The following is a 247,343-nucleotide window of genomic DNA, read 5'->3' on the forward strand; positions in this document are numbered from 1 at the left end:
CCAATCTTTTCTTTTTATCCAGTTCAAATTTGTACAAGAGCCATCCTAGTTGGTTTAGCTAATTGTAATCACCTTAACTGAGCATAGCTGAGCTGAGCACAGCTAAGCAGCTCATACAGAGGGCATCTTTGCTCAGTGTTGACCAGTGATATTGTCCATGGTCATCCTAGCACAAAGAAGGGCCTGTTACAACTCTGGAGGGAAGGGATCCAGCCTGATAAGCATTCTCATCAGTATATTCAGGGGGAAAAACATGTACCTTTCACTGCTTCATCAAAAGGACAACTCCCAAGAAATTACTTAATTAACTTATTATTATAAATCTTTTATGTGAGACTAGAGGGAAGAAGAAAAAAAGGAAGTGGATAAGGATTTAAGGGAGGTATTTGGGGAGCGTTTTAAATTGTATGAGTTGGAGTTCTACAGGCAACCCAGTGAAGCAGAGGGAACAATAAAACTTTACTAGAAAAGTTCTACAAATTATGAAATTTAAAAATATACTCTACATTTCAGAAACTCAGCAGTTTGCAACATGTGTATTACAGTTTGATATGCCAAACAAACTTTTCTATAACAACTTAATCAATGGGTATACTTTTGCAATTTTTTTCCTCTGAAATTTTACCCTACAACTTAAGATGTTCAACTCTTAACACAGACAAGTGTATTGATAGTTCTCTCTCATTCTTTTATGAGTGATGAACATACAGTACCACTTCTGTGGGCTCTGGGCCCTAGAGATGACTGTAACCTGCTATTGATCAGCTGATTGAAGATAAATGGCTTAGCTGCTTGTATTGCAGATTACATCATTAACATGGTCAGTAAACCATGAATTGTTCAATAAGGCGTTTATCTTTTTTCATTTTACTTCAGCTCCTTTATCATTTTTATTGTAAAAGACAAAATTACCCACACTAACCAGTAAGATCAGTTGAAAAGAGACCCAGTAGAGTATCATATGAGTGCACAGTTGCAGACAGCCAAGTTCTAATGGTTTAATGATATTTAGTATATTTTTGAACTGAAGAAAATATAGAGTTTTGATAACCATTTTTTTCCTGTGTTTCTCTTACAGCTTCCTTTTGCCTCATATTTACTAGAAGCAATATTGGAGAAAATAAATGAAAAAAAGAAACTGGTTGAAGTGTATTTCACAATTATGAAAGATATTAGATGATATTACAGTGAAAAACTTTTTTTTTTCAAATGTGAAAACTTTTTATGTGGTGTGATTGGAAAACATGCATTGCAATCCTGATACAGTATCTACTCTGACTGTCAATATTCAGGTTCAATACCAAAATAGAAGTCTCCAAAACTAATTAATTGCTGAACACACGAGTAAAACTAATTAAGTGCATAGCCATTTAAAAGGAAATGGTGTAGCATTTGATTGTTGAATACAAATATTGCCGCAAATCAATGCAAACTTAAAAATGATTTTCCCTTCAGTGTGTTAGAAGAAATCAGAACAAGCTTAGCACGCTCACATTGGGCTGAACATAAAAACAAAAAGATGTAAAAAGAGGGTTTAATATTTTAAAATTTATAAAGAAACTAGACTTTTTACATAAAACTGCTATAAATGGCCTTAAATCATCTAGTGAGCACAACATTTGTATTGTAAGCAAATATAAAATGAAGCAGCATAACTTAAGGATGAACATTTAGTGAAATAACTTGTGTGGTCCAACTATATTTGTTCTCAATATTCTGGATCATCTGTATTTTCTTAGAACTATTTGGCAAAAATAAAAATATTTTATCCTTCTCTCTCCCTCTTTTTAAATCATATTCTTTGTTTGGTCATGTAAATTAGCAAGGGACCACAAACCCAGTGTATAAAATTAGGCTAGATCCTACTGGAGTTAACTAGAGTTAAATTCTTAACAGTAATGTCATCCATGTTTGGTTTCTTTAATCCACCAAACTTGTGCCTGCCTCCAGTTTCCACCCTTGCTATTCTCTCTTTCTAGAATACTCTGTACTCAGCTCTTTTCATGAGTGGCTCCTTCTCATCCTTCAGATGCAGGCTCATCTTATGTATTTCTTCAGAGACACAGTCCCTTACACTTTAATTTATAACACAAAATTGTCTACTTTACGTGCTCACTTATTTTCTTATTGTTTCTCCCCACCTTTAGAATAGATCCCATGAGTAGGCCGCTGTTGGCAAATCTGGCTTGCCACTGTTTTTGTGTGGCCTACCAGCTAAAATTATTTTTACATTATTAAATGTTGTTTTTTTTAAGGAAAGTAATGTTTTGTAGCATGTGAAAGTTATATGAAATTCATATTTTAGTGTCCATCAATAAAGTTTTATTGGAACACACTGATGCTCATTTGTTTACACATTGTTTATGGCTACTTTCACACTGCAGTAGTGAAAGTGAATCATGGCAGAGACTGTGTACGGTGCACTCATCACCTTGTACTACTGCTTGGCACACCGAAGATCACAGTGACACAGAACTTGACACTTCAAGAGCCACAAATACCACAGTTCTTTGACTATTTTAATGCCAGTGTATATTCATCATGTCAAAACAAGAAAGAAAAATGTCAGATGTCACTCTTTTTAAAAATATGTTTTTATTAATTTAAGAGAGGACGGAGAGAGAGAGAGGAATAGAAACATCAAAGATGAGAGAATCGTCGATTGGCTGTCTCCTGCATGCCCCACACTGGGGATTGAGCCCACAACCTGGGCATGTGCCCTATGAACCATGACCTCCTGGTCCATAGGTTGACAACCACTGAGCAACACTGGCCAGACAAGATGTCACACTTTTAAGGCACAGTGGAATGTGGATTATTTTGCTTTTGAGTTAGATGGCAAAGCATTGTATTTATGATACAGTGCTACAATACCTATATTAAAAAGAACTCAATGCATGTAAACATTACAGGAAATTGACATAGACCATATATGATATCCACAAGTTTTTACATTTACTTTTTTTTAGGGGGGGGTAGTTTTTGGGAAATTTTATCACATGTGTAGCTAATATAATCATCACAGAGTTTTGCCATCAACACAACAAATACATACACATACACACACAGGCACACATCCTATTGGTTATTTCTCTGAAGAACCCAGCTAATATACCAGACTTTAGCTATCACTTATAAAATTACTCTTAGTATTTGTGTATAGATTTTTTTATGAACAGAAGTTTTCCTTTTTCTAGAATAAATGCCCATGAGTGTGACTGCTGGTCATACAGCGTGTTTTCAATTTGGTAAGAAACTGCAAACTATTTTCTAGAATGGCTATCCATTTTACAGTCCCACTAGCAAAGTCTGAGAGGCCAAGTTGATCTTCATTTTCTGGACTTGGTATTGGTACTTTTTAATTTAGCCATTCTAATAGGCATATAATGATAATGTTTTATTTTTAAGTTTTGTTCTCTCCTTGGTCACATTTGTCATTTTTCGCTTTTCTATCTTCAAAACCTGCATTTATATGGGCCAATGAGAACAGGTGATTGGAGTTGGCTGATGCATATAACTCTTCCCCAGACCAATTATCTGCAAAAAAAAACCCACCTCCAATAATCACAGGTTTTACAAGGAACTTCTCAAACACAGGTCTACTCATTACCTATTACTCGGTAACAAATTACCCTAAAACTTAGTGGCTTAAAACATTTATTCAGAGCAGTTTCTTTGGGACAGGAAAGAAATAGATTCTTGGACACTGGGCCTCTCAGAAGACTGCAATCATATCCAGGCTTAGCTCAAAGGGACCCACATTCTAGCTCCCTCTGATAATTGCTGGGACTCAGGCCTCATGGGCTGTTGAACTATGGGCTGCAGTTCTTTGCTAGCTATTGGCTAGAAACTGCCCTTAGCTTCAGTATGGCAACCTGCTTCATCTAACACACATGGAGGAGATTGCACAAAAATGTGAAAAACAGGGTGAAGACCATTAGGAACCATTTCAGGAGTGGCAACTGATTGAGACGAAGCTGAGCTGCTGGAGAATCTTCCTTTAACCCACCTTTACAAGGTAAGCATCGATTTTACTCAGAATGGTTATTTATTTGTGTTGTTTGAGGAAGAAAGACAGAGTTCATGGGTTGCCAAACTGCAAACACCTCTTGGCATTATCATCATAGGATTTAAACAAATGGAACCTTCCCTACCAAAAATGGGGTCCATCCCTTTAAAATTCTCTACAGATTAAGGAGATCATGCCTGACTAAACCAGGAGATTAGAGTTCGATTCCTGGTCAGGGCACATGCCCAGATTATGGGCTTGATTTCTTCTAGTATGGGGCTTGCAGGAGTAGGCAATCAATGATTCTCATCACTGATGTTTCTCTGTTTCTCTCCCTCTCTCTCTCCCTCTCTCCCCCTCTTTCCCTCCCTCTTTCCCTTCCTTCCTTACCCTCCCTTACCCTCTTGAAATCAATAAAGACATTAAAAAAATAAGGTCATCAATTCTCATCTCTGGACTTTCACAACAAAATAAAACCAATATCAGAAATCTACAAATGTAGACCATCTGAGTTCATTCCGTGACCCTTTCTCAAATTTGAACTGTTAGGGTTAGAGACTCAAGACCAGAGTAGAACGAGTCTTTGGCTCCTCACATCTACCATACCATACCAATGACCTTGGGCAGCCTTCTAACAAAATAACATCGAAGTTAAGGAATGCCTTTCACAACATATTTGTACAGTGTATTCATATTACTGGAGAAACACCAGAATATGATCAAGATTAGTTTTCCCTGGAGAGGACTGGGAGGTCTGTGTTGGAGACTATCTTGCTTGTTAGAGTACATCTTTTTATACTGTTCCAGTATGTCCCCATGGACATGTATTTCTCTTACACTTTAAAGACAGTTTTTATAAACTCTTAAATCATCTCTGAAGTGAAGATAAAGAACATGCAAATGGAAAATTATCTTAAAAGTAATGAATATGAAAACTTTCTTTAAATAAAAAAAAAACCTGTGGGACACAGCTGAAGCTGTATTTATAAGAAAACGACTCAAAAACTGTTTATAAAATGGACTTAAAATAAGCTGAACATGCAACTTAACAAATAGAAAAAAATAAACCTAAAAATAGGAAGAAGGAATTCATGAAAGTTAAATTAATTTAAAAAGGAAAACAACTTAGAAGACATAAAAACAAACCTGATACTTACAATTTACTTGACCCTGGAAAATCTAAGGATACAAGAGAGGAAGATAAAAACATGCAATGTTAGGAACTGTAAAATCTATGGAGACATTTTTTAAATTATAAAAGGATATATACTCTATGTCAGTTTTGGGGAAATACATGATTTTCTGGAAAAATGTAAATAAGCCGGGTTCACAAAGGAAATGATAGAAACTCCAATAGACAGTTATTTGTATCAGAAATTAGGAGCACGGCTAAAACCTGCCTTTTTGAAGGCTCCAAAAGCTGATGTTTATCATTGAAACCTGTCCATCCTCAAAGAACAGATGATTCCTGTTATTTATTCACAGAAAAAAGATGAGGAGATTCCATAAGTCATATTTATGAAGCAAAGATAGGCTAAATGACAAAATCAGATAAAAAACTAAAAAGAGAACCATAATAGATCAATATTACTCACTAGTAGAAATAGAAAGATTCGAAGTAAAACTAGAAATTTTAGTTATTCAAATAAGAGCCTATCTGGCCAAATAGATTTCAATCCAAATACAATGAATAAGGAATATACTCAAAATAATTCACTATGCCAACAGAATAAAGGGGAAACATACTTGTGGCATATGGTAAAGTTTAAAAGCTTTTGTAAATTGTACAGACAAATGACAAGAAAAGGAGAAACTGAAAAAGGCCAATAGACATAAAAAGATACTGAATCTCAAATAGAGATAAAAGTGATTTTTACCCCTCGAGTGAAAAAAATATTAGTGCTAGTGAAAGTAATATGTAAGTCAGCTATCTCGTTTATTGCTGGTGAGTTGTGAGTTATTAAAATGTTTGCAAGGTATTTAATGTATCTGCTAAAAATTGAATAGGAATGGCACTTTTGGGAGTCTGCTCTATCGAGTAAAAGCATAAACAAATAGGAATAAATATAAACAAATACTTTGTAGAGACAAAAGGCAATAAACAATTTCACTGTCCATCAGTAAATAGTTGAATAAGTGGTGGAACAATCATATCTATGGCTAACTATTAAAATAGAATGCATCAAATGGTCCATCTGGTGGAGTGACCATTTGCATATCCTATATAATAAAAGTTTAATATGCAAATTTCCCCCTTAATCAGGAGTTTGGGAGTTTGATCTGGGGGGTGGGGCTGGCCCGACAACAGCCCATGGCTCCTTCCCCCGGCCATCCCAGCCCTGATCAGGCCCAATCTGGGCAGGCCGGCCAGACCCCACCTGTGCATGAATTCGTGTGCCTGGCCTCTAGTATTATATGAAATCTAGTTCACCTATAAGAAAACCCTTTTAAAGTATAGAATTCAGTAGGTTTTGATATATTCACACAACGATCACCACCATCATCTACTTCCAGAATATTTCATCACACCCTAAAGAAACCCTGTGGTCATTAACAGTCAAAATGCTAGAAAACTAACAGGAGCAACCCTCATCTAATCCTGGCAGAAGTTGGTATATAAATAGTCCCTTCCTTTGCCCCTTCTGTGACAAAGTCTAAGGCACACATTTACATAATTTTCCCTTCAGGATTAAACTTGAGTTTTTCACAGTGCTACCTTCTATGGCAGTGGTCCTCAACCTTTCTAATGCCACGACCCTTTAATACAGTTCATGTTGTGGTGATCCCCCAACCATAAAATTATATTTGTTGCTACTTCATAACTGTAATTTTGCTACTGTTATGAATTGTAATGTAAATATGTGTGTTTTCCGATGGTCTTAGGCGACCCTGCTAGCGGTTGAGAACCACTGCTGTAGAGCAGATATTTACATTATGATTCATTAACAGTAGCAAAATTACAGTTATGAAGTAGCAACGAAAATAATTTTATGGTTGGAGGTCACCACAACATGAACTGTATTAAAAGGTTGAGAACCACTGTTCTGTGGTAAGGCACACTTTATTGCTCCCTTTGACTTTTCCTACCTTTTCCCTACTGCTGTTACCTGAGGTCATTTCTCCAGTAAACTCCTTGCATGCAAATCTTTGGCTTGAGGTCTGCTTCTGCAAGAACCCAACCAAGAAGACATATCAGAAATAGTCCTAGGAAGCAGATTTTCAGAACTAAGTTCTGGAATTGTATCATTCACTGACCGGATTGTGGAGAACAGTCACAGTGTTTGGACAGCTTCAAGCCTTAGCCTAATGAGAGGGCACAGTCCTCTCATGACAGTCACGTGCAAGTCCCAGCTTGGAGGGCAAAGCCCTCCCAGCACAATTATAGCCAACAGCTACATTTGTCAGCTTGAACCTGTGGTCCGAACACATGGTCCCATGTGCCTAGTGATGTGGACTTGATAGAGTTCAGATGAGTGTAATTGAGTAGCTTCCAAACCCACAAGAACGTTGTAACCACGCCCTTAACTTTGCCTCATGGAATCTGGCTATAAAATAGACAGCTTACAGACTGTGGCACTGTCTCTCTCCATCAGAGAGGGCAGCTTCCCACCCAGACCCAGTTTTCTCCTCTCGTCTGTCTTTTCTAACTCCTTCACCTCCCCCACTGAGGTTCACTCTTGGCCATGCTGGAGCAGCACACCAGATGACAGCAAAGACCCCATTTTTGGTGGTGATTTTGGAGGATAACCCCACCTGCTATAGCATTGCAATTACTAACACTGCACTGAGTTGGGAGGGGATATGAATGGTAAAAGATGCACTTCTGTGATGTGTCTAATATTTGAAAGATCTGGGGGAACAGTAACGAAAAAGAAACCAAAATTGGGTGGCTGCTATTAAGTGCTACTGATGCACTAAAGGATGGAAATGCCAGTCTCAGGTCAGTCAACTAACAACAAGCCAAAATAATGTATTTGACAGCATTTAAAGAGACTTCGCCTTCCGCAACAACAGCACAGAGGGGGGCTGACTAGTAGGTAAAGGATCTGTCTGTAATAATAGTAAGGGCCAAAGAAGAGAAGTGTATGTGTGCGGGAATTAATAATAGCCCAGGCAACTCTCATTGCATTTAGTCTAATGTCCCCAGCAAGGCTCCCATCCACCCACAGTCTTCGGCACGTGGTGAAAGGGAAGGGTGGGGTGCTGAGAACTAGGCAGGAGACGTCAGAGAAAATGCAGGTGAGAGTTTTGAGCCCTTCGATTCCTCTGAACCCTCTGGCCTGACAAGAGAGGCCCGCTCCTCTGCTGGAGGAGAGCAGCCCTCCACTGCCTAGAGACCAGGCAAAGACTGCACTTGAGACAAATGCCTCTGAAACTGATGCTCACCTTCCTCAAGGTCGTCCACTCCTCCCCCCAATGCTTTGAGATCAATAATTACTGTCCAGTTGTAGCGTGGCTCAACTGAGGAAGTGGTGCCCAAGCTTGAAAAGTAAAGATATATTTCACAGAAGAGCTACGAAATCTAGCTAAAATAATAGCAGCAAGAACCAGGAGAATGTATCTGAAATAGATCTTGAGGGTCCCGAACAGAATATAAATCTGGACATGGAAGAATTTGTTGATACGGGACACTCTCCTGTGAGTCATAATTTAACATCTTGCCAAAAACACCTGAGACTGGTCTTCATATGCTGCTAAAAACGACTCCTTGAAACTTGGAAAAAAGTGATAGCCTATCGCCCTGGTGGGCAAACTGCGGCTCGCTACCCACATGCAGCTCTTTGGCCCCTTGTGTGTGGCTCTTCCACAAAATACCACATGCGGGCGCACACGTACAGTGCGATTGAAACTTTGTGGCCCATGCGCAGAAGTCGGTTTTCGGTTCTCAAAAGAAATTTCAATCGTTGTACTGTTGATATTTGGCTCTGCGATTAATGAGTTTGCCGACCACTGGCCTATAGCAAACTGAGTAGAGGTGCCATAACTATACCAGCAATGTTTTGATGAAGAGGTCAAATGGTCCAGAGTGGTTGTGCTAGGATAGATTATAAAAATGGTCTATCTTACCAGCTGACTTTGCTGCCCAGGTGAGCCCAGAGGCCATTCCCTTCACTAGAACAGTAGGGATTCTCTAGTGAGCAGGTGCTAGCCTCATAGGAGCTCCGTGGGGACTGTGAGGGTTTTCTGACGAACCCCGACAGGAGAGTCACAGAGCAGCCTCTGTTTCTGGAGAAAGAACGTACTGTCAGCAAAATGCAGCTCCAGACTGGCTCCCGAGTGCCTGACCTTGTGGCAGCACGAGACTATGTGACCGGGCACAGCTGCCCATCATGAGCTGGAGGCTGCCGACCCACGAGTCCCATGCTATGGTTGCATCATGTCTCAAACAGAATCATCTGCCTATGAAGGCAAAGTCATTAGTTTACCTGGGCAAGGTGATTGTTTTCCAGGTGTCACAAAACAGCAAATCAACTCCCAATGGAGTTTTCAAATTGTGGTCCTATCACAAAGTGTTCATTAAATTAACTCCTTAAAAATAGTTTGTCCACTTTCTGTTAATTTCTTTTGCCTTTCTCCAAAAGTTCTTGCCTACCTTAAAATTATATATTTTAAAAAATCCTCCTATATTCCATTGAGGACCAGCTGTATAGCTTTGTTCTTTATAAATTAATTTTAATCCATCTTGAATTTATTTTATTTGTAGTATGACATTAGGATCTATTTTCTCCAAATCAATAATAAACTTTTCCATTACTTAATCTTTCCTTTTCCCAATTACATAAAGTATTATCTTCATAACATACATCCTCAAGTATACACGGTTCTGTTTGTGGATTCTCTATTATGTGCAATTGACTCCCTGTACTAATAGCACTCTATTTAATTATTGTGGCTTTCTATTATTTCTTGATATCTAGTTAGATATATCTCCTTCAGCGGTGTTTCGTTTGTGTGTCTTTTATTTTTGGAAGCCTTTTACTGTACAGTTCCTTTTCCAGATAAAATTTTAATTAAGATTTTTATTGAGATAATTGTTGTAAGAATCAACATAGAGAAGAACTCATGTGCACATTACCCAGTTTCTCCCAAATAGCATTGCAACAGTATAATGTGTATAATATTGAAGTCAGGATATTGAGAGTGAATCAATCCCATCAATCTCATTCAGTTTCCCCAGTTTTACTTGTATGCATTCTGTGTGTCTATGAGTTTCATGCTCTACAATTTGAGCACATGCTTAGATTCACATATCCTCAATCACACTCAAGCTAGTGGATCCCTCCATCATGACAAGGACGCCCTCATGCTGCCTTTGTATAGCCACACTACCTTCCCTTTGACCTTCCTGGCAACTCTTAACTGTCATCTGCTCTCAAATTTATCATTTCAAAAGTGTTTGATAAGAGGAATCACAATATGTAACCTTTGGCATTGGGATTTATAACTTTTTTCATGCAGCATAATTCCTCATAAGTGTATCCAACTAATATACCAGGTATGCCAATTTATTGTTTTTATTGGCAAATAATATTTCATGGTATGGATCTCAATTCATTCAATTGTTCATCTGTTTTTTATTTGTTTTATTATATGCCTACAACCCCAGTGCCTAGGATAATGCCTGGCACACAGTAGGGACTAAAGAAATATGCTTTGAGTAAAGTACTCTTTTCTCTCTCAAACACAGAGCCTGAATGTAGTGGGCACCAAATAATAATAATAATAATAATAATAATAATAATAATAACACAAAGAAACTCACATACATAGAGCTATGAGTCAGAGTATTGATAGTCTAATTGTGTCCCCAAAAAGGATAGGCTGATGTCCTAACCCCCAGTATCTGTGAATGTGGCCATATTTGGAAACAGGGTCTTTGCAGATGTAATCCAGTTCTGGTGAGATCATACTGGATTAGAGCCGACTACATTTCAGTCAACAGTGAGTGTTCTTAAAAGCAGAGGGAGTTGGAAATGCACAGACACCCTGAGAGAAGCAGACCGTGTGGTGACAGAGGCAGAGACTGCAGGTACGCCACCAGCGCCCAAGGAGTGACAAGAACAACTGTGTGGGATGGCTGTTCCTCGGGGCCTTCAGAGCTCAGGGACTGCTTGATGTTGGACCTCTAGCCCTGGAGCTGTGAGAATGAATTTCTGTCCTTTTACATTGCCTCTTTTGTGCAATTTGTTACCAAAGTCTTAGGAAACTAATACAAAGGATGAGAAGAACTAAGCTTTTCAAGTTAATTGAGTGATCAATTAATTAATCTACTTAAATGCCAGAATTAGAACTCAGACTTCCCAATTCTTCAGTTCAGTGTGCTTTTTCCTACACCAGTGCTTCTCAATTTTATTTTCAACATTACCTCGTAAGGAGCCTTTTTAGACATTTTTCCCAATCACCCCCCAATAAACTTTTAATAAAAAGTATATCTGTTTATATAATTGGCCCTTTGATCAGTCACAAACCATTGTAAATCTCCGTTATGCCCCTCCTCCCGAGAACCAGTTTCATCTCTCAAGGAGAACACTCCCATTGATAAGGCAGACACTCACTGGACTGTAATGTAATCTCATAATGCCAGTAAATGAAATACTTATGTATCTGGAATCTGAAAAAGAACTTTAGTTTTGGCTCATGAATACTTATCCCAGTTCTCCCTCTGCCCTATGGTAGGATTATAATTATCCACCCACTCTGAAGTTAATCAAGGCCATATGACTTTCTTTGGGCACTGATGGAAGTTCCATGTGTCACCTCCAAGTAGAAGCTTTAAGAGCAAGCACATGAGCCTGGCAGGTGTTTCTCAGTGGTTGAGCATTGACCTATGAACCAGGAGGTAATGGTTGGATTCCTGGTCAGGGCATGTGCCTGGGTTTTGGGCTCAGTCACCAGTAGGGGGTGGCCAAGCAATGATTCTCTCTCATCATTGATGCTTCTCTCTCTCTCCCTCTCCCTTTCTCTTTGAAATAAATTAAAAAAATATATATTTTAAAACAAGTACATGAGTATTCACATCTTTCTTTCTGCTCCTTGCACTTCTGGAAATAGAAGGTATGGTTGAGTGTCCAGTAACCTGGATGCCTGCACGAGTATGATAGGCAGAGCATCCCTCATAGCTCAGTGTGCCACGTTGTGGGTGAGCAATAAACTTTTGCGATGAAAAGTCCCTGAGGTTTGGGGGTTATTTGTTACTATGGAAAAACTTATCCCGTCTTGACTAATACAGTATTGCATGAAGAAAAAAGTCAGATGCATAAAATTAACTCTCCTCATTTTGATTTTAATTTAACCTAGTCATCATAAGGAAAAACTTCAATTAGGATTTAAAACAGAATTATAACTTTCTGAGCTTGTTTAATAATTAACTTCTTCCTGCTGTTATGACACATCAAAATTTGAATCATCCATAAAACAAAGATTCACTGCTCCAGAGCTCTAAGTGGGAAATTTAATTCAAACATAGATTGATATGAGGGGGAATGTATGCGATTTAGGGAGAGCTGTCAGCACTCTCTGAGGACCGATGCTTTTCCACACTTTCTTTGCAAGGCGTATGGTGCTGGATCATGGACTTCATCACCAGAGGAAAATAAAAGTATGTGTTTATTGGATTTCTGTGACCTTTTCCTCCAACAATTGCAGGGCATCGAAGTTTTAGCACATCCATTCCTTAAGTAGTTTTAACATGCAGAGAGGATGAGAAGGTCAGACAATTACAAGTCTGCTAGCCAGTGTCAGTGGAATGCATTAAGTGTCAGTAGAGTTCCTATGGTATAGCTGAGGTGAGGCAGGAGGCATGCTGGGAACCTGCTAAACAAGCCCTGGGAATCGGGCGGCACAGCGTCCTTCTCAGAGATGGCAGGAGAGCAAGCAGTGGAAAGCAATATTTTCCAGAGTGAAAGTCTGTGATTTTTATCAGGAAAGGCACCTAACACAGGATCCTCACTTGTATTCAAATATTTTTTTTTCTTGTGTGAGTTCAGCCATCTGTAAAAATAGGAAATTATTTCCCCCCATTTGCTCCATTAATTAGTATTGTTTGCCTTTTTTCACTAGACAAACTTTTGCAGGACGTTGGGAAATGTTTTCTTCGGTCTCCTGTAATAACCACTAGTATAACTTTTAATGATGGAAATGGGTCCAAGCCAGAAAACAGAGCCACAGCATGTATGACAGGACCAAGGGGTGTAGTACAGGACATAGGGCTTACACATGATTGAGCTGTGTAGGATGATGGAAAGAGGCTCAGAACACAGGGAGAAGACCAGAGAAACAGTCCCTGGAGGTTTCAGCTGGACCCTGGAGGAAAGCTGGAGTCAGCAAGAAGCTAAGCAGTCATCGCCCTAGCCACAGCGGCATGCCCAGAAGGATGGCTGAGCCATGCGTGTCCCTCTGAATGCAGAAGGGCTTCCTGGGAAACACGGTGTTTGCTTTGGAAGTGAGAGGAGATCCTGCCTGTATGTCCTGATAATCCCAAGCAGTTAAAAGAGGACGTCTTTATTGAAAACAGGGTTGGAGTATTTTTGTTGTTGTTAATCCTCACCGGAAGATATTTTTTTTATTGATTTTCAGAGAAAGTAGAAGGGAGGGAGAGAGGGGAGATATAAGATAGAGAGAAACATCTATGTCCTGACCGTGACTGGAGATCATGGTACTTGTCCTTGACCAGAAATGAACCCATATGACCCTTTGGTGTGCCAGCCAACACTCTAACCACTGAGCAACACCCGCCAGAACATTGTATTTTAACTGATAAGTGGGGTAAAGGCTAGTGGGAGGATAAAATCAGGAATTGAATTTAGTACATTTTGCTTTTGTTAAGAGCAAAATATAAGCTGTTGCATTTTAAATGTTTCCTGTAGTTATTTCCATTAGATGTTAGTCATCTGTTTGCAACAAAGAAAGCCCTACTTTTAATGGTTAGGGCAGCCCCCTGGCCTTAATGCTTTGGTGATGGAAGTCAGATAATAGCAATCTTTCAAGTGATCTCTTGTGTAATACATAAATTAATTAAAGTGGCCCTCTTCTTCTTATTCTAAAATATAACTCAAGCCTGAAGCATGAAATATTCCATGGACTTGGTTATTTGCACTAGAACTGAATACTGGCTTGTATGAAAATTTATAAAAGGAATACATGAGCTTTCAAATGGTTTATCTGCAAATCTAGCTAGAGAGAGCATGAGATAATTGTCAAAATACGTTTTTTAAAAAGAATAAAAATTGTAAGCTTTGATGAAAGATTCTGCAGTTATTTGGGATTTGAAAGTTCCCAGAAGACAGAAAAGAGGTCCCTTTTAGAAAAGCCACAGAAGAGGGGGGTGTGGATAAAGGGAGGAAAATGGATGTGAGGAACGGTAGGAGAGGTGGGGGGAGGCTACAAGGGTGCGGCTGGAACCAGCTAAGCCATAAGGGAGCCAGGAGAGCAACCCTCCGGCCAGAGTCTGTAATAGAGCAGAACTGGAATATGATTCAGCTGGTCCTAACGATGAGGATTAGCAGGAGACTTGCTCCACTGCATAATCTCCCCCCCCCCCCCCCCCAATTCACTCCAGTCTGTCTGGGTGGATAACACTGGTTTAATTAGTAACCTAACTTTTAGCTATTTTTTTTTTTTTAAATAGAGAAAGCTATTCCTCCCTGGAAAAAAACCTATCAGCACGTTTGTGGCTTATTTCACAGCTAGGATGCGTGGAACTCTGCTATCACCAGGTGGCAGCTCTCCAGGCTGCAGGTGCAGGAAGGGAGAAGGCACTGGGATCCTCTCCCGCCCCCAGGAGCGCTGTCAACTTGACTGTCTTTGACATTATAAGCCTCAACCTCCAGGAAAGTAGATTTTGGGCTGCTTAGACAAGTTCCGAAACAATCATTACTGACAGTTGCTTCCAAATGTTGCTCTAAAAAATTGCACACGTTAATTCATTGCAACGATAGCTTCTCAAAGGTATTTTTTTCCCCCTTTAAAATTCCTGTCAGTACTGTGAACCCTGACCATAACTCCATACATAACAACTCCATCGTATTGGGCCTTGGACTCATGACCTGGGAGCTGAAGGAGGAATTAGGGACCCTCTACTGAGGCACTCTCCCTGCCTCAGTGCATTTTCTGCTGCCTGCTGCTGTGATGCAGTCTCTGTTTCAGTCTCCTAGGACACAGAAGAGTACCTCCGGGGACTCTGTGAAGGTTGGAGAAAGTAAAGCATGAAAATGACTAGTACGCTGCCTGCCCCCTGGAGATGCCATTTACATGCCGATTGGTTTCCCTCCATATATTTAGTTCAGGAGGTAGCAATAGGCATGGACTGGCCATTTGTTGAGCTGTGGACTGGGCACGGTGCCAGCTGATACTATCTCTGAAACAATTCTGTGAGGAAGATGAGGCTCAGGTAACCAATGTTCCCAACATCAAGATCTCATGTGGGTGAGCTGGATCTTCAACCTCTGGACTGACAACCTTTTACCAGTAGGTCATCTTGATTCTCATTCTTCAATCCAAATATGAAATCCTGTCGTCATCACTCCTGCAGACTTTGAGTCCTATGGGAGAAGAATTCTTGTGGTTCTGCCACACTTAGTGTTTAAATCTCAGACTCAGACAGACTGAGAAAGGCAGCCGTGGCTGGCACACACTGGAGCAAGCCTGTCCTTCTCCCAGGCACAGGGACTGAGGCCATCCGGCCTTCTATACGACACACGTGAGGATAAACAATTACAAAGAGAGATATTGGTAAATTCTCTTATTCTAAGACTTGGTGCACAAACCACCGGTAACTTGCTCTGGTCCACCTTGTTTTCCTTTCATCCGCATGGCCTGCTAGCGGATCCTCTTGATTCCTGTCCATTCCTCTATGTCCAAGTAAATTCTGGCCCCATCTTCCAGGTCTTCTCTCTTTCCAACAGGCCTCACCTCTTTCTAAATTGCTGTCTAGATTTTGGTAGCTCAATTTCCAAAATCATTGAATGGTAGGTACTAACACCCCACTGGCTGTGTAGATGAGTTGGCAATTTTAGGATGCAGATGTCTAGAATCTCTTATGAGACTCCAAGGCAACCACCCCAAGAATACCCTCGTGCCTCATTTAGAAACTCCCTTAGTTAGAGCCTGCTTCCTCTAATAGACTTGACAACCATGAGATTGTTCCTAAAACTTGAAGAGGGAGGGGTTTTTGGTGACTTGAGGGACTTATATACATGTACATGCATTTCTTTAAAGAATTGTAGTATGTTAAAATAAATCTGAGTGTAATTCTGTCCTGATTTTTAACAATGGGAAAAAGAGTTTGAAGACTATGTTGTATATTGTTTGCTTTGTTTTCTTTGTTCAGCATAGAGTTGCTGTCTGAATCGTTGGCCTCTTACAATCTTTTTTTACTTATGTTTTGGCAATTGCTTAGTGCCTATGAGACTTCCCGAACTGTTACACTTAGGTCTCAGGAAGTGGAATATCTAATGTCATTTTTATCTCGTAAGAGGGATCCCATAAAGAAGCCGGGTCCATGACAGAAAAATCAGTTAAAATGTGAATTAAAGGAGCGCTCATCAATTGAGCACATTTCCCCCACTAAAGTGACCCTGTGGATCTGTAAAAACTTCTTTGGTTAAAGAACAGTAAGAGCAATTTTCACTAACAAATCCTTTGCTTTTCTCATTTACTCTTATTTAAAGTATGTGAAATGTTTCTTAAAATGGAGAAGGTTCAAAAAGTGGTTATTTGTAAATAGACTGTATATGACTCAAATCAGCTAATATCAACTTTATATTTGTGTTGGTCAATATTCTCCAGAGAAACAAAACTAATAAGGCTTTGTGTGTATGTATGACTATATATGCACACATATACATATATGTATATTTACACATAATCACACATAAATATTTATGTGATGTACTGTAAGTAACTGGTTCACATGATTATGGAGGATGAGAAGTCCCAAGGTCTGCAGCCAGCAAGCCAGAGACCCACGAAAGCTGACGAGTCTAAAGGCAGGAGCAGACTGATGTTCCAGGTCTGGGCAACTGGGTAAAAGCCATTTCTTCTGACTCAGGATTTGTTCTATTCAGGTCTTCACTGATTGGGCAAGGCCCACCCAGGTGAGGGAAAGCAATCTGCTTCACTCAGTTGACTGGTTCAGATGTTAATCTCACCCAGAAACATCCTCGCAGACTCACCCAGAATAAGGTGGGACCAGATATCTGGGCACCTGTGGCCCAGTCAGGTTGACTAAATTTAACATCCCAACAATCCATTGCTGATTTTAATCAGATTAAACTTCCACCCTTAGTTTCCAGTGAAGTGTTTAAGAGCATAGCTATTTGTTATACATTTTCAAACCTTGCTCTTTGTTGATTATGACTTAATAGCTCTATCAAAACACTCTTGGTGTGTTTTTAAGAATAATATGTTGGTGTGTACACATGTGTGTATGCATGTCCCTGTGTGTGTGTGTGTGTGTATGTGTGTGTGTGTGTGTTTTCAAAGTTCCAGTCCTAGACATTTAAGAGAGAGAGAAAAGCAGCTCTGGACATCTGAGAGCCAGCTTGAACCTGTCCTCTAGGCCTTGTTGCTAGGATCTGAGCCGGCCTAGATATTTTCCTGTTGGACATAAGTTCACAGAATATCAGAATCAAACAAAACCACTCTCTAATTATGTTTGAACATAGACAAAACCATGAAAATAGTCTAAACCATAAACATGACCAAAATGTCTCCCATCTTGGTTAATATGAGTGACTGACACTTTCCTTACCAATATAGATTAAGTCTCATGCTAGTCTTCCCATCCTATATAATAAAAGGGTAATATGCAAATTGACCCTAACAGCAGAACTACTGAGAACAACCAGTCGCTATGATTTGCACTGACCACCACGTGGCAGATGCTCAATGCAGGATCTGCCCCCTGGTGGTCAGTGCGCTCCCTTAGAAGGAGCTCTGCTCAACCATAAGCTTGGCTGGTGGCTATGAGCTCAGCGGTGATGGCAGGAGCCTCTCCCACCTTCTCAGCAGTGCTAAGGTTGTCCCCCCTGAGGCTCCCAGGCTGCCAGAGGGATGACTGACTGCCAGCATAGGCCTGATCCCTCGGTGAGCGGGCCTAAACCAGCAGATGGACATCCCCCGAGGGCACTGTAGGCCAGGCTGAGCTCCCCCACCCCCAAGTGCACGAATGTTCATGCACTGGGCCTCTAGTTTTCTATATAAGATTTGTTAAGATATTCAGCTATAGAATTACTCCCATTTCCCGACAGTGTTCAATCCAAAGTAAAGCCCTACTACCTTAAACTTCCCCAAATTCTTAAATTCTTTCTGATGCTTCTTATTCATTTGCCCTGTGGTTCCTGGCCTGTGCATTCTCCCTCCTTGCAATGAGTAGTAATACAAGTTATTTAACTGCAGATTTACACCTGCTGGTCCTTAATTGAAAGGCATTAACAAACAATTGCTGAGATTCACCTGAAGCCGGCCCTGGTTTGCACCAGGACCCTCAATGCAGTCCTAGTGAGCACATTGTGACCTCTCTTCTCTACCTTGTCTCTATCTGCCCTTTGCTGAGAGAGAAATCCACACTGAATGAAGCTCTGATACTTCATTTAAGCCTTTCAGCATTGGGCTGCTTTTTTATATTCCTAGGAATAAAGTTCCCTGGGATATTTTTTGTGGTCGTGATTGAATTTTTATTGTTCCTTAATGCAATTATTTTCCAACTTTGTAACACATGGCCCTATGACCTGTCGGCATGTCTTGAGTGTCCATCTAGAGTGTTGTCTACAAGAGGAAGTCTAAGTACAGGATGAACAGAGGTCTCTGATGTCTCAACTCTCTTCTCAAGCCAATCCTGGGAGCTGAGGAGTTCAGAAGGGACCCCTGAGACCTGTATATTTTATGGACGAACTTTGCCCTGAGTCACCAAATCAAAGCCTAGCAAGGGCTTCTTTGTAGATCTTGTGTTCTTGAGAAGGGCTTTGTTTACTTTATCTGCCTGTTATCAGGAGGCTTGGTTAAGTCCTGAGCAGTAAATGCTGGCCTTTGGCTGGGTTCCAGGGACACAGCTACACAAGCATCATCTTTACAGACCAACCCACTTAGTTCTCATGAAATCTTCTCCATCTAAAGTGGCACTTCTTCCCAAGCCTACACCCCCTTGGAGAACCTGGATTGAATTGTTCGTTGACAGTTCATATTGAAAAAGAAAAGCTAATATTTTTCAAGCAGGCTATGCTATCAAAGACTTAAATTTATCCTTAAAAATAGAAGCTCTATTGTACTCTACTTGATAAAGTTGTTTCCTGTAGGGGTACAGGTTAACAATTCTGATACTGCTGTGTATGTATACTGGAACTGAAGAATTAAGTACATGGATAGCTGATGGTGGAAGTCTGTTGGAATGGAAATTTACAGGTAACCAGTGGAAGGAGGTTAGAATGATCCATGTGGAAATGAATCAGAGTTGGAGACATCAATATGAAGTATGTTCAACTTGATATAGACACAGATGACTACATATAGAAATACTTACAGATACATATACAGTATATGTGGCTAGTATGCACACATATACACTGAGTGGCCAGATTATTATGATCTCTGAAAGCATAATAATCTGGCCACTCAGTGTATATCCTATATAATAAAAAGCTAATATTCAAATTGTCAACTCGACCAAGAGTTCAACCAGCAGGCAGGCCAGCCAACCCCCCATATTCTCTCCCACTGGCCACACTGGCTGGACCCCACCCATATATGAATTCATGCACCAGGCCTCTAAGATACACACACACACAGCCACACACACACACACACACTGTATATACTGAGTGGCCAGATTATTATGATTTTTTTTTTTTTTTATATTTTATTGATTTTGTACAGAGAGGAAGGGAGAGAGATAGAGAGCCAGAAACATCGATGAGAGAGAGTCATCGATCAGCCGCCTCCTGCACACCCCCCACCGGGGATGCGCCTGCAACCAAGGTACATGCCCTTGACCGGAATCGAACCCGGGTCCCTTCAGTCCCCAAGCCGACGCTCTATCCATTGAGCCAAACCGGTCCCGGCCAGATTATTATGATTTCTGAATGCATAATAATCTGGCCACTCAGTGTATATTTCCAGTGTATATTTCCTTGGTGTTAGCTGAGAGAGCCTAGAAACCATGTCATCCTGGTAACAACAAGCACACTCAGCACCCAAATCTCGGTTTCTAATAAAAAAGACCTGGGCTCCAAGGAGAAATGGCTGATCCCAGACCTGGGGCAGGAAATTCACAAGATGAGTCTGGAGCATCTTCTCCTGCCAGCAAGCAGAAAGTGCTTAGAGAAAAACAAAACAAAACAAAAATCCCTACATAAATGGGTTTGTCAAAGAGACTCGGGAGCCAAATGGAAGAATTTCCAAAGGCCAAAGCTAGAGTAATTTAATCAACAAAATAAATAGAGTAGTATTGGACTAAATGTCTGTGAGTCAAGACTGAAACAAATAAGTAATAACTTATAAAGTAAATGTCTGTGAGTCAAGACTGACACAAATAAGTAATCAAATAAGTAAATGGAGGATTGACAAATCTCATGTGCAGAGAAGTGTAAATACTTTATGTAGATGATCTACCAGGGAATGGGGGAGGTGGAATGAGGGAGAGGGCCAATCCCTGACTCTGTGTGTGGGTCACGCCTAGTGACTTCTTTCCAAAGAGGACCATGTGAGAGTGGGGTGGGGAGAGTGATTGTACAGCAGAGAAGCCTGAGAAACACCACCCAGGGACCAAGGTCAATAGCAACCATGATGAACCCTTGATATAATGTGATGAAAGTGGCTTTCCTTCCCCAAACTCATCATCCTAGTTTAGTCATGAGTTCAACATTGGACAAATGCCAATGGCACCTTATAAAACACTTGGCCAGTACTCAAAGCCATCAAGGTCATAGAAAACCAGGGCAGTCTGAGAAACTGTCCCACCCAGAGCAGCCTGAGGAGACATGACTACCAAGTGAAACGGGATACTGGATGGGATGTTGGAAACAGGTAAAAACGAAGGAAGTGTGAACATGTGGACATAATAAAACCCACCGGTGCTGCTTTATTTACAAGTGCACTCAGATGGGAACATCCAACCCAGAGCAAAGCCCGTTTTCCTAGCTCACATTCCACCCCACGTCCTTTCTGACCCTGAGCGTCCTGTCACCTGTGCCCTCCCTCGCTGCCAAAGTGAGAACCACCTCGTCCGACTCCACCTGTTTAGGGGTAGCCCCTGCTGGAGGGCACTGGCAAAACCATGATCAAACAAGCAATATAGACTGATAACATGGCAAGCTTGGGATTCATGTGTTCAGAGTAGTTCGTGTTTTTTTACTTATTCTGACAGTTAAAAAAAAATCTCATTCCAAACAACTACGCTTTTTTATACGATATGGATTCCCCCAAAGCCGAAGTATTTCTCTAACTGACCTCAAGATGGCAGGGTTGCATAAAAGATATTTCCATCTTTACCTTCTGAGCTTCTCAAAAGTTCTCTTAGAAGGTGAAATTACATTCTTTTCCCACTCTGAACGTTGTTGTTGTTTTTTAAATTGTACCTGGTTTTCTTCTTTCTTTATGTTTCTTCAAGGGCTGTGAGCTTTTACTCTAGTGTCTCTTAGGTGATTCAGTCAGTCGTGAGAATCTGGAAGTGCTAACATGGAGATCCAGGGAAAAAGAGGTTTTGCAGTCATTCGTCAGAGGATGGGGTCTAAGGCACGTATCTCACACTGCCCTATAAAAATGCTAAATTATTGCTGGTAATATTTTCATTGCAAGAATAGTTAGAATAGTAGTTACAAGTCACTGTCATGCATGTACAACAATGTCACACTGGCACTTTGCAGATAAATTTATCCATTGTGCTAGCCACAGAAAATGAAAAGCCTAGCTTAGGAACACCAACCAGTGGCTTTACAAAATAATGCCTAAGATTCTCCTAAGAGAAAAAACAAAAAACACCCACGATGTTTTGATTCAATTTAGTCTTTTAAAAACATATGATTTCATCCCTTCTCCTAAATTTACTAGGAAAGGCAACATAGCATGGCAGTTAAGTACATAGGTTTGAGGTCCAGACAAACTCAAGACCTAATTGAGTTCTAATCTAGTTTAGATCTAATTCTGCCTTTTACCGGCTATGTGACTCTGGGCATATTGCTTAATCTCTCTGAACCTCATTTGTAAAGTAGGACAATAATATCACTCACAGTATTGACGTAAGGGTCAAATCAAATCGTAAATAGAAAGCACTTAGCACAACTCAATAAGTGACAGGCATTATTATTACTATTTATTATTATTTTGAGGGAAGGAGTAAGGGTAAAGTGAGTAATGTTACAAAACATACTATGAATTGTGAGTTACAACTCCAACAAGATGAATAAAAATATAGTGATTTTCTAAAAAGTATGAGAGTTTCCATGAGTGCTCAGAAGACTCAGCTTTTAGCCATGATTCTCCTCAAGAGTTGCTGTGAAATTGGAAGCAAATTATGACTCAGTTTCCTCCCCAATTCCCACAACATATGTGAGACCACAGATGTGGATCAAAGGTCAGCAGGCATTTCTGGAACATTCTGTCCTGTATAAGACTCCTCAGACCCTCAAAGAAATCTGGAGTGAGGATGGGGGTGGGGTTATAGGAAAACCAGGTAATAAGCTTGACTCAAATCCACACCAGCCTAACAGAATAGGGGCTCTGAAAAAAATTAAATTTAATGCAGGACACATATAATTTCTAATGATCACAAGTTCCCAATCACCCATGCACACAGATTTATTTCTGCAGCCTTGTGGGCTCCTTTTTAAGGAGTTAAGGACATTGGCTTATTTGAAATACTTGGTGAATCAGCATAGCTGATGGGGGTGTGTGCACCTTCTAAACCTAACCTGGACCTTTGAGCAGCAACTGGTGACAAAAAGTTGACATAAAATTCATAGGAGTCTAAGAAAATAACACCCAGATCTCATTTAGATCCATCTTTTAATTTAAAAAAAAAATCCTCACCCAAGGATCTTTCCCCATTGATTTTTAGACAGAATAGAAGGGAAGGAGGAGGGTGAGAGAGAAAGAGAGAGAAACAATGTGAGAGAGAAACATCAACGTGAGAGAGACACATTGATTGGTTGCCTCCTGCATCCGGGGCTGAGAATCAAGCCTGCAACCCAGGTACGTGCCCTTGACCTAGACTTGAACCCTGAACCCTTCAGTTCATGGGCCAATGCTCTAACCACTGAGAAAATAAACCAGGGCTGTTATTTTTATTTGAGCAGCTGGTGAATGCAACATACATTACCTTTTACCCCTACCAGACAACTCACCAGAGATGCCAACTGGTGAAACTCTGTCAACTTTCAAGGCAAAAATGCTTAGAAATAGTCAAGAGCCGTGGAGCCAGGCGAGGACAAGTAGTCATTTGTTGCAGAAAGTTGCCTGAGTAGTTTTCACTGGGAAGTAGGGGCACTTCCTTTTTCAAATATTATCAATTTCCAAGTTACCCAATCCTCACTGCCAGGTTCGTTTTGTTCTGTTTTGGTTTCTCTCTCTCTTAATTTGTAGGCTCACTATTATGATTGCTAAGAAGACAGTGAGAATTCATTGATCCTCGAACAAACCAAACCATTTCTATCAAAAGTAAAAGAAAAGTGAGGAAGCCACCATGAGTGTTCTTTCCAAGTCAAATACAAGTGTCGATAGTGTCTGTGGACACCAGGGGGCAGTACCTCACAGAATATGCAACTTTCTTCTTCAGTAAATCAAATTAAATGTTGGTTTTTCTAAGTCTCCACCTTGAAAATGAATTTCCCAGTAGTTCCTGTTGTTCAGGAGATATTATACAGTGACTTGTGGCCCAAAACGTTGTTCATTTTGACCTGGAGTCCATCAGATGACCTGATTCCGTTTGTGAAATTGGTTACCTTGACAATTGATCCGGCTTTGCAAATTAAATTGTTTGCCTTTTCAGACTCCAAATTAGCACAGACTTAAAAAAAATAATTTGTTTTCACTATTTTGTCCCATATTGTGGTAGGAACACCAAAAACTGCCTTTGCTTATGTCTGTGTTCTGAATCAGACTTTCCTGGTGTGAGAGGAGGAGTCACAGACTGGACTTGGGGGTGGGGGGTGTTCAAACTGTTTCCCCCACAGGTGTGGTGACAGGCGGGACTGAGGAGGGTGTGGAGGGGCTTCTGCTTGACGGCTGTCTCACAGCTGTGCTCAGTCACCTTGACTCAGGGAGGACCAGGGCACCGTGGGAGGAGAGGCGGAGAGGCCTGCAGCCACCTGTGGTTTGTGGACACATGGAGAGCCAGAGCTCACCTTCCTGGACAGGTGGAGGGCCACTGAGCTCCGAGGGCGGCTTCAGCAGGACAGACAGCTGCGTCCAAGCTCTGGCTTTCCTGTCACTGTCTGGTCCCTGGGTTGTTTTGGGGTTTTCTCAAATGCCACGGCCACCTTCCTTTCTCAGCCAACTGCTCCTGGCTTACTAGCTCTTTAGGTTTTATGGACGGGGCAGGAAAGGCCACCAAAAACCAACCAGGAATAGGAGAATGGAAAGCTACTGGCTGTACTTGAACAAGGAGACAAAGGCGTCTTCAAGGAGCTAAAATACTGTTTGGAAATCAGTACAAACTCGTTTTATTCTGGAACATAGTTACTGTTTAGTTGACTGTGTGTAGTGGTTACAGGAGCCAGGCACTGTTCGAACGCCTTTCATCCTTATAATGGCCCTATGGGGTAAAGTGCCATAACTCACCACATTGTGTAGGTGGAGACCTGGGTACAGAAACGTTATATAACTCAGCCAAACACATATCAGCTCTTAGCTGCCAGAGCTGGAATTTGAACGCAGGTAGGCTGGTGCCAGAGGCTATACTCTTAGCCTTATGTTACATAATACCCTTAAAAGGAAAAATGCAGTTTTCCTCTGGAATGAAAGAAAACTCTTATTTTCAATCTTTACAAGAAATCATTTGAATGCATATATTATAACTTACAGGAACAGTAATGTTGTTTTACTGTGAACTACTTAATTGTCATTTGAAAATTCATAATGGGATTTCAATTGTTTTCAATCCACTCCCTGCTTACAGCAGCTTTAAAAACAAAAAATAGCTTTTATATAGCTCTAATAGAAACCCAACATCTCCAGAGAAGAATCACGCCTCTTTTATTATCTTTTTAGCATTTGGAATATTTAGCAAGGGACCTAAACCAAGAGAAGGTGTCCAAGAAACGCTCATTAGCTGCTTTGTATTATTCAATACTACCTGGCTTCAATGACTGTTCATAATGGGAGAGAGGTAACTCCCTCAGAAGTACTTGTACTATATGTCATAACAGGAAAACACATTTTATAAATTTCCTGAAATATAGAAAATTTTATAGGCTAAAATATCCCTTAATTATTCATGTATTTTAAAAAATCATTGACAGTTTCTTGTCAGGTTATTAGGGGTGTCGAACTCAATCAGAGAAGGGGCCAAAATCTAAAATCCAGCCTAAATCGCGGGCCGAATGGTTTACTGAACAGTCATAAACTGTCATTGTGATGGAAACGCAGCGGAGTGCAGTGATGACAGCGCGGTGCGGGCCACATTGCAAGGCCTGGTGGGACGGATTTGGCCCGCGGGCCTTGTGTTTGACACATGTGGTTAGATGAATGAATCTAAAAGAAAAGGAAGCAGTAATGCAAATATCAAACTAACAAATTCAGGATTTGTAAGGGGAAGGAGCTAATGCTATGTGCCAGGCAATATTCTAGGCACCTTCATAATTACCTTATTTTAGCCTTCTAGAAACCCTAAGAAGCTGTTATATTATTATTCCCATTTTACAGATGAGAAAACTGGGTTAAGGAAATCAGGTAATTTCCTTTCTAACTAGTCAGGAATTGGATGTGTCTGGTGCCAAACACCACACATTATATTATATTAATCAAGAGTGCATTTTTGCCGTATCAGAGTTTGCCTTGGGTGGTTTAAAACAAGACTGAACAGGCCATGAGAAGGCACGTGGCTGCCAGCATTGGTCCAGTGGCTCAGTGATATCAGGGACAGCAATGCTGCGAATGTTCTGATCTTTTCCTCAAGTTACAAGGTTCAAGAAGGGAGGGGGGAAGAGAAAGTAGGTAAGCACTTATACCCCTAAATCCCAGCGCTCTTTTGGAAGCCCCACAGCCAAGAGGACCTTCAGGGGTTAGACAAGCCAGTGACCGGTGTTGTGTTATTTGATAGCAGATTCCTGTCCAGCTGTCTCTGGAATTCGTGGGAGTCAAATAACCAAGGAGCTGCTCCTGGCTCATCTCCAGGGGAATGTGCTGAGTCAGAACAACGGAGCTGTCAGGTGCATCTGGGCTACCTGCTTGCCCTTGCTCCTGCCAGGACAGCCTTGCTCGGGGGTCGCAAGGAGGACAAGCTGGTAGATGCTGCCACCACCTTTCCTGTGCTTCTTAACCGGTTCCTCATCTGTGCGCAGTGCTGTAGGGCTGCGGGGCCTGGGTTTCTGCTCTCTGGTGATTGGTGTTCACGTGGCCATAGAAATAACATCACACAAGAAGCCAGAGTTCCCCCACTGAGAGATCCGGGCTCAGTCCCTTATGCCTTTATTTTTCCATCTGTCCAGAGAGGAGATAATTTTCTTGCCTATTTATCAGATTGCAGAATGAAAAGTAAGCACTTCTGAAGTCTCTCAGGCCAGTATCCTATCCACTAATAAAAGTATAATATGCAAATTGACCATCACTCCAACACACAAGCTGGCTGCCCCCATGTGGTCAAAGATCGTGCAACCATGTGGACACAAGATGGCCACCACAAGATGGTCAGCAGGGGAGGGCGGTTAGGGGTGACCAGGCCTGCAGGGAATGGCAGTTATAGGCAGGGGAGCAGTTAGGCATCAATCAGGCTGGCAGGGAAGTGATTAGGCGGTGATCAGGCTAGCAGGCAGAAGTGGTTAGGGGCAATCAGGAAGGCGGGCAGGTGCGCAATTGGGAACCAGCAGTCTTGGATTGGGAGAGGGATGTCCAATTTCCCACTTAGGCCCAGTAGGATCAGGCCTAAACAGGCAGTCGGACATTCCTTGAGGGGTACCAGATTGGAGAGGGTGCAGGCTGGGCTGAGGGACACCCCCTACCCCATGCACGAATTTCATGCACCGGGCCTCTAATATATAAAATAAGAATTTATCGCTCTTACTAGGTGCAAAGGGGCCCTGGACCCAAGGACTACTTGGCTGTCCTGGAACATGAGGCTGTAGGATCCCAGAGGACAGAGCTTGTCCTTGTCTCTGTCTCCCCAGAACTAGTCCAGCACTGCACTCAGTGTGAACTCATAAACATTCGTCCAAAGAGTGGCTAAAGCGAGGGGGCGGGAGGGAGAGGGATGTCTGAATGAGTAGAAAAGTGGATGAAGAACACTCCTACAACAACTGAATTCTGGCCTTTAGCTCTGCCTTTCGCACATCTGACTGTTGGACTGTTGGAGTCACTGCCTGGGTGTCCCAAAGCATTCCAAACCCATCTTCCTGCAAGGTGTGGGAGCCTGCATCTTCCTCACAGAACAGTGGGCACTTCTACTCCTGCTAACCTCTCCCTCCTCCAGCCGCCGGAGGAATGCCAGGTTTACGTGTGTCTTTCACTCTCCACACCCCCTTCTTTGACAGTCTTGTGCTCTACTTCTGTGGACTCGGGCATGAGGTGACCCTCAGCCTCCACCAGCTGTGCAAAGAGCGGCTTCTGGTTCTGAGAAGGTGATTTTCTTTCAGAACGCACCGGGGGTTTGGTTGGGGGTGGGGAGAGGGCTGAGTCACCTTGTTTCTGTTCCTGGAGGGTTTGCTCTGAGTGTCCTCAGGCAGCCCCATCTCCCTGTGTGGATCTGATGTTTATGACCAAGCACCACGTGAGAGTTTATATTTTCTGAACTGAGTGGTTAAGGTGGAAAGAGAAGAACAATTCATTTTTATAACTTTGAGATTTTAAGTGGCATGCTCCATAACTAACTCTATACATACACTACACAACCCATAACATAATGCGTACGCTATAAATGCCGTACTCTGAGTTTGATTACATTGGCTTACTTTCACAATTTTTTTAAAAAATGGGAAGTAAGGAAAGAAAAAGACAGCACTGTCACTATCAGTTTGAACTTAACCTTTTAGAGCCTGTATCTCACATCTGGGATTGCTGAAATAAGATTAATTTCTTCCTTCAGCAGAGGAGACGAGGTGTTTCTCTAGCACACTGAATGTCTCCTGGAGGTGCTATGACAGTCTCTCCCTGACTGTTTCTCCCATGGGGTGGGGATTCAATGGGCACAGGTTTAGAAAGCCAATAATAATAATAATACCTTAAAACCTACAGAATGTTAGAGGGGGGCAGCTGGGGAAACTGAAGCCCAAAAGCATGCCAGGGCTCCTCACCAAGTCACACTGCCTCAGGATGCTCTAGCTCCTGCACCCAGCCTGAGCAGGGGGGGGGGGGGGGGGGGGCAGCGAGGGAGAACCTGCTGGCCAGAGGGGTGTATGAGCCCATCCTCCAGTGCTGAGCACCACGCTGGCCCACGCTGGCCCCTGCAGGGGCTCAATGACAGAAGATACAGTGCAGGGAGGAGGGGAGGAAGTTCAGGCTCTCTTACCCAGCCCCTCAACTTTGGGGTCTGCTACTGGCACAGACCATGTCTTGTGTGAATTTAAAACACATTTTCAGGGTGGGTTACATGGGGTGCCAGGGCTTGAAAGCAGTGCCTAGGCTCTATCTCAGCCCCCTGTGCCTTTGCTGGGTTATCGGGAAGGGCCCAATCCACACATCCATAGAGAATGATCCCATTCACTGTCAGAGAGGTTTACTTTCCTCATCTGTGAAATGGGTACAACATCAATGAGACTCTCTAGTAAGTATCCATGATCACTGTGTGACACCATAAACTGGATAATTAATTATAAATACAGGCAAACATCCTATTTTTCCTTCATTTTATTGTGCTTCACAGATGTTTCTTTTTTTCTTTCTTTTTTCTTTTTTTTTTTTTTTTTTTTTACAAAATGGCAAAGCCTTCATCAGCAAAAAAAACAAACAAACAAACAAACAAAAAAAAACAATCACGACTTTATTGTGATATTCATTTTATCATAATGATCTGGAATGAACCTGTAATATTTGCAAGCTACGTCTGTGTGTGCATGTGGCCACACACACACACACACACACAGACATGCACATGCACATATACGCACACTTGGCTTTTGCCATTTTAAAATGTCTGGAATGGTATGTTCTTTCAAGTCCCATGGCCTAGTAAATGGGCCTTTGTAACCTGCGAAATGCCCCTGGTTCTCAGTGTCAGAGAGATTCTCAGCAAAAGATAATGACATTTATCCCTTAACTCTGTGCTTCCTAGACCAGGAGAATAAAAATAAATAAATAAATAAATAAATAAATAAATAAATAAATAATTTAAAAGAAAAAAAAAGATATACCTGGGCCTCAGCCTCAGAGATTCTGATTCCATTTATGTGGTAAGTGTGGTGGTGAGTAGAGGCATCCGGGCAGTTTTTAAGTCTGTCCAGTGGATTGTAATGTGCAGCTAAGCCTGAGAAAAACTCTATCACCTGTTCTCTGGTCATCGTAGTTCCTGATTCCCTCCCAGGGCCTGGGTGGCCAGGCAGTACTGCAGCCAACAGCAGGCCCGGGCTTCCCCTGACGCTGTTTCAAGCCCACTGCCTCCTCTGTCAGCCTGTGGTTGAGCTGCTATTAGATCACAAACTTAGAGCCACTATGAAATAAGTGGCCAGAGCCACTGGATTGTAGCCCGCCGAATTTGAAGAGCTCATGAGCATGACTACTGGTTTGCTAGGGTTGCCATAGCAGACTGGGGCGCTTAAACAGAAACCGAATTTCTCGTGGTTCCGGAGGCTAGAAGCCCAAGATCAGGTGTCAGCAGGTTGCTTTCCTCTGAGGCCTCACTCCTTGGCTGGCAGATGGCTGCCCTCTTGCTGTCTCTTCATCTGGTTGTCACTCTGTGTCTAAATGTCCTCTTCTCATAAGGACACAAGTCATGCTGGATGAGGGCCACCCGAATGGTCCCATGTTACCTTAAGTATTTCTTTGAACGTTCTTTCTCCAAGTACAGTCACTTTCAGGGCAGTGGGACTAAGGATTCAACCTGTGAATTTGCAGGGGGCACAATTCAGCCATAAGAGTGACCTAAATAAAGCAACTGGATGGTATCTGAGGGACAGGAGTCCCCACATTGGTCCCCTGCAGAATGACCACTTTCGGTTGCATCAAGGACTGGTACCAAACAGAGGGCGAGCCACGTAGATTACCTTTGTCTGTGGGCTCTGCCCTGATGAGACGGACAGTCCGCTCCCAGTGTCAGCCTTTGTCAGGGTGTAACTTGGCTTTTCAGGTCCCCAGAATCTCACACGATTTCTCCTCCTCCAAGTTCTTAATCATAGCTTACCTTTCCCCCCAATTGGTTGATATTGACTTTTTATTAAAAAACTTGTGGTCTCTATGCCTAAAGAGTTACAGGTCTGATGGGAAAATAAAGTACATACACAAATGTTAAACTATCAATATTTATGCAAAGGAGGAAGTACAGATCAAAGGCTCTAGGTTCAGGCCACACAGGGTAGGGCAGGCATACTGTGGAGAATGGGGTTTTACTGGAAGTGTGCCTCTTGGACACACCCTCTTCCTGTGGCACAAACATCTGAGATTTTTAATTAATTAATTATTATTATTATTATTTTTTTTGTGTGTGTATGTGTGTGTGTGTGTGTGTGTGTGTGTGTGTGTGTAAGACTTGAAAACAGACAGTCTAATCGAAAATGTGTTAATTAGAAGGCTCCGGTACTGACATTGTCCTTGGTAAGCGTTTTGGGATTCACATAAAGCACACCTCGGGTTTTCCAGACACTTCATCTGCTAAGTATCAACAAAATACAGCTGAGCTGGTGTGGTGTCAGCAAGAATGTCAAGGTGGAAGTCAGAGGGCCCAGGCTTCAGGGACATGGCTTGTTTCATTGACATGCTGTCCTTAAAGTGCCAGTGGCTCATCCTGGTGGCAGCTCGGAGGCCCTTCAGGTTTAGAACTAAAGGCGCGTACTAGCATACAGTGAAGAAGGCGGTAATTGGTTGAGGACCAACTCACTAATACCATTCAGAAGTACCAATTCTGGTAACTGGAAATCTGGGAACTTCCACGTGTATCCATTCTCATAGACAGCTGTTTGCTGGGTTAAAAAAAACAAGTTCTCAAGTGTTCCTCGAATGCCATTTTGTCTAAGAATTGCTTGGTGTGTAAGTGAACTTGCTGAACCCCATTCACAGAGACTTACACAGGACTCTGCGGTCAGGCCCAGCTATCTGCGTTCTTGCAATCACACCACATATTCCAGGATTGGGCCGTCTGCGGACCACATTTTCAGAAACGCTGCCTTCAATCTTCCATGCGCCCCAGCTGTCAAGTCACTGTGCGGGGGGCCATAATCCAATCTATTTCCGAAGAAAGGGGTCTGGAAGTAGTTTTTCTTTCTCCTCCTACATTCAATCTGTCATCTCCATCTGCCACCCTGTTCTAAGATTTTCTTTATGTTTTTTATCATCTTCTCAAGCGCCTCACCCCAAACCACTGAGAGGCACATTGAGGAATTTGGACAACAGTCTTCCTTTGACCTCAATTACTGAACAACTTAATTTGCCACTGGTGCCAAAGTGATGCCCAAAGGCTGAGCCTTGCAAAGTGTTGTTTTTAAAACTTAAAATGCTTGTCAACATTTAAAAGTGGGTTTTAAAAAGAAATTTCCCCTAAAAATATCCAAATTCCTGGCTCTCTTAACATATCAGATCTGCCCACCCTTATCAGTTTCCCTAAGGCAGTGGTCGGCAAACTCATTAGTCAACAGAGCCAAATATCTGCAGTACAACGATTGAAACTTCTTTTGAGAGCCAAATTTTTTAAACTTAAATTTCTTCTAACGCCACTTCTTCAAAATAGACTCACTCAGGTCGTGGTATTTTGTGGAAGAGCCGCACTCAAGGGGCCAAAGAGCGGCATGTGGCTAATGAGCTGCCACCTTGCAGTCCACGGCCCTAAGGGTATTGTTAACTAGAGCGGAGGTCTTATGTTGTAAAGGCAAGAAGCTTAAGCATGAGTGCTCTGCTGCTCCCAGGCCCCTGACCTAATGCTGTATTTGTGAGTCTGTATCTGTGTCATAAAGAGGCCTCCACAGCCCGGCTGGCATGGCTTCGTGGTCGAGATTGATTCCCGGTCAGGGCTTGATCCCTAGTGTGGGGCGTGCCAGAGGCAGCCAGTCAATGACTCTCTTTCATCATTGATGTTTCTCTCTCTCGCTCCCTCTCCCTTCCTCTCTGATATCCGTAAACATATCTTTTCTTTTTAAAAGAGGCCTCCACAATTGTATAATTCCTAGACTCTATGAAACCTGTATCGCTCATGCCATGTTTTATCATCAGACTTGCCATTAGTTCTTCTTAAGGTAGAGAAACATTCCTCTGAACTTCTAGGTCTATAGAGACAAAAGACAAACTGAGAGAACCTGGTACTTCAGGCAGAAGGAGAGGGAGCCTGTGTTTTCTTTTCTTTTTTTTCTTCTTTTCTTTTTTTATTAAATTATTATCTGTGTGAATATCTTACCAATGGCCCCCTCCCTCCTTCACATACATGCCCTCCCTCCCCAGAGTTTTGTGTCCATTGGTTATACTTATATGCATATACAAGTCCTTAGGTTGATCTCTTATCTCTCCCAGATCTCCCTCCCCTCCCTGCTGTAATTTGCCAGTCTGCTTGTTGCTTTACTGTCTCTATATCTATCTTTTGGTTCATCAGTTTACAATGTTCTTTATTATCCATAAATGAGTGAGCTCATGTGATAGGGAGCTTGTGTTTTCATGCATGCTCCGGCCTGCATCCTGGCGCTTCATTTCATAATCCTTGGCTGCATCTAGTCCTCATTCAACAATTCAGAATTCCCTAAACTCCCTACAATTGGAAGAAAAATGTACACAGTCATCAAGCTTGCTTTCCTCTTCATTTCTTCAAAGACACATTGAAAATTCCCTCAATTTAATCTTCATTTGGAGGGTAGATGCTAAGACTCCCACATGGCAGAAAGAAAAATGAAAATGACATCTGCAAACAGAAGGAGAATGAGCTGTAGGTCTCTCTCATTTTGAATGAAGTTTCTTAAGGGAAAAGGACTGGTTCTTCTCGGGGCTTTTTACAGCAAGTGTTCGCAGGCATGGCTAACCGCTCTGAGAGCTCCATCCACATCCGCCGACACTGATGCAAAACAGGTATAGAATAAATTAAGGCCTAGGTCCTCCAATTACCTTCGAAGACAATTTTCCTATATCGGCAGCTGCTTAGAACAGGCCCTTTGATTCTACGGCGTTAGAGCTCTGTGGAAATTCATATTTTTGCTGCTGTTTTAGGAATTTGGTCAATGAATTTCCCCCTTCCAAGATCCTATTTGCTCTACTTCAATATGTCTTATGCTGTTCATAAAGTTGGTTAAAGCCTCATTTTTCACTCTTGGGGTTGTGAAGGGTTCGGGCATGTTATCTGCGGACAGATTTATTGCTCAGCGAGAGCCTGTCTGCCCCTCCTCATGGCGGGGGAGAAGCCCTGCGCCTGGGAGCTCATCCCTGGGAGGTCTTCGCGGGCTGCTGATTTGAAGCTTATTCTAACACTTCCCTTTGCACGGACTCAGGCCTTTTTTTTTCTTTAAAACAACATCTTCTTAAAAGAAAACGCCTGTTTAAAGATGTAAAAATAAGACAACATAAGCAAAAGGGCTTTTGGTTGATCAGGAGCATTTGTCATATCTGCTCTAATTTTTCCTGGCTGGGGGTGACTTATTACTCTGAATCTGAGCTCTTAACAATTTTTTTTTTTCCTATGAAATAATGGGTTGAGAGCCAATAGCCACCAGGCAAATGTGGACATTTGTGAGCCATAACTATGAATTAGTTAAGGAGTTGATTATGTTCATGATATTATTAATAGTGCTGGCATAATTATGCAATAGTTCCCATATTTAATTGTATTTTGCCTACATTGATGTCAATCTATCATTTTTTTTCCTATTGAAAAAAATTCTAACTCTTCAATTCTGTTGCCAAGCACTAAAAACATGCTTGCTGATTCCTCTTCAGTGAAAAAGAAACTGATTTCTCTGTTAAAGTCTCATTTCATCCTAAATAAAATTATCCAATCGACTTCTATTCTTATTCACCTATAGAATCCATGGCATCTTGTATTTTTTTCAAACTTGGTGTTGAGTCTACTACCTCTTGCATCACGCTGGGGAGAGACAGCTTTGTGAAGTGGAGGTTTTGGTGGCTCAAGGACCTTATTTTACGCAATCACTGAACTACGTAAGAAGCAGCCCAGAACATCTGATACCAGTGATGGCGAACAAAGAAATTGAGGCAACCTCCTGCTAGGGGGTTGGGAAAAAATAGGAATCTGGAAAAGTGAACATGGTTTTGGGGAGTTGCTTTTCCTTGGGGAGATTTGTAAATTCTAGAAAAGACTGACAGGCTGAGTACTGACACTTTTTAAAGTTTACAGAGTTGAGGCAGACAAAAATTGAAGTCTAAGGCCTGTCAAAGCAATGGGGATGTGTAAATCCATGCGTGGGGTTGACATGCAGAAAGTGTCCACATAGGGAAAGGGGCAGATGGGGAGCAGTGTAGTGCCCTCAGGAACCATAGTCAGCTTAGAACCTGCTCTGGGCCTGAAGTTGTGTGAAGGTGTTTTTAGAAGGTTGGTGTCTTCAGATGTCTGAAAGAATCGAAGAAAAATCCCGAGAAGGATATTACAGGAAAGGAAAGGGATAGTCCAAGTACTCTTATGAAAAGATGGAAATCGGGAGATGCAACACCCCCCCCCCCCAATATTAGCAAATTAATTCCCATCAATATACAAAAGTACTATAGATGAATGTTTTCCAGGAATGCAAGGTTATTCAGATATTTGAAAATCAATGTAATTCACCACAAAATAAAGGAAAAATGATTATTTATAGATGCAGTGAAAATACTTGGTAGAATTTAACCATGTTCATAATAAACTTATCAAATTAGTAATAGCAAGGAATTTTTAAAATAGAATATAAAGTGCCTACAAAAAGGAATGAATGAGATCAGGAAAAAGAAAAGATGCTTCTATTACCACTGCTGATCATCAATTCACTCTTGGTCGGTCCTGGTCAGTACAGCTAAGTCAAGGGAAATAATTAAACTTTGGAAAGGGAGAAGTAATGCCATCCACACATCACATATTTGCATTCATAGAAAAATCCAAATGTGTATTTAAATAAACTATTATAATTAGTAAAGAAATTTCTCAAGGTCATTATAAAAACTCATTACACACACACACACACAAAATCAATTCTACATTTGCATAGTAACTCAAACAACTAAAGAATTACAATTGGAACATATTTAGGAAGATAGCTAACAAAAGATAAGTAAAAATGAAACATTGAAAGACAAAAGGGCAAAAGTATAAAGAAGAAGGTCATTGAAGATATAATAGCTAAGAAGTTTACAAAACTGGTGAAAAACGTCTATGTCCAAATTAAGAAGTCCTACAGACTATGTAGGATAAATTAAAATAAATCAACACCTGTGCACATCACAGGTAAACAGCTGAAAACAAATGACAAACAGAAAATCTTAAAGGCAGCCAGGGGTGAGGAGGCATGAAGACACATTACCTTCCTGTTACAAAAATTGGAGGACTGACTTTGCATGAGAAATAAGGGAACCAGGAGAAAATGAAAAAACACATACATGAGGTCCTGGAAGAAAATAACTGCCAATCTAAATGTTTATTAATAAACAGGAATGAATATTGGCTGTATGAGAATTGTCTTATAGACTTAAGTCCGTAAGCAGTCAAGTGGAGGCGAAGTATTCTAGAATCCTTACATTGTCCAAGAGAAGGACAAGAGTAGTGATCAACATTACGTTCTAGTAAGTTAAGACTGCATGTGGTATGTCAGTCAAAGAAGGATAAGTATCACACATTTTGTGGAGTATAATGAACAACGTAAACTGATGAATAAAAATAGATCCAGAGACACAGGAACATTGAGCAGACCATCAATCCTCAGAGGGAGGGCAGGGGACAGTGGAAGGGGGGGGGGGGCGCGCAGTAAGCCAAAGGATTTGTATGCATGCATATGAGCATAACCAATGGACACACACAATAGAGGGTGGCGTAAGGGCATGTGCTTCAGGTGGGAGCAACTGGGGAGAGCACAATGGGGAGAAAAGGGAGACATATATACTTTCAGCAATACAGAAGGTAAATTTAAGAACCTGTATATAGTAATCTCACATACAGTATAACCATTAAAAAGTGTTTATATTGCCAAAACCGGTTTGGCTCAGTGGTAGAGCGTCGGTCTGAGCACTGAAAGGTCCCAGGTTCGATTCCGGACAAGGGCATGTACCTTGGTTGCAGGCACATCCCCGGTGGGGGGTGTGCAGGAGGCAGCTGATCGGTGATTCTCTCTCATTGATGTTTCTAACTCTCTATCCCTCTCCCTTTCTCTCTGTAAAAAATCAATAAAATATATTTTTTTAAAAAGTGTTTATAACTTTGAAGCTAATAGTACCAAAAAATGAAATAATAAATACTGAACCAATCCAAAAAAGTTAAGAAAATTAGGAATGAGGAAGATAAAGCAGCTAAATCAAATAAAGAATATAGAGTAAGATTATAGTTTTAAACCAAATATGTCAGAAATTATATTAAATGTAAATAAAAAAGAAATTAGCAAATTAAAAGAAAAAATTTCAGATTAAAAATATTTAGAAGGTTTATAAAAGATACACCTAGTACAATATACAGATGATATGTAAGAGAATTGTATATCTGAAAACTATATAATTTTTAAACAATGTCACCCCAATATAATCAATAATAAATAAATAAATAAATAAATAAATAAAATGGATTAAGTGATTTTTAAGATACACCTAAAACATGAGGATACAGAATTATTGAAATACAAAGAATAACCAAAAGAATGCTAATGTATAATAGCCATCTTTTATTGATATTAATGTCAGATAAAATGTTTTTTGATAAAAGCAATTGAAGTAAAGGACATGTTTAATAGAATGAAGGGTTTTACTCATCAGAAATATGTAATGAATCTAAATTGTATATAACTAATAATATAACTTTAAAGTAAATAAAGCAAAACATCAGAAATACAAAAAGAAATAAAATCATCTCTATTCATAGTGGGTAATTTTATCACAACATTTTTAATTATTGACAAAATATATAGACAAAAATCAATAATAGCATAGAAGATTTCACAACATAATTATCAAACAACTGTCAACATACATAGAGTCCTGTTCTGAGCAATGGCAAAATGTGCATTATTTTCAGAAACATGCAGCATGTTTACAAAAACTGACCATTTTCTGGGACCTGTGGCAAATCTCAACACATTTCAAAATACTCAAAAATCTCAACACATTTCAAAATACTCAAATCCAACAGATAATGTTCTATATGCACTGTGGAATTAAGTTAAAAATCAATGATAAAGAGATATTTATACAATTTTCATATATTTGAAAATTAAAAAGTCTAATACTAAATAGCTCATAGGTCAGGGTAAAGATATAATAGAAATTAGAAAATATGTTGAATATTAAATTATTGCATGTTAAAATTCGTGGGCTACAACTAAAACTGTAGGACACTTGTAACTGTATATGCTATCAGGGAAAATCAGTGAGCTCACCATTCATCTCAGGAAGTTAGAAAAGGAATCAAATTAAAGGAAAGGAAGAAAGGGGAAATTAACTAGAAAGCAAATATAAAACTTAGAAAATAAATAAACCCAAAATTGCTTCTTTGGAGGAACTAATAAAACTGATAAATCCTGAGACAGAGAAAGAAACCAAAAAAGAAGGCAAAAGTAACCAATGTTAGGAATGAAGAAAGCAACATCATTACATAACTTACAGACATTAAATGTATAAAAGGGTATAATGAACAACTTAATGCTAATGTATCTAAAATTTTTATGTGAAATCTATAAATTCCTTAAAAAACAGAATAAATTTGATACAGAAACAGACAGCTTGACAAATATTAAATCTGTAATTGAAAACCTCCCAAAGGTTTGGGTCCCATGGCCTCAGTAGTGAACTTTACCAATCACTTAAAGAAGAGATAAAATATTACATAAACTCTTTCAGAGAGTAAGAGAAAAGGGAATATAACCAACACAATTTATAAAAACAGCATCACCTTAATACCTCAACCTGAAAAAGACAGGATGGAAAAGGGAAATAGCAGGCCAGTCTCATTCTTGAAGGAAGACAAATAGACTAATGGAATAGAGAAAAATGACCTGTGCCAGGTAGAACTGGCAAAGGGATTGATTCTAGAATATATTGAGATTGTCCACAAATCAATAAGAAAAAGACAATCCCTCGTGAGCAATAGATTTAAATGAGTATTTCATGAAAGATAGTGTTCAAATGGCCAATGAAAATATGAAGAGTTGCTCACTGCTTTATTAATGATTAGGGAAATACAAGTGAAATTCTTAGTTTTCCTTAGGGAATGTGGTGTCAAAAAGACTGGCAGTACCCCGTTCTAGTGGGGATACCTAACAAACATTGCTGGTGAAAGCATACATCGGTGCAACCATTTATAAATGTACTTGGCAATATATGGTACCATTGAACACACTCTCTGTGACTGAACAATCCTACTCTTGGGTAAAAACTCAACAAGAATGCTTGCATGTGTGTGCCATGAGCGATGCTTTCAAGAATGGTCTCAGCAGCATTATTCATAATAGCCCATGAATAAAACCAGCCCAAATGTTCACCAATAGGAGAAAAGAAAAACAGATTCCTACAGGAGAACCCCCTATAATATATAACAGGGTCTGGGGAACTTGGGCTGGCAGAAGAACAAGTCTGAAAGTGGTTCATCCTCCAGTGTAGACAAGCTTGGGTGAGGAGAAATGCACACAGAAGCCTATTTTGAAGAGCTGTCATCTAGTGCAAGTCCTCAAAAGGACATAGGGTTGTTGTCAAGTTAACCTACCCCAAATTCTAACCTTTGTCATGCAAGACCACCAGAAAGTTCCATTCTTTATTTTTATTTTAATCCTCACCCAAGGATATTTTTCCCTTGATCGGAATTGAACCCGGGACCCTTTGATCCACAGACTGACTCACTAGCCACTGAGCCAAAATAGCTAGGGCAGGAAGTTCCATTTTTGGACTTCACGAGTTTAGCTCTTCAACGAATTTCCTTTTCCAAGTTGTAGTTAGTGTTCTTCTCTCTTCAGAAAGACCAGCCTTTGTCCTGGCACAGGGCTTGGTAGGACAGGAAAAGCAGAGCTGGTGGGACAGGCATCCGTAGAGACACACAGAGCTGGGCTTGAACTCCTGGTCCCCTTTTTACCAAATTGCAGCTCTGGACAAAAGGACTTGGTTTATACAAATGTCAGTGTCCTTGTCATACATGGGGATACGAATCCACAAAGCGTAAGAAAATTAAACGAGGTAACATCTACAAAATGTGATCACAGAATGATGCTCAAAAAAAAAACCATTAGTACTTCACATGATGGATTCTTAATGAGCTTCTGTTTTACAATAGAATATATGTTTTGACCTTGACTCAGAGCTTGTCTTCTTTCCCCACTGACTACACTAAGAACCCAAGAATTACTTAAGTGTTTCAGACCAAGACTTGCTGGACTAATGAAATTGGCCTCATTTCCCTCTGAGCTGATAAGGGAAAGCATTGGTATCTCCCAAATGCAGGCTGGAAGAAGGGAGGGAAAAAAAAGAGCAGAAGGAGATGCAGGAAGAAGAATGAGAGGAGTCTCTGGATCATTTTGAACACTGGCCTGTGATGGTGGGACAGGAATTACTGTCGCGTGCGTGTCTATAGCTTCCCTTTCCTAATGAGCCAGAGGGGATTTTTCCATCCTCTTAAAGGTGACTTCTGCCTGTGCTGGCTCAGTGCCTACGTGTCTGCTCCGCAGAATCAGATAATGTGCATAAGAACACAAACCGCATTCCGGGGAAGACAACAGAATAGAGGCAGAAGGAAGAGAACAGCAGGCTGGGGTCAATAAGGTGTTACTCGGTGTTGAGATTGAGAGAAGGAAAGGAGTTTGGGGAAGCAACTGGTGACGGTCTTGGAGAACATTTCCCTACGTGCAGAGGTAACCAGAGAACCACAGAATGGCAAATCCAAGGGTTAGAGCCAGCTGTGCATCCCTCACCACAGTCCATTTACAACGGTTCCAGTATCCCCCCGTGAAACCCCGCTCTCCTCAGTCATCTGCCCCAATCCCTCTGTTCTAACCCTATCTATCCCCCAGCCCCCAGCCCAAGGAACCACTAATCTGCTTTCTATCTCTATAGATAGGCCCATTTTAGACATTTTACATAAGTGGAATTAAACAATAGGTAGTCCTTTGTGATAAGCTTATTTTATTTAGCATGATATTTTCAAGGTTCATCCATATTGTAGCATGTATGTGTACTTCATGTCTTTTATTGCCAAATAATATTACACTACATGGCTGTACCACCACTTGTCTATATCCATTTATCAGTTGATGGACATTGGATTGTTTCCACTTTTAGATATTTTTAGTAATCCTGGTATGAACATTCATGTAAGTTAGTGTGCTCATATGTTTTCATTTCTCTAGGGCATGTAAGCAGGAGTGGGGATGCTGGGTCATATGGTAACGATGTTTTACCATTTTAGGAACTGCCAGACTCTCTTCCAAAGCGACTGTCCCAGTTCACATTTCCACCAGCAATGAGGGAGTTTTCAAGTTCTCCACATTCTCACCAAAATGTATTATCTGGTTTCTTTAATTATAGCCATCCTAGTGGGTCTGAAGTGTTACCTCATTATCACTTTGGTTTACACGTCCCTGATGGCTAATTGCCTGAATTTCTATTTAATTATGGTACTTTTTGGGTATAAAATTACTGAACTTCTACTTAATTATGGTACTTTTTGGATATAAAATTACTCAATTTTTAAAGTTCATGTGTAGTGCCAAACTGCTTTTCATTAGTTATACCAATTTTACTCCGTCTGGAAGTAAAGAGAATTGTTTCATAACACTTTCATCAAAATAAATATTACATTTAAAATCTTTGCCATTTTAGTGAAGTTGGAATTATTTATTTTAATTCCATTTATAGGGATACTAAAGTTTTTCAACATTACATAATTATTTATATAACTTCAGTGAGGTTGTATGCTTTGTACATTTTCCTATTGAGTCTAGGCTTTGCTTTGGAAATTATTAAAATAGTTAACGTTCATCTTGAATAGATTGTGATAGAAAAGGAAAGTTTTCCAGTAATTTAGTACTACAAACTACTTTGAGAAAAATTAATATTTCAAGGCCCTTGCAGAATAACCAAGCAGAATAACTATTTTCAAAGAACTAAGAGACATTTGGAAAATTTAAAAGCTTATATTTGGCTCTTTACATAATTCACAGTGTCACACAAATGGAAACTAAATGGGAGAGGACACTTGGATGACATGAGACCTCAATGCTTCAATGAATCTAATTGAAAATTTGATGCTAGTTTATGTTCAATGAAATGGAGGAAATTAGAAGTGGTAATTATTTGGGGGTTGATCCTTTCATTTAACTTCTTAAGCCCTTCAATTATGTTCATGGCAATAACTGGGACTTTCATTTTTAAAAATGCATTGCCCAGAGGAGACCTCTCTGTATTTACTTGTATTTAAAAGTATTTCATAATAAAACCTAGGTCTGCATGCTCTTATCAATATGTGGCTAGCAAAATCCTTAAACAGAAGTCACTGAAGTGTAAGGGGCACTGCCAGGCTAACGGTTCCTCAAGGCGGGTGTGAACAGTGAGCTGGAGGATACTTGGTCACATGAGTGGATGACAAACTTCTCCATTTTTCTTTAGGAAGATCTGTGAGCCCCAAAGGGCTTAGCCAACACTATAGAGCAGGTCTGAATCTATAGCCATATCTGAACTTAAGTTCTCTTGTTCTAGGCTTACCCTATATGGCCATAGCCAGAGGGAGCACAGAGTCATGTGGGGTGGGTGACAGACATTACATTTTAAACTCGGTCTTTAAATAGCTACCTACAGATCCAAGAAATAGGAAGAAGCTACTTATTATATGTCAATATGCCAGATAAGGAATGGGGAAGAAGGGTCTCAGACAAGATCCCAAGTTCATGCATATAAACATCATTGATTTGGGATCACGTACTGTGTGAAAGGAGTCAGTACCGGATCCCTCTGTGGAGCTTTTCCTCTGCGAGTGTCAGTCAGTGGGGAAGCTGCGAATATTTCCCAGTCCCTGGTGTCAGGGACGGGGGTTAAGAATGCTGAGGCGGAAGAATTGCTTTCGACTGGAGCCCTGAAACAGGGCCCTGTTATGGGTTGAGTTTTGTTCCCACCAAAAGATCTTTGGGAGTCCTAACCTCCCAGTACCTCAGAGCGTGACTTTATTTGGGAATAAGTTCATTGTAGATATAATTAGCTAAATTTAGATGACTTAGGTCTCACTGGACCAGAGTGGGCCCTTAATCCGATATGACGGGTGTCCTTAAAAAGGAAAGTTCAGACCCAGATGCACACTCTGAAGAACACCAGGGGGTGACAGAGGCAGGGATTGGGCTGCAGCAGCCAGAAGCCAAGAAACACCCAGGGCTGCCCCCGGAAGCCTGGTAGGGACACAGACAGCTTCTCCCTCGCAGCCCTCAGAGGAGCCGACTCTGCTGACACCCAGAATTCCAGAACTGTGAGGGAATGAACTTCTGTTGTCTTTAGACACCCAGATCGCAGTATTGTGTTACAGAAGCCCTAGAAAACAGATACAGGTCTCAAATGGCTTAATAATTTTGTCTCAATGTCTTCTCTTGTAGAGTAAGAAAAAAAATAATAATAATAATACCGGGTCATTGTAATGATCCAATGGGCTTCTTTAAAGGAAAGTTTTGTGATTGGCTGCATGAGCCTTCTGGCCTGAGGGGTAGTTCCATGGCTTCCACCCCCTCTGGCCCCAGCACTGCCACTGCAACTTGGAAACCAACAGCTCTGGAACTCGAACATGCACCAGAACCGCCTGGAGGGCTTAAATCACAGGTGGCATCCAGTAGGCCAGGGCCTCTACAATTTGCTAATTTAACGAGTTCCCAGATGGTGCTGATGCCTTTGGCCTGGGGACCACAGTTTGAGCACCATCACGGGGGAGGGGGGGGGGGGGCCTGGTAGTCACTTGGGGAAGGTTTGTGAGGAAAGTAAGAAAGTCAGTGTGGAGAGAGCCCGGGAAGGGTGGGCTTCCCTGCATGGCAACCTTCCTGCGACTGGGCCTTGAGAGAAAACCTGTAGCCTCGAGAAGGTGGTGTTCTCATGTTAATTTAAATGTTTGGAATGCTGTTTGAGAATAATGCTTTATACTTAACGCATCATTGAAGTCAGCTTTTTATAGGTGGGTCAGGGAAAATAAAAGTTGTGCACATTTAATAAAACCACCGATAATTTCTTAAAAAGCAAAGAATAAAAGGCCCCAAACAATCAGAGAGAAGTATATATATATATATATATATATATATGTATTACAACAGCTCTAGAAATATATATATATATATATATATATATATATATATATATATATATATATATATCACACACACACACACACACACACACACACACACACTAGAGGCCCGATGCATGAAATTCATGCAAGAGCAAGCCTTCCTTCCCTAAGCATGTACATGGTGTATGGTCTAGTTAGCATAGTACCCTTTTATTATTATAGATTTCCTTATCTCTTTTAAAGTATACTTTGTCTTATTACAAACTAGCAAAGTAGAATACATTTTTTTCCTTTATAAAGCTAATACTGACAAAATATTGGAAGATTGTACTTTTAGTTTTTTTTTTTTTATGAACTAAATTATTCCTTTCTCACCTAGACTTTCCTGTAATTAATAGAATGCACCCTTGGTATGGCACAGTATTAACATTCTTTAATAGGGAAAAGTTTTCCTCTGCATGGCTAGCTACTAAAATAGAACTTGGCCTCTTTAGCACGTGCTTTCACAGGCCGACTAGCCAGATCCTATGTTCAGGGTTAACAACATGCCTTCAGAATCTCTAATGATAATACCCACCAGGAATAGCAGAAGGAAACCGATGGCGAAGATGCCCTCCCAGTTACAGTTAATTAGGTTGCTCTCATTCCAGGAGTGGGCACTGCTTTCTCAGAGTCCAGCTGCCCGACCTTTATTTGTTCAGCTGCTGCCAATTAGAAGGTTGGGGCCTAGCAGCCTGACATATATTCACCACATACACGAAAGGTCTGATTTGTAAATCAGAATGTCAATGTCTTACAGGGAGAATGGACATTTGCTTAAGGACTATATTCCTTGTCACTCAAGCTGTCCACTCTTGTCTGAGGAGAGGGCCTAATGCAGTGCTTAGCAGGAATTGTAGTTTCCTAAATTGCTATATTTTAAAAATATTTTTTATTGATTTCAGAGAGAGAGAGAGAGAGAGAGAGAGAGAGAGAGAGAGAGAGAGAGAGAGAGAGAAATTAGTGATGAGAATCATTGATTGGCTGCCTCCTGCATGCCCCCTACTGAAGAATGAGCCCACAACCTGGAACATGTCCTAACCAGGAATTGAACCATGACCTCTTGGGTCATAGGACAACTCTCAAACACTAAGCAACACTAGCCTGGCTCAAATTGCCATATTTAAGTTGCTAGATCTGAACAAGAAATGGAACTGAGATTAGAATATTATGGCAGGGGTTGGGAGTGGAGAGGATAGATCATTTAGAGAGGAACAGAAAGCATTTCTAACTGAACGAACAGAGGGGAATTTATGGGATGGTGGTTGGTAGCTCTCAGAATTGTCCTGGAGGCCTAGGGACACAGTGAGGGAGCAGCAACAAGGACCACTGAACCCTCTGCTCTGCTTGATGGAGAAAGGTTCGGCTGGTTCCAGGCTTCCTGGCCCATTTCTGGATCTAGCTTTTAAAATATTCCCAGGCTTGCCAAAACCAGTTTGGCTCAGTGGATAGAGCATCAGCCTGCGGACTGAAGGGTTCTGGGTTCGATTCCCATCAAGGGCACGTACCTTGGTTGCAGGCACATTCCCAGTAGGGGTTGTGCAAGAGGCAGCTGATCAATGATTCTCTCTCATCGATGTTTCTAACTCTCTATCCCTCTCTCTTCCTCTCTATAAAAAAAATCAATAAAATATAAAAAAATATATTACCAGGCTTTTAAACTTTCCATTAGTCTACATCTAGTGGTGTTTATATTATCTGCTAAGGGTAGTAAAAGTAAACGCAAGGCCCTCCACATAAAGAGAGAAGAACCTGATACTATATATCAATCCATATCTACAGTGCCTGCTGGGCTAACTTCACTGCAGGGCACAATGGGGGCCCTGGGATTCCACCGCGGAAGAGAGGACACGAGGTTAGGAGGTTGGAGAAAGACTTCAAGGGAAAGGCCCTAGAGATGGGCATTGACCATGGCAGCTTTTGCCAGGGAAGTTGTCAGCCTTTCAAACAGGAATGTAAATAACGAAAGGGGCCCAGATGTAAGAGCCTAATGAGAGTCACCCACCTGAGTGCGTCCCCCCCCCCCCCCCCCCCCCCGCCCTCTCCTGTGATTGGGTTTATAAGGCTTAGCTAAATGAAGGGTGGTTTCTGCAGGAAGAGGCCCTGCCCTTTGGAGGCCGGAGGGCTGTGTGGGAGAGAAGGAAAGGTGGTAGGGGTGGAAGGGGGGGAGGAGAAGGGGAGGCAGAGAGAAAGACCCCCACATTCTACCTCTGAGACAAAAAAGTGTTTCTCTGTGCATCTGTCGTAGGGTAACAAACCTGGACACAAGGAAATGAGGATGGTCTTTCCCTTGATCCCCATCTCTGTTTAGAAAAGGGTTTGTGAGCCCTGTCCATGCTGGACGTGGGCCCCAGTTTCCTGGCAGCCACCAGAGGCACAAAATCTCATGGTAAGGCCCAGTCACACCAGAACAACTGAGTCCTGCCCAGTCCATGGCTCTCGGGTGAAGGCTGTGGAATATGAGGCCCAATGTGGCAAGAACAGGGCACCAGGGACAGTGATAAAGTGCTCGATCTTCCACTCCTCTTTCCCATCTGTACTTATTAGCATTGGCTGGAGGCTCCGCCCTGAATTGAGGCTACAGGAGGAGTCGAAAAGAGAACAATAAGTAAGTCCCCTCTTTTCATTGCTTCTGTCTTGTTGTCTGTAACACAGGAAATTGGGGTTTTAGGCCTTTGCTATGCTGTGTTTTGCTGTGCTTCATGAGCTCACACATGAAGTCGGGAGTGGCCGCTGTGTGGGCTAGGGGAGAGGTGCTGGGGGCAGCAGCGCAGAAAGATGAGAGCTGCAGCTTGTCCACTGCTCCATGGGAACAAGGCCCCTGACAGGCGCCTTGCAAACTAGAGGCATTGTCAGAAGCTTTGGCAAAATGCAAGGAGAAACTGCACGAACGGTGTGATGGGATGATCGCTGACCGCAAATTCCCTGCCCAGTCAGGGAGGCGGTGCTGGGTGGGGGTTTCATTGCGCTGGAACTTTTTAAAGCAGATCCAGGCTTACTGACCATTCACGTGGACTCAGGAGAGGAGAGGGCAGCATGTTGAATGACATCTCCCTCTGGTTAAACTAGATTCTTCCTCATTGACAGGTGCCCTGCACTGTGCTTCTGGGTCTCTCCACAGAGCCTCCCTCACAGCTTCTGTGAAGCCAAGGAGGGCACTCAGGTTTGAGGGTGATTTTCCAGGGTCTGGGGCATCTGCCCTCTGCATTTCAGTCACAGTTGCTGTCTCTGAGGAGTGTTTTCCAGATGACTGGCCTAGAAACGCCCTGGGGCTCAAGGCCCTGTCCACCTTGTCTTAATGTCTCACTTTACCCCCTGCCGTGATGCCTGGTAGTAAGAGTGTCCAGGACAGGAGGGGCCAGAGGCCTCAGGCCTACCCCTCTTCTCCATTTTGGCTGGAACATGGGAGCTGTGGCCTTCATTGACCACTTGTTTTCCCTACCCCCTCCCCAATTTCCTGTAGTTGAGACCAAAAAACCAGTATCAGCCAGATTCGACAGACATATTATAATATCACTTATTTTTTTAATCCTCATTCAAAGAGTGAGGATTATTTTTCCATTGATTTGTAGAAAAAGTGGGTGGGAAGAAGGAGAGAGAGAAAGAGAGAGAGAGAGAGAGAGAGAGAGAGAGAGAGAGAGAGAGAGAGACAGACATTGATGTGAGAAAAACATATTAAGTGGTTTCTTCCCACAGGCACCCCAACTGGGGACAGGGATCGAACCCACAACCCAGATACATTCCCTTGACCAGGATTCAAACCCGAGACCCTCCAGTGCGCAGAACTACACTCTAACCACTGGGCAATGCTGGCCAGGGCCATACTATAATACTAATATATAAAAAGCCAGGGGCTGTCACAACTGAAACAACAGGACTGATGACCGAACACAGGCTGTGTGGGTGACCAGGCCGGCAGGGGTGTTAGTGAGGGACGACCAAACAACTGAATGGCAGGCTGTGTGGGGCGACCAGGTCGGCAGGAGGGGGCAGTTGGGGGTGACCAGGCTGGCATGGGGGCAGTTGGAGGCAATAAGGCTGGCAGGTAGAGGTGGTTAGGGGTGATCAGGCTGGCAGGGGGTGTGCAGTTAGGAGCCAGCTGTCCCAGATTGTGAAAGGAATGTCCAACTTTAGGGATCAGGCCTAAACCAGCAGTTGGCATCCAGTGCAGGCTGGGCTGAGGAGACGCCACCACCACCCCCATGCACAAATTTCATGCAGAGGGCCTCTAGTGTCTTTATAATAAATTTGCCTTATGGTTTTGGGATTATTTTGCCAGCCCCCAAATCCCTGTGACAGGTATTGGAGGGCAGAAGCAATTGCTATCTGGAGAGGAGAGACAAGGACAAGCCTTCCAGCAGTCCCCACCAGCCTCAGAAGCCTAGGACTCCCCTCTCTGACCCACATTTAATAAAAACCTTCCACACAGACCCCATCGGGAGCATCTAGTTCTCCGAGGTCACCCGCTCTCACTTCTCAGGTGCTTTGCATCCTGTCACTTTAATAAATTCACTGTGCTTTGCTAAATTTTTCTGTCACGCTCTGGATTTCCTTCTTGTTCTGTGACAAGAACCTGTATCCCAGTATCAGATTGAGGTGTCCCTTGTCGCCCGGATCAAAAGGATCTCAACAAGTCTCTTTCAAAGGTAACACTCAAAGGTCTTTACAGGTATAAATGATGCTTCCTTAGAAGGACTGGATTTACATGAGATCCAGGGGACAGTTGGAGAATTAGCCATGGTTTCAAAGGATTTGAAGTCACTAAGTGTTTTTTTTCTCTTTGAAGGATAGCAGGATCAGGCTTCTGAGTTGGTGAGTGAAGAAACAGGGATAGATAGAGTTGTTTGTGTTTAATTCAGAGTTCAGCTAAGCATTCACAGATTGGAGGAGACTCCTCAGCTCCCCATTTCACAACCATCAGTGAGAAACCAGAGCTCATGAATTAGTCGCTCTATCTCCTAGTAGTTTTAAACAAAGCCCGTTCTTCTATGAAAAATTTCCCATTGTTCAGGTCAGGAATCAGGCAGAAAAATTTTATTATAACTTTCTATTATGCAAGACATGAAAAAACATATTAAAAATTTGGCGAATTGGGCAAAACGTTCCCTCCTAATAGTTCCACACTAGCCCAGCGGTTTTCAAAGTGCGGCCGTGGACAGACTCAGCATCGCCTGGGGGCTTGTCTGAGATGCACATTCTCGGTCCCCACCCAGACCTAGTGCATCAGAAACAGCAGTTTGTGCTTCAACACGTCCTCCAGGAATCTGGATGCACTGGAGTTTAAGAACTGCTCCAGCTGCACAACCTTTATCAGCATTTTACAGCGTGTGTGTGTGTGTGTGTGTGTGTGTGTGTACACAGGCATCACCAAGCTGTCAGAGTACAAAGGCAGTCATTGTGATAAGCCTGAATCTCTCCAGCCTAGAGCCCCACCCATCCATGTAGTAAGTCCTGAGGCTTGCAGAGTTCTTTAAGGTCAGGAATGGGGGATTCACCATGGTGGGCCTGGGCGGACTGCCTCCTGGGGCCTCGGACAATGACGTTAATGGTTTGTTCTAGAATCTGGTGGCTCAGTAGCCCCACCTACCTATTGGCAGGACTCGCATCTTTCCCTGGCTAATGTTTCTCGGAGCCACATTCCTTTAGAATGGATCACCAGAGCTCACTCTTCACCCTCTCCATCTGGTAAGGCAAATGCAGGGTAGAAGCTCAGGGTATGTTCTGTACAGAGAGCCACCATTCCCTTGGACCTTCCGGCCTGGGGCAGAGTCTCCCCCAATGCCAGTCAGGCTTTTGCAAGAATAAAACAGGCAACTTCATCAAATGACAAAAACAAAAATACCTGTGGGCCCTGGAGAATGTCCCTTCCTCGTCTGGAAAGCGGGCATGCATGTCATGGTAGACTAGTGTGGCCACAGTTAACGACTCCAGACTCCGTACATTAAAATTCCTCACTCAGTGTTTATTCCTCACTCAGGCTAGACGTCTGTTAACACATCAGCTGGTGACTTTGCTCGGCTGGGTCCTCACTCTGGATTCTGGTTGATGGAGCACAGCTGTTTAGGAGACTGTTGCAGAGGGAAGCGAAAGCTTTATGGCATCTCATATCAACAGTCACATTCTCTGCAAGAAGTGGCCATCACTGTCCTTCCTAACCCACTAGAGAAAAACATGTCCCTGTGTCCCCACTTAACCATAAGGTGTGTGGAAAGTGCACTTCTACTACATATTATATGTACCTGGAAGGGACATCGGAGCTTTACTCATTTTGTCTGATTCTGTCTGTGGACTAGCTCACAAGCCCACATGCTCTTCTTACTGGTTCCTTATCCATCACTATCAGCTTGCCTCTGCTTTTACATGTTTTAGTTTACATCACCAGGACATGATTGGCACCCCAGCCTGCAGACAGGATCCCCTTCTATCAGATGTTCACCCTGTGCCCAAGCAGCAGGGGTGGTGGAGGAATGAAAGAGATTCCTAGTACTCACATGCTGCTCTTGTTCTTCCTTGGCAATGTCTCTCACCTTGCCTTCCGTCGCTCTGTCCTCTCCTTGTAACTTTCACCCCTATGTGGGGACAGCATTCAAGTTCATTCCTGTGTGCTCCTCGGTCCTAGAAAAACCAGGGTGAAGTGGCTAATGCCCAGAAATTAGAACCCACCTTGGGCTGTTCTGCTACCAACTGATCGAATTCCATCAGAGTTTCGCTTGAGCCCAGCCATCTATACTTTGTGATGCATGCCGTATGTGTACAACTTAGTACCACACGTGATCACCTTAGATAGTGCGTGTTTTAGATGGGCAATCTGAAACCCACTATCGTAAGGGAAATCCAAGTTCACATTTGGGCCTTTTCATCGCTATAAACAGAGGTTTAAGTGCTATTACTGTAGTAATAGCCCACTTCGATTTTATCTACCCAACTGTAAGGATTTTTAAGAATTTTGTTCTTTTTAAGTCGTTAAGTTGTATCAAACCAAAATACATACTAAAGAAGGGCAGGTGTTTTTTTTCCCAAGGTGTGTGGGTTTAAGGGATGCTGACCAGTGTTTCCTGCAGCCAACCACGCAGGGGCCAGGTGGAGGAGGAGGAGGAGGAGGAGGAGGAGGAGGAGGAGGAGGAGGAGGAGGGGGAGGGGGAGGGGGAGGGGGAGGGGGAGGGGGAGGGGGAGGGGGAGGGGGAGGAGGAGGAGGAGGAGGAGGAGGAGGAGGAGGAGGAGGAGGAGGAGGAGGAGGAGGAGGAGCGATGACTTATTCATTATCCCCACAGGACGCCACTCCTTCCCTCCCAGGCTGCAGAGGCCAGGCTCAAAGGACAGCAGGCAGCTTACTGCAGCCGCGACCTGGGAGCCAGCGAGACACCTGAGTCCTGCGGGTGCCTGGGCACCAAAGTGACCACGCACCGTCCGCACGCCCAGCCCTCTGACCCGGCAGCAGGCCCGCGAGTCCCGCGGACGGAGCCGGGTCCGCGCGTGGGGCGCCCGCGCCCAGGTGGCTGGGCCAGCAGCACCTGTCCGCCTGCCCCGCGCGCGGGGCGGGGCTTCCCGCGTCCCCTTTAAGAGGCCGCATCACCCGCCCTGACGTCAGTGTGTCTCTCCGCACCAGCCCGCGTCCCGCGGCTCCGCGCCCACGGCCCCGCGGCTGCACGACGAGCGGCGGCCGGGAGCGCGCCGCTCCGCTCGGCCCCGCTGCTCCGTTCCGCCGCTCCCTCCTTCCCGCTCCGGCACCCGCACCCGCATCCACGGCAGCTTCCCGCGCCCCCAGCACCATGTCGGTGGCCGGGCTGAAGAAGCAGTTCCATAAAGCCACGCAGGTAAGGCGCGGGCAGGTGTGCGGCGGGGCGGTCCCAGGCGGAGCTGGGCGCTGGCCAGGGGCCGGGAGCTGGGACCCCACTGTCCCCGGCTGCACCCGCATCGCCCGCCCCGCCGGCCGCCGCATCTGGGACCGGGAGCCCGCCCGCCATCCCCGCCCCCGGCTCAGTGCGGAGCTGCGGGCACTGGTGTGTCCGGCGTCCCGCCTCCGCACCGCCCAGCCCAGCGCGGGGACGCCCGGGAGGAGACCCGGCTGCACCATCGCCGGGCGCGCAGGTGCCCCGCGGCGGGAGGTTATGTAAAGGCGCCTGGGTGCCCGGTGACCTTGCGGTGCCGCCGGTGCCCCGATCGTCCTGGGATGTGTTGGCACGAACCGTGGCCCGCGCCAAACGCTGCTGCGGGGATGTCCGCGGGCGGTCGGTGCTCCTCCCTGGTCTCTGAGTCACTCCTCCCACCCACGGGTGTCCTCAGGCTCAGAGGAATGCCAGGACCAGGCTGCCTTCAGGAAGCTCATGCATCAACTTTTCCTCGGGGAACTTGGTGGTCCAACTCCTTTCAAGCCAAGGACTTGACCAGCAGTCAGCATGTCTTTAAAAAAACCCCCAAGGGGGTTGCAGCCTTAACCAGCTCATCATATATTTAATGTATATTTAGTGAGCCTTTTACATGACGGATGTGGCTATCTTTCTCTGCGGGTTCAATAAGCTGTGATTATTGTAAGACATTAGCTCAGATTCGAATGATTTACATCTCAGTGGGCTTGGTTGAAGGGTTTTATGTAGGGAAAAGTACGAGAATGCTAATAGTGTGACCTATATCTTACATAATGAGTATGAGTACTATTTTTTTTTTACAATCCAGAAACAGTTCTAGTTTACGAGATCTTGTTCTGAGGGCTTGGTTGATGTAATTAAATATTCCTCATAATATAGCCTTAAACCTTGTTTTCATAGAGTAGCTTTAATGAATGCTGAGCTTTCTGGTAATTCCACAGAAAGTAGTGAGGTTTTCCCCAGGTGACTATAGTAGCAGTCCTGCTAGCAACCACATCCAGGAAGGGTGAGGGTTGTGTTGCGTAGAATCTTGGATAAGTTAGGGTGACAAATGCAGCACGAAATTCCCCTGGTGTGCACCCACGTGCCATCTCTGTCACCACAGACTTGCCTTGCCTTTATAGAGCGAGTTATTTTGGTCGATTTGGGAAGTCAAAGAAACAGAGACCATTTTAGTAAAAATGCCCATCATTTTTGCTCTTCAAACTGGAGCTGTCTGCGACCTCTGCCAGAAATGTCTGTGAATATGTGTTTTGCGGGTGTAATTTGGAAGGGCTCTCTTAACTTTATGCTTCAAACACCCTCAGATTTACAGGCCCAGCATAGGCGCCCCTCATAAGGTTGTAAGATTGCAGACTGGACGTCTTTGATGTCACTGACCTGTTTTATTTCAGGTACTTGTCACTTCTCTAGGGCAGACCTAAGCACCTGGCTTACCAACCCCACATCCTTTTCTCCCACACGTTGATTCTGAGGACTTCCTTTTGCAAATCTTGGTGCCCTAAAAGGCAATTAGGAGCCTTGGCTTTAGGGTGGAAAAGACTGTCTTGACCCCTCTGCTGCTGTCTATGACCTTGGGCAAATTCTTTAACTTCCGAATCTGCCCTCGCTAAAATGAGGATACTATCAATTTCTTAGAATTGATGTGGACATAAGTGAGTTTGTAGAACACACACCCAAAGTGTTCACTAAATGCTGTTAATATGAAGGATCATTTTAGTAGGTTAAAATACTGTCCCTTCTATTGGCAAGAATGAGCATGAGGAAATTATAGAAGCTAGAATTTTATTTTAGTTTTGCTTCCTTTATCAGAAATAGTCAGAAGGCTCCATTTCAGCCAAATCCTGAAGTTGTATGTATTACATAGCTTTGAATGCTCTGAATACAGAATTGAAATTGTGATGTGAAAGAGCTGCTTAGGTTCTCTGAGAATGTGTGCCTGTGGTAAAATTGGCATTTATCACACTGAATCCAGATGCAGAATCACATCATTTGCTTCTTTTCTTTTTTTTTCTTTCTGAAAAGCCTTTCATTTTAAAGGTGGAGCAACACAGAGGCTTATCCGTTGCTTAATGTAGCACAATCTTGGAGAGCCCAAGGCAAAGGTTATTCTTCCCGGGCATGCATGTGTATTTTTAAGGGTGTGTGAAGCCTGTACCAATGTTTGCCTGTGACCAAGATTCTAGGGGAAATAGCCATATTCTCCATTTTCCCTACACAGCTCACGAACCTGATTTTATCTATAAAGGAAGCTTTGGACCAAGAATTATTTCCTTTTTAGAACAGATTTGCTGTATTAGATAGTCTGTGTTTCTTAGGTGGAAGACCCCTCTTGAGGCTAATGTTTCTCCTGTGTGTGTGTGGGTGTGTGTGTATTTGTTTATGTGAGGGAGGGATGATGTTTGTATGAAAAAGCAGTATATGTTTAATGTTTGTCCACTGGTTGGAAATATCTGATCAGATGTGTCATACCTATTCTCTTGGTTTAGGACTGACTATTTCTACCTTGTTGCTGGCAATTCTTTTCAATATCTCAGGTATTTGGAGGTGGGTGAAAAACTGCTTTTGCCAAATAAATTTTACTAGAGTGGAAGAACATGTTAAAATAGCAAAAATTGATCATCTTTTTACTTTAATAAACTTTATTACCTTACTGCTTATAAAGATGTAATTTACCATGCAGTTAGAATAAATAAGGCTTTCTCTATTTATTCCTGCAAAATCCTATATAATAAAGAGGTGATATGCAAATTGACTGCCACACCCTCACAAGATGGCTGCCTATAACCAGGCCGACAGGGGGGTTAGTGAGGGATGACCAATTGACTGAACAAGTAGGCTGTGTGACCAGTCTGGCAGGATGTGTGGGGATGGGTGGAAGCCAGGCTGGCAGGGTGATAGTTGGGAACAAGCAGGCCAGCAGTGGGGTAGTTGGGGTAACCAGACTGGCGGGGGGGGGGGGGGGGGTGGTGGAAATAAAGTGACCAGGCAGGCAGGCAAGTGAGAGATTAGGAGCCAGCAGTCCAGGATTGTGAGAGGGATGTCCGAATCTCAGTTTAGGCATGATTCCTGGGATTGAGCCTAAACTGGCAGTAGGACATCCCTGGATTGGAGAGGGTGCTGGGCTGAGGGGGACCCCCCCCCCCCCCACGAATTTCATGCATGAGGCCTCTAGTAAGGAAAATAAGAATGTATTATTGTACTTTTAGTGTTTTATTCATATTGAGATTTCATTTTAGCAAGAATAATGGCAATATTGTTGTTCACTTGTTTTACACTGGTAGCAGATTAGTAACATACTGTTCTTACAAAATATATATAAATTTTTTTCACTTTATCAGGCATTGATGTGGATGTAACTTTATAGTAACATGGCTGAGTAGAGTTTATTAGGTCATTATATCAGTTTGCTAGAGCTACAAAACAAAGTGCCACAAACTTAGTACCTTAACAACAGAAATTTATTATCTTGTACTTCTGCAGACTTGAAGGCTGAGGTCAAGGTGTTGGTAGGGCCAAGCTTCCTCTGAAGGTACTGGGCAAGGCAAGCATACGTTCCAGGCCTCTCTTCTGGCTTCTGATGGTTGGTTGGCAGTATTTGGCGTTTCTTGTCTGGCATGGGCATTCCTCGTTTCATTGTGCTTTACTTTGGTGAGCCTCACAGAGGTTGTGTTTTTTATAAATTGAAGGAAAGATTCTCCATGCAAAAATATTACTGCTCACTTTATTGTGATGGTGGCTTTTTGTGGTGGTCTGGAACCGAGTCCACAGTAGCACCAAAGTATGCCCGTGGACACCTCACCCAGATCTCTGCCTTCGTGTTCACACAGCATTCTCCTCTGTCTCTCTGTGTCCTGATTTCCCCTTTTCCTATGGACACCAGTCATGTTGGATGGGGGCCCTACTTCAGCATGACTTCATCTTAAGTAATTAGATCTGCAGTGACTATTTCCAAATAAGGTTACATTCTGAGGTACCAGGGGATAAAACTCAGCATGGAATTATTATTTTTTTTTTGGGGGGGGGGCGGGCAATAGTTCAACCTATAACACTCGTTATTTGCATAAAAGGATTCACAAGTGTTTTAACTATTGCATTTGATTCAACATTTAAAAGGATAATTCAGTCTGTAAATAATATGCTTTCTTCTTTCAGTGAGTTTGGTTGGGATTTGTACCAATTGTAGACTTTGTCTCCTGGTTTTGTTCCAGTGATGAAACTCCTTTGGTTGGGCTGTGAATTAGGAGGTAGTCTGGTATGTGATTATTGTCCTGCTCAGCTTCTTCAACGGGAAACATTTAATTACACAGGTATTCCGTGCCTTTCTGCTTTAAATAATTTCTTCATCCTTTATCATATTTAAAATTTTGTGTTTTCAAAATGCAGCCGCCTCTGAGGGGTGATCAAATATTTAAAAATCCTTCCAGAGGTGTCAGGATCGATTTAGATAATGTTTGTGCGAGTGCCAACCTTGCATCAGGACAACTTGAACCATGATTTTTGTTAATGAGCTCAAGCTTACTCATACACATGGCTAGTGGACGTGTACCTGGTTTAAAATGAAAGTTGCAACAGGAAATAATTTCCTTTGAGACAGCTTCTTTTTGATCAAGGTTTTTGTTGACATAGTTATATATTTCTCCTCCTTCCCCCCACAGTGATTCTTTAATGTTTTAAAATGAGTTTATATGAATTTTAGTTTCAATTTATTTGTAACATTTTAAAGTATCCCCCAAATTAATTAGAAATATTATTGAAAATGGCAAGACCTGGTTGGTGAAATTTTCTATTTTTTGGAGAAATGTCATTGGGAGCATGGGGGAGGGAGGGAGCTTATGTTTGCAGAGCAGATTCCATTCTGCCAAGCCTCTTGTGCTGCATACAGATTCCCAGGGCATCAGGCAACCCTAGGGCTTTCTTTAGGGTAGGAGGAGCTTGAGAAAATGACAGAGAAGGGCAAGATCCTGGTACTCTGCTGGTGGGAATGCGGACCGGTGCAGCCACTGTGGGAAACGGTATGGGGTTTCCTCAAACAATTAAATATGGAACTGCCGTTTGACCCAGTGACCCCACTTCTAGGACTATATCCTAAGAAATCTGAAAGACTATATGCACCTCGACGAAGACCTGGAAGTAGCCCAAGTGCCCATCAGTAGATGTGTGGATAAAAAAAGCTGTGGTATATTTATAATATATACTGGAATACTGTGGAGCTAAAAAAAGAAGAATTTCTTACCCTTTCCAACAGCATGGAAGGACCTGGGGAATATTATGCTGAGTGAAATAAGCCAGTCAAAGACAGACAGATACCACATGATCTCACTTATATGTGGAACCTAATGAACGTAATAAAACGGATTAACAGAACAGGGTCAGAGGCATGGAACAGACTGACAGATCTCAGAGGTAGGGGTGAGGGGGCGATAGGAAGATTAACCAAATAACTTATATGCATCTATGCATAATTCATGGACACAGACATTAGTGTGGTGAAGACCTGGGCTGGGGCAGAGGCTGGGAGGAGGGAGCTTAGGGGGGAAATCGGGGGACATCTGTAATACAGTGAACAATACTTTTAAAAAAGACCCATTGATAGGTGAATACAGTTTTCCCCACTGTATTTCCTAAAAGTAGAGTGTTCCTATGAAGACTTTCCCAAGCAGAAATGGTGTAAGCCAATGAAGCAATTGCCATTGATTTATATGGAATCATGTTTGAGGGTTTCCACACCCACAATTCAAGGCGTGCACGCTTTTCATTTCATTCACCACAACCCAAAGGCTTAATTGAGTCATTTCATGCTAAGCCTAGTACCCTTAGAGCTCTCTTCGGTTCTTCTGATAACCTGGGACACCTCTTGCTAATGGAAGCACAGAATAAATCGAGATAACGTGCAGGTGCTCACAGACGCAGGGCAAGCGCTGGCGGCTTGATGCCGAGGTGCTGAGGGGCCCCCCAGGGACGGTGCTGGGTGGGCCATGTCGCTGCTGGGGCACTGCTGCCTCTGTCAGGGCTCACCAAACGCTAAATTTCACTTTTTGCCTTTTTTCATAAAAGTGAAAATCCTCTTTGGATTTCTTGTGGTTAGTGAAAACAGGTGCTAAAGTGGGTCTTTCCTAAAAGTTCATTAGATTCAAAAGTTCGTTATGTTCATTAGATTCCACACATAAGTAGTTTCTTTAGGAGGGGCACCGTAATGAGAAGCAGGTGAGGTTGAATTTAAGGGCAGCTGCAGGGTCCCTCAGAATGAGCAGGCCTTCAGAAGCTAAGGCCAGATGGGCACGATATTGTGGGGGACGAGGGGGTGTAAGAAACCAAAGGATTTCCTTGATTTCTCTCCCTTTCCCCTTCTTTTCTTTTGATCCTTTGTGCCCTTGCTCTGTGATCTTAGTTGTGATAATCAGTCAGTGTGCCCACAAGAGGGAAACCAGAAAGGTTCAGGCAAACAAAGTTTATTATACCCACAGGTCCCAGGGGAGAGAGAGAGGGGGAGAGAGAGAAAGAAGGAGGAGAGGGGAGAAGAGAAAGGGGAGAGGGAGACACTGAACACCAAGAGAGGGCCAGTGGGGAGAGGAACAGGGGAGCAGGCTCAACCAAGCAGGTGAGGAGCCAGGAGAGCATGGAGACCCCAGATAAGTGCCTGTATTGGAGTTCAGATTGGAGTACACAAGAGAAGCCTGGCTAGAGGGGGATTTCCTTGGTGCATTTGAATGTTATTAAGTCATGGTCAGGGGCAGCAAGAAAGGGGATGGGTCACCTATCACACAGTGTACTTGTTCACCTGGGTAGGTGCTAACAGCTTGTGTAGGGCATGTTAAAGAATAGTCGGCAAAATATTGTATAAACTTTTACAGTAGCCCAGCCAGCATGACTCAGTGATTGAGCACTGACCTATGAACCAGGAGGTCACAGTTTGATTCCAGGTCAGGGCACATGTCCTGGTTGCAGGCTCAATCCCCAGTAGGGAGCCTGGAGGCAGCTGATTAATGATTGTCATCAATAATGTTTTTCTCTCTCTCTCTTTCTCTTTCTCTCTCTCTCTCCCTCTTTCTCTTTCTCTCTCTCTCCCTTTCCCTCTCCCTCTCTCCCTCTCTTCTTCTCTCCCCCTCTCCCTCTCCCTCTCCTTCTCCCTCTGCCTTCTTTTCTGAAATCAATAAAACTGTATTTTTTTTAAAAAAATTACAGTACAACCTTTCTCAGTTTGGGGGTTTATATTTTCTTTATTTCCCTAATAATTTTGAAGCCCAAATGCTTGAGGCTTTATAAGGTCTGTAATCTATCTTACCTAATAATAGACAAACATGTAAATTGACTGTAACTCCGCTATGCTCACCAGCAAATCATAATAGTGGTTAATTTGCCTACACAGGCGCAGAGTGACTGGGGGTGGGGCGCCTGCATTGTAGCCATGATGTCCCACCCCATCCCTAGTCTCTCAGGACCTCTGGGCAGAGTGGGAAGGCTGGGTCAGAGTGGAAAGAGGGACCCTCCCCCCACAGTACATGAATTTTGTGCACCAAGCCTCTAGCGGGTAATAAAGACTCAAAGGAGTGCTATAACTCTACCTATTGAAACATCATGGCTCTGACACCTGTCACATGGTTTTGCAGACTACCAACAAATATGTTCAAATACTACTAACATCATCTAAGCCTAATGCTTTAGGAATAACTACTGTTTATGAAGATTTTACATTTAGTACAACTTTAAATTCAGGATAAGTGTTCCAGAATATGGATGATGTGGGCAATAAAATTATTTCAAAACCTTAAAACACCTTTGATCTGTTTTCTTCTAGTCAGTTCCATTTGCCAGTTACTACAATGGAAGTTCTTCTTTCGATCTAATTTTCAACCAGTTGATTTGGTTGTGTAAATATTACCTTTGCAAGAGGACCTAATGCTTTAGTTTATCCGAGAAATTTTAATGGGTCTTTGTTGCTCAATGCTTGTTTTATACATATTTCCTATCTGCTTCATGGATCCGGGATGATTAGGGTTCCACTATCTTTAACATAGGAATTTTAAGGTTGCCAAAGGGAGTGACCATACTGGAACAAGAATGGGAGATTTTCATGGGCCAGGCCTGGAAGAGGCGTGTGCTGGGCAGAATGCTAAGGCCCTCTATGGCCCTCCCTCCTATGTAGTCCTCTCCCTTCTGGGTGTGGGTCAGCCTGTCCCTATGAAAGGATGCCACTCCCAAGATTGTTACCTTTTATGGCAAAAGGGAGAATTTTATCGTTAGGCTTGCTCTAATCACATGAGTGCTTAAAAAGCAGAGTATTCTCCTCTGGCTGGTACCAGAAGGGCACGTCCAAGAGATTGGGAGTATGAGAAAGACTGGACATACCGCTGCTGTTTCAAGGTGGAGGGGGCCATGTGGGAAAGAATGCACTCAGCCTCTAGGAGCAGAGAATAGCTCTTGGATGACAGCCAGCTGGGAAGCAGAGATACAAGGCCCAGAGCCTTAAAGAAATGGATTCTGCCAGCAACCTGATGGGAAGGAATTCTTCCCTGGAGCCTTCAGACAGAAGCCCAGTCTAGCTCATACCTTGATTTTTTTGCCTCGTGAGATGCTAAACAGATAACCCACTCAAGCTGGCCCAGGCTTCTGACCTGCAGAGCTGGGAGCTAATCGATGGTCATTGTTTCACTCCGCTACATTGGTGGTAATTGGTTATGCAACAACAGAAAACCAATAACTGGAACAATCACTTTTGTTTGTGTTCAGTTGGCTGGAACTCGTAAGATGACCCAACTGTAATAGATGAAGTGCGACAGAGGAAGGGAGGAGGCTGGGAATTGTAGTCTAGCAGTGTACCAACAATGTAGGTGTTGGTAAGAGGTGAGGAGCCTTTGCTCTCCCTGTGACTATAACACATTAAGTTACATATGCTTATGAGTTTATGTATGTGCTCATAATCCATCATAAGTATACATTGTAAGTCTACTTTGTTGAGTCAGTCTTTTCTAAATACATAAGGGTCATGTTCCATTTAAAAAAAAATACATTTTACATTTTACAGGCTTCTTCCCTGTAATTTTTTATACTTAGGTATTTTTCTCTGGTGAACCATGTTTTTTTTGCTGCTGTTTTTGTTCCTGATCAATTTTAGACAGTGAAGTTGTTTGCTTTCTGAGCAGCCTCTTAGCTTGGTAGTACAATGATGGCTTCATTAACCTTGGAATGTAGAGACTGTGGAACCATGAAGAGGCTTTGAATTATGAGCCTCGGTGATTTTTACCAGTGAGAATAGAGTGGTTCCACTTCACCCTGCATCTGTTCCTGTGCTTGTGGAAGGGCAGTGCCAACACAAACACAATGACATGCCCTTATCTAGCACATCAGCCAGCTCCTTGGGAATCTGAAGTTGTTGACGAAGTTGTTTTTGAGGTTATAGATGCACGCAGCACACTGGAGTTTGTCTGTGATAGGTTAGCTCTGTGTTCTTTGATACGATTGATGGATCCAAAGCCCTGAATGGGGTTGTAAGTGCAACTGGTGGACAGTGTCTGACACTCTGGGAAGGATGAGTTCTGGCACCTGAGATGTCCTGAAAGGCCTTGGAGCCAGTTGGGCAGCGTGGCTGGGGAGAGAACAGTCAGACATGGTTCTGTGTGTGAGTAATGAAATAACCTGAGGGGGAGGTGTCCTGTGGGAACTGAGTTCAGGGTGGGTGCAGCTTTCACCCTTCTCATTCTTCACATTTACTGCTCACTGAAGTGATTCCAATGTGCTTCTTCATGTTGAGTAAATGCTGTGTACAGTGGCTTGCTGGCCATATTTATATTACTCATTAGACTACTTCTAAGCAAGAGGGACCTACAGGCCTTAACCCTTTGCTGTAACTCGCCTCCATCATGCTTCTAGACTGATTGAAGGGCATGCTTTCTGGAGATATTCCTCATCAAACATCTCCTCAAGATTTTACTCATGAGAGTTAATGTCCTGTTATCCAGAGATTCTATTCTGTTTCTTGTGTTCAACCTTGCACTTGAGTTCTGCCTTCTGTTATACTTTTTAATTAAGTTTAAGAAACATAAAATTGTTTTCCATTAAGCTCTTTCCTGTTCAATTCTTCCACTACTCTCTGTGTATCTGTGTCCCTTCAAATCTCACAAATCCAGAATCTTTAGATTTTCCACATTTTTTTGGTCATTACCTTCACCTTGAATCCAGTACCAATTATTTGTAGAGTTCCTTATAGTGCTCATCATCCATCTCTTTTCTAAATTTATTTTAATTTTATTATTAATTTTAATCCTCACCTGAGGATATTTTTTACATTGATTTTTAGAGAGAATGGAAGGAAAGGTTGGAGATGAAGGAGAGAGACACATTGATTAGTTGCTTCCTTCTCTTTCCCAGACCAAGAATTGACCCGTTGACTCTGGTGTGCAGGCAGTGCTCTAACCACTGAGAAACTGGCCTAGGAAGATGGGAAGGATCATGGTTTCAAAATTGAAATTGTCCAACAAGTATTTTGTAATCAATACTTTAAGCAATAAAGAATGTAAATTAAAAAAGTGTTTTGTTATGATTAAAAATACATTTAATTCATGATATAAAATCTCTTTCCACTACCTTGAATGTCATAGGATGTACTTATTTAAAACATTTTTATCTATTTTCGCTGTAAATCATTTTATATGAAAGAATGTGTCCTGGCCAGAAAGATTATCATAAAATTTCTTTATCAATGCACTTGTCTAAATTTAATTACTTTACTTTTACTAGGCAGTGAATTATGCTGATATCATGTGATATGGATTGGCTTGCCCTTTATAAGATCTAAATTCTTGGTGTCTGATGTCACTGTCTACTAGTTGAATCAGTGAGTTTAGGCAGTCAACTTCTTTAGACTCTTCTCATATGGTTATGGTGGAATAATTTGACTGTTTGCCAAATTTGTCATTCAGTTTTATCTTCATGATTTTTGGCATTTGTATTTATGTTTGAACTATTGATTTGAGTTTAATAGAAAATGAATAATATCACTTTCATAAATGGAATAATGACTGTCACTTGTCATAGAAGTATAGGAAATTTCCACGCAGAGATATGTGAAGTCCTAGATACCCTTGCTTGAGTAAATCTGTGAGCTTGAATTTTATTCTGTTTTTGATCAATCAGGAGATTATGAAATGTTAGACAGATAGTAGATACCCTGAAATATAATGAGACTTCTTCCTTCATGAAATCAGATGATTGAAAGAAGAATACAGCGAATGTTATCCTTGTCCAGGATACAATTCTGCACCAACTGATCAAAACTTTCTCACTTCCATGATTTAACTACATAACTAGTTGAGTAGTTTCTGACCATCAAGGAATTTTCTGCCCAGGAAATTTTTTATTTATTTAGCATAAAAGCGGCCATTTGTGGAGTCATTCATTCTGTTCATTAAAGAGGCAGAGGCGTACTTCAAGAGAAGCTCTTGAAATCACTTAGAAAATGGTGAAATACCACCAGTCTGTATAGAACGTCATCAATAGGATCCCAGGAGAAGAAGCTCAGAGAATTCAGATGTCCTGCCAGTTTTCCAATTCTGAGGACCTGTGAGACCCCAGACAAGTCACTGGTCACTTGACTTCAACACCCACTTCCCTCTCCCAACATAAATCCCAAGTTCCAGGGCTGAGGAATATGGTCTTATGCATGAATTTCAGTTCTAACCTTCTGTGTACATTGTCTCGTTCCCCTCTGACTCATATCTAAGAGTACCTGTAGTCATTCTGAAGAGCACACCTATCGTTGCTCCTCTGCCTTAACCTCTTCAGTAGCTCCTAATGGCTTCCAGCACAATATCCTTATCAATCCCATAGAGGAGTTTGAACCATGATCTGCCCCCCATTTGCAGATCTAGTCTCATCTCTCATAACTCTTTATCTGTGAGTTTATCTTTTACATCTTCCCTTTGTATCACACAGTGTACCTGCCTCTAAGCCTTTGCACCACACTGTCCTCTGTGGACATTCCCTTTCCTCTCTTGTACTTGGTACTTGAGTAATCACTCCATCTCAGCTTGATAATTTCTTACAGAAATGTAACCTTCCCTCATTTGGTGGAGGTCAAATGCCTTTCCATGTGCAATGAAAACTTCCCAGAATACTTCTAAATGTAGAGGTTGGCCCACTGCATTGCAAGCATCAGTTTTCTTGTTGGCATCACCCAAGATGAGTATAAAGGATTTCTGTTCTGTCCTTCATTGTGTCTCCAGTACCTATCCCACGGTGGGTAGTCAGTAGAGATATGCTGAATTAATGCATCCTTAATGTTTCTTTCCTATTACCTATCTGTCTGTTTGTCTATCTGTGGAATTAGCCTGTGTATATATTTTTAATTTGTTTATTTGTACTTAAAAACACATCAGATTTTTAACAAAATGATTAGATACATTCTTTTTGTTGTTTTTTAATCCTCACCCATTTTTTCTTGATTTTTAAAAGAGTGAAAGGAAGAATGAATGAGAGAAATATTAATGTGAGAGAGAAACATTAATCGGTTGCCTCCCATATGTACTTTGACTGGGAATCAAACCTGTGACCTTTTGGTGCACAGGACAATGCTCCACCCATCTGAGCCACAATGGCCAGGACTACATCAGGTATTTTTAAGAGTAAATTTAGATGTTAAATTAAAGCATGCCCTCATAAAATTGTAGATTTGTAAATTTAAAATAGACTTCCTTAATTGTAAAAAGGGCTAGCATCACTAGGCATTATTTTAACTTATTAACTACCCATAACAACCATCATATAAGGGCATCCTTGCTCTAATTTTACCGAGGAGCACTGAAAGACAGATAAGTTAAGTAAATTGTCCAAGGTTACACAGCCTCAGGGGCAGAGCTGGGATTTTAATCCAGACCAGCTAGTTTCAAAGTTGATAACTGGCAGTAATCTCAACTATGAGTTGTATTTCAACCTTAAATGTCAAACTAAGAAATATCTTAACATGCCAAGGCCAGCCTGAGAGTTGAACTGGGCTGAGGTAGGGAGGTGGGAATTGAGAAAAGAAAGAGAGACAGGAAAGCGGAGTTGGGAGGACTACGGGTAGCCATTGACCGACTGTAGCAAGTTTATTAACTGCGCAATGCTTTTTATACACAAAACACTGAATAGGAGGTCTGTCAAGAGGTATGAATTCCTTGTTTCTATTAATCTTTAAGGGAGAGACAGAGCAGAAGGACAAATTCTTAGTACAGTAAATCTCAGTAAATAGATATAGACTTCTTGGCAAGCCATGAAAGGTTGCTCTCATTCTACTGATAGTAGCCATCCAAACAAGTCTGGGAAAACTGTGTGGGTAGGGGGCCAGCCTTGCTAGCCCCTTCGAATGCAAGGACCTTGTCAGCTTACACCCTGTCTCCAACATTAAGGCATATAGTAATATGTACGATAAAGATGAGCACCTTAATAGACAAGTTAGAGAAACGTATGGAAAGGCAATAAGGAAGAACTGCTGGTGGCCAGGATACAAATATACAAATCATGGGAATCAAGCAGCAGTTTATGATATTTTCCATTCTTCAGAACTGCATAGATGGAAAGATGAGAACTTAGAAAGCAAGGGTGAGGAATGTGCTTTCTCATTGGTGGTGGGAGTGTCAACTATTGAGACACTTCTGGAGATATATGGAAGAACTCAGCAGTTCTCTTCCTTGCAATTACGTTTTCTGGAATCTACCATCGGAAAATAAATATGTAAGCATACGAAACTTGTGCCCACAGTTGTTCACTTTAGTAGGTATTGTAGTGAAAAATTGGAAACAACCTAAATGTCCCCTATACGGAATAGGGAAATAAATTATTGAATGTACACACTATGGAGCAGCGGTCACCAACTGGTTGTCCACGGACCACTGGTGGTTCGTGGGGTTCGAAAGTTTGGTGACCATTGCTATGGAGTGTATATAAGCCGTTTTACCTTAGGGTAGTATTTATTTATGTAGGGAAATATTTATGATTATTTGGTAAGTGAAAAAAAGCAGGCCGAAAACCAGTTATCCACAGGCCTAATAAAGGATCTGTCATAGTAGCTAAAATACACTGAGAATTTATATGCCAGGCACTGTGCTATGTTGCTATAAGATCTTTTAAAAATCCATTTACTTTTTAAAAATTGATTTCAGAGAGAGAGAGAAAAAACATTGATTTGTGGTTCCACTTATTGATGCATTCATTGGTTGTTTCTTCTTTGTGCCCTGACTGGGGATTGAATCTTGGCATATCAGGGCGATGCTCTCACTGCCTGAGCTACCCACCAAGGCTCTAAGATTATTTTTAAACTTAACATTTAAACAGTGATTTTTCCTGATCAGTAAGCCTATGGATGAGGAGTTTGTGTTCCTACATTTCCTTCCTTGTGAATTATTGTTAGATGTATGTCACTAAATTTTCTTTCCACTCCATGGTCTTTACTTCTTATTCCCATCTCCACCTTCCTCAGGTTAAATTGAAAATAAGGAATGGAAGAATCTCTCAAGCAGTCACTGTGATTGAGGGCAAACCAGTTTACTGTTTAGGCATTTAGCTTCAGACATGCCTGCCTCACCCTCCATGCAGCCTGGAATTAAACTTTTGCTTGGGTTTCTCCTGAATGCATTTTCTGTTTCTCTAAGAAGTGTAGAAGCATTATAAAAATGCTGCTAATGACTTTTGCATTTATTTTCTTTTTTAAAAAAGTAAAATAATATTTTTTCTGTTCATTTTTTTTAGAGAGGAAAAGAGAGAGAGAAATATTGATGTGGGAGAAACACATCGATTGGTTGCCTCCAGCATGCACCCTGACCAGGGCCCTGGCTGGAGAGGATCCTGCAACCGAAATATGTGCCCTGACCAGAATCAAACCTGGGATCCTCTGTCTGCAGGCCAACGTTCTATCCACTGAGCCAAACCGGCTAGGGTGACTTTTGCATTTGTTTTAAGTGTAGGTTTTCCCCAGGTCCCTAGCCTTCCCTGGGAACAGTGTCATGGCTTTGATTCTGGGAAGGAGGGTGGCTGGGATGCGTGGAGTGTAGAAGAGCACTTCTGCAAGATGTTCTTGGTAATTTGGTGCTAAGTGTTCAGTCCTTACACCACAAGTCTCCTGGTGCCGGCCACTTCTCAGCTTCTCCACAAAAGCCTCGGAGGCAGTGCCATCCCAGCCAGGAAGAATGAGTGAGGTAGAGACACCCTCAGAAGATAGGAGACATTCCCAGGGGTCTCCTTTGAACATGAACGCAGTATACCTCTGGTTGGTTTCTATTTTGAGGACAGAAAATGTAAAATTTAGGAAGCCATGGATGGAAAAATAATACCCCCTGTTCTCCACCCCAAACAAAATAGAACACAGTGGAGGACCCACTACCATGAAACACAACCTCCCCGACCCCATCTAGTCCAACCTGTGACCCTTTCTCAGGTATACTACGTCCATAGCCTGTGACTGGTCTCCCAGCCTTGAGACGGGCAGGCCGAGTCCCGCTTCCTCCCAGAGAGCACGTGTTTGGCAAGAGCTTGCAGAGCGCTGCGGTGGCTGCTGGTCAGGCATGAATGTGCCTTTATGATGGTTTGGCCTTCTCTGGGGCCTGGCACTCTGGTGGCTTCAGTAAAAACTGCCACAAGCTCTGAGACAAATAGGTCATTTCTGGAGTAAAGCTTGTTTTCTTTCAGCTTTTGCAGAATATCTTCACATTTCTGGAGCCGATATTAACTTTTAAATTGGAAAACAGAGTCAAAGATTCCGCCTCATGAAATAAAGAGTAATAAACCGTGGTGCTGTTGAGTTACAAATATGGCAGTGCAAAGGCTTTTACCCACTAGGCTTTGTGGTCTTGATTTAATATTGTTTGTATATTCACTGTATTTAATACACAGGAGATGTCTTTTCATAGTTATAAGTAATATTCCTTAGATGGATAGCTGTGTGGCTCAGTGGTTGAGCATCGACCCTATGAACAGCCCAGTTCCGGGTTAGGGCATATGCCCAGATTGCAGGCTCTGTCCCCAGTTGGGGGTGTGGGGAAGGTACCTGATCAGCGATTCTCTCTGATCATTGATGTTTCTATCTCTCTCCCTCTCCCTTTCTCTTTGATCAATAAAATTTTACTTTATTTTTTGGATGAGTGAAACTGCCAGAACTGGGACTCCACTGTGGGGAATAGACTTTATTTCAGTTTCCCTTCCCCTTTTGACTCTTTAGGTCCTCTGATTATAATGACTCCTACTATGTTGTAGTCTCACATTTTGTATAAAGGTTACTAGTCAGCCTTTGCCTCCTGTCTCCAGTCAGGCCACATCTTGACCTGGGTGATTTTTCAAAACTCGAGTTATATCCCTGCCACTTCTGGTTGCAAAGGCCAAAATTCTGAGTAGCGAGCTGCAAGGGCCTGCGTGATCTGACCCTTGCCAGTGCCCCCTGATTTAGTGCCGGTTTCCCTCACATTGGGTTCTGGTCATCCGTCTGCCTTACAAACAGGAGACATGAAATTGATGACCTCCCAGGCTCTGTGCTGAGCTCTGTGTACAGAGAGGTGAATAAAATACTCATTCCCTGCCTGCACGGAACTGGCAGGTAGTGTAGAAGACAGAGCAATAATCATGCAAATAAATAACTGGACACTGTCACGTACGACAAAGGAATGCGAGGGTGCTGTGGCAGAGAGGCCATGGCTAGCACTGTGTGTCTTCAGCATGTAAAATAGTTGAGGGCTGCTTATCAGGTGTAGCCAGGGGAACTCTGACCAGCAGAGATGATTCCAGATCTGAGAAAGGTACTGTTATTTGCATGTAAAAAAAAAAGAAAAAGAAAAAAAAAGAAAATAGCAGATGTTGGTCTCACAGACTCTCGCGTACTTTAATTCAGAAAGGTTAGTCTTGAAGTTAAAGATAACTGCTTCTTGTGTTTTTCTGAAGCTCAGATAGTTGCTGTTGAATGAATAAGATAGTATGATATGACGTACATCATTATCTTATGGAAGTCCGTATCTCTGGCTTTTTGGAAGAGGTGGTTATGGAGTCTCACTCTGAGGACGCGATGAAGCACACAGGAGTGCCCCCAGACCAGGCAGGTGTGGGTGGGGCTCTGCGGCCAGGCGCATGTGCCTGACTGACTGCCCACCCTCCCACCATCCTGGGAGTGCTTCACTCCTGCTCATCCATTAGCCCTTGCTTCAAGTGTTACTTCTCGGAAGCACCTTCTCTGATCTTCCAGATTGTATGAGTTTCCCTTTAATTCATTTATTGTGGTTTGTCATTGTGCATTAATTTTGTGGCCATGTGACTAAATGTCTGTCTCCCTCATTGTTCTCTAAACTCCTAACGACAGGGATCAGGTCTCTTTGCCTCCTTTAGTGTTGATGATAAGGCACATGTATAGACTCTTACCATTTAATGTAACTCCATAAAAGCCCTGTGAGGTAGTCACCATTATGCCCATCTTACTGATGAGGCAGTTAAGGCACAGAGAGGTTCAGGGCCTTATCCAAAGTAGCACAGCCATTCGTTAACCTTAGAGACACAATTTGACACTGTCAATCCATCCTTTGGTTGCTGGAATAGACCTTGAATTGATCACTTAATAATTCAGTCAATGGAACAGAAAAGAAAGTCCAGAAATAGGTAGTATCAGTATATTGTAATTATGGTATGTGATAGAGGTAGCATTTCAAACCAGTGAAGGAAAAAAAATGGATTACTCAGTAAATCATGCTTGGATAGTTATCTATCAGCTTGGAAAACAAAATAAAAATGGATCCTTTTTATCACACCGTTACTAAAATAAAATTCAGGTGGCTAGAAAATATGAAGATTAAAGAGTGTAAAGCAGTAAAAGAAAAATATGTATGCTCTTGAGCTGCAGAAATACTCTCCAAACATGATTGATAAGGTTTAGAGCCTGCAGAATAAAGGTGGGTGGTTTTTGCTACATAACAATGAAGCACTTCTGAGCAGCCAAAGCATCCTACATGTCTAAATGATAAATGAGGTTAAGATGTGCAGCATGTAACTAAAACACAAAACGGACACAGCCCAGTTTTGGCAAGAGTGTGCAGCCAAGGGTGACTCTCACGTTAATCCTTTTCTGGAGCCAGTTTGGCATGGTGTCCAGGTGTGGGCAGGCTTCACTTTGATGAAGCACTCCTTACCATGTATCAAGTAGGGTAGGGAAATTGGAGATGTGTGCAGACAGATGTGCAAAATTCATCGCTGTGTTAATGGTATGAAATATGGTACAATTCATCGCTGTGTTAATGGTATGAAATACAGTACAATGCAACGGAGTTCTATGCAGCCATTAAAGTGAGGTAACCTTGCCCTGGCCAGTGTGGCTCAGTTGGTTGGGCTTTGCCCATGCACTGAAAGGTTGCTGGTTTGATTCCTGGTCAGGACACATGCCTGGGCTGTGGATTCAGTCCCCGGTAGGGGACATGCATGAGGCAACCAGTTGATGCTTTGCTCATGCATAGATCTTTCTCTCCCTATCTCTTTCTCTCTCTCTAAAAATATATAAAAGTACATTTTTAAAATGAGGCAGTCTCTATTAGCATAGCCACCTTTATTTGATATACTTGAGGCAGAGGGCAGATTCTAGCAGGCAGGATAGCATGAAAGTACAGGTAACATTGTGGGCATGGCCTGTGTCCAAATGAGTCTCTGTATAGGGGTTTGAAACGAGGTTCATGGTGTTAATGATTATCTCTAGATGTGGGCTTTTGAATGTTTTCCTTTTCTTAAAAATGTTTAGATTTTCTTTAAAAAATTGAACAATGAGTATATATCTTTTGAATAAAGAAAACTATCCAGGAAATGATAGTAAATAGGTACGATTGGGTATTATTATTTAATCTGAACCGTTTTTTAGTTCATGAAATAAACAGTTGAGATATTTGTTAGCCTTTTAAAGGCTAACAAATTTAATTTGTTAACCTATTCAAATTCTTATAACACTCATTCCTGACTACTACAAATGCTACGCCCACTTCTGACCTTCGGAGCCACAGGAGTAGAGGTGTTTGAAATATTCAGGGGGCTGCACAGGAGGCCATACACAGAAAAGGAAGTGGAGTTCTGAAGCACTTCCATTAAAATTGCATGAATCCTGGAGATTTTTCCTCCAGCACAAAGCCTTCCTGCATGAACCAGATCAATGTTTCATAGAAATACAGCTTTTTAAGCATCACTGTTCTTAGACTCTTCTGTTGCTAATTAAATGTTTTATGTTCTTTGCCTTAGAAGATAGAGTAAGACAAAGGAGGAAAAACACCACCACCAGCTAGGTGTCAAAGATGTTGAAGTGTAATGTTGAAGGGAGGATTTCAAATGAACCACCAACGCACACACCTCTGTCAGAGAGAATATTAAACAGCGCAGCTGGCTCAGCTTCTTTTCTCAGATCTTCCGAGCAGAGTTTAATAAAGCATTAATTATGTAGCTGCCTCCCCCCATTATAAACAGGGATTATCTAGCTGCATAATTTTGCTAATGATATACGCAAAAAAATTCTATTTCTATCCTACTGTAAGATATCTGCTTGCTCTTTCGTTACTAGGGTTATGCTGATTTTAGAACTGAAAGTAACATTTGATATTCAACACTCTGGGTGGTTCAATAAATTTGTACCACTATTTTGGATTTTGTGGGGAATGGACTTTAAAGAATGGGTTTATGATAATCCACAATATAGGGACACATTTGGGATCTTAAGAAAAATCTTTACTCTTTGTCCTATGCAAGGGATCATGGGAAGGCAGAGCTGAGGGAAGAAAGGGATGGAGTGTGTATGTTGATGAAAACTGTCAGCTGAATCTAGAGTTTAGGTTTTAGGGGATGGAGATTGTAATAGGTTGTTGGAGCTGCAATTGATAATGGATCTTTGTCATTTTTTCCCCTGTGATTTCTTGTTGTTAGCTCTGTGACAGCCATTGTGGTTTCTTTTTCTTAGTCACTGTGTCCCTCTGTGTTTGGAACCATTTGCATGCAGACACCTTCTGAGCTTTCCCTCGGTGCCTCATAAGTGGTGTTGTTTCTCCAGTTTCATTGCCTCACGTGGCCTTTTCAGCCAACAGTGCAGGTCCTATTGGGGTGTGTATACTTGACTGGCACAGGTGTGTCTCTTCTTGGTTATCAAGGCTCATGTGGTCTTGAGCCAGTGGTTCTCAACCTTTCTAAATCCTCGACCCTTTAATACAGTTCCTCATGTTGTGGTGATCCCCAACCATAAACAGGTTGAGAACTGCTAGCAGGGTCACCTAAGACCATCAGAAAACACAGATATTTACATTATGATTCATAACAGTAGCAAAATTACAGTTATGAAGTAGCAACAAAAATAATTTTATGGTTGGGGATCACCACAACATGAGAAACTGTATTAAAGGTTGCGGCAATAGAAAGGTTGAAAACCACCATCTTAAGCGATATTGTATTCTTTAGTCTGAATCAATCTGTTACCAAAGGATATTTAGGAAAACAGGTGAAAGGTGAAAAAAATAAACACAGGGCTTAAAAGTCAGAGGATATTTTTAGATTTAAAAGTAGCACACTACTCTCCATGAAATAGTTGGGTATAATTATTGGTTCATGCTCCCATTTTTGGTGACTTTTCTTTAAAGGATGAAATGCTAGTTTCAACAAGATAAATAGTTAGATAGATAGATAGATAGATAGATAGATAACCCAGATTTATGGGAGTGTAGTTATTTTATCTAATGGCTATATGGGTAGTATTTCCTTTTATCTCTTGTAAAATATCATTTTTAGTTCTTACAAAAAATAAAATCCTTCCATAGAAGCTTCAGAAGAGGTGAAATTATATATTAATGTAAGTCATGACATTAATTAAATTAAACATTTTTTTTTTTAGAATTACAGGAGGAAACCAGTGAATGGAAAATAATGTCATTATTTCTCTAGGTCCCCTGGAATGCTTAAGTAGAGCTAGAAGTAATTATCTTAAAAACATTTTGCATGGCCCAATTTATTTGGTGACTGTTGACTCCTCTCACCACCCCATGGCATATGGTTATTGCAGGAGAGAGTCTCCGAGTGGGAAGGTCTTCATCTGTCTGTAGTGGATTTTATTCTGTCAAATCATTATAAGTAGTTCTAGTTCTGGTAGTTATTAAAGGGAAATGTCCACTTACTGGTTTGGCTCAGTGGCTAGAATGTCGGCTCTTAGACCAAAGGGTTCTACGTTCAATTCCAGTCAAGAGCACATGCCTGGGTAATGGGCTTGGTCCTCTGTGCAGGAGGCAGTCAATCAGTGATTCCCTCTCCTCATTGATGTTTCTATCTGAAATAAATAAAAATATTTTTTCAATAAATAAAAATAAAAGGGAAATGTCAAGCTGGGGAGCCATGAGCTGAGGATCTTACAGATCGTTTCATGTAAGGGGAGCTGAGATGTCACCATTTTAAGGGCTTTGCAGGCAGAACTTCTTGTTTAACTTGATGAAACCTCACCCTTCCTTCCCAGGCTGTCTCTCTCCTCTTTTGAAAACCAAATTGGCAATATTTATAGGGAGTGCCAAAAACGAAGAGCTCTACTTATTGGATGGCATGACTTAAGAGAGGAAAAGACTGAAGGATGGCAGTTCGACATCCTTGACATTCTCTGGACTCAAGGCAGGATGCATCTGGCACCCAGCATCCTTCCTCAGGATCAGGATAGCTGGCCACAGGAGTGATCTTAACTCATGGGCTTCCCGGCTCCTGTTTTTTTAAGTTGTTTGCAGTGACCTTTGAATTTGTTCTCAGCTCTGTCCTGCCTCTCTCCTGCTCTGAGAATGGGCTTTTTCATAGATTACTGCAGCCCCCTCAGTCTCTTAGAATCATTCCTGTCTCTGTCTCCCACTAGATGCTGTGTCACATGCAGGGCCATTTATTTCCTTTAGCTTATTCACCTCCCAAACCCAGGCAATGGAGTGTCAGTTTGATTGCTCTTATCTGAACATCTTGTTTCACTTAGAGAGTCAATGATAGTTCAGTGTTGGAATCAATTTTATGGCTCGGTTATAATGAAGCATAAAAAACTAACTGATTTGGTACATTTTGGCAAAAACATCTCTTTTTGCGACTTCAGCTTCTCTCTTTCCAAGTGTTTTGAGTTCATGCTGTTATCAAAGCTTCCAGCCTCCTTATCCCTTTCACACTGACCTTCAGGAGATTGGCAGGTCTGAGGACTGTCTAAGTGGAGGATCCTGCCTTTCTGTGGAACTCAGAGGGGAGGTGCCACACTCTCATTCAGACCAAACAGAGTAAAATACCTGAAACATCATTGATTTGCAAAGGAGGGATTATAAGCAACGCTAACAAGATAGTTGATGGTCATAGTTTCTTCCTTATTCTTCCAATTTTTTTTTTTAAATGGAGTAGAGACATGTAGGAGACACCTGAGCAAGAATTTGTGAGAATAAAAAAGGACTTTTATTATTGAATCACACACACACACACACACACACACACACACACACACACAATTTATTTATTTATTTTTACTGCTTGCATTATCTACAGGGTGGTTAAAAGAAATCCTAGTTATTCCAGAAATTGATGTGCTTTCAAGAAAACTCCACCTTCAGTCATTTGCAAAGTACACTCAACTTTTCCTCTTTATGGTACTTTTTTGGCAGATTATTTTCCTTAGGCAGATGTGTTTATTATTCTTCAGTTATAGGCAAAGAGGCGAGGGGAGTCTGGACTTGTGATTGAGCGTTGCTGTGTGTGACTCTGCTCCCCATGCATGATGCAGAGGGTCTGGGCTGTGATTACAGTGCTTGGCCCATTTAGGAAGGGCAGTGAGTTCTGGTTTGTTTATGAGTAAATTGAATCTATTTTGCCTCATTAAAAACCCAGAGTTACCTATATACCCCATGTTCATAGCAGCATTAGCCACTATAGCTAAAAGGAGGAAGCAAACTAAGTGTCCATTGATAAATGAATGGGTAAACAAAATGTATGTGTATACAGTGGATTATTATTCAGCCTTAAAAAGGAAGGTGTTCCTGTCACATGCTATCACGATGAACCTTGAGGAAATTATGCTAAGTGAAATAAGCCAGGCACAAAAGGACAGATGCTGTGTGATCCCACCTACAGGAGGTACCTAGAGTAGTCACATTTATTGAAACAGAAAGTAGAATGGTGGCTACAGGGACTGGGGGATTGGATGGGGAGTTAGGTTTAATGGTTAGAGACTTTCAGTTGGGAAAGATGAAACATGTTTGGAGATGGATGGGAGCCATGGTTGTACAGCAATGTGAGTATATACATAATGCCACTGAACTGTATACTTAAAAACCTTTAGTGTGGCAAATTTTATGTTACGAAAAAATTTTCAGTTAAAAAATAAACACACACAATCCTGAGTGAGGCACTCTGATTTTCCTCTCATCACAGTGCAGAGTGGCTCTCTTGGTCCTGCAGTTGGTGCTGGGAATGATACAGTGAGCAAAGCTGTTGCTTGGAAGGAGCCTTACTTATTATCTGCTCCCACACATGTTACAGGTGAGAAAGCTGGGTCTCCAGGCAGGTGATTCACCCGCTTCACTGGAGGGTGTGGTCCTCCAGCCTTCTGGCTCTACCAGTTTTCCATGGAGGCAGCCTGGATAGAGCATACTAAGAGGTGGGCTGTGGAGAGCAGTGCTTGGGCTTCTCTCTGACTCAGCTTCTTGACCCAAATTCACCCGGATGGTTAAACTCTCCAAACATAGAAAATGGGAATCCCATCAGCCATGAGGTGGTTGTGGGGATTAACTGAGCTGGTCCATATCAGGCACTGAGTATGGGGTTTTGGCACACAGTAACAAACGAATGCTGGCTGTGTATTACCACTATTGTTATTGTTTCTAGCTTCCACTGCAAGGAGGATTTGGAGGCAGGTTGGGGGATTGAGGCTCAGTTTAGCCTCTTTGTGTACCAGTGTGTGAGATGGTGGATGAGTTGCTGGTCTTGGTGTGGTGGTTGTGAAGGAAGGAAGCTGCAGACGGAGCACTTGGTTAACGGTAACAAGCTCAGTCTATTGTAGTGGCTAAGGGAACATCTCTGCAGGCCGGATGCCTCAGGTCTGCAAAGTCCTGGTCTTCAGGAGCAGTGCTGAGAGCAGACAGGCTGAACTCTGATTTGGGCTGAGGGTGGAGGTGTGTTCTCTCTTTTTCTAAAAAAAAATCTTTATTGCTGAAAATATTACATATGTACCCTTTCCCCCCCATTGATCCCTTCTAGTCCTCAACCCTCACCGTAGGCCTTCATCACCCTATTGTCTGTGGTAGGAATGTTCTCTTGAGTCTGCTTCTCACAATCTTCTGAGGAAGGGGTCACTGACTCTTCTATGTCCGAGAAGTTGGTCAGCCTTCATAGGGAGCTTGGCATAGTGGGAGGCAGGGACAATGATGATAAACACCTCCCACTATTGACTCATTGTCTGTCTTAACATTTCTACACTTGACCTCGATTCACTAATGCTTTCCCCCACAACTGCTCTAATCCAGTAATTCTCAACCCTCACTGCTGGGTGAGCATCACTTGGTGAGCTCAAATAAAAGTGCTGAGACCCACTCCTCCTCAGACCAATGAAACCAGGCGCTTTGGAGGCATACCAACACACAGCTTAGGTTGAGAAGCATGAGCCTCTCCTTTGCTTGAATGCCATTTACTTTTCCTCTTAATTGGTCTGAGCTATGCTGGTCTGCTTGCCTCACACCCATGGCTGTTCCAGTTGGGTTTCTTCTTGTTAGCCATCCTGAGAGGGTTGGTCCAGGGGAGAAAAAAAAATTACTTTTAAAAGGTTAATCATTGTTGCCTGGTGAAGTGAAAGCTTGACATTCTCTCAAAGTCTGAGCTGCCTAACATTTTCTGTTTGATACTTTTCTGTGTCTCCATCAGGTGAGTAAGGGAGGAATCGTGCATCAGGAGTTCTCTGTCCCACATGCTAATAACTACCACACCAGATACATAGTGTTGTGAAGTTTGAGATGTTTTGGCTGGCTTCAGTTCTTGTCTAGGCAGCTCTTTCCTGGCAGTGAAATGGCGATTTAGAAGTGGAGAGTCAACAGTTGAACACAAGGCCACATTGCAATTTCCCGAGAATGTTCGTGAAAGATGGAAGAACACCCCCACAAACATGACACTTCAGAAGAGCATGCCCACTAGCTGATGCCCTTTCTTTCTCATCTTCTTACAGGGGCTGGTAGGGAGGAGGAGAGTTCTTTAAAATCATGACACATTGCCCTGGCCAGTGTGGCTCTGTTGGTTGGAGTGTCAGCCCATATCCTGATCCCTGTTTCTCTCTCCTCACATGGATGTCTCTCTCTCTCTTTCTCTCATTCCCTCTCTCTCAATTAAAAAGCATGACTGTTCCAAGAAAACTTTATTTATAAAAAAGAAAAAAACAATGATAACACATTTAGCTTAAATAATGATTAAGTCAAATAAATTATATTAAGGCCTTTTCCCAAGTATCTTTTTTATAGGCTCACTATTCATAGTCTGTATATATTTACATCATATTATAGGGCATGACATTGTATTTTTGACTTGTTTCTTCAAAAGTGGAATGACTAACAATTCCAGCAGGCTACAAAAGCTTGTCTGTTGTGATTAGATTTGTTTCAATTCATAGCAGAATCGCCTCTGTTGAAATTACATGAAAATAATCATGTAAAACTTGGTACTGTCACAAACTGATCCTTCAAACAGGTGGACTAAATACAGTTCATTTTATGATTTATGGAATACCTTCTGCCCCAAATCCTGTGCTCAGCGCTGGACATATTATAATATGAAATGTTCTTACCCTGAAGAAACTCAGGATTTTCCTTTCCCTTTAGTTCATCTGTTGAAATTAAAATGGAATCCTTGAGTTTGGGAGGCTGGTTTGCACTTGTATATAAATAACTGAGGAAATTAGATATTTAGAAATAAATCTTGTTTGAACTTGGAATTTGTAAGCATCTCTCATTAGGGTCAAACCATTTTGTAGAAACCTGTTAAAGGCAACTTGGATGAATAGGTTTGGTCTTACTCAGATAGGTTGGAAGCAACAATTATTCCATTTTTTCTCAGACTGCCTCAAGTGAAGTGACAGTTTATTGATGGATGAAGTGCAGTGATATTTTAAGCTGCTTTGACATTTTGGAGACAAAGTATTGTCAGGAACAGAGCCCTGAAGTTTGAAAGAGTTGCACATGCTTTCATGATTCTTCTTTGTCTCTCTTTACACAGACATTTCAAGAAACAAATAAAATCGTTCAAGGCTTGAAGCAAAGTTGTCGTCAGCTGGATTTGAGGTTGTAATTAGGGTTGAGGAAAAGCATGACTTATTTTCGGTAACATTCAAGTGGAAACACAGTTTAACTAAACCTTTTTTTTGTTCAGTGAATGTAAGGCACTTATATTTTCATGGAGGTGGCTATAGTGCTCTTAATTCATAATAATTTGCTGGACGCCAGTTCCAGCATGTCATAATTGCAAGAGTTTCATCAAAAGGTTGATGGAACTTGGGGACTCAACAAGGGTTGAGTCACATATGTTGTCATCTGTTGGGAATGGCTAAAGGCATTTCCCCAAACCTGAAAGAGATGCATTAAATTGATTGTTTGCAGCCAGACAGCTTAGGGCATCTTAATCTATATGTTATCGCCTCCTGTTGGCCAAACACCTGAACAGCTAAAAGTTATTACCCAATCTGACAATGCTTCTGTATGAAACCCTACCCTTTTAAGTGTATATATCCACCTTGCCTTTGGACAATTTGTGTTAATAAAAAGCAAGGGGTCCTGAGACAAGGAGAACTTGGCTCCTTCAGCCAGGCTCCTTTGACCCCCCTCCCAATGCCTTTCAAAATTATATTTTGTCTCTGGACTCCTGCTTAATCTACACACAGCCTTCCTGCAGATTCCAGAACCCTTCTAGATGCCAGATCAAGACCCACAGGCCTTAAATGATGCCCCAACATCCGGCATTAATAATTAGAAAATAATTTTTTTTTGTAAAGCAGCTCTATTTTGATGGATGAAGATTCAAGAGAAACCAACTGACACATAAAGTCTATCTGTTCTTTCACTACTGTTATCTGTAATGGTAAACTGATCCCAGTGTCTGTTACCTGTAAACAGACTGTGGGGAACTGTGAGAGTGCAGGGCTGATGAAGGCATGGTCCTTGCTCTTAATGGGCCTCAGTGCAGTAGGTGACATTGTTAGAAATCAATAGTATGGAGCACTTAATGGACAAGAATTCTCACAGCCCAGTGACATAGTTACTGGTGGCATCCCTGTTTATAGATGTGGCAGGGAGGTGCAGAGATGTAGCAGCTCAAGACCCCGGTTTATAAGAAGGACACTTGGAATTTGAACTCAATTACCGTACAACCCAACTACCAAGTTAGTAGTTTAAGTAGAAAATTTTTTTCTGGGATTTAGCAAAGGAGGGTTAGGACTGAAAAGAAGCAGCAAAGATGCGTAACCCAGTGTTGAAGCAGATCCATTGAGCACTTTTTTAGTCACAGTCTCTACCTATGAAACTGACAAGTTCAAGGTTGCAAATCAGATGCCTGCCGAAGCCAGGCAGGAGAGTGGAGAGGAGTGAACCTACCGGATGGTGCAGAGGTGAGCAGGGAAAACCTGCAGCTGTAGCTGTGTGAAGGGGACCCCCCCTCCCCCAACAAAGGTTTAAAAAACATCCATGGATCATAAAAATAGATCTTTGGACCATGCCAAGTGTGTGAGTCTCTGATGTGCTGACCTGGACATGTACTTGAGAGAAGTTTGGGGAGAAGTATAATATTGAGAATGTGGGGAAAACACTTTGTTCTCTGAAAATTATAGATCACATTACAGAGCTATAGCTGAGCTCTGTGAGGTTACTCCTGGGGAAGGTTCTGGCTTCCTAGCTTCTTCCTGTTGGGCTGTAATTGGTGGTGGGAGACTGAGAAGCTACGGCGTTACTTAGCTGCCCAAAAGCTCCAGACCACTAACAGGGGTACTTTCTCGATGCAAGGGCACTGCCCAAGGATTTATTTCCTAAGTTAAGGTGGAGCCCCTGTACCACTAAAGCACGTTTTTCCTATGTTGATCAGTGTGTTATTGTGTTACCTGTATGCAGTTTTAGCTCTGTGGGTCCGGATTTGACTTCAGGCCCCACTTTCCCCTAGCTGGGCAGCCTTGGGCCAGTTCCACCTCAAAATTTGGCATCATTGGGGTATTGAAAGGAAAAGATACTAACGTGCACCCAAGGGCCTGGCATATAGCAAATGATAGTTTCCTTTTCTTGTTATCCCTTCCATTGATCACTTAATTTATGGGAGTGATAACTCAGGAGCTTTCTGAAGATCAAGGCTGTGTGTGAGCACAGGGCTCTGATTCTACTTACACTGTGTTCTGGCTGACAGGCATCTCCAAGGGCATTGGAGATGGGAGTTAGGCCTGTTTCTATTCTCAAGGAGTTTATAATTTAGGATGAATGACACATAAAAATTGATGTTTGCTGGATTGGTGTAAGTGGTCAATTCACTTGGAATGGCTACAATGACTGTTCCATTGGGGTGAATGTACAACTGCAAGGGGAACTGAGGTCTTGGGGAAACCCCAAAGCAGGGTGTAAGCATTGTGGTGGTTGAATAATGTCTAGATATATTTTTTTGTGTTTTTGTGTTGTTGTTTTTTTGCTGGGGGGGGGGGGAGGCGGGGAGGAGAGGACAGAGCAAAAGTGTCACAAAATTTTTTTTTAAAGCCATAGTAAAATTTTCTAATTTTTAAAAATAGCTATCTGTAAACTAGTTTGCTGACTGACAGAATTGTAATAAAAATAGGCCAATGGCTTTTCAAAATGAGGCCTTCTCTTATGCTAATAGGAACACCTTTTTAATTGAATACATTATAATTTAGGGCTCCTCACCTTGAAGTTAATACACCTAAAATTTACTGTCTTAATAAAGAGAAGATGTTAATAGTACCAGGTTTTAAATAAGACCAATTTCTTTTCAGCAAAGGCTCTTTATTTTTTCTTAAATAGGCAATTAACTCTTTTTACCTTGTTTCTCTAACACTATACTTAATCATTATGACATTTTATTTCATGACAGATGTAAATAAGTTTTTAAATTAGATTTGGTGTTCATTGTGTAGACATTATTTTAATAGCCTTGTAAATAGAAAGAAATGCTTTATCAGTCTTTTATTTCATAAAGTTTAACCATGATTTTTGCAATAAGGAAATGCACATGTAGAGTAACTTCCTCTGGTTTTAATAGTATTTTGCAAAAGGGTACTGGATGAATAGCTTTTTTCAAATCTTCAAGTCTTCTAAAGTTGCTTTTGAAGCAATTTTTAGGGAAACACATTATAAGCTCTATATTTCTTATATATAAATTTTTAATTGATTTTTTACAGAGAGGAAGGGAAAGGGATATAGAGTTAGAAACATTGATGAGAGAGAAACATCAATCAGTTGCCTCCTGCCCATTCCCCACTGGGGATGTGCCCGAAACCAAGGTACTTGCCCTTGACTAGAATCAAACCCAGGATCTTTCCATACGCAGGCCGATGCTCTATCCACTGAGCCAAACCGGTTAGGGCTCTATATTTCTTTAATAGTTTTATAATTATTAAAGTAACTTCTGATACTTTTTTAATTAAAAAATAATTTATTTGGGTAACATTGGTTAAAAAATATATAGGTTTCAAGTGTACAGTTCTATAATATATCATCTATATATTGTGTGTTCACCATCCAAAGTCAAGCAAGTCTTCCATCACAATTTATTCTTCCTTTACCCTCTTTTACCTCCTCCCACTCCCTTTTTTGTCTGGTAATCACCATACTATTATCTGTGTCTGTGAGGTTGTTTTTTTTATTTCTGCTTAATCCCTTCACCCTTTTCACCCAGTCCCTCTACCCCTCCCCTCTGACAGCTGTCAGCCTGTTGTCTGCATCTGTGAATCTTGTTTCTCTTTTGTTTGTTAGTTGATTTTGTTCCTTAGATTCCACATGTAAGTGAAATTGTATGGTACTTGTCTTTCTCTGACTGGCTTATTTCATGCAGCTGGATGCTCTCCACATCTATTCCTAGTGTCACAAAAGGTAAGATTTCCTTCTTTTCCATGACTGAGTAGTATTCCATTGTGTAAACGTACCAGGCCATTTGTATCCACTCATCTACTGATGGAAGTTTGGGTTGCTTCAAAATCTTGGCTATTGAACATAACACTGCAATCATATACTTTTGAGTTAGTGTTTTGGGTTTCTTTGTATAGTCACAGAAGTGGAATTGCTGGGTCATAAGGCAGTTTCATTTTTTGATGAAACTCCATGCTCTTTTCCACACTGGCTGCACAGTCAACAGTGCTGAGGGTTTCCTTTTCTCCATGTCTTCGATGACAGTACTTATTATTTGTTGATTTATTGATGATAGCCATCCTGATAAGTGTGAGGTGATACGTCATTGTAGTTTTAATTTGCATCTCTCTGATAATTAGTGACATTGAGAATCTTTTCATACGTCTATTGGCCATCTGTATGTCCTCTTTGGAGAAGTGGCCATTTTAAAAAATATAATCATTATCCCAGGATATTTTTTCCAGTGATTTTTAGTAGAAGGAAGGGAGGGTTGGAGGAAGGGAAGGAGGGAGGAAGGATGAGGGAGAGAGAGAAACATCGATGCAAGAGATACCCATCAATTGGTGTCTCCAGCACGTGTCTTGACTGGGGCAGGGGAACAAACCCCAGCTACTTGGGGTTGCTCCTCACCGGGTACCTTTGCAGCTGAGATACCCTTGTGTTTTGTTAGCCACTGCCCATAGAAGTGGGGCCAGCCCTTTTCTCCATCCTTCCTACCACTCTGGATATGGCTTCCTTTGTAAATCCTTGGTTATAGGACTTCTGTTCAGCTAGTCTTCAGTTGGTTATGCAGGTTGATTGTTCCACATTTCAATTTTAATTGCTATTTTGGTCCTGAGAGGAGGTGAGTAACATTCACTTACTCTGCTGTCATCTTGGATCCTTTCTGATATTAATTAACATGAGATAAATTTGGATTCATGATAGGCATATACTACATTTTGGTTTCTTTTTTCATTTTTGCATTAGGTTGAAATTGTTCATGAAAACTAAAATACATTCTGCAGCGAAATAAGTTATCTCTTTTCCTCAGGGCCTACAATTTAATAGAAAGGAATGCTCATTTGGAACTTTATTGGCTTCATCCTCTCCAGGCCACAGTATAATCTGAGACCTTGAATATTTATGTTATTGCAGTGGTGTTCCTGTGATGTACGTGAATTGAGTACGGACCTCATATCCCAGACTCTACGACTGATAGCCGAGCTCCGCGTTATTAAGTTGTTAAGTTCATGATCTCACACTTATATTCTAAAGCTTTTGCCACCTCACAGCACACGGCTGGCTGACTTTGCTTGCTGAAGTCTTCCTTCTCTGAACTGCTCTTCCTTCACTAACGCCTCTTACTTAGCAGAGGGAGGAGGGTGGCATTGCGTTGGCCTCTCTCCTCAGTGCTCCCAGGAGCAGGCAGCAGCAATGGCTGCCGTCCTTCAACTTCTCCTGTCTTTCATGCCCATCAGGGAAATCAGAACATCCCCTTGCCTTTCTCAACACCTGATGGTTCTTTAAACAGTTGGTATGCATTTTCTTACCTCACTCTGGACATGATGCTGTGAAGTTGGCATCTAGTGGTTTTGGCTCCAGTACACAAACCAGGAAGCCAGCTCAGAAGAGGGGGTGCCTGGTGGGATGTCTTGAAGTACTAGGGCTGGCATAGAAGGCAAGCCTGTGAGTCGGAAGTCCAAATGCTCCGTGGTGGTGGCACCTCCTCTCTCTCTCTCTCTCTGTAGGACTGTGCATGGAGAGGCAGGAAGGAGAAGCTCTTCGTGGGATGTTCCTGGTTGAGGCTTGTGGCTGGACCTGTGGCCATAGCTCTCATCTGTGTTTGATGCTTTAGGATGTATTGAGTACGTATATGTAGTGCAGCATCCATGGTGTGGGAAGGACACAGGCCTCTTAACCTTGCCACACCTGAGCGAGTTAGAAAATGCAGAATCTCAGCCTGCCCCCAGGCCTAAGAAACCCTCATCCGCTTGTTCCCCAGGTCTGCAGGAGATTCTTATGTCCATTAGGTTTGTGGAGCACCAGCCTAGAATTGAGGGACAAGAAACCGTACATTCAGGGAAACAGGGGTGAGGGGCATGTGCACAAGACACTGAGAGCATGCACTTCATTTTGTGTCCTAGTGTGTCTGTAAGTGTGAGAGGGTATTTGTCTCATTTTACTTTTCTGTAAACGACAGATTTAATGAGCTAGAATTTAGAGACCATTTATTTCACTCAAAGTGTACAGTTAAAGGGTTCTTAGTGTATTCACTTGAGCAACCATCAACACCACACCACCCATTTTAGACATTTTTGTCATCCTGAGAAGAAACTTCATCCTCATTAGCTCACGGTGGCCGTTTCCTGCCTACGCCCACCCCCTTCTTGGAAGCCCCTGACAGTCACTAATGTACTTCTGCCTTCATGGCCTGGATTTGCCTGCTCTGTACGGTTCACACATGAAAGAAGCACAATATGTGGATCCTTGTGTGTGGGTTTTCTCATGTTTTCAGGTTCCCTCCATGTTGTAACATGCATCAATACTTAAATTTTTTTTTTTATAGTCATTTTACTTAAGTTTATTTTGACAAGGAGGAAAAAGATGTACCTTTTTTTCTTAGCCTTGCTGAAGTTGAGACAGTCTTTTCTTTGTACATTAAAAGTCAACAAGAGTGATTTCTTCCGGCATGTGTTGCTTTTCTAATGTCGCCAGTGCTGGGATCCGAGAACTTGTGCGCGTGAAATACTAGGAGCATCTTTCCATGCTTTCAACTGAAGCAATAAAATGTTAGTATTTGCTACTCACTTTTCAAATGAGTCTTCATTTCTTAATTTTTGACCGTTTTCCCCTGAAAGCGGTGGTATATCCTCCAGGCTCTGCTGAAAACGGTGCCCGTCTGTACAAAATATCCAGCTGATGTTGGTGAAAATGAAAATGGCAAAATATTGTCTTCGAAGGAATAACAACAATGGCTATAATTTTGGCAAGAAACCAAATGGTTACCCCTCCCCCAAGCAGTCTGTTCCGTGCAGTTGTGAATATTAAGCTCCCCAGAGGGAGATGGCATTCTTTCCTCTGTTGTCCCTGGTAAGGTCTGAAATCTTTGTCAGGTAAAGGCCAAATTTATTTTCCTCTGGATTCTTAAAAACCTATTAATGAACCTTACCAATTGAGGAAAATCTTTGCTCGGTTCTTGGGCTTTCTGGTGAGCATTTTATAACGTGTGTCTTGTGTTGTTCCTGGGGAAAGAATGGCAGGAATATTTTAAAAAATATATTTGTATTGATTTCAGAGAGGAAGGGAGAGGGAGAGAGAGAGAAACATCAGTGATGAGAGAGAGTCACTGACCAGCTGCCTCCTGCATGCCCCACGTTGGAGACCCATCCTGCAACCCAGGCATGTGCCCTGACAGGGAATCGAACCGTGATCTCCTGGTTCATAGTCAACGCTCAACCACGGAGCCTCACCAGCTGGGTGGCAGGAAGATGTTCTTATAACAGTACTGAAGTCATTTTAGCATTTCACTGTTCTTAGGGGGTTACACAGTCACCTTGGATTCTGATTTTGGTTTCAGCGATGTGAAATGCTTTCGCTCCCCCCTTCTCTCCTCCGGGAGCTCCTCTTACCGCTGCTGGGTTGCCAGTGCCTTGCTTGGCTGGCTGCCTGGTCTATCAAGTGACTGAAGACAATACTGGAGATGTGGTGTGGTCACTTTCTAAAGGGTTTTGTGCTTCCTTTATCCTCTTGTCTCCCTCCCCGTCTTTGGTGGGGAGACGCAATTATTTGGCTGAATTTGAGGAGGCTCTAGGCAAAATACTGTTTATCTGTCTTTTCTACTTTGGGGCACATGCTTTCTTCACAGATCTCTTTGAGATGTCAGGTACTTTCTTTAACCTGACTACTGTTTTTTTTGTTTGTTTTTTTTTTTAAGGGCTCTGAAGCTCTGATCATTCTATTGGGTTCACCTCAGTGTTCCAACAAGGTTGCCAACTGTGTGCATGCGAATATGGACTTGCTGAAAACACATGGTTTCTGAGAAGAGAACAAAATATAAAAACCCTTGCCCCCCTTCTGACTTGGAATTTAACATGACAGGTTAGCCAGATCCCTTTATTGGAGAGAAGAAGAAGACTAGGTTGGGGGCCTTATGTCAAGGAAATTGGCTTGGCTTGGCTTCAGGGAGCAGGGTGGGCTGGCATGTTAAGATCTGTGCCAGTATCTTTGGTAGCCCTGGAATTGGGACAAGATAGCTATTTTTTTGTAACAGGTCAAACTCGGGGGAAAAAGAGCAGGCCACCAACATTCATGGAGAAACCCTATATGTCAGGTGTGGGGGGTTTCTCTCTTTTCTGCGTCCAGCACAGAAAAGGAACAGGTTCAGTTCCTGAGTGGAGGAGCTGGGGATTAAGAAATAAAATAAAGAAAGTAAGCAAGATGCAGAAATAGAAGCAAGCTGGGAGCTGGGTGGGACACTGCCACTCTGATGGAGAGACAAGACCCAGGCAGCGCATTTATTTTACACCCCAAATATCAGGAAGTATCACCAAAACTTAGGATCAAAGGTGCTTATTTGCTTTCTTGAGTAGGCCCTAGCATTCCTGGTGCTTGACTGGATTTTCATATCCACGCCCACCCTGCCTACACCTGGGCTGATATGAAGGCCACACTGATAACATGTCCAGCCTTTTGGGGAAGCATGTTTCCAAGGTGTGGCTCTGCCTATGGCTCCGAGTTCAGCTGACCACAATTTAAAGAAATGCCCATGTGCCTTCCCAGGCGCTGTCTACAGTCAGGGAGTGTTATGTAAACACTATATATACATCTAACAACCTTGTGAACTATGTATTCCTATTCCTATCACCATAGTTATTTTAAAAATGGAGAAACTGAGGCCCAGAAAGGTTAAGATTCCAATTTTTCTGTACCACATGGCTATACAGCATCATAACCAGGTTCTGGGGCAAGCATCCCTGGCCTTCTGGACCCACAGAGATACCCACATACCAGCGAAGCCTGTTCCTTAGGATGAGCATGTCCATCCTTTCTGCTCTGAGGGTCCCCTGTCCTTGGGGCCCCGCCTAACTACTCTGCACACTTCATGTGCTGCCTGCTCACAGGTGCTGAGTGACCAGTAGCAACCCATTGTGTTTCTTACACAGTTTGGTGAATAAAAGGCTGCTTTCTGGTGAGCACCAACAGGTTGAGGCTGTGGACCTGCCCCAAGTCTATTTTTGCTGGAAGTGTTTTCTGGGACCGTTTAGCCATTTTCCAATAAAGCCATATAATGGACCATCTATGTTTTCTATGAATAAATTCGGCCTCAAAATGCATTAACTTTCCATCTTCTATTTTTTTCTTCTATAACACCGCATGTTTTATTCCCTGTAGCAATATCTGCTCCTTGTGACATAGGAAATAATTCTGTTTCTTCTCCATAGAAAATTTTGAACACTACCCTTGTAGAACTCAGGCAAATTGTGTCATAATTGCCATCTGTTGATACTTTTCTCTGGTCATTAAAAAATTAGTTTTGCACCGTTTTTACTTTCTCCACTGCAAGGCAGGGTGTAGCTCTGTGGGTAAGCAAGTTAAAACTGTGCCCAGTGGCAGGACCCTGAGAATCGAGATTCTGCCAGTCAGCATTCTGCCTCCTCCAGGTCTCCCTCATAATGAGGTCTTTGTTCTGGAGCAGAGAGCTACTTGCCCCTCATTTTATTTATCCTACATCAGCCTTAATTTATCGAGGAAAACGTACTTATTAAGGTTTTTGTATTACCCTGTATCACACAGTGGATGAAGCACTTAGTTCCCGAGGAAAAGATCAACCAGGAAGCTCCGCAGTTTTTAGAAAAGGGGATACAAGGATAGCGCAGAGGTGTGAAGGCTTTTACGATATACACGGTGAATCATCAGTGACCCATTTTTCAGGAAGGTGGCAGCTGCATTTTTGTTCCCCTGGGGGAAACGTTATATATAGGTACAACTTCAATTGTAGCTAATGGGTTGTAGTAATACTTTTAAAAAAATTGCAACCAACAAGGAGAACTCTGCCAAAACGAATTCCATATGCTCTGAACTAATAAAAGAAGCTGTTGTAATTTTTGTGGAGTTAATGTTTTTATCATATTTGTCTTGTTTTGTTTTGGCTTTTTGAAGTGATGGAGGAAGGAGGGAGGAGATTGAGGGCCTGGGAACTGAAGAAGGCTACAAATGAGAAAGCAATATGAATTGCTAGATTATGAATCTCTATGAAATGATGAAGAGGAATAAAATATTGTTACTGCTTTATCCAAAAGTATTTTCTCCTATATTTATCACTAAAAAAAAAATGCTGAAACTGTTTTTGGCTCAGTGGATAGAGAGTCAGACTGAAAGGTCCCAGGTTCGATTCCAGTCAAGGGCATGTACATTGGTTGTGGGCACATCCCCAGTAGGGGGTGTGCAGGAGGCAGCTGGTCGATGTTTCTCTCTTCTCTATGTTTCTAGCTCTGTATCCCTTTCTCTTCTTCTCTGTAAAAAATTAATAAATTCTATTTTTAAAATAAAAAAAAGAAGGTATCAGCCTTCTGCATCACATCCTTGATTTAATAAGCTCCTTGTTGTGCCTCTTCTAACACAGCTTGCACTTTTATTTTTTTAATTTTTTTTAAATATTTTATTGATTTTTACAGAGAGGAATTGAGAGGAATAGAGAGTTAGAAACACCGATGAAAGAGAATCATGGGTCAGCTGCCTCTAGCACACCCCCTACTGGGGATGTGCCTGCAACCAAGGTACATGCCCTTGACCGGAATTGAACCTGGGACCTTTTAGTCTGTAGGCCGACGCTCTATCCACTGAGCCAAACCGGTTTCAGCAGAGCTTGCACTTTTAGTAGGTTATTGCATCTTAACTTTAATTTCTATTCTGAAGAGACTGGTACAATTAATTTATATACTGACTCAACTTTAATTTGCTTTCTGAATATGTAATACAGTCAGCACAGTACCAAAGGTTAGACTCCGGTGTCTCTCTTACTCCTCCCCTGGCTAGGCCCCTTCCCTGAGGCAGACAGTGTTATCCTTATCATGTGTTTCTCTACAATGTGCACTTGTTGGCAAGTTTGTATATGTTCTTTTAGCTCCCCTCCCTTTCTTTCTTGCATAAACGGAGGCATGCAGAATATACCATTCTGTCTAGTTGTTTTCCCATTCTTGACTTTGTAAATTATTCTGCACTGGTACACTGAGAGCGTTCTCATTGTTTCATGTAGGGTAGTGTTCTGGTGTATCATTATACTGTAACTTATTTCACCACTGTGCCATTGGTGGACATGTGAGATGTTTTCAGTTTGCTCATTTGAACAATGCTGCAGTTTATAAAATTGCACACATAGTTAGATTTGTTTGCAAAGAAGTGGAAACCAATAGCTGACACATGGCTTTAGGATTGCCCCTGGAAGGCAGGGCTCTGTCGTCGTTACCCAGACTGGTGTTCCTTGGAACCCTCACCAGGAAAGTAGGTGTTACAGGAGAAGAAAACAGGATTGAATGGCCACATAAGCTTGGAAAATGCACTGTTCTCTGTTTTCTCTTGGAGCTTTGTAAGATAATCCACATGTTAAAGGCTTAAAGTACTCAGGTGGTTTTTAATGACAACAAACTGTCAAAGAATTTTTCAGACTTATTTGAGCATCATCTGTTTCAAGATGACTATTAACATCTGTCAAGACAGTTTGTGGGGGAAAAAACAGTTTGGAAAATGACGGCCTGTGTGATTCCTCTCTCCCAAGTCCTAGTTCCATAGTTAGAGAAAAACGTTTGACTTTTCAGTGGACGCATTGCTTGCCTTTGCAGTCCTGTTCCTGGACACCTGATCTGTAGTTTGCTCACTTTTCTGGTCCTAATATTTAATGTGAGACACGCCTTATTCGGAAAGCTGTGTGGCAGGACCATCTTCTGTTGATGGGCACAAAGGCAGGAGAGAGCAGATATTCTGGGTAGAGCCCCGTGTGAACGAAAGCCTGGAGCTGTGGAACCCCGTTGTGCTCGGGGACAAAAGCCCGCAGTTCCTTTGGCTCGGATCTGGACTGTAGAGGTGTGAAGGAGAGTGATGAGACTTTCCAAATTAAGCAGCTTTCCAGGAGAAGTTTCAGTTTGCAGTCTGTGGTGGGACACAGAGAGGAAAGGGGTAGGTCTTTTTTCCTCTAGTCTCTGATTTCAATGGGGCGGGGGGTAGGGGGGTGATTTTGCCTCCTCTCCTCCTTCCCCCGGGATGTTTGACCATGTGTGGAGTCATTTTTGTTTTTCACAGCTGGGAAGGTGCTGCTGGCACCAGTCTAAAGTGTCAGAAGTATCTCATGGAGAAACCTGCTCTAGTGGGACCTTTCTGGGGTTGGGGACTTAATATATTGTCATTATTTCTTTGTCTTAGTATCTCAAGTAACATAAGTCAGCTATGTGCCACTTTGGACTGCTGATGTTGCCATTATTCTAACATTTGATTATATAGATACAGGACCCGTATTCACCTTTCTACAGTTTAAAAAGCTCTGAAAATGTAAAATTTCTTCATAATTTATTGAATAATAATGTTGTACCTGCATGCTTATGGTTCATGTGTTTGATTGCAGACCTGTCTTCTGGTTTTATTCAGAACACTCAGTGCACTGTGTCATCATCTTTCCAAAAATCTGAAAAATGTTGTGTTTGACATACTTTAAGCTCCAACAGTTTCTGATAAGTAATTGTAAAAAACTTTTTTTTAGTCCTCACCCAAGGATATGTTTGGTTTTTTAGAGAGAGAGGAAGGGAGGAAGAGAGAGAAACAGCAGTTGCCTCCTGTACAAATTCATAACTTAGGTATGTGGCCTAACTGGGAATCGAACCCACAACTTTTCTGTGTATGGGATGATGCTCCAACCCACTGAGCACACCAGCCAGGGAAGGGATTGTGAATTTATCTATTGTTCTAAATTTTTGCCCAATTTGGTTTCTTTTAAGAAGTTAGGAATGATTAGGAATGTTTATTGATTTCTTTACATTTCAAAAATGACTTAAGATCATTGAGAAGAATCTCTTCTGTGTAGTGCTGTTAGCTAGGGGCTGTTCTCAACACAGTACATGTTTTAACTAATCGTCAGGATTCTGTTATTAGCAAGTGAGGAAACCAACACAGTAGCACCCCATACGTAGTAAATGGCAGAGCTGGGCTTTGAACTCAGGCACAAGAAGGAAATCTTCCATGATCTCAGCTGCTAGAGAGGGCTGCTGTTTGTATCTGGCTGTATCTTTTATAGCCTGCCTTCCCCATTCCTCTGCCCCACTCACTCCCTGTGGTTTTTCATAAATGTCTATGTTAAATACTTTTCAAAAGTCTGATTGTTAAGTGGCTGCTTCAGCAGTTGAAAGAATAGTTGAGTGGACCATAATTTATTTAAACAGTCTTCTATTGTTGGCATTTAGGCTGTTTTCAATTTTCACAATAGAACATTGGCATGAACATGTTTATGTATAAATATTTGTCAACATTGCTGATTATTTCTTTTTTATATTTTTATTGCTTTCAGAGAGGAAGAGAGATAGATAGAAACATCAATGATAAGAGAGAATAGTTGATTAGTTGCCTCCTGATTGCACCATGCTGGGGACTGAGCCCACAACCTCAGTGTGTGCCTTGACTGGGAATCAGACCATGACCTCTTAGTTCATAGGTTGAGGCTCAACCACTGATTATTTTTTCAGGGAATAATTTTTAAAGGAAATCACTTGACGAGGGTAACTTTTTACAGATCCTTATGGATGCTGCCAGACACACTAGTTTGTCCTCTCACGAGCACTTCACCCTCAGCAGAATCCATTGTTTAAATATTGTTTTCTCTGTTTTTGATTCTGAGATGAAGAAGCTGATGTTTTCTGAGAAAATGTACAGATCGCTAGACACTTAGTATGATTTTTTAATTTGTCAGGAAATTAGAGGTAAAAACAACAACAACAACAACAACAAAAATTTCCCAGGGAAAATTAAGTAGTTGGAACAACTGATTTTTTAAAATCTTAAATTTAAAAAAAGATATTGCCATTTTCTTTTTAGGTTGTTTCATGTTGTTCAATTGTGGCTTGATTTCATTTGATCATGAAGAGTTGGAGGAAATAAGTATATCTAGAATTAGGGAATATTCTGGACAGAATAGTATTGGTAAGTGATCAGTGTATGCAGAAAATAGCCACTTCATACACATTTATGGAGCTTCTACTATGTACCACACCTTGCACTTTGTGTTGGGGATGCAGTGAGGAACAAGTTTATAACAACAATAATAGCAAACCCTTGCTTCTTAGTTGGCAGCACTGTTCCAAGTGCTTATATATATGAACTCATTTAGCCCTCATTGCAACCCTATTATCATTTCCAGTTAAATGATGAGAAGCACAGTGGAGGTACGTACCATGATGCTCATAGACATTCAGCTACAGAGTGGCTGAATCAGGATCTAAACCCAGGCAAAGCCAGTTTGAGGGGCATCCATTAGGGGGTTGGTGCTATCCTCTGGGCTTGACTGACAATCCAGCAATGGGGTTGGAGAGACATGGAAAAATCATAAAGATTTACCAAGAGGAAATTCATCAGAGGTGACTGAATGTGAAGGAAGAGGGTCAAATCTAGGTTTTCTGATGAGTGGTGTGCTAACATAAATTGAATAGGGAAGACCAGGGGAGAAGGAGGAGCAAGTTTTGGGGGAGGTGAAGATGATTTTAGTTGGGGGTTGGTTAGATGGGAAGGATCTGAAAGATAAAGATGCTCAGAAGGCCATTGTCTTCAAATTATTGAGGAATTATAAGCTTTGAAGCTCACCAAATTTGTTTTGGTGGTTTATTTACCAAAAAGTAATTTTCTTTAAATACTTCCAATGTCTACTTTTTGAGAAGATTTTTGTAGATTTCACAGCTGTTGACTACCATTTTATTGATTGTTGGGTTTTCATGTAGCAAACATAAAAATATGTTATTTTAATATCTTTTTAAAAACTGGTTTTAATGCATGTAAACAACTTTATAATGTGATTGTATGACTATTTACATAATCAGTAATCTTCAAATAGGTAAGTTCTTGACATTTTTCTTTATTATGGATAATTTTACAGTTAATGTCTTTGTGCAGAAAACACTTTAAGCATTTAGCAACAATTGTTTCCTTGAAGATAGATTAGAATTAAATTTACTAGATCTTAGCATATATTATAAAATTACATTTTTGTATGAATTGATGTCCACCAAGTATGTTCAAGATCCACCTCTAAAACAGGCTGTGTTGAAGGTTATCCTGATGATCTCTGTGACACGATTATTCACTTCCTAGTAACAGGTTCTATAATCACAGTCATATGATGACTTTATATACTGTGTGTTTATTTCAGTATGACCAATACCTGATTCTCACAGAATATTGCCAAATTTTGTAAGTCTAATCAAGTAAGAAAAATGGAAATGAGGATCATTGTTCTTTAACTCTGTCAAAGCAATGATGCCAGGTTGACATTTAAAGTTATTTGAGGATCAGCTGACATCTGACTGGTGGTGGGAGAGACACTTGGAATCCACTATACGATACCTATTCTTCAGTGTGCGTTTGGTTGTCTCTATGTGATAAGTGGTGGAGAATTAAAGCCATTACATGGATCTTTCAGGACAAAAAAAAGCTTACTTTAAATTATCTGGTTATTTTTGGACAAAATTATAATGACTTTTGCCTGTAATTATGCCTGTAATTATATTAGTTTTCTAGATTTTTCACACTTTGCCCCGTGAAAAATTTTTACTTTCTGGGTTGGCCAGTATTGTGCAGTTGCTTGGGCATTGTCAGGTGCACTAAAAAGTTGCCAGTTCGATTCCCTATCAGGGCACAGGCCTGGGTTGCAGGCTTGACCACAGAGGAAGCAGCCAATCTTTGTTTCCCTCTCACATTGATGTTTTTTTCTCCCCATTCCTCTGTTTCAAAATCAATTTTCAAAAACCTTTAAAAGAAATTGACTTTCAAAATTTTAATTTCTATAATTTTTCAACTTTCCACACCCACCATCATTTTTTGTGTAATTTTATTAAAGTTACTAATCCCTGCCTCAAGAGCCATGAGGTCTGGCTTTTCTAGATTACTAGGTATACTGTTTAATAATGCAGATTTTTTTTTCAATAGATGGAATTACACATATGTTGATATATATGCCATTTGATATGTATGTTATTTTTTGTATTGATAACAAACTTCAAAACTTCGTATGTCAAATTTGCTGAAGGTGTTAACATCATAGATATTTTTACACTTAAAAATGTCAAATTTCGTGCCAAAAAAAGAGCATTTGCGAGAAGTTTTAATTCATTACTTTGTTTTGAAGAAAAGTGCTGCTGAATACTTTGGGAAGCTTATGGTAAACACGTTCCATCTCAAGATACTTGTGAATGCTGGTTTAAACACTTTAAAAGTGATGATTTAGATGTGAAAGACAAACAAGTCCAGGTCAACTGTAAAGGTTTGAAAACCAACAATTATAAGCATTATTGGATGAAGATGGGTGTCAAACTCAAAGACAACTGCAGAAAGACTAAACATTGCTCAGCAAACAATTTCCGATCTTTTACAAGCAATGGGAAAGATTTTAAAGGAAGGAAAATGGGTACCACATTAACTGCAAGAAAGACAGATGGAAAACCTAAAAGTCATCAGTAAAATGTTGCTTCAACCGCCCAAAATAAAGTCCTTTTTGCATGGAATTGTGATGCAATGAAAAGTGGATTTATTTTGAGAATCCCAAATGCACAAAATCATGGTTGATCCAGGTCAACCATCAACATCCACTGCAAGTCCAAATCGCTTCGGAAAGAAGACAATGCTTTGCTTTGGTGGGATCAGGAAGGTGTGGTGTATTATAAGCTTCTAAAACCAGGTGAAACCATTAATACTAATGGCCACTGACAACAAGTAATCAATTTGAACCATGCTTTGATCATGAAATGACCAGAATGGGCCAGAATCCATGGCAAAGTAATTTTGCTTCATGATGATGCACCATCACACACTTCAAAACCAGTTAAAGACATGTTAAAAGATCTTGCCTGGGAAGTATTAACCCACCCGCTGTATTCACCAGACCCTGCTCCTTCAGATTATCACTTGTTCTGATCGATGGCACACGTATTTCTTGAGCAGTACTTCAAAATGTACAAAGAAGTGGAAAATGGGGTCTCTGAATAGTTTGTTTCAAAACAAAAAAAGTTCTATTGGGACGGTATGCACAAATTACCCAAAGGTGGGGGAAAAGTACAGCAAGCAATTGACATTACTTTGAATAAAACACTTTTGATGTTTCTCTTGAAATTATCATGTTTTCTTTGATTACAAAATCTGCTATTATTAACTGGTACACCTAGTATTCCCAAATGTAAATTTTGAGAAACCTAGAATCATGCTATTTCTTTGTCACTTTGAAATCTTCTGCATTCATAAACTGACTGATCTTTTCCTCCTAACGTTTTAATGAATTTGTATTGTGAGTTGTGTGCAAGTTCATTATTTAGGGATTGCTTATTAGTCTGGTTACTCACCAGAGTGACACATTAAAGAGAAAGTTTGTCCATCCATCTGCTTTTTCCCATATACCCCAAAATAATCATCAACTCAGAGAATGGTAATATGCAAATAAGCCATCTGCAATGTCCAAATGGGATAATCGCTTCCAGTTCTTACTCAGAGTCCTGTTAGGGGCTGCTGGGTAGTAATTTCAATAGTTTTCTTAAGAGGGAGGGGATTTCTGAAGAAGTATCTTGATGAAACATGTTTCCATGGTGATAGGGACATTGGAATTGGTGCTCAGGCCGCATGTGAGTGAAATGTCTCCTGTTTCCAGATTCAGCCTTTGCCTGCAGGTTACTTGCATTCCATCATAGATGTTCTCAACTTATTTTTTGAATCACTCTATACAGATTAAAAACAACAACAACACACAATACCAACTAAAAATGTAAGACTGTTAGCTGAGATTAAGCAATACCTGTGGTTTTCTGATATAGCCTTAGGACTGTCTTACTCTCTGAGAAAGGGTGCCCTTGATTTCCTAATTTTCAAAATGAGGAAGGTCAGAGGCAGCCGTGGTGGGTAAAGAATGGGGGATCTGGAGCCTTGCCTGCTGGTCCTTCATTTGGCTGGGCCATGGGTACAAAGACTAAATGGTGACATCTCCTGCCACGGTTTGTGAGGGTGAAGATCCTGCTGACCTTTGCATTGCAGAATTCAGTTACACCTGCTCTTTCCTCGTCTTCCACTTCTCCTGAGGTTTTTGGTGATCCTTCTCCTTGAGCTTGCTGTTGATTGGAAGAGTGAAATAAAGCATTGGTTCGGTTTTTCTCCTTTCCCTTCCATCTGTCCCTTAGTGGTCAGTGACAAATAAGGGGTTGGTGTCTTGTGGTGTTACTTTTCTCAGGTCCAAGCTGGGTCTGAATGTCACCCAGACCCAGAAGTTGTGGCCTGCAGTGCCCAGTTGTGTTCAAGGAGATTGTAGGAATCTAGGTGGAGAAGTCCAGTAAGTATAGTGGTTGGAAATAAGGACTTAAGTGGCGGCGTGTTCATGTACAGTTCAAACCCCAGATATGAATGACAGAGTGTAGATTGAGAACAAGAGACCCACAGGTTTTGGGGAATGAGCCAAAGAACTATTGCTTATGAAGAGGTCAGAGAAGAAGTAGGAAATCCAGAAGAGAATGATGTTCTGGAAGATAGAACATTACAGTGTTTTAAGAACAATGTAATCAGAAAAATGAATTGTTTTTTTTCTTTTTCTTTGGAAGTAATTTTTTTAATATATAATAAATATTTATTGTTCATATTATTACAGGTGTTTCTCTTCCCCCCCCCCTAGCTCCCTTCCACCTGATTCCCCACCCTACCCTATGCCCTTACTCCCTGCCACTATCTTTATCCATAGGTGTAAGATTTTTTTCCAATCTCTTCCTGCACCCCTCAGACCTTACAGGGGAAAGTTTGCCTGTGCACCCTTTATCTAGAATTACCTGCTGTTAAAATTTAACCCAATTTTTAGCTTTATCATTTCCTACACTTATGCATACACACACACACACACACACACACACACACACACACACAAACATGCTTACAAATCTGCATACACAAACAGTGTGCTTTTCTGAACCATTTTGAGGATATGTTACATACATATATCATGGCCTTCACCTCCAAATACCTAAATGTTTATTTTTTAAGAATTGGAATAGTCTCTTATATAACCACGATACACTTCTCAACTTCAGTAAATTTAGCTTTGGTACTTGTTTTTTAAAAAATCAAACCTGATATTTATATCCTACCTTGGCCAGTTAATTCAGTAACATATTTTATATTTAATCTAGTGTGAGAGATTCCCTCTAGTTGCATTCATTAGTTTTCTTAAGCTGAAACACGTTGACAGTTTATCTTTCATAATGTTGACAGTTTTCAAGATAGATATCCCTTCCTCCTAAAAAAGAAAAAGTAGAATGGTCCTAAATTTTGGTTGATATTTTCTTATGATTAGTTTCTGGCTATACATCTCCATTGGAGTATTTAACAGTTGATGCTGTGTCCCTCTCAGGACATCACCTCTGGAAGCAAATTATGCCCATTGGTGGTCAGAACTTCCTTCTCTCTGTCAAGGTCTTGCCCAGTTTCTTGACTATATAATCACTGTTTTCCTTTTCTTCTAAATCTATGAGGAGACACGTTAAGATTGTGCAAATATCCTGCTTCTCACCAAAATTGATGCAATATTAGAGACTTTTGGTGATTTTCACTGGATCCAGGCTTTACTATGATAGGGGCACAATTGGTTTTCCAACTCAGTATTCATAGCATGTTTACTGTTTCAGCCTTTAGCATTCCACTGCCTTCATTCCTGTCTGTCTGTCTGTCTATCTTGCTGTCTACCATTCACCTGTTATTCCTATGGACTCATGAGTCCCTGTTTTCCAGAGGTTTTAAGTCCCTACTGAACTCAGTTATTTTGGTGCTCAATTTGCCCCAGCGTTGGCCAGTGGAAGCCCCTTCAAACTGGCTCTTGTAATATTTCCCCATCTTTTCTTTTTTTTACGAACTCATTTTTGCTTCCTATCATAATGAGATGTCCCAGGCTCCTATTGAACCTACTCTACCCCGGCCCTGAAATTAACCATTTCTTTGAAGAGCCCAGGTACCTTTTAGTGGAGCAGAGGTGCAGCATTTTAAGGATGTTTTCTCTGACTCTCTAGGCCAGCGATTTTCAACTGGTGTGCCCCAAGGATTTTTAAAACATGCAATTCCTAGCTATTTAGTCAGTGGCACTAACCTCTTTTCCTTTCGATTGTCAAACAAAAAAAATGACAACAGTAGCCATCTGGTGTGAATACCTTGTCTTGAACCATAAATATGTAGGTCATCTTATTGGTCACATGGGATAAAAAGGTTATATCTGATTGATTAATTTTTGGCACCAGAAATCTTTATATACAAGTTTAAGCACCTGATTTTTTAAAAAGTCACATTACTGTAGTCTATTATTATTATTTTAAAAAATTTTTATTAATTAAGGTATTACATATGAAAAAAAGAGATTAAAGACAAAGATATTCCCCAAAAAAATAAAAATAAAAAAGTCACATTAGAGCAAAAAAAAGGATAGACAATGACTATTATTTTTTTGTTTTGTTTTATTTATTTATTTATTTATTTTTGAGACCCACTATTTTGTTTATTTTTATTGATTATGGTCTCACATAATTGTCCTTATTCCCCCATTCCCATCCCAAACCCCTCCCTAGATATACCCTTTCCCCCCCACCCCCCTCGTTGTCCATGGCCACTGACTAGGCCGGCCCATATGTATGCACACAAGTCCTTTGGTTGATCTCTTCCCCTTACCCCCATCCCTCCTTATTTTCCCTCTGAGGTTTGAGAGTCTGATCGCTGGTTCTTTCTCTGGGTCTTTTTGTGTTGTTCATTATTTCCTCTAGATGTGTGAGATCATGTGATCCAAGAAATACCCTTGTAAGAACCTAAACTGCAACAAGCCATAATGGTTATGCTGAGAGGCAAATGAATTAGTCTGTAGTGAGTTCCTTTCTGAGCCAACAGTTCTTTTGCGTCCCAATTTCAATGCCAGATAGTTCCTTATGTGTACATGCCAGCCATGATATTTCAGATCTGGTTGGTGGACAAATGGCGGTAATGCAGATCCGCCTGTCTCTGGTTTGGTCCTGGGCATCCTTCAGCAACCTGCGGCTGCTGTCTGCTGGTATGCTGAGGCGTCGTCAGCATCTTCCCTCTCTGAATTGTGTCTCTTCTGTCTTCATGGCTGGACTATTATTTTTTAATGAATCAATCAAAATACCAATTTTTTATCAGATAGGCAAAAAATATATTTTGTGGTGTGCCACAGAATTTCAGTATTTCGTTTAAGTATTTCAAGATGAAAAGGGTTGAAAAAGGCTGCTGTAGGCTATAAAACATGTTGGGCCAAGGTTTTGATAACCGCCAGTTGCTTGGCTAATGAATTTTGGATCAGGGAGGAATGTTGGGGCAATGAGGAAGGAAAGTTGTGATTTATAAATGTTGAATGAAGAATATATATTCAGAGTTCGTCTGAGATGAAGATTGTTCATATGTTTAATTTATTCATAAGCCTTGGCTAGAGTTAGCTGGACAGATGGTGTTTCTTTTCCTCTGGCCATACCTTTGTGGGAGGGTCTGGCCTGCATGTTAATGAGCATGCCCGGTCCTTCGCCTGCCTGTATTCTCTCTCAGCTGCCCTGCTGTCTCCCCAAGCTCTGCAGGCTCTCCTTCAGCATGGGACCCTCCTGTGTGAATCAGCGTGGAGGGGGTGAGGAGGACGCCCCAGCTCCCGGGGTGGGAGCAGCCTGTGGTGCCATTTCCTTCACGTCCATGTCTGCTGTGGGCTGGGCCCTGGTCCAGGAGCCACACCTTGTGCTTCGGAGTCAAAGGAGCAGAATGCTAATTGCAGGGCTTTGGAGACACGGTTCCTTTTGAACAGTCCACCTTCCCTCATTGTCTCCCCAACTTCACCTGATGTTTTCTGACATTTTCTGACAGTCAGGAGCTATTTAAAAAGCATTCCTGTTTGTCTCATCGTGGGACCCTCTCAACAGCAGTCTGTGTGGTCATCGGTAGAGATTAATTCCATTCTACAAGTGAGGAAACAAGGCAGAGAGAGCAACTTTCCAAAGGGGAAGCAGCTGGTAAGTGGCAGAAGTAGGACTTTAACCCAGTGTTTCTGTCTCTCAATTCTGTATTCATTCACCTTGGTCTTGGGAATTCAGAGACTGAAGATGGCAAGTGAGCCCCTTAGAAGTGGTGTAGGAATGGGAATTGCTGTGGGCAGGAACTGAGGCAGATCCTTACTTCTGTGTGTGTGTGTGTGTGTGTGTGTGTGTTAAATATTAATTCCAGAGAAAGAGAGAGGAGGGAGAAGAGAAACATCAATTGGTTGCCTCCTGCACATGCCCCAACCGGAGATCGAACCCACCACCTGGGTATGTGTCCTGACCTGGAGTTGAATGTGCCACCTTTTGATGTACAGAATGGTGCTCCACCCAAGTGAGCCACCCAGCCAGGGCAATTTCTTCCTTCTTAATTAGCATCCTACATAGGGCTTCGCTTTTCGAGGGTTTACTTTTTCTGGGTGAAAGAGACTGAGGGCAGGCACTCTGCATCCTCATGGAGAACCAGACCCAGGAAGTAGGTCCTAAACCCCAGGGAGACCCCGAGGCAAAGAGGGAGAACTGTTCCAATCAGGCTCTCTCCCTGTGGTTGAGGAAGCAGAGCAGAAAGGACGGTCTTCTCTCTTGTCTTTGTTTCGCACTTCTTCACCCGATCCCCTTGCTGGAGCTGATGGGCTCTCCTGTGGGGGTGGGAGGGATAGGTATCCTCCTGTTTCTCTGGTTTTGGCTCATAGAGGGAGGCTCTGGCCCGAGCACACAGCAGATGGAGCCTGTGGGAGTCCCGGCAGGTGCCGGTCTGCGCTAGGTTCTGAACCCTACCTGGCACCTGTACCTTTTGTTGCCTCCATATGTCAGGATCTCACCTCCTCTGAGCACTTCCAGATTTCCTCAGGCCTAGGGCTGGTTTGGGAACACCAGCAGTGTTGTTGACGGGGGGCCTTTGTGACAGGCAGTTGAGGAAATGGCCTGAAGTTAGAGAACCCCTTCTAGAAGCTTCGCCGGTCCTGACTTGTGGCTTCAGAAAGGCTGTAGTTCTCTTCTTTCCTATTTCCTATTTCACATTTGTTTTTGTTATTTTGTGAAAGGCTTACGTGCTTGGGTTTTGCATATATTTTTTAATAGTAAAACAATGACATCTAGTCCATTTATGTCAAGGTATATACCAGCGAAGCACCACCAGTAAATCTAAGGCCATTAAGCCAGGAATTTTTAGGGAATCTGTGGACCCCTGAAATGAAAGGAAAGCATTGCTACCTGTGTGGATAAGCATCTTTTTCTGATGAGCAGCTTCCACGGTGTTCTGCAGATTCTCGTGGGTATCTGACAGCCCTTCTCCAAAGCACGGCCTCCACTATGCCTTCCCCTCCTCTGGGGGAGGACTGGCATTGCCTGTCATGGGTTTCTGAGCCCTTTAACCCGTGGAGGAATCCCAAGAGAGCCGGCCTTGAACATGGCCTCTTTGTGCTGTACACTCTGGGTCCTGTCTTCCCTCCTCACCTGCCCCTCTTGCTTTCCCGAGTAGAGGTCTGGGCCAGAACAACCTTCTTTCTCCTGGAGTCATGTCAGGCTCCGGAGTGTGTGCTGCGTGCACCTGCCCTGTCTGGATGCCTGTGTGTGCCCTGTAAGGTATATTCAGTACCATTCCAGGTAGTAAGTAGAGGAACTGGGACTACAGTCAAATCTGCCAGTGTTCCTTCAAATACACTCTAGGGACAAAAACACCAACTGTCATGTTTTTAGCACCCACCAGCAAAGACAGCCTCCAGTTCCGCTCCCTCTAGTTCATCTGGCAGCGCCAAAGTCCCCCCAAAGCTTAGAGAGAGCCCAGGGGCCAATGTTAGCTCAGCTTCCGTGAAAGGCAGGGAACTAGTTTGCTCTTTGGGGAATCAGGGCAGAGCTCTCAGGACCTGCTTGATCTCCAGCCTCTTTGCTGGGTTCTTCATTCCTAGCCCAGCCGAGAGCCCTTCTCAAGTGAAGGGGAAGAACTGTGACCTGTTTGCCTACACTGACTCTGCTGGAAAAAGAAAAGTAGCAGAAGTGACGTGATAGCAAGCAGACCCCATCCGTTATCTGACTTTTAAAATTAGAAATAATGTCTGGCTGGTGTTGCTTAGTGGTTGAGCATCTACCTATGAACCAGGAGGTCATGGTTTGATTCCCAGTCGGTGGGGGTTCAGTCCCCTATGTGGGGCATGCAGGAGGCAGCCAATGGATGATTCTCTCTCATTATTGATGTGTGTGTGTGTGTGTGTGTGTGTGTGTGTGTGTGTACTATGTGTGTAGCCTTATAAGACTGGGTCCCACCTAATGAGATACAGCTTGACTTGACGTCAAACCTTTGGACTCTGATTTGACCATTATAAGGTGAGAGAAGATAGAGTAACAATGTATATTGGGGGGTAGAAACCTTAGCAACTTGTTTGGGGGATTCTTCTTAACGGGTAGCTTTACTTTCCAGCAAAAAGTTGTGGATAGGTTTTGCCCAGCTAAAAAGGAGAATTACATTTCGGGAACTAACTATTCATGGGTGAAATCCAGCCAGCTGAGCTTTTATAGATCTTCCATGTGAAGCAAGGCTTTGCATAGATTGCCAGCTAGGAATCGATTTTGGATCCAATTCCATCAGAGAAGCTTTAATATTTTTAGAAGTAATGCTCGCTCTAGCACAGCATATGGTGATATATGCGGTACCAGCTGTTTATAAAAATTCATGTTTTAATTAATTTCTAGAAAATTAAATTGTTCCCCGCCCTTGATGCCTTTACCCAAACTGCGTGAAACTGTATTGAGGTTTAGGATGTCACTTTGCAGAGGACATAGAGACAGATTTGGATGCTGACCTTTAGCATGTGAGCATTGCATAGTACGGGGATGGAAGGGAGCCAAAAGACCTAGGTTCTAGCCCTCGTTCTGTCTTTCATGAAATGTGCAGTTTTGACCTGGTCACAAGGCCATTCTGATTCTCAGATTGTGCAGTTATTGAACAAGGGGGTTGTATGATCTCTAAAAATTTATCATGTTTTAATTTTAATAACTTTTTATTATAGCTGCATGATAGAAATGAAAGACAGTGTTTGTAAGTCTTTCTCCTAAAATTGTGTTATTATACTCTTTAGAGCCATGCAGCTTCGGTGGTTCTGAAGAATTGTTTTGGGGAAAATGAGATTTAAAAAACCAAGATACTGATTTCTGGCTGTCTGTGACAACATCCTTGCCATGTTAACTGGATTCCCTGGTTATATATTGAAAGAGCATTTGTAGCTTGCCTTAAACCTATTTTCCCCATTTATCCAATTTTTACATTTTGTGATCATCTGCTGTAAGGGTCCTGGGTTTGATTCCAGTTAGGGGCATATGTGCCTTGGTTGCGGGCATGTGTGTCCAGTGGGGTGTGCAGGAGGCAGCTGATTTGTTAAAAATATATTTTATTGATTTTTTACAGAGAGGAAGGGAGAGAGATAGAGAGCCAGAAACTTCGATGAGAGAGAAACATCGACCAGCTGCCTCCTGCACACCCCCTACCAGGGATGTGCCCGCAACCAAGGTACATGCCCTTGACCGGAATGGAACCTGGGACCTTTCAGTCCGCAGACTGATGCTCTACCACTGAGCCAAACCGGTTTCGCAGACTGATGCTCTACCACTGAGCCAAATGAGTTTTGGCAGGAGGCAGCTGATTGATGTTTCTCTCTCATCTTATAAAGTCAAATGTAAATTTATTATATAACTCAACAACCCGATTACTTGGTATTTGTCAAAGAGAAATTAACACATTTTACACACATACTTTTTCCATGAGTGTTCCTAGCAGTTCTATTCACAGTACTACCCAGACTGGACACAACCTAAATGTGGCATATCTGTACTATGGAATACTGCTCAAAAGTAAAAAGGAACAAAATATTAATATAAGCTAGCACATGTCGAATGTGCTTTTGAATAAATGTTTTAAATTGTGCTAAGTGAATGATGTCAATTTCAAAAGCATACTGTCTGGTTCTGTTTATATGAAAATCTCTCATGCCAGGCTAGGGTTAGGAAGCAGATCCATGACTGCCTGGGCAGGAATTTGGGAGTCCAGACTCACCTGCCAAACTCATTTTCTAGTCTCTATTTTAACACACCTCAGAACTTAATAACTGGAAAATTAGCCTTTATTTTTACATATGAAATAAGAGTAAGAGAAGGAGACTTTAAAAATAAACATGTCAGCCCAATGCATAGGTTATCTATCTATCTATCTATCTATAAAACTTTAATATGCAAATAGACTGAACGATGGAACAACTGAACCACCGGTTGCTATGATGTGTGCTGACCACCAGGCGGCGTGCACGGAACATGGCAGGTGTCAGCCGTGGCAGGATGGTGGAGCAGGTGAGTGGGAGCACTAGACCAAGGAGGGGTGCCGGTTGCTATCATCAGGGCAAGCCTCTGGTGGAATTTGGGAGACCAGATAGAGCATCTTTTCATGTCTGTTGGCCTTCTATATGTCCTCTTTGTCTTTTTCTTCTGCCCAGGAGACATCCCAGGTAATGATTTTGTTATTATTTGAATGTAGTAGACGTTGTACAATTCCAAAATTTCATCACACTGCACAGTTAAAATGATGGATTTATTATTTTAATTGTAGTTAGTAAAGTTATAAAATGCACTTTAATAGAGAAAAAGCATTTTTATAATATGTAGTCTCTGCCAGTGTACCTTATGTATTCCTACCAGTGAAGCCTTCTGCTGTGTTTCTTAATTAAATGTGAAAATAAAGGATTTTTCTTCAAAGTATTTTGTACTGAGCATTTTTTTTTTTTTTTTTTTTTTTTTTTTTTTTTTTTTTACTAGTTATTAGGTGACTAGAGAATTTGCAAAGAGGTCATTTTTTTCTTTCTTTTAAAAAAAGTATTAATCAAATTTGCTGCTTTTAATTTTTTTTCAAGAGCATTCTTTTTACTTATTAATAAAAGACTGAAGAGGTTTGAGGGACACATTTATGAGCTAGAGAGCTTGTATTTCGTGATAATAAAGAAAACCAGCATTTCTGTTTATTTCAAAGGACCTCTCTCGTCAGGTGTTCTCCTCTGAGGATTAGAGCCCAGTGCTGCCCACCTTGCAGTGCTGTTGTGACCGTGACCTGAGGCCGTCTGCCAGAGGTAGCAGGACCAGGCTCAGGACAAGGCCTCCCAGGGCTGGTGGCTCTACTCTATTCACCTGTGATGCTTTTTACATCTTCTCCAAGCTGAAGCCTGGGAGTGCTTTGAACGGTTTCCTTGAAATCTTTGTTTTCTCTGACTATTTTGTATATTTTTTTCTTACATTACTGTGTCCTTGAAATGAAGGCTATATATTATACAAATATTCAGGTCAATTTTAACATATTATTGAATGCTAATAGAATTTTTTTTTTCTTCTAACATGTTGCCCAATGTAGCACAGTAGTTAACGCAGAGAGTCTTAATGTTTTAAATTAAATTCCAGGGAAGAATGTAAATATAGGAAAGCTTGAGGAAACCACACTGCTTTTCCCCAAGTGGCTGCACCAATTTGCAGTCTGGTCATCAGTACACAAGGGTTCCCTCTTCTCCACATCCCCACTAACGCTTGTTTGTTGCTGTATTGGTGATAGCCATTCTGACTGGTATGAGGTGCTGTCTCATTGTGGTTTTGATTTGCATTTCCCTGGTGATGCGTGATGTTGAGCATCTTCTCATATGTCTGTTGGGCTTCTGCATGTCCTCTTTGTCTATTTCCTCTGCCCATTGTTTAACCTGGTTGTTAATTTTTGTATGATTTCCTTAAGTATTTTGAATATGAACCCCTTATAGGATATTTCCTTTACTAATACCTTCTCCCATTCAGTACGTTGTCTTTTTGTTTTGTTGATGGTTTCCTCTGCTGTGCAGAGCATTTCAGTTTGATGTAGTCCCATTTGTTATGTTTGCTTATGTTTCCCTTGCTCCAGGGGACCTACCCAAAACAGCATTGCTCAGATTGATGTTAAATAGTTTATTACCTATGTTTTCTCCCAGGAGCCTTATGGTGTTGGGTTGCACATTTAAGTGTTTAATCCCTTTGAGTTTATTTTTGTGTATGGTGTAAGGGTGTGGTCCAGTTTTATATTTTCGCCTGTATCCAGTTTTCTTGGCACCACTTGTTGAAGACACTGACATTTCTCCATTATGTATTCTTGACTCCTTAGTTGACCGTATGTGCGAGAGTTTATTTCTGGGCCCTTTACAGAGGGAGAAAGGTAGAGGAAGGGTGAAAAGAGGAAAGGGAATGTAGTCAATAATAGTATGATAATTTTGTGTGGTAACAGATAGTTACTAGACTTAGTGTGGTGATCAGAAATGTCAAAAAAGAAAAGCAACTCTAAATGTATCAATATTAGCAAAGTGCTCTTCAAATTTTCTTGTAGTTTTTGCAGTCAATTTAAAACAAAAAAAAATTTTCATATTGAGTCATGTTCAAAGATATAGGAATGCTTGCCTTTATAAATTGCTAAAATGTCTGCATAAATGGAAGTAAAATACTGGAATTGAATTTAGACATAGAACTATATATCGTCCTTTGGATTATAACCAAAGTTGAAAATATGTGTTTGGTTTTTACCTGGATGTGTTCATTTAAAAAAATAATTGTTAGGCTTTCTAAAGGAGCCTTTTTGGGGGTAGATGCTGCTGATGTTCTCTGTTTTCTAATATTATAGATCTGTATTTGAGTAGAATATTACATTTTAGCCTTCTAACACCCAGAAGAGTTTCCAAACAAATAGCTTTTCCAATCTCTCTCAAGTTAAGCTCAAGCACCATCTCCATTCTGCTTGGAGTGCACGCTGCTTATAGTAGCAGATGGGAGGAAAGATGCATCAGTGAGCTCAATCCGTAAATATTTTAATTTTCATTCTTGTTTTCTAATGATCTGAAGTTAACAGGGCACAAAACACTTTTGTAAATTGACTTGTACAAGAAATTCATTTTAAGAAAAGATGGAGTATTCTCTAATTACTAATATATATTTCCTCCAATATGCCTAACACTGTGCTAGATATTGTGGGGAAAGACTGAAATGGATAATAGCTGATGCCCAGTGAGTTCCTGTTGTGTGCCAGATGCTGTGCCGAGTGCTGTGTGTGGACGATTTCTTTGGTGCTCACCACAGTTCTGTGAAAGAGCTCTTGTCAGACACACACATCCTGTAGCATCTGAGGAAACTGCTGCTTTAAGAAGAAGCAAGTGCTGGAGCCAGGGTTCAGATTCATACCGCAGAGCTAGGGTTCCTAACCTCAATTAACATCCAACACTTCACCTTCCTGGTCTGTAGAATGGGGATAACAAACGAGCTTGTCGTGAGGGTTAAATATAATCAGGCTATTAAACACGTGGTACCATGTAGTAAGTCCTTAATGTAGTCGCTATTAAGGCTACATTGGGAAGGGATTGTAAAAATTAAGATAATATATGCATCGGGCACTTAGCACATGGTGTGGCATGTAAGTACTCAGACTCAGGGGGCATCCTTTAAATTGGACCTTGAACATCAATAGGATTTATGTAATATATGGAGATCAGTGCTTGGGGGAAAGAGTATGGTCATGATTAGGGGAATGCTTGCACATGGTAGTGAGATAGGATCCAGGACTATTAAATATTCAGGGTAGCTAATTAAAGTGCCCAAAAAGGGTAAGAAGCTGATAACAAAGGTGATTTTGGGCCAAATCATTAAAGATGAATGCCCTGCAAAGAAGTAAGGCTTTATCCTTCTTTAGGAAAGCCAGTATGCCAATTTAATTTGCTAAAAAAAAAAAATGCAGTACTTCTTACATTGGTTAATTAATTATTTAGACACATGAGAAGGAGAATTCCCTTGAAATATTTTCTCCTTGCCATTATTAAATACATTAGTTCTCCAAAACGTACTGAGATCATATCTTGATAGAAGCAAAACAGCTCAGTAAAGTGGTTTGTGCCCTCCCCCAGGCCTTCACCACACTATTGTCTGTGGAGTCCATAGTAATACATATCTTTATATATAAAAGGCTAATATGCTAAGTATCCTTCCTACCGTCCAACTGGTTGCTATGATGTGCATTGACCACCAGGGGGCAGATGCTCAATGCAGGAGCTGCTGAGCTACAGTGACTTGGCAGCAGCATTCTCGGGTGATGCACCCCGAAACCAGAGAGGGGGGAGCCCGATTCCTCTCAGGGCCTTGGGATTCCACCTTCGGCCTTGGGTTATGTTGTTGCTGGGGCACTGTCAGCCCGAATCTGGTTTTCTGCACACTTGCGTTTCTGTTCCACACACTGTACAACAATAACTTTCAGAGTGCGTTCTTGCACTCTGAGACCCCTTGGAGGATGTTGGGAGTCAGTTTTGGCCCATCCTTGAAGGCCAGGCCGAGGGACCCCACCTGCTAGAGGGACCCTGCTCCCTCCACAGACATCTTTCCAGCCATGGTGTCACCCCAGATGCAGCTGGCTGGGGAAGGACTGAAGAGGTTGTCTCCAGGGCTTCTCTGGCCCAGCCTGCCACCTTCTAATTAATTTCCTTTCCGTGTGCAGAATCTGTGCACCATGTCACTAGTATGCATATGAGAGCTTTGGTTAATCTTGTCCCACCCTTTCTCCTCCCCCCTTCCCTCTGAAATCCATCACTCTATTCCATGTTTTCATGTCTGTGGTTCTAGTTTACTTTTTATTTTTAAGGCAGAATTACAATCATAGTTTGAATTTAACAGCTCACTTTAATAATGTCTTCATTTTGGTCCAAAGGTCTCTGTTTTCAGTATAATTTAAATGAAAAAAATAATTAATGATGGCATGACGAGGATAAATCTAAGTTCTCAAATGCATGACACTTAAAAGGGCAGTGGGCAATGCCACAAAACTTACTTTTTCTGCTTCAAATGAAAAATAAATTAGTTAGGTGTCTATTCTACTTACACAGGGAGATGCTTCATTAGACTTAGCTCAAAGGAGGGAAAATTTTACTTTAAATAAAAAAATATATATAAGATTCATTTCAGGCATGAGGAAACTAATGAATGTTTTCAGATGTTTTGAATAAAAAATGGATAATACTCTTTCTCAGAGAAGTTTAGATATTTTTTCTACTAAGCCTGAGTTTGAACAGATAAATATTTCAAACTGATTTGTTAAACATCTGAGAGAAAGGAGGAATAAAAATCACAGATGTCAATTTTGACAGCTTTGTATCAAAATGGTATTTAATAAATCTAGATGCTCTACCTGGGGGGGGGGGGGGGAAAGTAAAGTGACTCATACTTTAATATAATAGAAAAGCCTTCCTCACCACCAGTTTTAATTTAGCATCCCACACATTTCTCATATACTGACAGCGGCATCTTCCCGGGAGAGAGTAAACTTGATTTCATACCAGCTCTGACTAGAATTTCAACTAAAACAACAGTTGAGATGATATACTTTCATTTAGATTCTCAACTCAGTTTTGTGATAAAACATTGTACATGTGCATTGATGTAAAATGTGATTGTTGCCAGCATCTTAATTAGACCAGAAATAAATGGCATCCTTGTAGCAATTTGAGGTACACAAGGAACGTGAAATCTGGCCTGTGGGTTCTCAAACTTTAATAATCATGTTACTCTTATAGACTGGTTGAAGGCATTTGAGGTAATATCTACGTGATGTTTTTAATGATCAACTAACAAGTATATTTTTTCAAACTCATAGACAAATGTTAATCTGGAAGATAAAGCAGGCATCTTTGCATTATAGAATCTGGTCCTATTTATAAGGTAGCAGGTCCTCAAATATAATGTCCTTTCATTATCATGTTAATGAGAAAAAATCAATTCTGCCTGGGACCACTGTTTGTGGAGTTGGCACATTTCCCTGGAGGTTTTCCCCAGGGACTTTGATTGCCTCCCACGCCCAGAGATGTGCCCAGGAGGTGAGCTGGCATGTCCGACAGTCCCAGTCTGAGTGAGTGTGGGTGGGTGTGATTTCCCTGCAAAGGAAGACTATCCTGTTCCCCCTTGGGACCCTGAGCTGCAAAGACAGGTTCCAGCCACCCACAGCCCTGAACTGGAATAAGTGGGTTGGAAATAATTATCTCACTTGTTTTTGTGACTCTTTATTCAGTATATGTGCAGCTCATATTTATTTCAGTTTTTAAGATTAGAGAGGTTTGGGCCCTTTATTTAGAAGTTTAGTGATTTATTTATTTATTTATTTGACTAGAAATGTGCTGTAAGACTTTGCCTTGTTTATATCCATTAGCCTAGGGTAAAACTGATTTCATTATGCCACGTTTTGCTTAAAGTTGCAGTTTCTAAGAACCTATCAATGACGTTAAGAGAAGACTTACTGAATATAAATACACAGCACTGCTCATGATAATTCTTTGTTCTAGAGCAGTGATTCCCAACGTGGGACACTCCTCCCTCACACACACACACACAGAGGGGGCAGTTAGATTTTTAAGGGGGGCAAATCGAGAATGAGTTACTAACTGAATTTTTTTTACATTTTTTGTGGTTCTAGGGGCCTCATATACTATATATAAACATATACTGTGACATATTTATTCATTTCAGTTCTCTATGATATGTCTTGAAACTTTATTTGCTACTTTTCCATATTCAGATTATTATATTTTTAAAACAATTTCTTAGTGGCAAGTTTTTCAACTTAATGTCTTATATTATATCCTAGCCTCCAGTTCTTGGAAACTCTTGACTGGTATTTTTTCAGCCATTTTCTCCTATCTGTTTTCTTTTCTGCATTCTTCTGAGACTCCTAATGCTTCTACTTGTAGCCTCCAAATCTTGTATCTCATTCTGGAGAGTTCCTTGAGTTGGGTTTCTCAGGGATGATACAGATTCTGGGGGGTTATTATCATTCATAGTGCTGTGTTCCTCATCTGTCTTAAATTTTTCTCTGGACTCATTTTTAATTCTCCTGGAATTACTATCTGCCTTGAGAGTAGAAAACTTTGATAGACAAAAGGAGTGGATGGAGGAAGATAGAAGAAAAGATAATTACAGGCCAACTAACACAGCCAATATTCTGTTAGATATTAGCTAACAGAATCCAATTGTGTTAAAATTAGTAAAAATAAGAATACATTCTGACCATGTAGAGTCTCAGGGTATGCTGCTACATGCAGTTGTCTTGCTAAATTTTTTCACTGATAAATCAAGACCCTCTGTGAAGCAAGAGCTGTGAGGGTGTCTGGGAAAGCTTGTTTGGAGCTTGGTTTGTTCCATAGGGAGAGAGAGGACAGATGCTCCTTGACCAACATTCCTGGGGACCTTCACAAGAGGCTGATGTGGGTGGGATGTGGTGACCTAGCTTCAAGTATGTAGAAAACATCAACTTTATCACAAAATAAATTACTAGAAAGATTTTTTTTTAACACTGAGAAAAGTAGTTGTGCAACTTACATAGCCAGGCTTCTATCATTATTTGTTCGGCACTTTAAAGCTTTGAATTTCCCTTAACTGTAAATTGGCAACTATCAGCTGCCAGAGGTGTCAAGCAAGGAGAGAGCTGGGTGGCTGTGGAAGGCAAGAAATGGAGAGTCGGAGGAGACGCCTCCTCCCAGCCAGAGGAAGAAAACCAGGCTCAACAATTAATACTTCTCCGGCTGCTTCCTTCTGCCGCCCCCTGACCCAGGCTGTCCTGCTAGAGAATGGATTGTCCCTTCTCTGAGCCTTTGCTCATATATCATTCATAATCTCTCTTTACGATGGTGATTAATTCTCCTGTGGGCTTCTGTGGGTTTCTCTGGAATATGGCACTGTAAGAGAGAAAGGGGACCTTTGTGCTTCTTCCTCTGTGTTTAGTGAGGTTTGTTATCGGGTGAATGGATATGCCGTTATTGATAATGGTTTTGGGCTTGGATGCAGAGGGTTTTGATTGATTTATGGGAGCGCTGCATCCTTGAGCCAGTATTCCTGTCGGCTATCCTGGCTAGTCCAAAAGTGTAGCTGAGAACTCAGGATGAACAGAATTTAATGATGAAAATGAGGTATAGTTTGTCCAATAGTCTCATAAGAGAAAACAAGAAAACATTTAGGAGGGGAAAAAATGAATGAAAATAAAGTGGTATGTAAGAATGCGTTTCATTGCTCCTGACTGTGTTAACCAGAAGCTAATGCTAACAAAACAGTCTGCCAATGTGCTGCTCAGTATGAGGACACATCCTGTTGTCACAAAGGTATAACACCGTATTATACCTGTGCGCTAGGGGTATAATAAATATAGAAAATGATGAGTAAAAGCAAGTAAATGTGTGTGGTAACATGTGGCCATTTTCTATCTGAATCGTTGCCTTTAAATGACAAAGACTCGCTGCTTGGGAAGGAAGGGAAGGCCTCAGTCCTATGAGAGTAAACAGGCCCAGCGAAGCCTTGGCTCAGTGTCCGTAGATGCTCCCAGATCAAACAGCTTTCTGACTGTCTGTGAAAAATCCCACAGCAGAGGAAGGTGATGGAGAGGGGCCCTGGATCGGCAGGCATTTTCCTTTTTCTCTGGAAAAGCTTTGGACTCTTAAGAGGTGCTAAGCCAGGTTTGTGAGTGGAAAGCCACAAAGGGAAAAAGAAAAATCACAATCCAACAGGGTCAGGAGACTGTAAATTAATAGCTGGAGGATGTTTCCTTGTCTCCTCTTCCTGAACTTGCATAGGGCTTCCTTTCTCAGGCAGCTGTGGCCAGGCGAGGACAGGGAGCACACAGACTTTCCCCTCCTGTGCCCTAAATTCAATTTGGGAATAAATTCAGTTCTGGGAAATTGCATGTTTTACTACATTTTCTGTCTGTGCCTTTCTGATCACACAGCTTCAGAAGTGGTGATATGAACTGTGCCCGTTCTAATAACGCACATGACAACATGACTTCATATTTCATAATATGTTTCACTCAGTGTATTGATTATGTACCTTTGTAAGCTGAGATTGAATAGTCAATTTTCAAAAGCGATTTAAGGAGTAATTTGTTTTACATTACAACTTAATTACTTAAAGCCATTTAAAAAAAATAAAACAAAATGGTACTTAGTTTAACATCCCACTTAAAAATTAAATGTTATGAGCCCAACTGGTGGTGTTCAGTGGTTGAGCATCAACCCGGGAACCAAGAGGTCACTGGTTTGATTTCTGGTTCAGGGTACATGCCCAGTGTGTAGGCCTGATCCCCAGTAGGGGGCATGCAGTAGGCAGCCAATCTATGATGTTTATCTCTAATCAGTATTTCTCTTTATTCCTCTTCCTTCCTCTCTTTCTAAAAAATCAAATGATTTTTAAAACATATTTTTTAAAAATTAAATGTTTTGAAATGGTGGTTGAAATACTTTTCCTTCTTTTTTCATATCTGTTGACTTTGGTGATAGCTCCTATTCTGAATCTGCCTTCTAGCTCATGCACACTTTTGGAACATATTGAACATACCTGATGCCAGTGGTCAGAAGCCAGTGATCTCTGAAGGTCACTATGCCTTTCCTGATCACTTGCCTTCTGCCAGAGAGTCCCTCTTCCCTATGTCATCTCAGCTTGCTGTGTTTAGGAAGAGTGTGTGGGGGAGGGGGAGGGGACGAACAGGGGGAAGGGAGGGAGGGGAGGAGGAGGGAAGAGGGGAGAGAAGGTCCAGGTTGCCCATGCACATACATTTGCTTTCCTTGAATGAAGAAAAGTGCTGTTAAAGCTCCATCTGCTATATTTTAAGTCAGAATTGATTTGAGGTTGGTGTGACTCTCAAGTTCTTTGTGTTGGTGCCATCACATCTTCAGTGGAATGGAGTATGGGCCTGTGTAAATGACCCCTTTCCTCTACCATTTCTACATGCTGGTTTCTAGTAATATACAGTTATTCTGACACAGTCTTGGTTTAGATGTCACATAAAAAATATATGCGTGCTTTGACCAGGGCTAAAAGTGTCACTACTCAACATATAAAACTTTAAATCGGTTTGGAGTATCTGCATATATACTTGTAAGACAGATATAACCTTAGCTTCATTTCAGAAGTCGTAAACATATTACAACTGTAAACTTCAGCAGTGGCTTTGAGGTGACATTAGCCTTAATTTCGAGGGCAAATGAACTGCTCAGCACAGAGAAAACGAATTCTAATGCTCATTTTATGGAGATTTGTTCCCTATATGAAGTATGCTTATATCATATCTTACTGGGAGAAAATGGATTAGAGTTAAGTCTAATGGTGTCTCATCAATGTTATAGTAAGCCTGTGTGTCCCTCAGTCCAGACTGTACCCTATCCAATCTGGGACCTCTCAAGGGATGTCCGGCTGCCCTCTAACAATCCAGGACTGCTGGTTCCCAACCACTCGCCTGCCTGTCTGCTTGATTGCCCCCTAACCACTCCCCTGCCAGCCTGATCAATGCCTAACTGCTCCCCTGCTGGCTGAATTGCCCCTAACTGCCCTCCCCTGCCATCATGGTCACCCCTAACTGCCCTCCCCTGCTGGCCTTGGTTGCTCCTAACTCCCCTCACCTGCTAGCCTGATCTCCCACAACTGCTCTCCCCTGCTGGCCATCTTGTGGCAGCCATCTTGTGTCCACATGGGGGCAGCCATCTTATGTATTGGAGTGATGGCCAATTTGAATATTACCTCTTTATCTCTGCTAATTCTCTATCTCATAGGTCTTATTATTTGCTGAGAAGAGATGTAGTTGCCCAAATGAGGAGGTTTTTTTTTTTTTTTTTTTTTGTTTTTTTTTACCATATGCCTGAAATAGTGAGCATGGATAGCTTAGAGAAGAGAATATGTAATATTAGCTTTTCAGATATTTGCGGGGCTGCTCAGTGGAAAACAGTTAGTTGCTTCTCTTCATATCAGATTATTGAACACCATGTAAAGCTCCTAGATGGGGAGAATATTTGCCTCCCTACAGGGGAAGTGCCCTCACCCCATGGCTTCCCGTGAATTCAGTATCTGAGTCGGTTGCCGTGAGCTCTCTGGGTTTATAGAAATACTGTCATGCCTTTTACTCCCTCGTTGTTATTGAGATAGTCTAAATACCTGAACCTCCCATCCTTCAGTGTAAAGTGAGCTGCATTGGTTAGGCTTCTATTTTTAAATGACTCATTCAATACAGAATCAAATATTTTGGCCTCTCTTTTGGCATGTTAGCACATAGAACCAACATGCTTTCACTTTCCACAGTAGCACTTACAAAATTATGCTTTCCATTCTTTGTCCAAATCCTTTCTTAATAAACCCCTTGGGCAGAATGTATTGTAAGCAAAAGAAAGAAGTTGCATGGTAAGTGACAAAAATAGCCTCAGGCTTTGCGCCTTAACAAAGCAGTCATTCTTGAAAGTTACATTTTATTTCTCCATGCCTCATTCTCAGAAGAAAATTGTCAAATTATTGGGGCTCTTTCTTTTTCTTTTCTGAGATTAGGAGAAACTACGACAGCTAAGGGTCTATTGTTGTCAGAAAAGATTCATAAATAATGATGTTCTCTGAAACATTAGTATTTATTAATAATAGCAGGACAGCACCACTGTATTTCAGATGTCTCTTTTAAATAGCATATTGCTGGAATTTTAAACATCCGACTGATGATGATCTTTTAGCTCAGTGGTTGACAAACTCACTAGTCAACAGAGCCAAATATCAACAGTGCAATGATTGAAATTTCTTTTGAGAGCCAAATCTGTGGTATTTTGTGGAAGAGCCCCACTCAAGGGGCCAAAGAGCCACATATGGCTTGCGAGCTGCTGTTTGCTGATCACGGTGTTAGCTAGTGATTTTAGTATAGAACAGTAATGTCAACTGGGACTCTTCCAATTACCTCTATGCATCTGTTACATAGAAATTTGTTTCTTCCATAGATTCCCCTCCCCCATTTTTAGTTTACTTTTATACAATCTGCTAATGTTGTGTGTGTGTTTGTTTGTTTGTTTTTTTGCTGTCTCCTCCCCTGCCCCCTGTTTATTTTATGGATTAAATTTTATTTTTCATTATTAACCCTCCTCTGGCTTGGACATTATGCATTCTATTTCCTTTAGAACAATATTTTAGCATATATTCCCTGAGTTATTTTACAAAAGATGAATCTGGAATTTAACAAAGTTTGTGAATCAAAGAAGTAGGAATTTATTGTGGTATCCAAAAAACATAAATACATTTTATGTAATAATATATTATCCAGTTCTGAAGTCATGGATTTGTTATTGTTGTTCTGTGTCTGTAGTCTGACATTTTATAGTAACTTGTTAATTATATTCTTATGAATGATTCTGGGGACTGATCCATCCCAGAGAAATGAAGACTGGTAAAAATCTACGTGGGGTGATTTAATCCATGCCTCAGCACTGCAGGCTAATGGTTAATGGATCCATAATTAAAGTAAGGTTGCTGCCAGTGACTGCCCTTGAGTTAAAAAATGAAATAACAACAACAAAATCAAAACAAAAAATCAAAATGAAAAGATATCTATTGGAATATTAAAGGCTCATTAGAGAAATGAACTTTCTTTCCCAGATATGGAGAGAGAGAGACTCCTCTAATCACCATCTCTCAGTTGTTGTCATCTCCAATGGCAGTTTTACATGAAAGAATGTTAAGGGAGAAAAATAATTACATGCTAAAGGAGAAATATTGTTGTAATAAAAAATTAAAAAAAATTTGATCCAGTCGCTGTGGCTCAGTGGTTGAGTGTCAATGAATTAGGAGGTCATAAACGGGACACACAAGGGTTTTATCTCCAGTAGAGAGTGAGTGGGAGGTAATCAATCAATGATTGTCATCATTGATGTTTCTATATCTCTCTTCCTCTCCTTTCCTCTCTGAAATATATATATGTGTGTGGTGTGTGTGTTATATATACATATACACATACACATGCATATACATATACACACACACACAGTATATATATGCATTTATTAGAGGCCTGTTGCACGAAGATTTGTGAAATAGGCCTTCTTCCTTCCCCTGGCTGCCAGCACTGGTTTTCCTCTGGCACCCAGGACCCAGGCAGGCCTTCACTCTAGCCACCACCTTCCATCTTTGCTCAGGTCAGAATCTTTACTGTTGCTGGAGCCTTCAGTGTTTGCTCCAGCCTGAGCTTTTAGTCTTCCTGCTCTGGCCAGAGCACAGCTCCTGTAGCTCCCTCCACCCCAACCTTTCCCCTTATAGCAGGCATCCCACCCTTCCTGGCCCCTCTGCAAATTATTGGCTTAATTTGCATACACACTCCTGATTGGCTAATGGGTGTCACGGAGGTATGGTCAATTTGCATGTTTCTCTTTTATTAGTTGTAGATATATACATAAACTATTTGTACTTATGGTCTTTAGCTTTACTGTATTCATACTCAAAACTTTTCATTGTGTTTGACTAAATGAAATTGCTGATGACTAAAGAAACAGCTATTGGGAATGCTATTAGGCTTAAATTTCTGATTAAAACATAGAAATTGTTTTAGCAATCTCATTTGCGTAAAAATGAATTCCCATGAATATGTTAGTAAAGTGAACTTTCTATTACCATTTCTCTTACCACATGTGGTATCCAGAAATGTGTTGGCACAAAACAAAATCAAGTCCATTGTGATCTGGAAATTGGGTCAGGCTTCTGGAATTTTCACTTCTTGGCTTGCTTTGTGTTATTTACTCTGAGACACATACAGAACTCTTTATGTCTAACTTTGTTGATCTTTAAAAATGAAAATTATAATGAGCTTGAATTTCATGTGGTTGTAAAACAGTGAAAAGGTTTGAAAAAGGCAAAGTTTTGCATTTAAATACATCATAGGAGCCCTGGCCAGTGTGATTCAGTTGTTTAAAGCTCATCCAGTACAACAAAAGGGAGTGGGTTAGATCCCCTTTTGGGCATATGCAGGAAACAACTATTCAATATTTCTCACCTCTCTCTCTCTCTCTCTCTCTCTCTCTCGCTCTCGCTCTTGCTCTCGCTCTCGCTCTCGCTCTCTTGCTCTCTCTGTCTCTTTCTCTCTCTCCCTTTCTCTCTGTCTTTCTCCCTTCCCCCCTCTCCCTTTTTCTCTCTCTCCCTTCCTCCCTCTCTCTCTCTCTCTCTCTCTCTCTCTCTCTCTCTCTCTCTCTCTCTCTCTCTCTTTCCCCCTTCCTCTCTTTCTTTTCCTCTCTCTGAAATCAAAAGCCTTAAAAATGATTTCCCTGTATGTAATAATATATTATTAATTTCTGATAAAAAACAAACTTGCTTGACAAAGAAAGGGAAAGTAGCATTGGTTCTGTGATTGCATAGAAAATTCAGAAGTACTTTTTGGAGTCAGGAGATATTTTCCAACTACCTCCATGCATATAACCTTCCTTTCCTTATCCTTCTTTTCCCTTTAACTACCTCAACTGTCAGTGACATTTCAGGGGGAAAATTCACTCAAAACACAGAAAAAGTTTAATGTTTTCTTTGCTTGGGGAAAAAAAGTTCATTTTGCTTTCCTTATATTTTAAAGAAACTAATGTTTTTAAGTAACTTTTAAATTTTGAAATGATGTCAAACTTACAGAAAATTCATGATTAGCATGAAAAACTTTCGTACGCTTGACCCAGATTTCACCAAGGTTTAACTATTTGCTCCATTGATTTTATCATTAACTTTTCTTCTCTTGTATATATACAGGGTTTTGTTTTGTTTTGTTGTTTTGTTTTTTAACTATTTGAGAGTTAGTTGTAGGCTAACCCTTATATATTTCAATGCATATGTCCTAAAACAATGAAATTTTCTTAATTAACCTTATTACAGTGATAAAAATCAATATATTTTACTAATTCAGTCTGATTTTAATTCAGGCAGTTGTCCCAATGATATTCATAGCATTTTCCTCTATACTAGATCCCAAATCATTTGTATGGATTGTATTTGTCCTGTCTCTTCAGTTTCTTTCATTTAGAGCCATTTATCAGCCTCACTGGTTCTTTCCTGACCTTGATGTTTTTGAAGAATGCAGGAAGTAATTTTGTAACATGTACCTTAACCTAGATTTGTCTGATGTTTCTTCACATTGTATTCATTTGTATTTGTTTTTTGTTTGTTTGTTTGTTTGTTTATTCATTTACATCTGTTATGGACTCATGAGTTCTTAATTCAGTGGATTGTTAAACTCTTACTACCAGTATATTTATTTTGATGCTCAAATTGTCTCAAATTTGGCCTATGAGAGCTCCTTCAAGCAGGCTCCATAGCCTTTTGACATGTCCCCACCATAATTTGAGTATTGCCTTACTTTCAGGCACAACATGATGTTCCAAACATGTTTTTTATTTTCTTTGCTTTAGCCCTCAAGTCAGCCAATTCACCAAAGGACTCTAATTCATTTTAGTAGAGAATGGTAATTAGATCTTGGTGTGAGGTGTGCTCATTGTCACTAGGATGTCATAATATTTAGGCTCTTTTGGAGGTCAAAACTAAAAGAAGAAAGACTATATATGTAATATACGTGTATACATATATACATAACACTAGCGGCCCAGTTCCCCAGTCCCTCAGCCTGCCCTTCCCATCTCACAGTCTGGGAGTCCTCAGGGGCCGGAGGTGACCTGGCAATCAGGGGAAGGCAACACCCATCACACCTCTGCTGCTTCCACTGCTGGCAGTGCAAGCCTCGGCCAGCCCTGGTTACCAGAGCCTGGGTGGTTGGGGGCTGAGGGGACTGGGAACTCTGGAGGCAGGTGCACGGCAAGGCCAGGCCCTGCCCAGAGTGCCTACCACCCTGGTGGGGCTGAGGGGACTAGGCACTGCCATCTTGTGGCTGTGGGCACTTCCATCTTTGAGGACATGGCAGTCAGTTAGCATATTCCCTCCTTATTGGCTATGGACACTACCATCTTTTCGACAGTGTGAGAGTCAATGAGCATATTCATTCTTTATTAGATAGAATATGTGTATACATGTCTGTCTGTCCATTTATCCATTTAAAAATCATTAATACATATTCCTGGATACCCAAAATGTCAGTCCAGTACCACCAAGTTCATTCTAGTGTTCTCCTTTCCATATTTGCAACTCACTTCGCCATCTGTGAAAGACTTGGCTTCCATTATTCTCATTATACCTACTTACTTGCTTAACCAAAAAAACATGAACAAACATTTTTAGAATTTTAACCTGCACCGCTGTGAAAAGGAAACCTACTCACTAGAGTTCAATATTTATTTATGGTTATTTTTGTCTTAGAGTGATGATATGAAGTCAAAAGTTACTTCATATCAGAAGTTACTTGGGTTAGTTCTTTTTTTTTTTTTTCTCCTTCCTTCAGTGTGATTGTTCTTTAGTTGAAATATAGTTGGTTTATTTTTTATTTTTTTTATTTTAGGATCCCACTATCCATGCTGGTTCATTTTATTTATTTCAATATGTAAAATGTTAATATGGTTTCAAAAATGAAAAATGGCCTTAGCTGGTTTGGCTCAGTGGATAGAGCATGTGCTTGTAGACTGAAGGGTCTCAGGTTAGATTCCAATCAAACTCATGTACCTCGGTTGCAGACTCAATTTCCAGCCGTGGTTGGGGAGCCTGTGGCAGACAACTAATTGATGTGTCTCTCTCACATTGATGTTTCTCTCTGTGTGTCTCTCCCTCCCTCCCGCTTTGACTATCTCTAAAAATATCCTCGGGTGAGGATTAACCAAAAAAGTAAGTAAATTGAAAGATGCACCCAAAAATGTCATGACTCCAATTCATTTTACCCTGTTCCCATCTTAGTTCCTAGTATCTATAGGTAACTAGTGTTGTTCATTTTAGCTTCTGTTTTATTCTTTTGAAATTTCTTTTGCAAAAATAATGCAGATTCATGATGTTTTATTTTCCCATTTTTTCATACACAAAAGGTAAGCTACTGTATACTTTTGAACTTTGGATTTTCATCTAACAGTACAGCATATTCTGGATGTCATTGCCTGTCAGTTCATAGGGATTATTCTCATTCTGCATAGTATCCTTTGTTTGGATACCACATAGTTTATTCAACCAGTTTTCTAAATGACAGCAATTAGGTGGTTTCCAGTATTTCACAACCAGAAACAATGTTGCAGTGGATAAACCTGTGCATATGTATTTTCGTATAGTTGGAGGTGAACATTTAGGGTAGATTCCTGGAAATAAGATTGCTGGGTCAGAAGGTAAACACTTAAGTAATTTTGTTAGATATTGTCAAATTTCCCTTTCTAAGGGCCATACCAGTTTTCATTCCTACCAGCAAGGTGTGAAAGAGCCTTTTTCTCACAGCCTTGACTAACACCCTCGATAACTTTGCTTTTTCAGTGTTTTTCTAATTTGGATGTGGACAAAAATTATGTCAATGACATGATTTTGTCTAATTTATCCTGCTTATGGAATAACATTTTCTCAACTTTAACTCTGTCTTTGGTTTAATGTAGCTTAGAAAATAAAGCTACAGAATCAGATTTTATTTCTCTCTTATCCACTAAAATAATGAACTTCTTTAAACATCAGGGTTCTCTAACTTCAGTGGGCATCAGATCACCTGGAGGGCTTATTAATACACAAATTGGGCCCTGGCTGGTTTGGCTCAGTGGATAGATCGCCAGCCTGTGGACTGGAGAGTCCCAGATTCGATTCCAGTTGGGGGCACATGCCAGGGTTGTGGGCTCGGTGCCTAGTGTGAACAAGTGCGAGGCAGCCGATCAATGATTCTTTCTCATCATTGATGTTTCTTTCTCTCTCTTCCTCTCTGAAATCAATAAAAATTTATATTAAAAAATACACAAATTGATGGGTCCCACCCTGAGAGATTTTGATTCAGGAAGTCTGCAGAGAGACTAGCTTATTTGCATTTCTAGTCCTAGGTGCCACTGATACTGCTGGTTTGGCAACCACTAGTTATATTAATGGCATGGCTTATGGAGTATCTCAGGAAAGCTGTTAGATCTTATGGTTGACACTATATTTGAGTGACTGTTTGGGATATTTGTCATCATGTCTGTACTGACGAAGAGACAAAGTATCTATCAGAACTTTAAAAGGCGAAAGATCTATGCAGTCTGAAGAGAAACCAGAGCATAGAACTTTAAATCTTCGTACTGGAAGGAGATAGAACAATCCATCTTTGTCATTCATTTTATGAACCATTCATTTATTCATTAGGTTTATTGGCTTCCAACTACATTTTCTAGGCAATCCAAGAAGGGCTTTTATTTTACACTAGAGACCTGGTACATGGATTTTTGTACCAGTGGGGTCCCTTGGCCTGGCCTGTGGGGATAGGGCCGAAACCCAAGGGGTCCCGGATTGTGAGAGGGCAGTTCTTGGGTGATGCACCCAAGAATCAGGCTTCCTCCTCTCTGGTTCTGGTGCATCACCTGAGAACAGCAGCTGCCAAGTCACTACAGCTGCCAAGTCACCACAGCTCCGCAGCTCCTGCATTGAGTGTATTCCCTCTGGTGGTCATTGCATGCCATAGCTACCAGTTGGGTGGTTGAATGGTCGCTTAGGCTTTTAGATAGGGAGGAATTTTACTTAAGAAAAGTTAAATATATTTTCTAAGATCCAATATTAAAAAACAAAAGCCCATGACTTCAGGGTCTTTCAATAACCCTGCAAGTTCTGTGCTTCTTTTTGCACATAATTGATTTACTGTGCTCGAGCCAAATGAACTAAAGATGAAATATAATTTTACAAACTTAATAATGGACATTATAATTGATAATGACATTGTGATTGTCCTGAAACAGCAAGGCCTTTTGTAGAAACAACAGGTCTGCAGGGATTTATCTTACCTATAACGATTATGTTACTTCAGCAAAGATTGTGCTCATACCTTGACTGAAATGAAACTATACCAGTTAATCCCTTTGAAGTCAGTGTAGAATTGACCAGGGGTACCTACTTTCTAATGTCTGCACTTAGCATTTCACAAGAGACTTAACAAGAAACTGACCTCTGCAACTTAATGTTTTACTTTGACCTACACCTATTTTGGCATGTGAAATAGTGATTTAAAGATGTTTATAATGTAGGTATTTAATTTGCTTATTTTGTTGGTAAGGTTATACATGCCAATTTCTGGTTTGGCAGTAGTTAAAATTGGGAGCAGAAAAAAGGAAAATTCGAGAAATATTGGTTTCCTGGCAACTGAATACACAATATCACATTCGTGTACCACTTATTTAATGTTAAGATGACTACATTGTAAATAATTGATTGAACGGAAACTGAAACAGCCATGATAGTCAGCTGAATTCTAAGCTCCTTGACCTGAGCTCATTATGGTCAGGGTAGTGAATAGGATGGCTGATTCTCTAAGAAAAGGAGCGCATGCATCTTGGAAATTAATTGGGCTTAAATGAGTATTAAGTTGTAGATTTTTATGTGCAAATCCTGAACGACAGCCCATTGGGAGATGAATGAGCTGCAACAGAGCCTCTCTTCAGCTTTCCTAGTACAGAGGACCTATGGAGGGATTGTTTTGTTGTTTTGTTTTTAAATAAAATATGCAAAGAGTAATAAGCCTTACATTCATCAAATCCTGTAATGACTTTCACTTCTCATTCTCTCTGTGAGATCTCTCCTGTCATTCTAGAAGTTTCCCATGATTGATTGCATCCTAGTTTTAATTCTTATACTTATACAGAAGACTTTTAATTATATGCTTCTAGCTTTATTCTTTCTTGAGAATTCAGACTGGTGTATTCTGATGCACACTGGGCATTTTACCTGTCCATTTGTAAAAGAAATCTTAATGCTTAAAACACATTGTTTGTTGTTGTTGGAAAGTCATGGACTCATAATTGGGCTGAATTCAACTGGATATTTCTTCGTGGTCTGTGTGAGGCCCTCATGTATGAGACTGGGTGGCCTAGAATATCCCAACCCACATGTTTGTCAGTTTGTTGATGACTCTTAGCTCTGTCTCTCTTTTTCTCCAGGGAACTGGCTCGGACTTCTTTCCATGGCCACCCCAGGGTTGCAAGAAAGTGAGGGCAAACACTGTAGGCCCAGAGGTCACATGGTGGCAATTCTGTTATGTTTTTAGGTCAAATCAAGTCAGTAGGCCAGCACAGATTCAAGGAGTAGGGAAATAGTGTCCACTCTTGGTGGGGGAGCAGTAATATTGGGGAGATCACTTTGTAAGTTGTATAAATGTGCAACCACTATGCTTGAATGGCAACTGTAATAGAAAATACACACACACACACACACACACACATACACATTTAATAAAAGAAAGGATTGTGCATACTGGGATGGAAGGAATTTGTGACTTTTCTTAACCATTAGCTTAGTATGTCTCATTAAAATTGATTGGCTTCTACTTTTTTAGTACTTTTCACACATTGTTTATATTACTTTTGTGGTAATCGTCTTACATCCTTTATTTTGTAATGCCGGCGCTTTATCTACGTCTAGAAGAGTTCAGGAATCTGGAGAAGTGCTGCAAGTAAATTAATAAAGAAACTAGACATGAAATATAAATTTGGGAGGCCTTTTCAGGGGAGCCAGGGAAGGCTTAGTTTTGTTAACTACGTTTTCGAGTCTCTGGACCTGTAGCATTTTATTTATATTAATACATTTCCCTATAGCAAAGCAGATATACTTATCAAAGGTAAGGTTTGGTTATCAGGTTGGGGGAACTGCCATCAGCTGTCTGGCAGCAGGCAATAATATATGCAGATCTTCAGGTTTAGGGAAATGCTTTCAGCTACTCAGCAGCAGGTAATATGATTCAACCCTGCTGAAGCCCCAAGGTTCATCAACCTTTTAATGACCTTCTTGCATTTATGACCTGCTGGAATTAGCCTCCAGCAATTTTGTATGTCTGACTTCTTTAATAGCTTATCTTTTTTTCCTGCATTTAAGAAGAGCTTAATAGACAATTGTCTTTCTCATAGTGTATAGCAGATTTTTTAATTTGACAGGTTTTCAGTAAATACTTAGGTGATTTATCCTCTTTTGATTAAGAAGTATTTCAAGTGTACAGAAAAATAAGATAATATAATAAATCAGTATCTATCAACCACTCTGAGCATTGTTTCTGAGATAGAAACAGTGCTGTGAACTGATAGCTAAAATAGCAATGCCTGTTCAGTTACATTGTGAGTTATAATAAACTGTCCTTGGCTGCCTTGGGCATTTAACAACTATTTCAGACCTTATTTCAAAGGGAGAGTAAATTCTAAATTTCAAACATTCTGCGTTGAAAATTCAGTTAATTCATAATTTGACGACCACTTTTGAAGAATGTGACTATTACAAGCATCCGAGTAATGTTGAAGCAGAACTCCAGGTTTAGCTGCTTGCTGCAACAAGAGCCAAACTCATGGGAAAGGTTCTGGTGAAAAGAAAACTGATTTATTTAAGTGCCAGACTTGGTGAAAATGGTGGGGACACCTGTCCTCAAAAACCTATCTTAACATCTCACTGCAGGCAGAGGTTTTTTTAAGGAGGAAGAGGGAAAGCGGGACAAAGAAATCCAAGGAGGGGCTGTGGACATGCAGGCAGTGTCCTTGATGGTCCTGGTAGGGATTTTCATGGCCAGTGTCCTTGAGTTGGCCACCTGGGTTCCTTGTCAGGAAGTCAGCATTAACCCAGGCCTGGAACATCAGGCTGCTCCTTAACTTCACACAGGAATGGAAACTGCTGCATCTAGTAAAGTATACTTAAGAAAATAAACTTTTAACATGTAAGCTCTAATTTTGAGAATTTTGAGAGAGCAGTGTCAGTTTAAAGTAACAAGCTGGATTTAATATCCATCAATTAATATGGGTTGCTCTGTTAGTACATTCTTATTTTAGTTCTATAGTCAGCTAGACTAATATAAATAGTATAGGGTATTCATTCCCATTTACAATGTCAGTAGCTCTCTGGGAAAAGGAAAGCTAATTGCAGAGTTCTTTAAGTTGGACAAAGATTGTGTGTGTGTGTGTGTGTGTGTGTGTGTGTGTGTGTGTGTGTGTGTGGTTTTTCTTTTCTTTCTTTTTATTTTTTATTTTTTCCTAGAACTTCAAAATTCTTTGCAATATGAGAGGGAAGTGCAGGTAAAGATGCTTTAAGAGTGTAGACATGCTCTGTCAAGAACTATTAATTGTTGTCAGTAATATCCAACTAAAAATCCCAAGGCTTTTACTTGCCTGTTAGATTTCCTTTGTGAAGGACCAGTAAAGCCGAGTAAAAATTCTAAAACTTTTATTTGCATATTGGACTTATTTCATGGATGGCTTTTTCCAGAGTGCTTAGAAGCTGTGTGTATAACGAAGGCTGTTCGAGAGAGTGGGAAGGGAGGAGAATGCCTCTGTGCACACTGTTCAGTTCATTTTGCCCTGTGTTATAATGGAAGAACTTAAATCCTTGCTGTTAATTTTAGCCCCTGATTTAGTGCTGATATCTCGCTCTTTTTTTTCTTCTCACTCATAACTTCACTATAAAATTACTTATACTTCTATAAAGGGGGGATTGATTTTGCCAAAAACTTGAAAAGTATTTCACAGACATCATTGAATTCTCTTCCCTAATGCATAATTACCATCTCTAAAAGTGGTATTTACCTACACAGTCTCAAATAGTTTTCACCACTCAGTTTATCCTCTTAAAATGATAACAACGAGCCCTGAGCAGGTGGCTCAGTTGGTTGGAGCTTGATCCCATATACCAAAAGCTATCAGGATTAATTCCCAGTCAGGCACATAACTAGATTGCAGGTTTGATCCCCAGTTGGGGATCAGGAAGCAACCTATTGATATTTCTCACATCAGTTTCTCTCTCTCTCTCTCTCATAAAAAAAAACATATCCTCAGGCAAGGATTTTTTTAAAATGAGATTGAGTAAATGGGTTTGTGACTAACAGTTTCTGACACATAACAGGTGCTTCGCCAACTTGCTTTCCATTTTTCTCTAATCTCCTCTTTGTCCTTTTCCCCTCAATTCTTTTTATCTTTCCAATATCTCGGCTTCCTCGTTTTCTATGTGGGTCCTCTCGTTGGCCTCTCTACCCTGTGTGTAAAGTATCTTAACTCCTCTGCCTGGGTTCCTTCCCAAGAGACCAATGGAAGCCCTGAGCACCAGGGGCTCTCAGAGGGATCACGGGCAGTCCCCAGGAGGAAGCATTCAGCGAGGTCCTCCTCCTTCCTCCTCCCTGACCCTCTGCCTTCAGTCATTCCTGTGGGCTACGGGATTTCTGCAGGGTGAGCACAGTCCGTCTTTTGTTCTTAAAGAACCGATGTTTATATTCTGACTTGTTCTCTGAAAATTTTAAGCAGCCTTTTTTTTTTTTTTTTTTTGAAAACATACAGCATTTGTGCAAACATTGGGATCTGTTCATTGTTTTTTTCCTTTTTGTTAATCCCCATTGGGATTATTCAGTGATTAATCTCGTGTTGGGTTTATCTTTGATCTTTATACACACTACGTGAGACGGATAATTTTCCAGTGCTGCAGAGCTCTGAAATTGCAAAGATGATGTTTCAATATTGATTGTTTTTCTGGTGAATACTTTGAAATGGTGTCAATTAGGAGCTTTTAGCAGCTTATAATATTCCACCAAGCCCTTTTTTTGGAGGTGACAATGGTTTTCTTAATGTGTTAAATATGTTGTTATTTCACAGAATTTATCCCCAATCTTGTAGCCACCCAAGCTTCTGTGAGCTTCTGAGGAATCTAAAAGTGACTTTACCAAATTGGGGTGTGTGTGTGTGAATGAATAGGAAGCCTTTGATGGAAAGTACCACAAATAACTTTTAAGAAATGTTGTGTTATTTTTCAAGCATACAACTAAAGAGGAAGGGATAACTAGTAAAAATGGCTTAGCGTAATCAGTACGAGATTGGAAGCCTGTGATATAGAAAAGGTGAATGGCAGACACCTTGTAATAGTAGCAATTAATGCTTGTCATTTGTTATTTTGTTTTTCTTTGTTCTCATTGTATTGTCCTCCTAACTTACCTGAAAAAATGCAAGCACATTTATTTTTAAAAATTTATATATATTTATTTATTCCAGAGAGAAAGGGAGAGGGAGAGAGAGTAGAAATCAATGATGAGAGAGACTCATTGATTGGCTGCCTCTTGCTTGTCCCATACTGGGGATCAAGCCAGCAGCCCAGGTATGTGCCCTGACTGGGAATTGAACTATGACTCCTGGTTCATAGGTTGTCACTCAGCCACTGATACATGCCACCTGGACAATACAAGCACATTTATAAAACTGCTTAAGGCTTCCCTGTGACATTTGCATGTATCAGTAGGAAGTCATCTAACTGACTTAAGGAAACATGGTGTCAAAGGCAAAAAATATTCCTCCTTTGCAAAATCTATTTGGTTTGGATAAATTCTAAGAGATAGCATTTTAACTTGCATCTATAACTCTATGGTATTTAAAAGATAGGAATAGAGATTGCATTGACCAGTTCAGTATGGTTTCTTTCTCTCTAAAATAAATAAAAACATATTTTTAGAAAATCCATATGATGCCTTTATGTGCAGAGGATAACCATAGCAACAATAAAATCCAAACCCAGTCTCAATGCCTGGCTAGACTGAATCAACTCCCCACACTTAAGTATGGCAAAGGAAAGGACATGTTCATGTCTAGGCATAAATTTACCTCTGTCTCTACTGTTCTACACGAGATGTCTAGTTTTCAGCCAGAAATTACCAAGAAACACAAAGAATCCAGGAACAACAACAACAACAACAACAAAACACATACAAGAAACAAATCAGTCAAATAGTAGCAAAATCTCATATGACCTAGATATTTGAACTATTAGGGGATTTGAAATACCTATCATCAATATATTAAAGATTCTAGTAGGAAAAGCGGACAATAAGCATGAATAGATGAGGATTTTCAATAGAGGCATAAATTATTAAAAAAAAAAAAAAAAGAGAGAGAGAGACTAAGGTGAAAACACTCAGTGGTAAATAGTAACAGAGATAAAAATGCAGTGGATGGCACATGGTTATAATTGATAGAGTCAAAGATATAGTGCACCTGAAGATAGGTAAAAAGAAACATAGGTCTGTTCTAGTCTCAGTCTACTTAGAAAATTCAGATACCTCTGAACTACCCTGAAATTTGTTATAGTAATGAGATATTCGTCTGTCTAATGTAAAGTGGCACTAAGATTATTCGGTTCTGCCCATTGGACTCATTTTTTTGAGGAGACTCGGCAGCACAACATGGCAGCATTTTCACAACCAGTAGAATTGTCTTGGGGAATTGTTTTTCTCTGGTATGTAGGATTTGGTATAGCTTGTTTGGTCAGCAGTTGAAAAACTGAAGTTTGGGGTAGAAATTGGGAGAAAGGAGAATGTTGGATATAAAAGAAGCATATTCCTCAACAGGCGAGAGAGAAGTTATTTATAAGCAGAAGAAAAGATAAAGAAGATCCAGTGTTAAAATATAGCAAGATCGTGAGTACTTCTAGTGCCAAGCTGTGATTTCTAATCCCTTTCTTCAGTAAGAGTAACCAGGGTGCCTTGGAGAAATGGCTGATTCTAGGACTGGGGCAGGGCACATATAAAATGAGCTTGGAGAATTTATGGTGTTAGAAAGTTTAGGAGGTATTTTGACCCTTTCACCCCAATGAACAAACACATATTAATAGGAATATGACCGAGAGACTCAGGACTTAATGCAAAAGCTCCCAACTGCCAAAGATGAAGAAAAAAAAAAAGTATTGGATCATAACCTGGATTAAATAAGTATTCATGAATCCATACTGCTATAAGTAAATGATTGAATAAATGGCGGAGCCGAGACAAATAGCTCATGCAGGAGATTTTAAAATAATTCGTTTCTTCTGCAGTAAAGGAGAGAGAGAATAAATACACACTTCTTAAGTGTAGCTGCTCAGAGACTTTCTTCCATAGATTGCAGTGTGGAAGGGGATGTGGGCAAAAGGGTAACTTTACAGCGGAAAAATCTGCCCAAGACTGTCTGATCCAGGTGATCAAGGTCCACGTCAACAGTAATGAGTCTTAATGATCGTATGTATCCTCGATATGAGATGAGGACAGTGACATGTTACTTCTGTAGAAGTTCTCGTCAAAGCAAGAGAGAACATTGGACAAATTTCAGTAGAGGGCCATCCTACAGTATAGTCCTCAAAACTGTCAAGGTCATCAAAACCAAAGAAAAGTCTGAGAAACTGTCACAGCCAAGAGGAGCCTGGGGAGACAGGGAAACCAAAGTGGTGATGTGGTATCCTGGATAGGGGCCAGAGCAAAGGAAAGGGCCTCTAGGCTAAAAACAAAGGGCATTTGAATAAACACCGTACTTCAGGTTAATAACGATGTACAAATACTGGTTCATGAATTGTAACCAATGCACCGCACTAAAGTAAGGTGTTAATAACAGGAGAAACAGGTTTGGCTCAGTGGATAGAGCATTGGCCTGTGGACTGAAGGGTCCTGGGTTCGATTCAGGTCAAGGGCATGTACCTTGGTTGTGGGCACATCCCCAGTGGGGGGAGAGGAGGTACAGGAGGCAGCTGATGGATGTTTCTCATCAATGTTTCTAGCTCTCTATCCCTCTCCCTTCTCTCTGTAAAAAATCAATAAAATATATATATAAAAGAAACAAATATTGTAAAGCTCAGTGCTCACTTCTCTCCTTTAGAATAGCCCCACCAAGGGCTACAGGGCCCCCTAGGACCTGTCCCTTCTCTCTCTAGTTCTGTGTCTATTGTTATTGCTCTCCTTACACTGTTTCAGCTACAGTGAGCTTGTTGCTTTTCCTTGAACATGTCAAGGCTGTTGTAATTGACACTTTCATTGGCCATTTTCTCTGCCTGGAACTCCCCCACTCCGGATCTTCACATGTGCTGTGCATTTTATTCTGGGCTTTTGCCCCAAGTCAGAATGACTTTTCCTGACCATCCCACATAACATTGTATTTCCTGTAGTCTATACTCACAAAACCTGCATTTTTTTCTTCTTCATGGTCCTCAGCCTTTTCTGAAATTATTTATTTATTACACTTTTCTATCCACACCAGTAGAATTTAGGTCACATAATGTCAGGAATGCTGTTGTTCATGTTTACTCTGCCCCTGTAGCAACTAGACCCTCTCTTGGTCCCTAAGTAAGCACTGTGGACAGGCCAAGCGAATGAAAGAAGAATTCTCAAATTCTGCCGCCTATGTAATTTAGTGCATACTGCATGTTCTCTGTGCCCCCTCATAAAAATCATTGTGTGCTGTGCATTCTTGCTTTGTGTGTCAGACAGGGTTTCCCTTCCTGATGGCTACACTGCAGCTGTTATGTGATTTATCTCTGAACCCCACACAGTATCAAGCTCCTGTGTCTGACAGAAGAGCGCTGCTTTATGCCATTTATGGAATAAATATTTGTGGCTGCTTTGCTTTGTTGTGTAACTGCTTTCAACTTAGCCTAGTGGGGTGCCTCAGGCACTGCATAAAAAGCTGGGTACATCTACTTTGCTTAGGGACTCCCCCAGCATCACCTCCCTGTCACCATGTACTTCTCTTTGTTCTGAATTTGACCCATTTGACTTTGGTCTTGGTTTCCATTCCATCATATGCCCTCTTTAGAATTGGAGATATTACCCCTTTTTTTTTTTTTTTTTAACTAAGGTCCTAGCATAGAGACCCAATAGGATGCTATCTCATCTTGCCCAATAACTGTGGTTATGAAGCATCCAGCTCCTGTGGCTACCTGAGGCCCAATGCAGATGTTAGAACACCTGTCTAGAGAGAAATTTCAACATTGCAAACATATAATGTATGAGTTAACCTTCCTAATGGGAGATGGACTCCTTGCACTTGTGAAGAATGATAGGCAAAGTACCAGGTAGGTGCATTGCACCTACACCCCGCCAGGGCATTTGTTCCTGAAGCTTCACCCAGGATCCTGTGTCCACCTGCTACAGCAGTGGTTCTCAACCTTTCTAATGCCGCGGCCCTTTAATACAGTTCCTCATGTTGTGGTGACCCTCCAACCATAAAATTATTTTTGTTTCTACTTCATAACTATAATTTTGCTACTATTATGAATCGTAATGTAAATGTCTGTGTTTTCTGATGGTCTTAGGAGACCCTGCTAGCAGTTCTCAACCTGTGGGAGCATAAATCAGAAGGGTCGCTTAAGACCATCAGAAAACACAGATATTTACATGACATATAAATGGCAGAAAATCTGGCCGGTGGTACCTGATTTTGTATTTTTGTTTTCACTTTACTCTGCCAACAAGTGACTAGTTCTTTTTTAGTTTTTTTCTGAGGAAATGTGAACAAATGACTAAGATTTCAGTGCATTTATCTTCTCTACTGTGGGAGGAATTTCCCTGAGAGCCTTATTCCAGAGTTCACAGTAACCTTAAACACTGGTTTTTGTTGTCTTAGGGCCCAGCAATTTGAGAGAACGGTTCCTAGTGTGGTCCTTTGAACTAATAAAGACCCTTTATTTAAAGTCACTCCTGTTATAAGACTCTTTTTATGACTGTTCAGTGTGAAGACTGATTCAAAATAGTTTTTCAGTTGTTAAAAAGCTTGTTCAGTTGAACATAATGACATTATGCTTGAGGCCAGTCCTGGATGCTGGTCAGCTAATTCCTCTCCTAGATGATTTCTTGTTGGAATAATTGCCTTTTTTTTTTTTCCTCCCAATTTACAGTCTTAGTTCTTAATTTCTCATGGTTTCAGGTTCTTCATACAAAGTATGGAGATGGAAAATTTGGAACTTTAAAAGACAGAAAACTTTTCCTCTCGTAGTTTTAGCAAAGAATTAGAACGCCGTTTTCCTCTGTCGCCTTTCTCACTTCTTGTATTCTCATTTAATTAATTACAAAGCTGTTTCCTTCTGGCAACTTATGCTGAAATAGACCTAGAGCTTAAAGAGTCTGTTTATAGTCCACCTTCTTCAAGACATCATTGAAAGCTATTAGGGTAGGCAAGTTAAAATAAGTTATTTCCTGTTTCCTGCCAGGCACCCGAAATATCAGCTTTTGAATTTTATTTTCTAGGATTTATGAATATCCACGACTTTAAAGTGCTGGTAGTCATTTGTATGTTAGCATGGATGGTTCAGGTTCATTGTGTGCTCTGACTGAGCTCTGCTGTGGTGAAGTTCTGGGGGGGAGGACTGCAAAGGAATGACATGGGGCTGTGGAATAATGCTTATAGACAGAGGTCTGCTAGGCGGCAGTAGTGGACATCCTGAAGGTCCTATGGAGACTCAGTTATTCACTGAGCAGTTATGTCTGGAACACCTACTATGTGTCAGATACTGTTCAGAATGCGGAGCATATGCAATGAAGAAAACAAGGTCCCCGGGCCTCATGGAACAGATGCACTAGAGGAGGCAATTTTGAGAAGAAACTAGTTCCAAGAAAATGCATTAAAATTCTATAAGATGTGGCCCTAGATTCATGCCATTCCCTTTACTCTCCACTCATCTTCTACTGCGATATTACTAATTGTTCACGCACATTCCATTGAAGAGAGCTGTAAACCATATGCTCTTTGCCAGTGGAATCATGTATGGGATTTCTTCACTTCTTTATTCTCTAATAAGCTAATTGTTGCTGTGTAGCTTTTTGGCACAGTTTTGACCCTTCTCTTTGAGACCTAAATTGCCCTTTTAATCCCTTCCTAACTATAAAGTCCACTTGAATCTTACCTTGCCAATCAGAAAATAGTACAACCTTTATCAGTAAAAACATTAGATAGATGTGTTTGATTTTCCTCTTAAAATATTTTGGACAGGTAATATAAAATCAGTTATTAATGCACTGCTTAGAAAAATGTGAGGACTTAATACATGTCTTGCTAACTTGTGTGTGGGGGGGAGAGAGGTTAGTCTAACCAGTGGTAGTCCCTGTAAAAGTGGTTTTTGTTAGTTTACACCATTTTTAGCCTGTATTTTTCTTTAATTTGTTTGCATATGATTGCTACGTGTAACACCAAAAGCACTTAGTTTGTCAACTATATGAAATATAATGGGATTGTTAAAAATTTATAAGTAAACAGCTTCTTTCTCCATAACTTGCTCTTCTTGCTTTCAGACAAAAATCTATGGGGTTTGCAGTTACAGAAGATTTTACACTAACATTGCTGGTGTTTTATTAAAAATAAACATGCTGTTTTAGTAACAATAATAGTCAAGATTATTTCTAAACAATGGTCAAGATTTTCTCATTCTGTAGACAGACTTTTTTCTGTACTATTTTTATTTATCTTACCAACATTTGATTTTCACTTTAAAAATTAATGATTTTCAATGTCTTTGACAGTTATTATAAAGAATTAACTCTTCCATATAAACTGCTGTATATTCTTTGAGAGTATTCCTGAAGAGTTGTTTATTTTAGCCATCAGAAGAAATAGTAGTTTGAAGTATCTATCAAAAGTGATAGGTACTTTTGATAGATACTTCAACTTCCGAGAATTTATTTGTGAGGCATAATTAATTATATGTGAAATAAGTTGTGCAGAGTTACATTTGAGACTTCCGAGAATTTATTTGTGAGGCATAAATTTAGGTCTCAAAGTTACATTGTTCATGCACACTCCATTGAAGAGAGCTGTGAACCATATGCTCTTTGCCAGTGGAATCATGTATGGGATTTCTTCACTTCTTTATTCTCTAATAAGCTACAGTAATTACACTCTAACTTCCGAGAATTTATTTGTGAGGCATAATTAATTATATGTGAAATAAGTTGTGCAGAGTTATATTTTTGAAATGGCAAAGTATTTTAAAGAGACCATAGATAGATTAATGGTAGTACCTCTATATTGGAATACTGTACAGGTGGTAAAAACAGAACAAAAAAAGTATAAGGGAATTGCTATGTTTCGATGTGGAGGAAAGCAAAGTGCAGAACACTCATATTATGATAGCTCTTGTGTAAGAAGAGGGGATGGTGTATACTGACATTCTAAATTGCTCATTTTGCCTAAAGAAACCCTGGGAGGATATCTAAGAAACTGATAAATGCGATTGCTTATAAATATTAGGTGAGGGAGAGATGACAGTTGAGACTGATGGATAGGAAACATTTTTCACTTTGTATTTTCTACGTTTTCCCCCTTTTACATGGACTTTTTTTTTTTCCAGAGCAGTTTTAGGTTCACAAAAACCTTTAGCAGAAAGTACTGATAGTTCTCATGTACCCTCCACCCCCCACATTCACAGCCTCTCCTCTACCAACATCTCCCACCAAAGTGGTACATTTGTTACAGTTGATGAACCTACTACATTGATGCATAATAATCACCCAACGACCACAGTTTACATTCACTTCTGGTGCTGTACATTCTATGGGTTTAGACAAAGGTATAATGACATATATCCATAATTATGGTCTCATACAGAGTATTTCCACTGCCCTGAAAATCCTCTGTGCTCTATGCATTCATCCCTCATAGCCACTGGTCATCTTATTGTCTCCATAGTTTCTCCTTTTCTAGAATGTCATGTAGTTGGAATCACACAGTATGCAGCCTTTTCCAGTTGGCTTCTGTCACTTAGTAATATGCATTTAAATTTCTTCCATATCTTTGCATAGGTTGATAGCTCTCTTCTTTTTAGCACTGAATAATAACACCCCATGGTCTTGGATGTACCTGCTGAAGGGCATCTTGGTTGCTTCCAAGATTGAGAAATTATGAATGAAGCTGCTATAAGCATTCGAGGGCAGGTCTTTGAGTGAACATGCTATCCTCTCCTTTGGGTAAATGACAACAACTACAAATGCCGGATAGTATGGTAAGAGTATGGTTAGTATTGTAAGAAGTGGCCAGACTGTCAGCTAATGTGGCTGTGCCATTTTGCATTTTCTGAAGAATGACATTCCTTTTGCTCTACACCCTTTCCAGCCTTTGGTGTTGTCAGTGTCCTGGATTTTGGCTGTTCTCATAAGTGTGTAGTGGTGCCTCCTTGTTTAAATTTGCATTTCCCTGACAACATGCATCAGGAACATACTTTTTATGCATATTTATTTGTTTATTTATTTTAAATTTCTTTATTAAGGTATCACATATTTGTCCTCACCCCCCATTCCCATCCCAAACCCCTCCCCACGCATGCCTCACCCCGCTATTGTTCGTGACCCCTGGTTAGGCTCATATGCAGGCACACAAGTCCTTTTGTTGATCTCTTCCCCTTATTCCCACCCTCCCCTACCTTCCCTCTGAAGTCTGATAGTCTGATCTATGCTTCCTTGTCTCCAGGTCTGTTCTTGTTCATCAGTCTATGTTGTTCATTATTTCCCCTAGATGAGTGAGATTGTGTACTACTAGAAATACATTTATAAGAACCGAAAATGAAACAAGCAATAATGGTTATGCTGAGAGGCAAATGAATCAATCTGTAGTGAGTTTCTTTCTGGGCCAACAGTTCTTTTGAGTCCCAATTTCTGTGTCAGTTCCTTATGTGTACATGTCAGCAATGATATTTCATTTCTGGATGGTGGACAAATGGCAGTAATGCAGGTCCAACCCTCTCTGGTTTGGTCCTGGGCAACCTGCAGAGACGCACAGCTACTGACTGCTACCATGTTTCCCTGAAAATAAGACATACTCCGAAAATAAGACCTAGTGCATGGAAAGATAAGACATCCCCTGAAAATAAGACCTAGTGCAACTTTGGGAGAAAAAATTAATGTAAGACACTGTTTTATTTTCGGGGAAACAGTGTAGTATGGCAAGATGTCACCAGCGTCTTCCATCTCTGGACTGCTTCTCATGGCTGGAGTCCTGTCAATTACTCTCTGTTGCAGAAATCCACATGGTCTCGAAGTTGTTTTCTTCCCTGAGGTTTGACATTCTGATTGAGGAACATCTTTTCATGTGCTTGTTTGGCATCTGTCTATTTTCTTTGGTGAGGTCTTTGACCCATTTTTTATGGGGTTGTTTGTTTTCTCACTGTGGATTTTAAGAGACCCTTGTGTACTTTGAATTGCAGTAATTTGTCAATGTTTCTTTTGCAAATAGATATTTTCTCCAGGTCTGTGGCTTGTCTTCTCAGTTTCTTGACAGTGTCTTTTCTAAAGAAGAAAGCTTTAATTTTAATGAAGTCCAGCGTATCAATTATTTCATCAATCTTGCCTTTGGTGTTGTATCTCAAGTCACCACCATACTAAAGGTCATCAATAATAGATTTTCTCCAGTGTTATCTTCTTGGAGTTTTATAGTTTCGGGTTTTACATTCATGTCTCTTATTCTTTTTGAGTTAATTTTTGTGAAGGGTGCAAAATCTGTATCTAGATTTCTTTTGTGTGTGGATGTCCAGTTGTCTCATCATTTATTAAAAGGACTATTTTTTCCCTCCATTTTATTGTATTTGCTCCTTGGTCTAAGATAGCTACTGTATTTATGTGGCTCTATTTCTACTTTCTAGGTGTTGCCACTGCTTCTGTGTGAAATGAAGATATAGGTATTGTGTTTATTTTGTTTCGAACAATGTATGTGGTATAAAGGCTCTTCGAAGAAACAAAAACAACGAATAAGAAATTTTTTTTATTGCACAATGTTGTACAAGAATCTTTTCACACACGTAGAAAAGGACAGCAGAATTGCCACCTTAAAACTTGTAATTTAAAACTGGATAGTATTATTTTGTCAGAATTCAATTGAAGTTGATAAGAACTTGATAAAACAAGCAATGAATGGACTGAGTCGAAAAATCATTGATGGGGGGGGTCTTATTTTGCTCTCAGGATAGAAATTGAACATCAGTATATTTGGAATAATATTAACTACCTATATCTTGGTAGGAATTTTTATGGCAATTATTTTATTTCTATTGATAGAAGAGTGTATTACTGCAGGTATAAAGAAAATTTAGGAAGCTTATTATTGATCTGAATTTATATGAAGAATATGCTAGATTTTATTTTACGACTTTCCTCTATTCCTACTGTTTCTCAATTTTTTCATTGGTAATTGCCTTTTTGGCTAGTTGGATACTTGCATGTTATTCATAAAGGAAAATTCCTGGTGAGGAAATTGGAGACAGAGCAGATCTTAGAATGTGCTAAGAGTTTGTTGTTGACTGCCTTTTTTTATGCTAATGAGAAAACATTAATTCTTTTTCTCTGGGGGATTTCTCTGTTTTATTCTAAGAGCAACTTGTGATTTTCTTGTACCATAATTCTGTTTTTGCTGTATACTGGGCATGGTAAGTCTCTACCAGCTTAAAGTACTGGCTATCATTTAGCCTACTGAATTGAATTTACATTATAAAGTATCACTTTTTTTTTTCTTTCTGTCAACTGAGGTAGTAGAGCTTAAGCCAGGAGAGGACAAAGCAAGTATTTGAGGGGGTAAATATTATAAGTGTGTGGTTGGTGGGAATGTAAATACCTACCTCTAGATAAAATGAGAGGACTCTTTCTAGGTTTGTGTGTGCAGTGAAATGGGGTAATGATTCCCTTAAGATACTAAATACTCTGAGGTATTAAAGTAATTGGGTTAAATACCAAGATTCATACTTACAGAGCCTACTACAGTTTTTGGAAATAGGGGGTAGGGACTGGACTAGTCTTTGTTTTAAATAAGGGGATTGATTAGGGGAGGCAGCACTTCAGCGATATCTTTCACAGCAATCACGATGTTGAATTTTAAGAAAATACAATAAGAATAACACGCTGTAAAATGAATAAATAAGTAGGAGAAAAATAGCTATGGATCCCCAAAGGGGAAAGAGACCCTGCAAAGACTACAACAGGGAATACAGAGAAAGAAAATAATTAGAAAATGGAGAGTTAACAAGACATGTCACTGAAGTGTCCCCAGGGCTGTTTCTTATGGCAATATTCAGTGGGTGAAAATTCTGCAATGTTTAGGAGTATCTCTTAGCTCAACATCTACCAAGATTTTTTCCCCTCCTCAAAATGTAGTGCAGTCCTTCTGCCTTCTTAGGATGAAGGCATGTGAGAAAGGATGGGAGAGGAACCCGGGGGCCCCATGAACTTGGGTAGATTAGATGCCTGAGGTGTCAGCAAATATTTTTCTCTCTAAAAGGTTAGAACTTTACCTAGCTCCTGTCCTCTGCACAATAAGGGGAACTGGATCATTTTCACTGAGTCAGTAAGGTTTTGGTGTCATGTAACCTCCGTGAAACTAATGCGGTGACTTGGGTCTCAGTGTACGCCTACAGATGGAAACTTTCTGTAGCCAGGAGGGGTCTGGACTCCCCAGGTGCTCGCCTGGCACCCTCGGCCCTTCTCCCTGAAAAGCCCTTTCTGTATTGGTGCCCCAGGGGTGGTGGTGGGTCAAATGGCAGTTACATAAGCACGGTCTCTCTTTCAGTCCCATTGACCTTTATGTGGAGAGCTGGTAGTGGATTTCTTCTTGGCAGAAATAAGCAAAGAAAGCAATTCAGATTAAAAAAAAAAAAAAAAAAAAAAAAAAAAAAAAAAAAAAGGAAACCTGGAAAAGCAAGCATCAATGGCTCTGAAATAGGAGAATAGTGTTTTATCTGAAGGCATTGGTAGAGAGTATTGGGGTCATTGCTCAGATCAGACCTCAGTACGTAATAGAGGCCTTTCTGTGTCGATGTTGCATTTATAAAAGGCATCTTGACACTAGAAGGAAAGCCCTAGAGTAGGCAGGCCTACTGGTTCTGGTCCGGGCTGGGTGGTCCCAGTTCAACATACAAGTAGCAGGACTTCTCTCTGCCTTTCCTCTCTACCACCCACAGGGAAGGGAAGGCTCGCTGCAGTCCCCAGTCCCTTTGTTTTATCCTTGTTCTAGTTAAGGGCAGCGTGTGTGTTTGGGGAGGCCCACGTTACTGAAATTACGGAGACACTTTACTTATTTATTTTTTTTAGCGCAGGACATCTTTTAAAGCTGGCTTCATAACTCACAGAAGGATATTTTAACTACAAATACTCTCACATTTGCATATTATAGTGATGCTTTCACATTTGTGTTTGTGCCCTGAAACTAGCTAAGAAGAAAACAGTTTTGTAAGCAAAACCAAAGAAAGTATGCTTCCATATATGTGGCAGGAAAGGGGTCACTTTACCCTGGGTAGGTCCTCCTCTGCTTTTTCTTTCTTTTAGTTCTTATCTCCCCGCCAAACCCCCTCTCCAACACACTCATCTTTTCTGTCTATGCTGAAACAAAACTGACCTCCACACGTCCTCGCACAGTATCTCTGTGGCCCTCTTACCTTCCTTCACATTCTTAACTTGTGCGCATTTTAGGGTGATTTTAAGACACTGGAGACACAGAAGCCGCGGTGTCTCTTACAGACACAACCATTGATTCTTAAAATCTTCATAATAAAGATGTAATATGCAAATGGTTGTTACATTGTGAAGTATAATGACCGGATCATGGATCAGCAGGAGAGTGGGGCAGCGAACTACAAGCGGGTGGCGGAGAGCTACTGGTGGAGGCATGGAAGCAAGCTATCAGGGGGGACGGAGACAGGGGGTATGGGGACAGATTTGTGTGCAGGGCTACTAGTATATCCTATCTAATAAAAGAGTAATATGCAGATTGACCATCACTCCAAAACACAACATGGCTGCCCCTATGTGGACACAAGATGGCCAGGAGGGGAGGGCAGTTGGGAGGGACCAGGCCTGCAAGGGAGGGCAGTTATGGACTATCAGGCCAGCAGGGGAGGGCAGTTAGGGGCAAACAGGTTGGCAGGGGAGCAGTTAGGCATCAATCAGGCTGGCAGGGGAGTAGTTAGGGGGTGATCAGGCTGGCAGACAGAAGTTGTTAGGGGCAAACAGGAAGGCAGGCAGGTGAGCAGTTGTGAGCCAGCAGTCCTGGATTATGAGAGGGATTCCAGATTAGAGAGGGTGCAGGCTGGGCTGAGGGACACCCTCCCTCCCTTGCATGAATGTCATGCACCAGGCCTCTAGTATATATGTGTGTGTGTGTGTGTGTGTGTGTGTGTGTGTGTGTGTGTGTATATATATATATATATATATATATATATATATATATATATATATATATATATATATAAAAGGGGATGATGCACTTTGAGGGGAATGGAGTAAGTTCAGAGTTGGAGTGATGCCCTCACAGGCTGACCATTCCTCTTTTTAAGGGGTCAGCTACCACGAACAGGTACGAGAGGGGCCACCTGGGGTGTGGAAACTGGGATTTGCACACTCAGGGGTGGGCTGGTTTCTGCGGACAGTGGTATATACAGTGTGCTCCCTCCATCTTCATAGCTGACTTTATACTCTCAGTCTGAACTCATCCTCCAAGAATTTCCATATTGGAGGTTGCAATCAGAGTGATCGCCAGTCCCAGCTCCTGTGTTCGCCACATGAGTGGAGGAATTAAAAGCTACGTTCAGTCATCTGGCATGAACAACTCCCCTGTTGGCAACTTCACAAGAAATCCCTTAGTGCATTATTTCTGCCAGTGACTTCATCCAGTGACTTCATCCTGGCCTCCCAAATAACCTTTTATACTATGAGCTGGAGTGGACCAAGGAGCTTTTAAATATCCCATAATCATGTAGCTGCAGAAACTGCTGGGAGTGTAACTCAGGTCTCCTGACTATGTGGCCTGGTGGTTCTCCAACATTCTTTTTGACTTTTCACTGGCTCGATTGCCAGGCCGTTGCTTGAGAGGAAGGAGGAACGCCAAGTGGCCCTGGTTCTCCATCATTTGGAAATGGGCTGTTAGTGGTTGAAAGGCATATCTGCTCTCTGTGTCCTGTCTGTGTGCTTGTTACGCTTACTCACCCCTCCTCTTGTCCAGTCGATGGTCTTGTAGGATTAAGTTGTCAGCTTTAAATAAAATGGACCAAGTACTCCCTAGCGGACCCGGGAAGAACTTGAAGATGAATATGGAATGTAGCTGGTGACATTTTAGAACTGTGTTTGATCCAGCCTCTGTACTGGTCCACACAGCAATGGAATGGGATGGAAAGGCAGCCTCACCCCTCTGCCCTAGACCCCCTTTACCTTTCATGCTAGACAGAGAAGCAAAGACCTTGTGGTCATTACATTTATAGGGGATCAAGGGGAAGTTTATATGGGAAAAGTGGTGTAGTTGTTGAAGAACCTTTATGGCTTATAGTTCTAGGAAAATATAAAGAGAAGGCTCTCTGATGCTCACAGGTGTGTGTGTGTGTGTGTGTGTGTGTGAGAGAGAGAGAGAGAGAGAGAGAGAGAGAGAGAGAGAGAGAGAGAGAGAGAGAGAGAGAGAGAAAGAGAGAAAGAGCAGAGAAGAGGAATTAAAATAAAATATTAAACTAGATGGCTGAAATGATGCTGGGTAGGTCATTTAGGAAACTCTCTGACTTTGTTTCCACATTTGTGGAGGAGTTGGATGAAATTTTACTTTAAGCCCCTGTTCTGCGTAGGTCACACACCTTGAAAGATGTTTTTGACCTTGAAGAGAAGTTAGACGCTTTCCAATTTTTTTCTTTTAGTTTTTATTTTTCTCTAAAAGGTAGGGTATATGCAAGTTGTAAAAAATGTGTGTGTGTGTGTGTGTTTCAGAACAGAATGCCATGGGAGGAAAAAGCCACAATTTTCTGATGTATATCACCATGATTGATTCACTGTCAATCACTTGGTGGAAATATTAACTTCTGTGCAACCAGCATGAACTGTTTTATAACATTCAAGGTGAAGAAAACAACTGGTCACAGCTGATATTTCTCCAAATGAAATTAAAACCAAGTGCAATACCTGCTTGCCAGATTGACAGGAATTTCAAAAGTATCCTCTTCTATCTCCCCCACCCCCGGTTTACACCGTCCAAAGAGGAGATGCACGGAGATCAGCTTTCAAATGGAGTCAGTATTGATCTGTCTCCTGCCGCTGCCCTGCCCCTCAGCCTTCCCACCGCACTGAACAAGGCCCCAGGAGGCTGTGCAGTGGTGCTTTGCCTGTGTTTTTGTGTTGCCTCCTGAGTGTAAGCTCCCAGCAAAGTCTATAGAGCTCTTTGAACGAGGGCAGCTCTGATTTAAATTCCCAGCAAGAGTGCATGAGAGGGCCCTGCACGGTCACACAGGCTGTTGATCTCTGTGAAAGTGGACTGGCTCTTCCAGGCTCTGAAGGGAACGTCTGGCCACACCCAGGCAAAATTATTTTCAGGACTCCACTTCCTCTGTGTGATCAGGATCCATTTGCTGTGATTTATTGTTTTTTAAGATAAGTTTGTTTGACATGGTTGTATCAACCCACTTGGACTTAGAGGATGGGTTATTTAGCTCATGTTCTCTCAATATATTTGAAGAAGTGGTCAGATTTCTATCAGCCTGCTGAGAATTTATGACCTTTTATTGTTGTTGTTTTTATATATACATACTAGAAGCCTGATGCATGAAATTCATACTAGAAGCGGGGTCCCTAGGCCTCAGTGGTGATCAGGGCCGATCAGGGCTGGGCCAATCACAGCCCAAAGGCCCCCGTGAGATCGGGAGAGGAGGCGACAATCACTGGGCCAGGCGCAGAAGGAATGAATGCCAGATACCGATGCTGGTGCCTTCTTTGGCAACCTGCCACCGAGTGGTTCCCCGCCTTACTCCCTCCTCCTTCCCTCGCTGCCATGCTGCCACTGGGGCCTGCTGGCCAGGGGAAGGGACGGGGCCTGCCAGCTGGGGAGAGGGACAGTGTGTGGGAGGTTCGCCACCAACCCCAAGGTCTCCTGGGAAAGGGGCTGCATCCCCCACCACCCACCCATGGGAAGTTAGCCAAGAGAGGGAGGTTGGCTATGGGAGCACAGTGACTACCAGGGGGCAGCTCCTGCATTTAGCATCTGCCCCCTAGTGGTCAGTGGATGTCATAGTGGTGGTCACTTTGGTCATTAGGTCAGAAAGGTCACTTAGCATATATATATGAGGCCCAATGCATGAAAATTTGTGCAAGAGTAGGCCTTCATTTCCTGGCTTACCTCTGGGTCCTGGACTTCCCTCCTCCAGCCACTGGCAGGCACCCGGGATCTGGACTGGCTTCCCTCTGGCCCCGGCTTTGTCAGGAAGGACATCCAGAATGATGTCCAGAAGACGTCCAGTCTAATTAGCATATTACCCTTTTATTATTATAGATGACTTACCCACTAGAATAAATTTAAATTCAGGAACTCCATATGAAAATTTCTTAAAGCAGTATCCCCAAATCTCACTTGTGCATCAAAAACTTAACAGAACTCTGAAGTTGTTGGAGTCCTCTGCCTTGGCTCCATTTTTCTGTGGTTTCCTGGTGGCTAAGTTAGGTTAGGTTGGGCAGTACTCATTTCTCAGTCTGTCTTTGTTGTTTTTCTGACAATAACGAGTTACTGGCTGCCTTTTGTTCTTTAGCCAAATTCACTTGCTGTTCTAAATTTTTCATGTTTTCCCTTTATTTTGCCCTTTCTTTTTGGAAAATTTTCTAGATTCTATGCTTTCGATTAATTCAAGGGGTCTCCTTAACATTGCAGTGGCCCATGTTGAAATCTTGTCAACAATAAGACCATATGGTTTCCTACATGTTCTGCAAGCTAAAGTAAACACTTAGTCTGATATTTTAAATCAAACTCTGAGGACGTAAACATATGATCTAAAGATGCTGGGCAAATAGTTGTTAATGTTAGAACCATATCAAGCAGAGTGGCAGGCGAACTCCTCCCAAAGGCCCACCATCAGAGAGATGGAGCTTTTGGCTGCGTCTCATCCTGCTCAGAGGGAGCATGCCAGCCCTGGGCCAGTCATTCATGTCGGGCCTTGGTCCCTCATGAATAAAATGAGGTATAACCTTCCATAATTCCTAAACCCTCCCCCTGACATGGAGGCAATGAAAGTGCAGTCACCAATCCAGCAAAGGAGACTCCCTTAGGCATCTGAATGATACAATCTATATCCAGGAGAATCTCACACAGAATCCTCCCAGAGGGATTAGCCTAGAAAACTCGGGGGGATCTTGCTGCAAAACATGTAGAAATGCTGGATAAAATATAACAATTACCTGTTTCCATGAATAACAGAGCTAATCAAGAAGTCCAGGGAATATCAGGGACCAGTAATAGAGAGAAACTGAAGAGCTGCACTGTCCTGGAAGAAGAGGTGGGTGGGAGGGCAGGTGATAAGAACAGGGTTGAGTTTTATCTCTTCTTGAGGAGAAAAGTTGAAAGTGAGTCACCCTTTGTATAAACTCAGCAAACTCAAATAATAACCTTATAATTTGCACACAGACAAGTCCTGAGTGTACAGAGTAAAATAGCCAAATAGTGAAAAAAAATTTAAGGCTTAAAAACAAAATATTACCTAAACTATAACAGACTTAAGAGCAAGCCCATGTGTATCCTAGGGCCGCTATAACAAATAGTCACAAACTAGATGGCTTAAAGCAACAGAAATTTATTCTCTTATTGTTCTGGAGACTAGAACCCAACAGGAAGAGGTCAGCAGTGCCACACTCTCTGAAGGCCTTAGGGGAGCATCTGTCCCATGTTTCTCCTAGTTCTGGTTGTCCCAGTTATGCCCCAATAATTGATTATCTGTCTAGACTTAGTGGGACAAATGCAGGTGACCAGGGGTCAGCTATAATGGCCTATCACCTGGTACTTCAATGTCTAGACAGCTGAGCCGAACTGGAACACATGAACACATATGATAAAATTAGTATGCAATCACACGAGGTTTATTTACCTATTCCTGGTAGGTCCTAGGCTCCTGCAAAGGCCACCTGGCGATGCACACTGAAAGATGGACAACGAAGACGGAGACAGACAGGCGGCCGCAGTTGGCTCAGGCTGGCCCTGCAGAGCAGTCAGTCAGGGGCTCGTCTCAGGAAGAGACATGGAGTCCTCCTCTATCAGGCAGGAAATATCGCCTGAAGAAGGTCCGGTGCTTATATAGCCACTAGTAAACAACTTGTGTCTCATCAGTGTGGGCCATATGGTGTGCTTTATGCTAGGAGCAGAGTGTTTACACTTGTGGCGTTTATATCAAGATAGCGGGGTGTTCACCATGCTTATAACATTTTGGAAGTTACAGGGTATTGGGGTCTCCACAGCAAACATTTCACACAATAATCATTTCACACATTAGAGGGGTTTCTTGATGACCATAACGTTATAACACTGGTGCTGCTGGCAAACCTTGGCATCCCTTGCTGTGTAGACACCTCCTTCCATTCTGTGCCAGTGCCATCACATGGCATGTATGGTGTTTCCCCTATGTGTCTGCTTACTTCTCTGTTCTCTACTTTATAAGAACACCAGCCATATTGGATTAGGGTTCACTCTAATCCAGTATGACTTTATCTTATCTTGATGATATCTGCATCTGCAATGGTGAAAAAAGTAAGGGCAGATGGGAGAAAGAAAAAAAAAAATTTGGGATTTGAACCTACTACCTTTTAGACAATATTGTCTTACTGTTAGACAATGTTAAACTGATGGTTGAAAGCACTAAATGAAGTAAAGAATGGCTTTTATTTTTTTTATTTTTTTAATCAATTTTTTTCTTTTTTTTAAAATATATTTTATTGATTTTTTACAGAGAGGAGGAGAGAGGGATAGAGAGCTAGAAATGTCAATGAGAGAGAAACATCCACCAGCTGCCTCCTGCACACCCCCTACTGGGGATGTGCCCACAACCAAGGTACATGCCCTTGACCGGAATTGAACCTGGGACCCTTCAGTCCGCAGACCGACGCTCTACCACTGAGCCAAACCGGTTTTGGCAAGAATGGCTTTTAAAAACAAACAAACAAACAAACAAACAAATAAATAAAAACAGGGAATGACTCATATATGTGTAAGGAATGAGAGTTCAAAAGTCATAATTCTGTAACCCCTAAGGAAAAAAATTGATTCTGATAAAGACCATTAAACAATGCTAGAGCAGTTAACATATTTTGTATGGTATGAGGTTGTCACCCAACAAAATTCTTTCTGTTGAGATGATAGAAATGTATCTTTGTCATGGAGAAATCTGGAGGTCACCACTTTAATCAAGTGATCAAACTGGCCAGCAGTTATAGTGGGACAACTGACATGGTCTCCCTTCTGATGTGATGCAATATCAAGCACATATCATCTCCTATCTAAGAAGTCTTCGGAAAAATAGTCACCAGGAGTGTGGGTAAGCCTTTGCATCAAACGTTGAGATTTCAGGATATACAGAGATAGGGAAACAAGGTAAGTGACAGCATCATTTTTGTTTGTTTTTTGGATGAGAAGACTCAGCATCATTTGGATGAATGTAAACAATTGGATGAATCTGAAGTGTAGAACATTGCCCAAGACAATTGACCTGGCCTGTTTAAGAAAAAAAAAAGTCAATTTCATGAAAGAAAAAACAAGAAGGGGTGGGGAAACATTTCAGAATTAAAGTACTTTGTAATGATGGAAAGACCAAATGTCATTCATATGCAGTATCATGATTGTATTCTGGAAAGATGAATTTAAAAGATGTTTTGAGGACAATTAAGCAAATTAAATATGAATGAGATATTGGATGATTTTAGGAAATTGCTATTATTTTTTAAGTGTGGCATTGGTATGTGATTATTTGAGACAGCGTGCTTATTGTTAGGAGATGCTTAGTGAAATATCAGGAGATGAAGTGTCATGAAGTCAATTTGCTTTCATCTGACTAAGCAACTATATACACACACACATATATACACACATGCACATATAGATGTACATACACACAAATATGTGTATCATGTGTATGCACACAAATAAAGCAAATATGCACAATTGTTATTTTTAAATATATTTTATTGATTTTTTACAAAGAGAAAGGGAGAGAGATAGAGAGCTAGAAATGTCGATGAGAGAGAAACATTGACCAGCTGCCTCTTGCACACTCCCCACCAGGGATGTGCCCGCAACCAATGTACATGCCTTGACTGGAATTGAACCCGGGGCCTTTCAGTCCGCAGACCAATGCTCTACCGCTGAGCCAAACCAGTTTTGGCCAAAATTATTACTTTTAAATCTTATATACTTAATTAAAAAATATGTATGATAATATAAAATATATAAGTAGATGATAAGTAACCCAATATTGGAGGAGAAATCAAGTTGAGCTTATTTTTGATTTGCAATGATGACTTAATATTTGGGAAACTGCTACTATATTTTACCATAGTAGATTTAAGGATATATATATATCCATAAATGATAAAGGCATTTGGCACAATTCAGTATTCATTCATTATAGTAATTTTAAGATATATGTGAATAGATTAATGCTTCTTTAATCTGCTTCAGTTCTGCAGACCAGCATCATGCCAAAACATTAAAAATTCCCATTTAAGTCAAGAACAACTATTGCTTAGCTTTTTTCTAGAGGTACTTGTCACCCATACAGTTCAACAAAGAAAAAAATAGTAGAATAGAAATGGGAAGAAACAGTATAGTCACCACTATTATCAGATGATATGATTGTATATGTAGAAAACTTTATGTTATCAAATGAAAAAAACATGACAAATAATAACCACTTTCATTTTAACATACAGAAATATTAACATTCAGAAATAGCTTACATGGATACAAACAACCACCAGTTGGAAGGTATTGTGGAAGACCTCATTTGCAGTCACATTAATAAAAGATAAACTAAGAATACAATTTCTTATTTTAAAACTAAAACAAGAAACAACACAGCAAAAACAACAAAACACAAAGTAAGATTCTTCCTGGAAGAACATGTAAGAAATAGGAAAGCATACTATTTTTTGCTTGTTTGTTTTTTAGATGAGAAGACTCAGCATCATAAAGGCATCAATTTTACCTAAATTAAACTATAAATATAATGTGATACTTATAAAAAATACCTTTATAAACAAAATAAACAACATAAATTATATAGAGAAATAATCAGGGTTAGCCAAGGAAGATATAAAGAAGGATCATGGTAAGAACTAGCCCAGACACATAGTAAAACACACTTTAAAACCTTCAATACTTTTCCCCAGTGTGTTAGAAATCCTTTCTACTTAGACTTCATACCCAGAAGCTATAAAAAAAAAAGAACAGACATATACATCTACATAAAAAGAAATCATGATGCATGGCAAAAAAAAAACATAAGCAAGGTCATCGAAAAATATAAACAAATGGAAAAGTCAGGAAAAAGCCAGTGAATCCTCATTGCTTATCATTTCAACCAGTAGCTACTCATGGCTGATTTGTTTGTTTTGAAGCTTATTTTTGCTGTCATAACATATCATCCAAAATTATCTTTATGTGCTTGGCCAGGTGGCTTAGTTGGTTGGAGTGTTGTTCTGTACACCAAAAGGTTGTGGATTTGATTCAGTCAGGGCACATACTTAGGTTGCAGGTTCGATTCCCTGTTGGTGTGCATTAGGGAGGCATTGGATCAATGATTTTCTTTCACATCTATGTTTCTCTCTACCTCTCCCTCTCCCTCTCTCTCCTCCTCACCCTTTCTTTCTCTCCCTTCATCTCCCTCTAAAAAATCAATAAAAGCATACCCTAAGCCGCACATGTGTCAAACACAAGGCCCGCAGGCCAAATCCGTCCCGCCAGGCCTTGCAATGTGGCCCGCACCGCGCTGTCATCACTGCACTCCACTGCGTTTCCATCACAATGACAGTTTAAGACTGTTCAGTAAACCATTCGGCCCGTGATTTAGGCTGGATTTTAGATTTTGGCCCCTTCTCTGATTGAGTTCGACACCCCTACAAGGTGAGGAAAAAAATATATATATATGCCTTTCTCTAAAACATTAAAATCCTATTATCATAACTAAACTATTAGTGATTCCTTAATATTCACGATCATTTTTAAGTCATAGGAAAATTAATCTTCTGGTAAATAATATCCATATAAATATATTTTTAAAGCACATTATACGACTTTAGAAATGTTGAGAAAATTAATTATAAAGATCTGAATATGCTGCAAAAATTCCTATTAAATTAAATTAAATTAAATTAAATTAAATTAAATTGAGATACTTCCTCCTTGCAGTGTTTGTTTCAGATGCTCTGAAACAGCCTTGCTGTCAGCTGAGTATGCCCCTCCATTAACCTTTTGTTAATCCTAGATCATGCTCTGACCCGATTGAAGCTTGTTGCTTTACCTACCCTTAGACATTGCTTAGGGCTGTCAGAGATGACAGCCCAGCAGTCTCTCACAGGTCTCTCCAGGTGTATACATCAGATACAGACAGGAGCCTCAAGCTCTTGAAAGAAGATTCAATGCAGATGAAATGTGCAGGCACCTCCAGAATGTACAGCCCTTTGCCAAATGAAAATCAGCTATAATCTATGGGAAGGGAAATATTTTACGGATTTTGTGGTTCAAGAAAAAGAAACAATGAAAAAATTTTTTTAACAGGTAGACTTGGTGAACCTCTTTTCATGAAGATATTTAAAATGCTTGTGAGACCAAATAATTGTGAGATTGGTTAAGGTCAAATGTTAATGTCATAATCATAAATTTAACTTTAAAAATGAATGTGACTGTTTAGAACCGTAGTTGGCAAACTGCGGTTTGCAAGCCACATGTGGCTCTTTGGCCCCTTGAGTGTGGATCTTCCCCAAAATATCACCGCCTGGGCGAGTCTATTTTGAAGAAGTGGCGATAGAAGTTTAAGTTTAAAAAATTTGGCTCTCAAAAGAAATCTCAATCATTGTACTGTTGATATTTGGTTTTGTTAGCTAATGAGTTTGCCATCCCCTGGTTTAGAATAACATGTGTCAGTTACCTCCACTTTTTTAAAGATTAAGAACAATTTAATGAAAATGTTTTTTCTGAGACTTAAGAGCTAAAGACTGATCAAAGCAATAGATTTCAAATAAATTTTAAAATTTAGAATTATACTGTTTGAGAGTTTATCTCTCTTTTTTTTTTCTTTTTTCTTTTTTTCCCTGGGGACTCGCTCAGTAGGGCCTGCATCTCAGGTCACCTAGTCCCCAGTCCTGTGTCCTTTCTGTGGGACCACACTTCTGTTCAGACCTTTAAACCATTGTTCTCCGTTCTCTCAGAACGGGGTGAAGTTTTCACGAGGGCATGATAGACATGAACGCATTTTGACGCTCTTTTAAACCTCTCCTCGCTGCCTGTGATCCCAGCACCTTTTCATGAACTCGTATCCTCTGAGCGGCACCAGCCCTTGGTTCTGCCAGATGCAGCCGAAATGCTCGGTTCACTTGATTGTTCTTTTATCCTTTCTCACCCGGGCAAACATGTATGATCATTTATGCATCATAAAAATGAGTGAATGCAGTGCATTTAATCTTTCCTGTGTTAGATTGTAGGGTCCACGCTACTTATGTCTTCTTTCCAGTTTCTTTGGTGCAAATGGGAAGTTTTATTTGTGAAGAAAGATTTGCATCCTATTTTCCCCTCCCAGCTTCAGCTGTCTCCTAGGTGGCCAGCTCGGGTCCTTGAGTCTTGTTTGTCCCTCCCTTCCTGGTGTATAAGGCTAATCTTGAACCATTAAAATGCATAATGACATAAATAGAATCCTGCTTTCTACATAGGAGAGCCTCGATTAAGAGCCAGAGAAGGAAAGAAAAGCTGTTGGAGGTAGAGTTTTGCCTTAACAAAACAGAAGGTGTTGAATGGAAATGCAAACAGTGCATTTTGGAAAAAGAATTGTAATATCCCGGGATCAATAGGGATTTCAGGCAGCATCTGCGTATAACCACTCGATAGATATAGCTTCTGCTCTGCTAACCAGGGTTCAGCCCACTCCTGCTTGACCCACCCTGCAGACCAGACATTTATGAGCTGCTGGAGGGACAGAAAGCACTTCAGCTTTTGAACCTGGTGATCCCTACGTACTGACTGCACCACCTGTGCTTTGTTACCTGGGGCAAAACTCTTAACTCTTTCCTTTTCGTAATATCATCAGGCTGTTTGTGAGAATTAAATGAGGAAAGAGTAACTATTATTTGCATTACTCAGGACTCGGAAGCTGGTGCTGAGTTTCCCCGAAAATAAGACATCCTCCAAAAATAAGACCTACTTACAGGTTTCCTTCTGAGTGAAATATAAGGCATCCCCCCAAAATAAGGCCCCCCTACGCTAAACATGAGAGATTTGGTCCACTGATTCTGAAAGAAATGGAGTCACAAGAAATTCACCAGGAAATTCAGGAATTGGATTGTTATGATGATGTTCCAGAAGATGATGACATGATTGTCATTGAATAAATGAGTAAATTCTTGATACTGTAGGATTCACAGTTTGTCTGGTTTGTGTTGACAACTACCGTACTACCGTACTGTATACAGGTAATAAATTTCCTTTATTTTCATTTAACAATAAATGTGTGCCGTATTCTTCTTCATGGAAAAATAAGACATCCCCTGAAAATAAGACCTAGTGATTCTTTGGGAGCAAAATTAATATAAGACACTGTCTTATTTTTGGGGAAACAGGATACATAGAACGGGTTTGTAATGTCTGTAGAGGTCTCCCAGGGATATTTCATTTAAACTCTTTTTCTAGAGCTGTTTGTTGTCCTTTTTGAATTTGAAATCTGTGTAATCTAAGGACAAATGCAGACAAAACAGGGGTAAGTAAGCTGGAGGCACCTTAATGGTGTTTTCTGTGACCTGCCTATATTTTTCTGCATTACATTGAGTTTATGTCATGCACTCTCATTTGTTAATTTGGTGTGTTTATGAACAGGCTCAAATTAAATTTAAATGCTTTATTTTAATCCTCAACTGATGTGAAAAATTCTTTACTTTCTGGATGAATCTATGCATGCATTTCAGGTGAGGAGAGTTATCATAGACATCAAATATTTACTTTACAGCATTTAGATCTTCCTCCTAAATCCTGCCTCTGACATACAAAGCAAATCCTGTCTCAACACGAGCAGGCAATAAAATAACCCATGGCATATAGTGTCTCTCTCACACTCATCGCATGTTATTTATCCTTCACATATGGTCCTCCTACACCCAGCAGTACAAGATGAGGACTTGTCTTGTCCAGATACTGCCTACAAATCCCTCTTCACCATGATGTCTGCATTACAGTTGGCCCCTGGACAACACAGTTTTGATCCGCGCAGGTCCACCAACTTATTCATGGCCTTTCCCCAATAAATACCTGTATTGTTTTCTATCACGTTTGGGAGTCCGCAGATGCGGAGGGCCAACTGTACGCCTTGACCTATTCCATTTTATGTAGGAGACTTGAGCATCTATGGATATTAGTACCTCTGGGGATCATGGATTCTTTACTCCCCCACGGATACTGAGGGACAACTTAAGTTTGGGAGAAGTCAAAGCTACACTTGGATTTTCAATTGCATGGGAAGTTGGTGCCTCGAACCTCCATGTTGTTCAAGGGTCAGCTGTATATTAAATAGAGGGTATGGCGATAATTCAGCCAATCTTTATCTCCGGGCATCTTCATTATGAATGCTGTGTGGATTCATGCTGCCCTCAGGGCCTCTGATATGGGTAGGGAATGGCCAGGATTCTGGGCTCTTCTTATATTGTCCTCTTTCTTCTCCTCATGATCACTTTTGCTCTCCCAGGTGCTAAACCTACCTCTTGGCATTCTTATCACCCACTCTGTTTCTCTTTTCTTTTTCATTGCTTCTATAATTTCACTTTATTTTTAGTTTGATTTTCATATTCAGCGATGCTGGATTTTGCTTCATACATTTTATTTTTTGAATTAGACCGTTCTTGAACCTGTTTTATGTCAGATATTTCTAGAGAAACTGTATCCTGAGTAATTCGGCAATCTCTAGACTAGAACAATTCCATTTTGAAGAATATTCTAACTTGAGTTTTTATACATGTAAAATTGGAGTATAGAACCATTTGACCTTGAACTTTATTAGAACATTTTCCACAAGTATGTAGTTAGCAAGTATATTCTCCTTATAAATTAAATGTTCTTTAACAATGAGCTCATGGTGAGGTCTCTCTGGTAGCTTGAGCAGACCCCTTTACTTACCTTCATGTAGCTCAGGCAACAGATGCCCTTCATTGTGCTTCAAATCTGCGAGGGAGACCTACTTCTGAGGTCAGTTTTAAAACTGCTATTAAAAGGCCATCTGCATGGCCCCATTTAAGAAATTAGGTCATGCAGCCGAAACCAGTTTGGCTCAGTGGATAGAGCATCAGCCTGCGGACTGAAAGGTCCCAGGTTGGATTCCAGTCAAGGTCATGTACCTTGGTCACTGGCACATCCCCAGTAGGGGGTGTGCAAGAGGCAGTTGATCGATATTTCTCTCTCATCGATGTTTCTAGCTTTCTATCCCTCTTGCTTCCTCTCTGTAAAAACTCAATAAAATATATTTTAAAAAAAGAAAGAAAGAAATTAGGCCATGCAAAGCCAACCTGATTACACTATTCAGGTTTAAGGAAATCTGAAGTTCATTGGAAGTTCTTGGTTACCATAGATCTTAGATTTTTCTAGAACTAAAAACACTGAAATTTGGCCTTTTAAAGGTTTAGGTAAGAAAAATTCCACTTCCAGCATGAGGATATTTTCTCTCATTCTGAGTCCTCAGTGACCAGACTATGATTTTCTCCATGTCCAGAAATTGATTCTGTAGCCTTGATGCACTTTTTGTTTATCAGTTTATTTCCTGCTGTGGTGATCCTTCCTCCCAGCAAAACACTGTATTTGTTTCTGGTGTAGGCGAAGTGTCTAGCCCAGAGGTTCGGCTGATCTCTGTGCTCCTGGCTGTGCAGGTTGCAGTGATTCCCAGGGCTTGCTCATCCAGGGCAAGAATGCTTTCAGCCTGGAAGAAGTATGCTTTGTCTACTTGCATCTTACCTGCAAGAGGAGGTCACCCCCTAGAGTTACTGGGTCTGGATGGAGGGCATGGCTCCCCTTTAGTGGCAGCCCATGGGCAGAAAGCCCGGTAGTGTGCTCTGTGACAATTTTTTTTTTTTCTTTCCTGCAGCAGCACCATCTGGAAAGTGAGAATCTTTCTGGAAAATACATTTTCCCTTACCAGGAAAGATTGACAAAATTAACAAAAACCCAGCAGTCATCTAGCGTGCACAGTTTGAAACTGCCATTTATTTTAGTTTAAATTGTTGCTTCAAGAAATTCTCCATAATCTTTTATCAGGTTTAGCTGCATGCTGAAGTGCTCTCTTCTAATATATTACTATTAGAGAGTGGTTATTGCTAATATTAGATGATTATTTCTGATATGAATATAAAATGGAAGCTTATTAAACCTTTAATCAAGAAAGCATAGCACATTCCTACTCCCAGACGCAAGAACATAGTTCTTGTGTGTTGTGTGCATAAAATCAAAGGCCCAGTCCTTGCACAGATGTGTGACACTCCTCAGCAGGGAGAGGTGGCCCAGACATTAGCCTCTTTCTGGTGTAGATTGCGTATAATTGGCCTCTCTACCTCTACTGTGCTAGGCAGGGCCTCTGGACTGCATGGTCAGGAGCTTAAGACTGAAAATGGACACTAGCATTTGAACACGTTACATTAAGGAAAAGAGGTTTTTCTCATTATGTATATAAATACATAATCTGTGCATTATACACTCATATGTTTAACCTATATTCTGTCTCCTCTGTTTGCTCATTTCATAGGAGGGCAATGTTTTTTATTCTTTGGATACCTGAGCTGATGTTCACTCAATAAATATATATCAAGTTTCTACTGTGTACTAGGCATTGTGGATTGGAGATATAAAAAGAAATGAAAATAAGAATCTTAATATCAAGTAGCTTATAGTACCATGAGGGAGGTAGAAAAAGAAGCCATTAAGGGAGTGAGTGAAGTGCTATTAGAGGTACTAATGTGTTCATTGATATTTTAGGGTTTAAATCTGTCTTGCTGTTTGCTTTCTATTTGTTTCATCTGTTCTTTTCTTTTCCTCTGTGTTTTATATCCCATTCCCTCCTTCCCCCCCCCCACTTTTCTTGGGGATCTCTCAGCCTGGCCTGCACCCTCTCCAATCCGGGACCCCTCAGGGGATGTCCAACTGCCAGTTTAGGCATGATCCCAGCAATCAGACAGGACTGCTGCCTACTAATCACTTACCTGCCTGCCTGCTGGCCTGATCACCCCTAACCACTCTGCCTGCATGATCTCCTCTAACTGCTCTCCCTGGCTGGCCTGATCACCCCTAACTGCTCTCCCCGGCTGGCCTGATCACCCCTAACTGCTCTCCCCAGCTGGTCTGATCACCCCTAACTGCTCTCCCCAGCTGGTCTAATCACCTCCAACTATTCCCTGGCCAGCCTGATCACCCCTAATCACCTCTGCCTTGGCCCCTGCCACTGCAGCTTTGTCCAGAAGATGTCCAGTTGACTTTGTATAATTAGCATATTACTCTTTTATTAGTATATATTAGTCATCTCAGATAGCCATAACAAAATATCATAAATTTGTGTAGCTTAAACCACAGAAATGTATTTTTCTCACAATTCTGGAGACTGGAATTTGAGGTCCAGTATAGCATCGTCCCATACACCAGAAAGTGGTGGCTCGATAACCAGTCAGGGCACATGCCCAGGTTGCAGATTCACGCATACATATGCATCATATGGCTGTTTGGTTCCAGGCAGGAGGAGAAGTCAGTCCTTACTCCACCTTGCCCTGGAACTGAAGCCTGATGGAATGCTTTTTGAATTGTCAGAACCTGTTAGCTCAATGTCTTTCAAAGGCATCCATGTGGTCTAGTGGGAATGCTGATGTAAGGCTGTGTCACATCCTCTTTCTACCAGTTACCAGCTGTGTAAGCTATCTCAAGGGACAGGCTCATGGAGTCTTCTTCTGGGGGAACTTTATAGGTCATGTGGTCATTCCTCTAAGGCACATGTGTCAAACACAAGGCCCGCGGGCCAAATCCGTCCCGCCAGGCCTTGCAATGTGGCCCGCACCGCGCTGTCATCACTGCACTCCGCTGCGTTTCCATCACAATGACAGTTTATGACTGTTCAGTAAACCATTCGGCCCGCGATTTAGGCTGGATTTTAGATTTTGGCCTCTTCTCTGATTGAGTTCGACACCCCTACTCTAAGGGATGGCCCAAACTCTCTCTGAATCACTTTTCCCATACTTTCCTACATTGGGCAGATTTCCTTTTTAAAGAACACATTTCCTATTCTAGATTGTTTCTCATGTTTGAATCTTTTTTTCCCTTTATATGAGCAGCTAAAATCTGTTTCTCTCTAACTTCATCTAGTCCCACTCATATCTGAGAGCTGCTTGCTTCCTTCCTTCCCAAGTCCTCTTTCCAGGAGAAGCATGTCCTCAGCTCTCTGCTCCTCAGTTGTCTTGTCCGTAGGATGTGGCCTTTTTGGAAAAGCTGCCTGTGTCTGTGCGTGCCCTCTTGAATGCCAGATGCAGAAGAGAAAATGCTATCTCTGCCTCCCAGAAACTCACTGGGGAAGAGATGGCAACTGATGCAGCGGGGAGGTGAAAACGCCGAGTAATAGAAGTGTGTCAAGTGAGCTGGCCTTTCCCAGGCTTTTAGAAAAGATCAGATTAATTAAGGTCTCCAAAGTGAAGCTAATACACTGGAAAGGACTGCTAATAAATGTGTGTGGTATGATGATTAACAGTCGTCAACGATGTAGCAACAGCTGACCTGTCCCCATTCGTTTTCCTGAGACCTGTTAAGCCTCTGACCTTTTCAGTCTCAGGTTCTCAGTGACACCTTTGGGTTCCACGCAATGAGTGAGTTTTGATAAGTGGTGGTGCCCCTGGGAGGGTGAAAGCATACCAATAGGTTATCTTTTTTCTCCTGCAGATTATTTGGACTCACCTCTTGTAAAGACACCTTGAACTTCATGAATGTTTGTGCAAACTCAGACCCTGCAAGCTAAGTGTACTGTAAACCCTTACTGATGCCTTTTTGTTTAACACTTTAAAACTCTAGATCACAATGACAATACTTCAGCATTTGCCATACGGGGAGACAGAAAACAACTTTCAGAAGAAAGCAGTTCAAAACTCAGGTATCGTGATTTCGTAGCACTAGGTCGTGCTGTATCCCTGACACAGGTGTTAAGGCTTCTCATCGTAATTTTTCAAGCATCTCATTACCTTGCTGAGATTATAATAAATTATATTAAGAGAAAGAACTACATGTAGACATGGCATGATGCTGTAGTCATCATTTGGGAGAGCATACAATATGGCAGCATTTCTAAGACTAGGGGAGTGTGTTACAAATGCAGATTTTCAGGTCCTACCCCCAAGGATTGTGATTTAGCCATTCTGTTCATTTTTGGATAATCCTAGCACAGGTGGGTCCATCCTACTCTGAGAAACATTGGTGGGGAGATTAACCAAAGTATTTATATGCATAATCCACAGACACAGACAGTAGTGTGGTGAAGATCTGGGCTGGAGGCAGAGGTCAATAGGGGAAAAAGGGGTACATATGTATAGTTTTCAACAATAAAGATACATTTTAAAAAAATAAACATTTTGGGGGAGTGATAATGTGATGTGAGGGTAGAAAATCTTGCCCTGCCTCTGACCCTGTACTTGTTCTTGCCTTCACCAACTTCTGACTCCACTTTATTTACTGGTAAAAAAGAAAAAAAAAAGAAAAAGAAAAGAGGAATTTTGAGGAATCAAAAAGGTGAGTTAGCCTTAAGATACTCGTATGTCCTGGTTCAGTCAGGGTGGCTGTGTCTGGATCATACAATCTACCTGTTCTTCAGAGGTGTTGGGAAAATGAATGGAAAATCAGGTGCCCACCCTGTCTCAGAACAAGTGTGACTTCCCCCTGTCTTAGCATTAAAGGTGCTGAATGTTGTTTACTTTCCACAGTGGCCAGGCTAAGATTCTAAACTAGAACTTCAAGCATTGCACATGTGAGTTAACTAGTTCTAGACTGTAAGAACTGTTTCCAGGCCTATTTCCAATCACTGTTTTCATGACCTACCAAACGTAGGGCAAATTATTAATATGAAAAAAGAACAAGATCTTACCTAAAATATTAAGTTAAGCTTTTGGAGTCACAGGTGTTTCCGAGGGCATTTGAAAGTTTTAGTGCCCTGTACTTATCAATATTTAAAGTATAGCATTGTGAGAAGAATATTTTCTATATTTTTGGTGTATGTAATAAACTCTAAATCTTACATATTCTATAAGCAGAATTTTTTATTTTCTTATTTATTTATAAAAAAAAAACTTCCATATATTTTAATATGTTGACTATACTATTTGTAAAGTTGTAGTTGTCCAAAACAAACCAAATTATCATTGACAAGTAGACATGTAGTTTATCAATAGAAGGAAAACCGTTTTAATTTATACTGCTTGGATCTAAAATTATAATTTAGCAGCATTTATTCTTACAAAGAAATTAGCTGGGCCCTACCCGGTTTGGCTCAGTGGATAGAGCATTGGCCTGTGGACTGAAAGGTCCCAGGTTCGATTCCGGTCAAGGGCATGTACCTTGGTTGCAGGCACATCCCAGTAGGAGGTGTGCAGGAGGCAGCTGATAGATATTTCTCTCTCATCGATATTTCTAACTCTCTTCCCTCTCCCTTCCACTCTGTAAAAAAAAAAAAAAAAATCAATAAAATATATATTTGCCGGGACCGGTTTGGCTCAATGGATAGAGCGTCGGCTTGGGGACTGAAGGGTCCCGGGTTCGATTCTGGTTAAGGGCATGTACCTTGGTTGCGGGCATATACCCAGTAGGGGGTGTGCAAGAGGCAGCTGATCGATGACTCTCTCTCATCGATGTTTCTAACTCTCTATCTCTCTCCCTTTTTCTCTGTATAAAAATCAATAATATATATATATATAAAAAGAAATTAGCTGGTTACCAAGACATGATGCAGCAAGGAGATGAACCAGAAACAGGATTAACTACACAACCTTCTGCCTTTCTGTAGCAGAGAGGAGACAAAAGAAACAAGCAATTGACTTTCTAGCATTCTTTGACACTTTATATTAAATGACAGAAAAGGAAATCTGAGGAATAAAAACAAAGGACTTCCTAGTAATATTCCATTTTCTAAATTTAACTCTACAAAAGCCCAATAATCTTGGGAATTCACAATGTACACCTATCTAAACGAGTAGTGCTTAATTTATGGGCCATCGTGTCCATTTGTACCATGACCCCTTCATAGGTGAGCTGCCACAATGCGATCACTGTACACAGCTAATGTTTGCTACGATAATCGCTACATTGCCTTCTAGAACAGCGTTTTTCAACCGCTGTTCCGCGGCACACTGAGATGTTGCCTGGTGTGCCGTAGGTGCAGACAAGACAAGAATTTTATAATTTTTCACTATTTTGTTTACTTAATATTTCATAATAAAGTAATTATAAAATACTTTCTTTGTGTTTATTTGATTCCTATTCAAGAGAATTACTTTATATATAGTCAATATAGGCACAGAATTAAATTTTTTAACATTTTCTAATGGTGGTGTGCCTCGTGATTTTTTTCATGAAACAAGTGTGCCTTTGCCCAAAAAAGGTTGAAAAACACTGTTCTAGAAGACACAATTTGATGAGATGGAGTGGCTGTGTGTTGTTGAGCAGGGTACAGCTGTGGCAACTGAGATGTGGGAAGCTTTGTTGGAAGATCAGACTGTAGCAGACCGAGGTCTGTAGAGGTCTGTCTCTCAGGCTGCATGAGTTCTCTAGCTCTTCTCTTGCTTGCTGACTTGCTTGGGCTCTGCACCTCCGCCCAGCAGCCTGAGGACAGTTTGGTTACACTGACTGCAGGACTGCAAGTTGTGGCTTTGGCTCCTAGATACAGACTCACCCCAGCCTTGATCAGACTTAGAATATTAGCATTAAAATGGCCACCTACCTTGGTTTCCCTGGAACTTCACTATTTCAGGGTTCCTTTTAGGATCACAAAAGTAACAAATTATGGAAAGTATCAACAAAGAAAAGAAGAAAAATTTAAACAATCTATAATTCTCTCACCAAAAATAGTTTTGGTATTTTTAAAATATATTTTATTGTGTTTTTTTTCTTTTTCTTTTTTTTTTTCAGAGAGGAAGTGAGAGGAATAGTGAGTTAGAAACATCGATGAGAGAGAAACATTGATCAGCTGCCTTCTGCACACCCCCTACTGGGGATGTGTCCGCAACCAAGATATATGCCCTTCACCGGGAATCAAACCTGGGACACTTGAGTCCAAAGGCCAACTCTCTGTCCACTGAGCCAAACCAGTTAAGGCTAGTTTTGGTATTTTGAGGACTTAATCTCCTCTAGTCCTTTTCTACATGTATACTTTTAAGAGATAGGATCATGATGTTTTAAGTCTGACTCATATTCTCATGAATATCTTTTCCATCACTTTTTAATGGTTGCTGTGCATTCCACTAAATGAAAGTATCATATTTTATTTAGTCTGTTGATTGCTTCTTAGTTTCTTATGAAAGTTTCTCTTTCTTTTTCTTTTTCTTTTTTAATATATTTTTATTGATTTTTTTTTTTTTTTTTACAGAGAGGAAGGGAGAGAGATAGAGAGTTAGAAACATCGATGAGAAACAGTCATTGATCAGCTGCCTCTTGCACACCCCCAACCGGGGACGTGCCCGCAACCAAGGTACATGCCCTTGACCAGAATCGAACCCGGAACCCTTCAGTCCGCAGGCCGACATTCTATCCACTGGGCCAAACCGATTTCGGTGGAAAGTTTCTCTTAAATTTCTGAGTATCATCCTAGGTGAAGTACAGAAAAGTGTATTTTCGTGTGTGATCACACATGTGTTTCCTTATGCACTTGTTTCTCGGTGTGTTAATTGTGGCTTTGACTATGAATTGGAAAATTGGGGCAGGGAAATAGGGGCAGCTGTACTGAGAACCCCGTAGTGGTGTCAGTGGCAATGCTCCTGCCTCCTGCCTGTGAGCCCAGATAATTTCTTGCCAGGGAGATAATGAACTGAATTAGAGCCAGACACTCTTCCCTCGGCCTGTCTGCATTGCTAATGAAATAATGTGATGATTACAATACTAACCTAAAATATGTTAAAATCAAATAATATCATTACCATTATAGCCAGCATTTAAAGCACTCACAGAGTGTCAGGCACTATTTGAAGCAGTGTCACACAGAGTAGCTTCATCTTTGTTAATCTTCATAACCACTTTATGGAAAGCATGTACCCTGGAGCACAGCAGCATAAAGGATATTCCAAACTTCAAAACCATTATTCAAACTTATCCCAGGAATAGACAAAACAAATGTTTTACTACTTTAAAAATATGCAACGTGGCCCTATCTGGTTTGGCTCAGTGGATAGAGCATCAGCCTGCAGACTCAAGGGTCCCAGGTTCGATTCCAGTCAAGGGCATGTACCTTGTTTGCGGGCACATCCCCAGTAGGGGGTGTGCAGGAGGCAGCTGATTGATATTTCTCTCTCATCCATTTTTCTAACTCTTTTTTTCCCTTCCTCTCTGTAAAATATATATATATATGTGTGTGTGTGTGTGTGTGTGTGTGTGTGTGTGTGTATATATATATATATATATATATATATATATATATATATATATATATATAAAACAAGTTGCAATGTGAAAATTGAGTGTCTCTTGAATAGGGGTGGTGGACAGCACTCCAGACGTTAGGCCTTTCGGCATTGGTGCGTCTCTGATGCACTAATTGTTGCTGCCTGGAACCCGTGCAGGGAGAAAAGCAGTAGAGGCAGCGAGCAGAAGTAGTATTGGAAAACATAAATACTTCATTAGTGGTTATTTTTAAATGCTCTGCTTACGATGAACCAGATGTTCTGACCCTTTCCGACCCTTTCCAAAGGGAGAGAAACGAAGTTCTTATGAACTGATGGTCTGTGTGGGGCCCTTAGTAACACTCCTACCCTTGGTCAGATAGAACAAGAACGTAGCCCAAGGTGCATGTAGAATGTGCCTCATCGAGGCTAAGGACTCAGGCTTCCTCGGCTTCCATGTGCCCTTGGAGGTGCAGTCTGTGTGCTGCTTTCAGATGAGGAATCTGAGGGTACTGAGGAAGCGCAACACCCGCCCATCATGACATCGCTGGGAAGTTCACACTTGAATCCAGGAAGGTGGCCTTTCAGGCTTCCTCTCTTTAAGATAACCTCTGACCTGACCTCACCTGGCCTGCCATGAGAAGGCAAATGTGATCATGAAAATCTTTTATTTAGTGAGCTTCCTTAATCTCCACTTTTGGACAAATGAGTTTCCCTTCTATATAATAGCAACTTATAGGCCTACAGGCCTATGGCTGTTATCCTCTACTCTGAATATGAGCTGTTGAACATAGCTAAAATCCATTATTTCTCTATGCTAAGGGTGTTGAACTCAATCAGAGAAGGGGCCAAAATCTAAAATCCAGCCTAAATCGCGGGCCGAATGGTTTACTGAACAGTCATAAACTGTCATTGTGATGGAAACGCAGCGGAGTGCAGTGATGACAGCGCGGTGCGGGCCACATTGCAAGGCCTGGCGGGACGGATTTGGCCCGCGGGCCTTGTGTTTGACACATGTGCCTATGCCATCATCAACATCCATTTCCTTTTGGAAATATTCTTTTTGTTTTGTTTTATATTTGTAATTTAATTCTTTTGCTTTTGAGTGGGCAGTTGGTTTGCAAAAATTCCTTCTATTATCAAATGGCTCATCAGGATTATACACCTCTGGGTCACTTCCCTTCACTGTCTGATAATGTTACAGAAAACCAGAGAAAAACCAAGCAATGCTTAGAGAAATGGAGTCACATTTTATTATTATTATTATGGGCGGGCCCAGAGAAAAATGCCTTTCAAATTCTGGGCAAAGAAACATGGAGGAAGCTTTCCTACTTATACTTTCTCTAGCTCTTTGTCTCCCAAATAAGGGTTTTTCCAGTCCCCTTTGCAAGTTCTTAAAGAGCCCTATGTGTTGGGGCTTTGAGTCCTCAACCAAAGTCCTGGCCTGGCACCAGCACTGATAACTTTGTCCAGGGAAGGTTTATGGCCTCTCTGGAATGGGAGTAGTCTTATTTTCCTTATTATTCTGTAAACAAGCAAGCATTTACAGAAGCCAAAATAGCAGGGTTAAAATTTCAAACAGCAGTTTTTATATAAGATGGTTGCTTCAGTAGGGCTGCTGCCATCACCACTGATTTTCTTTGTAAATTAGCCATTTTCTTCTGTAGTAATTTGTGTCCATATCTGACTACAGGTTTTTAGTGGGAAGTGGCAGATGTAGGTGAGAGATGCACATCTAGGGCACTAAATATAATCAGCAGGTTCTCTGAGTTAGCTCATCAACTGAGCTAACTCAGTGCCCCATCCCCCTTTCTCTCTCAGATGTCTTTTATCTAAATCACTGGTACCTGGTTAGTGAGTTTGCTTCTGTTGGACAAGACCAACAGTACTCGATAGTAAAAGCACATTTAAAACACACAGGAAAAAAAATTCCAACCTTTTCTGAGAGCCAGAGAAAGCTTATTGTATAGATAAATGGTCTCTGTGGGTTTCATTAGGATTATTTCTATGCCGAAGTTTTCATAATGTACCTTCAAATTCTCACCTCATATACTTACCTCTTTTGTAGCAGTAATAATCAGGGTTCAGTAAGCCTTCTATCATTTCTCCCAAATGTGCTCACTATTTTTACAGGCTTTGAAATCTTACCTCTTCAATTAAAAATATGAATGAGTAAATTCTCTAGTTGCCTTATGGAATTAATCTCACATTACTTTGCTTTCCATGCCACCCACCTGCTACATACTCGCAAGCTCTGAATAATGATTTAGTAACTCCTTTCGAGAACTAGCCAGTGATTCTCTACCTTAAATGCAGGATGGCTTGCTAGCAGGTCTGGTTGAGAAATGTATTTGTTAACTTCTCATAAACTTCCAAGTCACATGCATGAGAGATTGTCTCTGTTTAATGAAAAGGCAGGTTTTAGGTGAAATTTTTTAACAACTGAAATTTCTATTTTTCTTCATATTTTTTCTCAGCATTACTTTGCTGAGGCAGTTCTTCTCCATTCTTCCTCTGTTTGCTTGAGGATTCTTATTGCCTTTAAAGGCTGTTCTCAAACATTCTAGATTTTCTCCTTCCCAATCAAAACATATTTATCTTTTCCTTGTTTTTCTTTCAACAGTCTGGCCTCTGTTGTTTTTGGTGAAAAGTCAGCTGTCCCACAATGGGACAAGGTGTTTTTCTCTTACTGATCTCAACAATTTCTCTTTGGCTTCCAACCTTTTGATGATTCTGAGTGTGAATTTGTCCTACTTGGAGATAATTGAGCTTCTTAAAAGTATAGATTCATGAGTGCTCTTCATCAAACTTGGGAAGTTTTCAGCCATTATTTCTTTGGATATGTTTCTGTTCCTTTCTCTCTCCTCCCCTTCTGGTGTTTTCATGATGTGTGGGTGGGACACTTAATGCTATCCTACTTTTCTGAGGCTCTGTTACTGTTTTCTTTCTGTTCTTTGCATTGGATAGTCTCATCCATTATCAAGGTTGCTGATTCTTCCTCCTACCAGTTCAAATCTACTGCTGAGCCACTCTAGTGAAGTCTTCATTGTAGCTACTGTAGTTTCTAACTACAGAATTTCCATGTGCTTGTATTGTTGTATGTCATAATTTGTCTTTTTATTGATAATTCTCTATTTGTTGGGACATTGTCATCACACTTTCCTTTACTTCTGTAAGCATTGCTTCCTTCAGTTCTTTGAGCATGTTTATAATGGCTGCTTTCAAGTCTTTGTCATTTAAATCTAACTTCTGGACAACTATGAGTTTATGTTGCCTATTTTTTAGGAGTGGGGGTAGGAGGGGGTCGTACTTTTTTGGTTTCAGGCTTTTCTTTTGTTTTCTGCCTACCTCATAATTTTTTTTTTTTTAATGCACATTTTGAGTAAAATATTGCAGCACTTCTGAATGCTGACCCTTCGGTCCTCTCTTTGGAGGAAGTTCCTTGAAGTTGTTGTTTGTTTGGTCACTTGTTTACCTCTTTGGTGACTTGGCCGGACTAGTCCTGTGAAGTCTATTTTATCTACGTTACCTACTTTATGACCTCCTTGCTCAGATTTTTCCCCCTTGGTTTTAGGCTGTAGACTGGCTTCCTAGGGTTTTTCCCTGGGTCTGCAAACACCATTTACTGATCGAAGTTTGTGCTTGAGCCACCTTTACCAGGTGGGTGTGTGTGCTCTCAAGCTCAGGGCCTTTTGCTCCTTCCCCCACCCCCATGTAGCTGGGTGCTCCTTTCTCCAGTCTCTCCAGAGAGGGTGTGGCCCTGGCTATGCACACAGCCTTCTGGGCCAGGAGGCACGAGTCTGATTTTATTTTTAAGCCTGACTTCCTGACTTCCTCCTTGGTTAAAGTGGCTTATTGTTTAGCAAGTATTTGATCAAAGGTGTGCTTAAGCCCTTGGAGTCAGTAAGGCTTCCATATTTTGCTGATGGATCGGTGTATGACTTGGGGAATGTTTTCATGTCCGCCCTGTGTCTGGTTATTCCTGAGTGGATGCAGCCGAGGGTGTGTTCTCAACCTTCTGGACCGTTGAGGCTGAGTGTGGTCCCAGGAGCACTCTTCTTGGATGTCTCTTTGTTAAATGTATGGCTGGGCCATCATTTCTCCTTTTGCTGATAATGCCATGAAGCTACCAGCCCCGTGTAGTTAATTGCTTGCTGCCACCAAAATCTCCATTGTTTTTGGACAATGTCCTTAGGCATGAACCTCTCCCTACTCTATGTATGCCACACAGAGCCAGCCTCCTCAGGTGGCATGGTGGAGCTCTGGCATGAGGAACCGCCTCTTCTTTTGGGCAAATCCTCTCTGCTATGGCACTGGAACTTTCCCTTACGGTTTGTTTTGGGGAACTCCAAACTAAGTCAGACACGTGGATGTAAAAGAACAAAACTGCCATTGGCAGGAAGAGTGGTACCTCATGGGAGTGGGGGAGGGCAAGGAGCATAAAAGGAACCTGAGTGATATTTTTACACTGTATTAATTTAAAAGTTTCCATACCAAGTAGTGCAAAACATTAGCTTTTACAAAGCCGAATGGTGCTTAGATGGGTGCCCACCTTTCTGTGTGATTTCTATGGGAGGCTAGTCTTGCTCTTTGGCTTTTTATTTTTCTCCAGGAATCTGTTTCTCGTGGTGCTTAAATCCAGTTTCTTCTTTGGCATGTTCATCATCTCAGTGTGAGTAATTCATTATATGCATAAAGAAAGGTGTCTGTATCCAGCCAGTCCAGGAGAAAATGCACCACAGTCATTAAATTGCAAGAGACTTTCCTTCCTTTTTTTTTTTTTTTTTTTTTTGTACTTTACAGTATAACTTTCTCTTCCAACAGTAATGTGGTATATAAAATCATCTCCTTTACTATAGATATTCTTCTGAGCTTTAAGTGACAGGTTCTTAGTGGGAAAGGAGGAATAGGGGTGGGGGGAGATTAACCAAATAATTTATATGAATACCCATGGACACAGGCAAAAGTGTGGTGAAGGCCTGGGGGTATGTGTGGAGAGGAGGCTGGCTAGAAGGTGTCCATGGGGAAAACAGATCATCACATCTACATCTTCAGCAATAAAGAGAAATTTAAAAAGAAAATAAATGACAGGTTCAGCATACTCTTCTAGGAAAGGTTATGTAAGGGTAGATGGTAGTTCACTCAAAAGAAACACCATTTGCAGGAAACCATAAAATAATTTCATTGGGAAAATTTATTTTTAGATTCCAGAAAATGAGGTCCAACTGTGAGTTTTCATATCTGTGTAGAGAAGGGGGTCAAAGCAAGAGTAAAAGGACAGCAGCAATAAAGAAAATATATTGTGTTCTCCCAGCCCACTGAGAGAGCAGGAGGCTTTCATTAGCAGATTTGGGCCTTGATGCATGCCGGGCTTCTTCCAGAGGAGCCGTATGTTCTGTGGCGCATGCCAGATTTGTGCCAATCCTGGTTCCTTGGTCCTGCAAATGAAAGCGAGATGTGTAGCCCTTCCCGCAGGCCTGAAACCTCTCCCTGAGACAGCATCCCTTTGTGACGCCAAGCTCTCCTTTGCACTAAGTATGTCTAGCATGATGTTTTAAAATTGTAAGTCCTTGCCTGTGTCACCTTCAAGGCCCTTAGTTTGAAGGCCTTCATTTAGCCCAAAAGGGCCTGCAGGGTCTGGCTCCTGCTCGCGTCTCCAGCTTTATCTTGGGTGCTTCCTCCTTCCTTTCCTAATCTTGATTCACGCTGACCTCTTGGGGGAGCCATGCTTACCCCATATATTCAAGGGCTTTGCCTGTCCTTCTCGGGGTGTCTGCAGTGCCTGCCACATAGAAGGCATTCAATAAATATTATCCAAAGGAATGAGGGACAGAGATCAGAAGGTGGCCACCCTCTCACATGGCGGTGGTGAGGGTGAAGGAAAATAAGCACATGCGAAATGTACCCCCTTTGACTGCCTTGTCTCATCACTGGTGTTTTAAATGGGTGTTAAATAGGCCAGCTCTTATTTATACCCTATTCTTTCTAGCTGCTCTAAAATCATATTCTTATCAACAGTCATGACCTTAATTTTAAAAACCTGTTTAAGATACTGTTTGGAGTGTCATCCCATATGCTACCAAAAGGTTATGGATTCCATTCCTGGCCAGGGCACATACCTAAGTTGTGGGTTTGATCCCAAATCAGGGCGCATACAGGAGGCAACTGATGGATGTTTCTCTCCCACACCAATGCTTTTCTCTCTCTCCCTCCCTCTCCCTCCCTCTCTCCTGCCCTCCCTCCCTCCCTCTCTCTCATCAATAAAAACATATCCTCTGGTATCACCTTTTGTCTTCAAGCTTTGCCACTGGCAGAAGAGTATTTTGTGAGAAAGAAGAAAGAGCAAATGCTGTCATGGTTCAGGGTAATGAAATCAAGTAGAATTGAATAGAAAAGAGAAGTTTAAGATAAAAGATGAACAAACCAAATTGGTGCAGAGGTTGGTGTGCAGTTCCTCGTCCTTCTCATCCGCTTACCCATTGAGTGAGGCCCGAGAGATAGAGAAGAACAAGGTCAAAATCACTGCCTTGCAGGGAGTTTAGGAAGTTGGAGAGACATTCATAATGGATGATGGTAGTACAAAATACAATCCAACAAGTGCTAAATAGAGTAAGGCCCAGGAGCTGTGGGAGCACAGAGGGATTTGGCTATCTATAATATACAAAGGATGGTACAACTGACTAAGAGAAAATAGGATTCAGTAGACATACTGAATTGTAGACATAGAGGCAAAGGAAGGAAGTAATGGGTTTATTATTGAAGCAAGTAAAGCCTAATGGATTTTAATCAGTGCTTGTTATTTACCAAAAACATGTTTAGCAACAATTCTTAGCAATGTAAACAGTTGTAGAAAGTAAGTTAAAAATTCTAAAGAATTGATGTGGCCCCCAGTGCTGCTGATTGACATCTATTGGTCACAAGAAGATCTTTTCCTGGGAAAGGGAGATATACTGAGTATGAGGATTAGGGGTCCTGGGTTTCCGTCCTTCTCTGGTACCCCCGGGCTATGTGACCATCACCTGTGTTCATACCCTGCTTCCTCAGTATTCCCATCACTGCTCCTCTCCCCGCTCTCCAGCACACACAGGTACCCACTGGATAGTGTGTTCTCATCAAAAAACATTTACTCTTGTAGTGATTATCTTCTGATGGTGACCAGATTTCCTTTTTTATAATCTCCACCCAAAATCTAAATTGGAATCCCTCATTTTTCAGGAAAAAGAAATCTACTCTGCATAGGCTCATGAATGTTTTCTTTCTTTCTTTCTTTTAAATATATTTAATTGATTTTTTTACAGAGAGGAAAGGAGAGGAATAGAGTTAGGAAGATTGATGAGAGAGATCATTGGCCTGTGAATAGAGCATCAGCCTGCAGACTCAAGGGTCCCAGGTTAGAATTCGGTCAAGGGTATGTATCTTGGTTGCAGGCACATTTCCAGTGGGGTGTGTGCAGGAGCAGCTGATTGATGTTTCTCTCTCATTGATGTTTCTAATTATCCCTTTCCCTTCCTCTCTGTAAAAAATCAATAAAGTATATATTTTTAAAAAGAAGCAATTTTGAAGCCAATTTCCATGTCATTTTGTTACTCTCACGTAACAGGTCACGAGGTAGTGCTTGTAGAGAAATGACTAGTGTTGTGTTGGTGAGGTACTTTACAGTTGACAAAGCACCTACTCAATTATCTAACATAATCTTCCTAATTTCCCTGTGAGGTAGCTTTTAATTATCAACCTCTTAATCAGAAAACTTAAGAGGTAAAATGATGTGCCCCAGGTTACCCAACCTGGAAAAAGTACAAAAGGTCCATAAACTTATGAATGGATAAACAAGATATACTCACAGTGAAATGTCACTCAACTGAAAAAAGGAATGCAGTACCAATCAGGGCTACAACACAGAAGAACCTTGAAAATATTATGCAATGTGAAAGGGGCCAGAAACAAAAGAGCACATAATTATAAGACTTAATTTATGGGAAAGGTCCAAAATAGATAAATCCAGAGAGTGAGAAAAGAGATTAGTGGTTATCAGGGGGTGGAGCATTGAATGGGGTTAGCGGAGGGGACTGGTAATGTGCATAGTACCTTTGTTGTACCTTTGTGGTATTACATTATGGTTATAATCACACAATTATGTAAATTCACTAAAAATTATTGAATTTTATACTTTAAATAAGTGAACTTTCGGCATGATAATTGTATCTCAATGAAGTTGTTAAAATTAATTTATTTTTCTCTTCTCTATACCCCAGAGCTTGAGGGCAAGTGATTTCAAAACAGTTGTCACTAGGCCCCCTACTTGATATATATTTGGCTCTACTTTCCCCCCTGTCATATGGTATCCCCTCTTCTTCTTGTTTTTAAAAATATATTTTTATTGATTTCAGAGAACAAGGGAGAGGGAAAGAGAAATAGAAACATCAATGATGAGAGAGAATCATTGATAAGCTGCCTCCTATACATCCCCTACTGAGGATCAAGCCCAAAACCTAGGCCTGTGTGCCCTTGACGAGAATGGAACCCAGGACCCTTCAGTCTGCAGGCTGACACTCTATCCACTGAGCCAAACCAGCTAGGGCCCCTCTTATTTTTTTTTAATTAAATTTTTGTTTATTTCAGAGAGGAACGTAGTGGGAGATAGAAACGTGAATGATGAGAAAGAATCATTGATCAGCTGCCTCCTGCATCCTAGGGATGGAGCCTGCAACCTGGGCATATGCCCTGACCAGGAATTGACTTGTGACCTCCTGATTCATAGGTCGATGCTCAACCACTGAGCAATGCTGGCAGGGCCCCTCTTCTTCTTAAAATTCTCTCCTCTGAGCACTCCTCCATTCCTTCCTCTCTTATCCAACTTGAATAAGCAAGAGGTAGCTTCCTAGAGTCCCTGGATTCACCACCTCCTACTCATGAGCAGCGCATTGGCAAGCCTGTGCAGAACTAAACGGAGAATGTTCTTTCCTGTGTCCTTTCCGTATTTTATAGTTTGGCATAGTTTCATTCGAGTTTCGCAAGCAGTCAGGTCAGTCAAAAGCAAGTCTGCCACATGTTAGAAAAGCGCTAGACAGAAACTTGAAGGCAAAGGAAGCCATTAGCGCCAGTTTGGAATGATGCTAGAATCATATATAGAGCCTGTCCCCAATTTAATGCACAGCTTTGAGCAACACTAAGCCTGCAGAAAAGCCAGAACTTGTACCTGTTGTTTGTCAAATGCTCCGTATATCTGCATAGGAGTGGGAGATAGAGCTCTTGTTACAGAGCTGACTGAGGCACAGGAAATGGGATGGGAAAGGCAGTGGCTTCTTTGCACACCCTGAAAGCATCCTGGGAAGGAAGCAAGTTAGCGCTTCCATGGTGTGGGCTGCAGTGACATTCCTGGAATATTCGCTCCAGGGGTTGCAGCAGCCTTTTCTGTTACAAACATCCTGCGGGCAGAGAGGTCCTAATGGCGGAGGACCAGACTGTGAGTGAAACAGCGAAGGCGGACTTTGTCGGATGGGCCGGGCCAGGACTGGGGTGGGGGATGTGCCTTCACCTTTTCTCTTCTCTAACTTCAGCGTGAGCCTGCAAGCTGTGAGTGTCCAGGGGGAATCGGCCGCAGTGCAGGCAGCAGACCTCCCAGCTCAGGGTGGAAGCAGAAGGGTGCACCTGTCAGTACTCAGCATTCTTAGCAGTGATGGACTGCTTAGCAGGCAGGAAATCCTGCCTGGGGTTATAAATGGAACATACATGGTATTTATATGGTTAGGGTGATGAAATTTCTGCAGATATGCATTATCACACTTGACATCTCAGACAGGGATCCATCTTTCTGAGCTTATTCTTTATTCTTAATTCCTTTGTCAATTTGGTCAATATTGTGTGTGTGTGTGTGTGTGTGTGTGTGTGTGTGTGTGGTGGATTTGGGGCTTCTTCATTGAATGCTTCTTCATTGAATGCCACCACACACACACACACACACACACAAAAACACACACACACACACACAAAACAACAACAACAACAACACTCAGCTGAAAGCTAAAGTACCAAACTTAAATAGAAGGAGAGGGGCTGTCCAAGTATTAGTGATAAAAATGGAGCATATTGTGCTCTGCCTGCCTGTGGCTGGCACCCAACAGCTCTCATTTACTGTACTTCTTATGGGTATTTCATTCAGTCACAAATGGCATTTCTATAGCAGAAAGTGAACTAGAAGAAATACTGTGTACAAAAAAAGTATGATAATATACTTTCTGTTGTCATATTCTTAGTATTCTTTAGATCACTTGTACTTTGCCTTTGAGACCATCATACTAAGCAACATCACAAATACACACGGCAGTTTGCTTGGTCCCAGAGCAGCCAGAACTTGGAACGATAGTTCTAATTACCACCCACGGCCACCTCCTTGTTCCTCCTGGGCTAACACTCATTCGAGAAACTACTTCCTTGGTTTTTTCGATCCATCTCTATCTCTCTTTTTTTATTTTAATACTAGAGGCCTGATACACAAAATTTGTGCAAGGGGCTCGGCCCTCACAGCCCAAGCTCCTACTGGAAGGTTGCCTGGAAGGATGTTCGGAAGGTCATTCGACTATCCGGTCTAAGTAGCATATAACTCTTTTATGATTATAGAGGTTTCTTTTTTATTATTGATTTTTTTAATTTAATTTAATTTTATTTTATTATTATTTTTTTGTGGGGGGAAGAGGATGGGAGAGGGGTAGAGAGAGAAACATCCATGAGAGAGAAACATCATCCATTGGCTGCCACCTGCACGTCCCCACTGGAGATTGAGCTGGCCACCCAGACATGGGCCCTGAATGGGAATAGAACCAGTGACCTCTGGTTCCTGAGTTGACATTCAGCTACCGAGCCACACTGGCCGGGTGATCTTTCTCTTTAACAATTCTCCCTCTACTTTCTCTGTGAGTGGCTTTTTTCCTTAGTCTTTTTTCATTGGCCTTTTAACCTCTGCCTAGATTTTATTTATTAGTGATGTGTAAGGTTCCCTTCTTGAGCCAAAACTGCTCTCTGGATACCTGTTATTCCTGTGTAATCTCATCTGCTTTCCAGCTTTACAAATCAGATACATAGTGCTGACTCCATAAATCTCTCTTGATGTGACCTCTCCATAGAGGTTCAGATATATATATTAATTAGAGGCCTGGTGCACGAAACTCTTGCAAGAGTAGGCCTTCCTTCCCTAGGCTTCTGGCACCAGCTTCCCTCTGGCACCCAGGACCCGAGCTTACCTCAAAGACCTGGCTTTGTCCAGAAGGTCGTCTGGAAGGACATATGGTCTAATTAGCATATTATACTATATATATATATATATATATATATGTATATGTGTGTGTGTGTGTGTGTGTGTGTGTGTGTGTATATATATATATATATATATATATATATATATATATTCAGTTACTTGTGACATATTTACTTAAACTTCAAACCTAATGGCTGTGTACCTGGTTAATGTTCATTAGTATTCATCCATCTGTTAAAGCCTGAAACCTAGGAGATATAGAATTCTCTGCTTCATTCCTGTATATCAAACCAGTCACACAGTCCTGTTTATTTTGTGTCCTGGATGTTTACTGAGTCCATCTTTCCTCTCAGAGTTCGTGGTTCACGTCTTCATCTTTCACCCGGAAGGTTACAGTAATTTCTAACTGGGACCTTTCTAATCTTGGTTTTTAGAAGTCAGTCTTCATTGTGTAAGTAGATGATTTAAGAATTAATTAGCTGTGATAATCTTCAACTTCATCCTGTTAATGGCTCCCCATCAATGCCAAGAGGCAGTCTAAGTTAATTTTATGATAAAGCCCCTTTGGAAAATCTTTTGGAAATTTCTTTAAAAGTTAAATATACATTTACTATAAGACGCAGAGATTCTACTTCTAGATTTCTACCCAAAAGAAATGAAAACAGATGGGAGGGCTCTTGGCTTAGGGCAGAGTTCTGCCTTCCTACTTGACTGAGCTTTGCATGGTGGGAGGGGAGGGAGGGGAGTTGGGGAGCTGGGGGAGGAGGAGGTTGGCTAAGGGTCCGGGGGAGGGCGAGGGTGGTGAGGGAGGAGGCAAGGGTGGTAGGGATGGTCCTCTGCCTCTTACTTATGAGCCAGCCGCCCACGTGAAGTGAATGCCTGGGACACCGCTGACTTACGGAAACTGCCCAGCTGAGAGATCAGGCACATCTGCCAGCAAAGCAGAAGACTCTAGGGGGTCAGGCTGGGAGATCCTCCTTCCTGACAGGTGCCGACACCAGAGAGGCCAGGCACAGAGAAGGTGAGGACACTGAGTTGGTAGAGATGTCATTATCCCTCCCCCCTACCTGCCCTGCCTCCTCCAACTCACTTACTGCCCAGCACCAGACTTACTTGCTGGTGCCCTCCCTCCGGACACTCCCACGGGGGGCATGTGAGAGGGGGATTTAATGCTAGAAGCTTGAGGTTCCCATCTTCTAATTCTAGAATTTCCCATCTTACTGCCTCGCTGCAACACCACCTGCTAGGTCACCCCCCAGCACCCTTGGTCTTCTCACACATCTCCCAGAACTCTGCACTCTGTGAATCTCTGTGTGTGTGAGTCTAACAAGTCTGAGCGACCCAGCAGCCTCCGCCCTCCTCTCCATCCACCACCGGGTAGGCAAGCAGCCCAAGTCCCCGGGGGAGGGGGGAGCAGGTGGGACATTGCCCTGGGTCTGCAGAAGTCATCAGGGCTGTGGTGCCCCGAGGGGCTCAGCAACCCGCCATGAAGAAAATGAAAGCACTAGTGGGAAGGAGGAGGCGGGCTCCATCTCTTACCCTTGGTAATGCCCTGCCAAAAACAGCCTGTTCGAAAACTATAACAATAAGGAATTTAGACACAGTGAATGAGGTTATCAACATGTCACTGCCCATGCTAAGGATCACTGGCTCTGAGAGAGATGACCAGTTATGGGTGGATTCTGGCAAAGAAAAGGCACCGTGTCCACTTATTGGGCATGAATGTCCCTATGGAATTACAACTTCTTAGGGTGATGGAAGTGTTTAAAACTTAGTGTAGTAATAATTACACAATTATGTGAATAAATTAAAACTAAAATAAAACAAAACCCTTAAAAAAAAACCAACTGAGGTCTTTAGCATGTCATGGAAGTCTCATTGACATTTGATCACTCCTTTCTCCTGCATCCTCCGTTTTCATCATCCCCTACCTTATGTTCTGATCTATAACAGCACCGACATAGAAGTACTTTCCAGCATATACTGGTTTTTTTGTTGCCTTTGTTTTATGTCATGTAGTAGCTTCTACCTGAGAAAAAAATTTCTCCATGTCTATCCTTCTGGCTTACTTATATGTACTGATTTGAGAATCAGCCAGGCCCCAAGAAGTTTTCCCCAAACTTGTCTTCTTATCCAAATTAGGTGAAATTGTCCATCCTGGGATCTGATGGGTTGTTTACATATTTTCTAGGTACTTACCCCATTATATTAAGTCCTTAATATAGTGAGTAGTTGATTTTTACTTTAAGCAAAATGATGTTTAACAAATCAGTTTTGCCATAGCTATTTGATATAAACAAGAGTTAAGTTCCTACAGTATCTCATCAACATAACAATGAAATTACATTGAACAAAATAATGTTATTTGAGGACTTGCTGTATATTGAAATGATTTATTTATCCATATGTCCCACCAGACTCTTAAGTTCCCAGAGAGCATGTACCATGTCTTACTTGCATATCAAAGTCCTGGTACATAGTAGGCATTCAGGTTGAGTTCTGTTGTATTTATTCTACTTGGTGAATTTAAAGATGATTTGTCTTTTTTTTTTTTTTTAGAATGAGACTTGCAAGAATATAATCCTAATGTGTGTGGGGGGGGGGGGGGGGGGAGGATTACCACAGCATTTTTTTAAAGAGCTTTGCATGCTATTTTCTCCCTTCCCTTATTTATTATCTACTTATTATACACTATAAATAGCATTCTGTCAGGTAGAAATGGCACTTGGTAGGTTTTTCCAGGGAAACAGAACCAGCAGGATCTGAAGGCAGAATTTCTTCCTCAAGGTAATCTCAGTTTTGTTCTCAATTGAATTCAGTTGATTGGATGATGCCTACCCCCATTATCAAGGGTAATCTCCTCTACTTACAGCCAACTGACTGTGATGTTGACTACATTTGCAGACTATCTTCACAATGCTACCTAGATTAGTGTTTGATTGAACAACTGGATAGTCTAGCCTAGCCAAATTGGTATGTCAAATTCACAAACACCAAAATAGATACCAACATTTTAATTGCAGGTGATTTCAGCACTCTCCTGGTTATCCCTGCACACCCCGCCCCCGCCCCATTTTATGGGTTAAGAAGCAGAGGCCCAAGGAAGTTTGTGGTTTCAGTTCACAAACCAGAAAAGGACTTGCCGGCAGTTTATCTTAACAAATAAATGCCTAGGGCTTCTCCCTCTTCGCCTCATCAACTGAGTCATCAAGCGATAGGTTCTAGGTCATTCATTAACCAGGACTGAAATCTCAAATGAATTATTGGTACCACTTTTTCGTTTTGCCAGTTCTCTGTGTGTTTTTTCCCCTCAAGGGAATTTATGACTGAGCTTTAAATAGAATTTAAAAAATACTGCATGACATAGTTCTAGACCTAAGTTATAGGGTCTATTTTTAGGAGATACTGATTTTTTATATTTTGTTCATTTTCAGTGGCTTATTGCAGTGGACTATAAAAATGTATAAAATTCTTCCTATTTCCAGGGATGGGAAGCTTTATTAAAATACCTCCCCTTCTGCTCATAAATTACCCCTTATTGGATGAGAAACTAAAGTATTTAGGGAGTCAACAAATAGAGAAATGCTATTTTTTTTATTCTGCACAATTTTTATATTTTTATATCTTTTTCTAGAGACAAAGATAACTTGTAAATGAGACTATCTTTCCAGGTGAGAGTATAAACTGAAATCTACATGATAGCTCCTTAATGTATCCTACCAGTTCCCCTTGTTATCAGAGGAGAAGGGTCTTCATCCCCACCTTTTGCACTTGGGGTACGTGAGGAATAAGTATTTCTGGAGGCCCCCACAAGAGGATGCAATATTGTAGGAAGCTTTGTTTCTGTGGAATTAAGTCCATGAGTTTCCAAGGTCCCCCTCTTCCTCAGTTGCACCAGGAAGGAAGTATGGCTGTAATTTTAATTGGGCTAGAATCGGAGTTAGTGTCCAGAATCTCTGTTCCATGTTAGGGCATAGTCCAGTCCAGCATCAGGGGAGTTCATTTTGAATGAAAGGGAGGGAGAGTGACACAAAGAGAGAAACATTGATGTGAGTAAGACACATCAATTGGTTGCCTTTCACATGCACCCTGACCAGGGCTGCAGATTGAGCCTGCAACCAAGTATGTGCACGTGACCGGAATTGAATCTGGAATCCTTTAGTTCAAGCATGTTAACTCACAGTCGACTCGTGACTTGTTGACTGTGAGTTAAAGCCAATACTGTATCCACTGAGCCAAAGCAGCTGGGGCACAATGATGTCACCTTTGAGGGGGTGATGTAAGTACAATAGCTGCATAGTGTTTGGGAAATTCTCACTTTGGGGACATGGAGTTTAGTAAGTTTTTGTTTTAACCCAAATGAACCATATCAGAAACAATTAGAACATCATGTCAATAAATTTTTGCATTTTCTATATAGTTGACCAGAAGCAAAATAGGCTGGAAGCTGGGGAAAGGGCCAAGTGCTTAGTTCATCCAAACTGATTTTTAGCTCCAGGTATTCAAAGAAAAGCAGTGTTAATCCTATTGAGTTCTTGTTTTTAGGTTATAGAAGAGGAACCTTTCTCCTTTCCTTTGATGTAAAAATTCTACTTGATAGTAAGAGATTAGAATTAGCTTGATTTAGATAGAGAAAATGCATTTTTCTAAGAAAATCTGAAGTTTCTGGATGGGAAAAAATAAATATATATTTTTGAAATTCACTTTCAAAACATCATGACATTTAAGCATTCCAATTTAATGACAGCTGAGAAAAACTAGTGTGAAACTTATATCTCATGAAGTGTATTCACCCTGCCTTTCACACATGGGAATACCACCATCTGGAAAAACAAGATATACTTATATTTAGCCAAATACCAAGAAAATACTGCTGTGATTTTGATTCTCCCGTTTTGTTTTGTTTTCTGAATATTTGATATGTCATCAAGTATTTTCCTTATAAATTTTATATTTTAGTACCTTTCTGATGAGTAATGATTAAAACACCTTCATGAAGAGTCAAGAGTATGGGCTTATTTTATTTATTATCATAGGTGATGCTTGTCTACAAATATTGAGAAAACAGTACAATGTTCCACAGGGGTAGTTATTATAACTTCTTTCTAAAGAGCTTGTGCACTAAATAATGTTCTTTAATTCAGTTAAATTACACTTAGAGTTTTGTTTTTGTTTTTGCCAAACATAAGATACCAACTTAAAAATTACACCTTTCACGTAAAACCACATAAGACATAATATATCCTTTATTTTAATAATGATTTTTTTATAGTTTAAAAAATACTTTAAAATGCTTATTCTAATTTAATTCTAAAAAATCCGGTGTTAGATGTTGTTGGTTTTCATTTCTTGGGAGAAGAAATTGAGGCACTAACAGGTTATGCATTTTCCCTTTCACACAACTATTGGTGCCATTGTCATGGCTAGAATTTCAAGTCTCTTTATTTTTAAACCACTTTTAAAAAAATATAACTTACCTCAGTTTTTCTCATTGACTTGTCAGTGAGGTTTCATTACCTAGCAGGGGAGAATAGTTAGGGGGATCAGGCCTGCAGGGGAGAGCAGTTAGGGAAATCAGGCTGGAAGGGGAAGGTACTTGGGGCCAATCAGGCAGGCAAGCAGAGGGGTTGGGGCAATCAGGCAGGAAGGCAAGTGAGTGGTTAGGAGCCAGTGGTCCCAGATTGGGAGAGGTTTGTCCAGCAGTCAAGACATTTCTCAACGTGCCCCTGACTAGAGAAGGTGAAGGCTGGGTTGAGAGAATCCCCCCACCCCATGCATGAATTTCATGCACCAGGCCACTAGTATATGTATATAATTTGGGGGATTGTTCCATGGAGCATATTGGCATGATAATATGAGTTCTACTTGCTTTTAATAGACCTACTATTACTTTACTTATGGAATGTAAAGTAATTCTATTTTAATATGAGTAAATAGTGCAGTATTTGATAAAATTATTTTTGATTATTCTTAAAAAGCACTTTGAAAAACAATTATATTTACTTTCTCTGATACATGGGTACATATGCACACACAAACATGTTTCCCACACGTGTATGTTTACATATAAACTAAAATACATATATATTTAGGACCATGATTAATGTGAAGAATGTGTATCATTACTCTTAATTGTAATTGTGCTAAAAGTAACTTGGTGAATGAATGTGGAATGGTTATAGTTGAGAGAGAATTTTCTTTAACTTCAGCTATGCTTTAAATAAAATATCAGACATCATAGCTTTTAGAATTTTTAATTTTGCCTGTTGCTGATGGAGAAAAAGATAATTACACTTTAGAGGAGAGAGTAAACTCTCAGGAGACACAGAACCGGTGCTAACTCATAGTTAAGGGTCTTCCTTTAATTTATGTGTAATTTTTGGTCTTAGGATAATTCACTGAGGGTTTTTTTCAACTGAATTGAGTGTCTGCCCTGCAAGCACTATGTTTGGTAATGTCCTCTCAGAAGTTTTCCAACAGAGAAGCCTGCGATATGATTGCCTCCATTAATATATCATAATTCAGATGAACAAGGGTCCTCAGCAAATTTACTGAGATGGCAAGTTCCAGGTAGTCCAAAAGAAGATGTGTCTCATTAGGAGTGCAAAGGAAGTCTGATCATTTTCAGGTAATGGAAAAGTTGAAATCTGGGTCAACATTTTAGATAATTGGTAGAATTTGAAAAATAATAAAAATGGAAATAGATCCAGGTCCATGGCTGAGGAAATAAGCACTTTTGGTGGATGGTGAGGAAACCTGGCTGAGGACACACTCAAAGCTGGACAAGGAAGTAAATAGCCTTGCAAGTTTTAGGGTCTGAATTTGGTGTTAAGTCTGTTGAATTTTACTGATGATATGGTGTTCAAAGAGACCTTTATGAGAGGCAGTTGAAGAATGGTAGTTGGCCCTTCAATATTTAATACATGGAATGCAATTAAGAGAAGAATCAGCTGTACCTACAGGATGAGGTGTCTTTTGCCTAGACTGATGGTTGCTGAGGGGGAGGCTGCGTCATTGTGGGAAGCAGTGCAGCATCATTTGAGCTGAGAACAGTGGTCAATTATTTAAGCTGTTGCTTGCTGCTGGCTCCCTGTGACATCTTTCTCATTTTGTATAGAGAGAAAAATGAGACTGCAGACTCAGAAATAATACTTTTAATTTAATAGTAAAACATGAGTAGGTTGTATTATTTATATTTTCTTTTTAAGTTGTGCCTTTTCAAAGACCATCCTAAAGTGAGGTGATCAGCCTCACTTTACCCTCCTCTCAGTCATCTTAACATTTATATTTACACAAGTACATTGTGGTTCAGATATAGATCTTTCTGAGTACCTGTTGTGAGGAATACAATGAAGAATAAGAGAGAGGAAGATGGGATTTGGAGTTTGGTTGGAATACAGCGTACATGGAGTGGAAGAGAAGATGGGATTAGAAGCATAAGCTCTCAATGTTGTACTAAATAGATATTTGAATAGAGGAATTTTTTAGATGATACAAGGGGTATATTACAGTTCATTTGTACTTTTTAAGTTCCAGTAACTTGCTGATTTTCATTTAAACAAGGATAAAATTTTCAACATTAGCCAAAGTGTTCTGAACAGCAACAGAAAATATTCAATACTATGAAACTTTAGTTTCAGGAATCACCTCACTGGAAAATAGGGCAAAGCTATTGTTACATAAATGACACTTGGTAGGGAAAGCAAAACTCATTTTGGCCAAGTGGTCTTAGGGAGCTTGTACTCTGTACCTTGATGCCTATGCATGGACATTTTAATAATGTTATTTAAAGAGCAGGAGGAGAACATTGGGCATACTCTTAAGGAATGTGACAGTTGTTATTTGGCCACTGGTTTAATTCAATGCCTTGATATATTTAGATCCTTTGTGGTTTGTAAAAACAATAGCCCAGAGAACCATGTAGATGTCATGTTGAATATTCTTATTTTCCCAAGAATCTAATTAGATTAAAAAATTTTATATCAAGTTAGTACCAGTATCTAATGGCCTCATTCACTGTTTGCTGAACCATTTCTCTCAAAGCAGGTCAAATGTCAGCTTTTGTTAAGAAGAGAAAGATATTTATAGTCTCATTCTTCCCTCTCTCCCCCCTCCACCCACATATACAGAACTTAAACCAAATAGTTAAAGCCCAGTAAAAATGGCTGCAGTGTGAATTGCCAGGACTAGTTCTAAATTATTAATGGACAAAATAATTCAATTTGGTATCCTGTTTGATACAGTGACCTAGCAACTGTGCTTCTAACCTGTTGATAATGAAAAAAAGTGGGGAAATTAAATTCACTCTCAGTTGAGTGATATAGAATTGAAATTGTGATATAAGTCCTCGTGGTTTCGGTGGGGGCCAAATTTTATTTCCTAGAGGTGGGCAGAATGTGCTTAACCCCATGGTAACAGGATTCTTTAATGTTACTACAGAGACATGTCTCAGTTTTGTGTTTTTGTGTGTGATATTTTTGCAAATTAAAATTAAATATCATAAGTCATAGGAGGGGTCTACATCTATAGTGACCCATAAAGGATCATTGAAATGGGTCCTTGGTGAGTTCCCTGACATTGGAGCCAGTCAGGAAGATCTGAGAGATAGTTAACTTGGGATTGTGTAGTATATATTTTTTTATTGTGTGGAGGGTTTAATTAGATTAGCTTCCCACCAAAATTTAACTAAAAAACCCCACATACTTCAAGAATAAAACATAAGAGGACTGGCAGAATGAGCTAAAACAGTCATTCCTGAGCAAAGTGAAAGAAAGGGAACCAGTATAAAAAATCAGAGTAAAAATTGATTTGGTGATTGGGAAAATGTGATAATTTCTAAGGCCCCTTTGATTTCTGACTTTCTGTAACTAAAACCTAAGTATGCAGATCAAATCACTGGGAACCAGACTCTCACTCAAGAGGTTTTAAGCTGAATACTATGGCCTCCCCAGCCCCAATCTCATTTGGTAAAGAATTGCTGGGCCAGGTCACAATTGGTGCTGGCTTTAGATGTGGTTGTCATAATGCCAGATGAAGCCTGGGTCTATGTGCATACTATTGAAATACTTAATAGTCAGCACCACCCAGGACTCAGGTTAAGTGAGAGAGTGATGTCAGGGACCAAGGGTTAACACGATAGTGAGTCTACTTCTGGCCATCTGAATCTAACAGAACTTTGGGCAGAGAAGGCCAGTACCATGGACAGCTCTTCAAAGCAGTGGTGTGACTGCAGAGCCCAGGGTTTAGCTTGGGAAAATTGCATTCAGGTCCTGTTTTCGCCCCTTCCTAGATAAAGGTGAGTACTATGCATAGACAATTCAATTTATGCAATTCTGAGTTTAATCATCTGAAACATAGTAATAACAGTAATGTTTTCCATAGTTCTTGTGTTACACCAATGATAAATTACAAGTATGTCAGCTATACAAATTAAAGATGTTAATTATTGTTTCAACCTTTCACTTTTCATCATTGACCTTTATTCACATGTCTTATGATAATGAAAATTGCTAGATTCTTCCCAAAGTATGAAGTAAGAAGTAAATAAATGGCCAGGGTACTATAAGCAGATATACACTTGATTGGTGAGAGAAGGGAACTGTGATATCCTGCATATCTCGTAGGTTCTGACACATATCCTTAAATTTATTACGTCTTTTTATTTTCATAACAATTCTGTGTACTTAGCAAAAAGTAGTGGAACCAGTACTTACTGTGGCCTTCTATCACAGCATATTCTTTTTATTACTGCTGCCGGGATTAAATGAATGGTATCTGCTATACAGGGCCAAAGTAGTGGTAGAGTTCAGACTCTTGATTTTCCAAGCGATCACTTCTAAGGGAATTTAAGACAGAGAAAGAAAGGGTAAGGAATACACCTCAGCCCCCAACAAGGGAATACCAGAACTTCCATAGCCAAGAGACAGGACCATGCATCCAGGAGCCCTTTTAGAAGGGGCTCACTGGAATTCTCAGGTTGTTACTGAGGTTGCTGTAGGTCTGGTCATGGTGGGAATCCTTGCAAAAACCCCCAACCAGTGGCTATTAAAGAAAATGAGAAATCATACTTTGATATATTATATGTGCATGATAACTCGTGTATAATAATGTCTTATTGAAAAGTGCCTAAGTACCTTTACAGTTAGAGGAATGGAATTGTTGTGTCATTAGCACTTAATATCCACATCTTTGATGATACCAAAGCCATTTTCTTGTGATTCCTTAATAAATTTTCATTAGTCTTCATTTGAATCTTCTTCATAATAGATAGGTCATCAAATTTTTTATGAACATGAATTCTACATTTGGAAAAATGACCATTTGCTTGGGTAAATGGATGAATATACAATGTATGATAATGGGAATTCATTGAGGGTACAGAAATGTCCATAATAATTTTTCCATATAGTTTATATTACATATATAAGAATATAGACAGCTACAAGGAGCATTATAAGATTACTGCACAAGTTTTTTTACCTGAAGATTGGCTGAGCTGATAGTTTTTTCTCTCCAGTTTGATAGATGTTTGTGATTTTCTGTTCAATAGCCCTTGAGGAATAAGTTGAAGAAGTAGCAATTTTCTACCTAGGTAGCATTTTAGATCCATTAGCAGAGGGAGAGGATTATTATATAGTGCTGTTGTCCCTTAGAACTTTCAAAAGGAAAATGTTACTGACTAGATAGTTATATAATGATTTATATAATAGAAAGAGCATTGGGGTTGAAATCAGAAGACACAGGAGTATTTGAATTTCATTTTTCAGATCTTATCAGGTAAATTATTTAAACCCTAGGAGCCACAGTGAAAATGGGACTTTCTGCCTATGTCACAAAATGGTTGTGAGATTATACTCAATGATATTTGTGAAGGTGCATAAAACTTGTAAGAGGTTTTTAAAGGAAACTTTATAATAATTGGTTTTGGTTATTTTCCACAGAAAGTGAGTGAAAAGGTTGGAGGAGCTGAAGGAACCAAGCTAGATCATGACTTCAAGGAGATGGAGCGGGTAAGTCTTCACCACACAAAACCCCCTTTGTTACAAAACTGCCCAGCATCCTAAAGAGGAGAAGGGAGAATGTCCTCCACTGGTACCTGGTAATACATTTTGTTATTCTTGAAAATTCTCTTTTTTTAGTGTCTTATTTTACAACTGAAAATGCAAAGTATCCTGTCATCCCTTTGTACTGCCCCAAGAACAAAATGTCAATGAAGGTGAAATTCCATCATGTACTTTTACTTGTGGATTTTATCATCACTCTTCCAAATAGGGACCACGTGGAGCTGGCATTGAAATGTGGTGAGGTGGGAAGAAAGAGAAGGTGGGGAAACGGTGCCTTAAATGTTTTGGGGAGAGTTTGTGTCACTTTCTGGCTTCAGAAGACTTTCCCTACAGGACCGTGCCAGCCATAAGAGCAGGGCGATGTGGGGAGAAGGCCGTGGTGGATCCTTCTCACCCTGACTCTCCCTCTTCTGCTGCTGGTTGCATAGGTCAGTTTATTGCGTGGAGCCTCTATGCTTTTATAAGTATAAGAAGAGAATATGAATCACTTTTTGAAGGACTTTTATGAAGGGTGAAAAATAGTGTAAATCCTTAAGCATTCTGCCTAAAAGTAGGTTCTCAGTAAGTGAACCTGGAGGTGAATAAAAGATCCCATTCCATTTTTCTTGTGACATATTGCCATCATTTATCTTTTTTCTTTCACTTTGAGACTGTTTTTAGCAAGTGATACTTAGGCTTATGGTGAAGTGTGTGTGTCACTCTGTGCAAAGAATCATTTTAGGTGCTAAATTGCATATGGACAAAGGACCTGGAAATATAAACCCTGTCCTTGAACAAAGAGGGTGTCAAAAGCCTGTGATACCCAGAAATCATAGTTTTTACTTACTTCGCATGAGTTCCAGTGGGCTGCCTGAATTTTTCTATTTTTGCTCTTTGTGGGAAGAGTCCAACAAAAAAAATTCCTGAATATTCTCTGCCTCATTTTATTTTAAGATTTTTCTTCTGATGAGTTCATTGATACATTTAACAAATTCTTGTTTTGTGCCTCCTATGAGCTTTAGGCATGGAGGTATGGCTGTGAACAGGATAGACAAGGTTCCTGACTGCATAGAGTTCTTAGTTTAGTGGGGAAGGAAGACTATGGACAAATACCAACCAGTGTGGCAAGGGGAACGAGACATGGCACTAGAGAAGCTTAGCAGAGAGGAGACTCACCCACATAGAGAAGACTTCCCTGCTATTTTGCGAGGGTCTGAAGCTGCGGGGATCTCCCTTTTCTGTGTACCGCATGGAAAGAGAGATGAATGAACCGGTTCTAAGTGGAGGTGCCCAGGGATTGAGAAATATTAGAAATAAAGAGAGAAGACATAGAAATAGATTTCAAGCTGGGAGCTGGGAGGGCCGCTGACCTCCTCTGCTGGAGAGACAGACTGACAACCTCCTGAGCCAGGCAGCACATCTATTTATACTCCAATCTAACAAGGGGTTTCACAGGAAAACAAGGAGCCTGGGAGAGCCCAGGCTCCACCCACTCCTTCCTCCTGAACAAACACATTAGCCAGGAACTAAGAACATCTCCGCACTCCCAGGGCGGCAGTGCAACTGACATGATTCTGCCACTATCCCGGGCCCAGTCAACAACAATCTATAGAATGTCCAGGTGTCTTCCCATTTGGCCCTCTACACTATTTAAGTGAAGATGCAGGGCATGGGTAAGAGTTAGAAGAGCCTTGTGTGTTTCTGATCCAGGGAACAACAAATAAGAGAGAATAGGACACGTTTGAGTTCCTGAAAAAAAGATGAGTTACTAAGAGACAGTAGTCTCATAAAATGACTCTGTAGTATTCACCCAGCTGATCATTCTAAGTTCTTGAGATGGACGTCACTGATAGGATAGTACCCATGAGAGAGGAGATTAAATATGAGTCCTCAGTCCCAACCAGGAGTCTGGGAAGCCAGCTTCTTATGCCAAATGCCTGGCAGCCAGTCACCCCCACTGGTTTGAAGCTGGCACTGGTCCCCATTTCTCATCTCTGGGCAGTACTGAATGCCACCTGATCATCAACCAGAGCTGGCAGCCATGGCTGTTCATAGTTCTGGAAACAGTATTCTACCTATTCCTCTTCTATAGCATCTGAATCTCCAGACACTGACATACCTGCTCAGAATGACTTGAGTCTGACTTTACTGTCTGTAATGTTAGAGTTCTGCGCTCATTATGAGCAACCATGTAAGTCTGTTCATTTGGACCAATCTCTGTCTACATTTGCTCTTCCTTAGTCCTCCCTATCCTTTGATGTGTCTCTCCTTCCATCCTCACCCTGGAAGGAATTTACAGTATGTCACCTGGCCAGTGCCATGTCATTGATGACAGATTAGGCAGATATTTAGGAATTTAGAGCTAAGGAGTCAGAGTTTGACTTCTGCCTTCTTCATTTGCCGGGATGAAGGTTCCCCGGCTAAGCGAAGACAGACTGATTTGTGTTTCTTAAATGATAGTAAACAGAATAAGAAATTTGTAGAACAGAGTTTGTAACTCAAAGACTAATTGAGGTTTTGAATCCATTCTAATCTTGCAAACTAATTGAAATAAAAGAGGATATTGCAAATATTTTACCTCAGGCAAAGTCCCAGACATCCCTTGAGTATGAAGATGAGGTTTATTTCTACCATTTTCTAGAAAAATAATGAGTTTCTGGAGGTTCATTTCAAAATCTAGATATTCCTACAATAAATACTTAGTAATCCTTTAAAGAACATGCCTGGGGTTTTGTATTTGGGTTTATATCTATGTAAATTGAGAGATTTAAATTTCAGTGCAGTGTGAAAATCTGTTTTATTCCATTTTATTTCACACATCTATTGTCTATCTGTGGCTCTGTTGCAAATTTTTTACTATTTATCCAGGCTAAATTTTTAATAACAGTAAAGATTTCTGTGGTAATTAGAAAGCACATCCTTTGGATTTAGAATATCAAATATTTTCTCTCCTGTTAATATGTTTATTACTCACAGTGCTCGCTTCGGCACCACATATACTAAAATATGTTTATTACTCACAAAAGTGTTTTAGCTCAGTATTCCCAACGCTACAGAAGAATCATCCTTTTACAGTTGGCTTTCTGATCATAAGGATTCAGAGTAGAGAGCTTGTTCAGCTGTATTCTCAGAGGTGCAATTAAACAACAGAATGAAATAAATTAGAGGTTTGCATCAAGCAGCACTACCAAGAGAGAGAAGTGGGGATTCCTAGAAGTTGTTTTTCTAATCAGCCACCACAGCCTCTCTCCTGCTAAGATGAAGTGAAATTACCATTTGTGTCTGTCAGTCCCTACAGCCTTCCCCTCCCACAGCTGATTGCCTGAATTTCTGCTTCTGTGTTGTCTCTGCAGGAACCCTGCCCAGTACCCTTTTTTCTCCTCCTCTTTGTGTGCCTTGTACTGGAACCGTTTCTATGTTCATTTTAAATGGCATCTGTTGCTTACCAGCTTTATTAAACACAAACTTAATTTCTTCTATGGTGCAGACATTGTGTGTGAAAAGCTTGTAGACTTTTTGTCAAGTGGAAGTTCTTGAATTTGAGGACCCTCTTGTTCCTTCTCAAATTTCCATCTGTTGCCTCAGTGATTCTGCATTTGTGTGTATATAGTTATGTTCATTAATTCACAAGGAATGTCTATAAATACAGGATGCAAAGGCAGTGAAGGCACAGTTCCTAGGTTCTAGGAGTTTCCAGTTCTGCTGGAAGAAGTGGGCACATACATCAGTGGCATGCAGGGCATCGTGCTTGATGTCCTGGTCGTGATGCCCAGGGAAGAACTAACTCAGGCCAGATAGATCAGTGGATGCTTCCTAGAGGAGAGAGCACCTGAGCTAAATCCTAAGTTTCCTGATGGCCCTGAACATATGGGTAATGCAGCAGTCCGAGCCAAGGGGGATAGTGTCTCACTTTGCAATCTGAAAAGTATGCTGGGAAATCCTGTATGTTGAAACCAGAGGGGCATTAGGGTTAGACATGTTCAATATAAATCATTTTAATAAGAAAGGAATTCTTTTTAAGGGGCAGCCTCAAGTTTAAAGAAAAACTGGATGTTGAGAGAAAAAAGAAAGAATGCTATTCCATAGGAGAGTATGGAAGAGTGGGGTGTGGGGAAAGGCTGATAGAAGGCCCCTGGTCATTATCTTTGTATACTTTATTAGTTATTGGGTAGGGAAGGGTTAGATCCTATCCAACCTCAAGTGATAGAATTACCCATTTATGGTAGAAACTGTGGGGAGATAGAGTCAAGTTCAACATAAGAAAGAACTTTCAACTGTCAGAGCTGTTGAAAAAGAGAGACTGAATTCCCCATCACTGCCCACGTGTAAGCAGAGGCTAAACCTACAGTTCTCAGTTGCAGTGTGAAACACACTGAGTATCATCACTTTTGAGTCTTGTGGCAAGTGACTTGTTACTAATGACGCCACTTTTTAATAACATCACTCTAACTTGAATTTTAGTGATTTATCCCAAATGGGAGAGAAAAGGAGTCAAGTCCCAACCAAGACTGACACACATCCCTGAGTGCACCCATGGATGTCTGTCATGTTCATGGCTGTCTTCCTCATAGGTGTGGTGATAAAAGAGATCATGTGGCTTTTTGTACTAAGATATTCATTTTCTGGTAACGAATTGTAAGATAGGAGAGAGCCCCCAATAAGGTATCTTTTTGCTTATCCTGAAATTTAGGGAAGATAGATTTCTTCTCAGTTATGTTTTCAAATATATCTCCAAGGTAATATTCATTGAAGGGAATGCCCAAGAAGATGGGCAAGAGCCCTTTCTGAGGTGGCTCAGTAGGTTGGACATCATTCCATGTGCCAAAAGATTAGCAAGACAATGCCTTGTTTATTTTTGCTTTTCAACACCTTGTTTGTTAATCAGACTTTCTGAATACATACGGTGACTGCCAAATGGCAGAGGTACGTGACCTCTTCTGATCGGTAGGGAACTATGAAGAACATTGCATTGGACCAGCCTGCATCTGGCTGCCAGAGAAACGTCCGCAGGATGCTGCTTCATCACGTCTCTCTGAATGGTTTCAATAGGTGTCCTCATGCAGGGTTCTCATTGCTTTACATGAGTTGTGTGTGCATTCTTAATATGTCTATTCTCTTGAAGTCCAGGATAGAAAATGAAGAATTTGAAAAGATTTTAGTTTTCCATTTGACATTTTAATGTTTTCATTTTGGACAGCTGTTGTGAGTTACCCCTGTCCAAGTGGGTGCTGATTCATCTATTTATACTGCTCATTAAGTCCACACACTGTGCTCCGTTTTCAGGTGTGTATTTTTTTCTTCAGCTCTGTTCGTGTGTCCCCGTGACCGCATCTGGTATAAGGCAGTATCTGATGAAATGAAGTTGTATGTTTCAGTTCTTTTGCAGCTCCACAAAGAGCGCTGTGTTCGTGTGGATAATATTCAGATGCCTCAAAACAATAACCCCATTCTAGTCAGTTCAGTGCCTTTCAGTTCTCTTGTATCTTGTCTCTAAAGACTGAGGCAGCTGGCAAAATGACCAGCCTCATTCATAGACCAGCGTGTCGTACCTTAGGGAAACGAGAACCTCAGCATAGGGATCGGCGCTCTCTTTCTATAAGTATATTGGGCTTTGGGGGCCACAGGGCCTCTGTGGTCTCTATCGCAACTCTTCACTTTTGCTGTTAAAGAGTAAAAGCAACTGTTGACACTGTCTAAACAATGATGTAGCTAAGTTCCAATACAATTAATCTAAAAAGCTCTGAAATTTAAATTTCACATAATTATGTCCACTGAAAGAGGAGCCTTCTTTTGAATTTTCTCAACCATTTCAAAATGTACCGAAGAACTTATATACACATATGCATAACCCTTGGGCACAGACAATAGTGTGGTAGGCCTGGGAGGGCCAGATTGGGGGCTAAAAGAGGGACATCTATGATACCTTCAGCAATACAGATACATTTTAAAAAACAAAAATGTAAAAACAGGTACTATCCTGGTTTTTGCCTGCTGGCCAGTGTGCCAACCCTTGCCTGAGCTAAAGAAGAAAAATGTTACATTTTTAAGAGGTTGAGAGAGCTATTTTTCTCCCTACCCAACACTGTAAAGTATAAGCCAGGATAGTAGAGGAAGACATTTCTGACTCTAAGGTACAGCTGACCCTTGAACACACAGGTTTGAACTGCAGGACCCGCTTATATGCAACCTTCTTTCAATAAAACCCTGCACTGTCTCAATCCATTGTTGGGAGTTTGAGGATGCAGAGGGCTGACTGTATGCCTTGTTTTATGCCATTTCATACAGGGGACTTGAGCACCAGGGATTTTTGTAAATGTGGGATGGGGGATCCAGGAAAACCAATCCCTCATGGATACCGAGGAATAAGTTAAGTTTGGGGGGAGTCAAAAGTTATATGCGGATTTTGACTGCATGGGGGATTGGTATCCCTGATCCTTACATTGTTCAAGGGTCAACTGTATGGACATTTGCTAAAATGTTGGTATTGAGAAAGTTGAAGAAAAATACCAGAAGAATATATGTCTATGCTTTTACCTTCAGGGAAAAAATTATTTTGTGTAGAGTTTTTATTTTCTGAAAACATGCACTTATCTGTATGCAGGGTATCCCAAAAAATGTATGCACATGTTAACAGCTGATAGCTCAATTTTGAAAAATGAAATCTATTTCCATAAGCACTGCCTTTATAATTATTTAAAGTGTGTATACCGTACATGTTTGGGGGCACCCTATATGCTTAGAGTTCACTTTCTCTAAACAGCCTTCCCTAATGGCTTCCTACCCCGGTCCAAACAAGATTAGTTACAAAAATAGAGGCTCAGGAGCTCATAAGAATAGAAGTTGAAATTTAGGACACATCCAGACTCCCTTTCAAGTAACAGGAGACTTTGGCCTTGAGGAAAGCATTAGCTATGTGTCACCAGTTCAAAGTTAAACTCCGCTGCTCTCCGATGGGAAAATCTCTTGCCAGTTATAATAAATTACTTAAGTGGAAATCTCAGTGCGTGTGAACTACACCACAGGCCTGTTAACAAGAGGATATGTGCTGGACATAGGCAGATTAGGTTTATAAATAGCCTTCCTGGCAAGTGCCTAACAAGGCACATTCACGGTTCTTGCAGGGTAATGGCCCTCAGCCTGTCCCCGGCTGTCACAGCATGGCTTAGTTTAGCGAAAAGAGTCTTGACCTTGTTAGTGGGGATGGAGGTGAAAAGAAGGTAGAAATTGGCCAGCCTCCTTCCTACGGATGGTCATTGGACAGTTCTGTTCCTCTAGCACTCTTTCTTAGAAACCCTCGGATCCAGGACCTTCAGGACTGCTTGCCCCCTATCAAGGCCACACTGATCCTGAGACCTGAGGGAGTTCATTTCCCTTGCCTAGGTCTAGACTTGCCTATTTAGAAAGTGAAGGCTTGGAGTAGATTCTGCACTTGGAGTAGATTCTCTGTAGAAGCTGGATGCTAGCAGTGTGAATCCTGAATGGTCCACAAGGAGGGAACCAAGGGAGGCATGAAAAGTGGCTCTCATTTTGGGCATGGAGCTGCCTCTCCCTCTGGGCGCTGTAAATAAGAGAGCCAACTACTCCTGCTCCATAAAGAGAAGCTACTACAATAGCTTGGCAAAAGCCAGTATTCTCGGGGGAAACACAAACACATTAGCGAGACCAATATTAGAGCATTCATTAAGTGTGCTCCCCAGAGCAGGGTTCAGCTCCTGGGAGTAGGAATAGAAACAACCTCAGCGTCCTCTGTGATTTAACAGAAATCTCCCAGGCAGGAGCCCATACAGACTTTACGGACTTTGTGCCCAATGAGGCAGACTCCTAGTTACCTAAACGAGACATCATTATAGTGCTAGCTGTAGGTAAATCTTTTTGATCACAGTGCAAAATAACCTTCAATTGAAATCAAACTCTGAAAACAACTTTATCCAATACAATTATTTGTATACAGCATTATCAGGGCATACCCCAAGCAGGGCACAACTCTTAGCAAATCATTCACTAGGCTCTCCCTTTTTATTTTACTCTGACAGATAATCACTAGACAGTTAACAGGATGTGTGGGAGAGTATCTTTCACTGAGGCCCAGGATAGAATCGTGCTTGTGGATGAAGTTTCCACAGATCTTGGGTATTTTCAAATTGCAAGCAGAGGATGGGGTGACAGGTGCTTTTCTCCTGGCCACTGCCAGGTCCCCAGGCCTCCTTCGGAGGACAACACAAGGACACTTCCATCTCTGACCGGCTCCCTCTTTTCAGGTTCGGAGATGTTCCTGTTTCCTCTCTTTTTATGAGGAGCATATTCTCTCGAGAATTAGTGGTTAAGAGCATGGGTTCTAGAGCCCGACCTGGGCACGTTTCTCATCTTCTCTGTATCTAGTTCATAGGTTTCTGAGGATTACCGTATTTTTCGGACCATAAGACGCACTTTTTCCCCCCCAGAAGTGGGGGGGGGGGGAAAGTCCCTGCGTCTTATGGTCCAAATATAGCCTACACATATACTTTTAAAAAAAAAAAGTTTTTTTACTTGCCCGGCTCTGTGTGGTCTCTGTGTGCTTGCCCGGCTCTAAAATGGTTCTAAATGCTGCTGTTTACAGGGTTGATTACATGTGTTTATGACTGTGATGTTGGGTTTTAATGCACATAAAATATTTTAGGACACTATTTGTTTCAGAATCTTTTTTTCTTCATTTCCCTTCTCTAAAAACTGGTGCATCTTATGGTCCGGAGCGTCTTATGGTCCGAAAAATAACGGTAAATGTATAAAGATGCTTAAGACCTTTGGAACAGTTTCCGACAGAACACTCTGTGATGATGGTGTTTATGATTATTGTTGAGTGCAGTGCAAAGGGCAAGTTAGAAATGGGTTAGCCTCCGAGCATCTGATCACTTGAGAATATCCAAAGGATCTTAGAAACCTTGACCTTTGAAATAACTTTCTTCCCATCATAGCCACATAAGACCTCGGGATACATATGACCTCGGATTCTTTAATCCTTGTCATAGAGTCAGCAGGACCTCTGCCTTTTCCTCCTATCACACACGTAACCTGGACTTTCAGCATGTTTGCTCTGCATACAACCTTTGAATTCATTTCCATGATATTGAGTACACAGAGCTTGATTGACATTTGCTGGTGCTTCCAGAACTGCCACGTGTGGCCATAGAAGTCCTAACTGTACCACTCCAGGGGACCATACTCACTTCAGAAGTAAATTCTACTTGGAACATGCTCAAGGCCAAGACATGCTAAACTCAATTAGGCCAAAGGTCATGGCACAGGGTTCCTAAGTAGGCAGGCACCTTTTAAGTAGGAGTGTTTTAAGTGCATTTTTATATTATGATGACTTCAAAGGAAAAAGTGTTTTCCTCTATTAATCACAGCAATGGCAAACTTCTTTACACACACTAGTATGACTAACATAGAATGGGACACTATTAAGCTTTTAAAAACCAAACTAGAAGATAAAGTCTTCTGGTGGGTTATGGCTTGGTTTCAGATGATAAAAGAGAAGGAGGCTTACCACATCTATAAAAGGATGATTTTATAATGTGATGATTGAAAACTTTTTTATACAATTGAGGGAAGAGCCCTTGAACTCCAGTTAAAACAAAACAAAACAAAAATTCCCCATGCACTAATTGATATCTGAAATTCTATAACCAAAAATGAGTTCCTTTCACTCATACCTCTAGCATGTTATATGCTGGAGGTTGGAGAAGAGGGTACATTTATTTCCACTAGTCATTTACCTTCTTGAGTGAATGAACGGACCAGGCACGTTGGTAAATAAGGATTTCATGGGTGAATGTAGAGGACATGGTGACCAGCTGGATACAAATACTGACCATTCATAATTGTGCAGGGGTAGGCTCCAGCACCAGGACTTTTATTCAGAATTAACCAAAAGTTCAAGGGCTGATTAGAAGTGTTTGAGCAAGATTTTTATATACTCTGGATGTTCTCAGCAGTTAAGGAAAAACTTTGTCTCTTGAATAAACAATTGATGCTGCATTTTCCTTTTTTAGGGCAGAGAAACTTGTCACCATTCCCAGCCCCCTACAGACGTTCAGTAAATGCCTCGGGGGTGGAATACGATTCCTTAATTCTGCTTGTTTAACTTTTATTTACATTTATTTTGTGCTGAATGTATTCCTGGGCCATAAATACTTGTTTTTCCTGGGATATCTTTTTCTCCTGTGCACCCTCTTCTGGTTTAGGAACAGTTTGCTATTTTTCAATACAGATCATCCCTGCGAGGCAAGGTGAGCTCCTGTTAATCCTGCTATGAGCTCTGTAAATCCGGGGCTCACCTGGGGATTTTATTTACCTGGATGTGCTCAATGATCAAAAGATTTACATTCAGCATTGCTCTGCATTTTTAAGCCCAGCCAGCCAAAGTCCAGTACTGTTCCTGTGGATCGGGGCCTGTCCAGCCCCACCATTTGGCCTGGGCACCTCTACCAACCCAGCCTTGTGTTGACAGCATGGCAGTGTAATGGAATCTTTTCTGTGAAGAGATGTCTTTCAGAGACTTAGTGGAATTTTGGAAATGCATACTCCCGATGGCCTGGGCAGTTTCACAGATGTTCTTCAAGTGAACACAAAGATTAGAGCTCTATTTTTATTTTTTTTAGAATTATAATAATTCATTCTTTCTTTTTTATTGTTGAGGTATTATAGATGTCCCCCATCCCTTCCTTTACCCCTCCTTTTTGTCAGGCCCCCACCTTCCTTCTTTACTTTTTTCTGGGTCAGTTGAATATTGAACCATTTTAGAGATCATCTCAAGCTTTTTATGGGAAGAGGGAGCTATCCTCACCTTATTTTGCCAGAAGACAATGAAGTATATTTTGAAATAAATTTTAGGAAATGACCAGTATCCTCTTCAGATGATGAAGGCTTTCCAGTCTCGATAGATCACGTGGGATACAAAGCCATCCTCACTCCTCACAGCCTTCAGCCCTTCACCTTCCACTCAGGACTTGTCATTACCCTATTGCATTGCCTGTGGTTCTGTATCTACTCAAGGGAAAACTAAGATTCTACAGCTAATGGTCTTTGTCATTTAGAATATTAATTTTCTCATTTCAGAAAGTGGATGTCACCAGCAGGGCTGTGATGGAAATAATGACCAAAACAATCGAATACCTTCAACCCAATCCAGGTAAGGGGTCACTTTACAAGTTCAGGGTATCCCTCCCAGTAACCTGTAAGCTTCTCTTTGAGCCATGTTTTAGGTTCGGTGTACTTCTGCTTCCTCAGCACCTTGTCTGGAGGTTCATTGACTTCAGGAATAGCACTATCAGTGGGATGGGGGTACTTTTAAGGCTCACATTGAAGTGACTGAGGGATGCTGTAGTATTTTATCTGACTGTGGTGTGTTTAACAGACTACATTGTGTGGACGGCTTGGGTGGCACATAATGTCAGGGTAGCTGTAAGATGTTATTAATGCTACTTTAATTTTCAAGTGATGATGAGAAAGAAAATTAGGATAATATTAAGAAACAGTAATTCCCAGAGGTGTGAAAAGATAGGAAGTTGAATAATTTCTGTGAAGTGAGTTTTTGTTCATACAGCTTCACTACAGTCTTTGGAGGGTTGTTTTGTTTGTTTGTTTTCTTTAAATATATTTCTATTAATTCCAGAGAGTGAGAGGGGAAAGAGAGATAGAAACATCAATGATTAGAAAGAACATTGATCAGCTGCCTCCTGCCCGCCCTACACTATGGATCAGGCCCACAACCCGGACATATGCCTTGACTGGGAATTGAAATGTGACTTCCTGGTTCATAAGTCAGCGTTCAACCACTGAGCCATGCTGGCTGTGCTGGAGGGTTGTTTGTAATTCTCCTTCCTCTCCAAGCAAAGCACAAGTCAGCATTTGTTCCAGTGAATGTGGTAGGTAGGCAGGCCATGGGAGAAGGAAGTTATCATAGAGGCAATGGAGCTCTGCCTTGGAAAGAACCAGGCAGAACTGGAGCAATCTCTGAAGGCATGAGTTGTAAGAGAGCAAAGCAGCCGAAGCTCTCACCCTGCTCCTCCCTCTTCTTGCTGTAAAGGCGTTTACAACCTAGAGTAGAGACCTGAAGCAAGGCTGAATGTACAATATTTAAGTGAAATGCAATTGCTATTTGGAAAACTGCTTACTCTTGAGACTAGTTTCTTTGAGAATTGCAAGTTGGGATTTCAGTATCTTTGGTGGCCCTAGAGAAGATGGCCTGGGCATTGGCCCAGTCTCCATGTGCTTGGATAGTGAGCATTAGTGGGCAAGAGGTAAGAAAAGGAAAGGTGTGGGATGAAAGGAAGCAGGACAGTGCAGGAGGCAGTGCTGACTAACTCTCTACTGCCCCCTGCTGCCAGCTGCAGTTTCATTCAGCCTTTGTTTACCTAGGATAGGACAGCTGTTTTGAAGATGAACAAACTATGTGGAAATAACGTTTCTATTTTTGTTTTTCTTCTTAAACTACATCAGAGGTGGGATTATATGAGGAAGGAAAATCTGTAAGTAATATGGTGGTAAGCAATAGGAACCGGGCATTTAACTGACAATGGACCAAATGGATAGGACATTAGGGAAAGAACAGCAAAAATCAAGTTTCAGAGCCTTCTTCATGACCTTCATATTCCACAGACATCCAAAAATCTCTTAAAGGTACCTGTAGTCCTTCATACTTAAGCAACCGTAATAAGTCAGGTTCTGAGAAGGGAACTACTCACCCTGCCTCGCCATAAGAAATCATACAGGGGCAAGAAACGTTTGTCCTTATCTTTATGTAGAACTTTGAAGTACCCTTTGATTACTTGGGATGTACACATGAATTGTGCTAGTAACACATTGCAAGGCCAAGATAAACATGGGGAAGGGAAGAAAAACATAGTACTTATTGAGCACTAATGCATTTTCAGTATCGTGTCCTTTATATATGCAAAGCCATCTCTAAAAGTAACCTTTTTTCTGAATAGAAAAAATAGAACACAGTTGAACAATTAGTAATATAGAAAAGGGATTAAATACCTACTGTGGTACTAAAACTCAGTGGGGACCCATCACAGTTCCTGGGTACAATGGAACGATGCTCTACTGTAGGTATTATAGGTGCAGTCCCCCAAATTCAGGGCTACCCAGTACCTCAGAATGTGATCTTATTTGGAAATAGATTGATTCTCAAATGTAATCAGTTAATGATCTTGAAAGTAACACTCCTGCTGGAATTCGGGTAAGCCCTAAATCTAAGGACTGGTATGTTTCTGAGACAAGAAGGCACAGAGGTACCGGAATGCCAGGAGATCCCGGGAGTTGGGAGAGGCGAGGAAGGATTTTCCCAGAGAGTCTCTGGAAAGAAGCCACCCTGCTGACACCTCCACTGCAGGGTTGTAGGCCCTTGAACTTTGAAAGAGTCCGTTTCTCTTGTTTTCACTTGTGCTAATTTGTTATGGCAGCATCAAAAAAATGAATACAGGAGGTTCACCACATTTCATGCATGAAAAAAAACAAGGGCCATTAAAAAACGAGGGCCAGAGATTTTAAGAAACTTTCCCAAAGTTATACACTTAGTAGGGGATGAAGCCAGGATGGAACCCAGTGTGACTGCTTCCTGAGCCCATATACTTTACGTTGATGGTCCTGCCTCTGAGAAGGATGTGCTCACCTTCATTTAGGCGGGAAGGGACATTCACTGTTGGAGGGGGGCAGCGGAAACTCGGAAAGGAAACAAATTGTGGGGTTGAGACATTTTTATTTAATCTTTTAATTTTATTTATTTCAGAGAGGAAGGAAGAGGTAGAGAGAGAGAGAGAAACATCAGTGATGAAAGAGAATCATTGTTTGGCTGCCTCCTGAATGCTCCCAGCTGGGGATCTAGCCTGCAACCCTTCAGTCCACAGGCCAACACTCTATCCATTGAAACCAGCTAGGGCGAGGCATTTTATTTTAATAAAAAGGATTATAGGAAGAGCTAATTGGGGGCGATTTACACTTTTAGAAATGACACATTTTTAATAGAATGCTGAATGTGCTTTGTAGCTGCCAACATATTAGTTTTATGGCTGTTTGCAATTGAACGGATATCTGCCATCCAGGAGAACAGTAAAGGCCCATCATCTGGCAATCCCAAGTTAGTTCCAGAAAAGCAGTTACATATGGGCAGGCCACATGCATATGCAAATAAGTGCCATCCAGAAGACTTCAGAACAAACCAAAGTTCATGGACTCATTCTATAGAATTTAGGTAATCTGTGTTTAATTGGTTTATGATAGAAATGATTTCTTTCCTCTGTGAATTTCTTGCCTTGAGAACAGACAATGGATATAGTGTTCTTAAAAGATGCTGGCAGGTCACATGTGCTTGTTCAGAACCCAAGTGTCCTTGAGAAGGGATACAAGAATATAGCTAATACTGAGGGGCACCCAGTTCTTAGGCACAAAAAAAGCACCAGGAATATCCCCACACTCACACAGTGTGCTAAGTCTTTGACAACTCAGCCTCTCGGTGAACCCAGGAGCTGGTCAGCCAATATGGGTGGGTGCTGGTCCAGAATGAGCAAGATTGGCTTGCATGAGGACAGGGGCTGAGGTAACAGCTCCATGGCCAGGCCAGGGGAATCAGTGGGAGTTGATGCTCAGACGGTACTTGGAGAGTAACTTGTGTCAGATGAATACTCTAGGATGCTTTCTGCTCTTCAGATCTTGTGGTTGTAGATCAGACACACCTCTTTTATTTTTGAATCTTAGTATCTATTGAAATAATGACCAAAGAGAGTTTGATTAATTTTTATGAATTTGTTGGTGTGCTCTGTGTAGGTCCTACATCCACTCTTATCCATCTCCAGAGCAATATTTTTTTTATCATTTTTTATCAAGTTCTGTATATTGCACTGGGTGCCCACCACCTAAAGTCAAATGACCTTCCATCAGCATATATTAGGCTCCCTCTAAGACCCCCACCCCCACTCCCTTCCCTCTGGTTGCCTGTCTGTCCAGAGTGATATTTTTAAAAGGCAAAGCTGATCACATCATTATCTTGCCTAAAACCCTTCAGTGGCTTTTCATTGCTTTTAGGATTATGCTGAAAATGTTTAGCACAGCTTTAAAGGCCCTCTCATCATGGTCAGCCTGCCCTTGCCCCTCCACCTTGCCAGGCAAATAGCTCCCACAAGTCCAGTGTGAAGGTTACTTAGAAGCCTTCATTAGGATCCCTGGTCAACATCCCTCTCATGATTCCAGCTGCTTTTCCCTGGTGGCACAGGCCAATTATTGTAATTTTGTGATGTGTGTGCTTTTCTTTCTCCTCCCTGGTAAGGACAGGACTGTGCCTGACAGACTCAGCACTGCATGTCCGGCCCCCAGCTCAGGTCTGTCAGCCAGTGGCATTTGGATATTTGAGTAAATGAATTATGAAGCACAGTGGACAGCCAGTGCCTAATGTGATAAAATTGCTCTAATACAAAAAACAGGAAGGGAAGTCTTCCTTCTCCCTAAGCCATCAGCTTTACCCAGGTGACCCACAATTACCAAATGTATTCACTTTTGTGTGAAGACCAGTTTGAGATGCAGTGCAGGTAGAAACGGGACTGAAATTGAGCCCCTGCTCTCCACACCTCACAGCCTAACTTGCATAAGGTACATACACTCTGAAGAGAGTGGCCCAGAGGGCTTCCCGGCCAATTCCTTCTGGAAATGCTAGCTAACTGATGAGGTGAGGCAGGTGGATGGGGTCACAGGTCCACAGGTATGCCCTGTCAAGCAGGGCTTTTGAGAACAGAGAACAGAGCTGTAAAGTCTTTCACTTTGGACTGTGAAATTATTCTAACAGGAGCAGTATAAACCGGTACAAGTTTCTAACCTGCTTAGATAAATAATTTGAACATGGCAAATAATGTGCACAAATTCTTTATGAGTAAAACCAGCACAGAAGATATAAATCCATTATATATAAATTTCAGAGAGCAAAGAAGCGGGGGAGAGAGATAGAAACATCAATGATGAGAAAGAATCATTGATTAGCTGCCTCCTGCACACCCCCTACTAGGGATCCAGCCCTAACCAGGAATTGAACCATGGCCTCCTGGTTAATAGGTCGATGCTCAACCACTGAGCCACATCAACTGGGCAATTTTCTAATTTGAGTATCTGATACCTTCTGGGGGAAATGCACTAAATCAGCATTCTCCATTAGAAGGAGAATGCAAGCCATGTGCATAATTTTGAATTTCCTAGAAGCCACATTAAGAAAGTGAAAATAAAGGTAAAATTTATTTAAGTAGTATATTTTACTTAACTAAATATATCCAAAGTATTAACCAACATTAAAAATTATTAGGAAAACATTTTTTTTCTTATGCTAAGTTTTGAAATGCCATGGGTTTTTCACATACAGCCCATCTCGGTTTGGACTGGCCACATTTTAAATGCTCGATTGCCCGTGTGGCCAGTGGTTTCCATTATAGACAGCAGAGGACTAGGTTTCTCTCCAGCCTGTGTATTATAGTTTGATGTGTGCTTGATGATGTTTAACTGCTTGGATTTTGTCTATTAGTGGTTGCTTTTTTCAGTAGGGAAATGGACTCTTGATTTTGGATCAGGGTATTTTTAAGTCTTTTTGTCTTTTTTTAATCCCCCTGCAAATCTATTTCATGGCACTGCATTGGGGACTGTCCCCTTAAGTAGAATAATAGACAGGGCTGGATCTGGCTGTTTCCCTCCCAGCCATAGCTTTCTCGGTTTGCACTGAAAGGTTATACTGGCCCTTACATTTCAATCCAATGCAGATTTCCTAGAGGTGAAGAGAAAAAGTCATTTGACCATGAAAATCGCTGTGCGTAGTTGGGGTTTGTTTCTCTACAGAAATGCTTTCCCCTTGAATGGCACCTACATGGCCTGGCTTTCTCCAGCATGCCTGCAATGGGAACAGTAAACCGGGACCCTCAGATACCCGTTCAGAATCGTTCAATAGTAAATTCAAATCTCACTGGTGGAATGTTGCCTGTGGGACTGAAAGTTCCCTGCATTGATTTTAAAGTATCATATTAATCCTTGAAGTGATATTATATCAATATTATTAAGCTTCTTGCCCAAGGGCTTTCCTCTTAGTTATTTCATTCCAAAGATGAGTAAAGATAGTGATTATAAGCTTCTTGGTGGTAGTAGAATTGGAAATCAATACATATGTTACTTGGCATTCATGCGTTCGAATCCTGTGCTCCACAACACAGGGAAGGTGCTGGTTTCCTGGAGGGCACTTGCTCTGTGTCCATCTTCTCATCCTTCTGGGTGCTCTTAGCTGCATGCATGGTGCATTGTTCCCCTCAGTATGTCATAAATGAACATGTCCATCCTTCCTTAAGGAATAGGAGGTGTGTCATAGCCAGAGCTTTTCCAAATCCTGGCACTGAAAAATAATCCATAAAGGACAGATTTTCAAAAGTGATTTTGAGGGAAATGTTGCTAATTTAAGAGTATAGAGACTTTCAGAGGAGAATACGTGAAAGGGAATTGTAAGTCAGATAATATGTGGTGTAATGCATATACCATAATAATGAAAATGCTGGGGGAAGAGGGTTCTGATTTTTACTACAACCTTGGGGAAGATATTGAAAATTTTAAAAGTTCCTAATATATTTGAGGCACCATAAGCAATCCAATTTTAAGTAGGCTGGAATTGGTGAATTAATAATATTCATTCACTGTCTCTCTAAAGACAGTGAAAGTAATTAATCATAACAGAGATATTGTGCATTTAAAGATATTGCACAGATATGGGAAAGTATGCTGATGAAGTCTCACTTTATCAGTCGGAGCTACTAATACACTAGCTGCATGTGGTAGTCCCTGCGTGCTCTGTGTCCCCAAGTCTGTCTTCCTCTCCCTCCTACTGCAGCCTCACCAGCCTTCCCATCTCTTCCGTGCTTCAAGCTCTTCCCTGCATGGGGACTGTGCACTGGCTGGACCCTTCCTGGAATACCCCACCTGCCCTACATGACAGTTTTCTTACTCAGCTTCCTCTCACCTCCTCAGAGAGGCATCAATGAGCCCCTGTCTACACAGGCCTCTCCAGTCATTCCCCATTTACAGTGCAATTGAAAGTTCTCATCATGAGTTACAAGGTCAGATGGTCTGACTTCATTTCCTGCATTCCTTCTGATCTCCCTCTCTCTCACTCTGCACCAGCCAGCATCGACAACCTCCCACTGTTCCTCATACACACGGGCACCCTCACTCATCTCACCATACTGGTCCTTCTGCCCAGATCTCCTCCTCTGCAGGTCTCCTCAGCTGAGTCTCCACTCAGGCTTTGCTCAGATGTCATTGCATTTTTGTGGCTTTCCCAGCCCTTATTTCAAATCTTACCTGTCAGCACTCTCTGAGCCCTTTCCCCGTGTTCCTTCCCTTCATGGCTTTTATCACCACTTACATTTTTATTATATTTTGCTTTTTAAAGTGTAGCTTGTCATGGCCACTGTAAAGCAAGAGACCTGTTGTTTGCACATTACAGTCAGAGAGCCCTGTTCTTATCTTTAATGGCCCTCTTGCAATATCTACTTCCATGCCATTTTTAATTGTTCACTATACATCTACCTGCATTCTCATTCCCCTTTTACATTCTCCACATAGCAGCCATTCCTCTGCTTACTACATAGGCCTCTATTGGCCACACCCTGTACAATCCCCGCCCCCCCCCGCCCCCTTGAGGGTAGGTGGGACTTGTGACTTGCTTCTAACAGGTAGAGTTGCCAGAGGTGATGGGAGTGAACACACACACACACACACACACACACACACACACACACACCGGTTAGATTATATTACATGACAAAGTTGGGGGGATGTCCCTCCCATGATCACATTATATAAAACTGTCCTAGTAGACTGGAGGGAGAGGGGTCCTCCTCCTGGCCAAGGAGAAGCAGACTGCCATGTGTGACTGCCATGTGTGACTACTGGGTGTGGCTTCTAGGAGCTAGGGGTGACCCACAGCTAGTAAGGAGCAGGGCCCTCAGTCCTACCACCACAAGGAAATGGCATCGTCAGAAACCTTAGTAAGCTCAGAAGCAGAATTATCTTTACTTAGGCTCCCAGATAACAGGGCAGCCTAGCCGAGCTCTTGATTGTAGCCTTGGGAAACCCTGAATAGAGGATGCTGGACTTCTCAAGACACTGTGAGATACATATGTGCTGTTTGAGCCACTACCATGTTTCCCCGAAAATAAGACATCCTCCGAAAATAAGACCTACTTACAGATTTCTTTCTGAGTGAAATATAAGGCATCCCCTGAAAAGAAGGCCCCCCCTAGGCTAAACATGAGAGATTTGGTCCACTGATTCTGAAAGAAATGGAGTCACAAGAAATTCACCAGGAAATTCAGGAATTGGATTGTTATGATGATGTTCCAGAAGATGATGACATGATTGTCATTGAATAAATGAGTAAATTCTTGATACTGTAGGATTCACAGTTTGTCTGGTTTGTGTTGACAACTACTGTACTACCGTACTGTATCCAGGTAATAAATTTCCTTTATTTTCATTTAACAATAAATGTGTACCATATTCTTCATGGAAAAATAAGACATCCCCTGAAAATAAGACCTAGTGCATCTTTGGGAGCAAAAATTAATATAAGACACTGTCTTATTTTCAGGAAAAGAGGGTAGTTTGTGGGATTTTGTGATGCAGCTTAGCACATACAGTGTGGCTGTGTGTTCCTCAGACAGCTATTTCAAGCAGATCACTGCGGGGCCATGAGCCACTTGCTCTTGGTCCCTGGATCCCTTACACTGAATGAAAAGATAGATTGGGAAAACCTGTCACATTGCTTCAGTTTAGGATGACTTTCTGAACCCTCTAGGGCAGCCCACCTGAGGGCATCTTAGGAGCTTCCCCAGGATTCCTCTGAAGAAAAGGTCTCCAGGGGAAATCATTCCCAAACAATATTCATTGTGCCAAGCACAATGCCTCTCTCTGCTCCCAAAGCCTGGAGAAGCAACCGCTCATTTTGTATTCAAATTGTCAATATGGTTTTTTATTTGAAATGGTATGCTCCTGTGGTGTGATTGCCTGCTTTCCCAGAATGCACTGAGACTTGTGCAACACCCTCCTATGATGTTCACTGTCCCAACTCACAGGTTTTTAGGGCTGCTGGCATGTATTATACCTTGTCTAAGTGTCTTAAAATACCTCCCGCTGCTTCCTGCTCGTCAGGGGCATCAGGGGGCTCTGCGGCCTTGGAGGGAGGTGTTCTCTAAGTGCTACTATTCTTTGGGTTGAGGGTAGCATGATTTAGTGCTAAAGTGACATGTATTTATATGTCAGTGGGCAAATCTGTCTCTTTCCTTTCCCAAATCTCTTCTCAGATTTTTCAAAAGAAACCACAGAGGTGTGAGGAAATTTACTGATGTTCTCGTTATCATATAAATCTTGTGTCCTTCCAGAATTGTTAGTGCGAAAGGCCAGTTGGACGTTGCTCATGGTGCAGGAGGCAGCAAAGGGTCCCTGTGAGACTTGTAGATGCTCTGCAGGATTTCACCTGGGAAAACCAGGCCATTTTGCACAATCATTGGCTGCCAATGTGAAATATATACTAATGTGTTCTTTCTTGAATGCATTTTGTTGCAAAGTACTAAATCCCAAATCTAATTTAGTATGATTTGGTGATTTATATTAATATTTCAATTGCAATCCCTGAACTAAACTTTGCAAATTTAGTTTCATTCAGAATTCACTTTTCCCCCCTCTAACTAAAGACGTCATTGAGCTTTGATAGATAAAGAAGTAGAACTTTAGCTGTTGATGACCATGTCAAGGAAATGGCTATCAATACATTTTTCTCCTGCCAAAAGGGGGCAAGAGAAGAGAAGAAAGAATATTTGGTACCTGCTTTGATTATATTCATCATCTCATTTCACCAACATAGCAGTTCTACCAGTAAATATCATTGCCTCTTACTTATATCCAGGCACACTGAGGCTGAGGGCCATGCACCCTCTCTTTCCTGCAGAGCTGGGAGCAGCAGAGCAGGGATTTGAATCCTGTCCTATTAGTCCTTTGTTAGCAAGTGTCCTTTTGTTAATAGTAGGAAATGATAATAGAGCCCATTACAGGAGAATACAGTTCTAATATTTCTGTTTTCAAAAAGAGGCTGCATTTTCGCATTTACATGCAACTTTGGTCTTCTAAATTTTAACCTTGCTTGTTCACAATCTTTGTTGTATTTGGTAATTAGTTGTCCTTAATGAGATTTGAGAATTTTCCACAAGAAGAAGGCTAACCTACCTTTTCTTTTCCTTAGAATATCTATTGGGTCTTTTAGTTTTTAACTCTTCTTTTTGTAGACCCATCAACAGAAACAAAATCATTGGGAAATGGTCTAACTGTAGTATTCATTCTTACAGAAATAAAAACAAAGAAAAGGAAGGTTTAAAAATGAATAAAGTTAACATCTTTACATTAAGGTTTTAAAGTAAGACTTTCTGGTTTTAATCTCAGCAGTGTTTTTGCACAGAATGAGATTCATTGGTTCTGAAAATTTACATTAAGGTTCTTTGTACATTGGGATAGATGCCATCTCCTCATTTGCAAATGACCCAGTCCACTTAACCTACTGATTCTAATGCATATATGAGAGAGGTTTAGATGTGAAATCGGGTAAGCCGTTCTCCTATGTTTGAGGTGAGGACACAGGGAACAGGAGAAATTAGGCAAGGCCACGCCACCGGCGAAAAGACCTCTAGTTCTCATCGCTCACAGTGCAGCTCTCATCCTGCTTCCTAGCATCCATCACACTTCTTCACCTCTGCATTTTCAAACAGCCAGTGAGTGTAAATATAGCTGAAGCTCTGAGCTTTGTTGCCGACAATCCTAATTTGACCTACTTCAGTAAAGAGGTAATGGAGCAATGAGAACTGGACTGGCTTTCTGATACAAGAACTGGAGTTTGAGACACAGCTAGGATTCAAATTCTGCTCAGCTCTTTGGTTTCAGGCGTCCTCGCACGAGTTACATAATTTCTCGGGGTTTCATTTTCCTTATTTGTGAAATGGAAAAACCTGTCTTTTGTGTCATTGGGAGGATTAAAGAGATGATGTGTGTGGGTTACCCTTGGTAGATACTTATGAAATGATAGCAATGGGATGGGACATGGTCCTGATCTTCAGTTTTTCAGATATTTCCGGTTCTTCTAGGTTTTTAAACCAAACAGTAGCATTTATAGAAACCAATGCAAACCCTTAAGCATTGGTCAACTAAAGGTCTCTGCTCTTTGCGAAAACTAGGTTTGGTTTCTGTGTGGTAGGTAGAGACAGCAAAGTTCCTAAAAGCAGTGAAAGGTTTTCAGGAAATGTCTTCTGTCTTTAGTCTTCCCTGATGGATGCTCAGTCCATTCAGTTTCTCCTAATAGAACACAAAGATGTGACTCAGAGTGCCATGGTCACCTCTCTGCTGTATTGTGTGTATTGTGTCAACTGCACTCGCAAACACAAGCCGAGGGTGGGGCTGGCATTTCTTCTCCCTTCTTGTGACAGTTTCCTGTCAATATGGTTTTTTATTTGAAAGGTCACAGTTGAAGAGTATATACTCTTAAGAGTATAATATAGAAGTTTAAAGCAGATTGCAATCTTTATTTATAGAAGGTCTTTCCCGTTGTGATCATTTGGGGGTGAGGGAGTATAAGGTGAGATACAGAGGGGAAGACTCACTGCTTACTCCTACCCTCTCCAGCAGTGAATACTCATTTATACTACCTCTGTACCCGTCCACCCCGCACTCTGTGCTTAGATTTTGTGCTTAGCCCCTTCATTCCACTTATCACTAAGGAGATTGGGAAGGTTTTAGGAGCTCTCTGCCAGGAAAGGAGGGGAGTCATAGAGACCAAATGTATATTCCTTCTTACGTCTCAAGATGTGATGGATGGAAATGCTAGTACACAAGTACCTGTTCAGAAATTCACCAAAACCAGTGACTTGATCATTGTATTTATTGATAGTAGTGCTATATCTGAGTGTTGTATACTATATGGGAATGTGCTGTTATTCTCTATACTTCTTCATATGTTTGAAATATTTTTTTATGTGAAGAAGTATAGTATTAGCCACCACGGATGAGGATTGGAGTGAAATAAAAGACCCACAGCTTGGGGGTTAACCAGTGGTGTGCTGTTTAAGGCTTAACAACCGTCTGGAAGAGAGAGAGGTGGCTGCATATACCCTGAGGATGTGGAGGCTCGGCTCGGGAGACTAGAAAAGTTGTCCAAATTCTTACAAATAGAGGCAAAGGCAAGATTCAGACCCAGGTCCAAAGCCTGTTCTCTTTCCTAGACTTTCAGACCCTGTGAGAATCCTATGAGAATCCTGTGAGAATCAACCAGGCAATGTGTCTCTCTCACACTGATGTTTCTCTCTGTGTCTTTTCCCTTCCCTTCCACTCTGAAAAATCAATGGGAAAATATCCTCGGGTAAGGATTAACAACAACAACAACAAAAATACCAGGTTTTATCAGATAAGCTGCCTGCCTTTACTAGTACTGCCCCCAACCAGTCTTCTTTCCAGCTGCAGGCTCATCTGTATCCCTTTAGTACAACCTGGTGGATATTCTGTTGGACTTTGTATTTGCTGAAAGTAGAGCACTTTTACACTTCCTCCCCCAAATCTCCTCCTGCTCCTGTGTTCTTCACCTCAGATTTGCGTCCTCATCTCCGGGGGATTCAGTGCAGTGACTCTCCTGCAGAGGTTCTCTTCCTGGTGATTTCAACCCAGCCTGTGGCCGGGCCACAACCAGCCCAGCCGCATCAGGAGTCTGGGAGGGGGACACAGGCATCAGTGTTGCTGTTTTCTGAACTCTTTCCTGATTAGTAACTTTCAGAAAAGTGCAGTGTTCCAGTCTGAAGTATGTATCGCATGGAGTGATTACAAACTGAGTGTCCTGTATGGAAGGACCTACTTCAAGGACCTGAATATGGTCAGCATCCCAGACACCCTGTTTCAGAACTTGACTAAAATAGAATCCTAGATATGGTTCTTTTGCTCAACTCTATGAGTGTTGTTTTGCTTTGTTCTGTGCTGTGGATATGGCCCGCATGTGCCGGCACAGTGAGCAGAACGCTATCTGGCCCTTCAGCTAAAGAATAAATGAGCTCGTTGAGAGCAGATCCTCTCAGAATCTCCCTAGCACAGTTCCTTTCACAGAGTAGGCACTTCATAAATACTTGTTTTGTTCATTTTGTCACAGGAGAAAAAAAAAAATACACATTTTAAAGCAGGTTTTTTGTTGTTGTTTGTTTGTTTTTGTGAAAACCGATGCAAATCAGGCAGCGCAAATTCAGATTTTTTTTTTTTTTCTATTTGGGGGATACCTAATTATTTCCATTGTAATTTTTTTGTAATTGATTCTTACTAATTTGATTTTTTGTATCCCTTTAAGACTCAATTTAGCTTGAGAATCCTCTTTTGTTGGGAGAAATGAGTGCCAATTTCCTGATTATGGGAGATTGTGTGATCAGTTTTTTATCATTTTCACATCACAGAGATGAATTGTTTCCAAAGAGTCTGAATTAATAAGAGGGCATGGTATGTGGGATGCCGTCTTACTGCGCTTTAAGAAATGGGTTCAGGAGAAATGAAAAGACCCAGTAGCCTTAGAATCCTTAAAATCAATTCTGTGCAAGGGCCACAGGCAGGCCAGATTGCCATCAGCATGACCCGTGGTCCCAAATCACCCTGTCAGATCGCAGGGTTAGTGTGTAATGAGATTCTATCAGCAACCTCTAGCTCAGCTCCGTTTCAGGGAACAGTGGGTGGCCATTGTGCTTTTACTCAGGGAAGTCTTTTTGCAAGGCTTTGGGAAAATGATGTATGCAGAAGAATTTTATTTTTAAAATGTAAACTTTTAAATGAAACTGTTTAGCACACAATTAATAAGTAAGTCCCCGCAGTGCACTTGGCCCTGTGTTGGAATTCAGTAGGATGCAGTGTTGCACCTGGTAGCAGGAAACACATGCAGAAAAGAGATAGAAAGCATCCTGTGAGATGTGATCCATGCACAGGGCACAGGGCAGGCATGGAATGAGAGAGGGGTCACTCAGACTGAAGGGCAGCAGAGGGAAAGGGTGATTGGGAAAGGCTTTGTGAAGGAGGCTGCCGGGCGCTGTGTGGGGCAGGTAGACAGAGAGCGGGAGGGCCCTTCCAAGGGCAGGGACATTTCCAGTAACTTCAGGAAACAGACTGGTTCTTAGTGTGGGCCCTTCTATCCGTAGCTGGGCGTTCAGCAGATGCTTACCATCTGGAAGCACGCGTTCATTAGTTCTGGGAAATTTCCTTTAACTTAAAAAAAAAAATTCCCTTCTATTTCTGTGTCCTTCCTTTTCAAAACTTCCATTATTCAGCCTCTAGACCTGGGCTGACCATGATTTTATGCTTTCTGATTTTTTTTTTTCATTTCTTTCTTTTTTCTAAATTTTTTTTTTTTTGTATTTTTGCTTTAACTTTATGGTCTACGCGTTCATTGATGGTTAAGTGTCACGTTTTCTTTAAATTCCTATTTAAACGTAAATTATATTTTAAATTCTAAGTGTTGTTCACTGTCTCTTTTTTATTTTATGAAAGTATGTTAGACACCTGAGAATGTTAATAATAATTATGTTCCTCGTCCTGAATGGTTTGTTTCCTATTAATTTCCTTGTTTGTTTTGACTCTCTGGTGTTAGGTTTCTACAACATCTGGTGACGGCAGCTGCCATTTTCCAGTAGGTGTAGGACCGCAAAGCCGAGGGCAGGGCGGAGAGAGGGGCGGATGATGGAGTTTATTCACTGTAATGGCTTCATTTTAGGGTGATCATACTGGGATTGTTGTATTTAGGTTTCCTCTCTTGAGTTAGTTGAATTCCCCAGAAAAGAGTCTTTTTGTCCCATGCCTGGAGGGCATAAACCTGGCCGCCAGTTCCCTGGGGGATAAATGGAGGAAGAAGGCTGATAGTCTCACAGTTCACTATGTCGATTGGCCCCAATGCCCTGATTCTGTGTGGAATCCCTCCCTTAGCAGAGGCAGGTGTCTTCAATCATAAAAAATATTAGGTTGCTATACTTTTTATGCAACCAAAGAAACAAATTTTCTAGTTCCCATTCTCTGTGAGCTTCAAAAGGCTCTCCGTCACATGCGCCTAAGGATGTGACCTGAGTCTCATGTGGGAACCACTGCCCTGAGAGTATACCAGTTTCCCGGATATCTATTCATTCACTTAGCATTTTCTTCAGCACATGTGTGTGTGAAACATCCATGTGCACAGTGTTATGCCCATCCTCTTGGGGAGATACATAGGGCAGCATACCAGGATCCTGCTCTCCCGGACCAGGGGAGGGTTGCTCTCAGGAAGCTGTTTCTGTGGTACACGCAGTGGGGGCCCCTTGAACTAGGCTCATGAAGGTGGGAAAGACAAGACGGGGGACAGTCAGAGAGTTTGTGATAATGTGTGAGGAGGAGTAAGCTGTGGGGGAGGAGGGCATAGAGTGAAAGGTCCTTTTAGAAGAGAAGAGGAGGGTCCCTGAAGGCACACCCAACTTGGTGAAGCAATCCAGGCTGAGACCATGTTATACGGATTATACACTGTTCAATTTATATATTTTTTTCAGGCCTACTCTCTGCTTTTTTTTTTTTTTTTAAAGTGCTGCTTTTATAAATCATTTCAAAATGATGGCATTAACACTTAAAATGGTTAATTCTGAAGTCTCGTGGTTTTTATTTTCCAGAACCCAGAAATTTTGCTAACCCAGGATTCGTAATACATATTTAATGAGCTTGTGAATGAATTTACAAGCAGTCTCTTCAAAAGTGTGGGTTACTAGGTGTTTTAGATGATTTGCAGAAGTAGGTAAAAATGATAGAATATGGTTTTCTTCCCCCTTCTCATTAGACTATAGAATATATTCAAGATCTTCTTAAGTAATTAGGAGAATACTGCTCTCCGTAATTGAACAACATTCAAAATGATGAAAATGAAAATCAGCCACAGTATATTAAAGCCACTATAATTACTTTTGGTAATGACTTACCAGAAAAAAACTCTTAACAGAACCAAGATGTAAGCACAGATCAACAACCAGCTTTTGTTAAAGGAATGAATCTGTAGAGTGGAAAATGGCCAACACAGGATTTGAAGCGAGTAGCCACCATATGTGGTTTCCTTACTCTTTCTTTGCTTTCTACTGGTCTCCTTTCCTTCTCTCCATTTGTTACTTCTATTGTCTGCTGTTTTTTCCTCATAAGATTTTGAGAGAGTTTAGTGATCTAAAAAATATATGCCTATTCTACACCCCTCTCTCCCTCTCTCCTTCCCTCCCTCTCTCCCTCCCTCTCTTTCCCACCCCTGAGGATTGGACTCCATGTGTTATCAATGAAGACCCTGAAACAAAGAAGGTGAAGGTGCAGTTTTTAGTAGCTGAGCTGGTTTACAGACTGGTTAAGGCCTGATTCTTCATTCAGCCCTGTTTCTGCCTTATTGTATGGCCTACTTTGAAAGGGTGGGAAGGCCTGGGGTGGAGTGGGAACTGGGTGGAGGGGGGCAATGAGGAAGGGTATATCTGTAATATTCTCAACAAAAAATATTTTTAAAAAAATTTTTAAAAGCCTGTTTTCTCTTTGCCTTCAGCTTCCAGAGCTAAACTCAGCATGATCAACACAATGTCCAAAATCCGCGGGCAGGAGAAGGGGCCAGGCTACCCTCAGGCAGAAGCACTGCTGGCGGAGGCCATGCTCAAGTTCGGGAGGGAGCTGGGAGATGACTGCAACTTCGGTAATGAGTGCTTGTTTCCATTCCTGCATGTGTCCATGGGGATTGTAGTGCCAGTAAGAAACTTCCTAGGAAATGAATCACACCATTTTCATTTCCACTCTCAGTTTTAGGTCCTTACACATGGGACAAAAAAATTGTTTTCAGGGTTGTTTCATCATTTTTAGTGTGATTTGTTGTAGGAGTTTTATTTTATTTTCTTGTTCTCTGATGAGATGCCAATCTTTACAGTACTGACTGCTATCTCCTGATGCCTGGACATTTACTCTGGGGTTTTTCTGGTAGTGACTGGAAATCGAGGCAGATCAGACGGTCACAGTGAGCATGATTAACACAAAGCCCCATGAGCTTTCTCTTAGATCTCGGCTCTTTTGTATGTGGTGCCAACTCCTCTTTCTTTCTTTCTTTCTTTCTTTCTTTCTTTCTTTCTTTCTTTCTTTCTTTCTTTCTTTCTTTCTTTTTAATATATTTTTCTCAATTTCAAAGAGGAAGGGAAAGGGTGAGAGAGAAATATTTATGATGAGAGAGAATCATTGATTGGCTGCCACCTTCACACCACCTACTGGGGATTGAGCCCACAACTCAGGCATGTGCCCTTGACTGGAATCAAACCCAGGACCCTCCAGCCCACACACCACACGCTGTCCATTGAGCCAAACCTGCTAGGGCATATGTGGTACCTACTTCTCCTACCTCGGATGAGATGGCTTATTCCTTTATCCTCTGGCCCTCAGCTACCATACCAAACACCTCCCATTTTCATTCCCTTGTGATGTGAGATCTTACTTAGCAAAGGATGGCCTTTGTAGCTGTATGCTGCTTATTGCTCCTGAAAAAATGGATTGGCCTTAACCAGGAAAGCTGGTAATTAAAAGAGAGGGCAGAGAGCTTCCCAAATTGTTTCAAAATTTTATAAGAGTCTAGAGGCCCATTGCACGATATTCATGCAAGAATAGGCCTTCCTTCCCCTGCCTTCACTCCCAGCCACCCTGAGCCGGCAAGTCCTCGCTTCTGTCTGGAGCACCATTCCAGTAGCTCCCCCGTCCTCCCCCTTCTCCTCATAGCAGGCTCCATGCCTGCATATGCAAATTAACCCCATCTTTGTTGGATTTATTTGCATACTCACTCTGATTGGCTATGGGTATAGCAGAGTGATGGTTAATTTGCATGTTTCTCTTTTATTATGTAAGATAGCACCCTCTTAAGGGGCATGGAGTCTGTTGCCCATATGAACTGTCAAAGATAGAAAAAACATTGTTCTCTGGAGGGTGTTACATATTGTCCTTCATCTCGGTTGTCTTAGGATCCATGGGGTTTCTTCTATCTATGCAAATGCATTCTACTTCTGTTCTTTAACAAATGAGAGCTTTGTTCTCCCCTTTTAGGCCCTGCACTCGGTGAGGTGGGGGAGGCCATGCGGGACCTCTCAGAAGTGAAAGACTCTTTGGACATGGAGGTGAAGCAGAACTTCATTGACCCCCTTCAGAATCTTCACGACAAAGACCTGAGGGAAATTCAGGTACCTGTCACTGGTCCTCTGGGAAGTTGGCAGTTTAGATTGTATAGGTGAGAGACCCCTACTGTTTAGAAAACATGTTTTAAACTTACTGTGTGCTTTGTCAGCACTGGGCACATGCAGTGCAAAGCAGTCCAGCAAAATAAATGAGAGAAACCAGAAATGAAATAATTTTTGTCCCACTACTATGCCTCTGCCACTCATGGACATGACATATGACTTCTCCACATTTAATTTTCAAGATTTATTACGCTTTTTTCCTCCAGAAAAATAATATCTTTTCCCTAATGACACACAATTTTAGTAATTCTCTGGTTTTCTGGGCTGATTGTATACTCTAAAATGCTAGCTGCACTAGTTGTTAGCTTAGTTATTCTGCCACTCTATAAACACATGTTTTCATATTTTCATAGCAGTTGTTAGGATTGAGAAAGAGTACACAACTGTTCTCTTGGTAAAATATGTAGAAAGTTGAGCTATTCCAAATCAAGTTTAACAAGCTTTACCTTTGACTAGATGTATAATGTTTGCTCATTCGTTCCTTCAACAAATATTTGTTGAACGGAACGAATGAGCAAACATTATACATCTAGTCAATTATACATCTATACAACAAATATTTGTTGAACCTGTCTGAAATTTAATTTCCCTTATTGTGACATGAGCTGGAATACCTTGAAGTCTCCTAGATCTCATTCTGGCCTAGCTTTCCTTCAGCCCTATCACTGGCTCAAGGTTGCACCATTAGTAAGGGGTAGAATCGCTTTCAACATAAAATGTGAACTGACTCCAGAACACTGCCCTACAGCTGACACAAGTTCAAATGTTTTACGAGAATTTTCCTTCCAAATGAACAAACATTTAGCTTTGGGTCAGAGCATGGATTGAGGCAAGGGTGTGCAGTGAGAGGGAATGTCTAGGATGTTTTTCTTCTGTCTTTTCTTCTCACTTCTTCACCATTCCCTACTCTGTTTTTATCTGCTTATCTTTCTGGACACACCCAAGATAAAGGGAATTGCAGTCATCTCTCCTCCCTGTTAGGCATAGGACACTGCAGCACTTACTTTGCAGCTTTGGGGGGAAAAATACTTTGCAGCTTTGGGAAATTCCTTTTTCACTTGGTCTCTAAAGATGTTGGACAGAGGCTGGACAGGTATGTGGCGGGGATGATGCGAGGAGGGGTCAAAGTGCAGCGTGGGGCCTTAGGTCTCTACGAAGGTCCCTTCCAAGTCAGCTTTTGTGACTATAATGGGGAGACTTAAAGTAACCAGTGGTTTCCTGAAAGCTGCTTCAGTCAACGAGGCTCAGTGGTAAGAGGTAGATTCCTAGGCCCCTGTCCTGGCTATGCTACTTCAGGTGATCAGGAATCCACATTTGAAATAAGCAATTAATAATTAATAAGGCAGTTCTTACAGATTGGATGACTTTATAGATAAGTCCTTTCTAGTGATAACGCTGTACGATTAGAAAATCAAAAATCTCATTCTTAGTTCATTTCAAGGGAAGTGGGGTTTTTTGTACTCACATTCCCAGCTTCTGTCGTGGAAGGGAAAGGCATCTTCCAGTTTGTCTTTGTCCTAGTGAGGGCAAATAATAATAATAGTAGTAATAACAATAACAATAACAATAACAATAATAATAATAATAATGGGCACTGGCATTTTCCACAATTTCTTTCTTGCTCTTAATTATTTTAAAACATGTTTCCCCACAATTAGTCTGTGGAAGAGTTTTCCCACTAGTGAGTGCTTTTTTACTTGTCTGGTGACACCTTGTAGAACTTAGCCTGCCTCATTTTGGAAGCTAACAGGCAGATGGGGAAGTGAGCTCTCAATAGGCCTTTTCCATAAGTCCTTCCAAAGCACGTTCCTGCCCTGCACTTTTTCAGCATCATCTAAAGAAGTTGGAGGGTCGACGCCTGGACTTCGATTATAAGAAGAAACGACAAGGCAAGATTCCAGATGAAGAGATCCGTCAAGCTCTGGAGAAATTTGACGAGTCTAAAGAAATTGCTGAGTCAAGCATGTTCAATCTGCTGGAGATGGACGTGAGTGGCTCTCCTCCCATCCAGGCACAAGATTAATGTGCTAAAGGGTCCCATCTTTGAAAATATTAATGTCTGATCATACAATATGGTTAGAACTTTAGTAGATGGTCATTCCTTTTAAATAATTTGAAATTATTAGATTAGAAATGATAAGGGTTTTTTTTCCTCCTGTATAACTGTAGTTTGATTTAACTACATTTTTGTCTACTAATGATCTTACCAACAGTGGAGAGATAATATTTCTGATAGCCCATGTATCAGTCTAGTAGCTTATAAAAAAAAAAAAGTGGTTTGTTGAAATGCAGGGCGGATTGACTTCAGATTGTATAAGGATATCAACTAAAATGCATTCAGAAGAGCATTAAGATGTTTTGTGTTTTGAAGTAATGTTAACATTTTCTTTCAAAAGGTGATTTCCATTGAGATTGATGATGGTATTATAGCATAGATACTGCATTCGGGGCATAGATGAATGGTTTGAAAGCTGCTTTCACATTATCAGTACTAAATTATTCTTCACTGCTTTAGAAGTGACATTCCGCCGAAACCGGTTTGGCTCAGTGGTAGAGCATCAGTCTGCGGACTGAAGGGTTCCAGGTTCGATTCCGGCCAAGGGCATGTACATTGGTTGCGGGCACATCCCCGGTAGGGGGTGTGCAAGAGGCAGCTGGTCAATGTTTCTCTCTCATCGACGTTTCAAGCTCTCTATCTCTCTCCCTTCCTCTCTGTAAAAAATCAATAAAATATATTAAAGAAGTGACATTCCACCCACTCATGTAGGAAGCCTGTTACCTCACTTTCCTGTCCTTGCTCCCCGCAACCTCTGGCCCGGTCATTTGCTGACTAACTTCTGCCAAGATGTTTGCCGAGTCTGTATGTACTTACCACTTAACTGCTTGGCCCTGACTGGTGACAGGGAGACATGTTGACCATAGCCAGACTTTCCCATCACCCCGAGACAGTGTAGGTTTCTGTTTACATGAAACGGCTTGTGTCCACCTACTTACTGAAGAGGGGTGCTTCATGGGATGAGTGGTGACCTGAATCCGTGCTCCTGACCTACACCCAGGGCTGTACCTCACCCCAAAACTCCTGGGGCAGCATTGCCTCTGTTCATTTGGAGGCCAGTGTTCAGCTAGATCACAGCACAAGAGATAAAGGGAAGAGCCACCAAGAATGCTTAGAATAGTAGAGCTGGAAGGAAGCCAGATGTCACCTGGCCCCTTTACATTACAGATGAGGCTCAGAGAAGACAAAAGATTCTCCATTGTATCATACTGCCTCCCATGGTGCCTCACGTGAGAAATCAGTATCATGCTTCTAATAACATCACTAATATTGACTAAGCATGAAAAGTATAGAAGCAATGAGTCCTTTGGTCAATACTTTTTTTTGTCTTATAGGATATCAATAAAATAAGCCAAACCCTACACAGAAGGTCCAAGCTAAGCATGAGACTGTTTGATGAGAGTTAAGTGATCTTCAGGAGAATTCTGAATAATGTTGCTTCTCCTTGTAGCACTAGAGTTCCCATTCATAAGGATGTTCTCTTACCCTTAATCGATTCAGAGCCTGTAAAACTATGTGTCTTCGCCTGGCTCCCCACGGGGTCCTGGGCATCACCAGGCACTGGACTGTGTGTCAGGGGAGCTCTGTCCTATGTACAGGACAGTAGTAGCTGCTTCCAGTCAGTAACCCGGGAACTAAGGTGTGATTCCCCCTTGATCTGCAGATCGAACAGGTGAGCCAGCTCTCTGCGCTTGTGCAAGCCCAGCTGGAGTACCACAAGCAGGCGGTCCAGATCCTGCAGCAGGTCACTGTCAGACTGGAAGAAAGGTACTCGACAGCTCCCTGCATCTTACATCTCCACTTTCTTGCTATACAATGATGTGGAAAGAAATGGAACTAAGAGAGAGAATACATTTGAAGAAAACCTTCTGCCAAAGTTACTGCTGACCTTACATGGGCACCCTTTGGATTGTTGTTCTGATTTTATTTTCTCATATGCTTTGTTTTACTTTGTGGCATTGAATCTAATCTCATGTGAATGAGGTCAGTACCTGGATTATATTTTGGCTGCCACCGATGGGATGCCTGGAGGTTCTGATGATAATGGATGTATCCTTATTGATCAGCTATTCCGTGTGGGTACTAAAGGCATAGATAGCATCATCAGTTGTATAGCAGCCCTGTAGGCCAAGGCTTGTCCGCCTCTTCTAACAGATGAGCCAGCTGAGGCTCGGAGAGCAGCCATCCCTAGCCCTGGGTTACACCTGCTCCAAAAGGGGTCCATAATCCAGCATAAGCTGCTTGAGAGCTTGTATCTTTCACACCTCCTGTTCCTCTGGATGGTGGCCTAGTCCATCCAAAAGGGCTGCTTTCATGGGCCTGTTCCCCATCTTCTGATGTCCCCACCACAGGGCTGTGGTAGTTTTCCTTGTGAATGGGGCTCCCTAGAGTTGGGGACAGCCTGCTCAGCTGCCTGCAGTGGCCCTGCACTATGCTATGTGTTACTTTATTTAGCCAGATTAAACAGGATGATTCTGCAATATATATGTGCATCGAAGTGTTGCCTCAGCAGCCTTGATTCTCAGCTCATGGCCAGATGAGACACTCACCGCTGATGAGTCGGCTCAGTGCACAATGACGTCTCCAATCTCTGTGCTACACCATGGAAACAACCTCACCTGCTCCCACTGGGTCCATCTGGCCGCCTCTCCCTGCTTCGTGTCTTCCCTGACTAGTGCTTACAGTGTGCGTCTTCCCTCAGCCCACGCTGGTGGAAATGTGTGGAACCCCCCGAAGCCTCTAGAACAGTTAAAACCAGGCACTCGAACACACTAAAGAAATACGTGTCTTAGTGACATCTGTTGAGAGTCAGGTTCCTTCCTTTCTTTTCTCTGACATATGTACCAAGACACTCTTATTCTGCTGCCACCATACCCTGAGCTCTCCCCACCTTTGCAAATCTGTTCTACACTTTCTTTAGGGAATAAGTTTCATTCCCACTTCCTATTTTGCAAACTGCTCACCGCTCTCAGAGCATACAGTTCCTCCTTTCCATCCTTTATCTGTAAACGGCAAGTACTCATCTTCTACCTTCGTCCATAGACCTTCTCCAACTTCCCTATGGACAGGTGGACTCCCCACGCCACCCCATGTTCCTGCAGCATTTTGCACCCATCTCTACAGCACTTACTGCCACTTAGAGAAGCCAGCTGTTTATGTTCTATCTCCCCTATAGATGCTTGTGGGCAAACACTGTGGCCCTGGCACCTAGCACAGTGCAGAGTGAGCTCAATGACTAAGGGGGTGGAGAAAAGGGGGTGGGATTGAGAGAGAGGATAGAGACAGGGAGGGTGTGACCATGGAGGGGCATCACCAGAAGCAGAGACACATACACATGAGAAATCGGAGGGCCTCTCTCGATTGCTCTTATGCCAGAGCAGATTGGTGTGTGACCTAAGTGTATCCTGGATTTTACTGCCTTTTTTTTTTTTTTTTTTTGCTTCTTAATTGGCTGCACACTCTCTATTCTCCCCTTTTTCTTTTCAACACAGAATAAGACAAGCTTCGTCTCAGCCTAGAAGGGAATATCAGCCTAAACCGCGGATGAGCCTGGAGTTTCCCGTTGGAGACAATACTCAGCCCAATGGAGGCATCTCCCACGCGGGCACTCCCAAGCCTTCAGGTAAGGGGCTGAGACCCACAGCGCCCACTACATGGGCCTTCGGCACATCCCACTGACACTTTTCCAAAAATTCTAGAGGCAGTCTAATCTGGCTGCATTAAGATATATGTAATAATACATTTTTTAGGGACAGTTTTGTCAAGTAGAAGCTCTTAAAAGCACTACTCCTTCTTTTCTCATTGAACATGGCTTTTCCTCTATTTCCCTCTTCTCTCCTCTATAAAATTATTTTATTCGCTTATCTATCATCTTAAGCTCTTAACCTCCAAATTATTTTGGCCTAATTTGATTTTGACCCTCCTTCGTGGTCATAAGGTCATCTTAACATGCCAGTTTGGTGCTGGGTGGCATCTTTTTTTCTGTTTTCCCCCCTCTGTGGCTCTAGCATGCACAAGACCGAATGTCCGTGTACAGAGCATGTCCCATTCGCTCACACAGGCAGCAGCTCCAAGAATGTGTTCCATTGGATTTCTTGAGGCACAGGAGCATATGGTGAACCTAGTGCTAGAGAGATTTTCAGCCTTAACATTCGTTGGATTGAAGAAGTGAAAACTATCTCATACTGGATATGAATTTTAAAGTCATGCAGCTTCTTTTTATTTTCCCTGTATCCCCAGCACTTTATGTTTTGTGGTAGTCCAGCTCTTATGAGATGCTTTCAGGATACCAGGAAGAGAAAGGGAGGTCTGTGGTGACAGTGGGAGCTCTGTGCCTCTGTGTCCACATCTGCTGCTCAGAGCTCCATAAGGGTATAAGCAGCAGTGGCTCTTAGAAGTTAGCCGGCCCCAGGGGCTAGTCATATATGTTACATGTAACTTGCTTTTTCCTGCTCAGAAACCAACTGCATATTTTACTCTTCTTTCAGAGACTTGATAATTTTGTGTGTTTTTTTGTTGTTGGTTTTTTTTTTAATCCTCACGTGAGGATATATTCTTACTGATTTCAGAGAGAGAGGAAAGGAGGAGGGAAAGAAACATTGATATGAGAGAAATACAGATCAGTTGCCTTCCATATACACCCTGACCAGGGATCACACCTGCAACCTGGGTACGTGCCCTGATAGGAAATTGAACGCATGACCTTTTGGTGTGTGGGACAACTGTCCAACCAGCTGAGCTGCATTCCACATTGCAACACATGCCAGTGCAACACTGGCCAGGTCAGGACTCCATTCTTTTTATTCTTTTAATCCAGGTCTAATGCATCATTTTAATACTAGAGGCTTGATGCACAAAATTCATGCAGGAGTAAGCCTTCCTTCCCCCAGCTGCCAGCACTGCCTTCCCTCTGACACCCGGGAACCAGGCTTCCCTCGCTGCCCCAGCTTCATCCAGAAGGTCATCTGGAAGGACGTCTTAAAGGACATTCGGTCTAATTAGCATATTATGCTTTTATTATTATAGATGTCATAACTCTGATGCATTCCTCACATTGATATGCACAATAGATTACAAAATGTAAATTATATAATTTTTATATCATCTGCTCTTAATAGATATAATAGTACTTTGAAGTTGTTACACAAAAACAGAGAGAAGTGCCTTGTGCAAGGTCACACAGAGTTAGAGCTTGAACCCAGTGTTTTATATTGAGGTTAGAGACCTTACTTTTAATGAGTGAGAATTATACTGTAATTCTGAAGTCGCAAAGCATCATCCATGTAATTAATTACTGTACTGTTTCACACGTGCAGAGGTTTCACAGTGCTAACATGGACAGAATTCTGGCCATGCTAGCTTATGAACCTAAATCTTATTAAAAATGCCTTGAGCTGCTGGGTCTCCCATCACTGGGCATTGTCGGGAAGGCAAGCCTTGATAAATTCTGCTGTACACATCGCAAGAATGGGTGTGGCCGTTTTTCATCACTGGACACAAAACAGGAATCCAGAACCTTCCAGACATCTGAGAAAGCCCCAAAGACTGTAGAGGGAGCTGCCAGGCAGCCGCCCTGGGGCTGGTAGCAAGAGGAGGCTTCCGCAGCAAGAGGAGTGAGGGAGGACCCGAGGGGTCAGCAGGCGGCTCCGCGGACGGTGCATGTGTGAGTTAAATCTCCCTTGTCTCTCTGTGTTCTTCTCTCCTGCTCTGACTCCCAGGTGTCCCCATGGATCAGCCCTGCTGCCGAGCTCTGTACGACTTTGAACCTGAAAATGAAGGGGAATTGGGTTTTAAAGAGGGTGACATCATCACACTCACTAACCAAATTGATGAGAACTGGTATGAGGGGATGCTTCATGGCCAGTCAGGCTTCTTCCCCATCAACTATGTGGAAATTCTGGTTGCCCTGCCCCATTAGTATGTCATGCTGGCTGGCCCATCTCCTCTTGACCCGGGTAGTTCAGTTTAACCACTGCTTTGGTAATGCTGCTTCCAACACATCCCAATGCAGGCCGCAGTGGTCCCGGTCACCTTTGGTTGACCTGTGTGACCCCACAGGAGTCACGGTGATGGATGGTATCTTCTCCGCCTGGTGGGCATGGCATGTGCTTTTCAAATACCATCTGAGACCAGCCAGACAGTTCTCAGGAGACTGCGGCTTCTTAGACTAATGACTATGAGCCACAGCACAGAGACACCATCCTACAGAAGGTATTATCTATCGCCCAGGGCCTTCTCCGGCTCTCAGGTTCTCCAGCTAAGCAGGAGAAAGGGTTTGCTCTCATACCGTCCCCTCCCAAACGTGTGAGTCACAGAGTTTGTGGAAGAAAGCCTCCCTCACCAGCAAACTGCCTTCTGGGCTGAGTGAGTCCTTGGATGCCACCAGGAAAGTGCTGAGTGTGGATTCAAAGCCTTCTCTGGAAACGCTCACCTCTGTTCCTCCCACTTATGCCTGTTTCCGAGGCACAGCCTGTTCCCCTTCCTCCCACTATCCAAGCCAGAGGGGGCTCCTGTTTTATCTCTAAGATAGTTAGCAATCCACAAATTGTGGGAGGGGCTGACAAGAGGATACTCTATTATAAGAAATGGGAAGAGATCCGTTTTCCAAGTTTAAATGTCCTGCTGTAAAGAAACTCTGTGTGTGTGTGTGTGTGTGTGTGTGTGTGTGTGTGTGTGTGTAGGGCATTTCTGAAGGTACAGGGAAAGGGGAACAAATACTGTCATTTCCGCTTTATTTACAAATTGTGTGTTTCATGAATTCATTGGGCACAGAGACACAAGAAGAAAACCACTAGAAACCATTTTCCCACTAGTTCCTAGACCAAGAAACAGTACATACCTTTTCTTCCACATTCACCTGTGTTCTTTGAACATCATTTGTGCATATTCTGCCCTCAGTGAGGACCAAGTAAAGATGATGTTTGTGCTTAGTAGTTTAAGAAGTGTGGCTGCATATGCAAAACTGTTTCCCATTCAGTCATCACTTTTATCTGTCCCCTCTATCTGCTCTTCATTTCGTGTGTACAGTGCTGTGTGTCAGTTTCTGAGTGGTGGTGTTATCTTTGGTATCAGTCATTCGAGTCCCATTACGTTCTATGGAGAGTTCTATTTATCTAGCTGTACAGATTCTCTCAGAGGTTTAATGTGCTGCTTCGGACGTGCCGTCTGCGGTAGTGGATCATGTGGAGTGAAAGGCAAATCTTACTGCTTACTGTATAAACTCTTACCACGGGAAGCATCGCTGTTTCCAATAAATATTGCTGAAGACAAACCCACAGGCTCCGGCCCTTTATTGTGTGTCATGTCTTTGGGTCCAATGCTGTGCAGACTGAGGCTCATTTCCCTCTCCGTTGTTTTCAACTACAAGCAAACCAGACCTGGTTCCAAGCTTAGCGCTCCTTCTTGGTAAGCAGGGAAAGTTCCATCACTGGAAGTGAGCTGGCCTGAACACTTGTAACTTCTCTGTAATCCAGGAAAGAGGGGAGATTTTTGCAGTGATGATGTGAAAGTGGGAAGAGGAAGTCTTTTATAAATTAAATGAGTTTTCATGAGTGGTGTTATCAGAAGAATATCATGTTCAAAGGGCAAATAAATTTATCATTTCAACTGGTCTTTGGTTTCGTTCATGCTTAAAGAAAAAGGGATACACAAGGAAATGCAAATTGGTCAAAAGGCAGCATTCTTTTCTCAGTGCATATATAGGGGATGGTGGGGTGGAAGAGGATGTGGGTGAGTGGGGATAGGGAAACTTTATGCATAGAATACATGTTTCCAAAGTTCCTGAGAAAATAAAGATGTTCTTTAAGTATTGGGTGCCCTTTGTATTCTTCCATGCTGAGGCCAACAGTCCAGGTGTTTAGTTTTTTGCTTGTTTATTTTTTTTTTATTGTTTTCAGAGAGGAAGGGAGAGGGAGAAAGAGAGAGAAACATTAATGATGAGTCATTGATTGACTGCCTCCTGCATGCCCCCAACTGGGATCAAGCCCACAACTCAGGCATGTGCCCTGACTGGGAATTGAACCTGGTTCCTAGGTTGATGTTCAACCACTGAGCCACACTGGCTGGGCTAGTTTTAACCTAATGTACTAAATTCTAAATGTGAACTACTCTAACATGAAAATAATTTTTTCTAGATACATGAGTTAGAGTACCCCTGATCAGTTCTAAAACCAGTTTTAAAAAGAAATTGGCAATGGCATTATTATGAATGGAGAAAACCCAGTAGAATCACAGATAAATTATGAGAATCAATAAGTGAAATTAGTGGGATTATTGGATTTAAGATCAATGCCCAAAAATATTTCTATATACCATAGCAATCAATTAGAAAAGGAGGAATTTAAAAATATATCATTTACAAAGACAACAAAAATCAAACTCATAGATATAAATCTCATAATTGTATATGATTTCTACATAGAAAATTATGAAACATTTTGAGAAAAATGAATACTTTAATAAGGGAAGACATATTCTGTGTTTATGGACTGGAAAACTCAGCATTTTAAAGATGTATTTCTTCACAAATTGATATAGATTTAGTACAATCTCAACTAAAGTCTTAAGGAGTTTCTTGATGTGTGTATAAATTGACAAGTATATTATAAATATATATGAAATGCAAAGGAATCTTTCTTCTTGAAGAATAACAGAGTTGGAGGACTTGCTATTTCTAGACATAAAACAAAGTTATAGTAATTAAGGTAGTGTGGTGTGTTGCAGTAGTAGGAAAAAACACCTGTAGGAAGTCATGCCCCAAAAGAGACATAGAAGTACCCAGCCATATTTGAACTAATTAAGTGCTCCGTTGGCTTCACTGTTACACCTTCAAATGTGACTGTACCTGTGCAATCGCAGTTCTATGACTCCAAAGGGAAACTAATAGCAAGAGCCTGCATGAAATAGGGAATCTCATTATGAGTCAACATCAAATTAAATAAAAGGGCCATAACCAGTTTCCAGAGGGAACTTAATACTTATTTACTTTAGGGAGTCTAGGAGACAATAATATATGTACCAGGTTCAGAACTGTCTGGATTCTTTATTTTTATGGAAATGCAATGATTTTTTTTTATAGAACTTTATAGGAAAGAGCGGGGAACTGTGGACCACCACTGGAAAAATTGAACCTATCCCAAAACACTTGTCCTTCTAAGACTGATCACGGAATGAACTGTCTGCAGTGGAAACAGAAACAGAACTACACTAAACCGAACTAAAATGAAAAACAAGTTCAGTGGAACAGTTGTCTCATTTTAACTTTCTAATCGGTCTGACAGATCTTAAAGCGTATGCTTTCTGGGGAAAATAATCATTTCCCCTTAGTCTCTCTTTGCTATTAAGACAATAAGAATGACATGACCAAGGATTTGAAATTGCCCGAAGACTCTGTATACATATAACCTCTCCATACATATAACCTACATCCAGAGACTTAGCGATGGCTTAGGGAATCCAGTTTATTCCAAGGCCCTTGTGGGTGTGTTTAAGGCTCATTACCAGACAAGGAACTGCCTGTCTTCCCTGGGGGCTGGTGACATGGGAGCAGTTAATGCTGAAGAAAGAGGCAGCCCGAAGCCTCCGTTTGGAATTCTGAGTGATGGTGAAGACTTCTCGGGCTGAATGGAGGGGTAGCCACACCAGCAATTTCTAGGCCCATCAATTGGGGACATATTAAAGGAGCTGTCAAGGGGAGGGAAAAACACAAAGCTACTTTTTAAGGGGTCCAGTGAATGCCACTGAATGCCACTCAGCTATCACATGTCTGAGGGACGGCAGGAAGAGCTGCAGTTCTTGAAGGAGTGAAGCAATTTGCCAGCTCTGGAGGCAAACAATGGAGCGTGGCATCGCAATACCATTTTCTCCAAAAGAACCCTGGGCCTTTTGCAAAGACCAGCAGGTACTAATATGCAGAATTTCAACCCTGCTGAAGCCTTAAGGTCCATCAGCCTTCTGATGAGGCTCAGAGAAGGACTCGTGCCTAATTATGACCTGCTGGTCTTAACCTCCAGCTCTTATGTGCCGCTCTGTGTGCTGATGTTCACCCACATGGACCGAGGCTGACTTTTGGAAGTTCCTTTCGACATGAAATAACAAATGTGTCCACAATACGGGGTGGAGAATAAAGTTTGAATATCGGGGAAACTCATGGATATTTGGACCTCTCTCAGTAGTCTGGTTTCTTTATTTTGTTCCCCATGGCAAGTGTGGTTTCAGAAACTAAAGATTCACATATACTCATTCATGTCATCTGAAAAAATGATTCCAGCATTCACACTAAATAGGAGTTTTCTTTATATTCTATGCAGGCAAAATGTAGATTTCTTCACCTGGCTGCGTCTGTCCTGATTTTTGGCTTTCAGTGGCCTTTAAGCAATAAAAATGGATGTGTATTGTAGCTGCGTTCGAGTTTCCTATATTATTTTTTTTCACATCCGAGAGTCAATCCCATCCAGCAGTTTTATAAGATGATGCTTATAATTGAAGGGAGAAGAAATGAGAGTCGGTGTTATTTCTCACCCTGCATCAAGCACTTGGTTAAGCTCAATATATATGATTTTGATTGAAGACTAAGGTGTTAAACCTTAGACACTCAGCTCTTTGGGGTTGATGAAATGGCAGAAAAGAGAGCTTTGGAAATAGGTTGATTGCCCAGTGTAGCATCTCATACTGATTTAGAGCTTAAGAAAGGAAAAGGGAATTTACCAACATTATGAACTATCTTAGTAGCAAGACAAAGAATGGAGAAATACAGAGACTGTAAGGTCTTATGCAAGGCTGCCTTTGTAGAGTTTTAGATGTAGGAAATGAGGCAGAAGGGAAGGGAAGTTTTAAAAGCAACATTTTTCACACTTTATTTCCCTCCTAGTGTTTTGGTTTCCTTCAAATCTTTCCATGTGTGACTGGTAAAAGAAATGTCACATTTCTTTATTTTTTTTAAAACCAAATAAGTATAGCTGCTGTCCTTGCTCCCATTGCAACTTGCAGGTAGTTCTCGCTCGGTTCTGTCTGTGGGGAAGGGTCTGGTTCTGTGCTGTCTCTGCTGCCAGGTCTGGCCTGAGAGCCTGTGGTCAACCAGAAAGTGCTACTCCAGCCCTCTATGCCCGGGCTGGATGCTGGCTCTCTGCAGAGGACCTCAGGCCATAGCTCCAGCACCCAGCATCCTTAGGCACAGCCATCCCCACTGAAAATTTACCCTTTCATCATTTAAGTCACTGCAGGAGAAAAAGACACGTTCTCTAGTGCTCTGTCACCCATCCCAATTACAGTGATTGGGGTTTGGGAAAAGGCCAGAGAATCTGTATTTTTTTTTTAAAGATCTTACTTCCATCTTTTATCAAAACACTGTCTCCATGAGGACTCATGAAGAAACCAGGGTGGTGTCTGGAGTCTCCTAAGCTTACCCGATGGGAAGGGTTTCCCGTTGGCACTTGCGCAAGTTGGATTTCCAGGTTCTCATTCCAGCTTCTCAGAATCAGAATTGCCCATTGAGAAGCCAAAAAAGGGGGTATTTCCCATTAGAAAGGTTTGTGAAACAATTGACTAAGTGCTTCTAGAATTCTAGCATATGTCAGGGTCACCCAGAGCCTGTTAGAACAGGTGCCTGGGCCCCACTCCCAGAGATCCTGACTCGGCAGGGCTGGAGCAGGGTCTGAGAGTTTGCATTTCTAAAAAGTTCCAGGGTGATGTATGTCCTGATCCCTGGTTACAGGTGCAGGAGTACTGTTCCATCAGATAGATGTCTAAGGAAGAGCCAGCTGCTTCCTGGGACTTGGGTCCCAGGTGCTTTGGTGTTGAGAATGATGACAAAACATACATGCATTAAACTGTTTATTAATCCAACCAAATTATTCTTTGTGCTCAGAGACTTAATAGGAATCTACACTTGGTCTTTGGTGGGGGTTTTTTTTGAATAGCGGAGAAGTCCCAGTTCAGTGTGATGGAGGCTGCTTAAACATGCTCTGGAAGGTGTGTGTGTCAGTGTTTTTAGGGAGCTGCCCAAGGGATTCTCAGATGCAGGCAAGTTTGGGAAGCTCTAGTCTACATACAGATGTTTCAGATAGGCAGCCAGATGTTGGATGACTTTTTCTTATTATCCATTTTCTCTTTGATTAAAAAAAAAAGACATTCATGTTTATTAATTAAGTAACATTGGATGCATGCACATCCATCCTCAAACCCACAGCACCCAAGTGTTTCCCCATGTATGTTGATGACAGGATCTGATGGTGATGCTGGGTCTGCATCTGCACTGACTCAGAAAGCCCACCTTCTTCCCGGCCTTCCCTCCGGGCGTGGCTGTCCACTTCATGCCTCCTGAGGAAATCAGAGGGAGGTGTGTCTCCAGTTAGACTCCTGTGCTTTGAGTGGCTTGTGTCAGGCCTTTGCTTTGCTTATTTAGATCAGTGGATCACACATTCCTGTTCCTATCAGAGTCACAAGGTTTGCAAGCTAAGATGCAGATTCCTGGATCCTGATGCCAGAGATTCTGTTGTCTGGGGTAGGGCCCAGTATCCACAGGGGTAGCAGGCAGCCTGCCCCACCCCACAGTCTGAGGCCCCACTGAGAAACCTGCTTCAGGCCGGGCATTCTTAGATTTGTGCCTCCACAGGAGGCAATTAGTTAATAGACCTGGTTTGGCAACTAAGAAGGAGAAAGGAGCGGCCAGTTTTCTCTCACCTGTAAGGCCAGTGCTTCCCATGAAGAGAGACAGTTAAAAGGATTGCAGAATGTAAGGGGTCAATCCCTTACAGTAGCAGTAACAGCCTTTCTCTTGCCTTGATGTTTCTTCTAGAAACATCAAAGGATGGGCATGTATTGTGTAGGAGGTAGATGTGGGAGGAGGGGGTGGCACAGGGAAGGAGGAAATGGATCCTAAATCTGAGGAAGCCTGGACTGACACCCAACTGGTGCTGATTAAGTTCTTTTTTTTCTTCCCAAAAGAAGTTTAAATGGGACTTAGATTGCCCTCTGCTGGGAAAACACACACACACACACACACACACACACACACACACACAAAACAAAATTAAACAAAACCCCATTGTAATCAGATACATATCTGACACACTTTCCTGGGTGTTTTGTTATCATCATGGACCATATGAGCAGATCTTAAATTTTCCCTAATCTGTAAGGAGTATTGTTTTGAAGTGTAAAAATGGAGACATTTTAGCTAAGTGGAAAGAACAGTGGTTTAAGGGGTAAGTGTACTGTCATAATGGGCTATCTGGAAAAGTCTTCCATCTGACATGCTCACATCCATAAATCTGCTCACCTCTTCCTTAACGCTGTGCAAACACAGCAGCTTCAGCAGCTCCAGCAGCTCCACCTCATTCCCTGTAGGCCATTGCCTTACCCAATCTCTGACATGGAGAAGTGGCGCCATTGAATGCTGAGTCACAGGACAGTCCTCCCATGCCTATACTCACTCCCTCCCTCGTTTGACCTAGAATCCCACACACTCATCCCCACTTCAGCACTCTGGAGATCCCCTCCCTCACATCTTCCCCTAGTTCCTGCCAGTACTATTAGCCGCCGCCTCCTTTAAAAAAAAAAAATCTTTATTTTGAAAGTATTACATGTTCCCCTTTCTTCCCTCATTGACCTCTCCCAGCCCATCCTGCCCCCCACCCAAGGCCTGCACTCCCCTATTGTCTGTGTCCATGTGTCCATATGCATACAAGTTCATTGGTTGATCTATTCCCACCCCCAACTCTCCCCTGTCTTTCCTCTGGGTCTGTTCGATGCTTCTACTAGATCTATTTTTGTGCATTGGTTTGTGTTATTCCTTAGATTCCACATAGGACTTGCTCCCAGAGCTGGAGCTGCATTTCTCTGCTCCGGGTGACACTAGCAGCCGAGAGCCAGCAAAAGCAGCCACCTGGAGCCTGCCAAGAGGCAGCCTCAGGGAAGCATTTGCAGGGTCTCCAAGACTGGGAGGCTGCTGTCCTCTGGTGAGGAGTAGAGAAGGTGGGCCTCTCTCAGATGGGATAGCTTAGGGGACCTGGGAGTTCCGGATTCTGAGCCCTGCCCACCTGGATGGCTCGATCCCCATCCTCTGGGTCCCGCTCTTCCTGACTATGACATAAGGGAATTGTTGAGACTGTCAGTTTAATTTTCTCTGTCACTTGGCCTCATTGACAGTTTTGAGTTTGGTTTCCATTCAGCCTGCCCTACAGCTGCAGGGGACAAATCTAATCTAGAGACCCCTACTTCTCACAGATCATGGCTAGCTGACCAGTAGCTATCTTTTTTGAAGATATTCAGAGCAGTTCCCAAAGCCAGTGACCACCCCAGTCCTCACAATTACCATTTTCCTATGCTGTTCAAGTGCTGCTCTTCACCTGTGCCCCCACAGGTAAGAGTTCATGTGACGCTTTGTCCCTCAATGGCCACCGTAAATGGATCTTTGCCATCTGATGGGTGGGTAATCACCTCCAAAATCCCATTTTAAGAGTTTGCTTGCTAAGACAGTTTTTGGTACTAACATTCTTAGCTTGTGTACCCAATAGGCAGAGCCTGAGACAAAGGCTTGCAGGTGAGTAGATTTGGGGGGAACTGGAATATTAGGAAGCAGGGAATTGAGACAGCAAAGCAGAAAAGGCCAATATAAAGGTGCATTTTGAAAGGTGTCCTGTTTAATGCTTGAGCCCACAGGAATTTACAAAGGAGAAATACTCAGCTGGGGAATGAATGGGGACGCATTTATTTATTGGCTCCTATACCCCACACTTCTGGGTTTCCATGGCTGGATGCAGGTGTTCCCGGGAGCACAGGTAAGAAGCCTTAACCCACGGCACACCTCTGCCCACCTGCATGTGTGCAGAGCCAGTGGAAGCATCTCTGGAGGTGGGTGAAGCTGCAGCAAGAAGTGGGTGAGGCCAAGATGACTTGGAAGTGGTGCACACTAGGCCTCTCCCCCCCCCCCCCCCCCAATGTAGCTCCTGCTCAGGCCATTTCAGTCCCTCTCACCAGATCTTGTAGCTCTTCTTATATTCGGGATATTTACCTACCACATCCCTGTAGGCCCAGTACCTAGAGGCAGTGGATTCTTCCCGGCCCCTGGGCCAGCTCATGAAGCAAACCCCCCCACCCCATGCACAGCTTCTGATAAGTAGCTTTTGCACCTGATTGGGCTACTTTGCACATCCATTAGATATTGTTCTGAGGCTATGGATTATATGTCTCTGCTAGCTTTGCGCAAAGTGGCATTATGCATACTACTATTATTGCCAATATATTTTCTTTGAATAACATCCTGGAGGAGAACTGGGAAGTTTCTGTCTCACACTGCCACACTTTTACTGAAATTCCTACTCTGATTCTTTTCATCACTAGGCAGTGGAAATGTCGCCTTCTTGGGTGAGAAATAAGTCAGAGGTTTCACTATCCCTTGTGGCCAAGCACTGTGCAGAGATGAACTATGGACCTCAGCCTGACTCCAGGGCCTGCCTGGTTCCCTTGGTGATGACCGGGGATAGAGAGGCCTTTGGCTACACAGAGCCAGGCCTATGTGGCGGCCACCCAGTGAGTGCTCCCTGGGGGAGGGAGTGCGTGCTTTCACACAGGTAATTGGTTTTCCTCAGGGTAGAAATGGTAGGCCCATGGGGATATCTTATTGCAACTCTCTTACCTCATTTGTGACAGATAACTCCCTCTGCTTTTCTAGAAACATAAACGTCAAGCAAGCATGATTTCTAACCAAACAGGGACTTTTTAACATTTCTCCTTTCATTGCTGCATATGAGAGGCCTGTTTCCTAGGGAAGAGCTCAAATGCTTCAAGTGTTTCCTTTAAAAATCTGTAGATAATGGTCTGTTAATGCCTGGCTTCACAGATTTCCCAACGCTGCTGACATATATCCTCTCATTTAATCCACACAGCAAACTGAAGAAAGGTGGTGTTAGTTTACATATGAACTACCTGAGGCTCAGAATTTTGACTCAAAATTTTCTGACTCCAAAGCCCATTCTCTCTTTGTGTCATACACACAGCATTCCAGATAATGTGGATTATGGGTCGAAGACACAAGTCCCCACATTCAAAACACAAGCAACCCTCTACCCCCATTTCACTAGCTTTGTTATGTTGGGTAGACTCCCTAAACTCTCTCTGTCTCAGTTTCTTTGTAAAATAGGGTTATAATACTATCTACCTCATTTTCAAGGTTGTTGAGGATTCAAGGTTGTTGAGGAGTAATGACGTGTTTAGAATTGTGTTTGACAAAGTGGGCATGCTGTATGGTCTAATCAAACCAAACCAAGGTTTGCAGACTTGGGTCTAGAAACAGTTCGTCTCACTCCTGCTTCAAAACCTTCCTCTGTGAGCCATTTCTAGGATGGTAAAGTTAATGGGAAAATGAGTTGTATTATCCAAATGCTCTTGCACTTCTTTTCAGCAAGCTTTGAGAGCGGTAAACAGTGACAGGTTATGAGTTTGGTTATTTGGACACTGCATCTAGGACAGAATAACTCAAATGCATTTACTAAGAGACCATTTGTTGTTTATGTCAGGAGAGAGCAGGAGATTGAAAGGTTGGAGCCAATGGGCCTCTAAAGAAAGAAGGTTGCATATTGGGGAGACCCAGTAAATGGAGCCTGAGTAGGCAGAGCAAGCCAGGCCCTGCTTGGCCCGGGATGGTTAGATGAGTGGGTCCCCTGAGAGTCCCAGCCTTGGCCATTGCCCTGCTGTTAGAGTAGGAGAGACAAGGCTTTGGGTGGGAGAGAAAAGCTCTGCAGTTGGAAGGGAATTAAATGCTGGCCCACATAAAAGAGCTTTTGTTTTCCTTTAAATTTTAAAAAAATTAAACCTATTGAAATGGCACTTGTTCATAAAATTATACAGGTTTCAGGTGCCCAGTGCTATAATACACTATCTGATTTTGCATTGTAAGTTTACCACCCAGAGTCAAATCTCCTGTCACCATACATTTGCCCTCCTTTATTTGCCCTTTATTTCCTTCCTCCACCCCCTTTCTCTTTGTAGCCATCATACTACTTCCTGCCTGTGAGTTTTTGTTTGTCTGAGTCCTTTTGATACAACTCTGAAAGTCTCTCCTAGATTCCCTGCTTCCTGGTACAGAGGCTCATCAAATCCGTAGGTTCCTTGCCTCAGAACTGGAATTGGCCATTTCTTCAAGGAGCTCTGGTTCTTGTTGCAGGAGGGAGAATCTCAAGACCACAGTCTAGGTGCCAGGAAGCTATTTTATCTTCAGAATTAACAAGAATGTTAACTTATTCAGTTACAACTTACATAAGTAATACTAGGGCTCTGATAGTTACTGACTCCATGAAAAGGTGTAGATTTTCAGAAATTCTGAAGGGTGTATTAGACAGGGTTCTCTGGAGAAACAGAAGCAATGGTATCTATCATCTATTATCATCTATCCGTCCATCTATTATTTATATGTAAAGGATATTTTCTATAAGGAATTGGCTCATGTAATTATGGAAGCTGAGAAGTCCCACAATCTGCATCCCACACGCTGGGGACCCAGGAAAGCCAATGGTGTAATCCCAGTCCACGTCTAAAGACCTGAGCTCCAAGGGTTCTGATGATGTGCATTTAAGTCTAAGGGCAGAAGACTGCTGTCCCAGGTTAAGCATAACTTAAATGAATCCTCCTTCCTCTGCTTTTTGTTCTATTCAGGTCCACCATAGATTGGATGGCACCCACCCACCTTGGGGAGGGCCATCTAATGTACAAATCCACAGATCCAAATGCTAATGTCATCTTGAACCACCAGCACAGACACACCCAGAAATAATGTTTCACTTGGCCCCCTGGCCCAGTCAAGTTGCATAAAAGTAACATCCCAGAGGTTATAGTGACAATATGAGTATAGATAATTTTAGGGAATGCTCCCTCATTATCTCAGGAAGGTCCTCAGGGTCTTCTTAAAGAACTGGCTGTTATCCTCCCAAGAGGCTGAAGGTAAAGTGTGATGAGAGACCAGTGGGACTGCTAATCAAGTGAGCCATGCTATTAATAAATGGAGAAATCAAATTAGTTATAGATATACCTAAGCCTAAAATTGAAGTCACTGGGCCAAATGCTTCAAATTTCAGGCATTGATTTATGTGAACAAACTGTTTCTCACATGAGCAGCTGTATGTAATGAACCTCAGGAGGACTGGCAGCTAGGATTTATTTATTTAACAATGGCTAAACATTCACCAAAGCAAGGTGGGGTGCCAGCTGGTGGAAAAACTACCACTAGGCTGAAAAAAAATATCATCCAATCTGCATGTTGTTGTTGTTTTTGCCTAGTTGAGCTGTGCAGAAAGCTAAACTTTAATCTCAGTTGTGCTTAATCTGGGTTCAGTTAGTTCTTGACCGTAATGTTCGGCTTTACCATGCTCTAATGGTCTGAGGCATGTATTTCCTGTATGGAGCCATTCCTACCAGGAGGTCTGGAATGCACCTTTCTACCAGTCAAGTGCCCCCTTTCCTGGATATTGTGGAGATAACTCATTTTATGTAAAGAGCAAGGTTCCCTTTTAGAAATGCATTAATACCACCTTTTCTCTTAAAAAATATGAAATTCAATATGTTTTCTGTTGCAAGTCAACTGGAGGGTTCTAGAATCATTAGCTAGGGGCAGTCTAGACCTGGCCCTCAGCATTTGTTTAAATACGTGAATACCTTGATTGACCTTTGTCCACACACCTGAAGAGGATCATAGACTTTCCTTTCCAAAAATGATTCACTTCATTCTTCCAACCTGAAGGTGAAACAGAGGGATATTCAGAAGTAACATCTGACTCACAAAGCTGATTGTCTTCTGGGTGAGAAAGTCAATTCATGTTTGGGGTTATTCCCAAGATCAGGAATGGAGTAACTAAATCGAATATATGCTCAGACCCAGAGATGATCTGACATCATATTTTCTAATTGAAAGTTAAGATTTCAACATTTGAGTTTTGGGAACATACACATTCCATCTATAACAGTAATTAACAAGAGTGGCTTAAGCCATAAGGATCTTTTTCCACCTTACAACAAGAGAGTCTACAGCTGGTTGGTCCCAGGGTGGTTCAGCAGTTCTGTAATAACATCAAGACTATCATCCTTACTGTGTTGGTGGTATCTTCATTCATAGCCACCAGATGGCTTCAATAGCTCCAAGGACCACAACTTCACAGCTCACAACTTCAACAAGCAGATTGAAAATGCCGGGCCCTCTCCATGGGTGTCTCCTCTGTTATGAAAGAAATGATATCCCAACAATTCCTCAGGCACATGATTCCTTATATCTCATGGGCCTCTAGCTGTGAGAACAATTAGAAAAATCAGTACCTGGTACTTTCTGCCTCTAAGATAAAAGCACACCGGCAAGGAAAAACAGATTGGGAAATAACTGGTGAGTAGGCAACCAAGAGTAACTGTCACAGCTTTCAACTCCTGGCATCCATAAATATGTGCTCTCTCACCTCCAAGCTGCATCTATGGAGCCATCACCTGGACTATAACTTCCGACGTACACACCACTCCCAGTCCCTTTATAAACCTCAGCTCAGGTACCACTCCACTGTATGTTCTAGATTGCATTCTTTTTCCTACTGCTTTAATTCTGAATTAGTGTTCCTTGAAAATAGGGACGGGATTCTTTCCCCCTATTTCTTTGAAGGCATTAAGGTGATTTTTTAAATCTCATTTGTGGATTTGAATATAAAGTTGCTTCCTCTTTGAAATCACTCCCCCTTCACCCCTTCCCTCACCCCCATGGTTTCATTTGCTGCCAATGGCCAGTAGAGGGCACTCTGGCCTTTGACTAGCATGCCCTTTTGAAGACTGATTTCTTTCGCAATAAGCTAGCTTTTATTTGCTCCAAAAGAGGTACTGATTTTGAGTTTTTTAATCAAAAGACTAAAATCATGCATTCGTTATTTAAAGTTAGACTTCGTTTGTATAATGCATCCATGGAGTGGATTGAGGTAATTCTGAGATATGACTTACCTATATTTCATCTTCTGAAGTTCACTGTTAAAATGATGCACACATTAAAGTCCCCTCCTCAGGCAGAGTGGGTGCAGCTGTTGAATTCTTGACAGAAACTGACGTGTTCTGAGAGCATAACCTGGTGTCTTGAAAATGTACTGAGCTTTCCCAGGGAAGCCTGCTCCATCTCTCACTCTGGGAAATCAGGTTGTCCTAGTAGTTTTAATATGTTGTGAGGGTAAAGGTGAATGGTTCTTTTAGGACTGGAGGGGGTTAGGAGACAGGATAATGTATCATTCATTCAGTCAGCCAATCTTTCTTGAGAACCTACTATGTGCCTGCCATTAGTCTAGCCACTGGAATATAGCAGTTAATGAAACAGATGAATTCCTTGATCTCATGGAGATTACACTCCAGAGTGGGGGATAAATAAACAGTGGTATAATAAAGTATCAGGAAAAATCATATTGGGGGAGAGGAAGCATGATAAGGCGTGAGAGAGAGGGGAGAGTGCTAGTTGGGGTACATGTCATAGAAGCACATTCAGAAGGTTAGGCAAGAACAGAAACCAAAGGCAGGAGAGTGGTGTGTTCCAGGGGTTTGAAAGAGGCCCGAGGAACTGGAGCGAGGAGCGATGGGAAGGTGGTGAGAGATAATGAGGTTGGAGAAGTAGTGGGGTGGGGCAGGGAGGGTCTGGGTGTGCCAAGTGAGGAAGGGGCTTTTATTCTCTGAGTGATGAGCAGCCATAAGAGGGCCTGGAGCAGGGGAGTGGCTTGATCTGATTTACTCTTTACAGTGAACAGCCTGGCTGCCTGTGGGAGCAAATGGGCAACAGTGAAAGCAGGGAGGTGAGTGTAGAATCCAGGCAAGAGGAGCTGGTGGCCGGTCCGATCCCTGTGGTAGTGGCAGAGCGGCACATCATGGTCAATTTCAGCTGGATTTGAAAGATTTTACAGACAGAGTTCTTGGTCTTGGGGGTGGATTGATTATAGGAAGGGTGTGTAAGAAAGAGAATTGCCAAATCTAGGGCCTCTTTGTTCCTTCTGTTTGCTGAGGATTCAATTTAAATTGAAGCCAAACTCGTCACCCATCTTAAACGTCTGTGCCCCTGACACCAAAGCTGGCACCAAGCAACTGCTGCTTTTGCTGCTGTTATATGAGGGTCCCTGGCTTCACCTGCCAGGGCCACAACAGGGATGCTTCCTTCATTGTCCTGTGTCTGACAGCAGCCTGGCCCTCAGGTGTAGATGATCTGGGAGATGTCACAGGGCTCTTCCCTCAGTGGCCTCTGTTTCTCCCCACCCTCTTCCCACTCTTGTATCTGGAATGCAGCATTTCATTTTGTTGGCCGAAACAAAACACCTTTTAAATGTTCATCCCTGTAACCCAAGCAAGAAAGTGCGATGTAGCATTTTTCAGGTCTTCAAGATTGTAGGTTGCTAAAAACCTCTTGCTCATGGCTGATGAGCTTTTGGGTCCTGAGCCAGTCATTCCAAGAGCTGCCACCAAGTGGCGCCCGCGGAGCCTAACAGGCCAGTCCTCTTTCGGCAGGGGCACAGAGCTGGCAAAATCCAGTTTTTTGTTTTTTTTTTGTCTTTTTTCTTCAAGAACTTGCTGTTCATAGACATGAACATCATTGCAAACTACGCCCACTAACTTGGAAAGAATAATAGCAGAGTAATTCATAATGAAAAGCTTGTCTTTTAAATGTTTCCCCAATCTCCCTCATTCTCAGCAGGGCGCTGCCTGTTCTAGGTCCCCTCCTCATCATATCCCCCCTTCCTAACACAGGCTTGCATTTCCTGCCTCTCAGCAATCCCATCCAGTCCCCCTCTTCCCCCCTTTTTTTGGCCCCACAGTAATCTTTCTAAATCACAAGTTCGATGGCATCAATCTCCTCTGTAAAAAATTTGTTTCCCACTGTCTCCAGAATAAATTCTGAACTTTAAGGTCCTTCATCATCGGGTCCAATGAGCCTTTACGTTTGTATCTTTTCCCACCTCAGCTTCTCAACCCTGGCCACACTCAGGGTTCCTTTGGTAAAGGTGAATTGAAGCCTTTGCTTCTCTCTATGCTGTTCCTCCTGCCTGGGATGCTCTTCCATTTCCCCCTGGAAACCCTGTGCTGCTCCTCCAACGTGCAAATCAAAGAACCTCCTGAGTCAGATCAAGGGCATCTTCCCCACTCAGTCCTCGGCGCTGTGCTGCCATGGGCAGTTTTTAAAGCCTCGTGTGCCTCCGTTATAGCTTAGAAGCTAATAACCAAAGCTACCACCGGCTGGGGCTTTTTATGTGCCAGGGACTCCTTGAGGGCCTTTCTCTACTACAGTAATATGCATATATGTCTCTCACAGGAGACTACTTGAAGATCAAGTTTTGTTTGCATTCGGTAACCTTTCAGGGTTTAGTAATGTATCAAAGGCATAGTAGGTGCTTTTGAGTTTGCCCATTGATTAAAGACCCAAAGATTTTGGTTTTGACCTTGTTGGTTTGCAGGCACATCCTGATGACTTAAATAATCCCTCTATGATTGTGTAAAAGTTCATATAAGAGTTCTGGAAAGACTACATGTGCCCCTTTCACTGGGATAAACCATGGGCTGTGTGACAATTTACCACAGACGGAAAACCAGTCGCTTTTCTATTAAGAACACTTCCTACTCTCTGGCATTCATTTGTAGAATTGACATGTTTGGAGATAATAAGATCAAATGTAATCAAGTTACCCAATGTGTTGCATGGTTCTATTCTCATGTGTGGTAAGAAAGTAACTCAATTATTATCTTCCATTCCCCTTTCCCGTTTGCAATTTAAAATGTTTTGGGAGTTCTGGTATAAATATAGAGAGCAAGTGAATATTATTTCCCTTCACTCTGAAAAGCTGCAAGGGTTCCTAGGAGTCTCCATAGTTTGCTGGAATTCAGAATGTCACATGGATAGGGAATTTTGTAGTCAGCTTTCTTCTCCTGCCGCTGTGGACCGCAGAAGGGTGAAGCATCTGCAAACACCTGCTAGCTCTTATACCTGCAGGGGGAAGAGGCTACTGCTGACCACGGGGACTCTGGTGTGTGAAGGAAGTCTCTCCATGAGAAACAGAGAAGGTTATAAAAGGAATGGATATAATTAGATGACATACTGATTGATGGATATGTAGCAAGCCCTTCAATCCATGGATTAAGACAATATAGGGAGAACAGAATGAATGCCTGCCTCTGGGCTGAGGGCCCTGAATATGCGGAGATATCCTGTGGAGAACCGACAAGGTGTGATCCAGTTCAGGGTAAGAGGGGAAAAGTGATTTCTAGTGTTACACTAGGTAGTACCATTCAGCTGTCTTCCAGCAGACCCCAGGAATCTTGGCCTTAAATTCCATTAGACGTGAAACCAAAATACCACCAAAGATTGTTCCTGTCCTGGAGCTCAACAGAAGCCCCAGGAACTAGTGTGAAGTGAGGCCTCCCCAGTCAACTCCAGAAAAGGAAAATGGTGGTGGGAGGGAAGCAGCCTCAGCTACCAAAGGAAGCCCCCAGGCAGCAAGCAAAGTACCATTACTGGTGGTGGGAGAATCCGAGTGACCACTTCAGTGCCTAAACTGGGATGGATGAGAGGAACTTCGAAGGACTTGTATTTCTACTGCTTTTACTTGGTGTCCTGAGGAAGCTGGAGTTAAGTTTTTTTTATTTTATTTAAGGATTAAGGAAGCATAAGAAAGGTAGAAAAGCATAAAATGCTGAAACACCTATCAGGTTTGCTACCCAGCCATGTTCCCCAGACTTGGTTCATAGTGGCTAATTTGTGTATCTGTCTTGTGGGAAAGTGTAGTTTGGAAGCATTTCCTTAGAGCTCTTGCTGTGTTGTATTATACTATGATTTGTTGTTTGTTAGGGAGGCAGAGCCAAGCATTATTCATTCTTGTATCTCTAGAGAACTTAACTCAAAACCTGGACTGCTGGTCGACCAACAAATCCTGAATGAATGAATACATTTATGAATGGATCAGTGGGTGAATGGGTGAGGATATGGTTTGGCCCTCTCTCTACTCCTAAAGCTTGCCTCTGAGTACTGCTTTCTAAAAAGTATTTCAGTGATTACTGAGAAAGTTCACCACTAGCACAAAACTTTGCATTTTAAAGGAGTGTGACTGAGAACAATTGCTCATCTATGCAGATGGGGCTGGAAATACTGATTCGTGGTTGACAGTCCTGTTCAGTGGGCACAAGGCTATTGTTGATGGTGGCTCCAGCTGTTCTCTGTAGGCTTAGCCCAGCATCTCACAGCTCTGCTATTGGACCAAAGCACACTCACCTCTAATTCAGCTCTCCCGTCAAACAGCTCATATGATTTTCAGGCTCTGGGACTAGCTGGGCTGAAGAGAGCTGTGTGGAAGGCATGTACAGGGGTGGTGGAACAACTTCCTATGTGAAGCCAGGGGCACCCGTGTGAAAGAACAAAGTGTGTTGCCAGGGTATTTGTTTTGTTTGCTTTGCTTTATTATAAGTTTGTCATTGCCATCCTCAAAACAACTGTGAGGGCATTTTAAGTTTCAAATAAGCAAACCACATATACACGTAGGCGTACTCAAGAACAGAAATTTGAAGGAGATAGTTTACACTCTTGGACCCAGCCTCTGTGTGGGTGGACACTAAATGAGGAGGGTTTGGGGGATGCATCTTTTCATGATGAACATCTTTGTATTTCATGAGGAATTTGGAGATGACATACCTATATGAATAGGTGATGGAGAATCCCTAAACAGGACTTCTGTTAGTAAAAACACCCATTCTTGATTCTAGGATAATTATGAATTAGTTGACAAGTTTTTGTGATTCCCAAATTATGAGAATATTTTATCATGCTACAGATATAAGTTCTTTTCCAGTGCATATGGGCCTTCCACCAAAAGACACCATTTGCTAGGACATTACATTTCAAAAGATTGCGATATTGCACAGTATCTTCTCTGCCCACAATGAGAGATAACAATAATACATGAATAATACATAAGACAATAACTAAAAATGTTGCATTTTATAGGCGTATTTTGTGTTTGGGTCCAATCATTTGAATTATCTCCCCATATATTCATTAGACCTATTATAAATAGACCCACTGGTTTATTTTGAACGTTGTAAAATGGCACCATTAGGTTCATAGGAGTTACGATATTTTAATTCATTCAGAGAGCACCTGGCTTTGGTGTGGGTGACAGGTCATCAGAAGAGGTAGTTAAGAAAGGTATGATTAGGCCAAGTACTTTGGTTTTGTTTTTCTAGATAGCATATAAAGAATCTTTGGAATTTTCCCAAAATTTTTTATCCACTCTGCCAATTTCTATCTTTTAATTGCTGTCCCTCTGTAATTTATTAGCTAATGTTAGGCCTTAAGTCTCCGGTTTATTTTTTGTTTTCTGTTTGATCTGATTTTAGTTTTCCTTTTCTGCCTCTCTATGGGTTACTTTAACCGATTTTAGAATTCCTTCTTTTGTTTGTTTGTTTTTCGGTGGGGGAAGAAAATAATTTGTAGGGTTTTTTTGTTTGTTTGTGTTTTATTTTTTTCCTTACAAAAACATCAGAGAATCATGCAATGCTGCCAGCACTGGATGTGATCATCCTGGGCCACAAAACTGCACACTCCGTGGCAACTGGTCCAGTGGTGGCAAAACCTTTCATCGGGCCTTTGTTGTTTACAGTGAGCCCTGCATTATCTTCAGGATAAAGAAACATGTATTTTCTCTGGTAAGACTTTCCTTGTCGAATTACCACTGCTGGCTGCACCTTCTTTGTGAGCTCTGGTGGGCTTTTCTGACTGCGGCCAGCATGTCTCCCACACCAGCGGCAGGAAGTCCGGTCAGTCATCCCCAGAGGTGATCTACAGATGTTTGGCTCCTGTGTTGTCAGCACAGTTGATCACCGCTCCCAATGGGAGACCCGGGAAAATCCCAGAATTTCACACAGGAGGACCCACCACATCCCCTCTTTGACATCTTGAATACCGGAAAAGGATAGAAAAGCTCCTTTTATGTTTGCCTTTTTAAAAATTCATATATATTATTGATTTTTTTTACAGGGAGAAATGGAGAGGGATAGAGAGTTAGAAACATCAATGAGAGGGAAACATTGATCAGCTGCCTCCTGCACATCCCTGCTGAGGGTGTGACTGCAACCAAGGTACATGCCCTTGACCGGAATCAAACCTGGGAATCTTCAGTCTGCAGGCTGGCGCTCTGTCCACTGAGCCAAATTGGTTAGGGCTTGTTTATCATTTTTACTTAATGTCTGTAGTGTTTTGAAGGGTATCACTTTATACAGGTTACCCCAGGATCCAAAAATAGAGCATTTTTGTGGAACCTTTTGTCAGCTGAAATGGCATAAAGCAAGTAGTCTTCCCCACTTTCCAAAAGTTTATGTTCGGTCATTTTGCTTTTATAAAGGACCTACATTAGTGGGTTTTCACAAACTGAAGGAAATCCAGCATGTCTTACAGAAAAAAATTCATTACTGTATTAATATGTTTATGCACTAGTGTATGTTTATGGGATACATATTATTTATAGCTTCTTAATTGACTGCTTTATGTTTATATCGATATTATACACATGTATGTGTGTATATACCTTGTCTAATGGTGTCAACATTTACTAGTTATAATGAAATATAGGAACTTTTATCTTGACATTCTTTGCCCTCTTCCATTTATAATATAATGATAGTAAATAAATATTAAATTTAAAAAGTTCCTCTGGGTATATTGAGAACCAAATTAGAGTGTTACAATTTTTGCTTCAACTGTCAAACACATATTTGCTGTTTCTATTGTTCTTTCTTCCATCTTTATGTTTTAAGATTCCTTTTTTAGAAAAATATTTTCTTTCTCTTTAGAGAAAGGAGGCATGCCTTATTGCCAAAAGGTGGGAATGGAAGTCTAGGCTTCCCAGTTGGCCTCCAGTGACATTCAGTGGGGGTTGACTTCTCTTTAATGCTGGATGGAGTTTGGGAGTTCATGATCCCTGCTAAACCTTGGCTGATATCACCCCTAGCGTCCTGTCATTGTTCAAGTCTCCAGGTCCCTAGCCTGTCTGCTGTTTTTCTCTTTACCATCCATAGTCTTCTTATTTTTTTTTTAATTTGTAAGTAAATTATATTTTTGTATATACAATTTTTAGCTGTATTTAATAGAATGCACAGCAGGTATGTCTATTTCACCCTTATAGATGTGGACATCTTAGAAACTATTTCTGTGGTGATAATGAAAGCATAATATATCAGAATTCATGAGATGCAGCTAAAGTAGTATTTGTTGAGAAATACATTAGACATATATTAGGAAGTAAAAATGATCTATCATTGACTAGCTAAACTTCTACCTTAGAAAACTAGAAAAAGAAAAGCAAATTAAACTCAAAGTAACCAGAAGAAAGAAATAACAAAGATAAGAGCACAATAAATGGAGGAGAGAACAGAATGAAAAAATCCATTGAGACTAACACCTGTCTTTGATGAGATCAATACAATTGAACCCGTGGCTAAACTGATTGAGAAAAAAAGAGAGAAATAAATTGCCAATGCAATCAGTTCTGATATACTTGTTTTGAATTGTGAATTCTTTTAAAAAAATATTTTATTGATTTTTTTACAGAGAGGAAGAGAGAGGGACAGAGTTAAAAACATCGATGAGAGAGAATCATCAATCAGCTGCCTCCTGCACACCCCCTACTGGGGATGTGCCCGCAACCAAGGTACATGCCCTTGACTGGAATCGAACCTGGGACCTTTCAGTCTGCAGGCTGATGCTCTATCCACTGAGCCAAACCGGTTTTGGCTGAATTGTGAATTCTTTTTAATATGATTGATATATTAAGGAACACTTTGAGGGTAATACATTTTCATGTTTACTTCTGTGATACTGTACTCAAGAAACACGAGTGAATGCAGAAAAGTGCCCCCCATTGAGCCACACCACCTAGGAATAATACACATGTGTGAAGAGCCACACCCATCCGCATCTGGTGTGAACACTGTCCAATTTTATATCATCTTCCATCTCTTCATAATAACTCATAAGCTGCAACCCTTTTTGATGCCCACTTCTACAAGTAAGCATAAGGTGTTTTTTTCAAGGTAAAGTGCCATATATTGTTGTGGTATTTATATAATTTTTAACTATTTCACAAGTGTTAAACTGCTATTGTTTTTAATAGATTCCTCTTTTTTATCAACATTTTTGAATGCTGAAGTACCCTTATCTTCATTTTCCCCATAAGCCTTGTGATTTTTACTATGTAATTTTGCATAGATAGTGACTTTCAGATTATATATGTGGTATTATAGCAAAACTGACTATACTTTATTGGATAAAGTAAATTTAATGTCCCCAATAGTACAACCAAATACTATGTGCTTCCTGATATGTTGGCATATATGATATAATTCTCAGGGTAAAGAAAAACAGAGAAGAGAAAAAAAATTTTAATGACACTAAGGGGAAACAAATAAATGCAAAATATTAAAGTCAACCAGATAATTGGCTTGGTCTGATTGAATTCTATTTTGAAGTAAACAACTATAAAATACACTTTTGGTAGCACTGGGGCAATGTACTAGAAATGGGGTATTACATATTATGAAGTTATTATTTTTAAGAGTAATAATACTATTGCTATTAAATCACAAAATGTCCTTATTTTGGGACATAAAAGCTTAAGTATTTGGAAGTGAAATGACCTGATGTCAATAATTCCTTTAAAATGTTTCAGCAACTCATACAAATATGTATGTGTGCATGTGTGTACATATAGATGTATATACACACATATCTATAAATACATGTATATGAAAATACATATGAAAATATAAGAAAGTAAATACCCTGTTTCCCCAAAAATAAGACAGTGTCTTATATTAATTTTTGCTCCCAAAGATGCACTAGGTCTTATTTTCAGGGGATGTCTTATTTTTCCATGAAGAAGAATACGGTACACATTTATTGTTAAATGAAAATAAAGGAAATTTATTACCTGTATATGGTAGTTGTCAACACAAACCAGACAAACTGTGAATCCTTCAGTATCAAGAATTTACTCATTTATTCGATGACAATCATGTCATAATCTTCTGGAACATCATCATAACAATCCAATTCCTGAATGTCCTGGTGAATTTCTTTCAGAATAAGTGGACCAAATCTCTCATGTTTAGCCAAGGGTAGGGGGGGGACTTATTTTTTGGGGGGATGCCTTATATTTCACTCAGAAGGAAACCTGTAAGTAGGTCTTATTTTTGGAGGATGTCTTATTTTCAGGGAAACATGGTATGGCAAAATTTTATGGATGTTCATTATACTTTTTTTCACTTTCTGTATGTTTGACATTTTTCATATTTTATTTTCATAATTTTATGAAGTTGACATGGAAGAGGAATTGAAATAGATTTCACCTGCTCTTATTTACAGAAAATTCATGATTTCTGGGGTTCTTCTAGATCTCAGGTCAAGTTATTCAGCCTACACCAAGTGGACAGAGCCTACCCTCTCAATGCCCTTGTGTCTTCCATTATACACCAGCTCAGCTCAGGCAGCCTGTGCCCATCTTCAGATTCCTTGCATTCCTCCAGGACATAAGTCTCCCATTGTATTCCCTTGTCTGGCCCCCAAATGGAAATTTGGCATTCCTTTCTCTCTCTCTCTCACTTTTTTTTTTTTTTTTTTTCTTTGAGAAATGGATCCGATCAGAACAAAATCCAAAGAAGCTTATGGAGTTCTGCTGAAGAGCCAGTGTTCTAAAAGTTGGGACTTAGGGGAAAAGTCCTTTATGCCTTAAGCAAAGGCTTTGGCACAGATGAGCAGCCCAAGTAGGAAGGCAGAGCCTGGAGAGTGATTGTAGAAGTGTATGTCCGGGGCTGCTTTCATGCAAAACTGGGCACGGCTAGTCTCTCTCTCCCAACTCCTTGTCAGCTCCTCGGAGCTGCTGAATCGAAGCCAGGCCTGAAGGAAACAGATACCTGAGCATACTGGTCATGGGAGACAGCTCATGTGCATGCTGGTGCAAGGAACACAAAAAAGTCACAGAGATGAAGAGCATAGGAAAAGAAACCCAGGAGGAGTTAGGTGTATTGAGGAGTGATTATAGGACATTTCTGATGCGTTTTTTTTTTTTTCCTCCTTTTAATTTTTCACTGGGAGAGGTGATTAACTGTTATGCATCCAAAAATAGTTTAAGCTAAACATAGCATAGCTGGCAGAGGTAGTTATAAAATAGAACTTGGGTGTGGGAATGCTGCCTCTTAACTGTAATCCTTCCTCCGGGTAAAACGATGTCAATGCTATGAACTCAAACCAAGGTCAACCTTGAGAATCAAGTGCAAGTCTCATCTCTTTAATTAAGGGGGAAAAGTTTATTCTCATGGGTATGCAAACTGGCTAAAATTAGAGGGCTCTTTTCTTTAGTAACCACCATCTTTTTAAAGAGGGGAAGAGACCACTGTTATAATTTAGTTCAGATTCTCTATTTTATGGACGAGGACTATAGAAGTGATTGACCCAAATTCACATATAGTTAGTTGGTGGTAGAGAAAGACAGTTTGGTGCTTTTCCTACTATAGTAAGTGGTTTCTCTCAATTTAGAAAATTTACCCCACTGGAATTTTGATTAAACATGAACACACATGGAATAGGATCAAAACTCAGAGATTGTTCATTGGCTTAATTGAAATCCTGTAAAACTTTGATTAGGTTCTTTGAGATGGAGAGGAAAGTATAGTTGGCTTGTAGGGACACAGAAAAATAATTAGAGCCTCTAGTTAGAGACATATGTTTCTCTGTAAGCAGTCAAATATCAAGGGATGCTCAGAGATTATTCCAGATGTGCCATCTAAAGATGTGTGGGTGCCTGTGAGAAGGTGGGGAACCAGTATTTTCTGGCTGTTTGCATCATGGAATGATACAAGCAACCATTAAGAAATAGGAAATATGGCTCTGGACCCATACTGGGTACAAGTAGAAGAAATCCATTACTGCCTTCAGCCTTACTCCAGTCCATCCTACATATTTCTCCCTCAGTAGAAACTCCTTTGACAAATCTATTTGTTTGTTTACCTACTTACTTTTAATTTTTTAAAAACTTGTATTTTTAAATTATTTCAGGTATGCAGAAAAGGTTACAAAAAAATACTGTGACGTATTCCCATATACCCTTCCCGCAGATTCCCAACATGCTGACATTTACCAAGTTGATTTTATCATTCTCTCTCTTGGAGTCAGTTGAAAGTGCATTGACAATAATATAATTCCTCTTTATACCTAAATGCCTCAAAGTGTATTTCATGAAACAAGGACAGACATTCTTTCACATAACCACAGTCCGGTTATCAAAACCAGGAAATTACCATTCATTCAGCTGTTATCTAATCCATAGATATTCATATTTCATCAATTGTGTCACTAATGGGCTTTATAAGAAAAGAAAAATATATTTCTCTGGTGTGTAATTTGATCTAGGTTCACATTATGCATTTAGTTGTAATCTCTCTATAGTTTCCTTTAT

The 247,343-nt window shown here is 41.3% G+C and overlaps 2 protein-coding genes, 1 long non-coding RNA gene and 1 pseudogene across 11 annotated transcripts in view; 2 read left to right on the forward strand and 2 right to left on the reverse strand.

Moving 5' to 3' along the window:
- Window positions 1-13,468, forward strand: part of CNTLN (centlein) — a 227,117-nt gene extending 213,649 nt beyond the window's left edge. For 4 of the 5 annotated variants that reach the window (XM_036434125.2, XM_036434127.2, XM_045580266.1 and 1 more), the window contains one exon: window positions 1,079-2,331. In XM_036434125.2, coding sequence (XP_036290018.1) covers window positions 1,079-1,180 — 102 coding nt within the window. In that variant the 3' untranslated portion in view covers window positions 1,181-2,331. Of the gene's footprint in view, window positions 1-1,078; window positions 2,332-13,456 lie in introns of those variants that run through there. The other variant, XR_006741321.1, reaches the window with a different exon arrangement.
- Window positions 13,469-49,668: 36,200 nt separating this feature from the next.
- Window positions 49,669-50,778, reverse strand: LOC123652183. Its single transcript, XR_006741344.1, has 2 exons — window positions 50,255-50,778; window positions 49,669-49,795 (listed from the first exon to the last, which is right to left on the reverse strand). It is a non-coding gene; the product is annotated as an uncharacterized LOC123652183 (long non-coding RNA).
- Window positions 50,779-51,305: 527 nt separating this feature from the next.
- On the forward strand, window positions 51,306-223,138 carry SH3GL2 (SH3 domain containing GRB2 like 2, endophilin A1). Of its 5 annotated transcripts, none has more exons than XM_036434128.2 (9): window positions 51,306-51,541; window positions 184,360-184,428; window positions 195,556-195,628; window positions 212,096-212,239; window positions 213,622-213,755; window positions 215,641-215,799; window positions 217,532-217,635; window positions 219,360-219,490; window positions 221,586-223,138. In XM_036434128.2, exons 1-9 carry the CDS (start codon window positions 51,497-51,499, stop codon window positions 221,783-221,785), a joined length of 1,059 nt encoding a protein of 352 aa, XP_036290021.1. In that variant the 5' UTR covers window positions 51,306-51,496; the 3' UTR covers window positions 221,786-223,138. The 5 variants fall into 5 exon arrangements, with proteins under 5 accessions (XP_036290021.1, XP_036290023.1, XP_036290024.1 ...); XM_036434130.2 differs by lacking the exon at window positions 51,306-51,541 and adding an exon at window positions 157,633-157,685; XM_036434131.2 differs by lacking the exon at window positions 51,306-51,541 and adding an exon at window positions 164,822-164,843.
- An 18,206-nt stretch (window positions 223,139-241,344) lies between these two features.
- On the reverse strand, window positions 241,345-241,790 carry LOC118716767 (annotated as a pseudogene).
- Window positions 241,791-247,343: the final 5,553 nt, after the last annotated feature.

Source organism: Pipistrellus kuhlii, unplaced genomic scaffold (genome assembly GCF_014108245.1).
Source record: "Pipistrellus kuhlii isolate mPipKuh1 unplaced genomic scaffold, mPipKuh1.p scaffold_m20_p_12, whole genome shotgun sequence".
NCBI lineage: Eukaryota > Metazoa > Chordata > Mammalia > Chiroptera > Vespertilionidae > Pipistrellus > Pipistrellus kuhlii.

Coding starts and splice junctions, on each gene's coding strand:
- SH3GL2 (XM_036434128.2), top strand. CDS start 51,497: ATGTCGGTGGCCGGGCTGAAGAAGCAGTTCCATAAAGCCACGCAG. Junction 184,429..195,555: donor ACTTCAAGGAGATGGAGCGG/GTAAGTCTTCAC, acceptor TTCTCATTTCAG/AAAGTGGATGTCACCAGCAG. Junction 212,240..213,621: donor GGGAGATGACTGCAACTTCG/GTAATGAGTGCT, acceptor CTCCCCTTTTAG/GCCCTGCACTCGGTGAGGTG.